The following is a 288,358-nucleotide window of genomic DNA, read 5'->3' on the forward strand; positions in this document are numbered from 1 at the left end:
TCAAGACAACTCATTATCACCACTTTTTTATTAACTGGGTAGATCAAGAGCAAGTTAATTATGTGGAACAGAGAAAAGAGAACATAACTAAAAAAAGGTCTGCTTGTAGTCCAAAGGCCGTGGGTTGCTCAACTTGTTTTGAATTTCCAAAGCTAAATAAACTGAAGTTTAATCCAATAAACTTAACAGTTTAAAGAATTTTTTTCTTCCAAGGAATGAAAGAACTCAGAGGATAGCTGCAATCTGTTTAGGGTGGCCATAAATAATACCAAATGCTTTCTTTTGTTTGGATCTCTACAACCATTAAGGTGAACAGAATTTTAAAAAAATTGTCTGAAACAAATTAGGCCAATCACAGTTAAATATGCTGAAATAAAAAAGCCATATTCACTCCTCTAGGAGGAGAATCTGAATGAAGGATTTGAATTTCTGCCTTATTCATGCCTGTGTAGCAGTCAGATAAAAGACAGACATACTTTGGCTTCATTGCAGATCCACTGACAATCACTATTCTCTTCTGTGAACTGGACCATGGAATTCCTTGTGCCTGGCATATACATTGTCTTTGATTCATGCTCCACTCACTCTATCTAATGATATTCAAAGTGAATGGGAACTCACCAACTGAATTGGACAGAAAATAACTGTCAGGAAACTTGACCTACTGTCACCACAGGAAACTGCTGAGGGCAGAAAGAGTTTAACCAGAACAGGATACATTATCTTTTGACAAACCCTCACACTTCATTCTCAAAAAAATAACCATTATTAAAGGTGAAAAATTAAGTTACTTTTTGGTTTCGATAATGAATTTTGAAAAAAAAAGGGCTGAAGTCTAAAATCAGAGTTTGCCAAGGGGCATCTACATGTCCTTAATGAATGAATCATATTTACGCCCATAAATACCTCACAGACTTGCCATAATCCAGGGATGTACCAAGTATTCCACTCTGATTTTCAGTCATTAGTGTCCTTCATCTCATTTTCCCTCAACAGCCTGCATGCTAGCAGCATATAGCATACTCTGGGACTACAGGTGTCAGGTACAGTTGATGGAAGGTAATCGATTCAGGGGAGATCAACAGTCAAAATGCCCTGCTAGAGGGAAAATTTTCCTCTGGTCTATGTCCTGTTTCTCCTCCACCTCTTGGTCTGGGTGTCTATGCAATATGAATCAGGGCAAAACCAGGTCCTGCTCTGCTGTAGGGAGTGTAAGTAGGACGTGTGAGAATGTGTGTGGAGTCTGTGCTGTATTTATTGTAATAACAGCTCTGAAGTGTTGAAGACAAAAGTTTTTCAGACTCATGAGTTTCAGTTGAGTTTATGAGGACTTTGCTATCTGAGACCAGTTCTGAGAACCTTGATGTATGTTTCTTACAGGAAAACACATAACATACCATCCTTGAAAAAATTACTGGATAATCTGATGCTTCAAAAGAAGGAGTGGGGAGGAAGAGAAGGAGGATTTAGGAAAGCTTCCATAGCAGGAAACAGTCCAACCTGACAGATGGGGTGACCAGCTTAAATTTTCAGCTATGAAATTTCATTACTACTTGCTTACATGCACAAAATTCAATGTTACTACAGATCATAAATTTATTCATCACCTGTATAAATTCATCCACTCTTCTGCATTCAAGTTTACAATGTTCTCTGACAGTACATTCCAAAGACTGAGTACATATTCTCTGAAGAAACAATTCACTTAGCTTGATTTAAGTTTATCTGCTTTTGCTTTTTCTCTGGTGATCCATAATTCTTGTTTGTACCTTTTTAAACACTTTCGTAGGTTTTTAGAAAATTCCAATTTAAGGATATACTAAAAAGGTGCTTCAGGTAGAGATACTTTCTCTAATAAAATGCTTTACATTGACTTGGGTTATACTGCTGTCCTGAATAACTTCAACTTCAAGTACCTATTTACATGGACTAGAGCCTTTCAGCGCTAATAACTGTATCTGTTCCTGTTTTCTTCAGATAAAAAAAATCGAAGAAGTGACACAATTCCAAATCGGTACCCAAATAAAATTGAGTTATTGGCAATGTAAAGTGAATTATATGAAGTCTGATATTGTAGACCTTCTCCTCTGTAAAAACCAGGAATATTTATCCAAGAAATTAATAAGTTTTAGTCTCTTTGGGTTTTTTATGTGCTAATGGCAGTAGACTGCACTCAGAAGCAGAAATAAAAAGGTATTACAATTTCAGATCTAACACATAACCCAAGACACGGAACTTCTGTCATTAATTATTTCTGTTGTTAGCAGATCTTCAATGTTTTAAACTTACACATAAGCGGAGATGCTTTCATTTCTCTGAGTTTTCTGATGCTGTATTATATGCATACCACATTTTTGAAACATATTTCTGATTTAAAAGTATTTTTACTTCAGGTAGGTTTGGTTTTGTTTCGTTTTGTGTTTTAAACCCAGCTATAATTAATGCCAATGAAAAAGCTGTCATCTTTATCAAAAATCTCCAAACATTGGTTCATAGAGGCTTGTCTACCACTATTTTACCTGGGAAAAGGTATAGTGATCATTAGTGTGGCAAGCGACTATGTTCACCATTTTTGCACTGATCTGACCCCTCATGAATACATTCATTAAGGTTTTCTGAAATCTCATTATATTGATTTCTAGATGAGAGACTGCCATTCATTATCAAGACTTGCTGTCAGAACCAGTACACACCCATTATACTTCAGCCCACAAAGAGATATTCTGAGTGCTTACACAGGTGAGGAGTATATCCTCAAAGCTGGACCTTTCTAATGCCATCTTCTCATCTCAGAACATAAATCTCCTCTGTAAACTGTCTGCTGCACCATGATACTGGTGTCCTTCTATGTGGAAATATCTGCTATTGTTAAAATGAGAAAGGTAGATGGGACAATGAAGAGGCTTGGATAAAATTAGGTTCTGAAAATGGGGAATCAGCCCTCTAGAAGAAATAGCAGGGATTTTTATTCTAATAAAACATTTCATAAAATATTTCAAAATAAAACTCGCCAGACAGAGGAACTGCAGAAATCAGTTGGAACAAATCTGTAATACTATGGAATTCAAAGAGAGTAGAAAGTGAAGGCAAAATCATGTTCAGCTTGGAGTAAGGGAACCAAATACTCTTTGAGAAATATAATGTAATTAAATACACCTATGTAAATAAACACTAGTACCTTGTTTTTTGAGTATGGGGCTTAGCAAAGAAAAAACTGAGGTAAGCAGTTTACTTCTAATTTCAACAGTATAAACTATATCTACTTATCTCTGTCTAAAACACCATTCATGTGAAGCCCTGCAACACCTCTTGTTGCTCTGACAACTATATGTTTCTTAGCTTACAGAAGGATAAAAGCAGTTACAATGAGATGGCATTCAGAAGACCTCATTTTAATTCCAAATGTTCTTACCAATTTTGTGTCTTAGGTAAAGAACATAATCCTTCTGTGATCCTGTATTGTGTTTGAAACAGAAAATATCCCTTACTAAGTTTATATATCTACAGTACTACATTCATAGCATTATCTATAGTACTACATTCACGGCATGACTACTATGAAATTAAAGCTTAGTGACAGAAGAAGTATTTATGGTTTAGCAACTAGGACAAGCAGAAAAGTGGACTAAATTAAGATGTCAAAATGTAGACAGAATATGAGAAATAGACTGTTGCTAATGAGAATGAAAGCTGTGGATAAAACTTGCTTATGTAGTAAGGGCTTAATTGCAGCATTTCTCTGAACACACCGGGGAAACCAGGCTTGAGCTGAGGATGGCCTGAATGACCAAAAGGTCATTTAGTTGCATAAGGTGCAACAGATGCATCAGTACGCTAATTACATCCCACTAATAAAAGAGGAAGGTTTCTCATATTATTCACTTAGGAAGGTAACCACAGTCATTAATTTTTTTTTTTCAAAGATATTGAAAGTAAATTAAAATTGGCTTAGAACAGAATTTCAATGGGTCAGTCTTTTCAGTTAAATCTCTGAATTGGCAGAGACAGGATTGGAACGCATACAAACCCGAACAAACCTTGCTCTTACTTGCTACCCTTATTCCTCTCATCTGCTTACAGCCTTTTCACAGCTTCTTCACATCCCAGACAAATCAAAGCATTCCTTCTCATCTCATCTACTCTTTTGGCTGTACCTCAATAACTTTCCTCTGATTCCCCTACAGGTGATAAGCTGCTTATAGTGAGGCGCACAGCAAACTCATTTTGTTGTGCTGTGGCCAGCTGTTCCATTTAAAATATGTGCTCTTTGAGGCTTTCCCAAATTAGACATTCCATAATGTATCATTCTCGGTTGTAATGACTATTTACAACCTGCAAGATTGGAAGACAACAAATGCTATAACCTAGTGCTCAGTGAGAAACTAACTTAAACCTCATGAAGGTAGAATGCTGAACAAAAGAGAGAGAATGATGGTCTCCTTCATGCTGAAGTTCCACAACAAATTTACTAAGGTTTGATTTATGAAGCTTCCATGCATTAGGACACCTGGAAATCTTTTCAGTCTTTGGTCTATATACCCCATTGTCTGAAATACTTGAAAATAAATTCAAAGCACCTGAGGCAAGAATACAGAAAGCTGCTTAAAAGACCATAAGCAGAAGTTGATATAAAGTAATGGCACGTAAAAAAAAAAAAAAAAAAAAAAAAGAAAAAAGGAGAGAGGTTTGCAGAAAAGTGTTAAAGGGTTTCCAGCTGATTACTCCAAAAATAAATTCATAATTATTATACAGCAGCCCATGGCACAGAAAATCACTATATTATAAACTTTCAATGATCTACAAACTGAAAAGAGGCTGAGAAATCATTAAAAGAGAAGCTGACCCTGAGTGGAATTTGCTCATTGCAATCCACACAATTGACCTCAAACAATCATTCTTTACTCTATAAAGTTTCAAAGAAAGTTCAACACAGAATAAAAAAATCATGAAGCGCTGATAATATTTTCCACCACTTTTTATCTATTATCAGATAATAAATTATCTGTAGTTAATCAAATTGTATCCTTTTTCCAATGTGACTCAAACTAAATGAAACCAGAACAGAAAGAAAATTAAGAGTGATAATCACCCTTTGAATGTTTTGTCTGTTAGCAACAATTTTGCTTTGTCAACCAGGACTGATATAAAAAGAGTCTTGAGGTAACACATAGCTGTACAGCATCAGTTACACAACCGCGAAAAGATCTATTTACTTGTTGCCAAGGTCTATTTGCCTTTGAAGGACTTTCTTCACTTGGGCAAGGTGAAAAGGCTCTGGCGTCTGTTTATGATGCATATTCTGCCATCAGGAAGAAAAATTTTTGGCTGAATTTTTTTCCAAAGCCACCTGAGAGATTTGGATGCCCAGTTCCTATTAAAATTAAATCTATTAGGGAGTTTTGAAAGTCACAGCTTAGCAACAAAAACAAAGAGCTGTTGATGCACAAAGGCACTTGCAAGTATGAGCCATATGTTGTCTCTGTAGGACACCCTAAAATTCATCAGCCATCTTGGTTTCTATCGTATTATATTACAAAAACAAAAGTTTAGACTTTGTGTTGGTTTCTTAAAAATGAGGCTTCATTGAATTCAGATGATCTCTATTCAAAGACCATTACAATCATTGGGGGTATTCAAGCAGAAATCACTTTTTTATTGTAGCTTTTGCTCCAGAGCTCCCTCTCTCTAACCCATTTAGTACAGAGTACTAAAAGACAATGAGTTTAAACACATCTCTGTAGAATGCTAGTGCAGAGCAAAACATATGTTCATGTATATTCTGTTAAGTTATATACTTTACTCTTTTATATATAGATATAATATTGTTCTGTATATTTATTCAACACAAGTGGAGTCAGAGAACAATATTTTTTCCAAAACTCAATCCTGAAATTTGGTCTGGAGTGTTAATTCTCATTCAAGAAAAGTGTACATGAGATGAATTGAAATATTAGCGGTTTTTATGTGATCGCATTCTCCTCATGTGAAAGAAAGAGCTTTCCCCTGTCTCCCAGCAGAATTCTAATCTTGAGAGACAGAACAACCTAAAACCAAAGATAATAAAAGCAGGACATACACCATTCTTGTGATTATAGATTCTTTACATACAGGTAGATATTGGGAAGGTAAGAACAAGTATATATTTTGTTTACAATTATTCATATAGAAACTGTTATAAAATGCTACTATGATATAAGTTAAAGACTACGATTTTACTGATCCCTTATTGCCATAAAATAAGTCCTCCCTAGCAACTCCCTGCGCCTCCAGTTGTCTCTGATTTTCTCTACATTTTAAGTTTCACAATTAATGATGCACATACATAGGTAGATAAGATTAGGAAGATTATTTTCCTCTGGGCAGGTTATTCCATAATTTTTTATTATGTGTTTTCTTTCCCTGAAGCAGCTGGTATTGACTGTTGACAGAAATAGCACATTGGATTAGCAGATCAGTGGTTTGACCTGTGATGGCAATTCCAAATGTCCTTTGCTGCCATGAGCACAAATGTTTAATCAAAATGGATGTAAATTAGGTGAGATGTTTGGAAATTCAAGCACATTATACAAATTGCACACAGTAATGCATTTTTGGTAAATGTCATCTCAAGAGTAAAGGTAGGCACACTTCAAAATCCACATTTTCTCAGTGATATTTTACAGGAAAAACTCCTGTCCTGCTGCCCATCCAACTCCAGCAGGATGTTCATCACTTCTTGCCAGAATAGTTCCCTTTTCCAGATCTCCCACAATAATTATTTGTAAAGGCCCGGAGAAATCGCAAGAGCTATATTTTTGCAGGAGGATGACTGGGCTGGAAACAGCATAGAAATGGTCATGGCAGGGTATAATAAATAGTTCTGAAGAATCAGAAGTATATTTCTGCTCTTCTAGAGATGTCCATTAACACTGAACCATGAGCTTTGAAAGAACAATCAGGCTACAACAGGGTTTCTTTTTAAGACTACTCAAATAAAGGCATTAGGGTATGTCATGTTAACTGCAAATCCAAGTAATTTCTACCACTTATCACATTTCAAAAATTACTATTTCTAGGATATTAGTACAGACATATTACAGTTTAAAAAAATCCTAAAAAATACACCACCTATAGAAGATGTTAAGATAAAAAGGCTTACATATTTTATCCAAAATAAGAATGTTGGTTTTATTCTCTTAATTATGCTGACTTCCATAAAGGAATCCAACAGAGTATTCAGATTTCCTAAGGTTCAGCTCTACTGAAACCATAACAAGTCTCAAAGTCATACAATAGTTTATAAATAACTTTAAGAATACAATTTCTTAATGGGTACTTCATCAGGGCATTGATAAGGCTGTGGTCATGATTTAACTAAATTTGTTATTAACAGTGGAAGTATTAGTTAAGTGCTGAAAACCTTGCAGCTTCACACACATACCTTAGTTTCTGTTTCTTAGTTCACTACAATGCAGTGAAGCTGACCCACTGGCTCCTCAGCTTCGGCTCAGACACCCTTTTTTTCCTGTGGGCTTGATTCCTTTTTTTGCTAGTAGTAGTATTTCAAGTCTGAATTTTACATTGGTATGTTCCTGTCTTTACAAAGTTTTACTGTGGAGCTAAAAGAAGAAACATAGGTGTTTCATTTGCTATATCTCTTTGTCTCACTGTCTAGAATTAAACGCTTCATTCTGTTGACCTTAGAGCTTAATCACATTTTCAGTATTTTCAATGAGATTGTTTCTGTGATATTCAGGAGATGAAGAAGGAGGTCCTTGTCTTTATAGCGGTACACCTTTTTCATCATATTTAGCTCAGAAAATGAAACTGCATGCTTAATAATACTGATAGGGTTTGTGAGATTTAGTTGGCGAAAAAAAACAAAAGCTCACATTTGAAATTTGAACATCTGAATCTGATTAATGGAAAAATAGATAGCTTGTTTTGGTGCTGTAAACATGTTGAAAACAGGTGTCTAAGGTCTAGTAAGAAAGCAGTCTGCTCCAGTAAATCCAGAGATGATAGCAGCTTACCAGATGTGCTTGAATGGTATCTGAGGGTGAAAACAGGAGATAAATTAAAAGGACCGGTTGTTAGTCATGAACCTGTTTTGGTTTGTGCATGTTGGTTTATTAATATTATGTTTGAATGAGATTCCACTTACAAATGTAGAAAACTATAATACGTTTGCAATAGTCTACAGAAGTGTGGGCCAATGACATTAGAAGATGCCTAGAGAGAGATGTCATGCCGCCTGAGTTAAAGCAATGTTTTCCAGCTCTGGCATGACAGAGTTTGATTTAAACTGGAGTAAAACAAACCAACAGTTACAAAAGATGTCTCATCACATAAAGAGAGAACAACAGAAGTGGCTGAAGGAGCATCTGTGCTTTAGAAGGTAGTGGTTTTGTTTGTTTGGTTTTTTGTTTGTTTCTCAGTACCATGTGTAGTTTTCCAAGTGTTGGAAAATGAAAAATGCTAGCAAAGCTGCTGGAGATGGTAGCAAGGAGTGGCAAAGTGCAGACAGTGGAGCAATTCAAGTCTAGTGGAAGCAGCTAGTGTAGGAAAAGGCTGTAAAAGGTACTTTTCAGGATGGCCGATGAGAGGGAAAGGCTGCTGTAAGTTTGGCAAGTGAGGATATCTGGCATGTGGGAGGAGTGTAGGAGAGTGAGAAGCAACTGATAGAATCAGATCACACCAACTTGAGTGCAGCTTAAACCAGACCTACTGATCCAATAAGGACTTAACTATTTACAATATTAAACTGATAATTAAATTTACTGTGAGATTGCAGGCGAAATAAACCTAGATGACCTAGAGGTTGCCTTACCAAAGAAAAAGCCCACAAAAAATACAGTGTTACACTTCCACAGTTAGTCATTGTTACTGTTTCTTTATCTTCTTACATTTATACTCCTTAAATAAAAATAGTTTAAGTAATAAAATCCATATGTATGAGTGGGAAAAAAATAGTTTATTAAGCCCCAGAAAGCTTGGGTTGATTTTCCTAGCTTATCAGGTGTTCTGAGCTAATGCATTCCTAAAAACCTGCTTGACTTTAAATTCAGCTCTTGCTGCTGCCCATTGAGATTTTCTCAAAGGATTACATGGCAGAGTTCTGCTAATAGCTATTAAAGAGTATAAGGAGCCACATAAATAAAAAAGCACAGACTAGAACTTGTCTTTTGCCCTTTCATCAGCACCATTTGCAAACCCAGGAGTTCCTTTTTAATTGCACAGTCCAGCACCATCCTGAGATGCCTTAGCTGAGACCACACTAGGTCTTGAGTCTAAGGTGGTTTGAAGCTGCATCTGTGTGGCATTGAGAAGTGGTACCAATTAGCTAGGATGCAACATCTCATTGAGGTAACTATTAATTTTCCCAGATACAATTTGATATGCCTGTTTGCATTATTCTGAGAAAGTACACCTGGTTTTCTATGCTAGTTTAGACAATTTTAAGATTACATTATGCTGTAGATAATGTTTTCTTGCATTTATGTAATCGTATCTTATGCTGACATTAGCAAGCAGTGTGGAACAAGAACAGAGCAGTAAAGCCAGACAGATACTGCTGAGGCCACAAAGTTCACACCATCTGTATTATAGGAAGCTTTGCTCTACAGATACAGTTGCATTCTGTGGTCCCAGCATTTATGAGCTGGGTGCATGATTTGTGCTTCTTGAGTATGTCTTCTACTTCAGCTTCATCTGAAAGGAATTCAGTTTAGCTGCTCCAGGGACAATCAAGAGATTTGCTTCCAAATCACACTTACTCTAAGACATAAAATGCTCACATTGGCTGGAATAGTTTGTTTTCTGAGAAAAAATGAAAATGTCATGATGGGTCACTGTTGCATGAAGAGGATTAATTTAGCAGAAGTTAAGCCTCCTTGTGATGCAGCTGGGCTGAACCCCTGAGTGACACCCAATCACACCAAATAACCTGAAGCTGGCAGTATAAGTTCGAGTGCATTCAACAGCTGGTCCAAATGTTGAATTTGCACAATTGGATTCACTGACAGTGTGGGGCATCCATGATCATTAAATTTACATGCTTGCACAGATTAGTATAATATATACTAGAAGTCTGAGTGTGTTCATTGAGAAATTCTCACAGCTAGATCCACAAATAATGATGCCGTTGATAAATACACTGTCTGCAAAAACACGTTAGTTGCAAAATATACTTTAGTTTTGAAAAACATGTTAGTTGCAAGAAATAAGTATTGGTACCAAATATATATAAATTCTAAGATAACTACATAGTGCTGTTAATGTTATTACAAATACAAGCTTGAAGTCTAAGTGTCCTGGGAAATCTTGGTATAACCAAGTATGCAAATCTTACCCAAAAGCATCCCTTTGGGTGGAGAAGATAAGCTCAGTCTGTCAACTGATTCCAGAAGTCTGTTATGCTGTTTCCTTGTTTTCTCAGTGATGGTGTCTTCCCCTACCCTTCCTCTATTTTTAGGGTATTTTATATCATTTTCTAAGTTTAGGTAGAGCTTGAGTGACTCTAGTCATACATAACTTTGTTACTGATTGGTGTAAAAGCTCTTGCTTCAATTTTTAAGGTAAAAACTTCACTAAGCACGCTTAAAAGTGTGCTGGAGCTGGGTATCTTTTGCGATGGAGGTGTGTTTTGGTATTGTAATGAGATTAAAATGAGCAAAGTTCATCCATTCGACAAATTTCTGGCTCAGAAACTAGCCTTTTGGATGGAACTGAACATTTATACTTTTTAATTGACAGCAGCTATACTTTATCTTTTAAAATTGTCAGCAGCTATGCCACCTGCTTCCTGTACCTGTCTTGTTACACAGGGCCTGGCTGCAGTATCTTCATACCACTTCACTTCCCCATTTGTCTTCATTGGTACTACACTGGGCTCCCCCATGTACTACCATCCAAGAATGCAGGCCACATGTTGGGGGTGTAAAATCATATAGAGCAGATTTCTTCCCTGTCGTGCAGCTGCCTTACATGCTGAAATTGTGGATATAACTTGATTCTCAATAAGTGCATCCTTGATAATTAGTTTCAATAATTTGCCCCCCTCAGTAATTATTCCACAGTCACATTTGAGAAAAATTCAGGTAAGCATTTCTTGGGAATAGCATCAGTATCATTGATTCCACTGTCAGAGGCAGAGACAAGGTGATTTCTCCAAGTCTCTAATTTAGTTTCCTACAATACTCCAAAAACTTTAAGAACTGAAGGAGAGTGTACTGGGTCTAGCTGGGATGGGGCGAACTTCCTTCATAGCAGCCCGTATGGTGCTGTGCTTTGAGTTTGTGACTAAACAGTGTTGATAATAGACCAATGTTTTGGCTATTGCTGTACAGTAAATGCACAGAGTCAAGCTTCTCTTTTTCCCACTCTGCTCTGCAGTAGAGCAAGCTGGGTGGGTAGGCAAAAGTTCAGGAGAGGACACAGTCAGGACATCTGACTCCAACGTATCAAAAGTATATTCCATACCATATAACATCACGATCAGCAATAATGTTTTAGGGAAACAAGGAGGGAGAGAGTTTGTTCATAATTATGGTATTTGTCTTCCCAAGCAACTGCTACACGTGCTGAGGTCCTGCTTCCCAGGGAGTGGCTGGGCATCTGCCTGCTGATGGGAAGCCATGAATGAATTCCTTATTTTGCTTTGCTTGTGTGCACAGCTTTCCTTCACCTATTAAACTCTCTTTATGTTGACCCATGAGTTTTCAACTTTTGCCATTTTGATTTCTTCCCCTGTTCTGCTGTGGAGGGAGTGAGTGGGCAACTAGGTGGGTACTTAGCTTTTGACTGGGATCAACTCACCACAGGGGGAGAAAACTTTATTTTGCCAAAAATCTTAGGCTTCCAAACTGTCTCTCAGTAAAATGAATTCCTGTATAAAATCTTTGTACTACTTAATACTAGAAAGGAACAAATACTTACAGGGGATGCAAGAAGCTTGTGGTCTCATACTACAACCTGGCCTGAGGGAAAATTAAGCAGATAGCCACTGTAGCTGTTTACGAGTCAGCAAGTAAAAGAAGTTTTAAATACTATGTCAGAGATAGCAGAAGAGAGGCTGTCACACCATTTGAGGTGTTTGCTTAAAGAAGAAGTTAATTTAAACAGAAAGAAAATACACTAGATAAAAGATGCACCCCTGACAAAGCACACTACCATCCTGTCTATGAGGAGCCCTTTGGGAACAACCATGCCTACACTCATAGGCACAGAGACCTCCAGTAGAAGGCTTCAAGGAAAGGATCAACACTAGCTTTAGATAAACACCATGACAGACAAAATAGACTGAGGGTTATTTTTGCTTTGAATTAAAATACCAAGTATGACTACACAGAAAATACAACTATGCACAGAAAATGTGAAGGAAAGCACTAGTTCTTGGTACTTTGCCATTATTAAAGGAAAAAAAAAGGCCAGAAAACCCCCAGAAACAAGGCCCCAAAAATAAACAAACAGGCAAGATTGAATGTCAAGAACAAAAACATACTAGATCATAGCTAGTTTTAAAATATTGTGAAACTGGGTCAGAGGACAAAATATTTTGAAAACATGATTTCACTATTAAGTTCCTCAAATTATTCCCTTGGGTATATTTTAGAGTCAGCTCATTGCTACAGATAGAAATTGATTCCTCTCCTGACAGAATCATTTGACAATGCAGATACATAATGTATCAGTGAGTTTAGGAGCTGCACAAAATAATGCCTACAGAACTTGTTTTATAGATGAGGCAATACACGTAATTACAAAAAACCCTTGACAGGTTGGGTTGAAGAATATTTTACAAAGTTGCCTATTGGTTCTACTTTTCCCTGTCCAGAAAAGAATGCTTCTCCCCATTCACACAAGCTGACATCTTTGGTAAGCAACAAGTTGTACAGAATGTGAATTAAGTGCTCAGAAGACAGGTAAATTTTCCTTTTTGAATTCAAACTTGCAGCAAATCAGGATGGCAAATCTCTTTAGCTCCACATCTTACTATATTTACCCAGTCAGTGATGATAGTTCAGCATGGGCATATCTGCCTATTTAAATCCAATCGCTGGACTGGGACCACAGTATATTAAATAGAACTATTTGATGCACAAGAGCCCCCTGATCTTCAGGCTGTTTCTACAAATGTCTGCACAAAATCCCTGTTTTAAGGTATCAATTTTGATAGGTCTAGTTCTATAGACAGAAAGACCCCTGACACATTTATATTTTTGAGCAGCTTAATGTATTCCCCTATCTACAACCCCTAGTTCATCATTGTTTTTTGAAATTCAGTGCAATAGTTACACTTACTTTTGTTAGTGAATCTATTTAATTTAATTTAAACTTAAACCAACTTAATCTATATTGATTCAAGGTTATTATATCATTTGTTCTCTAAGTTTTGCCTAGAAAGTCACTATCTCCTGTAATTTTCAGTAGTAATTATCTTTCTAACAGGATTAAAGAAAGCTTTTTCCCATAGCAGCCAGAGTAAAGGTTGCAAAAGCCATTTCAATATTAAGTTTTCATAGACAGATAATTCTGATTAACAGTGAAGCAACCCATACTATGTCTGACATCTTTGATATGAAGCATGAGTCAAACTGGAATTCTTATGACTTTCTTCACATTCTTCTTACAGGAAGAATCTATTTCCCAAATATATTGTATTGATGCACAGTCTGCACCAAAGAAAAGACAAAAGCAATTGACCCTAAAAAGCACTGCTAGCAGCATTAATTCTCTATCACGAATTTTGAAGGATGAATTTAAAAAAATACATATATATTCTGTGTACCCTCAAGCTTTCTTATTTCTGGCAGTCTTGTGTGGCAGGCAGTTTAATGCTAAATTCACATATGACCTAATATAAACTGGACTTTGGAAATAAAAGCAAAGACTTGTAAAATTAATATATACTGTTTTTTGGATCATGTTTGACCACAATCAGTCCAGACTAAAAGTGGTAGAATAATAAAGATTAATTTCATTGTAACGAGGCTTGTTTCCCTCCTGCAGTGATGAAATCAGACAAAAAGAAAATAACATACTTGATTATGACCTTAATTGTTCAGTCTTGATGTCTTGTTATTGAAAAGGAATAAATATTTTCCTGTGGAAGTGAAAATCTTAAAAGACTTTTTCTGAAAACAAAGGGGCTTATTTACTTTTGCAGAAAAAAACCAAAACCCAAAACAAGTGTCGAATGTCTTTTGGATGAATGATTTTGCATCCACTGATACCATTGACAAATTTGGCCCAAGTTTTAAAAGACTCACTGATGACATTTTCTTTGGACAACCATACTCTAGAATGAACATCTGCAATCATTGTCAATGTCTGCATAATTGTAAAGGAGTTCCACAGGAGCAATTTATATGCGAACAGGACAACGATGCATGCTTATAGTCTATCAAATCCAGTTCAATTTTTAAAGTTTTTAAGGGGTTAATAGATTAAAACCTGTAGTATCTTCTTATGTAATAATGGTTGTTGCAATCAAATAATTTTCATGTCTAGAAAACACAGTTATTAATCCTTTATAAGTATGATAAGAGTAATCATGCTACAAAGTGTGAACTATTACATTGTTCCTGTAGAACAACATATTCAGTGGTGTAATGAGGATGTAACCCAAGTGGTGCAACAGAGGGAAGAATATCTTCTGTAGAACACTTTTGAATAATACTGTGGAACAATTTTTTGAAAGGAACTGGTACATGACCAGCAGCAAAAATATCATGTAAATAGTTACAAGGATCTGTCCCTTCTCATACCAGCTAAAGCTGAGGTATTTTTTCTCCAGAAAAAGAATAAATTTACTTCCTAAATTCACAAGACAAATCTTGATACTGAATGTACAGATCTGGAGGACACAACTCGTGTATGCTGAAGTCAGTACAAATCTATGCAGGTGGAGCAAAGCACCAAAGTCAGTTAAATTTTGCTGTGCTAGACAATAAGAACAAAATCTGCCCTCTAAGCAAGTTCCAATGTATAAATGCATTTTCAGCAAGTGTTATGCATGAGTGGGATCCACATGGCTTTCAACTTTCTAACAGAGACATTTGCATTTTTTCACAAACGCAAGCATATTATAAGAATAATTCATAAAGTCTGAATTTGTTAGATAATTTTGTTTTATGCAATCTTTTTTATCCTGATTTAGAACATTTTTTGTGATCTATAAGTCTTGTGAGACTAAACTACACTAGCCAGTTTTTTAAAAATTTAAACAACATATTTAAGAAAACTGTACATGAGGGATTTTGAAAAGATAGCAGGACACCTTTCGAAGATGAAATACATGCCAATATTTCTGGGCAGACTCCGCTTAGTTCTCTAATTTTCCTAATAGCATTATACTGAAAAAACCAAAACATAACAAAACAAACCAACCAACCAACCAAACAAAAAACCACCAAACCAGAAACCTTTCTATATCTAAAGGGCAGTATATATTACTGAAAATAATTCATATTGACTTCACGGTAACAGAAAAATTATTTGGGAGACTAGCTCTGTAACAAAATTATAGGTATAAAATTTATGAAAAACAGCCAAAAGTTGATAATATAGAAGCTTGGTCTTTGTCTGAGAATAGATCACAAATCAACAATAGTAACACAGCTTGATCTGAAGTCTTATGTTCCACTCTTTCCGATAGAGTCCATGGAAACAATTGTGGTAGTCTTGAGTTCAAGTCTCACTTTTGTTCCATTTGTTTCCTGAGCAGTTAAATGTAAAAGGGAAATAAGTGGTAAAGTGATATCTCAAAAAGAACCCAAAAAAGCATCTACATATATACACACACATACATACATATGTATAAGTCAAACACTTTGATCTGGAGGTATTGACAAATTTCTATCAACACAAGACATTCAGTGATCAACTTACTTTAATCAACCAGGAGGAACAGAAACCAGAACTGTGTATTAATTAACTGAAACATGGTGAGTTGGAAATGAATTAAAATATAAAATAGAAAACTACTAATTTTATGTGAACCTGAATTTACTGCTCCATCAAACACTTAAAACATTTTCAGATGACTGCTGCAGCAGAATAGAAGACAAAAGTCTTCCTTCTTTTCAACACACCCGTGGTATAGAGAACTTCAGAACATTATTTACAAGCCTGATTCAGAATGTGATTTTTAAACCGATGTTTCAAACTTCATTGCTTTTTACTATTTAACTTTGTCACAAAATATGTTGTGACCTGGAAGGAAGCCATAGAAAGTTGTACTTAGGAGCCAATGAACTTACAGCAAAGGACAAATTATGTTTATGAATTCCCACTGGGCTATGACTAAAACGGCTCGTCACACACACAGATTTCTTCTACTTAGAGATCTAAAGTACATCAGTCTCAAAGGGCATACAGACATAGACAATCACTAAATCCCACGGGAATAAATGCAAATCATGATACAGATATATGAGGTGTCAAGGACCATTGGAGACAGCATTTCAATCACTTTGGCACTTATAGTACCTTGAATCAATATAGCACATGACGTTATTAGTCAGGCATGTGTATGACAGTTCAATAAAACAACAAAATGGCAAGGAAAGATACTAGAGGGTAGCAGTTGCTCAGGAGATTGCAGATTGTTGAATTTCTGATTATTTGAAAATTAGCAAAAGCATTTTTTCCTTTTAGTGGATTATTACATTTGCAAAAATAATTGCAGAGTTATCTCCCAATATTCTTAACTACACACCAAAAATACATAGTATAGATAAAAGTTTGGTTTCTGTAATACTAACTTAAGGCACATAACCTGATTCATAGAAATGTTAAATAAAGCTCATAAGCAACATAAATCAACTTATAAATATGACAATATTTTTAGGAGATATTTAACCACCTCAGGAGAAAACAAACAAACAAACAAAAACCCAAAAGCAACAAACTCTATATAAAGCCATCTATCATGGAAAGACTGTGTTTTAGAACCAGCCTCACATATGTACATAGACCTGACAAGCTTTTAGCAAGAATTTGTTATTATATACACTAACCAAGACTGCAATTTTTTCAATACATTTGTGCTAGTGAATCCTGTTTGCAAACACACAAAAAAGACCCCACACGAGTTTTATTTGCTCTTCTATTGATGTAATTATTTCAGTATGATTATAGATTTATCTTTTTTTCATGGATACTGTGGTGCCCAAATGAATTATTAAATTATAACTGACATCAACTAAACAGGGTAGTGTGTCTATTGGTGAAGGCTCTGATTGTGATCATGAAGTGTGTACGTGTGTTTGTGATAAATGTGTTTTTTCTGTATCTCATTTTAGCTACCTGCAGCATGTTAGAAGGCCTTCATCTTCATATAGAGTTTCAGAATATACTCAGTGGGGTACAGGTATGATTCAGTGTGATTCCTATGTACCACTTCACTACAGCTGAGTCACCGGTCACAACTAGTCAACTTTAAAAGTGACAAATAACTGTTAGATTATTTTGCTCTACATAGAAAGCTGCCAGTCCTTTGTTTATATTATTTTTTTATTCATATTCCCAAGCCAGAAGAGGTTTTTCTCACTAAGAATTTTTTGTTCCTATCCTATGGTAGCTAAACAGGTATTTGAACAACTCACAGAAATATTTCTTTTTGCAGTATTGGGTTAATAGTATTCTCCCCTTCAGAGATTTATATCACACAGAACAGAATGTTCTTACAAGTGTAAGAAGCTTCAACTATAGTCTATGTTATTGCTTATATTCATAAAATTACATATGCACTTCAGAGTTTTGATAACTGGAATTCCAAAAGTCAGATTTCCTTTTAGGCAAAGGGAACCCAAGTGTTACAAGACTTTAACTTCAAAATATTACTTTGTAAAGGCAACATGCACACAGGTGGTTGAAAAAACTACTAGAAATTGCCAGAAAAGTTGCAGGTGGTGGAAATGCTTGATTCACCTGAAGCAGATTTCTGTATATATACAACTTCTGATCCACTATTAGATTAGTAAGATTGGTAGCATTGCGTAGTTGAACTTTCTTCACAATCCAACAGTCTCTTCCTCTACCCTCAATATCCAGAATTTCTATCAGTGAATACCAAAGTTTTTCAACTTGGCTACACTAAACTGTCATAACAAAAGACCCAAGGGTTAGCCAGGATGAAAGGACCTACAGAGTACCAAATTGTGCATAAAATTTTTGTAGAAAACAACAAAAAAATAACGTAGAGGTAATGCAGTAATTTGGTTCCTTTGTATATAGTAGACTGTATGAGCATGAACAGCTTAAAAGCTCTTCCAAAAAGAGTTCAAAGAGACAACAACCACTTGCATATCGTTGCATATTATTTTGGTGATCCAGCGACTGTTAAAGGGATGGGGTAATTTCAAGTTAGGGCACTTCTAAAAGTATTCAGGTCATGTTTCTCATCCAAGCTACCTGTGCTCCCATGAAAGCGCTGTGGTAATGGGGAATCTCAAATGAGAGAGTCCCTGCTTCTGGCTCCTCTCCTCTCATCTCCCTCTCACTTACAAATCTGAAAATGCAGTAGTGATCATCAAGTCAAGCAGTTTCATATTTCTGAGGTCCGTCTCCACCAGTAAAATGCAGAAGATTACTATTGTTGAATATGATTCAACTGGTAAAGCTTTAAACTGTCAGAAATACATGAAAAATAGCTTCTTTAAAGATATTTTTAAGTTTAAAATATTTTCTTTCTATGCTTTCTCTTTATTTTGGAGAATTATTCTCAATTCTGTGAGCAATATGTTGTTTTAAATAGTAAAATATAGTCCTTACATAGATGAAACTATAAGGAGTCCAGGATGTGGTTTTTTTGTAAGACAAATAAATGTATATGTGCTAATGATGAGGGCACACATTTTAAGAAAGTGACCCTGATACCTAATTGACCCTGATACCAATAGGTCGATATGGAATTAAGTAATTGGGAAAAACAATTATATTATGTTAAATTAACGAGTTCCATTGCCTAACTTTCATCCTCATGACTTTCAGCTATAGATCTATATGTACATCTGAAGCTGGACTGCATGTCTGAAAACTGTTTTCCAAGCAAATTGCAAGCCCTAATTAAGTCTCACAAAACCCTTGTGTGACAGAAGGTGAGTTACGTTTCAGCTCCATGTCTTCTGAGGCCCAGGTCCAGACTTAACACATTAGGCCACACTGCTGCCTGGGCAAATCAATTAACCTACTTGCTTCTGCATTTTCCCTTGGCAATCCTAGAAACATGCACCATGCTGGCCTCTTTTCAGAGCTAAAATACCCCAAGGAATCAGTCAGTCATTCACCTATCACTTAATTCAATCTGTGCAACACATTAGTCATAGTTTGCATAACCACAGTTGTAGTTTTGAACTCCCATTTCTCTTGGCTGGAAAACTTGTCATAAGTCTACTGAGAAAAAAAGGTTACTTCAACATTTCTTCTTTAGATATCAGACAGGAATGGCATCACATTTTGTAAAAAAATGAAATACTCAACAGTACAATTAAGGTTACTTATTTTTTTTCTTGTAGAAGAGACTTAATGAAGTGATTTGAATATTTAGAGAAAACTATTGGTTCTGCCTACAAAAGGGATTCATTGCGCATCACTGTTTCTTTTTTTTAGTGGAAATACACCTTGCATCCATGCTTTGGGGATCTGTGCAGAAGGTTCAGTGCAAATCATCTGTGCACATAAAATGGCTTTTGTCACTGTGCCTCTAGCTGAACCACACACACAGATAAATCTCCATGACTGAATTTTCCTGCATGCAGAGGAATATAAGAAAAAAACCCCACAGATTATGTCTCGCTTGTTGGAAAGAGCACCTCTCAGTAAAAATGCTTTTCAACCATATTTTATATCCTAATAATGCCTTACTTGAATATTTATGACATAGATTAGACTCTATCTAAGAGTCAGCTATTCGTCCTTACTCCCACATTTCTCTTGTTGTATTTTGATTTCCATGCATTCCTTTATTTGTACTAATGTCTGGAAGCACACTGTGACATTTTTTCCAGTGTTAAGTGGTTTGCCTTATCTATACAGGGCACAATGAAACTCGTTGAAGTGGTTTTTAAAGTTAAGACAAGTTTTGTCCTTGACAGCACATGTAGAATTTTCATCAGCTAAAGGCAGCAGTGGATTCTTTAACCGTACACATCACAAAAATGATTAAAAGGCCATATCATTTTCAAGAACAGCATGTAATCCTGTTGTCACAAATCCCTGTGCTTCCTTACACCATATTTCCACATCATGTCTTGTCATCGCAATTGTCTGATCACATATTGGATTAGACTGCGGGGCATTTTGGTAAGCAGAGTATGTTGGAGGAAACTTGTTCATTGTATCCCTTTAAATACAAAATTATTCTCATTAATCAAATTTTTGTTTGAATAGTAGCCTATTCTACTTTTTCTATTAATTCTGAAAAGAAAATGATGTTTAATATGTACATATTATAGATACATTTATAATATTTATTGGGCTACATTTTTAAAGGTATATTTCCTGAAACTTTAGGTTTCACAATTAGCCTTTCCTAGAAAAAATACAATTTTAACACATTTGTTGATATACAGATTTAAGACAAAGTTCTTTATATCATAAAATACTGCAAAATTCTTCTGCACTGACAAATTAAAATTAAAAAAAAATTGAAAATATCAGGGCTTTTGAATCTTTTATGACATTTTAACCAACTTCTCTGATCTGGACTTTATAAATAATAAGCAATTTAAAAAAAAAATTAAATGTTGTATAGATTTACAAAATAATGAAAGCTGATTTGAAAATAAAGCTTCCTGCCTTCAAGCCTGATATGAAAAAAAGTATTTAAAGAATTCAGCAATTTGAAGAGACCTGTAGATGGCATAAAAACATTGAGAAGGATTAAAGATACTTCTCTAGAAGCTGAGAAGTTATTTATATATGGTGCTTGGGGATATAAGTAAAGCTAAGAATGACAGCAAGTCATTCAGAGTGTTTCTGCCTTCTGGCACAACTTGAAAATCATGACACAGCTACAGAGCAGAAAGGTAGTTCTGTGCATATGGCACTGAATCAGCTTGCTGACGGTGCAAGATGAATTCCTTGCTCTCTGGTTGTCTTTCCACGTGACTTTGATGAGGTGCTTTATATATTAATAACCCTTTGAGGGTCTTGCAGTTGTAATTCATGCATGCTATGTTGGGGAAATCTCTATATGATAATCTGTGATAAAGAAAAAGCACAAGTATGGAACTTGAGAAAGAAATTCTCAGTAGGCAAGAAAATCTGTGAAAAGTTCTGTGCATATTAAAGTGAAGATAACCACTATGCACAAAAATTCAAGCTTTTCTCCCCTTCTTTGATAATAATTTAAATGTAAAGTGTAACAACAGAAGTAGAGCTCCATTCCTACTAGCTACAGCGAGGAAGCCCCAAACCCTGGTTCATCTGGTATCAATCCTGGTTCTACGTGCTCTGAAAGCCACCAGGTATTTGAATTTGTAGCATCACAGCTGTAATGCACTTTGAAGTATCTTCAGTCACAAACTTCATGCCCAAATTCACTTCTGAGTGCATGAAAAGGAGCCAGAAAGCACGGAATTCTAGGTCATTCACATGTCAGGGTTTCTTACCGTAAGACTGCTAAGCCTGAAGCATTGGTAACCTTTTTTCAAGGGAATATTCGCTAACGGATTAGTCAACATACAATATTAGAAAATTAGATTTTCTGACCTAATTTCCAGTGGGAAAGCAGGCAGAAACAGTCACAGAGGCTTAAATCTATCTGGTTCTGTGAAACATTTCAATCCTGTGCAAGAAGCACTTTTTGCTGAAATCTTGCTTTACCGCAAACTTCCCAACCAGGTCTGCCTTCTGAAACCCACAGCTTTTTATGTATCAGTGCTTAAATTAATTTCAAAATTATAACAAATACAGCACATAAATACGAAACAACAAATTCCCCCTCTGATAAAACACAGTACTCATTTTTACACAATCATTTTTTTTTCCTTCTTTTCACTTTTGGCAGCAGCAGGAAGGTAAAAGCAAGCTGAGTAAGAGTGGCAATGCTAGAGAACACGTTTCAGGCTATTTGAAGATGCACAGATGGTGATCAGGATGAGAATCTGTATAAAGCAGATTGAACATCTCAGTTCATTGCTGTAACTACCATCACAAATAGATCTTCAGATCTCTCCTAGAAAAGTATGATTCATAAGGTAAGACTGACATAGACTGTAAATTTTTTCAGTGACTATTCTTTCTGCTTTCTTTTAGATCTGTGAATCCTAGAAGATCTGTGAAGCCTAGAAGATTTGAGATGAAAGAATTTATCTCAACAAGTCAGTACTTTTCTTCTGCTCCAATGCAGAATCAACTGTATCACAACAGTGCTTGTGAGATATTTGTCTAACATCTGTATAACCCCTACAAGGAAAAGATTCCGAGCTCTCTAGCCAATCTGTTACAGTGCTTGTCTGTTCTTACCATTAAAAAGCTATCAATGTCAGGTCTGAATCTCTTTTTCTGCAGTCACCCAGAGGATGTGAAGAACAGCTCTTTCCCTTCCTTTTTCGGTAGGTTTTCTGTTGTTAAAAGGTTTTCCTTGGCCCAGCTCTTAATTTACTTTCCTGGCACATAACTGTTACAAACTTCTGTATTATTGTATGCTATACAGCTATTACTGTTGTGCACATTTAAAAGAGGCAGAATCTCCTCAATTATTAGCTTATAAGAGAAAAGCATTCCAAGTTGGTCTTAGCAAGCTTTGTAAACTAAACTGCTAAAACGACTAATTATTTGAGGATGTTAGCCTACAATACTACAGTTAGAAAATGATATAGAAGAACTCATCTTTGAAGCCGTGTCTAGGTGGAGAGATGCAAACGTCTGTGCACCTGCTTCACTTGAGCTCAGAGATGGCTGGAAGCTGGTCAAACATATTGCTATGACTTATGATCTGGGGCTCTGGCTCAGCACAACACACTGCCTTTATTGCACCGCTTCAGGTCACAACCAGTTTGCATCAGCTTGTCTCAGAGCAGGAACAAAATAGCTGCATGACCATCTGCATCTGTGCATAAAGATATATAAAGATGTTTTGGGATAGTATCTACATCTTTATGAGCTGCAGTCATTGGAATGAGCCTCAGTCTTGCCTGGGGTCACAAGATGCTATTTTAATACAAACAGCCAAGCATGAACAAGTTGTTATAATACAAATAGCCATACACGTACTCCTAGACAGCCTATGCACAAGTACATACTTTTAGACAGGTTCTGCTTACACCTTGTGTATGATACAGCTGTATGTCCAGTATTGTACCCATAATGAAGTCATGGTGGGAGGGAGACAGGTGAGTCATTACATTGAGTCAGACACAGCACTATTTTACCTTCAAGGTACGTATTTTCAGATATTGTCACAGGAATGACTCCTTAATGTAGATTAATAGGGAATTAGGGCTCCAACATGATGAAAGAAAAAGCCACCTTAAAAAGAAAAGTACCCTTGAAATCCTTGTCCTTTGTATTGCTACTTTAGTGAGCATCACTGCAGATGAAAAAAACAAAACCAAAACCATTTTACTTTCAAAACAAAAGCTTTTGAAATGTCAAAGGTACTCTTTATTGTAAAATTTAGAATAAATTATGGTTATTAACCTCTAACATTCCAGGAACTGTTGTGGCACATTATATGAAGGCAGGAACTCTACTGATTTCTGAATCGTAGAGTATGTTGAAATCCAAACGTTTTGGAAGAGCAGTGCAGCATATATAAGTATGATACAAATAAAAAGCATATCCAAATTTGGAAATATTAATGGGTCCCATCAGCTCTCACGTAGTTAGAAATGTTCAGTCTTTCTGCAAATGTGATATTATTTCACATGCAGAAGGATCTTCAGAAAGCACGTTTTAATTTTCCTGTTTCTCAGTCTTTTTTGACACCAGATGGCAGTGTGATACACAACCATTATACTTACCTCAGTAACTCTGATTTAAGATGAAGAAAATCTTCATTAATCAGCTTGGTTACTATAGCTATGTGATTAAAAGGCTTACTAACCCTCTTGCTCACTTTCAGTCTTCCAAGCAAGCAGCTGTCATACTATCAGAGACTCCTTTAGTCTTTTTGCTGTCAACATTCAAAGTTCAGTTCAGCATTAGCATCAGTTTTGTTCAGCCCTTTTGCTTTCGCTAGCCTTTATCTAAAAACACTCACTCACTGGTCAAGAAGAGGAGAGATCGCAGATTTGAGAAGGGCAGATCCAGTTTACTTACTGTGGAACTACAATTCACAGCCGTAAATGAGTGAGTACCTTCTTCCTCACTCATTGCCTTCCAGTTCATGAGCTATTCTTTTCATAGTTGTAAAGCACTGTGGAAAGGTCTGAGCTGATCAGCAAGTGAAGGAAACAGCACAGGCCTCTAACTCTGAGTAAATGTAATACTGATATTTTCTTTGCCACTCTCTGATTTTTACATCCCTAGTAGTTGTTCAAAATGATGCAGCCTTCTTCAGTATGTTTTACAGATCCTTCTCTGACCCTTTTCCACCTGTGCTTTGTTAAACATTAAGCAAGTATTCTGTAAAAACAGTTATTTTGCATGCCAGAAGGAGAAGAAAGAAGATTTTCTGAATGTTACAGGAAAATTTAAATGATTTTTTTTTGGTGTGTCTCCAGTGAATTATATCATTGAGTCCAACCATTATCCTAACACCACCAAGTCCACCACTGAACCATGTCCCTAAGCATCACATCTCCACATTCTTTAAATGCCTCCAGGGATGGTGAATCAACCACTTTCTGGATAGCCTGTTCCAATGGTTGAAATGGGACTTTCAAATAATGATGCCGATTTATGAATGGCTTTAAGGACCGCAAAAACATTTTCAATCAGAAATTATGTTTTTAGCTGCCAAAGAAGCCCTTGTGAAGTATCAGAAAATCTATGTTGCAAGAAGAACTGAAAACATGGTCAATAGCTGCCGAATTTTTGTTAGGCAGGCTGCAATTTCACAGAGATGACGGCAGCTTTGGAAGGATGTTGGCCATCTCTCTCAGCACCTTGGATGAAGCCCATTGGGACTTGTGTGGGTCAAATCCTTGCAGTTAATCCCTGACTTGATCCTCACCTACTACTGGTAATTATTCTCCTCCCTGAACCCAGTCTCTTAAGTACAGAGGCTTGAGAGACCTTGTTGGTGAAGATGCAAAGATGACACCTTGTGTCTCAGTCTGATCTGTGTCTGCTGTCACCAAGTTACCCACAACACTCCTCAATGGGCCTGCTTTTTCATTGTTCAGCTGTTCTTCCACATAAGTATGCAATTTGTAAATTATGTAAGCTGAGTCTGGGATGTGGGGGTGTGGAGGAGGGTTGTTTGGGGAGAAATATGAGTGGACTGTTTGCTTTTTTTTCCCCCCTTTTTACTCTTTTTAAAGCTGCATCTTGAAGACTTAGGTCTTCTTGTACTAACAAGGACCACCTGCTTCTCAGATTTTCTATACAAAGGAAATGGAGAAAAAAAAAGAACACTACATCAAATTAGAACCCAAAACAAGCAAGAAAAGTAAAAGAGGCAAGACAAAAACCTGCAACTACATAACAAAAGGAGAAAGAATTAGCGAAAGAGTGAACACATCAAGCTATTTTGCAAGAGCATAGTGGGAGAAGATTATAAAGATGCAATCATCCATCAGTCTTTGATAAGAGACAAGAAAGAAATCGAGAGGTCAGGAAATGACTGATGGTAAGGCACAATCACTTCAGAGTCGACCTAAGTCTAATAATGCTGTCCTGCCATGCTGTTTGAAAATGGCTGACAACAGCAGTGCCTGTCGATCTGTTCCCTGGCTCAGGTTGTTGTTGTTTTGGTTTTTGTTTGGTTTGGTTTGGTTTTTTTTTCCTCAAAATGTAGAGATGAAGAACCACAGAAGAGACATAAAATAAAATGAGCAGCCACCAGCCCTGGGTATCATCAAGTGGTAAAAAGATGAACTTCCTAGAAAGGGAACACTGGTAAAAAGCTACTATATCATTAAGAAAAAAAATGCAGGAAAAAAGAAATATAGACTAAAAAATAATGAAGATGAACAATCCTGTCAGTATACGCAGTGCAGATATTTCAGTCCTAGGATTAACACCAGGCCTAATCTCCAGATTTCTCAGTCATCATTTACCAGACACCAGGGCATACGTATACGTATTTATATAAAATTGCCTTGCACTCCAACAGTTCTAGACTCTTAAGGTGAAAAGGTTCTTCTCCATGGCTCTGTCACCACAACATCAACTCATAGAACCAGATGTAGAGCTGGTAGTATTCTGGGAGATTACTTTGTTTCTACTCTTTCATTCATTTATCCACCTTATCAACAAGAAGGATGTGATATCTCTCCTGTGACTGTATAGTAGAACAGTTCTGACACCAATGGATGATCAGCTTAAGAAAATGTATTAATTTTGACATGAAGAATTGGGACTACAAACCTGTGCTGACACTAACCAGAATGTATTGACATTACAGCTCAAAGCTGATGTATTCTCTCTGAGTGTAAGGTTCATGATGTACTGTGATAAAAAGGGGAACTACCCAGGTCATTGGCATAACAACTCTTGCACATGAGTTTCCAAAGAGTAAAAAGAGAGTACTCAATAGATGAGAAGAAGAAAGAAGGTAAGACTGTTTAAGAAAAAAAATCTAAACCGGCAATATTGAAGTGACACATCCTGCTTCTCATACTGGATGAAACTATGGATGTAATCTTAGTAACTAAATCCTCCACTTCAGAACAGAAATTTTAATCAGGATCACTTGCTCTTAGCTCTTAATAACTTACCTCATTTTACTTTCTTCCTGTAATCCTCCTTTATAAAATCCTCCTGCTGTACGCTTACTCAAGAAGAGCAATTTCCCTTTGTGTTTCTAATGACCTGCCTTAATAGCAAAGCTGACTCAAACATAAAACTCTAATAGTTCTAGTTGATGAAAATATTAACATTACACTGAGGAGATGAAATCCAGTAAGTGTAACCAATTAACAAGGTGTTTTATATTAAACCATTTTGTTATACTTCATAATAACATATATGAAAAGAAACACATTGTCTTTTAAAATAAGAGCTTAAGAGTTTGTGGAGATTTCTTAGTGAGTGCTGTTTAGTAAAAGGCTCTTTTGCATGAAATAACAGTGTCAAACAATAAGAATTAATGAAAGCTTTAATTACTTTGCATGCTATCAATATGTTTGTTCTTGTGGTACTGCACTGTATAATACATTAGTCAGAATTTGGTTTAAGTCAAGCATTTAGAGATTTTATTTGAAACTTCATCCGAAGAAAAATAAATAAAGCTTTAAGAGCTAACTGTTAAAAGTCTAACTAAGAACAGTTATCATTTTGCCGTCACTTTTCATCCTAGCTGTGATTTCATTTTATCACTTAGTCCTTCCAAAGACAACTTTGTAATTTCTTTTACATTTAAGATTGGTTTTGTATATTTTGTATTATTTGCTCTATTTTATTAGTAGCATTAGTAAAACATTTTTAACTTTTTTCCAACTTGCAAGTCTCCTCTCTTTTCCTCCTATTGCCTTTCTTTGGTGGGGAGAGCTAGGGGCGGGGGGTATGTGGGGAGGTTAACAGAGAGCATCTGCCACGGTTTATTGTTGCCCTGCAATAAATGATGACAATCATATACAGTAAATTTAGATGTAACATGGAGTTGCAGAGCAATGAAGAAAGAGAAAAGTGTAAAAGCATGTTAGAAAATGTAAAAACGACCTCAGGTGGATCTCAGGGGTGGAAGAAGATACCAGGAGCATCAACATCATATTTTTCCCAATAAAGGACTCCAGATGCTGATGACTTATGTTCTTAACCCCTCTAACTGTGTGCTCCCAGAGAAAGGAAGAGACAGTGAGTATTACTCCAAGAAAGAAGATAGAAACTAAGAAAGTGTATCTGTTATTTTTAAAATAGTATTATCACTGTTATTGATACTTTTCTGTTTAAAGGTACTGTAACCTTGCGTGTAAACAAGATTTTTTACCTAACGAGCTCTGGGCTGAGCCCAGAACATCTAAGAGCTCTGGGGCTCAATCCCTAATGCTTCCACCATGTAATTCAGTAGAGATTTCTATCATCAGAGTAAGGCTCACAGGCCGACTGTCCAAAACTGTTAAATGAATCTGCCCTCAAGCATTAAAAGCTACTAGAAAACTTTGGTGATCACTACAAAGCTCTCTTGCATTCCAAAACCACTTCACCTGCCTTCTTCAAAATAAAGAAATATGTTTTACCCCTAAGAATAGAACCAGATCATTGAAAACCTACCAAAGGGAAGGACTGCCTTTATTCATAATTCTTTATTTGAGAAGAAGTTAAGAGAAAGAATAAACTACATGGTAATGTTGTCAGACACAGAGCGCTGTGAGGGATATCCTGCAATCCAAGAATGGTAAAGGAGAAATAGAGCCAGAGTATTTCAGACACTTCTTTGGTGGTGAGACAAGCTAAAATGGGATTAGTGCTTAAAAGCTCCGAATCTGAGTTGGAATTATATTAGCTTTTGGCACCTACGCCTGAAAAGCATACATGTATTTCCCATTACTTGGCCCTTTGTGTCAGGAACTTAAATTTAGGAGTGCAGATGACAAACACCTATTCAGGTAGCAAAGAATTAGAGATGGACAATTATTTATGGCTTTAGTCCAGACTTAGATGTCTCTATATACAGCATGAATTTAGTTTGCTTCATTTTGCTATAATCCCTGACTTTGTATACCTCTCAGATGAGATTATTCATGTCTCAAAGTCAAGCAGGCAACTAAGTGCTCCATGGGACAGGAACCCAAGTTTGTAATCAGCCTCGACCATCAGTCCTGGACTTCAGAAACCAAGGGCATATAGACGAAAGAATTTCATTCAGAGAGAGTCCAAGAAGTGACTTACAGAAAGTTGTTTTGTAACTACAGGTAAAGAATTTGGATAGTTATTATGAAAGATTAGGTATTATTTCATTCAAACAATTATTATTTATTGTTTATTTTCTTCCTTTAAGTAAAACTTGTTACAAAGGGAAAACATTTATATTAATAGTATGCCATCGTAACAAGAGAATGAGGCATGTGACAATTGCTTAAAAAAAAAAGAGTAAAATTCCTGGGGAAAGTGAGTGTGGCAGAAAGCAAAGAAAGGTCCTAAGATGAGCTGCCTAGTAAGACTATCAGCCTGAGTCTTTTCTCACAATAACTCCAAATTGAGTAACTTACTCCTCTTAGTTTCCTGGCTTCTTGTTCATTTTCATATGCATCATAAACTGTTTGCTTGATTTGCTGTTGTTGTGGTTTAATCTGGCAGGCAGCCAAACACCACACACAGGTGTTAACTAGCTACATCCCTGCAGTGGGATGGGGGAGAGAATGAACAACAACAAAAAAAGTAAACCTTGTGGGTTACAATAAAGACGGTTTAGTAGGTCAGAAAGGGAAGATAATAATAATATTAATAATAATATAAAACCAAGCACAATGCAATTGCTTACCGCCCATCAACCGATAGTGAACCAATTCCCAAGCAGCAGTCCCCCAGCTAACTTTTACCTAGATTATATATTGAGCATGACATCATATAGTATGCAATAACTCTTTGACCAGTTTGGGTCAGCTGTCTTGGCTGTGCCTCCTACCAGCTTCTCATGCATCTCCAGCCTCCCTCATGAAAAGTCCTTGACTTGGTTTAAACATTGCTTAGAAACAACGAAAACCTCAGGGTATTATCAACATTCTTCTCATACTAAATCCAAACCACAACATTGTACCAGCTACTAGGAAAAAAAATATTCTATCCCCATCAAAAGCAGGATGGCTGTCATCACCAAGGCCAAATTAAGCAAATGGGTTTTGAGCCCCTTATAACCTATGCCACATATTAAAGTAGGTATCTTTTTTTGTGAATGCTTAATGGAGAAAAGAAAATCCAGTTAGCGAAAGTATGTTTAAAACTATAGAGCACACCTTTGTTCATGTCTTAATAGCAGTTGGCTGTCTGCACACTGCAGGTGCCATCTCTGCTCGGAGCTGGCTCTCACATGCTGTCAGGAACATGCTCATGAGCCAAACACAGTTAGTTGCCAACTTGGCACTCACTCAGAAAGCCAAGACCCTCTGTTCTCTATGTTTCTCACAGTGACAGTTGCACAGCATTCCAATCACAGGGGTCTGGCACAAGACTAAAACAACATTTTGGCTGCTAGAGGCCAAAGTGCTTTGTGCAAGCTAACACTGATGCCAGTTGTCAAAAGAAAAGAGCTTTTCTTCAGCCCAGGTAGAAGCTAACCACGCATACAAATTCATTTTTTTAATAGTCAGTCTTGTCCTAATGAAACCCAGGCCCTTATACAAATCAAATAATGTAATTTTCTTTCTGGATTATGCCAGGCATTTCTTGAATTAGTAGAAAAGCTGACATAAAATATTAATAATAATGGTAATGATAATAAGAATAAAAAGGGTAATGTTAGGTACCTTGATACAGTACATTGATAAGCTAGTAATGACTTCTTAGTGGGACATACACCAGCCATGGGGCAGTGCTAGGCATCAGTACTGTGAACAGTAAGCTGAACTGTGTAGTATGTCTACAAGGATGCACGGCCTTTCTATCCACCCTATGTTATCTAACTCAATGAAATTTTGTTCTTGGTTTCAATAGGATTAATATAGGATCCAAACCAGCCTCCACTGATGTTAGCAGCAAATTTTACACAATCTCATGGTAGAAAAAGTCTGGTTTGTTTTGGGGTTGTTTTTTGGGTTGGTTTTTTTTTTTTTTTTGGTGGGGGCGGGACGGGGTGTGGGGGGAGGTTTGGTTTTTTTTGTTTGGTTGGTGGATTGTGGGTTTTTTTTCTGTTTTGAGGACCGAGGAATGAGACCATTACAAAAAATCTTCAGTCTTGAAGCCAAGTCTAGTACCTTTTACTTTAGGATCAGGTATTTAGCAATGCCCATATTTATATTCACAACTACAACTCCACTACTGCCTAACTCTGGGAACACCCACAGCCTGTGTGCCCTTAAATGTTGACCTTAATTCATACATCTGCTTCAAGGGGTCAATCTCCCCACCCCACCCCAGCTCCAGTGTTTCTATGAAGTATGTTAGACTCCAGAATTTAGGCTGTCATGGGTTAATAACTCTGCACACAATAGACTTGTGCTAAGCCAAAAAGGAATTCAAGATGCATTATAACAAAAGCTGTGTTCCAACTGTACACTGTGATGGGAGGTAGAGACTTGAAGCTATTTGACTTTGGAGAGAACAATTAATGATTTGATGGACTGAGAGAATTAGAGAGACATAAGTGATCCTGACTACCTAGTCTTGTGATAGGACATTCACCAGGAAACTGAGTTGCAGTCTTTGCTCTAATAAATTTTCAGATGTTATACATTAAACAGCCTTTGACTAATATATTAAGTAGTCAGTCAAACAAGATGTGAACACTTTCTCATGAGTGCTGTAATCATAGGCTTCAGAGTCATGATCTTTTCCACATTTTCCTATCCAGGCCAATGATCTTAAATCATTTTAAATATGACAATGGCATGACGATACCTTCTGAAGAGTCAACATTTTGGTCTGCTTTCATAATATCTTTCTGCTAGGGAACAGGGCTCTTATTAGTGACAAAAGTTACCTCATATTTGGGAAGCATGTCATGCTTACGTATAACAAGGCTACAGCAGCACAATGGTGAGTTGCTCTGCAGACTTTGTGGAAGTACACAACTCTGTGCATAGAAGACACTCAAATAGGAGCCTGATACAGTCTGCCATAATGGATTTAGTTGTCCACAGAGTTTGTCTGATTACTAAGAATTAGTTTTTCCATGAGTGAAAAAGAAATGATTAAAGGAAATATGTGTAAAACAGTTACAATAACACAGTAACAGAAGCACTTCATTAAGATTTAAATTTAAAATTTAAAGCCTTTCCGTTTTCTGATCTAGCGTCCGATATGTTTGTAAACTTCTACTACTAGCTCTAAAAGTCATACCAAGCTGTAATGTCCTAAATAGTTCTAAATATTTCCTACTCCCATAGTGAGAGAGGACTACCTCATAGAGCCACCCTGTGTGATATGCCCCTGCTTTATCCCAAAAAGCAATGACATACCGTAACTCATTGCCCTTCACAAGAGACAGGGAAAAGTAAACCTGTTATTGGGCAGTGATGCAACGCATGGCAGTGGAGAAGATTGTATTATTTCCTTTTTCCTTTCCTCTACTCCTCAAGAACTCTTAGTTAACATTTCATTTTGTATGTTTATTAGACTCATCCTTGCATCTGCCCTGAGGCTGTTTTCCTTCACATACAGATCACATAAAATGTAGCATAACTTTGCAAATTAGATGCCAGGAGAAATATTTACACACTTTTTTTTCAAGATTTGTCACATTTAGCTTCTGAGGAACTTTACATGAAGACTGAAAAAAAGCCCTGATGGAGAAGGTGTGTGTCAAACCTAACCAATTTGCTAGATCTAGAAAAATCTCTGTGGGCCAGAAGGCGGTTTCAACAGAAAGAAGGGAAGGTGTTCTCACCTATTCTTTGAGGTTAAATGATCTGTAGGAGTAAGCGGTGCAGATTTTTTTTATATGCTTACACAGGGGAGGATAATAAGTAGTTACACATTATCATAATCAAATGCCCAATTACTCAAAATATTTAATAAAAACAGTCAAAGTGGCAGCATTACTTCCTTTAGAAAACAAGAAGACAAGCGAACTTCAAGAGTTAATTCCAGGACCAGATATAGTCTCTGATTTCCAGGAAGACAGCAGCGGTACCTTAAGACTAGAAAAGAGCACTACCTGGCAGAAAGGAATAGAATTTAAGAAATTTATTTCCACAAGATTTGTCATTGACCATGTTCCCCAATCACAGCACTTTCATTCATACATCCCACTCTGATCCAAAATATTACTCACACCTATCTAAAAGCAATCTACAGATTAGAAGGTACTGCAAAAGTTTGTAATGCTTAACTTTTTTTGTGAATTTATCCCCAAGTAGTTGATGTTGTGAGACATTAAGGGATATGAGCTGTTCCTTGGAATATTTCTTTCATGATTTTTTCATCTCTCAATGCCATGAAAAGTTTATTTTCATGCCAAAGTAAAAAAACTCAACTAATTCTAGAGTGACTGCACAGAAGGACAGAGATCTGTCATACCCAAAATCTAATAAGTTTTCATGCAGTCAGGTCTCCAGCTTTGCAGTGATTTGGACAGCAGCTCATCCGTCCAAATTGTAGTCAATAATCTGAATCGGTGATTCTCAACCCTGCTGAGCTGGAGATCTCTAATCAGTAAATTGCCAAAAATATGGGGCTGATTCCACCCACGACACTTGTTTCTTTTCATATGCACTACTGCTAGAATCTGAGATGTTTCAGTTGAAAGTTACATTCATACAATGTTGATAGGCCTAGGTTACAAATTTGTACTGTAAAACGAAAATGTAGTTGTATTATTATAATTTTCTTTACCATAAGCAAGATAGAGTTGTTTCTGATCAGTAACATATGCAAAAGTTTTTGAGAGTTCATTGTAACCTAAAGCAATGGCCTGTATCAGTGAAGTGTTGTATAGAATACAGAGGAGGTCGGTTTTCTAGGTTTTTAAACTTCTTCAGTGATCAGGAAAAGTTATTTTTATTTCATATCTGAAATTCAAAAATTTAATTTGTATGCTTCATGCAGTTACTTTTATGATTTGATCATGAATTGCAAGACAGATTTTGAGTTGCTTGTATAGCTGATAAACTTAAAAAAATTTCACTCAATATGACTACAAAACTGGTGATGTGATAAGGTCCCAGACAGGTCATGAAGATCAACTGTGCTCTCTCTTCCTTACAGTGTGCCAAAAGATAGCAAGTATTTTAAATCTAGGTTTTACTAGAACATTGAAGTCACATATACTGCAGCTTTACAGATGAAACACATCACTGCTCAGTGGGGAAAATAGAAAAAAAACCTTGATAACAAGTTATCTTGGGTTCTTTCAGGAGTAGTGCTTTCTGCCAGTCCTTCTTTACAAGTTCTATATTTGTAGTCATTCCCTAGTGCCTCCTGTAAGGCAGGGGAAGCTGTTTTTTTCTCACACCTTGGGCTTGGCTTGGGATCAGTCCTGTACAGCAAGCAAGCAACAGAGCAAAGCAAAGAAAACAATATGTTCTACCATTTTGTACAGTATGAAATGGTAAACCCACATATCTAAATTGTAGCCTAAATACCATTGTCATTTCTCTATCAAACAATCTCTGTCATTTCTGAAAACAACTTCATCCATGACATGAGAAAGCCATTTACACAGGAATTCTACAGAAAAGGATGTAGCTTAAAGTGTTACAATCTGAGGCATTACTATATAGTAAAACTTTTATTATTAATATTGGTTCTGCAGGGCTGAAAATATTATTGCACTGCAATGGATTTGAAACTTATGAAATTATTTAAAATGTTTTATAATTAAAAAATACAAATAATTAGGGTTTTAAATCTTTTGGTGTTTTAGTTTGGAAAGTTAATAGTTCCATTAGTTTCCCATAAGTCATCTGAAATCACCTTTATCTTTTAAATATGTGCAGAAATTCTCGTGATTCCCAGAGCTGAGGTTTTAAATGTAAAATAAAACAAAAATTCTGCAGGAAAAAAGAAAAAAATATGCCCCTTTATCCACAGCTTGCTCTCTTTCTGGTTTAGCGTTATTGGCAATTTTGAAATCATAGATAGTAGCAAAGTGGTTTCATCAGAAGCTTTGGCAATATTTATCAGTTACCAGTGCTTTCTACAGGCTGACTGGTGTATCTCAGGGCAAGAAGTACAGTAAAGCCATAAAAGCTGAATTCTTAATGTTATTACTTTCAGTATACAGTTTTGAGTTATTACACATTTACATTCTGTGCATTTACCCTGATTTAAGAAAGCCAGAAATTACTGGTTTAGGAACCTTGTCCTAATCTCTAACAGGAGATGACAAACCTAGGGGGTTTTTTTGTGTGTGTTTTTTTGTTGGTTTGTTAGTAAGGTTTTGTTTTGGTTTTGTTTAGTTTGGTTTTGGTGGGGTTTTTGTGGTTTTGGTTTGTTTGTTTGGGGTTTTTTGTTTATTTATCCCCCCTCCCAAATTTAAGTTTCGTATTTAAAAATAGTGAAATTACTTTTTGCAATCATTTTTTGTATCTCTACGTGAAATTATGTGTGCAAAGAATATTGACCAGCTGACGACAGACCAATTTAAATCCATGCCACAGAACCTTAGTATAAGCAGTGCTTGTTTGCCTCAAGAATATGAAGCTGGAACTTTGCCAAAACACCGAATTAGGTCTTACTGCTTAGCTTCAGTATAGAACTTGGACTGAGCAACTGAAATGGTTTAATAAGACTTGACAAGAATCAAAGAAAAGCTAGTGGAGCTAGAGCTAGCAGAAATCATTGAATTTTATGATTATGGATTTTAATTATTTATAAAAGACATCAGTTTAAAATAATTTTAAACACATTTTCTTTTTGGTTAGGAAGTTTCAAATAAAGTTTTTCTAATAGCCTATATTGATCTATAGAGAATTCGCCAGTCTGGAGTAAAATTCATTACTACCTATGAGCTTACAAATGTAAAAATTATCTAATAAACTTCAGCAAGTTTGGTGTTTCAAAGATGCACCCAGAAAAAGGAAAAAATATCCTAAACCCCTTATATTTTACTTGAACTTCCATTCAAGTCAAAGAAGTAATTAAGGCCTGATGATCTTTAAGAAAGAAAATTGAATTTAACAAGAAGTCCAGTTGTTCAAATGCTCTGAAGGAAATGAGTCCTTACCAGTCTCGGTAGATTTTTAAAAAGTATTCCAGAAAGTGTTGTTCCACTCTTTCCTCCACCTCAATTGTTTGAGAACTTCAGATTCTGTCAGACTCCTTCTCTTCCAAACTGTCAAGTTGCCATATTGCTTTAATACTGAGATGTGGAACATCTTTAGCTGTTGTTCTATTGAGCTACAAAACCTTGTCCATAGAGTAATCTGAACAACAATTTTGTGCTTATGAATTCCTTGCAAGGTGGTCATTTCACATTCATTTCTCTGCAGGTTTTCCCGGTATTCAACACAGAATTGTTCTTCTGCATTTGTTGTAGAAGTATTATGGGTGGATAGGTTCTAATACATTAAGAGTATGTAGTACTTATTACTGGGAATGTATTATGGGCAAAATTATATTTTGTTTTCTAGCTTGTTGACTTACACATTACTGAGAAGAATAGTCAAGACTAAATAGTGAAACTTTTTTGTATGCATAGAAGTATATGTATTCTTGAGAAATGCAGCCTTTCTTACAAATGCTCATAAACAGCAGGTACAAAGGGTAAATAAAGCAAAAGCCTCTGTATTAAAAAAAAAAAAAAAGAAACCAGACAAACCCCAGAGCAACAAAACCAGCTGTCTGAAATTTGAGCAAACTTTCATGAAGAATTTTTACATCGGCATTCAGCTAGCTATCCTCAGCAGCTTTAGGAAACCAGATTTAGCCTTATAGCTTTGTATTCCAATTTGAATAACACCAAGAGGCAGAATAAACCCATCATCATTGTCTTCAAGGACACCGTCTTTTAACATAGTTCTCTATCAAACAATCTCTGTCTAGATCTGCTGTCCTAAATGTAATTTAATTAGAATTCTGCTGCATTATCACAATCTAAAAGAGGGAAAGGAAAAGAAAGGAGGGGCAAATCATTACGAACACAAATTGATAGAAGGAATTGCTGAGCAGAACTCTCCTCTCTCCCAAACATACACATATGCATAGCAAACCTACGCACTTACTAATGCTGGAAAGAAGAAAGAAGATGATGATAATGACATGGCCTGTAGTCTTTGTTAATGAGAACATCTATCAACTGATCTATATTAGAAATATTTCAGTTACCCATGCAGTGAGTTATTCATAAGTATGCTTAAACAGCAGACCGAGCACAGTAAGGAATAGCTGCATAGCATCTGCTACTCCCCTGTAGTGCATTATGATGATGTCAAAAGCAGAAAAACCTTCAGTGTGACCACAGGATGTCTTTTCAAGCCTATTATTATTATTTCAATGAGCATCTACGAGTTAATTTACTGAATGAATGCAAGTTACCTTTTTTGACAAGGACTTTTCAGAACAGAACTACATTCAAGCAAAACTTTTCTTGTATTTTTCCTACTTCATCAAAGTATTAATGCATCATATGAAAGGATAACCAGAGCACCCATGTTTAAGATTAAACGTACTTAAGTTAGTATCACAAAAGACTGCCTTGGACAGAAGCTATTTAGCTCTTCAGTAACACTAGTGTTTTCTAAAACATAGATCTTTTTGCATGTATCCACAGTGACTGAGCTACTTAGGAACTGCCCAGCTCACAAGAGTAACTTCCCCAGCCAGATGGTTCTCGTGTTTGGGATTTCCAAATTCATAGCAAATGTTGATTAAAGTGCCACAGATGCAGCATGCTCAGACAAACTGAGCCATCAATTGGAATTAGCATATTGCACATCACAATATCCCCGGAAAGAAGAGTAATTTTGCAAGTTCTCTGTAGAGAAGGTTTTCAGGTGGCAAAGGTAGAAACCTGAAAAAAAAAAAATTACAGCATTTCTAATAAAAGCAGAACTAATGTTAAGAACTTACTGCTTTGTAGGAGGAAATTAAGACACCTGTTGCACAAGTCTACACCTTTATATCCAAGTTTCTCAAAAGTCTAGTTCTACCTTAGAGGTGTTCAAACCGACATTTGGCAGAGACAGTTCCTAGAAAGCCAGAAAGTGCCTGGAGACTGAACAATACATGCACGAAATCAGCAGATAACTTCACAGAACATTCAGTCTCCGGATACAAAGATCAGATATTGAAGTGGTACCCAACTGGCTGTGTGTTTAGCTAGAGGGCATAATATTCAAATTGCTTAAAAGTGGTTTCAGCAAGAATATTAAATAATTATGAGCCTCCATGGAGACACCAAGATAGAAACAGAAAATTTAAAAGCCATTTCACAAATGTTTTGAGAAGTCTTGACTTCTCCTGGGTCAAGCAGAGTGTTATGACTCGCTCATGAAAAACAGTCAAATCTGACATTTTGCTTACTGCACCTCATACACAAAATGTTCCTCGGGAAGGTAAGCTGAAATAATTATGTGTATTAACATTCATTGAACTTCGAGTGAAGAGCTACCATAACATTATTTGATAGCTGACCCTGCTGCCGTCTTATTAACTACTGTGGACCTTCAGAGAACAAAATAAGTCTTTCACCTATATAACAGTGCTCCAAGATGCCAATGGAATTCGAAAGTCTATTTCCTTGTGATAGGCTGCAAAAGAAGGGGAAAGGAAGTTTTTATTTAAAAATATTTCTATGATGGACCTTTATAGCACATTATCATTATAGGATAACTACTTAAGTCAGTTCAAGGATTTCTGGAAGTATATAGATTGAAGATTGCCATGTATATTGATTGATGATTTGCAAATACAAGAGGAGTTTTCAAGCTATGTAATCAGTATTTACTCTCTTTTTTGTATACAGACATGGTAAATACCTGCACACATTTTTTGTTAGAAGCTTGTTACTGCACTGACTTTACACTCACTGCATAAGCCTACCACTAGCAATGTTAATTTCCTGGATGTGAGATCAATCTTTTCTGCCAGCATTGGCACAGTTATTTGAAACACATTGAAGTTAAATGACTTTATGAACTCCTGGCATCTCAATTTTATATCTGGAAGCAGCAAAGATAGCAAAAACTTCTCAAAGTGATGATTAGTCTACAGTGGACTGTAAAAGCAGCAAACAGCTGGGTCCACATGGTGCACAGTACACTCAGCAACACACAGAAGTTCTGCCAGGCAACCTTCAAGAACACAGAGGGGCAAAACAGCCTCTGGCAATATGGAAGGGAATACCAAAATCTCACTTTGAAGTTGAAGGTTTCCATGTTTAGCACTATAGAAAAAAATAATCATGAAACACATCCTATTTTAAAACCTTTAGAGAGAAAGACAGCAGTTGACATTTACTTTGATAACTATTGTTTCTTTATGGTAATGTCTTCAAATGAACAGACAACTCTAGAAATACAGTCATTCTATTAGACCTCAAAATTTAGGCCAGTTCATAAAAACTTAGTTAAATGAGAGCAAAGTCAGGATTTTCCTCTTGGCCCTTTAATTAGATTTGCAGAGTAATTAAGGTAAAATATAAAGGATTTAATAGTTCACTCAGAATCCACTTTGGACTCTTCTTCCCACAGGATGCAAAAATCACTTGACAAGAAACCAGGAAAAAATAAAAGTGATCTTGCCAGCTGTGGCCAATAGAATAACATATAAAAAGAAAATAAATATGAAACATTTAGTGAACTCTAATAGAATGACTTTTTAAGTTTTCTATTTTGCCATTTAGAAATATTCAAGTTTTGTTTGCATTGAGATTGTTTTTTGAGAATGTTACTTGAGAAATAGAGCTTCCAAAATTTCCGCAACTCTTCTAACTCTGTATGATTTTAGCATGTTTAAAACTTAAAACTGTTATATATGACAGACATTTGCAGAAACCACTGTGTGCTTATACAGGAACACTATGTGTTCATATTTTACCCAGGTCTTTTAAGATCAATTCTCTCTGCAATCCAACTGTACATAAAGCTAGAGAGGGGGAGTGGATAAGCAATTAATTCAGGTCCCTTCTTCCCAGAGGGATAACTTTTCACATGCCAATATAACCACCTTTTATCTATTTTCTTCCAAAAATAGCCCAACACTGAAGCTCAGAAAAATCCTACTGAAATCTCCTTCCTGAATTTAGCATTTACTTAGCTTTACGAGCCTCAGGATTTTTAAACTCATATACCACTAAGCTGTTCCCCTAATGTTCTTCATCTCCTAATTTTCAAAAATATCTTTTATTCTGCAGACTTACTTATTTTAACATCTTTACCTTCACTGATTGCTGAAGATTCTTTATCTTCTTTCCTTCCCACTCACGGCTATGGCACAACCTCTTTTTCTCTACGACATTCACACAAAACTTCTGGCTTTACTCCTGATTTCCTTCTGAAGTGTTAGTGCTCCTGTGGATCTGCACGTAATGTTGATGATGTTAGGTGCTAAGCCCTGAAGATATCAGAAGGTGTCATCTGCACAGACTATGCTCAGTCCCTTTGCCTTTGTAGCTCCTGTCTGCAACTGTACAGCATGTGGAGTATCCTCACAAATTAAAATGAGTGTTCTTTCTCCAGCACAACATGACAACTTTAAAATTTCAGGTAGAATTTACCTGGAAAGGCTATTCCAAATGTTTTCAAACCAGGCCCATAAGCAAGAACTGAGACAGGCAGCCCAAATGAGATGATTAAGATCAAGACTGCTAAACAGAAACATGAAAATAAAAATGGAGATTGGGAACTCCTATGTGTAAGAAAGGAGCCAGGAATAAGGAAAAAATGAGCACTGGGGAGACAAGAAAGAATGGGCAGAAGGTTTGTCTACAACAGTGTGTGTGCTCATCCAGAGTCCAGAAACCCAACACCTGAAACCTCAGCATACCTCTGCAGTCATCAAATATCTGTGAAATCTATCGGAGAAATATGTTATCACATCTTCTGTGACTCTGCTGAGACATAAAGTCTCTGACCCACTACATTGCATGACAAACAACCGAGTTGCTTGACCAACCTCATAGCCTTTTATGAAGACATAACAAGGTGGATTGACGATGGCAGAGCAGTGGATGTGGTCTACCTTGACTTCAGCAAAGCATTTGACACCGTCTCCCACAGCATCCTCACGGCAAAACTGAGGAAGTGTGGACTGGATGATCGGGTAGTGAGGTGGACTGCAAACTGGCTGAAGGAGAGAAGCCAGAGAGTCATGGTCAATGGGGCAGAGTCTGGTTGGAGGCCTGTATCTAGTGGAGTGCCTCAAGGGTCAGTTCTGGGACCAATACTATTCAATATATTCATCAATGACTTGGATGAGGGAATTGAGTGTACTATCAGCAAGTTTGCTGATGACACCAAGCTGGGAGGAGTGGCTGACACGCCAGAAGGCTGTGCTGCCATCCAGCGAGATCTGGACAGGCTAGAGAGTTGGGCGGGGGAAAATTTAATGAAATATAACAAGGGAAAATGTAGAGTCTTGCATCTGGGCAGGAACAACCCCAGGTTCCAGTATAGGTTGGGGAATGACATATTAGAGAGCAGTGTAGGGGAAAGGGATCTGGGGGTCCTGGTGGACAGCAGGATGACCATGAGCCAGCATTGTGCTCTTGTGGCCAAGAAGGCCAATGGCATCCTGGGGTGTATTAGAAGCGGAGTGGTTAGTAGGTCGAGAGAGGTTCTCCTTCCCCTCTACTCTGCCCTGGTGAGACCTCATCTGGAATATTGTGTCCAGTTCTGGGCCCCTCAGTTCAAGAAGGACAGGGAACTGCTGGAGAGAGTCCAGCGCAGGGCCACAAAGATGATTAAGGGAGTGGAGCATCTCCCTTATGAGGAAAGGCTGAGGGAGCTGGGGCTCTTCAGCTTGGAGAAGAGGAGACTGAGGGGTGACTTCATCAATGTTTATAAATATATAAAGGGTGGGTGTCATGAGGATGGAGTCAGGCTCTTCTCAGTGACAACCAACAGTAAGACAAGGGGTAATGGGTTCAAGCTGGAACACAAGAGGTTCCACTTAAATTTGAGAAGAAACTTCTTCTCATTGAGCGTGACAGAACACTGGAACAGGCTGCCCAGGGAGGTTGTGGATTCTCCTTCTCTGGAGACATTCAAAACCCGCCTGGACGCCTTCCTGTGTAACCTCACCTAGGTGTTCCTGCCCTGGCAGGGGGATTGGACTAGATGATCTTTCGAGGTCCCTTCCAATACCTAACATTCTGTGATTCTGTGTGAGTCCAGAATTATAGATTCTATATTTCAGTTACAGAAATTGACCTTTAAAATAAGCCAATAAAACAAATTGCAAGCATTGCTAGTTGATTTTAAGTACCTGACAAATGCCTTCATCATACTGTTACAGAGTAACTGCTCTGTACCAGCACAGAAAAGAGGCAGGCCCATTCTCTTGATTTTTCTTCCTGGATTTAAAACTCTACAGACTCTGGGGTTTTTGGTACTTGAGCAGTCCTTCAGTAACTTTTGAAATGACTGGTAAGTGCTACAATGACTGAGAGCTAGTTGGTCTCCAGAGGTAAATTGGAAAGAGTGGAATGAAAAGCAGAGAAAATTCACAACAAAAAGCAACCTGTAACGATTAAAGAATTAAAGTATTTGAAATAAATCTGCCATAGGCTAGGACAGTGTGACTGAGTAAAGAGCTAAGTACCAGATTACCCGTAGTGTTAAAATGGTTGCAATCAAGGGGACAGCAAGTTTTGAAAATCATGAACAGGACAGATCCAGTCCTGGGAGAGTAGCAGGCCAAATGCAAGCTGAGGTAAGTCTTAAAACTTACATTTTGACCAAAAAACTATATAAATAATTACATAAGAATTATATATATACATGTGATTGTGTACATACCCTTTTCCACCTAAAGCCCATCCATGGGTTGATAATCTCCATGGTTTCTTCAGTAGTATGCAACATTAGCAGAAATCTACATAAGAGGTGTAGAGGCTCTAGTCTAACAGACAAATTATAGCTAGTGTCATAGAAAGGCAATACATCCTTGGAAACTACATATCTAAATAAGTGGATGAATACCCAGACTGAGAAGTTAAATACTCAAAGCTTGTTTGAGGAAGCAGTTACAGATACTGCTTATATGTTATAGAACAATCTGTATTTGAAGCATAATGCAATAACTTTTGCCACAGGCAAATTTCCTTGGCACTTTCGAGTGCCTAACACAGCAATTTTAATACTTTTAATACAAAATACGTATTTTCTGCATGTGGTACTACTGTGCATAGGGAACTACTTTACTTTCAAGCTTAAAAAAAGTCCTGAAGAATGTTTTATATCAAAAAAATGCCTTTACTTTCAAAATTTATAGAAGGCAATACAGAAATATCTTTTCTGAATGAATGATAACATTTTGTAAGGCGTATAGAAGGTTTTCTTTTGCACTTTCTCTTTATGCATTCAAAAAGGTGAAAATTTCAGTCCATTTGAATTCCATGCTCAGATACAGCTCATTAAATCTTTTTCCCATGCCAGTGGCATTTTTTAGGCTTTGAAGCTGCTTTTTGAAGGCCACTGTCTTCCAAATGAATAGAAGATCAAGGACAAAAAAGATAGGTGTAGACCACTGTACTAGAAAATGAAATGTAAATGTACTGCTAATATTGACTTTATAGTGAGAAAAAAATCTGGCAGCAGTTGAAGCTATTCATAAATACTGTGGTTATCTTTAAACTTGCTAAGAAAGCACACAAATCCATGAAATGCTGCAACTGAAACTTTGCATGCCGAAGTTTTGAAAATGAAGTAGTTTGAATTAAAATACTTGAGATGGAATTCCCTTATTAAATATCACTGAGTAATCCCATATGGCTAATATTTATGTATGAAAAGTAAAGTAGTGAAATATCAAAGTAACACATATTGAAGAGTACTCTGGAAGGTTTTTATGTCTCACATGCTCTCTTTCTTCATAGTTGCAAAACCTTCGACCTCCTCAGTTCTCTTTTCAGTGTGCACAACTTTAATCTGTAGTTATGCAACCCTGAAGTTCCTACTCATGCTTAGGAAAACATAACTAATTCATCCTTCTTTTTATTGTAGAAAGACAGAGGAAACTGAGGTCTGGAAGAAAGATTTACCAGGGCTAGAAGAGCATCTGAAACTCAGGAAAACCTGTGGTCAATTACTTGTTGTAGCACAAAATTAACACGTAAATCTTGGTCAACTCAGTATATTTATACGTCTTTTCCACCATGTGTCCTTCCTCAGGGTGATAATACAGGCATAACATGGGGATGATTTTCACTGCCACTGTAGTTATGCCACAGTGTATTTACCTTAGAGAGATAATCAGATTTTACCTTCTTGCCAGACAAAAGATACCCTATTTCTAGCTCCTATGTGTACAGCCATTTTATTCAAATACTTTCTTCAGTATGGCTTTGCATCAAGAATAAAATGTTTTAACAAACAAACAAACACCAAAAAACCCCACATCACCAAAACCAACCCACAGATTTCATAATTAAAGAACAAATGAGATGTCTTCTCTGGGATTATCTCTGTGTATTGTTTATGCCTTGACTGTTTGTGGCACTTTGACAAAACTATGCATTAATCTGAAATAAAACATGGGATAATGGATTGCTTGGCATCTGTAATAAAGGTATATGGGAAGGAAGGAAGGAAGGAAGGAAATCAAATCTATGGCTTCAATTAATTTTCCTTTGCTCATTCAACTGAAGGAAAAGCTGATATCATCTTCTTGGCTCCCCAAAGCAAAAATTAGGCTGAGTACAACCTGAAAGAGAGAAGAAGCTCCCATGTAACCTACAAAGCAAATGACATTATCTATTTTAATCAACGCCTGGGACTATTTTACTTTTTTATTTGTTACATTTTTTGTAATTATTACTATTGATTTTTAATTTGCTGCTGATGATATGGAAGAACTTTAACATTTTGAGACATAAGGCTGTCTAGCAACCTCTTTAACTTCTCTGACATTTATCTTCATAATCTGTCTTTTAATCTGGAGTTTTTTAACAATTTAATTCCACGGGCGATTTTATTCTATTAGGTTTATATGGCACAAGGATTATTAAATACTCTAGGGATCCAGATTCTAAAAAAATGAACAATTTCATTGAAAATTATCCAATTTTTTATCAGATTTTAAAAAAATAAAAGTGATCTGAGGAAAAGAAGAATTGCGATGTTGTGATGTGTGCTTTGAAAAAGAAGCCAAGACAGATTTTGCTAACACATAGCTCATGCTAAGGGCTGATGTATGCTGGGAGCAGTGCCATTAGATCAGAGCAAGGGCAACACATAGGCAGGACACAGTGATAAGAAGGGACTAAAGGTCATTATGCAGCCAATATCACCTGCAGCTTGCTGTCTCCTGCAGCTATAATCCCTGCACATTGATTGTCTGGCAGTTTCTTCAGAATCTTCTAACAAATGGAAAAGTGAGAGACCAAACTTCCAAGGTGGAAGGTACAAATAATCAGCTTACCCAAAAAGTTTTTGAAGCAAATCCAACAGCGTCTGGAATGCCGAGGCACTTGTGCTTCCCGTTGTGATAGAGGGGACACCCATGCCATGATGGGGGAGGAAGGATGAGTACTCTTACCATCAGACAGGGATTAGAACTATTTTGCTCACAGGTGTATTAGTTGCAAGTTGCATGTTAAAGAACTTGCATATTAGAAACTTCATGAATTAAGGGATAAGTTAGTGAATTCACATGTGAAACTACTCTGCACAAAGGGAATTGAGCTTTTGCATGTCGTATTTGTTTTCTTTCCTAATGAGCTCACAAAATAAAGTTTAATTTACAGAGCACATTGTCCTATAAAGTTGAGAGATCCAAACGTACCATGACACAGGACCTTACCTGCGATCAGCTACGACACATAACTGGAGCTGATTCTCTCAAAAAACACTACAGTTAAACTGAAAATGTAAAGTGTAAAGCTTTGCTTACAACACGTTTTCAAAGGTGTTGCAGTTTGATGGGAAACTAACTTCCTCTAGTATACCTTTTCAAAAAAATAATTAATAATACATTTTTCTAAAAATTAAATGGATAAATACTGTCAGATGGAACACATTTACAAAGGCTGTACAAAAAAAGGAATATAAAATTTCACTGAAAATCAGCCCATGAATCTTTTATTAAACAACATGAAATGTAACACAGGAATAAGAAGTGCTATAGTGGGGAATAAGGTTCCTAATGTGACTGTTATTTTCTACACTGAGAGTGTTTAACATACAAATATAATATCCTCAATGTTTTAATTTTGTATAACATGTAGAATTTGCTTATTGAGAATAAATATTAAAGAATTCAGGAATAAAACATAATGCTCTTAATAATGTATTGATGAAGTAGTTCAATTAAATAATCCCTTAACACTAATATTTCTTCTTATTAAAACATCTCAAAAGATGCATTAATCTTGTGTAAATCAAAACAACATATGCAAGCCCTCTTTTGTTTATTTAGATTAATATATCAATTATTTTTTTTCCTTGTTGGTTAGTAATGAATGATCACTCATAGAAGCAATGGATTATACAAAGGACTATAAATTGAGTGTGATTTCGGATCTATTTCTTAGTCATTATTTTTAAATATGTTTATCCAAAAGCAGACTGACTGCTGCCTTTTTCTGTAATAGAACAAACAATTCACCTGAAGTGTGCAAATTCAGTGAATTTTCACAGTCCGATATGTACTTAAGAAAAAGTAATTTAAATTGCCTTAGACTCTTACTGACTACTTGTTGAACACTTCCTCATTAACTTTAACATTTAGGTTTATAGGACAGTAATTAGCAGGAGTGCACTTTTTCCCTTTGGCATAATATTGACCTAATATTAAAAGCTAATAAAGTCTTCTACAAAATAATAAAAAAAATATTTAGATTAGTACTGCACAGTCTTAATCTCTCCACCTACTCCCCCAAGGGGGATTTTTCTTTTTCTAATAAGAAGCTATTGTTACTTTCTAGTAGCTTTGGTTGCCCATACTTCAACCCACATTAAAAAAATTCATGCTCCCTCACCTCTAGCAGCCCACCCTATCCAGTGACAACGATAACTTCCTGCATGACAATGTTGATAAATGGCTGGTGCATTCATGTCACCACAGTGTCCTTTGGCTGTCACACACCTCGCTGCTGTGACACCAGACTCCACCACTCTGGCTCTGGCTGTTCCGATTGCTGCTGTGCATTAGAGGTACATGGTTCTCTATTACAGTCATCATCTCCTGCTCTCTCAACTAAGTAACTGACAGGTAAAAAACAGCACAGGGTGGTAAACTGACCACAAAAGATTAATGAACAAGAGCATTTGTTGGTAGAGCAGTTTGGTAGAGCAATTTGAGGCTAGAAGAGAAAGAGCAAGAGGCAGGGAAATCAAGACAGGACAAAAGAGACAGAAATATGTTTTAAATATGGGATGAAGGAGGAGGTGAACTTGTGCCCAGTTAGTTATTCTCTGTGCCCACAGAGAACCATATATAACACGCCTCCTTGTTACTCCAGGATTTTGGACCCATGCATAGATTGTCTTGATGCTAACTCTCAGATTCACAATGGTTTCCTACAAATCTACAGTAAAATTAGCCTAGAAAAGAGACTGAAAGATAACTGGAAAACTATCCGACTCTCTCCAAAAAAGCTCACTACATTCTTTGTAGAAAGTGTTGATGCAAACTTTTTTTCTCCAGTAATACTGAACAACTGCACACAGTTCCTACTCCAGTGAATACCAATTAGATTATCCAGAAGTATCACTTTACTCATGATTACACATGATTAGACTCTAACACGTATTAGTGGTTTTTTCCGCATTGGAAACTATTTCTAGTGAAAGATGGATATTATGGAAAGCAATTGCCTCATGTACTGATGAACCAACACGGAAACTAGCTGAAGTTTAGAGCATTTTACATTTCCAGAGCTAGGCTGTAAATTGAGTGGGGAGGTACTTAATCCTACAAGGGAAACTCAAAAAATAGGGTGAGAGATGATTCCCAAACCAGCTGAGTCTTATATTTTGTTATACTTTCACATATAAATAACCTATACTCTTTTAGCCTGTTTGGAGCTTTTTGAGTTATTTTGCACAGTGAAATATTTTTTTTTCTATTATTAAGGCTGATAGCAGGTTGGCTTCCTAGCATTGTATTAAAGCTCCATCCTGGACACAGACAGATATTTTGCTTGGGCTGAAAAGTTGTGCACGTGATACAGTTGATTTCTACAGTTTGAGTTGAACAAAGAGTATCTTATACCGTTTATTTTATCGCTTTAGTTCATTTGATCTTGTAGCCAATATCATGAATCAAACACAAAGATGGCCTGTGCACAACACGTTGCCAATACTGAATTGTGTATAATTTGCAGCAATTTCGAAAGAATATGGATAGAAGTCAGAAACAGGTGTGACTACGTTAACTTCAACCACAGAAGCTGTTAGCTAAGAGTAGCTAAAGCAGTGAAAGTACCCTTATTAACCTTGGAAATTCATCTCTTGATAACCTCTCAGTTTCGTCGTTTTCTCACAGCTCAGGAAAAACAAACAAACAAACAAAAAACCACAAAAAAACCCCAATCCTAAACAAACCCATAAACTTCACCGCTGAATACAATAGCAACTCAGAGATGGCAGAATTTAGTTGCAAACCATTTAATTGATCCAGCAATTGGATCCCAGCAGAGAACACTGAGAACAGATGTCCTATTGCTGGATGAGAGGTTTAATTGTTATATAATGTTTCAACTCTCTGATTATTCAGTTCATAAACATGGTAGTAGTAGTAGTATTACTGAAAGGTTAACCATTCAGATTGAATAAAGGCTGAAAAGTACGAAGAGATGCTGTGCTGGGACATCTCATTTGAAGACAGTTTGGACTATTCAGTGATAATGGTGCTCAGTTGAATTAATTATTTCTACAGTATGATGAACATGAGAACTTCCCTCTTGTATTTCCTCCCTACACTTATTATAAAGCATATGACAATATAACTTCCAAGTATATCTCTACCTGGAAGGAATAAGCTTCAGTAACCATGCATTTATCTATTACTGAAATTTAGAAGTATGCTGTGGACTCATGTTCAATTTTTCTTCCAAATACAATTAATCATGTCAAATATAAAACAGGACAGTTTTATTTTATAATTTGGAAGTATCTCTTGGATACTCAATCATTATGAGTTAAAACAACATTAAAGAACAATAAGCAAGAGCAGGAAGAGCAGGAATGGAAGGCAAGCAAAAGTTTACATTCAAGTAGTGATGTGAAATCACTGAAGCTGTTGCATAAGTGAAAGTTCAGTGTGTTCTCAAAGATTCATATGACCTTTGCAGTGAGTAATAATATGATTTTTTCATACTTCAAAAACCCATGAGATCTGAGTCTTTGTTGCCTCTCCCCAATCTGAAGGACAGCACTAGAAGCACTTAACCTCTGTTTATTTAAAAAAAAAATTAAAAAAATAAAAAAAAAAGACAACTATGTTTGGAACAGACAACTACTTCTTGTTTATTTGTTTTAACTAGATTATCTCTGGGGCTATGAAAGGACATATTAGCAGCTAATTGCCTGTTAGGCACTTTATAAACACTAAGGATTTTCTGCATAACACCTAAGGGCTTCAGTTATTAAATTTATCTTGATTTGTATTAGAAGTGATATTCTGAGAACTTCCTGGAGGATTACATTAGTCAAGATCCCATGTTTACCCTATGAGTGAAATTGAATTTGAAGGAAAATGAACAGTAATATTCTGGGCACACAGGAGTCCAGAAATTATGAATTGAATGGATAACAGAAAAATGGATGCAGAAATAAAACAAGCTGAAAGTCTGGGTGAAGACTACAGCAGAGATGGAGAGGAGATGGTGGTGCACATGTGTTTGGCTGAGGGCTGACAACAGCTTTTGCTTGACAGTTTTATACTAGGTATTCAGAAGCTGAAATAAGCTCTTTCCTGTGGGCTTAACACATGACCCAAATTGTTAACTTACATGTTACCAGGAAAGTTGACAGAGCACAAAGTTGGAAGAAGTGTTCCTGAAGAATCTACCTTTGTGAAAAAAATGGAAGTTCATACTTTTTGGAATGCCTTTATTCCTAGAAAGGAGGATTAAAAAAAAAAAAAAAGCAAAAAATAAAAACAAATCAAAGAAAGGTATGCATGGGTAATTCAACACCTTTCTGGTCCACACCACTTCTATTAAAAAAAAAAAAAAAAGAAAAGTTTGGGAGTTTTGCTAACAGTTAAGGTGTATCACCTTTTATTCCCCTCAAATGATTTTGTTAAGATAAAGAAAGAATCTTCAACCAAACTTTTCCTTACAGGACAATTAATTTCATTAAATGCTCAATACAGAGTGACAAATGACAGTTTTGCCAACTGAACTATTTTTTCTGTGGAATAGCAACAGACATCAAAGCTTTTCCTAAGCTGTTTTTCTAGTGTACCACACCCCAGAAACAACCCAACTATGTTTGAAAGACAGAGGAAATTCAGCAAGCAGCCTGCTTAGTACCCAGATTTTTTACTGGGACACAGACTGCAGTGCCACATTCACTACTGGCAGCTTTGTGTAACTTGGCACTTGGCTTAAACATTACTGAACTCAATATTTTGTAGCTAGTAGAGTGGTATTTCTAAGCTACTCTGAAATAGGAGGTAGGCAGTGCAAGAAAGAAGGCAAATACATGTCAGCCTGAGTACAGACATGACATAAAGCCAATAATTGCTTATGTAAGTCGATGTGGACAAATATCAAGGGATGCAACTTTTATTGACGCCAAGCTTGTCAGAGTTCAAGGATTGTCTGGGTGATGCTCTCAGTCATATAAGTTAGTTTTAGGTAGTCCTGCAAGGAGCAGGGAGTTGCACTCGATGATATTTATGAGTCGCTTCCAGCTTGAGATATTCTATGATTCTATGATTATCTAGATGGAACAAAAATTAAGAAATTCCCTCATAAGCCACTGGTAGACAAACAAACAGATTAATTAGTTAAAATATAATAAGTAAAAATTTTAAAACATTCCATCTTAAATCACTAAAAGTAGCTGACACATGAAGTTTGATATTCCGAAATCAAGGGAAAGTATAGTTGATAAATATTAATAAATCCTTTTAAATACATAGAAATCAATTCACTCATTTTATGGTATAAAGCAACATTTCAGAAATATCAGTTATAAAAGGCTAATATATAACTGCATCATGGTCATATCTTAGAGCATAGTTAGAAATGTTAGTCTTTAACAGAACACATGGGTTTTTTGGGGTTTTTTTGTGGTTTTTTTTCCTTCACTCTTGTGGTTTCCTATACAGTTGTGGATTTTCCTTACCACTCAATCACATACGAAGCAGAGGGAAAGAGGTGTGCAAACTGAGTTTTATCTCATGCTTTTGAGGTGATAAAAGACAAATATTCATCTGATCTGACACACAAGAGAGTCCCAAAGCTGAATATTCCTTCACCAAAAAGTCCTATCTTTCTTTGTAGTCATTGTGCCTCCACGAACAGAAAAATTCTGTTGGAAGTCTCTTGAAAAACAAAAATGAGTAAATGAGTATAAATGAGAGTTCTTAGGGTGAGCAGAGAAATGCAATGTTTATCTTATAAAACAGGAGGCATGCGCCTTGTTCAGTCTAGAAAGAAAAATGAAAGGATGAGGAGTAAACGTCTGTTACCTGAAAGTAAACAAACATTGAACAAAGTTGAGGAAGCAAATCACAGGGAATTTAGGAGGAAAGATTTTTGGTAATAAAAAACTCATCTGTCATTTCTGAAACAGATTTCTAATAAGGCTCAGAAAAAAGGTGTTTGTTGAACTGCTTGTAATTATTTAACAGAATTTCCAAATGTTCCAGAAAGCTTCTAGTAAACTTTTCCCACACTTTTAAAATCTTTTTAAAATAATGAAGCATTAGTTTCTTCCATCAGAAACAAACAAAATAATCCAGCACAGCATTAAGAAATATTCTAGATAACCCTTTGCACAACACCAGGGATAGTACTTTTAAATCAACAGCTAATTTTATTTCCAGGTATCTGGCCCATTCTGCAACTTTCTGTACTTTTAGGTAACAGACTCTTACTCCACATCCTTTCATTTTTCTTTCTGGATTGAACAGGGCACACGCCACCAGTTTTCTCTTATAAGATAAACATTGCATTTCTCTGCTCACCCTAAGAACTCTTCTTTACACTTGTTTACAATTGTGGGGTTTTTGGGGGGTATGTTTTGTTGGGGGGGTATTTATTTATTTATTTATTTATTTTCTTCAATATGATTAAACAGTATTACAGGGGACACTTCAGTATTATCTCTTTTTAAAAAAAAAAAAAGAAAAAAAGGAAGAGTTGTGACAAAATTTCATAGAGCTAGTACACATTGATAGCCATTACATACTGTCTACTACATTCTAGCCACTAAACCTGCAGACCCTTAACCCCCTTGGTAACATTTCATAGCTTTACTAAAAAGCTATCATATTTTTTGCAACCCATCATAAAGCCAGGTCAGCAATGAAAGTGAGACACAATGAAATAATTAAGGTTGACTTTTACCAGTATGGTTATTGTTCTTTAAATTCTCTGGCTAAGTTCACGAAGAAAAAGAAGGAATACATCTCTGAACAACTTGATGCATCTATCCACAAACTCAAGCAGACTTTACCTCTATTTTTTCCTTTAAATTCAGAAGCATAGCAACATAAGACAACTTTGTTGGAGGAGGGTGCAGGACATAAACACTCAGATCTCCATGGTTCCTCTGTAAAAAACAGCTTTTATCCTGTTTCTGAAGATAGTATCCAAGCTAATGGGTGCACAAAAGACTTTTTCAGAGGCAACGTTATCCTTCTCGCTTGTTTGCAGTGCAGGCATCCTCTCAAAGTGTGTGATGAGGCAAGATCCTTGTATTAACAAAAGCAATGGTAACTATTGAGCATTACAGAGGGAAGGCAAAGATCAATCTAACTTCCTACCCAGTATTTCAGTCCTTAATAAAGACTAATTTTTAGCAACAGTGGAGTAGTAGTTATACTTAATAAAAGCTTTTAAATGGAATATTCTACAGTTTAAATATTTCAGTCCACATTATGAGGCTCTTATAAAAAGAGTAAAAATCAGGTACTGCCTCTGTATTTTATCCACTCTTAGAAATCACATACAAACCTAATCTTGCACAGTTTGTGTGATGACCGAAATAGCAATTTAAAAAGCAGTTGTTTACTCACCATACCACAGCAATCATGAAAAGAAACATTTATCTAAGAAATACTATCTGTTTTGACTCAGAACTTTATGGAAATATGGAGAACAATAGTCTGAAGTGGAAATTGGGACTGGACCTGTACAGGGGTGACAAAACCGTTCTTCCCAGCCATCCGTTTTAATAAAAGCATTGGAACACATTTGATTTTAGTCCCATTATGGAATAAATCCACAATTTTGAAACCTCAAAGCACCGTGAAATGAATCTGTCACATTCTCAAGGCCTCTCTAGTATATACCGCTCTTGGAAATTGGCTCCTTAAGTCTTGTCTGAAAGAGACAGCTCATTAAAATGGAAAGCTGTGACACATGATATCCAATAACACTCTACAGGGAATTTTGCATGCATTTGCATAACTAATCTCTTTAAAGACAATAACACAAACGTGTCTGTGCACACTTTAAAACAATCAGTATACTTTTATTTTTAACTTTTGCTCAATTAGCCTCATCTCCCACAAAACCTTTTGTAATAATCAGTATTTACTGTCATGACACATATGGGCATGAGCAGAACTAATCATCTGCAGGCTGTCCCTGCTGCTGAGCTGAACAAACAAGCTGTTCAAGACTTCTTCCTGCAAACTTTCTGCTTCATAAACCAATGAGAACCTAATGGAACATTTTCCCTTCTCTTTTACAAGGACACAGTTGAGATCCAAAAACTCATTTCTGAATGTCACAAAAAAAAAGGTTAAAAAAGCTGACTCAACTGGATATAGTTTGTTTAGACACATGGGCCCACGCAGACAATAATAAACCAGTATGCCAGTCCAACTGAAGTTTTAATCTATAGAATTAATATGTGTTCTTGTTCCTGCATCAGTAACAGATGGTCAACAGAGAAGAAAGCTACTCCTGTCAGCACTGCCGAGTTTTGAAATCCCAATGCACAAACCACAGATGGCATTGGCAGAACTGTTCAAAGCATTAGGGATCCAAACATAGACTTTTCCTTTTCTCCATTGCACTCTTAAAATACGTTTACAGTATTTGCAAGTTACCTAAAAGTAAACACATCCTTGGGTTAAAGCATCCTGTCAATTTTCATTAATATAAATGTTGGATGGTAGGTCAGGGACATGCTGATCCAATAGATTAATCAATTTTTTTTTTTTTTTTTTTTACATTTCAACAATTTCCGTTGACCATGGGGAATGACTTCAGCTCACATAGCCTGAATATTTTTTTGTGAACAATCCTGGACTAATATTATCCACAAAACTGTTCCCAGACATTGTTTGCAAGAGTGCTAGTTGGATCAGAATCATACCCATTAACATGCTACAAATTAAGCAATGCTGATAATTACATGCCAGTGCTTAGACTTTAATTACAACCATAGACAAGAAACATAGATATACAAGCCAGTTCCTTCAGCCCACAAAGCAGCACTAACCTTCCTGCAAGTAAACACTTTCTGCTATGTAGGATACCAGACCCAATAAAGAAAGCATTTTCCATGGGAGTTTGGAGAAAAAAGAAAGGAAACCAACCCCTGCCCCCACACAGCAATTCCAGAATTTCAGAGCCAACCCCTCTGCCCTTTACTGAAGGATGTGTCTGTGGAGCCCTGCTTTTCCCTTGGTCACATGCCCAGGCTGGCTGAGCTCCTATTAGTCCATGACCTCTTGTAACATATCGCTGTCTGCCAGGTCTGTCTCCTCTGACTATAGACGAATAACCAGGCACACTAGTGACCACAAACTACATCACCCTTTGACAGCACCACAGATGTGCACAGAGGTGCACTGCTGATGCCTTCAGAAGTCAATGAGATGTAAGGTACATCATGTGTCACCTGGGTCTAGCTCCACTCTCAAGTTTTCGCCTGGACCCACTTACCAGCTAGTTGAACACCAGACAGAAGCAATCAGATGCTGCCATCAAAACAGATCTCTTTACAAAGACAGAAGAGAAATATTAAATTCGTAACAGCTCTTCTTATTTACCCATATTTAGACCAGGCTGGTGGTATAACAGTTTACAATTAGTATTTTTAGCAGTTGTTGGACTGTTGTGTCCCATTCTCATTGTGATTTAAAATAAGTAAGGGATAAATGTTATTGTTATCCCTATCGATCGTGCTGGCTGTTTTATCAGGAAAAAAGCCAACAGATAAGAGACCAGAAGAAGTTAAATACATTCTTATGAAGATTATTCAAACATGAGGTTAATATCACTGGCAACATAACTAGCAGAGTTTTGTTATACTCAGCCCAATATTTAGCTGACAGGTTTCCTGCCATAGACAGCATAAATTGCAGCACCATTTGAGACCTCTATTATTTTTACAGTTGTTACAATAAAGTGATTATTATCATAATATCTGTTTGTCAGTGTCTCAGAGAGGCTACATCAAAAAACATGTACAGAGACTAGAGGTCCTCTGGGCTTTTTTTAGTAGTTCATATTTGTCAGGCTTGAAGATCATGTCAGAGAAACCCAAGCAGGTATATAGCTTTACTGTTGTTACTACAGTTTGTTTTTATGGGGCTCTGGGTGAAGTTGCACAGGGGCAAGACCTTCCCATAATTTCAATCCCAGTCTATATCTTAAATTGTGGTTCTGAACACAGGGGGAAAGGGAATCACTGGGTGTTCCTGGAGTTGTTTTCAGAACTGTTGGAAAGATGAATGCAGGCTCAAAGAGTTGTAATAAATGAGGTTATGTCGGGCTGGTGACCAGTCACTAGTGGGGTTCCTCAGAGATCCATCTGAGGGCCAGCACTCTTCAATGTCTTCATAAATAACTTGGATGCAGGACTTGAAGGAATACTGAGCAAATTTCCTGACGACACAGAACTGGGAGGAGCTGTCGACACTCTCAAGGGCACAGAGGCCCTTTAAAGGAATCTGGAAAAATTGGAGAACTGGGCAATCACCAACTGCATGAAGTTCAATAAGGGCAAGTGCCGGATTTTACACCTGAAACACAGCAACTCTGGCTGTACATACAGACTGAGGGATGAGAGGCTGGAGAGCAGCCCCACGGAGAGGGACCTGGGGGTTCTGGTTGACAACAAGTTGAACATGAGCCAACAGTGTGCCCTGGCAGCCAAGAGGGACAACTGTGTCCTGGGGTGCACCAAGTACAGCATTGCCAGCCAGGCGAGGGAGGTGATTCTCCCGCTCTGCTCCGCATTGGTGCGGCCTCACCCGGAATACTGTGTGCAGTTCTGGGCGACACAGTATAAAAAGGATATAAAGCTACTAGAGAGTGTCCAGAGGAGGGCTACAAAGCTGGTGAAGGGTTTGGAGGGGAAGCCATTTGAGGAGCAGCTAAAGTCACTTGGTCTGTTCAGCCTGGAGGAGAGGAGACCGAGGGGAGACCTGATCACAGTCTACAGGTTCCTCACAAGGGGAGGACGAGGGATGGACACTGATCTCTTCTCTTTGGTGATCAATGACAGAACCCGAGGGAATGGCAGGAAGATGTGCCAGGGGAGATTTATGTTGGGTATTAGGAAAAGATTTTTCACCCAGAGGGTGGTGGAGCACTGGAACAAGCTCCCCAGGGAGGTGGTCATGGCCCCAAGCCTGACAGTATTCAAGAAGCAATTGGACAATGCCCCCAGACACATGGTGTGAATTGTGGAGTTGTCATATGCACAGACAGGAGTTGGATTTGATGATCCTTGTGGGTCCCTTCCAACTCAGGACATTCTATGATTCTATGTTAAATAAAGCATTTTTCATTCTTAGTTTATGTTGTTTGTTTAAGTATTCTTGCAAATTAATTAATTTGGTTATTCATAGAGCAAATGGAAACCTTTCACAGAGGGAGGCAGAGCACTTGGAAAGGTCTGTGTTTGTTGTAATTAGATTACATTATGGAAACATTTAATGAAACATCTTATTTTTAATAAGCTTTTAAAAAGCAGTAATTCTAGGATAGTTTTGTAAGGTTTTCTCTGACAGTTAAGCAGTTTACAAGTTGTCTGACATCTTGAAATCACAAGACTTTGAAAATGAAACTTTGTTTTAATCTGTTCATTAAGTCAAAACACCTGAGCCATCAGAAAATAACTTTTTTGTTCAAAAAACTATCAAAAATGAAACTGCGAAATATTGATAAATATTCATCTTCAAAAGAAACTTCCTAATAAAATACACACACCTAAGATTTCAAAGTAACCTTCAGGCAAATTCCGTCTCAGAAAAGACCTCAATATTTGACTACAAAGTATTATTAACAAGTGAGAACATATTTGAAGGGTGGTTTTGAAGATTTTTTCTACTTCCTTCAGTTTTAAATATTTAAGTAAGTAGTGTTATATCAATGCAGCAATATAGTTACTTGCTGTTTCTTTTATATGCTATTATTTTTTTAGATTATTTTGCCATCTGTAATAACAAAACCCATTTTCCATATAGAATATGAATTATGTCACCTATATGTCATTTTCTTATTAATGCTGACTGAATAACTGTTTACCCTGCCCAGAAGATTAAACAAACTAGTATGAAGATTGTGGTAGGTAAATACTAACGTATTAACAGTTGTATGTATTCATAAAACAGCTTATCCCAGAACCATAGGAACTATTAATGGATATTATCAATATTACCTCCAGTCATCAAACAACCCTTCCAACTGATTGTACCACCTTCAAGGTAGAAATACATGTATGGATTGTTAATTTGTCCCCGAACCTCCAGTTTTCAGCTAAATTAACACAGCTGAAATTATATATTAATGTAAGCCAAAGCTGGTTTGCCTTAATACCAGGGCATAATATTTGCAGTAGCTCAAGAGCTGATTCCAATGGCTCAGCAGCAGTCACCTATTCAGAGGGATGAGTTATCCAATAGGAGTGATAGTCCCTGATGCAGGAAGTGGGAAGGATGAGGCCACTGGCAATAGCCAGTAGCCAGGCTCACGCAGTTTAATGAGACAATATTTTCCCACTATCGCTGTTGGAGACCAAGCACTGTGGTAGGCATCACTGTTCTGACACAGCTGGCATTTCTAGCATCTTTGTAATGGTCATTTGTTGCTCCTTCTGTTACAGCCCAGTTCCCATGCTGCCATATGCCTGCAAGGATCTCAGCATTCATTTATAAACTTAATTGTTAAAAGGACTGAATTTTTTTATTCAAACTGGCATTCTCTTAAAATAAAAAATTCCTCAGTATTTATTTTCTTATGTCCAAATAAACATGTATATTTACAGCATAGTTTGCGGTTTTGTGAATATAAAGAGGATGAACAGGTAACATAATTGTAATTCTAAACAACATATCTTTCTCAGTGGTTAACAGGTAGTGCATGTATTTCAAGAGAAATTAAAGATGGGGAAAATTCTGTGCTTTTCTAATAAAATAACGCATTTCATAGCTGACAATATTAATTCCAATTGCTGGAAAAGCTTCAAAAAAAAGCCTGCAAATATGGTCAGATCATTATGATAATCCTGTGGTTCTCAGGTTATTCAAAGTTAATATCTCTTTTCTCCTCACAAGAGACCAAACTGAACAAAAATATAGTCAAATAGAGAGTATTATAGCACTTTTTTGAAAGACCACAACACTTTTGTTGCTTCAATTAGTCTGTCAGAAAAGCAGAAACAATGTTGTAGTGGGAGGGATGTGGACGAGATGTGCACTTGAGTTGTTAGAAGAACACAGCATTTCAAAAAGCTGCAATGTATTTATAACAGAAAGATGCGTGACCCTATTTAGTAATTTACATAAAACCCTCAAGATGAAACAATATCTATAATATTATAGAAAAGCTTTCTTTTGCTTTTCAAGGCATATATATACCTGTTATATCTACCGCTCCCACTAGTTTTTCAGAGCAGGAGTAGAATTTTTGTTTTGATTTGTTCAATGCTGCAGACTAGGACGTCAATACATGACAGGATTTCCAGCTAATACTAGCTAATCTTATCTAATTTGAGGTCCAGCCACTTGCTAGGATCTCTAAATGTCAGTCATAATTTAAGCAAAATCCCCTGTAATACAATGCCATAAATATTGCTTGCATTAATAAAGCTGAAGGTCGTGCTTTATTTAATAAGGAAATGGAAAGTTTTCTAAGTCTAGTCATTTTCCCCAGTATTGTGACAGACAATACTTGCACTGGGATGATATTGTCCTTAAAGATCTGTCACCTGTAAACTCCTTTGCTCCTATCAGATGCCACCTACCAGTTCCCTGAAAAGCTGAAATCTGCTCTCCAGAATCTTAGGGTCTGTACGGTGCTACTTGCTCTCTTCACTCCCCTTAGCATCTGTACTTCCTTACTCCCTGTTTGCTGCAGCCACAGCTCTTCCTGTTTATCTCATCCTTAATCAGTTCTTCCTTTTTTGTGAGTAACAGGTACAGGAAAGCTCCAGTCCTGGCTGGCCTATCTAGCACTTGTGCTAAGAAGTTGCCCCAAAAATCCTCTAGAAACCTCCTGGATTACAGGAGACCAGCTTTGTTCCCTCCCAGCATGGATAAGGGAATGTCCCATAAGAACAAGGGTCTGTGATCTGGAGACTTTTTCAAGCAGCTTAAAGATGACTTTCTTTACTTGTTCACCTTGATCAGGTAGCCTGTGACAAGTTCTCACTACAATGTTGCCCTTATTCTGTTCTCTAATCCTGACTCACAGATTCTCAAGAAGTTTGTCAGATGTCTGAAAAACTGAAGATCTCCATACATCTGAGCTGCTCCTTAACATACTGGTAATCCAATCTCTTTTCCCTATTGCCTGCCTTTCCTAAGGAGCCTGTATCCATCCATCAATCCATCACAGCACAACAGACATATGTGCTGTCCTCATCTCAATTATTGCAATCATGTCTTAGTTTGGCATTGACACACTCTGTCCTTGCTTTCACTTCCTAAGGCTCTTTTATTCCCATCACCCTGCCCCATGTACTTACCACCCTTGACCTCCGTTTTTTTTGCTGACCTGCAAACTGTCATCATCATTGTCAGTGTCCCTAGTTTAATATCCTCCTCAACAAACAACTATGACTTCAGGCAAAGGTGCTTTTATGCCACCATTGTCGAATGGTTCCAGTCTCTTGCTAGTAGTCCTCATTCCTCATAGACCTATAAAAGCCAATGCACTACTTATGACACCAGGTAGTTGCTAACTCACAGAGTGTATCCACTACTACCTGAGACGTGAACAACACTTGGCCTCCAGTGTCCTCCATCTTTATCTCCAGACCTTGGTAGTCCCTTCTTATTTGTTCCAGGTCTCCCTCAGCAGTGATGCACATGGACAAAATGAAAAGGAGCTTAGCTTCTCTCACGGTAAGCTTCTGCCAGTGACATCTTTTTTCTCTGCAGGTGTTTCATACATTGAGATCTGCTGTTCCTGGCATGAGTAATCCTGATGCAGTGGAAACTGCGTAATGGTCACCCAGACTTGACAGGTCCCAGATTACAGTCCAATAGGGTGTAACCTGTAGTTTATCAAAGGTGGAGCAAGAAATTAGGACCTTATTTTTCAGAACACATAAGGCAAGAAAGCAGGAAACTCTTAGTTGATAAGTGAAAATTAACATATAATCTTGCTAAGATATTTAGCAAGATGTCTCTCAGACTACAGATATACCCTCCTCATCTAAAAGTACTGAAGTAAAGAAATACCGAAAAAAGTAATTCACAGCTCTATGTTATATTTGTTCATTCTACAAAGCACATAAAGTAGCACATAGGTAAGAGCCACTTCCTACCATTTTGCCTCTCAGATATTTACCTGCAGACAGCTACAGAGCACTGCTAAAAATAGCATGCATTTTGCAGGGAAGTAACACTTTAATCTGAAGGCTTTGTAACATGAACTGAATCTGCATGTATTATGTATGAATCTGATTTACCCTCCAAATAATAGAAGTACATAATCAAAAGACAAGATGGCAGTTTCATGCTTAACAAACATCAGTCTCTTACCTGGATTTAGATTTCTTCTTTCCAGGTAAGGCAATTCACTTATTACCTGTTTTATTGCAATTAAAACACACTATTTCCAGAGTGCTAGAGACACTATTCATTTGTTTGTTATTGCTCCTTGTCAATTGTACAGACCTTTCACGCGTTCATATGCAGATAAATATTTTAATCTGCAATCACAAACTTGGAAGCATTGTTACCTTCAATTCAATTTCTTTTGCTTTTTATGAAGTAGCTACTTCCACTGGTGAAGTAAGTATCAATGTTCAAATACTTCGTTTGCTATAGCACACACCATTCAAGAGTTGTTTGGGGTGACAACCCACACAATCGGCAGCTGTAGCACAGATCATCCCCTCCTAATGCTGTTTGCAAAAAGCTATGACAAATGACGCACAGCAAAATGCAAGCTAGTGAGTTGTCAGTGAGAAATATGTATCCATGTGCTTTATCCAGGTGCAAGGGTCAGTGACCCATGCTATTGTTCCTACAAGGGACAACAATGTGTAATTTAAATTCCCTTTTCCATCCACTAATAACTCCTAGGAAACAGTATGAATAAAATAAAGTTTTGTGAAATAACTAAATAAATTCCAGGCAAAAGTCTGTCTTTTACTCAAATAAATTTTTTTGGTTTTATAGTTGTGAAACCAGTTAAAGACTCAGATCTGAACTGTTTACAGTGATGATGGGAATTAAGAGGTGATTTTTAACTTTCACAAACTGTTTTCATATTCAGTTGCCTAAATCCCATTTTTAAAACCAGATTATTTTAAAAAGAATGTGAAAGATGAGTCTCCACTTCTTATTTCAAACATTCAGTTCTCCAGTTTAGAGTAAAATAAGTGTCCTGGCCACAATACCTTGAAAGGGCAAAACCTTTAAAACAGTCTAGTTCTTCATGGTGGTTTAAGGACATACATTTAGACTCTTTCTCCTACATTTAGCTTAAGGTTACCCTTCCACTAGAAAGCTTTCTGACAAAAGCACTAATTGCAGATCCTTTTGTGTGTGCTTACAAGTTTATTAATTCTGGGAAATCTTAAACCACTGGGGTATCATAGCCATCTCCAAGCATAAATAAGCCACAAACTGAGTAATGGCATGTCTATTATGATACAAGAATCCGCATGTGTTTGAAAAGACGATATAAAAATTCAGACAGAATGAATCAGAGTTACCTTCCTGAGAGAAAAAAGAATCAATCATCATTCACAAAACTTTAACAATAATTCTTAATGAAAATCATTAATCCAAGCATATAATTAGTTACAGTGATGTAAATGAACATATGAAGAATAAAGATTATAACAATGAAAAATTATACCAAACACTTTCAAAATAAACTAGCTTCTTAAGAAATATTTGCCATTTTTCTTCTTTTTTTAAAAAAGTTCATATTTAAAAGGGAGAGAGATAGCAAGAACCAACTATAATAACAATTTCTGGTTATAAAAGTGTTCCAAGAAAAAAGAACAACAAATACTGGGAGAAAAAAGGTTGGAGAAAAGTATTATATTTCAGTATTATACCTTGTATTACCTCAGGGGCTATGCTGCTGGGAGATTCTTGTGAAATCCTGTCCTGCACAGGTTTCCAACATTAAAACCAGAGACTACTGAGTAGTGAACGGGCATTGTGTGATGCTCATCTCAGTCCTCAGCTTCCATACATCCTCAGTAGGATATTCCCTGAAGCACATCGCAACAGCCCATATGTCTTGGTTTCACTGGAAAAGAAAGATGATAATTTTGTGTATTGGTGAACAGCCAAGATTCCTTCCTACATGAAAATGACCTGGAATCACTCAGGGACTGGTATTTCTGTACCATCACATAGCCTCATCCTAGGGCAATCTAGTTCTCAATATATCTCTTAGCCTGGTTAGTGATTTTATTTTTTATTTGTTGGGTGTTTACAGTGTGTAAATCTTGGTGATGCCGAAGAACTTTTATTTTATAGAAATTTTCCATAGAAAAGTTGTGTAAAAATTATAGGATAAAAGAAGTACAATTACTCTATCAGAAAATAAGTGGTCAATCTTCCTAGCAGCTGGAGCTGGAAAAGTTTTGTTTCTTTCCTTTTCTGCCAATAAGGACAAAGTGCAACACTGATCATGTATCTTCAGGCATAGTTTTGTACCCCTGGGAATATTTCTTGTGAAATGTGTTGAGTTTTATGTTCCATCCAGATGAAAGAAAACTTAACTTCCAAACATTCATGGAATACATTTTACTTGTAAAGAAATTTTAAGGGAAGTAATAGTAATAATTCAAATTCTAACAAATTTAAATCTTTCCAAGACCTGAGTTTTATTCACACCCCTATTACATCTTTGCAACTCATTCACCTTCGGTGAAGCATGTGATTTCTGATCTAGACAGCTAAATGGGAGAAGAAAACGAAGACTTCTAAACTGCCTCTTTTTTTATGATTTACAGAGGTCTATACAGACTTTGTTGGTTTTGAAAATATTCAGTTCATCATAAAAATGGATTTCATGCATAAGCTTCCTTTGTTAGCCGTTTATCTTTAATGTCTTCCAGTTTTCAAAATCTGAAACGACATTACGCTGACTTACCCTGGGAACAAACGAACATTTCCTACTGGGTTATATAAAACTTTCTATTGGCAAAGAGAAAAGCAACCAATAATAAAGTAAATTAAAGACACCTGATGCTTACTAATTTGCAGATATTGGTGCTAAATAATTATGTAAAGAAGAAAATGTTTGGGGGTTTTTTTATGCTAACATGCAATAATTGGAGAGATTAATGGTACTAAGTATATTATCCAGGCATTGAATCTGTTCTGCAATACTTGTAGCATGAAATACAATATAGCCTAAAGACTAGAGTATGCTTGTAAGACAATTAATTTAGCTTTGAACAATCCAATATGATTTTGCTCAACCACTAGTGTCTGAAATGGAGCATATACTACATTTGGGTTTGTGCTTTAAGCTGCATTTTTTGTGTTTCTGTCACTTTTATTTTACATCAGTAGGAAGGGTGTTAAGTTCGGCTAAAATATCTGCTCTTTTGGTGGAAATGATGGATATAATATGATTACTTCACTCAAAGCTTGAATCATTAAAGGACCTTTGTCTGATATAGCTTTTCATAAGTGAGTCAAGGTGCATATTATATGCATGATCAAAAGGTAGCAAGTCTGACATTTGAAGGTCAGATCAGAGAGGGCAATAACAGAAGGGAAATTATTATGCATTACTTTACCATAGAAAAAAAGAGCGTAATAAAGGTTATATGAGAACAAAACCTTTAACAAGATTCATGATAAGCTGCTATAATGAAAAAAAGCATGACAAAAAACAACAACAAAAAACCCACCAAGCTTATGCCATTCCTATATTGCCTTATATTTAAAATAAATCTCATGTAATGTTTGCAGAAGATGTGTATTATATATATTAACAGAATGTAAAGCATTGGGGAATGTGAAAATCTGCATGAGCCACGTTTCTGTGCTTAGATCGTACTTCGGGATTTTTTTATGTGTGAATAAAATAGACTATGTAGACTTTGCTGTGGCCTCTGACAAAAATAGAATAAGCAAGCAATCTGATAAAAGGAGTTTTTGAAAGAATATCAGAAAGAGGACTCATAAAATATGTAGCTTTATCCTGGGAATATTCTGTGAATTACATACCAGTGCAACAAATTGGACAACCCATAAGTCAAGAGAGGGCATTGCAGTTAATTTATTCTCTTTTCCTGATTTTGTGACAAGTATTGGAGCAGATATCCACCTGCAGCCCATGGAGGACCCCATGCCAGAGCAGGTGGAGGCACCTGAAGGAGGCTATGTCCCTGTGGAAAGCCCATGCTGGAGCAGGCTCCTGGCAAGATCTGTGGACCTGTGGAGAGAAGACCCCAAGCTGGAGCAGGTTTGCTAGCAGGACTTGTGACCCCGTGGGGGACACATACTGGAGAAGTCTGTTCCTGAAGGACTGCACCCTGTAGAAGGGACCCACACTGGAGCCATTTATGAAGAATGCATCCTGTGGGAAGGACTCATATTGGAGAAGTTTATGGAGGACTGTCTCCTGTGGGAGGCACCCCAAACTGGATCAGAGGAAGTGTGAGGAGTTCTCCCCTGAAGAGGAAGCAGCAACAGAAATGACATGTGATGAACTGATCACAATTCCTACTCCTTATGCCCCTGCGTCTCTGCTGGGGGAGGAGGCAGAGAATTCAGGAGTGAAATTAAGACCAGGAAGAAGGGAGTGGTAGGGAGCATGGTGTTTTGAGGTTTGGTTTTATTTCTTGTTATCGCACTCTGATTTAATTGGTAATAAATTAAATTAATTTCCCTGAGTCAAGTCTGGTTTGCCCATGACAGTAATTTGTGAGTGACCTCCCCATCTTTATCTCAATCCATGAGCCTTTTGTTGTATTTTCTCTCCCTTGTCCAGATGAAGAGGGGGAGTGATAGAGCAGCTTTGGAGGGCACATGGCATCCAGCCAGAGTCAACACACCACAACATGACATAATTTAATCAACTAAGGGGATTCTTCCCACTAGTAGTCATTCTAAGACAAACAAAGCTCTTTTAAGAAAAAAAAAAAAAATCTGCAGATTTAAAGCAGAGACTGAAGTGATGAAAATCTACACTAAAAAATGTATTGTGAATGTCATTGCCAGAATAATTCAAGAAAAACTATGTTTTTAAATCAGCTGACACATCAGACCCATAAATCACCATGTTGGCTTTGATATTGCTACTTTATTCTCTCTTCCTCATTTCTAGCATCACTCCTACTCCTGCCACTTGGAGCTAAACACAGATCATATCATATCATATAGGGCTTTGGATTTTTACTAGTCTCAGCAAGGTTTGGTAGGCAATTCCCTTGAGCCTGTTAGTAGGCTTTTCTGACCAGATGGTGGATTTGATTCTTCAGGTGGTAATGTGATACTTGTGTGGCTTTTTGTTGGGTCTGTATTTGCAGAGAAGGTGATTCCAAAGTAGACAGCCAGAAGAGAGAGACATCCTGATTCCCTTGTGGTGTCAAATCATACTATAAAACTGTAGTTTCTGGTGAGGCAGTTTTTGTGCCTGTTCATGCAAAAGTGTATTATGACCCATGAATATCACATTAGCATTTCAGCCTGATGATGATGGGGAAGATTTCCATAAGTTATTACAGCCTGATCATAATTAAGTTCAGCTTAAGGCCTTTTGCTCAGGACAGTTCTGCTCAGGATGCAACTTATGGATGAAATTCTAAAAACCTACCTGATCAATACTAAAACTAATACTAAAAAGTCTGAGTACAAACAAAGGTGTCACACAGCAACCTAAATGCAGGCATCTAGTGCTATAATTAACTTGCTGTGGGAAGTGCACAGGTGAAAACAAAAAGCTAGAGTGATTCACAGTGGTGACTCAAAACATAATATAAAACCTACAGTCCTTTCTGTAGCATGGAATTTAATTTTTAAATATCCAGCTTCCAATAATATTCACATACAATTGGAAACACAATTTTCCTAGGGCTTTTGATAGACCTAACCATGCTGTCTTCAAATCAAAGCCCAAAGTTTGACTTCCCTCATATGTCCTAAGGTAAACAACAACATGTTCAAACCTGATTATAGAATTTTCTGATGGGGCAGTCTTCTCTTAAATAAAAGCTATAAAGGTTTCCTTTCAACATTCATCAAATACACCCAGAGGAAGTGTAGAGAGTTAATGAAGTTACTTCAGATGTCTATGTTTGTGAGGGCAGATATTGTTGCTCTTACTTGGAAAACCATAATTTTTATTCCAGGAATTGGAACTGGTTTTGGTTGGTTGGTTTGGTTTGGTTTTTTTGTTTGGTTGGTTGGTTGGGTTTGTTTTGTTTCATTTTTTCTTGAGAGGGTCTCCTAAAACTTGAGTCCATGAAAAATTCTGGCAAATAGTATAATAATCCAAAGAGACTGGGTACTATATATGAGCATTATGCCCATCAACTGATGGATTTGTTCAGCTGGAAAGAATCTTTCAAGGAACAAACAGTAGGAGAGACACCAGCTTGATATTCGTAAGCATTCTCAAAGATATCTTCTATGAAGTTTGCTTTGAAGCAACCAAAGACTGATAGCATCCTAAGTTCAAGTCTATAATTTTATAAATATTTGTAGAAAGCATCATGTTATATGTTAAGCAGAGGCATGCATCACTGCTGACTTTCTGAAACAATAGTATTCTGAAACAGCTGTCAGAATAGAGGATGTTGTCACCAGTTTCCCGGACTAATTCTATCTTATATTTCTGTACTATCTCACATTCTCACCATTATTTTCCCCTAGGTGACATCTCACTCAGCAAGCAGACCTGAGAGATAAGTAAAGGTGAAAGGGAGATGGCACTAGGACACTTGTTTTCATACCTATGAATCAGTATGAAAACACTGCATATCTCCTGTCCCTTTGTCACTATAAATCAAGTCAACAAAGAGAAAATGAGATAGACACATAGCTGCAAAGGAAAAACTTAGGAAAGGAGAATGTTACTTAGTGTTGCAGAAAGCTAATTGTCTTCTATGTAAGCAAGATAAAAAGGAAGGAGTTAAATTCTGAAGCCAGTCTTCAGACTAAATTCTCATTGACTTGAACACGAAGTTTTGGATTTTGACCAAAATTATTTCAAAGAGGGTTAAAATATCATCCTTGAAAAAACAGCAGAATGTGAAGTGAAATATATTCAGAAGTCCATGGAAATCAGATGGCATTTCAGGGCCAGGTGTATGTCAAGGTGGTTTATAACCTTAGGACCTCATGAAAGTTGACTTTGTGTTGAATATAGAAGTGGTTTTTGTTTATTTTAGCAGCAATGCAAACACTTGGATATCACATGCTAACTCACAACATAAATCAACTTTCTGCACTTCACATAATCTATTCAAGAAGCTATATTTGAAACATCCTTAATAACAGTGTTTGCTTCAAGACGGTATACTATAGAAAAATCAAACATCTGTTTTACCCACCTGCTGCAGTACTTGCCATCCTATCATATAGTCTTTTAGCTCTCATGGTTGAATTAACTGGTTTTTAATGGCAATGAATTGAAGCACGACATTAACACTTTGAGGGAAATATCTTTTTCTTCATATATATATTGCTAAGTTTCAAGATTAGCTGTGAAATACTCCACAAATTTTGTTTACTTCACACTGAACATTATTTGTGAACGGCAGCATAATTAGCAACTACATGAGAATGTTCCCAACTCTTCTTGTCTCTGCTTTTAACTTACATGAGTTAGTAAGTTAAATGATGTATTGCCTCCCTACCTTGATTTGCTTCGTAACCAGAGAACTCCTAATTTAAAGAGCTTTGGTTGTTCCCAACAACGTGCACTGAACGAAGCTGTGGCTTTATGCTTTACCCATGAAGAAAGCAGATATACTTTACCCTCCCTTGTAATTTTATTTTTGACTCTTACCAGAGATGTATGATAACAAATATGTAAAAACGTCTACATTTTCATTTCTTTAAAGTCTTCTTTGGTTACATCACATCTAATTACACAGAACTCACTGCTTAAAAGAAACCCTACTGTCTTATTTCTGTGACTTTGATACATTACCCCAATTTCAGCAGAAGATTTCTCCCAGCTTACACTTTTGGGTACTGTTTTCATAAATACCTTCCTTAGGCAATTCATTCTGTTAGGAATGCGTATGACATTGGAAAACCTTCTTCCCTTCAGACCAGAGTTGCTATGATTTATGGACCTGATCCCGCCCTGTAAAATAGATTAAAAAGTCTTCTTTGAACTAGATTGACCAGAATGTTATCCCAATTTTCTGCAGAAGTAACTCCACTACATGGAAACTGCTTGTGGAAAAGCTGCTATAGTGAAGTAGAAGTAAACAAAGGTCAAAACTTTTCACAGCATTATTGCCACTTTCTGTAGTTCTTTTATTTCATTTTTGATGCATGCTTTAAATTTTTTATTTTTAATCTTCAGCAATTGACATTGTGTACATTGTGGACATGTACTTTAAAAAGGACTAAACCTATTCTTCCACTCTGGTGAAATAAAATGAGTTTTGCATATGATATTCTAGTTAGTAGTCAATTTTGGCTATAACAGAGAATCCACAGAGATCTTTGTTCCCATTTTGCAATAAAAAAGAGGAAAAAAAGTTGTTTGATTTAATCTACAAAAAGAAGTATTTTTTTCCATATCTTCAGGAAGCTATTTTCTTGATTCATTTGCTTATTTGCTACAGTTCTCATAGAATCAGAGAATCATAGAACAAATCAGGTTGGAAGGGACTTCAAGAGATCTTCACATCCAAACTTTTACCCAGAGTAGAGTCCACAATGAATGAGAGCAGGTTGCCCAGGACTTTGTCCAGTTGAGGTGTAAGAGCCTTCAAGAACAGAGATTCTACAGTCTCTCTGGGCAACATGTTCCAATACTTAATTATAGTCAAGGAGGGCAAGTTTTTCCACATGTGACAAATCAGAACCTCACAGCCAGCTTCAGTTAATGATAATTTACAATGTTTCCTTCTTTTGGGGGAGAATTTCTTCTAGTAGCTATGTATATTGGCAATTCTTTCTTTTTTCTTTTTTCGTCCTTTTTTTTTTTTTAAGTGGAGTTAAGGACTTAAATAGAAGGACTTAAACAGAAGTTAAGGACTTAAAATAGAATTATAATAGATGCAAGATGTAAACCAGCTATTCAAAAGAACACAAAAATATGTGTTAAACAAGCTGATGAATACTCCCAGGAAGCCCAGTGAATCCTCAGAGCTACATTCAGAGTCACTTCCAGGCTTTTCAAAGGTGTAGAAAAAAATTAATTATTTCACATGAGGAATGAGTACAAAATAACTTCCCGGGGAGAGATGTCACTTTAGTATCCTTTATGGTACTCAGCCCCATGTGGCAAAAGCTGCGAAGTTCATGCTGTAACTGCAATAGAATTGCTCAGGTGTCCTACAGTTATAATTTGGTGTGGATGGGTGTCAGGGTTATGTCTGTGCGCACACACAATGCACTTAGTTGTGACTTCCCTGGGTGGTCCAGGATCTCCACAGCTAATTTCTGTGCAGATGAAACAATGGACTGCCTTGAGAGATAGGATTAAGTGAATTCCTCCCCACCTTCACATGAAAACATTTGACTGTTGCAGTCTTGGAGATTCTCCTATGTAGCTCCTGCTGTACACAGACAAACTGGTAATCCTTATCTGCATGCTTCAATTATTAAGTAGCATCCTGAAGGGAGAATCTGGCTACCCAAGGACTCCAAAGGTGATTGCTGCTCCAAAATAAACCAGACTGTAGATAAATAGGACAACTTCAATAGTCAGTTGAAACTTCCTGTAAATGCAGAAATGTTTACATAGGTCAGTATTTAGTACATCCTTAAGAAAGGAGAAGTTTTGTATATTTTTTAAGATAAATCAAAGCAATAGATCATATATGTGCCGAAGTGGCCACACAGGACAGTCAAACAACTGGGTGTAAGAAGTCAGCAGACCTCAGTTCATCACCAAAAGATCACGGACTCAACCAATGAGCCAGGAATTTCATAAACTATTACTTCTTTGATGTGTCTCTGTCTTTTACTGTTCAAGAATAGGGAAAAATAAAGAATGATCTTAGATCAGCGTGCTGGCAGCAAATTGCTGCAGTCCTCTTTCTTGCTCCAGCACCAAAGAGGTAAGTGGGTACCCAAGAAGAAAGTTGACCCAGAGCAAAGACAAGCACTTCATACTATCAAAATGACAAAGAGGAATATTTAGCTGCCACTAGACTACTATCTACAGCCCAGGGCTGCTGCTTATTTTACCTATGGCTATGCTTAAACCCTGTGGTCATAGTACAATAACACAATGCTAAGGTGAACTTCGATATTGTAATAAATTTTCCCTCAATTCAGGCCTCTTTTTTATTTTTTTTTTTTCTTCATGTAAGGCTATTGGAAATTAGGAAACATGTACTCCTCACATCTCTAACACATCTTCTTTGAATGAACTCACCTAAATGTAAAGAGGTTCAGAATTAAAGTAACAGCAAAACCTTAACTGATGGTAGCAAGAAAAGAAAGTTCACTGGCAAAATTTGGCCATTTGACTTAACACAAGTTGTCTAAGAGAAAAAAAAAAATCATGTTAGTCTATCTAAACTGAGAATGCAATGATGGACATTTACAACTTTTATTCTAAGATATGACATTTAGCTATATTAAGAGATTCACAGAATCACAGAAATCACAGAATGCTAGGGATTGGAAGGGACCTCAAAAGATCATCTAGTCCAATCCCCCCGCTGGAGCAGGAACACCTAGATGAAGTTACATGGGAAGGCGTCCAGGTGGGTTTTGAATGTCTCCAGAGAAGACGACTCCACAACCTCCCTGGGCAGCCTGTTTCAGTGTTCTGTCACTCTCACCGTGAAGAAGTTTCTTCTCATATTTAAGTGGAACCTCCTGTGTTCCAGTTTGTATCCATTGCCCCTTGTCCTATCATTGATTGTCACCGAGAAGAGCCTGGCTCCATCCTCATGACACTCATCCTTTACATATTTATAAACATGAAGGAGGTCACCTCTCAGTCTCCTCCAAGCTAAAGAGACCCAGCTTCCTCAGCCTTTCCTCATAAGGGAGATGCTCCACTCCCTTCATCATCTTCATGACTCTGCGCTGGACTCTCTCCAGCAGTTCCCTGTGCTTCTTGAACTGAGGGGCCCAGAAATGGACACAATATTCCAGATGCAGTCTTACTAGGGCAGAATAGAGGAGGAGGAGAACCTTTCTCGACCTACTAACCACCTCCCTTCTAATACACCCCAGGATGCCATTGGCCTTCCTGGCCGCAAGGGCACAGTGCTGGCTCATGGTCATCCTGCTGTCCACCAGGACCCCCAGGTCCCTTTCCCCTACACTGCTCTCTAACAGGTTGTTCCCCAACTTATACTGGAACCTGGGATTGTTCCTGCCCAGATGCAAGACTCTACACTTGCCCTTGTTATATTTCGTTAATTTTTTCCCTGCCCAACTCACTAGCCCATCCAGGTCTCGCTGGATGGCAGCACAGCCTTCTGGCATGTCAGCCACTCCTCCCAGTTTGATGTCATCAGCAAACTTGCTGAGAGTGTACTCTATTCCCTCATCCAAGTCATTAATGAATATATTCAATAATATTGGTCCTAGTAATGACCCTTGAGGGACTCCACTAGATACAGGCATCCAGCTAGACTCTGCTCCATTGATCACAACTGTCTGGCTTCTTTCCTTCAGCCAGTTCACAGTCCACCTCACTACCCGACCATCCAGTCCACACTTCCTCAGTTTTGCCGTGAGGATGCTGTGGGAGACTGTGTCAAATGCTTTACTGAAATCAAGATAGACCACATCCACCGCTCTGCCATCATCTGTCCATCTGGTTATTTCCTCATAAAAGGCTATGAGGTTGGTTAAGCATGACTTCCCCTTGGTGAAGCCATGTTGACTGCCCCTAATGACCCTCTTATCCTTGCTATGCCTTAAGATGGCACCAAGGATAAGTTGTTCCATCACCTTTCCAGGAATGGAGGTGAGACTGACCAGTTTCTAGTTACCCAGGTCCTCCTTCTTGCCCTTTTTGAAGACTAGAGTGACATTTGCTTTCCTCCAGTCCTCAGGTACCTCTCCCGTTTCCCAAGACTTAGCAAAGATGCAATGACTTCGGCCAGCTCCGTCAGCACCTGTGTGTGCATCCGATCTGGGCCCATGGATTTATGGATGTCCAGATTGCTTAATTGCTCCCTAACCCAGTCCTCATCAACTAAGGCAAACTCCTCCATTGTCCTGCCTTCCTCTGGGGCCTCAGGGGCATGGGGCTCCTCAGGACAGCCTCCGGCAGAGTAAACAGAGACAAAGAAGGCATTCAGTAATTCTGCCTTCTCTGTATCTTCTGTCACCAGGGTACTCAGCCCATTTATCAGTGGGCCTACATTGCCTCTGGTGTTAGTTTTATCTGCCATGTATTTGAAGAAGTTCTTTCTGTTGTCCTTGACCCCTCTTGCAAGGTTTAATTCTAAGGAGACCTTAGCTTTCCTAGTTGCCTCCCTACATCCTTTGGCAATAGCCTTATATTCTTCCCAAGTGGCCAGCCCCTCCTTCCATGATCTGTAAACTCTCCTCTTCCACTTGAGTTTGCTCAGCAGTTCCTTGTTTAACAAAGCAGGTCTCCTGGTTCCCTTGCTTGACTTCTTACATGTCGGGATGCTCTGATCTTGAGCTTGGTAGAAGCAGTCCCTGAATGCTAACCAATCTTGCTAACTATCTTGGGCCCCTTTACCTTCAAGTACCCTTGCACATGGTATTTCCCCTAGCAATTGCTTGAAAAGGCTAAAGTTGGCCCTACTGAAGTCCAGGGTTGCAATTCTGCTTGATATTCTGTTCCTGACACATGAGATCCTGAACTCCACCATCTTATGGTCGCTGCAGCCAAGGCAGCCCTCAACTTTTATCACTTCAACCAGGTCCTCCTTATTAGTGAGGATTAGATCCAGCAGTGCTCCTCTTCTAGTTGGCTCATCCACCATTTATATCAGGAAGTTATCATCAATGCACTGGAGGAACATCCTGGACTGTGGCTGGCTGGCTGAGTAGTCCTTCCAGCAAACATCAGGATAGTTAAAATCCCCCACGACAACCATGGCCTGTAATTTCAAGGCTGCCCTCAGCTGCCTGTAGAAGGTCTTGTCAACTTCCTCATCCTGATCTGGTGGCCTGTAATAGACACCCACAACTATGTCACTCCTGCCAGCCCACCCCTAATTCTCACTCACACACTCTCAACTCGCTCCTCATCCACCCCTGGACACTACTCAACACATTGTAGTTGCTCTCTCACATAAAGAGCAACTCCACTAACTCGCCTGGCTGGCCTGTCTTTCCTGAAAAGGACATAGCCATCCATGACCACATTCCAGTCATGTGAGCTGTCCCACCATGTCTCTGTAATTGCCAGCAGATCATAATCTCCTGACCAAACACAGGTTTCTAACTCCTCCTGCTTATTCCCCATGCTGCGCGCATTGGTATACAGGCATTTTAGGGAGCGAGCTGAGCACACCGATTTCACCCTAGGGGGATGGAAGGCCTCCTGGTCTTCATCAATTCTAGAGTGCTGCCCAACTGGTGCAAGCCCAGCTACATCCCCATCCCCCTTCGAATCTAGTTTAAAGCTCTCCAAATGAACCCTGTTAATTCCTGTCCCAGCATCCTTCTGCCCTTGTGAGATAAATCTTTCTCACATATCACTGTCTGGACTGGTGTCTTCTGGTGTCTTCTTATCAAAGAATCCAAAGCCCTGCCTGTAGCACCAGTCTTGTAGCCAATCATTTATGGGCTGAATTCTTCTGTTCCATCCCACATGGTCACCAGAAAATGGAAGGAGGGAAAAGAAAATAACTTGCACCCCAGACTCTTTCACCATCTGTCCCAAGGCCTTGAAACCTTTCTTCATTCCCCTCAGACTATGGAATGCAGCTTCCTCCCCACCTGTCTAGAAGATCAATAGCAGGTAGTAGTCCATTGAGTGCACCAGGTTGGGGAGTGCCCTGGTGATATCCCTGATCTGGGCTCCAGGTAGACTACATACTTCCCTGTGATGAGGGTCAGCTCTGCGTATTGGGCCCTCTGTCCCTCTCAGAAGGGAATTGCCTACTACAATTACCCTTCTTTCTTTCTTATCAGAGTCTTGAGGCGTGGAGTCAACCGCCTCTTCCTATGTGACCTTGTAGGCATGCGTTGCACCACATCCCCACCTACCTCTCCTTCAAGATCCAGGGCCTCAAACCTATTACAGAGGGACACCTGGGGAAGCAAAGCAGGTAGGGAAGGGGGTTGCCCATGGCGCCAAACTGGAACTTGCTTCCAACCATCCTCATCTTTTTGGTCCCCTGCCTCTGCCCAACAGCGACAGGGCAGGGGCTGTCCCAGGTCTCCCCGCTCTGCCTGACAGGGTGTGGGGTTCATTTCCTTTTGGGGGGTATCTCCCTGGGGCCTTTCTGACTGAAATGCCAGGGCCTTTCTGACTGACATGCCAGGGAGTTACTCCACCAGTCAATCTCCTTCTCACACTCCCTGATGGTCCTCAGTCTCTTGACCTCCTCCTTAAGTTTCACCACCATGCTGAGCAGATCTTCCACTTGCTCACACCTGACACAGGTGGAAGGCCTGCCTCCCTCCCCCTGCAGCAGCAAGCTCTGGCACTCCCTGCAGCCAGAGACCTGAACAGCCACAGTTCGGGGCAGGCTCTCCATCTGGGTTGCCTCAGTTTTTTTGTAACAAGTTCTCTGTCTGGAGGAGACCATGGTCAGATGCAGTCTGGGACACTGCCAATAGGTGAGAGGGTCTAACAAGCAAGGAGTGACAACCTCTGCACCCTGCTGCACGAGCTACCACACCCTCTGCTGCAGCCCAGCGTGAGTGCTACTCGCTTCACAAGATGGTCACACCTTCCAGTGACGCATCGCTGCCAAAGCCCTGACAGTATAGTCTGAAAGCACGTTCGCCAGCACTCATCCTTGGCTGATATTGTCCAGCCTACCAGCATTCTCCTGGACTGGTCCCTGTGGGAATTTGAAGATGGAAGGAAAAGAAGGGATAATACTGTTATTTCTTTTTGGCGCTTTCTCAGTTGTTATTAAAAAACAGCATCAAATCCTGCTTCCTTGAAGAGAGGAACAAACATGAAAAGGTTTCCAAGGCTACTTCTCCAGACAGTCCTGTGACTTAAGGAATCTTGTCTTTTGCCCTCTCTTGGCACAAATGATTGGTCTGCTTGCTGTCTTGCTCCTTTTTTGTCTCATATACACATACAGGAAAACAGCAACAAACTAAAACTACTCTTTTATTATCACTCCTCAAAAAAAATTCTCTCACTCCCAATGAGAAGCTTCTTGCACTGCTTAATTTTTTCAACTACTTTACTCCATGTGGAGTTTCATTGCTTCTTTCATTTAACCTAAATAGAAGATATTTAGCATGCCTATCACCATTAGCAACATGTGTGGTTACTTAGAGGTTAAAAAGAGGTCCTCTGTTCAGCCAACTGGCTGTTGTGCATCCAGATCAGAGCTGCACAAATGTCCCCAAATTCCTTTTCCAGGAGTAGGAGTAGTAGGTCCAGCTGTGAATTCTGTTAAGAATCTAAAATGAATGTTGCAACAACTAAATCCCTCTGGCTATGCCTAAACTACAGGACCAGGAAAATCTCTCTAACTCCCACATTTAAATAAGAGATCAAGTGGCATCATGACCCAATGTCTGCAAAGACATGCATGTATTACCACATACATTACCCCCCAACCTGATCCCCATCAGAAGAGAACCAGGCAAGCTGAAAAGGGGCTACAGGGCCCTTGCATGGTCGCATTCTTCCTAGGGTTGATTGAGAATAGACAATTCAGTGTGTCATGTAATACACTTGACATCCTCCCATTACAGCCTCCATTAATTTAGCTCTGTTCTTTATTTCTTAAAAAAAAAATGCATCTATCAGTGCTGCTTTTCTACTATAAGACACATGTAGTAACACATTTGACAAGAAACAACATATGGCATAGTGAATTTGCCCTGCAGTCTTTGTCTTGAGGAGCTCATTTCCCCTTTTTTCCAACAGTAAACCACATGCAGTTCACTGCCACCATCATGAAAAATATTGTGACAGATTTTGTTTAGATGTTTATAAGTGGCTGGTTTTGGTATATCATTATGAAAAAGTGCCAAGGAATCTTTCACTTTACGTGCACCAATGAACTGGGTGTAGTATTCCTTTAAAAAGAAAGAAGAAAGACTACAAGAGCAATTTGAAATTTCAAGTATCTATCTATAACATACAAAAGTAACTATTGCTATAACAATGAAACCGGATACTCCTGGAACTGAAACCTTCTAAAATTACCATCTGTACTCTCAACAAAAACCACTGGCTGTGAAAGTAAAAACCTTTTCTGCAAAGTATCTACTATTGCTGAATGAGATGTACATATGATTACATGAGTGACCTCTTTCTTGTAAATAGGCTCTGGTTTTAAATTAAAAGAAAAACAAATACAGGTATAGACAGTTTTTAAGGTATGTCCAAGGTTGAAAGATATATTTCATATATTCTGATGTAGGAAAGAAGAGTTATACAGAGTACAATACTACATACAAATGTATAATGCATACAGTAGTATAAGTATGCTGCATATGTAGTATGAGAAAATCCGTATACAACATACTCTTTACAACATCCTATATCTTCACCTCTGCAAGAACCCAAGACAGCAGTAAAATCTAACTGGCATTTCACCTTTCAGTGAAAAAAGCCAACTCAGAGGCCTGAAAAAGAGGTATTTCGTTTCACTTGAATCCTTCTAAATTAAACAAAATATGAGGGGTTTCATTATTTACATGAGGGCCTTCTTAGACTGTTTATCAGAAAAGATGTCTTTCACACAGTACTCACAGTCTAATTGTGGCATTTTACCGAGAAACAGAATATTTTCTTTCTGAAAGCTATCCTATGTTAAACAGAAGGAAAAGAAAGAGGCACCAGAAGGTAGAAGAGAGGAAGAGAAAGGGATTTACAATCACAGCTATAAGCTATGATGACTTCTGAGGCCAGACATCAATTTGTTTCACCCTGTTCGAGTCCATAGTGTTTCCTAGCTAAAGCAGCTGCCTCTAAATGAGAAAGGATGGTAGCTCTGTAAAAGGCAGGAGCTTCTCACTCCTACTATATTGTGAACTCAGAAAGATACAAGAGTCAGAAGTCTATGCTTTCTTACAAATTTGTCCCCAGTGGGACCACCACAGCAGATGCCCATTGTTTCCCATTTGACATTCAAATCTTTATTATGCCATAAGGCATGTCTATTCTGAACTAAGTAACAACAGAAACACCAGCATTTTCATCTCTGATAAATCCTTATTGAGTTAGATTTTTATTCAGAAAACAAACAAACAAACAACAACAACACATAAACCACATGTTTAAGCCTATTCTTATTCAGAATGTGTACTTTAAGCAAATCTTTAGATGTTATCTTGTAGAGATGCTTTGCCTAATGGAAGCCTGTGTCCTATTCTGAAAGCATAGAAGGTGTTTTACCCTCTCATTCACATGATACTAAGTTTTCAAATGAGACAAAGTCTTAGTGTAAGAGTTCCCTCCCTGGTATCCCATGTGTCTCAGATTCTGGTCTATCCCCAAATATGCATTCTTCTTCACAACAATTTTCCCCAGCAATGCTCTCCTGGTTCCAATATGTTTCACAAAGAGTGTCTTTATGGCTGCTGTAGGGGTAACTGGCTGTTATATTAAAAAGCCCTATCCCTTATCAATAACTGGCAGCTGGCAGAGTGAATAGTGCAGATTATACTGCTTAACTCTATGAAATAAGGTTGCTCAAAATCCTTTTCTGTCTTCCACAGATGTTTCCTCCAATGTTTCTAAAGACAGCAATCTGCAGGCTAACTGACATAATTATAGGCCATTCTTTTAATTAATAATGGTCCAGGAACTCTGGCTGTTCTATTCACTCTTCTTATCCCAACTTGTCCACAAACTGTTTGCTTTAGGAATAATGCTCTGCAAAGCCTTGTCCCTTCCACATTACTCTTATGCTTCTGGTTCTCCATTAGGATAACAAGGTAAAGTGGCTTCTACACAACCAATAATCTTCACGCAGGCCACTCTCTTTGTTGCCATAGACCCACCTTGCTCTAAACACATCATCATCTCATAAACTCCTCAGAATATGTAAATTATTCAGCTGTAAAATGGTCACAAAGGAGTCCCTGTTTTCCCTTACTAGTCCCAGACTACGTATCCCTAAGTGTGCAGCATACTTCAGCAATCTGGCAGGAAAGCAAGCAGGAGACATCACTTTGAAGAGTGTGTGAGGGAGCTCTGTAGGTCTAAAAAGGTATAGATTTCTACATTACACTGGAAGATGAGCCTGACATACATGTGATTCTGAATCTAGGGCAATCTGCCAGCTTTGTTTTTTCCTTTTCTAGTGCCTTCATGACTACCTCATGATAAATTAAACACAAGATTCTTCAATTTAAGCAGCATGTATCCCAATGAAATGAACTTTGCTGTCCATGACTGTTGGTAAGTACATTCAGAGTGGAACTGTAGTGAGCCAAGAATTCCTTCAAAAGTGGTTATAATGATTTTAAATGAAGTTTAAAAATATTATACAAAAAATATGCACATGCCGTCTTATTAACTATGACAGTCCTTCTAGTTTTCTTGGTTACTATTTCGTATTAACATTCTTTCATTGTATTTTTCCTTCATAAATTGAATTCCTAGCTCTTGCCTCTTCTTTTCTTGCCCTTGTTACATATCTTTCCATCTTTTATTGCCTGTTCTCATCAGCTATCATTTTTCAGTGTGAGAACAGCCGATGTGGCTTGAAATGTTCTGCAGAACTCAGTCTATGCAACTAAGTATCAATATTCTAAGAATAACATTTATGCTAGCAGATGCTTACATGCTAATCACCTCACTTTGCCACAGTTCCGGTCCACAATTTATATGAAGTGGAATATGTACAAGTAAGCATGACTAAGTCTCTTTGATTAAAAATATAATTTTATTATTAAATTATTTGTACCACAGTATCTCTCATAGACAGTAATCAGGATAGGTAGTCCCAGTCACACTGTGCAATAAAAGATAGTTTCTCCCTCAAAAGATTAAGATCTAATTCTGCAGCACTATAAATAAGGGAACTTCCTTTCCAAATGTGTAAAGAACAGAAAGAGTGTAAAAGATTTTATCAACAACTCACAGTGGATTGCAGAGTATAAACTATACTATTTGAGGAAGTTCTATAAAGATAGGTACAGTTTCTGAGATCTTGTAGGTAGAATCCACCCTTTCAAAAATATACACTTGCTTAAATTTGTTATCAACATTTCTCTAATATAATAACAAATAATAACTATAGAAAAATAGTAGTCTTATAGCATCCTTATAGTATAATATACTACCGTCACTTGCTTTGTGAGGCCATGAAGTAATGAAGCATTTCTCAGACTGGAAACACTCTCTGTTTAAATTACTTCTTGGCTGCCAGGACACTAACTGTCTTTCTTCTTTAAAATTTGCTAAAAATCTGAGAAGTCATAAATGAACTCAACAAACTGGCCTGAATTTTCTAAGGGTGAATGGCTTCTGATTCATTGCCTGTTCTCTAATACGTAAATGGAAGTTCACAGCATGAATAAGAAGAGTACAGGGGTTACAAAGTCGAATGATTTGATTTACAGAGAAATTAATAAATATGTAATAAAAACCTGAATGAGTCACATTAAGCCAAAGACAAGAAGGGAATAATGGTATTTGCATCCTGTAGTTTAGGTAGGATCAAAATAAATTATAGTAACAGACCTTTTATTTTGCTCTTCTTGTCACATATAAACATGATGGTGTGTTTTACATGACATATGCATCAAATTTAAATTTTGCTATTTTCATATAAGAAAGAATTTCATAATTTGTTTGGGGTTTTTTGTTGTTTTGTTTTTAAATAAGGTGTTCTCAGTTTTTATTTCTTTCAACTAATATCTGTAATACAAGCATGTCTTTGATCCCATAACTCTGGGAGGTCCACAAAATAAATAATTTTATTTAACTTTGTCTTTACAGAAATATCAAACCATGACTTCTAGCATCAAGAATGTGAGATACTGCATAGCTTCAATTAGTCTCCATTTGTTTTTAGTATGCATGTTATTTAGGAACATTAGCTCATTCTGGATTTATTCAATTTCAATTTTTCAAATTCTGCATGAAAGGAATTCTGTTTGTCTTTGAATTCCTAGCTAATATTTTAAAGAAACCTGACAAAGAGATCAGTCTCAAACACAGCTTCACAACAGCACAAGGCAGATACTTAGTTTCAAGAAAGAGTTTGTTATTCTGCAGTAAATGAGACTCAACATACTGTTAAATTAGAAGTCATTTAAACTCTTGCCTGAGCTAGAATCAATGGTAAAAATGAATGTAACAAGTATAATGAAAAATGCATAATAAAGAAAAACAGACAGCAAACTGTGGATCATGTGGCTTAATTAACTGAAAGTACTGCATGTTTTTCTTTTTCAGAAGGCATCATTGTCTTTTCATATACATACTTTAAATGAAACAAGTGGTAACAAAAGACAGAGAAAGATGAAAGAGAAAACCTTAGAGCTCAAAAAGGAGAAAAACTATCAAAAAAAGACACTCTGTGTGAAGCGTTCTCTGCGAGTAGGTTCCCAAGATGCCTTGAAACACACTATATCAAAATTAAAACCATTTTAATGTCCTAGCCATGAAGGTCAATCCCTGCCCTAATTTAGAGATGCAATGCCTCTCTGTAGAAGACTTCAGTGCTAAGTCCTGGGTGTGCTGTCTTCTCCAGGCATAACATAAAGGCCTGATTTATTTTCAACTCTGTCATGAAATCAGTTCTGGGTTGCCAGAGGAAAGAGTACATGTAGGCAAGACTGGTGTGTTCCTCGCTGGCTAAAAGAAGTGTTTCTGTCTTCTGTCAGATTTTGTAAGCGAGGTCCCCGTAACACAAATTCACCTCATATGGTGCTGCAGTGCTATATCCAAGATAGTACTCAATCCTGGACACAATGGCTCAGCTGATTCCTCTTTCACCATACTGTCCCCATTCTCCTGTAATCTTTCATCCAGCTATGATTCTGATATTCCTGCAACTAGGTCACATTTTATTAGAGGGTCTCATTCAGCTCCTCAAGGAGGACTAAACATGGGACAAATTTAAAAGAACATGAATCAAACATACCAGCAACACTGAAGAACAATGAAACATAATGATCTTTAAAACTTAATTTTTTTTATTTAAGAAAAACTTAAGAAACTGAAAAAGATAAGCAAATTTCACAAATTAACATAAAATTCTGTCATTAAGTTGTGAATGTACTCAGATAGGTTGTTCCTGAGCTCTTATTAAGAACAAAATACTAATAAGTTCCTATCCCTAAAGACAGAATTATAAAAATATTTTTTTCTGAGTGCTCACCTATATTACTATTCTAAGAATGTAGCACTGCACAGCAAAATAGCAGAGTGACAGAGAATAACTATTTCTGGACTCATTTGTCTTTTTCAGTATTTTGCACGGAGGTGCTACACACAGATGGAGAGGCTAGGCCAGGGTCAGGAAGCCTCCATGTAAGAAGTGGAGTCATTTCTCTTTATGTTCCTTCACTAAAAACATGCATAAAGATATATGAGTTTTCCTACTCTGGCTCAATTATGATTCCTTTCCAGATTCATTACCTATTTTAATAAACTGTCAGAAAATTAATCATTTCCCACCCATGTGCAGTTCTCTTTATTTCCCACCAGCCCACCTCATGCCTTCACTTTTGTTTTCTCTGCTTGCTTCTTTCATTGCTCTCCCTTTTGTTTTCTCTTTCTTTTTATAACTTTTCAAAGACCTACCTCCCATTGTCCCTTACTCATACCCTGCTGTGCTGAAAAATATCTGCAGCAGCACTCCTTTTTTGAAGTGAGTGACAAGAGATGTTGCTGATTCAGTGCAGCAAAGCCATGTGATACAACGAGAGCAGTGGGTGGTTTTACAGCTCATGTCAAAATAAGGGCTGGCCTTAGTTTTCTTTTAAATTTGCTTAAATGACTGGGTTTGTTTCTTTGTATGAGAAGAAGCTAAGTTCAGCATGAAGTTTTCGCTGGATTTGGAGATATTTACTTATCTACAGTTCTACATTTTTTGCAGAAGGTACCTATATATTATGAGGTCTGGCTTCTCTGAAATGAACATATTTGAAGGACTACTGAGCATACATAGATTTGTTACAGTTTTCCAGAAGAATCCAATAATAAAGTACCTCCAATCTTGCTGAATTGGGAATGTCCATTTTGAAAGAAAAAAAAAAAACAATGCCCTAAACGAAAAAAATGCTCTAAAGGGTTGTTGTTTGGTTTGTAGTTTTTGTTTGTTTGTTTGTTTTCATGGATTTGAATATGTTACTTGATATGACACTGCAGCAGGAACTGCACATGAACGCTCCAATGTTTCTCCACACAGTAGATCCATATACTACATCTTTTTTTTGGGCAATGTACTCTATCACTGCTATGCACATTATTACATTGCATTACCTGCCATTGCAAACTACATTTGGACTTTCATGGCCATCATCAGCCATGTTCCTTTTTTTCTGAAATGATTCAAGAGAAGACCAGTAAAGGACAATAGAAAGATCTTTCTCTTATCCTCCAAACCCTGTATGTAAGTGCTGAGAAACTGGAAAGGATTAGAGGGAATGAAACCACCACATTTCTAGCCTCAGATTTCAAATGTACTGATTACTTACACAGAAAGAGTACCTATGGAGAATATTTTTATCTGAGTTAGAGGTTTCTTGAGGTGTTTTGAACAATCTTACAAGAGACACCTCTAGCGGAAGAAAATTCTGTAGACCTTGAATACATACAAAAGTTTTTTAAGCATAAAAGTCTTAAGTTAATGTAAATACCAAGTTCTGACCTAATACCTTCTTCAGCTATGCTAAAACTAGGGAGAGTGACAAAGAAATATACCACAGACTAACAAGTCACAACAGATGAGTCACTGGACACGACTGTGATTGTGCCTTTTCCTACTCCATGGCGAATGCGAAGTTGTTCACATGAGACAAGAGCATTGCCTTAGATAACTCTGTTTCCCAGTGGGTAAGCAGGTGCATTTGGACTGTCCTCAAGATTTAGGTGATATACATTAACTTGTGTAAAATACCTTACTGATATGTGCAGTATTCCTTTTCACTTTGGTTTACTTCAGGTAGGATGCAGTTTAAATGAACGTTATGTAGGGTCACATTTTAAACAAATGTATCCAAACAGCATTTTATTAGTCTGACTAGGAAAGTTCTCCTATGTAAACAAAACTCACTCAGAGCCTTTCTGTTACCTTCTTGGACAACAGCATTTTGAAAACAAGGCAGAAATCAACAGAAGTTACATGTGAACTCCATTCTTTCATAATCTGTGATTATATTTCATGGTCTGAGTGCAAAATTTCATGTAAGACTTCCTGTTTGACACTATATCAATTTTCCAAAAACTTTGATTTTCACCACATCCTAACTTTTTTTATATATCAGAGGATGAATTGTCTGTTTTGTGTGTAATGACAGTTGCTTTCTACATTTTCTAATGCCTACTATCTAACATTGGTGTTATAAAAATCCTACTTTGATCTTGCTACAATATAGTAAGCTGAAAATCAGAGGCTGAAATCTGGGCCTAAGGAAGCATGTCTTTCATTAAGAACAGGATCTGTGATCAGATTCTGCTTTGCTAGTCATTTTTTCCTTGGTCAGAGATATGACCAAGGAAAACAAAACAACTTGGTTTAGGCTCTCTTTTAATTAATAGTATTTATAATATTTTTTCTCCTTACCAGCGATAAGCCACTACCATGTGAAATTCCCAGTATTCTAAATATCAATATTAATTTAGTACCATGGTTTCAAATAACCTCATTAATTTGGAAACTTAATTACAAATAACATTTCTAATCCTGGTAGGATCATTGTAACTTCTGACTTCATAGAAGGCAAATGACCATAACTCTTAAAAACATCTTCTTTTCCACAATAATAAGAGGTATGAAAATGATATTTCATTATTTTTAGTTCACAATGTATTTTACATCATAGCTTGCAATGTCTTCATTGCACAATATAAGAGTGTGGGCTTTTCTTCTTGCTGTCTGTTGCATTATCTAGCTTAGAAACACATCTATATTTTGTTCTGTGTAAAAGCTAACAAATGGGGAGTTTAAAGAAGAGGGATGTTTTTAATGTTTAGTAATTTCAGGCTGTGGGCAAAAGAGCTACAGTTGAAAAGTATCAGTATGGAGAAGATTAAGTGATTATCTCAGATATATTTTGAGACTCAGACATCTAAATAAGATAGCAAAAAAAAAGAGATCAAATTTATTGAAACAAGGCTTGAGAAAGGGCAGAGGTAGAAGAAGAGAAGGAGGAAAGGAAGCAGATAATAAAAAAAGACAGTAGAAAAAAAAGTACAAAACGTTCATCTTCATAGCACAAGAAAATAAGAAATAAAAGATAAGACAGAAGAGAAAGTGAAAGGCATCAACTAAAGAAAGAGAATATGGTTTTTTAATGCTGGTTTTAATACAGCATATTAAGCTGTACTTCAGTGGAACTAGTCCTGATATGCACAAAAGAAAGACAAAAAATCATGACCTACTAACAAACGTGTTTACTAATTAAGCATGGCAAGAAGCGGGTGGCAATGTGAATTGACTTTTCTGTGTCGAGGAGCCTACAGAAGGCTGTACAGAAACTGATGGTGATGTTTCCTTCAGAGAGGACAAGCTGACTTTTTAGAACTCCATAATAACAAATATATAAGAACATTTGAACAGATTTCAGAGTTTCCAACTGATATTTCCACAGTCTTCTCACAAATGTTTCAAAGGTCTGTGAGCCAGCATCCTTTGATCTCCTACACTCATGCTCTGCAACTATACCAAATGACCACTTTAATTTTGTGTGCCTGCAGGACTAGAACCAGGAAGAACAAATGACTTTTATTCCCCTTTACAAATGTAGGACAAAAGTAAAGAGAGATTAAGTCACACGAGAATCACAGAATGGAGCTGACAACTAAAAGCACCCCAACTCAGGTAGGTACAGGCAAATAGCACCTCTCCCATAACACTGCTGTTCTTCACAATCCATATATCTACTGAATGAAGACAGCAAAAGATGCCAGACTGATAAGTTTTTAAAATCCAACATCCACAATGAACAGACTCTGAAATGTTTGATTTCACTGACAACAGCCCCACTGCAAGGCTTTCATACTCAAAAGTATTCAGATTATCCACTGATTCTTGGTACTTCAGTTAAATGTTCAGGACTCTGATGTCTAAAGGAGAAAAGATAGTCAGAGGGTGGGTGGGTGCTTTATTTTCTTTCAAAAATAGTGATTTTAATGAGAATCAACTACTCATTATATCAAGCTCTGACTAAAACAGAAAATCTGGGTAAGCTATAAGAATTTGTGCTGTCAGAGTATCTTGTCCTGCCAGAATACTTGCCAAGCAAATAATTCATCATTATATAAGATGAAGAAAATAAATGAATGTAAAGAATTACACTAGGAAAATGTAGTTATCCTAAAAATCTTTACAGAATACAAAAAATATTAAGTGGTATGGTACTGTATTGCCACTATCAAGCAATGGCATTGTCCTGGTTTCAGCTGGGATAGAGTTAATTTTCTTCCTAGTAGCTGGTATAGTGCTGTGTTTTGGATTTAGTATGAGAATAATGTTGATAACACACAGATGTTTCAATTGTTGCTAAATAGCACTTATACTAAGTCAAGGACTTTTCAGCTTCTCATGTTCTGCCAGTGAGGAGGTGTGCAAGAAGCTGTGAGGGGACGGAGCCAGGACAGAAGACCCAAAGTGGCCAAAGGAATATTCCACACTATATGATGTCATGCTCAGTATATAAACTGGGGGCACTTGGCTGGGCGAGGGTAGTCAGCGCTGCTCAGGGATGGGCTGGATATCAGTTGGCAGGTAGTGAGCAATTGCACTGTGCATAATTTGCTTTGTATATTCTGTCATTATTGTTATTGTTACTGTTATTATTACTATTATTATTGTTATTTTCTGTTTCTGTCCTATTAATCTGTCTTTATCTCAATCCATGAGTTTTGGTTTGTTTGTTTGTTTGTTTTTATTCTATCCCCCACCCCAGTGGGGTAAGGGAGGAGTGAGCAAGTGGCTGTGTAGCATTTAGCATTTGGCTGCCTGATAGGTTAAACCAAAACAGCCATACATATGGACACTTATAAAAATAATTTTCTAATATTATCCACAGAAATTTTATTTCTGAAAAGAATGTGTCTGTAAACAAATCAAGGATATGACAGAATTTATCTTCTGTATATCCTGGAGAGACAGAACTAATTCATTTCTGTTCTTACATCACTTCAGACTTTGTTATTGCTCTCAGCCATCAGCCAATGTCACACAGAATAGGAAAGCAGCGTCATGAAAATGGCAACGAGCTCATCTGCAGCTATATATCATCAATAATTACTAGTGTCACAAGTCAAGGTTCTTGTATGGCAGTGGGTAGCTGTGTCTATAACCTGTAACCATGATATCTTGTCACCAAAGTCTACATGGTGTGCTGCACATGAGTCCTTCTCAACCCTACACTGCTCGGGGCTCCCAGCATCTAAAGCAACATAAGATCACCTGTGTTATTCTCATCTTATAATGTTAGCTCTAAAGAACAGCATTCTGAATGATACCTTACAGAATCTGAGTGCCTTTCTTACTGGGATCACAACAAACCAGCACCTCCCCATGCAAAATGACTGGAAGAGGCAACAAGTGGGGGAATGATTGAATAATCTCTTACTGGTATAGACCTTTGGGGATTTCTAAAACTCTCTGTGAATTTGAGCCATGTTGAATGAGTATTTTCTGCCAAGTAAGAACTACAAAACAACCAAATGGCAAAATAAAACCAGATTTCAAAATCTGAAGCAGAGGAAGGGGTGAAAGTCCTCACTATTTGCCCATTCTCTAGAAGTCTAGTGATTGAGGCAGTGCCAGACTCTGATACTCTGCTTTCACCTGGATCAGAGTAATTGTGCATTAAAGAAACTGGATGCTTCTATGCATTGCTTCTCTTTGATTTATACCATGTGACTGTCTGCATTAACAAGACAGCAACTTGATAAACCCAGGTTACCTGTTTCAGTAATGGATCCTTAGATTTTTAGAAATAAATAAATAATTGTATTATTGTTTGGGACCTGTAGAGTACTTCTTTCTTTGTGATTACAAATGCTAAGGTGTCTAAAAATACACAAAGGAGGAAATACTGGGGGCCTCAGTTGTAACAAACAATTATTTGCTATCTTCATACTTTCAGATTCATTTTAAGTTATGTCACACATTAGGTAAAAATTACAAATTTTCAGGATTAGATTTTCTGGTATCAATGCAGGTATAAATAAAAAGTAACTAATACAGAGAACTCTCATGTGATTACACAGACCAGAATTTGTAACAGACTAGAATTTGGTCCCTAGAGAAAAACTACGTCAGTCAAGATTGTTAATGAAATAAAACAACACATGAGTCAAAAGGCAAAAATCTGGAATTCACGGCGAAGTCTGCATGACATCTCAGCTTTGAGGAAGGTTACAGGGAGCTATGTGGCATGATGAGTCAAATCACTGTATGGACTTCTTATTGCAGAGATCTAGATTTCCTCATGAGGAGAAGACATCTTGGTTTAAGCATGTTGATATCTGCACACATGCATACAAAGACACATGTGCACCCACACATACACAGAAGGGGAAAAAAGCAAGTTTGCGAAGTTAAGATAAAATTTTAAGAACTTTAAATTTAAGAAGTTAAATCAGAAATTGAATCAGCAAAATAAATATTTTATTAAAAGTTTTAGAGAGTCTAGCAATTATTCAACATTTTAATCTACTAATTACTTTTGTCAGGCATTGGAACAGGCTGCCTAGGGAAGCGGTGGAGTCACCATCCCTGGAAGTGTTTAAAAGGCATTTAGACAAGGTTCTTAGGGACATGGTTTAGTGCTAGAGTTAGGTTAGGTTATGGTTGGACTTGATGATCCTGAGGGTCTCTTCCAACCGAAGTGATTCTGTGATTCTATTCTATGATTCTATACTAAGTAATAGTGAGTAATTTGGGACTAGTGGAGAACGGTCTTCCATGGGAAAAAAAAAATCTCTTATACTTCATGTTCAAAAGCAGAATTTCCGAAAACTGCCAGATATTGAAAATAAACAGGATATCAGAGTCAGTAATTTTATTTTTCTTTAATGGTCGTTTCTTCCAAAATACTATCAGCCTGTGGAATGTGCCTCTCCCAGTGTAGCACATCCTTGTCTATCCAGTGCATTCCCCTTCCATTTCCACAAAAATAGTGAGCTTTGCCTTCCCAAGAACTGAAGAGGAATCGAAGATGATGCTCAGGGAAAAATTTTGTAGAAATGGGGAATTTTTGTGGAACATTTATAATGTAATTTGAATTCTAAGTATGGTTGTTTAGAGTCCTAGGAGAAAATTCCTGTCAGCCTGTCTAATGCTGATCATCCCTACAGCTAAATTTCCATGGAGTCTTTGATTATTTTATAGGTGTTTTTATAATTCTGTGCATAGATTGTAGCTACCTCTACTTCTTAGTATTTTTCTCTGTTACCCTTTCATCAAATGGAAATGTAGACAGTTAGTTTATACTAAATGTTATAACAAAATCATCCTTGTAATTTTTTTTTTCAGGCGTACAATAAAAACATTGAAATCTCATGTAAGTTCCTATTCAGTGTGTAAAAAGATCAAAGTTCCACAGGAGTAGAAGTCATTCATATTACATATATGTTTCAAAGCTTTGCTACCACTAGGCAAGCTAGGAATTGTTTATCCCAAAAAGTGAAGATTTGAGAAGATATTGACCATTAGAGATGTTTTTTTAAGTAGTGTTAGCCAGAAGGAAAACTGAAAACCTTTAAAAGAGGTTTTAAGTGAATAAGTATTCATTTGGAAACATCAAACCAATTTAAAATAAACTTTTCAACATTTCATTTCAAATTTTTTTTCTTTTTTTTTTTCTGTTACTAATAGGTTTTGAATAATGATATGGCAACTTGAATAAAAATGTCAAGTTGACTGAAAAATGAGCATTGTTATATTTTTTCATTCTGTCTAAAATAATACTAAAAATAGTTTGAACTAAGTTCCTTAGTTTTGCAAGTCACCAAATAAATTGGAAGAAAACTATTATTCTTTCAGCTTTACTTTGAACACCAGGAATAAGCTCAATGTTTTTGAAGTGGTTTAGCATTAAAGCAGCAAAAACATGCTGTGAGTTACACTTTTTAAGGCATAAGTACTGAAGAGGTATTGATTAATATTTATGGCAAATAAAGGAGTAATGATATTGCAGCACCTACATTAGTTTGAATGCTCTCATTACAGTTAACAATGAGAATTTTATACATGTAAAGACCCAGTAAAAACTACAGGAAGGAGACTAGACAAAATGCAATTCCTTTTAATGAACTTCAGAAGGATGCTCCAGTAGCTACCATAAGAAAGATACATTTTGATAGCTTAATTTGTGCTTGAATGTCATGCACATATTTTACATGTTCAGATATGGAACCACTCTAATTTCTGTAACTTCAGCATCCTTTGAAGAGGAAAGTATGAAATATTAAACTATTTACAAGGCAAAATAGGTTGCAAAATCAAGATTCATTAGGAGATGTGACTTTTTATATCAAATTAGAGTTCACATATAGAAAATCTGGTATAATGTCATAAATTGGGAAGGGTGGGCAGGTAATGGTGACTGTGAATATTGCCAGCAGAACAAAAAGATCTTTCTCTTTTGCAAAATTGAGTCAGCAGCAATCTATCATATTCTTGTCAAAAATGCTACAGCTATTATTTACTGCTATATTAATCATATATGTAATTTTGTAATTACTAATGCAAGTCCAATTACCTACTGTATTCCAGGATCATGTCAGCAAGATAATCAATTTAAAATCCCTGATAAAGGACTGAGAAGACAGAAATGAGAGGGAAGATGTAAAACTACCTTCTGGTACAACTCTATTGTAGCAGTAATAAAAATAATTACTGTTATTATTACTGTTATTCATTAGGATACATGTTTGCTTTTATTTGAGAATATATGGATTTATCCAATGAGAAGATGTCTTTATCCAGAAGAAAAAATGGGATATAAATTATCTGGATTTGTACTGGATGTAAGAAATCTGAAAACCCAATTAGAAAGGAAGCCTCCTTCAGATTCACAGTATTAATCTTTGAATATCCACCAGAGACTTTTATTCACAGTTTAATTCACAGATAGTGAAGTTAACATGTACAGTGTGCAGTGTAAAGTCACAGTCTAACAAACAATACAGCTACATATTCAAATGAAATAGCAGTTATTTTTTTAGATTTTCTATGCATGAGCAGCTCTCCCACAGATTCTTAAAACTGCAAGTGTTCTTTTACTTATTAATAACCTCTGGTGCTTCTTAGTATTATCCTTCTTCTCTCTTCTGTGAAGCTCTTCATGTGTAACTCCACAGTAACTCTAGATCAGTCCAATATAGCAAGCAGGGAAAAAAAATGGATCTTTCAGACACTGAAACAGCACAAGCAAAAGTTCATGGAGCTCCCTGGAAGCATAATGGTCCACATTTATGATTTTTGCTTTATGACTAAGGCTCAAGAGAGAATTCACATTTCGAATTATGTGTATAATCTCAATGGAAGAGTGTTATGATTGAAATGTCAATAAGAGAGAAGTAATTATACAGAAAAAAGAGGAAGAAAAGCAAAAGGTGGATGGGGGATGCAATATGTTTAAAATATCTGAAAAAAAAGTTAGTGAGATGTAAATAAAGACTGCTGAGTGTCAGTTCTCTGGATAACTGTTATGAAACACTATACCAGCCTTCAAAGCTGGGAAAAAAGATGAGAAAGCATTTAGATTTTGCAGTACTTTAAATCAGTTTATGTAGCTTCAATTTACTTGTCTTTTTTTCAAAATGCAAGCCCTTCCTGCTTTTCAATGCTGTTAATTCATTTATAAGATCATGTCTTCTGAATTTATTTTCAATACCTAATCGAACCAATTCACTAATCCCAACCTCCCCATTCTCACTATACAAACTGATAACAGAGAGAGGCTGCCACAGAGAAGATCACAGTGAAACAACTAATTTTCTACCAGCACCAACACAGAGATTGAGTAAAAAGGTATCTCCTGGCTCTGTGATGCAGCCTTCATTGTCAAGCAAAGCCAGCCCTCTAATAAATACCATGAAAAGAACCTAATTTCTTATAGTTTATAATGAATGCTGCATATTACAGTGTCAAAAGAAAAGCTTCCATGTTTTTTTTCACTGAGATAGTTAAAGATATTCTAAGTGCAGAAGATGCATGCAGTCATAGCTCCTAAATTTGATTTTAGATCTCAAAAAAATGAAAAAAAAAATTCCTCTGGAATCGAAAACACAGTTTCATTGACACAATAATTAATGTATAGCAATTAAGAGGAAAATAAATGTTAGATGTGAATTTCCACATGGAGGAGGGCTTGTTAAACACGAACCTATTCTATGCTTGACCTTACTCTGGTTTACTTAGGGAAACCAAATCCAGAATTCAGTTTTGCCATCCATAAATAAAATATTCAAAACCACAAATTAATTTTAACCTGCAAGGACTCTGTTCTGTTTCAGAAACATACATCAAATGTGTCATTTAAATAGTAAAGAATCTCCTATGAAGTCAGTTTTTTTATACCAGATGTTTTATGGATTTTCTGGCTGAATTATTTTAGACTGAGCACACTGTAAGTTAATTAGCTCACTTTGTTGTTTGTTGTGGTTTTTGGTTTTTTTTTTCCCATATTACTGGGCATCTACAACTGTGAAAGTTGTGAAGGCAAGGGAAACTCTTTGCAGAGAGATGTTTTAAAAATGTATGTTCAAAAAAAGTTTTACCTGCTCCTATGTGCATTCCTGACCATTCTCAAGTTTTTTATTAGGCATATTAATGTATGCTGAACAGCAGCTCTTGAGTCAGAAAGGCATCTCATACAATCCTCTAATGTATTTTTCTTAAACACAGTATACACTTTTTCAGAGTTACAATGAAGAAGAAAGAAAGAAAGCACAGTATTTCTTTAAGTATAAACATAAAGCAGCAGGGTGCATATGTCATTTTATTTATCTGTGTCCTGCTTCCTATTTGATGTAGGCAAAAAACACCTCTTCAAAGATGAAAGTTAGCTTGGTATTATCTCTAAACTACATTTCTGTTTTTTGCTCCATTGAGTGAAAGCTATCATAGTTCTTTGAATATTGATTTCAGACTGGCATGACATTTCTCCTGGCATAACAGTAGAATTAAGTCTGTTCCAATTTGATTATTAAAACTTTTAAAGATATAAAAATGGGAAATGTTAGGGATTGTTTGAGTGATTTCTAAATACTCTTTTTAACAGACCTTACATTAACAATGTCTCTGACATAAGCCAGAGGAAAATCCTTTCAATTAGCAATGATTTTGAGAACAGTTGATTGCATTTATGAAGCTCACTTTTGAAACTTCATTACTGCTAATAAAAAGAGCTTTTGACATTTTGAAAATGTTTAAGTTTGGTAAAGAGCTTATGAAGTGGTTGGCAATGACATGACTTCATAATGTAAACACTCTGAATATAAAAAGTAACAGAGATTTCAGTTGATACCATATTTTAGAATCCATAGTCACTAGAAAGTGCTTGGTTAACTACATTATTTCATCTCCAAAAACTGCAATTAAAGAAAAGTCTGAACATTAGCAGTTGAATGGGCATTGATATTTCCACCAACAGACTTGCATGAGTTCACTGAAGTTCCAGAAAGATTTCACACTTATGCAACTGAATGCAAAATCAAACTGATCAGTTTTTCTACTAGAGTGTATTTAAATGCAAATTTCTCAATTTCATCTTGAATATAATCACATTTAAATGGACTAGAGTACTCCAGTGTTACTGTCTAAAATATTAACTGTATTGGAAAAAGATGCATTTGACATTCATTAAAATGTATTACACTGTCATTTGAATGGCATTTTAAGTATTCACTGCATAAAATAAAAGGTAATGAAACAGTGCTTAGATACCAAAGATATCTAATGTCATTCTTCTGATCATCTCTATCCCCAGTGAGAAGAGCTAAAAATTATTTTTGTTGGTATTAGCCATTAAAATGTATTATTTCCTCTACAGAAGAATTAAAGATTTAGCACTTCATAAAGCAGAGCTAGATTGTGCCTTGCCCATGTATGCCCATACAATATACTGAAGCTAACTAAAATTTGTCATTTCCTGGGGCTCAGCCATTACTGAGATTTCTGTGGCCAAAGAAACAGAGGGAAATCTACTGAATTTCTCTCATGTCAGTCAATCAATGAACAGATTTAAGGGACTATGGTGAGAAATAAGCATTTTAGTCATCTTAATGTCTAAGGAGCACAATAATAATATCTATGTTAAAAGATCGGTTATTCTCCTCACTAATGAGAAGTAGCACCATATAATGAAAACAACAAATAGAAGTACTATCCCATTCATATAAAGGAAGAACGCAGTAACATGAGAAAATACTATGGATATAGGTCTGAGAAAGGGAAACACAGATAATTTACCTGGTAGAAGTAGAAACCCTAAAATTAGTTATATTATGCCCCATTTTTTTTTAATTAATAATATGTCTTAAAAAGAGTACCAGTATATTACACCATGTAAACAGACATCCTGGAATAATGCTCTTGGGATAAAAATAAATGAGATACTTACAATTTATTGGACCAGAAAGCATAACCTACCTTCTTTCTTCTGCCTTCCTCACAATAGGTTGTGTAAATAACAAAACCACATATTTTTTAATCACTTCTTTTCCCCTTATTGGACCATAATTGTTTTCTATTTGTTAGGTTTTGCCTTTGTAACTTAATTTAGAGAATTTGCCACAAGATTGTTATTTCACAGAGGCAGAATATCAATCACAGAATCAGCAAATCTATCAGAAAATTTCTGCTAAGGAACCTGATCTGGTAACCGAAGCCTGTCAGTATATACAAGGACTAAGAACTCCATGCTGTATTCCTGTTAATTGCTATAATTAGCAAAAACAACAAATTGACCTTCACTTAAAATTATATGCTCTCATTTTACAGAGAGTGAGGCAATGACAGTAAATAATACTAAAGAGAATGCCCAATCTTGCCAGATTTATTCAGTTCCACACATCACCAAAGAAAGTAGGGATTGCAAACCAAAGTTTAGCAGAAGCTTCCCATTTGAACTAGAATATTGACTTTCCCCTGTTCTTGGTTGACATAATTTCTACCCTCCTTAATAAAGCTTTGGAGCACAGAAAAGTCACAATACTTATATGATTGTTTTGTCCGTATAAATGGCTGAATTAAAAACAAACAAACTACTTGCTACTGCATTGTTTTATCCCAAAATGTCATTTTAAAACAATGGACAGAAAGTTCCTATTTGGTTCCACTCTTCAATGTCGACATCTGGAAGTTAATATTTTCCTTCTTAGAATGATTAAATTTTTAAATTCGTATTGTGTTATAATATAGGGCAATCATTAAGAAATTAACTCCAATGTTGAAAGCACACAGAACATGCACACAGAACATTTTTAAAAGGAGAATATTCTTTTGTGATGAACTTTAAAAACTCTGTTTTCACTCACAGCTGGAACTATAAGAAATTTTGAAATCTGTTGTGAAAAATCTTCTTCATCCTCTGCTAAGTGCTTGTTATCATACAGCCCATGGGACAGGGTGTAATTTGCAGTCTGGCAGATTTAGTCATTTGACTATTTTTCTCTTTGCTTTGAATATTTCCTGCCAGCTCCTCTGAATCATCAACAGGAGTTATTTGTATAACCACTATCAGAGACTTTGTAAATGTTTCCTCACATGCATAAGCAGGAAATAACAGCAGGAAAATATCAAATATGACAACAAATTAGCTGCAGTGGCATTAACACCATCTTTGCATTTTAAGTTGTTCCTTGGTCAACCATGTTCTCCAGAAGCTTACCTCACCTCACCTCAGCAATACAGTTCGTATTAACAAGGTAAAGAAGTAACTACAGCTCTTGCAAGCAGCTACAGTATAGGAAAGTAGCAGCAAGTAGTTTTCCTTCAAAGGTTAAGGAAATCCAGCTGCATAAGATTCCTTCTGGAGTACAGCACCTACCATTGCCTCCCACCAAGGCAAAGTGAGAGTTCAGCCCCGAGCCAGGATAAATGATATCTACTCTTCCAAGTAACAGATAAAGATATGTGTATCCTGTTTAACAGTTCTAATTGAGTAGGGCATTAACTTTCACTACACATGATGATGCCTGTATTTCCCTCAGGCCTCTAGACCTGAATTTGCCTCATTTGAGAATAGACTCCTATTTCACTCAGGGTATCTACAGTCACTGTCTCTGCAGGGTCACTTGGTGTCCACTGAATGCTGGCTTGGGAAGGTTGCCAGATTTTCTTGTTGGCTTGTGAGGGCTATTTTTGTTAAATCCTTTTCTGCAACACTAAAATTCCACTTACAGCTTGTGTCACTGCTGTCTACCACCTCCCACTCTTCTCCCTAGTATTCCTTCACCAGTAAGAATAACTTTAACACAAACTCAACAAATTCAGGTTTGTCTGTCCCTTATTATTATTTGATCTGACAAACTATATATATGCATATGTCTGAGCTGTCTGATGAGGTTCTCCACTAAGACAATGAAAAAACCTCCTGAACTCTTTGGACATGTGTATGGGAATAGTGCAAGAATGGTGAGGAGGAGAGTTGTAAATATGTTCAAGCAACTGCAGCTGGGGTGTAGAAAAAAAAAATCACAAGTAGAACCTCTGTGTTTAGATAGCAGGCCTGTGAAAAGAGTTGTAAAGGCACCTTATCATACATCCTTGAGATTCCTGCAGGTAAAGGTCAAAGCAGTGTGGTAAACTGCGCCTGCATGAACCCCTTTATACAGGCCAAAATTAGCAGGGTCATTGATCTTCAACCAGAGCTGAATTCTGTAGTGCCTGCATCTCCATTTGTGTCACCTCTGCCTAAGAGCTTAAGGGCTGTTTCAAAGATCCCCTGGTAGTGAGGTAACAAAAATAAATTTGCTCTTTGCAATTGCATTCATGGCCTCTGGTTGTTCTTGTGACCCTCCTGCGTTGGTTCACACAACATGATTGATCTCATAATAAAGTAGACATATAAAATAGGTCAGATGAATCTGGCACTACAATGTCTATTTTTCTGCAGTGAGTTAAAATTATTTTTAGATAACTACAGGAAACCTAAAGTTAGAGAAGAATTCCACCCTTCTGTCAACATCAGTTTTTCTTTTTACTAAGAGCTGTGTTCCATTAACTCCTACAGTTTGTTAGACACACTCATATCATCACAAAAGATTACAGTGTAGTATGACTTGTAGTTAATCAGTTACACTGCTACGCATAAAGACATACATATCCCCACATGAAACTACCATGCTCCTCTAAGTCATTGGGTCTGAATGCCAGAAAGAATAAAGCATCTAACATCCAATTTACTTAAGTGAGTATTGTGCAATCCTCCTACACAGGACACCGTTCAGCAGGTTTTTTTCTTTTCCTCCTGGAAAAGACTTGAATTGTATGTTGTATAAAAAAATGGTAGTTCAGACCAACTAATTTTAAAATTTGGTGTTGTGATTCACCTTTTTTTTTCCGTCATAGCCAGTGCTTGAAAAAGTATCTTACTGATGGGCACTTTAAAAATACAGGCATGATATTAATGTTTTTGTTTTGTTTTGTTCTGTTTTTTTCCTGAAATCTCTCTCTGAATGAGAATTGGGGTTCCCTGGAAAGCTATTTGGAGGTTAGTAGCCTAACTGGTTGGTGACAGGGTTTTTGAGACACAATGGGGTGACAGCTTAGTGTCAGGGCTCACACATAAGAAAGTGCTGGCTGTGTTACAGCTGGGCTTGGAGGGAAAGGAGAAGACAAAAGTGTACAAATCAGAGCCTGTCCACAGAGGAGAATGGTGTTGAAAAATTAGTATAACTGAGGAAATTTGGGAAAGCATAAACCAAGTCCATGGCTGTTCAAAGTTGAGTCTAGTTGCTGTTACAAGGGAAGACCTAGAAATAATGACACAGAGCTACATGGAAATACAAGAATCTGGTATGAATTGAAGTGAAGCCTGCACAAGACTAGAGAGAGTAAAAGAGAGTATTGTAATGCCAAGCCAGTAGAGAGAAAACAACAATAACAACAATGTTGCCCTTTTTATCCTGTGTTTTAACACAACATTTATTTTGTAACTATTTATTGGGTTGTAACTTCAGGCTTCAGAGTAGATACCCCAATTCACACTGATCCCGATTTTACTTTCGTATAATACTTGCTTCATTTTACCACAAGACTACATAAGGGAGTTATAACCTAGTAGTAGACCTAGGTCCATGACATCTAAATTCACTCCTGGTAAGCTAGCCAGAACATACCTGCAAGCTAAAATGCTTATGTCAGGAAAAAGTTTGTATTTCTATTTCCTAGGCAACTTTTTAGAAGAAATGATACAGTTGATGAACTGCTCCCCAGGGTAAATGTTAGTCACAATGATCTTCTCTATATTCATGTCCTCTGTGTTCATTACCACCATTAATTATACCTGGGAATGGAGCCATCAACCACAATAAAACCCTAGTTAGTTCAGAAGCACAGCCTGCCTACTCAGCAACAGAAGCTGCTGTGTTATGCAGAGGCCATTTCAGTATTTCTTTTCAGTATTACTTTTTTAGTGAATGTAAAGTAAAACTTTTTTTTTTTTTTTTAAATCTTTCTGTTATGCCCCACACAATGTGCATTTTAACCAATTGATCTGGCGTAATGGGACCTGCAGTGCTAACTGGGACAGGAAAAAGAGACAGTTCTGATCATCAGTTTGGCTAGTTGGTTATAGGTTCTGATTTTGGTGTAAAAGGGATCATGTCTTCCATGTTGCTTTCAACTATGAACATGTCAGACAAGAAAAGGGAGAAATGTTAAAAAACAAAACAGAACAAAACAAGCAATGACAACAACAAAAACAGACAAAGAAACAAAAACCAATCAAACAAATAAAATATTTTTCCTTTAACATAAATCAATAAATCTTCTTCTTGCAAATGGAGTATATTAGGAGGAATGTATAAACTGATCTGAATTACTACATTATATTCACAATAGCCCCATGGTAATATTCTTTCCATGGTCTGACAAATCATGTATTTCTAGGAGTGTCTGACTCCATAAAAATAAACAGAAGTCTGCACATTACATTAGGAATGCATACTTCTTTTTTACTTTATTTATATTTTTAAATGTTATAAACTGTAATAATTAATTTAGAAGATCCTTAGTTACTATATATTTTATGATGGCACCTTTAGATTTTCAAAAATACCAAGAAATTGTATAAGAAATAGCTCTGGAAGTTCAGTGTAACATGAAAGTGGGATTATTTGAGTTCCGTTCCTATGCAGCATTAACAGAAAAAGCTCAGGCCTTGTTAGTGGTAGGAAAAGGTTACCAGACTAGAAGGGACACTGCTTTTTAATTAAATCTGGTTTTTACTAAGTTTGTTCTATCCCATTTGGATAGCACACAGTTCTGTCTGGTATGAATTTCCACAGTGCTTGCTAAAGATGTCTATGTTGCTTTGTAATAGTTAACAAGACTTTTTTTCTTTTTTTTGCAGAAGGTGAATTTAGCTCAGTATTATATGACTGGTATGTGGCAAACTTTTGAATTTGACAGAAAAGCTATACTCACTGCAAGATAATAAATGTTTGCATGCTTGCTTAGCTTGTTCATTTATATGTGCAGGGTAAAAGATGTCACATTCATTATTACTGTGCTTAAGCACAAAGAAGTAAAGAGAAAATCTTTGTACTATACTCTTGTTAAATGTTCATTTAGGTGTTGCAGCTAGGAAACAACATACATTGTAGCAGTCCTTACTAATGCACTTCTTCAGTGATGTACAAAAACAGGGCCTCTCTTCAAAATCGTGTGCATCTGAGGTATACTTTAAATCAGTACTAATGCATGTATAGTGTGTTTAGTAGTTTAATTTTAATTGCATTTCTTTCTACAAATGTTGTCTTGCAATTCCTAAGTCTCCAGGCACATTTTTTAGTATTTTTCTGCTCTGGTTCTGTCATTACTCTCTCTTTTTTGGTTCATTTTTCTTCCCTCTACCCAGAATGGTTCTTGTGCCTCCTAGTACTCATTTGTCTCTCCCTTCTCTAAATCTTTTAAACTGTTTTCTCTAAATTTGTAACTAGCCAATATTTGGATCATTTGTGACCTAATTAAAAAAAAAGAAAAAAAAGAGAAAGACAATGTAATTATCATACCTATTAGGTAGAGACAGCAGATTTATATTTAAGAAGATATTGGGGAAAAAGAAAATCTTGCTTTCTCCAGTTTCTAGTCCAAAAGTCTTCTGGATCTGTTCAAGTCACTCAAACTCCATGCATGTGGGAAAGGTCTGGGAAGAGCAAGACAAGAAGAAGGAAAGGATGGCAGAATAAACTGTAAACTCTATTACTTGTGTGATTTCTAACACAGAGGTCCACACATTATATCAGATTGTTATTATACTAAGTACATGGAAAGAGAATCATCCTTAAAATACTGATAAATCATCTCAAAAACATGTGATTGAAAGGGATCAGAATAGATTCTGCAGAAGGTTTGAAGCTTCCAAACAGTAAACATTTAGAACCTAAAGCGACAATATAGAGATGTTTCAAGTTCTCTGAATGTGGAAGAGGTTTTGAACTCCTTTAAGTTAAAATCATGAAATCTAACTAAAATGCATGTAACAAGGGAAAGGGAAAGTAAAGGATTTGAAGAATACCTAAGACGCATGAATCACAACCTGAGAATAAACAGCGAGTTTATAGGAAATGAAGAAAGATACATTTTATAAATTAATAAACATTGGATTAAAATGAGAACTAAATCTTTCAAAATGGGGGTTGAATTCCTCAGAATAAGTTTGGTGGGGTTTGTTTGCTTGTTTGTTTAGGGGGTTTTGTTGTTTGTTTGGGGGCTTTTGTGTATTTTTGGTTGGTTGGTTGGTTTTGTTTTGTTTTTTGCAAAGCCTTTTAACTATACAAACAAATATAAGACCTAGAGTTAAATAGTTTTGTAAGACTGGTGCACTAGAGATGAGACAGCTCTACATACGGCCCCAAAATCAATACTTTGTGTCAGAGTGACAGTATTCAACATTGAAGCAAAGGCAGAGTAACTCACAGAACCTGGCTATGTATGCTTTTGTATCAAAACTGGAATCAAAACTTGACATGCTTAGCCTGGGAAAATAAAGGGAAGATAAAGAATATAAGTCTAGGAAAAGACTCCATCCAGAGTCTTGGGAAAACTGGCACATGAACTGAGAAATCCTCCAGCAAATATTTTAGGCAAATCTGTTCAACTGGGAATGATATTCTAGTAGTAAATATAGAAAACCGATATAACAGCAAAAGAGAAAAGGAAATCTAGGCAAATAAAAGCCTCAAAACATGCTGGGTTTCACCTAAAAATTTGAAGTGAAGAATAATTAAATACATGGATGAGATTAGGAATAAATAAACTCAAAAATATTTTACTAAAGACAGAATATGCCAAACCAATCTGCATTATTTCATTTTGATATGATAATAGATTTTGTACAAGAACAAAATTATGCATTTATTTTTTTCCCCTCTTCAGCAAATCTTCAGGTATACTGCTAAACAGAACATTGTTGGCTAAACCAGAAATAGATTGGATCAGTTTTCAAATTAGGCAATAACTACAAAATAATTAAAACCTTAAGCATCATAAACCAGCCATCTGAACAATTGTCTTTCAGTCTTCCCATATTTTCTAGAGAGCTTTTTACTTTAGTAGGCTTCTAAATATGATTTTCCATCAATGGAAAAATATTCAGTGTTCCGTTTGAGGAAACATTTTTTTTTCTTAGCATAGAAACAAACATACAAGTCAACATTTACTATATCACTGCTTCAAACCCTCCTGGGGTTATGACTACAGGAAATGCTGTTTGTTTGTTGTTTGTTTTAAAAATATATATACAGAAGACAAATGTAACAAAGTAAAAAGCCAAAGGGTAAAAATCCCTTGTGCATTTCCTATTTAAAAAATCATGTTATTTCTTTGTTCTTGCCATTATTATTGCTTAAAGTGAAGAAATTGTTTGGAAGAAAATCTACACACACTGTACTGTACCATTTCATTTTAGCTTGTCTTCTTTTGCAAAGCTGCTTGCTAAGAGGCACCTCTGAAAAAAGACAAAGCTGTTTTAGAGTGTATTTGGCCACCTTTTTGATCAGCTAGTTCATCTAATAAAACTGCTCCAATAACAAAACTGCTCCAATAATTTGCAAAGTCTTAAAGTAGATATAATTCCAGTTTCTGACCAAAACTTTGCACTTTATGATTTTCAAGTGAAAATTAGCTGAAAACAAACAGCTCATGGAGTATTTACCTTGAAGTCAGTGTACAAAGAACAAGAGAAGGAAACCCGTCAGAAACTGCGGGTTAGCTGTCCCATGTAATGTTATTTGACAGTAAATGTTTGTTTGTTTTCCTAGGGAAATTGAAATATCCTGTATTTTTCTTTAAAAAGGACCAAGTGAACATAAGCAATAAAGTTTGAATTAACAGAGGTTACTCTTGACTTGAAAAAGTGAACTTTAAGAGCTTCATAAAAAGCTTTTACTCCTTGTAGGTAGGATATTTCAAGGTCTTCTAAGAACATCATCTTTAATGGTGGTATCTCAGGAAATATGTATAATAAGTAACATAAGAAAAGGTTTTTTTTTTTTCAAAATAACCAAATAGATTTTTCACTAAATCGAGAATTTGCATAGTATTTATTCAAAAGATAAGAATATGCCCCTGTAACAGAGGTGCACCTTATGTAACACATGTGTGTGTGTGTGTGTATATATATATATATACACACTCTCTCTCTCTCTCTCTCTCTATATATATATATATATATAAGAAAGGGTATATGTTTCATATGTAACCCTGTGTTGGCAGTTGCACTTTCCTCCCCCACATGCCCTGAGAACGGGTGTGGCAGTTGCACTGTAGCTGCCCATCCCCCTCTCAGAACTGGGGCCTTCAATGGGGCAGTTAACGGCTCTTTGTGGAGACCCAGAGTCGCTGGGCAGGGTCGTCAGCAGAGGAGGGGCCAAGAGCGCCCACAGCCCAGAGAAGCTGAGAAGCTTCTCGAAGGCCCACACTGGAGGGGGCGGGGTGTAGAGAAGCCGAGAAGCTTCTGGAATGCCCACAGCCAGATCTGAGCAGACTATAAATGGGGTTCCTGCCGGCGACTGCCCTTTGCGTGGTCTCCTTGGAGCTGCGGGTCTGCCGTGCTGCCGGAGTCCATCCCCTTAGACACAGAAGCCGTCTAAGGTAACCTCCCGGCATTGGGAGCACCTCACCTCCGCATGTGGGTGAGTGATAAATTGCTGAATATATGCTTTAGTAAGTCCTTGCCTGGTAGGCAAGTGTACCTTCCTCGTCTGGGACAGACGAGTGTAAATTCCTGGCTGCAGTAAGCTGGTGTTTATCTATTATAGGCAAAACGGGGCAGAGAGGGCTCTGGTTTGTTTTTCTTGTGAGTGCGTATATGCACGCTGTGGATCCTCATTCTTATTTCGCTGCACCCCAAATAATTTCCTAACCTAATATCTGAACCTTTATCTTATGTTATCGGAGTGCTAGTCTGCCGAAACTTATATTTGGGATGCCTCCATGACAAACCCCATTATTAAAATTCTGATCAGGCGCCAGTCTAGAAAGTTCCTGGATATTGGATTAACATTTTTCAGGTTCTACTTATTTTTTCTTTTGTTTTATAAAGACAAAGAAGCTTGAATATAAATAAGATTAGCTTTTAAATCATTAAGTAATTAACTTTTACATTTTATTACTAGTACAATAAATAAAATTATTGTCTAAAGCAATGTTTAATTGGAGTAATGTTCTGTGGTGAACATTTTAAAGGGGAAGATGAGTAGAGTATTGCATTTCTAAATGAAATTACACTAATATAACAATGTTAACTCATACATGTACTACAGATATAGCAATAGTCAGGTGTAGGAGTAAGACGATACAGCTCCATATGAGTCAATAGTGCAGTTCTATACATAACAATCATGTTCAAATGCATTGAGGCCGAATTCATCCCTGCATTTTTACCACAGCTATAATGAACTATAAAGTAAACGCTATACTGCTACGATGCAACAAAAGTCTTTGCGTATTATTTGACTAGTGGTAACTGAGTTATTTCAGAAGCACAGATTACTTTTGTTACTGGGTTTACGAGTTATATACAAGAAGTAACCCTAGGGCTACACAGTTAAGAGCTAGGAAATTGCACAAATCAGGTTTTCTCTCCCACCTTGGTTCAGCCCTTTTATAGGGTCTCTAATTATGTAGCCACTGTGACAGATGCACCTACCGTGGTAGATGATGCACCCACTCACGTTGAATGAACAGTACTGTGGTTCAGGCATCACCGACAAGTAGCCTTGACTGAAATCAGCCCTCCTGTGCAAACCATGGGAACTGTGCTAGGCTGCATCTTCTCAGGAACCAAGGAATCTAGGCCATGTCTTATAGGAGCTAACAGTACCAGCCCAAGCTGAGACTAGACAAAACTAAAACTGCTACAGCTGCACACCTCCACATACACCAAAGTCAGGGTTTTAACTATGAGTCAATCACTTTACACTATAAAATTCATGGCCCCTCCAAGCCCATTGAGTGCTCCAGTGCGGCAGCAGCTGCATGGCAGTTATCTCCTCCTTTAGCAGGGATGTTTCTTGAGATTAGTCCTCAAGGTTGATAAACTCTTTACCTGGCATCTGATATCTATAATGAGGTAAAGGACATTTTACATTAGGCCTAGAAGTATGTTGTATGATAGCAACATTTATATATATATAGCTATAGCTTAATTATTGGAAATGTAGTAAGTAGTAGTTTGACAGCTATCTAAATCTTTACCTAATCACCATCTAAATTATAATTTAAAGAATAATTTAAATCATTGTTAGATCATTCTTAAATCACTGTTTAAATAACGTTAATATATTGCTTAATCACCATCTGATTCCATTTGATTTACATTCAGTCATTGGTTGATTTTCATTTGATCATCCTTTGATCATTAATGAAACCCTTTTACTTGACCTCACAACTATGACTTTTAATAATTCAGTGGTGACAACCACATAGAAGCTTATGCCCAGAATCCTTGCCTCAGGCTGGAACTGGAGGGAGAGTGGCCTGTGGAAAACTGAAGGAAATGTAGAGAATGAGACTTTTTCCTACAGGACCCCTCTTTTTTCATTTCTTAATGAAGTCAGCATGGTATAGCTAATGAGGATTACAAAGAGGAAAACACAGCAGTATGGACACTGCTCTACAGTACCATACACAAGCCTGCTGCTTTATAGTAATATCACTAAGTACAATGTCACTACCTCTCTGCCATTAATAAGCTGATAGTCATGGAGTTATGTGTTATCTATACAATACTTCCGACAAAATATTGATCCTAATATTGTTAATTCCTTCTAATAAATGGTCTAATATTGATGACTGAAGAAGGAATACGGCAACGTTGTAATCAATGGCATTTATCAGTGGAGGTAATGAAATCAGCTTTATTACTAACAAAAAAGCCTGCACTTCAAAACAAACCAAGAAATATCAGCTCGTTTTGAAGAACATGAATTTTTGTAGCTATAAATATTTACTTATTCCCAGTTAACATAAGATCTCACCAATAACACTGGCAATACTGGATAATATAGGACCCATACCATGCACTTCTGACTGTAGATGATGAACATACAGAGGAAGCAAATTAGTTGTTCAGCAAATACCTAAATCCTCTGATTGCCTGTTTAGAAAGTATCCATTCCCTTTTCCTGAGTAACAAAGGTGGCTGATTGTAACTATAAAATACACTGTACCCCTATAGGTTTGGTAATAGTGTCTTTCTTAAGCTTCAAGTCTCTGCCTATTCAGATATATTTGCAAAGGTGAACTCTTAAACTGAACTATTTCACTTTTTCTGTGTTCACTAGGAGACCAACAACTTCGTTGTCATACATCCAAACCTTTCTGCACATAACTGCTCTTCTCTCAAGTGATTTATATGCCCACTGTTGGATGGGAGTACTGTCTGGCAGCCAGACTATCCTTACTGTTACAAACCAAGTCGTACCTGTAGGGCTAGATCTCAAGGTATTCCTCCTCCCATGCACTGAACACCTGATATTAAATAGGACAGAGCAAGCCGTCATCTGTCACCTCCTCTCCTCCCACATTTAGGCTGCAAGAAACTGTGTATCTTAACTCAGAAGAATGAGGAAGAGGAGAGGAAGTGCTATGGGCAACTTTTCCTTTCTAGTGACTATCTGTATGGTGCAGTCCTATCCAACATAATTCTGAACACCATTCACTTAACAGAATGAGGGTCCTCAGCTGTAATAAGTAGAGATTGCAGGACCAAGGGCTCAAATGAGTCTTGCCTGATGTGTCTCCGGGCCACAACTAACATTTCCTGGAGCTTATCTCAAAAGACAGAGATGGAAATGCAGCAGGAGGAGCAACAGGAGCAGCCTCATGCAGGTTTAAACTTTCTTCCAGGCTGAGCATTTTGTTGCCAAGGTTAATTCAAACTGTCAAGTGGTATCCTTGACTGACAGATGCAGAAAGTAGTTCATGGACTTAAACTTAGAGGTCATGGAAAAGTACTTGCAAATTTGTGTCAAAGCTGACCAAGTATTTTCAGCTAAAATTATAATGATAAAATACTTCTGAAACATCACTTTTACCAATTCTGACACATTTTGGGATATAGCATGTATAATATAACAAAATAAATGAAAGCTAGAACACTTTCCTGTTTCCTATGGGTGAATGTTAGTAACACTGTCTGTAGAATACATCAGGAAATCATACTGCAAGGGAAGACCTAAGAAAAGAGGACTTTTTCACAAGGTAAATGCAAAGACAACTAAGCTAGCAGGAGAAATGGAGGAAGTGTTTTCAGGAATGAATTGGTATCTCCAAATGAAAACAGGTTTTGATGCACTGTGTGAATAAATCAGCATTGTCTATTGCATATTAAACCATTGTGGGTTTAGATTTCTCTCTTATGGTTTCTCCACAATGGACAGGCTACTTAACTATTCTATAAGCTAGAGAGAACAACTCCTCAAAATGGGTGTTCAGGCATACTGGGACAGAAAGTTCAAGTTACACTCATTTTTTTTCATAGATAGTGACTAAGCCTGTCCTCTGTCAGAAAAGCTTCCTGTATGTGAAGTTATAATTATCTTTCTCTAGTACAATGAATATTTAAATAATCTATGGAAAATGGCTCATTCAAACTTTGCAGTTTCTCCTTTGCTTTATACAGGTTCTTGCTTTTCCATTTCTCCAGAAGTCTTAGACTATACGCTCTTCCACTGTAATCGTGTGGTTTTATTATTTTCCAGCTCCTCCTGGGTTGTTTATACCCTCCAGTAAATACATTTTGCACTTGATAGTTTTTCTGAAGAGACTGGAAAGATGTTTTTTTCACCAGAGAAATGCAGGACTAAGCTAGCTATAGCACAAGAAAACAGCTTTAACTGCAGTGAAAGATATGCACTCCACATCAGTAAAAATGACTCAAGATTAAAAGAGTAGATACTAAAAACGATTTAGCTCTGAAAACTGCAAAACTATATGCATATGTGAATTCAAAAATTCCTATATGCAAAAAGATTCTTACTTTTGGCTATTCTTATTTGAGATCAAATATATATAGCAATTTCCTACTAAGTTATCGATGACCACATAAAACTAAATGGTACCCCCCACCTATACTCAAGCAGTTTTCTTCCGAGAAAAGAAAATCCAGTAACATCACTTAGACAGTGGCATAATTAAAGAGCAAACTCCTATGGAAGATAATGGGAATTGTGAAACCTAACTTGGAAGATCTGAATTTCGTTTCTAGAGAAATTTACCTCTTTCCATTGACATTGTAGGAACTCAAGGGAAAATGAATCACCAAAATCACAGGACTATTATAAAATTAGATGTCCCGAGTAATTGGTGTGTACGCTATTCCCTCTTTGCTGTTAAGAATTGCCACAGCCTATACTTAAAACTCTTATCCAAGGCCTACAAGTGATATTTTTATTTCATGGGCAATCTACATCTGTGTGCAAATGACTAGAAACCATAACAAGTAGTCTCCAAATCTAACTGTTTTATAAAAAAAGGAACATGCGCTGCTCTGCAAATTCACGGTAGCAGCTGGTGAATTTGGAGAGGAATCAAATACAGGTAGACAGAGATTTTATAAGTGCTCGAGAAAGGAGCACGGGAAAAATCATGCATAAGTGACATTGACAAAATCCTGTTTGTGCTACTATGCCTATCACCTTCAAGAACACTCTATTTTTATATTAGTCATTACCTTATGAAAATATCAAGGTCATTGTCAATTTGGCCTATTGTCAGTGGAAGCATTTGTCACATTAAGTCAATCCTAATTTGTGTAACCAAATTCTGTACAATTTCAGTGAGAATTGCTTCTTTATACTGGGACATATGTTTCCTCCCCTCTCCATGCCTGTTATCTTTAAACATTGTTCTTTGTGAAATAACAAATGAGTAAAAACAGAGAAGGTTGAACATAGATGTTAGTCTGAGACTGAGATCAGAGTCTTCTTTCACTTCTTTCTTGTTATAAACAATGTTAAAATAGACTTCCATCATATACATAGTTTTCCCATAAAACTGTCCAATTATTTTTTATATATAAGGCTTCCTAAATCAGCATTCAGACATCAAAGAAATAAAAATATTAAATTTAAAAAATCAAATTAAACAACATTAAGTTTTGCTCTGAACAGCTGATTTTTGGCTCTTATTTTACCCAACTTTTTGTTTTCTTTGGAAACTTTGCCAAAGTTATTCACCTTCATGAACTTCTGAGGCAAATACCTTCATCTTTGAGAAAAGGAAGGTTTCACTTTTATACTGACAGGTCCTTGTAGACACTGTAGAGAGTGACTTTAGTATTTTTCATTATTAATATATTGAAATTCAGGGATTGTTAAAAAGGTGTCAAAAAGAGTAGATCATTACTGTAAGTTCTGTCTTCCAGATGTTGAAGTAAAAGCAAGCAAGACATTTCAAGGAAATATCAAGTGTTGCACACCTTTTACAGGCACAAATTGAAGGCTGAGTTTGCAGACTAAACACTTAAATTGTGGCTTCTTAATCAATCCTTTTATCCAGAAACATATGAAGTGAAAGGCAGAGTGAGGCACAATACATAGACATTGAGTCTTCAGAAATACTTGTTGTATTTTGATTACTAGACAGAAGAAACTTTTGATGACTAAAAACATGCTGTGTACTTTCTTTTGCTTTGTAGTTCATCAGCTGGATAGAGTAGTGCTTTAAAATGAGGGAAGTTATTAGCTAATATGGTAAACAAACACCATTGCAAGGTGAATCACCTCCTGAGCTCTTCCAGTCTGTTTTTTCTTCTGATCTTTTATTTATTAATCACAACACATAATTTAAATTTTTATTTAAACAGAACACAGAAATTGTTCATAAAAAATGAAAACATATTTCTTTTGCAATACAAAACATTTAATAAATGAACCAGCATGATCCTTTTTTGCTTCTGTTACCTCTTATATTTAGAAATGTCGAAACCTTTTTGTGTCTATTTGTACCAAAACATCTTTCACCACAGCCAGCGATCAAACGACTTTTTCTTTCTCACCCTAATAGTTTACAATACAGGACAACAAATCCACGCATTTCTTAGGAAAAGAATTAGTGGACAAACAGAAATAAAATACATGGTAAGACATACCTGAAAAAGTTTAATTAAAAAATGTGTCTGATAAAGAACTTTATTTACTAATTTTTTTTCCTGGCATATGTAGTTATCACTCAGAACTTGAAAAACTGTTCTTGTGTTGGACTAAATTTGTATAAAAGTCTGCATTATAAATCAGAATTTCAATAAGCTTAAAACTATAACCAATAAATCATATGAGAATGATGATAATCTGCAAATTTTTAATATAGCAGCAAAGCTAGTTCTTAAATATTTTTCTTACAAAGTTCTACAAGGTAAGTCCTTATGTAATGGTAGGAATAAATCAGTCTTGAAATACTACATGCTGTACCTATTTCAGCCAGTGCTTGCTGGTGATAAACATTGGTACTAACATTTTTTTATAAACAAACAACTGGAGTTTTTTGACATACTATTGAATCAAAGTGCTGGTATAGGCATCTTTAATAAAACACACACATTTCAAACATGTCTAAGTCATATTTTTTCAGGTTTTCTCTCAAAAATAAAACTTTTCTTTCAAATGCATCTGCAGAGGAGTCAGTGCCTCCTTGTAGGGAGTAGGGCATGGGGACAGGCCCTGCAGCCTCAGTCCTGGGGACTTCTCAGCACAACCAGGCAAAGTCCTGCCTACGCTGCCCACTCCTACTTGCAGAACAGCTCTGCTTTGCACAGGACACTGGAGTAGGTGACTTCCAGAGGGCTCTTCCAAACTAAGCCTTACCAGTAGTCTACAACTCTAAATGTAACACTGACAGGTCTAAGAATGGACAAATCCGACTGAAATTTTAGAAATGACTTGTGCCCACTTGCCCTCACATAAGAAAGGCCATCAGAAGTTCATGTTTGGTTCGTTTAGAAACTTCAAAGATACTGTTTCTTCAGATTTTTCTTCAGATGTTGATGTTAATAAACAGATACATCTGCACTCATCTTAAAAATCCAAGAGTTGAACTGCTGGTAAGCTAGCTAGCACAATACATGTGAACTTTGAATTAAGGATGGAGACTGCTTGTGAGCTATAAGTATTAATAATAATGAAGACCTAATTAGCTTTTAGGTTTTAGAAAATCAACATTTTTCTGAAGAAAGCTGTCACTCAGCTTAGTCCTAATGCAGAGCACTGAAGAAGAAAGTCTTTATTATTGTCTTTTTATCCTGTCACAAAAAAAATTAAAAAGTCAAGCTGGAAATACATTTGCAGCTTTTCAGAGCACATGGAAAATCTTTAGAGCAATGGATTTTAAACAGATCTTATCTAGAAAACTTTCCAAAAGTACATAAAATGTTTAAGTACCTATAGCTTTAGTTGGGCATCTATGATGACACAACCATCCTGATTCCTCACATTAGAATCTAGTCCAAAATGTACATTAATACTTTTCACAGAGGCTATCAACTAGAAAATCCAAACTAAATCCATCAACAATCACATTGCCTTACCTGTGAGTATCTGCTTTCCTGCTTCATTAAAGCAAAGCAAGTTTACATCAACTCTAGATCTGGTTCTTTTTAATTCCATGTAATATATTTTATAAACCAAAAAGTGACTCTGGGGAGGAGGCTTCTGTTATTACTATGAAGTAAATTGGTTCTGAGAGCCACATTTAGCTGCTGGCTACTTATTTTAGTTTGGAAATCTATCTTAGTTAATGAGGGGAAAAGAAAGAGGGGGGAAAAAAAAAAGGGCAAAAATAATAAATGTGTTCTCTCAGACTGGATCTGTGAAGTCTCCATCTGATTCATTCTGAGCTATTGAAGAAGGTTAGTTCCCTACAGAAGATGTGAACTTTATGGAAGACAAGGCAATCAATTACTTCACATAGACAATCCAAGAGCCTTCATTACCTCAGCTTAGAATTCCTTATCTAACCAGAAACAGGTATAAACAAGTCAACTAATTGATATGATCCTACCAGTCAGATTTGGAAGTGAGTTGTCCTTCTTTCCTGCAAGGACACAGAAACCTCTGCTTACATGCAGAGAAATGTTGCAGCATTCAGTTCGGACCTTGGTCAACTCATCAAATAGACTATAATACAATGGATCAGAAACACTTTGTGAAGATTAGACAATTTTTAGGTGTACTAAAACACATGATGGTGAATGTAGGAAACAACACATAAAAATAAAGAAGTCATAAAGGAAAGTCATTAGGAAATCTAAGACGCTTGCAGAGGCTTAAAAATTCATTGTGATCAAAAAACCCATCACTGTTATACAAAGTACACCGAAAACTAGAGAGACTAAATTAAATTGAACAAAAATATGAAGAAATACCATAATAGAGGTTGTTGGAGGTTAAGGGGCTGCAGTTTAAAACTGAGAAAGAAAATTCAGTGCAAGAGAAAACGCATGAATAAAAGTAAGAGGAGATTCATTGTTCTCTCCATCATTCATTTCTAGAGTCTTTAATTTAACTTGGATGTGTATAGGAAGAGCTACCCTTTATAATCACTTTCCACTTACATCCATTTGGAACCCCTCCAGCAATTTCCTTTTGTTCAGTGATAGCCTGCCTTAACCAGGTAAGATCCAAACAAAAGTGTTTGCCTGAGCTTACAAGGCATCCAAAGTAATGCTTCAAGCAGCTCATTGATACTATTTTCCTAGATCTCTGAATGCCTGATATACTGCAAACACAATACACAATCCCTTTCCTAGCTATAGGCAAAGGTTCAGTAACAAAAACAGAAGCTGCCATTCATGTCTGCTCTTGTCCCCTCTCAGGATACAGCATCAGACACAAATAACATCTCCAATGCATTTCACCAAATTCTATGCCCCAAAAGGAAACTGCAAGGCTTAATAACAACTAAAAGTCACTGAGAATATTTTCCCTACAAAAATTGTCACTGGAGAATGGAAAAATAAAGAGGGTAGTTATTAAAAGCAAAATTTGTCTTATAGCTTTTAAGTTTTAGTGCTTAATTTACCATTTCTTCTAAAGATTTAAAATTGTCAAAATGGCTGTTGTTTGCCATTGTGTTGAGACAAAGGGTAAATGGTAGATAATTCTGAAGCCTATGGCTCTGGGCTAATGTGTACATCAATTCTGCAAAAAAGTTACATCGTCAAGTTCATATTTCTTAATATGAAATTAGAATTTCAATTTTTGGTCCAGGCAAATTTCCTTTTATACATACACACAGATACATACATAAATACAGATGGTCCCCATTTCTGAAGCCTGCTGGAAGAGATTTCATATTTGAATACACCTTGGCATGCACATACACAGTTATACAGTATGTTTCTCTTCTCACACAGCAAGGTCAGCGACAACAAAATCAAAGTCAGGCTGCTAATTACCATGATTACTTTATTTCAGATATTTCTATACCTGACGTTCAGTAACTGAATTCCTTCAGAGGACTGTATGAACATCTGTAACTTAAATTACTTCAAGAGAAAGCTGACAAATTATGGCTAGCAAAATAGAAACTTTAAACATATTTGTCTTTCTTAATCTTTATTATTGCACAGCCAAATGCTCAATTTTTATTTTATCAGTAGAATGATGTTTCTCATACCTTATTTAATTTAATTAGAAAACTAAAGCAATTTAGGAGATGTATAATTTATTCTTTCTAGCAAGAAATCATTATTTTTGCAATTTTACAGGTAATGTATATAATACAACAATGAAGTGACTTTATAGCAAAATAAATTTTACTCTGCCAACAAGAACAAAGAGCAAATCTATCTGCAATTTATCACATGTATGTATATGCTATACTTGAAATCAAGATCAGACTTAACCACAGATTTAACCACATATATTGAGGTTTAATATCCTTTTCAAATTATGTTAACAAATTGCAGCTTCAGGGTCTCAAAACAAAAAGAACTAATAGGTAAGGCTGTCAATCAAACCCAAACATCATTGAAAAAAATAAATGGGAATGCAATAGTTATTTCACCTGTTATTCAGAAAGTCAAAAATCTGAGTACCTCACTGTAATGCAGAAAGTGAGCAGAACTGAGAAAAACAAACAAACAAACAAAAAACCCAAAACACTAAAATGAACACAGTTGGGATATTACTAGATACCTTTCTTAGCATTTGCTACAGATACATTTTTTAATACTAAAAAAAGGCCTCTTGTGATTGCCTGGCAAGGATTCTCAAGGATAAATAAAGGAAGTAGGGTTAATTTGTTAAATCTATTTATTTTCCTTGTGTTGGAGTGACCATGCTAAAAATGGTAGTTGGGTTGAGAAATTTAGATATAGAGAAAAAATGACTTTTTTTCAATTGAGAAAAACTATTCTTAACTGCAGAATTAATCCATTTGGTAGTACAGTCATCTGACATTGTCACAAGAAGAGGGGATTAATTCAGCTGGGGATACTAAAACTTATTCTGTCTCTCTACAATCCTCCCATTATTATCTCACTGTTACTCAAATTCTTCAGCAGTAATATTAGAGGACATTGCACTGAGCAACAGTGGAAACTGCATTTCCTTCAGCAAGGAGCTTAAACCATCTCATGTTCAGATTTCCTAAAGAGTCAAAATAATGCTCAAAGAAATTAAATCTAAATTAAGCCTGTTTTATATCCACATGTATTATCATACGCTGCCCCTACAAAGAAGTGATTTTACTAAAGAAATTGGAAACTGAAAAATTACCTGCCAAATTAAATATTTATCTCTCATTAAACTCTACATTTAATCAACCCCCTTTCTGGTCTTCAAAGCCTAACTCATACTGACATATTTAAAAATGCCATCCTTACTTCTAACAGTGATTTTGATGAGCAGTGATTTTGAAACTCAGTATGTTGGCTGAAGTACACTTAAATTAAATTTCACCCACTATTCAGTAAATACTACAACAAATATATATTAAATTAGTGTTCTTATCATTAGTTAACTGCTGGATGAACAAGGTAATTTAAGGACCAGTTTAAATTGAAAATAACTTTAAACTTTGCTACTGGCGCAAAAAGCCTACTTTTTTAAAAAAGAATGTCTCTGTTCTCTTTAAGATACTCTTTAAAATTTGTGCTTATTAGAGTCAGGCAATCTCCTAAAATTTTGAAAAAAAAAAAAAACCAACATAAAACTAACCAAAACCACACCACCTTCTTAGCACCTGAATCTAGTTCTTAAAATGAACTAACTTAGAACAAATATTTTTTGACATCTTTATCATATAGTGTGTTTATATACACATCAGGTGTCATGAAAATGCAGCTACCCGTTGCCCACTCAGTCTACACCAATGTCAGAAGCTGAAATCAGAAAAAGTACATACCTATATCTAATAAAGACCTTGTACATTTTCCCACAGAAAAATTAATTATGGAAAGCGATGCTATCGAGTTTCTGACAAAAACTAATGACTTTGGCTTTAGCTAAGCTGCTGTTGTTACTGTCTTTTTATGAGTTATGTGAGTTAGTCAGATGTCATCTCTCTAAAAAGGGTTCAGATATAACTAAAAAGCACGCAGTGTTCTATAATTCACCACAACAAATCTCAGTGACCTTTATACTAAGAAGCATTCTATTTGCTCCTCTGTTTAGAATTAACTCACTTCCTCCTTAATTGGAACCTAAACTTTCTGGCTTAAACAATCTTCAAAAGCAGACGATTGTTCACTCAAGCTTTAGAAGTTAAATTTCCTTCTCAGTTTTTTGGCTTTGATGAGATGATACTTCATACAGATCTCAGGATAAAGTTCGGGTTAACAGAACTATTACCAATATCTTTTCACCAAAAAATAACCCCTGCATATTTATTCTTATTTGTATGTAGCTTTTTTCTTTCCATCAACAGTCACGTACAAATAACTCCTGCGCACAGATCTGAGGAATCAAAGAAAGAAGAAAGAACAGTGTTTAATGCTTGAGGTCACCTACCCATTTTCTGGAAAACATAGGCTTTGTTTGAAAAGCCATATGTACAATCAAAGCAGTTTTTGCATGAAAAAAAGATTTTTTTTTTACATAATATATAATTAATTTATGCAACCATTTCCTCAACCCGTGTTTTCAAAATTTTCTCAAAATCTAAACAGCTTCACAGACTGGTGTAGCCAGTAAACACTAAAGTCATCAGTACATAATAAACGTCTAGTTAGTAGCTTTACACTTAAGTATGTTTAGTCCTTTTACACAAGGGGGCATCGTTGTTTGGGATCAATAGATACCTCATTAGCTTAAAGCTACTTAGTTCACTTTAAGATAATCAACAAATGCAAGACCTTGTAAAATGAACAGAAATTAACGGTTTTCCCTAGTCCTATAAAATCAAACACGTAAGAAGAAAGTGGAAAAGATAGTAAGCTGCTTCAGACATTTGTTTCAGCATATAACAACTTGTAAATTTCAAGAAGGTTTTTTTTTGACCTATTTGATTCTGTTTACCCTCATCACATAACTGACATATTGATATGTTAACACCTGTCTTCAGGCTGTATTAACTGTCTTCAGATTTCAAAAGAAAAGATACTTGGATTTTTTTCTATGCCACCCTTAAAATTATAAAATATGTTTCTCTCAACCTTTTGAATGGGAGATTTTGTTAAGGAAGTTTTGTGAATAACTTACATCCCATGTACTATGGCATATGAACTTACCATGGAACATGCATCTTGCAGCAGAGTTAATCAGAGAGTCAATGTTTGAACAGGCAGGGTGCAGTTACCACAAACAGTGAGATGGAACCTGCTTCACGTCTCTCTGTGTTTCCAGGAAAATGCAAAGCTGAGTTAGTACATATCTCTATGTTGTATTTTCTTTCTTCCTTGCTTTCTCCTAGGCTCAAGTAGACACTTCCAGTCTGTTCTTCATCATTCTTATTTAAGTAAACTTCATTTATCTTCTAGTCACATTTACACTTCACCCTGTGGTAACTGGAAATGTTAACCAACACATTAATCTTTCTGTCTTGTTGTCAGTATTGTTGTCTTTCTCTGTGCATTATGTCACAACTGAGCTCTGCACTGCTAGGAAAAAAAAAAAAAAAAAACAAACAGGAATTCTCTGTGGTTAGCTGCAATTCATTCTTGAAATGCTGGATTATCAGATGACCACAGCAGTAAGCAACAAAAAAACAAGTCATTCTTTGCTGTGTTCAATATAACTGATTTTCAAAGCATCTGCTCTCTGCTGATCAATGCCATAGCAAGACTTTAAGACCTGTGCTTGCACCTTAAAATTCTCTTAGTGATCTTTTCTTGCCTTGCTCTATGCCCTGCTCACCCACCTGCCTTTGGCAGCAAGAGCTGGTAGGACTTGCATATACTTGTGTACAGTCTTCGCAATGATCATGCGAAGTATCAGGGTACACTACTTTTGCCCCAGTTTGTTACTACTCAGAACAAACAATCCTGACTCCTATCTGGCTGTGTTTTATATCTCACTCAATGCACCACTCTTTCTTTCTTTCTTTCTCTCTCTTTCTCTCTCTCTTTCTCTTTCTTTCCTTCTTTCCTTCTTCCTTTCCTTCTTCTTTTCCTTCTTCCTTTCTTTCCTTCTTTCTGTATAAGCTGGCAGCTAAAAAGAACCATACATAGGTATAGTTCTAGCAGGAACTCCGTTTTATTATTCCATTCAGCTACACTCAAGCATATAATAATTCCTCCTCCACAAGTGCCTGTACGTACTTTGGTCCTGTACTCACCCGTTACTAATAGCTATATAATCTTATTTTGTTTATAACAGAATATAGGCTCTGTTTTTTATGCTTCTGTATTATGCAAATAAATACATATAGTCCCTCTAGCCTGTAGACTGAATACAAATTGTTTTCCCTGTCCTTGAATTCAATAATTTTATAACAGCTTTTATGAAGACATATCACTTAGATATTAGTTGCAAAGAAAAAATACTTAAAATCTAATGTCTTGAGAGTGGAGACATGCATCCATTTCTTAAAATGTCTCCTATCTCAAAGCTCAAAGATGCTTATTTTAAATGTCTGATGAAATAGACTATTTGAGTTTGGAGAAAACAAAGCTCTTTTCCTCTGTGTTTTGTTAATATGTTTGGTTTTTTTTTCTTGTTGACTTCTTTTTAAGCAACATTATCTTCACTCAGGGATACTCAAATGAACCAAGAGCATGAGAACATTTGCATTTTCAGTTGTCCATTTTCTTGCACGATAGTTCAGATAATAAAGCCTACAAGGAGAATCATGGCAACTGGACAAGCTACTTAATGGCCATTGTGAAATGAAGCATGCAGCATCCCAAAATGGTGGCAGTCTTTGAACCAGTTAAGCTGTATCTTTGCCTCATTCCAATAAAGGTACTGGGAAGCTGACAGTAGAGATCATATCCTTTCTTCTGAATGTTTTTCAAGATGTAACTCTGCAGCCCCTATGCTCCATCCCCCTGGTGTTAACACTGAACTATAGCTAAATCATTGCCACTGACAATTCATCCAGATAATTTCAATTTGCTGCTAATCAAATAACCATTAGTGTGAAGTGACACACACTTTCATGATGGATGCAGTGATTTAAATGTGGGAAGCAGAGAACTGTGAGAACAGAAGTACCCGTAAGTATTTGCTTATGCAGCTTCAAGGTCACTGGAGGTAGACAGATGCAGTAACTGGGTAACAGTAAGAAAGAGCAGAAGCTTAGCTAAAGTAATTCAAATAAGCAGATTTAGAGAGTACTATTATTCTTTTCCTTTAGTATGGTCAGGAAGCAGCCAAGAGCAGGTCACCAGGAAGGCGAGCTGAGAGCTGAGTGTCACAAGGCAGGCAGGGGCAGCTGCCTCCCTGACAAAGAACCAGGAAACCAAGTCAGTAAGTCAGGGTCAGGATCAGGCCCAGTGACGGTAACTAGGATAAGCCAAGTGCCCAGCAAGCACCCAGCAAGCCCCCAGTGATGAGGCAGGCCCACGGTCAAAACAGAAAGCCAAGTCAGCAGGTTGGGATGCAGCTTAGGATCAAGGAAGGTACAAGATCAGGTACAGATGGAACATTGTTGCAGCTACAGCCTAGCTTAGATGGAGGCCAAGTATGGGAGCCTCAGATCTTAGTCACTGCCCCAAGCAAAGGTGGAGAGATCTGCTGGTGGGGCTTCTTCTAGCTCATCGTTCACAACAGTCCTTTTCAGTGAGATGACTTCTGTCATGGAGGCACCCCAAAAGTCAGTTCCAGGTGGACAACAAGTTCCAAACCAGACTTTATTCTAGCCAGAAAAGTGTAGCCAATAAAGCAACTAGAAACAGGGTTTATGCAATTATTTAGCACTCCAACAACATACAATACAGGTTCAGATATCAGTTGAAGAGATTATCGGGTACAACAACATAAGAATAATGAGGATCCACAACATGCACTCGTACACTCACAAGCAACAAAACCAGAGGCCTCTCACTTCAGAGTACCCACAAGAAGTAGTCACTCACCTGAGTTAGGCAAGGACTCACACTTGCCTTGGTTAGGCAAGGACTTCTTCAAGGATATATCCAGTAAATAACCACTCACCACAGGAGGAGGTGAGGCGCTCTCAATCCCAGGAAGTTTCCTTAGACAGCATCCCAGTCTAAGAGGAGAGGCTCCAGTTCATGGACCCACTGCTTCGAGAAGACCACTCAAAGGGGGTCTTTGGCAGTGACCCCATTTTATAGCCTGGTCAGATCTGGCTGTAGGCATTACAAGGTAGTCTGGATGCTTCTCAACTTCTCTGGGCACCTCCTTTGTTGAGGACCCTGTCAATTAACTGAGGGTCTCACCCCTCCTGCCCCCCAGCTGGGTGGAGGTGAAGTCACCCTGCCCCGGGGTAGGGGAGGATGTGACTGTCAGCACCTTGGTGCCACCCTGGGTGTGTACCTTGGGACAGGCACAGTGGAGCACAAAAGGTACTAAGGAGCCATCAGCTCCCCAACTGAAGGCTCCAGATCTCAGGGGGATGTGCAGTTGCCACAGCTCCCAAACACCAGCTGAATTCTTACAAAGGAGAAGGGGAATGTACTCCTGAGATGCACTTCAAGATTCAGGGAACTGTGAGACTTTATCTGTTTAGACTGTCTTTTAGAAAGAGCAAGAATACACATTTCCAGTTCTCTTTTCAGCTTTCATAGGCAGCAGGTACCTTAAGTAAAAAATAAAGGCTTTTCTACAAATGGAGACTTACTGTAGCAATTGACAATTTTTGTGCAATGCATTCCACTCAAAAACATGTAGCAGCATCTCCGTATTTATGTCTTTTAAATAAGGTAGTAGCATTTATCTGTTGCCGTAAAGCTGTTACATTTAAATTCATGTATACACAAAATAAACAGTGACAATACATCAATAAAAATTCTCAAAATAAACTAATCTTGGTAACTGAGACTAGACAGTTATCATGTCACCAGAAGGTTTAAATTTAATATTTAGAGAAAAATCTGTACTTGAGGAAATAACAGGTCTCATACTGAATGTCTTTAAAAAAAATGTTAAAATTTTCAAACCAGACACCTAAATAGGAGGATTCTAAACAAAAGTACTGGAGTAGCTAAAAGCAAGATCTACCCCAAAATATTCACAGCCAAACTATTCAGAATTTCACTAACAAGCTATTTCTCTATATAAAGCCTCGTTACAAGTTTTCAAGATGTGACCATTATGGAAATTTTGCAAACAAAGGGAATCAGTGTTTTTGTGGAAGGAAACATCACTTCAAGTTACACAAAGAAACCCACAACCATACATAATTTTGCCTGGAACCAAAACCAAGTCAGGGATGAAGTGAAGTGCTATTTTGCAATTCTCCTGGGAACTGAAGGGCTCTTCATCAAAATAGGAAGACTAAAAGTACATGATATTTCTAGTCTGATCACAGAAATGCAGGAAGCATCAGGTACATATCCAAGGTTTAAATTTCAACTTTCACTAGATTTTAGTCAACAGGACAGTTTACGCTTAATTCTATCGGTAAGTTGTGGCAATTTAAAAAATAATATTGTATTCATTATGACATTTTTTATTCCATAACTACACATTTGCAGTGATTTGTCCTTCCAAACATGGTGTTATAAAGTATCTTTCAATTTTTCCATGCACTATTGGAAAGAAAAAGAATCTACAGCAGAGAATAAATGATGAGAGCAACTTCTTCCCACCTGCACAAAGATTCATAAGAGATATACCTATGAAAATTTAAAGTTTTAATAACATTTTTGGTGACACTGTAAACTATTCGTGTTTCTTTAAATATTTTTGAGACAAAAGACAGAAAGCATATCTCAACTAGGAGTGGCAATAAGTTAAAAACAAAAGAACAAACAAACAACACAAATAAACAAAACCTCCACAAAACCAAAACCAAAACCACAGGGTTTGCTGTTCTCCCACTGCAGCATACCATGATTTTATTACTCTGGAAGAAAGTGGATTTTTTCCTTTGAAGAGCAAGATTCTATTACGTATCCCCTTTGATATATGGTCATTTACATCACAACCTTTGCCTTTTAATCTAAAATTTCTTCAGTGAGAGCACAAAACATTTGGAAGTTCTTTATTCTGAGTCATATCTTAGCCCTGCTTTAGTAGCAGTGCTCAACCATTTGTGGCAGATATACTGCAGAATCTTTATTAAGCCTATCTGTTCAAATGCCTGTTTTCTCTCCCCTTTTATGAGAAGCCACTGTTTTAATAAAGCCATTGTTGTGATGAAGACAAACAGAAACTGGATGAAAGCAAACTTTTATAAATAGAGACTATTTTTTTTAATTCACAATACTATATTTTTCTGTTAGCATGTATAAAGGATAATTATTTTTAAACCGAAATGAACTGTGTACAAATGAGATATGTAAGCTAGTAATTTTAAGCATCAGGTTGGATAAAGAAATATATTAAATGATTTTTTTTGTTAACTTCTATTCAAATTAACATGTTTCCTGTAGTCTTGGAAACAATAGTTATAAAAGCAATTATCAAAATGAGGTAGTACTACTGAACTAAGAATCACATATGTTCCATTGATAAAGATGGAAATTTCTGACCTCCTAAAATTAGATAAATGAGAAAATGCTCCCACTGGTCATGATCATTAGATATGTTGCAGCTGTAGGACCAAATTTTATTTTCTTATTTGGGATTTTCAAGTAAATAAGCAAAGAAAAATACAGCAGAGCTTACATAAATAAGGTACAGCAAGGCTGAGAATGAATTTTGTGATTCAGGCTATGCACCCTATCTCTATTCCATGCACCAGCAATGACTCAATTCTGGAAAATAATATGCTTCTTTACTCTTATTAATATATATAAAGTTCTCAATATGACTAAATTATTCATTAAAGTTCTAAATTCATAGGGTCAGCTAAATTCTAGTAACCAAGAAAACTGTAGAATACAAAACATCTGAGGAAAGGAGAATAAAGTGCAAATATCAAACACAAAAAGGTACTCAAAAAACTAACAAAAAAAGCAGTCAGTGAACAGCAAGCAGCATAAGGCTAATTATAGAAATGCAGCGCTGTTTGCCAAACTCTAAAAGTGTATGGCAGCAAAAAATGCCCTAAAAATATCAAAACCCTGAATGCATAATGCCCACTCTCAGCAAATTGAAAAATAGGACTGTAGGAGAAAAATATTAGCTGAGAAACCTTCCAGGGTCTTCACCTGTGAAACCCGGAGAATAATGCAAAGCAGTGCTCTTGAGCGAACATCAAAGCCTGATGCTAGAAGAGATCGAGGAGCACAGAGTGCTACTCAGAGAATATTATCAACAAACACAGAGATCAATTAAACAAAATCAAGCCAGCAACAGCAAAGAAAGGCACAAAAAGGTAACACATAAATCTGCACTTATAGTAAGTGTTTCCTTTTTAATTGATTATTTTGACAGCACATGATGGCAATTATGGTGTGGTATTGTGGCAAACACTACCAACAGTTCATGGCATAGCAAAATGAAGACAGTTTGTAAACTGATGAAAATTACCTAGTAGATTAGAAGAAAAGTAATTTATGAAGGCAGAAACACAACAGGATACTGGCCGGTACAGGCAGAATCTGTCTGGAGTCTTCTGTCCCTAGAAGGAATATAGAGTAGCAATAGGAGATAGAAGTTGTTAACGAGACACACAGGAAATGTGGGTTTTGTGAACGCAGCTGCTTTGCAAAATCCAAGGTGGCAGGCTGCCCTGACTAGATGGAGGAGTGTCCTCAAAACTGCAATAGGCCTGTTTGCTCACAGATGAAAGAACTATTTTCTTGTCTGAGAGGAAAAAATAACTCAATAAATACCTTTAAGAAAATCTAAAATTGCTGAAAACCAGAAACGTGAATGAGCAATGTGAAGCATGCAAAAAATGCTTAGTACTCCAAATTTAGGACTGCTGTAATACCAGCTTTTACCAAATCTGTCCACCCATGTGTTTCAGTTTCTAGATATGTTTTGCATTATCTGGTCAAATAAAGAGATGTTTTATTTATAAAACTAGTAGAAATAATACCACTAGTAGTATTCAGTATTACATTCCATAATGGTGAAAGAGATAAACTGTGAAAATTAGAATATTACCCACCCTTAGGAACAGCTTGTCAGACTTTTCATATTGCAAGATTTAATCTCCATCTATTTCTAATATTGAAATAGTTGCTGATTCCAATTCCAGATTTTTCTCCTTGCTAACCTTATTTAAGTCAGTTTTTATAGAAACATCTGGAGGCAAACATATTCTTGGCATTCTTAGATGGTGAGCTACAGCTCCAAGCAAATGCTGTGTGATCCAGTCTCCACTTAGACCAGACCCTACTCTGAAGTTCAGTAACAGCATTGATAATTAAACAATAGCATTTCCATCACATGCCACAAAATCGATTGATTTGTCATGTCTGTAGGTCTAGCTGACAGTGAAACTAAAGTCCCTTTCAGTGTTTGAGTGATCTCAGTGTGGGATTATTTAAACAGCAAGTTGATGCTGAAAAGGCATGCCCTGAGAGCCAGCAGTAGCAGCAAGCTCATCACAAGGCAAAGACACATTACTGGAGCTGTGGAAGAGCCAAGGTCAGGACAAAAAGAGAGAAATCCATGCAATGAGAGACTAGTTCCCAGGGCTGTTCCTTTCTTTGCAGATTGCAAAAATTCTTTATAGGTGTAGCTCTGGGGATTTATATACAGGAGACTTTTCATTTTCTTTTTCTTTCTCTATTTTTTTTTTTTGCTCTGCCAGCATCTTTGTAAGCTCCACATTCAAATAAAAACCTTAGCACTACAGAATGGATTAATACAGGATTACAAGATTATTATATTTCTAGATCCTCTCATCTACTTTTTAAAAAAATGTATATCTCAATATTACATTGCATGTATTTAACATGATTCTTTAATGCAGAGCCATATGTTATTACTAGCTGTGTCACAGAGGCACCTCAAAATAAGTTTAAGCAGACAACGAGGTCCAAAACAAACTTTATTCTGCCCAGAAAAGTACTGCCGATAAACCGATTAGAAATGGAGTTTATACAATTAGTTAGCACTCCGATAACATAAGATACAGGTTCGGATATTAGGTTAGCAGATTATTTGAGGTGCAGTGAAATAAGAATAATGAGGATCCACAGAGTTCATATACGCACTCACAAGAATACAAACCAGAGCCATCTCTGCCCCATTTTGCCCATAAAAGATAAACACTAGCCTACTGCAGCCAGGACTTTACACTCGTCTGTCCCAGACGAGGACTTATTAAAGCATATATCCAGTAATTTATCACTCACCCACATGCGGAGGCGAGGTGCTCCCCATCCCGGGAGGTTACCTTAGATGGCTTCTCCGTCTGTCTGTCTTTGTGACAAAGACTTTCCGAATACGGGGAGCCCTAGATGGGGATCTTGCCCGGGTTAGCAAACACCATGTCCTTTGTTCTAACAAACGCATGCGCTTTTCCTCCCATAGCGATTCCGTCCTCAACCAATTTATTTCTAACAAATGCAATCTCCTTCTCAAACGATCTATTTCCAGCTCCCTCTTATAATCACATCTCCTTGACTGTTCCTGTGTTTGTTTAAGGCATTCACACAGGACAAACAGTAGCACAGACGCAGCAACACAGAACACAACGCATGCAGCTACGATAATTTCAGGACCAAACCATCTTGCTTCAGTCCGAATGCAGGCAGTCACCGGAGGATTATTACAGCTGTAACCCCGAAATAATTCCATTTTTAATATCCTGCCGACTACGCCATTTAAATGTCACAGAGGCACCCCAAAATAAGTTTAAGCGGACAACAAGGTCCAAAACAAACTTTATTCTGCCCAGAAAAGTATCACCGATAAACCGATTAGAAACAGGATTTATATAATTAGTTAGCACTCCAATAACATAAGATAGAGGTTTGGATATTAGGTTAGGAGATTATTTAGGGTGCAGCATAATAAGAATAATGAGGATCCGCAGCATGCATATATGCATGCACAAAAAAACAAACCAGAGCCATCTCTGCTCCGTTTTGCCCATAAGAGATAAACGCTAGCCTACTGCAGCTAGGACTTTACACTCGTCTGTCCCAGACGAGGAATTTAAGCTTGTCTACCAGGCGAGGAAGTTACACTCACCTGTCCCAGACGAGGAAGTTACACTCACCTGTCAGGCGAAGACTTATTAAAGCATATATTCAGTAATTTACCACTCACCCACACGCAGAGGTGAGGCGCCCCCCATCCCGGGAGGTTACCTTAGACAGCTTCTCTGTCTAACGGAAGGAACTCTGGCAGCATGACAGACCCGCAGCTCCAAGGAGACCACTCAAAGGGCGTCTCTGGCGGGAACCCCATTTATAGTCTGTTCAGATCTGACTGTGGGCATTCCAGAAGCTTCTCAGCTTCTCTACACCCCGCCCCCTGGAGTGTGGGCCTTTGAGAAGCTTCTCAGCTTCTCTGGGCTGTGGGCGCTCTTGGCCCCTCCTCTGCTAACGACCCTGCCCAGCGACTCTGGGTCTCCACAGAGAGCCGTTGGCTGCCCCATTGAAGGCCCCAGTTCTGAGAGGGGGATGGGCAGCTACAGTGCAACTACCACACCCGTTCTCAGGGCGTGGGGAGGGAAAGTGCAACTGCCACAAGCTGTTAAAAGAAAGTAATTTTTTAAAAGATTTGTGAAAAGTCCTAAGAAGATTTACTTAGTTTATAAAGAATGTTAACAGGACTGTTCAGTAAAACTCCAGAATAATTTACGATTTAAATGTGTCTTTATATCATAAAGCCTTTGTATCTGGCTTTGTGTTTGTTTTCTTAGATCCAGTATTACCTGATATTGTATTTCTTCTCTTTCCTCCTTCAAATCCTTCATACCCTCTGACATTCTTGTGTAATAGAAATTCTAGCACAAAATATCACGGACTGTCCCTGCTCCTTTCATCCTAAGAACAATATTTCGCTGAGCCTTTCCAGTCACCAACATTTGGTGATCTAAAAGGTTTGATCCTGCTCCTACAGAAATCAGTTGCAAAACTTCAAATAACAGTCAAACAATCTCTGAAATTCTCTGTCTATCCTTTGATCCAGGATATTTTACAAAAAAAAAAATCCAATATTCTTAAGAAGACTGAAGTAATAGTAACTCCTTTAGAGTTAAGGTTCCCAGAAAACATTTAAAAATATGAAATAATTCCAATATTTCTGTATGTTTTAACTCATTTAAACATAACAAACTTTGAATTCTGGTTCTCATGTGAGATGCGCAATAAGTTACACAGCAGAAATGGCTAGCATTACAGTTCAGTTAGTTTACTTGCTGTCTACAAGGAAGTGGGCTAAGACCACTACCCTTACTGCTCTGTGCTGTACTGCCAGTCTGAATACTGGTATACAAAAGTGAAAGGATACTACCTTGAAATATAGTCTTGCAATGTGCAACTCCTTATCTTGCCTAATGAATTAATAAATTTAAAAATCAAACATACTGTTTCTCATTTGACCCTCCAGAAAAGGTTAAATCTGATAACTCACAAAGATCAAGAAATATGACATTCTCACAGGAGATTTAACAGGATCAAATAACCTTCTCCACTTCTATAAGCACACACAATGGAAATTTGGTAGATGCTGGCGTGGGCCAGACCTAATTTCTCATTTCTAGGCAGAAGAGCTATTAATGTAGGTATGTTCTACAGGCACAGGATCAGACATTTATAGAGGGAAGAATGAATGATCAGTCACAGAAACAAAGTTATTATGGAAAGTTTCTGCCATTCATTTTGTCAATCCGTATCATGCAACAGGTGTAGAAAATTTAAGGTCAACAGTAAAAACGTGGAGAGATACAGGGGCTCAGGTAAGTACTCTATGCCATACAAGTCTCTGCATTATGCAAACTGATTCATCCTTTTTTTTACATTTTTTTTAATAGTTGTTTTTAATAGTTGTTAGGATAAAAGACTTTTTTTGTGATAGAGAAATTCAGGGAAAACTAGAAAAATTCTACATTTTTTCTCTGAAATCTTCTCTTGCGAACGTCATTTTAGCTCTTACCTTAATTCTGACAGTTTGCACTCAGACCTTCTCAAACTTGAACTCATCCGTCTGGGATGCTGCCAAAGGTGTTGAATGAAAGAGGAGGAATTCCTTTCTAACACAAACTCCTCCATGAAAAAAAAAAATCTTCAAAAGCATCCAGCACTAGGGAGGAATATTAGGGATTATAAGAATCCCTTTCAAGTTGTACCTAACATATGTTCCTCTAACTCCAGTTTGTTGCACCACTGCAGAACAGGATAGGAGGAACTACAATCCATCCACCCCACCTTTTCAGAAAGCACAAATAAAGTTAGCAGAAATAAACAAGCCCCCTTAGGCTACATTCCATTTTTCTGAAATAAAATATATTTTAGAAGCCTATTAGAAGGAATAATAGGCAAACAGTATCTTAACAAGTAAAGCAACATTAACTTGTCAATAATTCAATTAATCAGCTGCTATAAATAGTCAAAGATACTTGTAATTTATGCAGACGCTGAAATGTGGAAGATCAGCAGCAGAGTGATATGAGTCAGCTGCCTTTAGAAAGATTTGAACCCTAGCTGCTACATTTCACATAAGCTCCTTGCACCCTCTATTAATTTAAGCATAACATGATCCAACATGATATCCAAGAGCCACATGCATGATTCAAAACTTAAGATAGCAGGCCCACTGCGTACAGGTATCTCAATTATTGCTGGATTCCTCCTCTTCCCCTAGCAGTGAGACAGTTGCTTGCTCTGCAGCTGTATCTTTAGGTGGTTAAATTATCAGTTGCTTATTTGTATTCACTGACCTAAATGATTCTTTCAAAAAATGTGGGTATCTGCCTTCTCTGGGTTCTTAAATCTAGGCAGTTGGCTGGAAGAGCTGTAAAACATTTCCTCCTACTGGGTTAACTCTTTCTACCAGCAGATTTTATTTTTTTGTGTTCCTAGGCAGGTAGAACACATCTTTTATAATCTGCATGAGCACAGGCATTTACTGACCTCTCTGTCACCTGTGTTTGTGCAGAGATTAGGCCTGAGCTTGTTTTATTTCGGGTTCTGCAAATTCAAGCAGAAGCAGATGCTTCACTTCACCTACCTAAACTTGACTCTCAATTTTCTCTCCACAAAACATTCCCTTGGGACAGAGTTCACTCCAGCAACTTGGGATCATTCTGTCCCTCAAAAAGTTTTTGCAGTTAATGAGGAACAGTATGTGAAATGAACACTTACACACAATGAAGTTTTCATTTAGCACTCTTTCTAGTGTGGATTATTCTTACTAGATCAACACAAAAAGCCTCATGGGTGTTAGATGTGAGGAAAGAGATTGTTGGGTTTTCAATTTAGAATTTCCAGGTTTTTTATTGACTGCTGAATGACCTGTGGCTCAAAGACATGAGTAACATAAAAGTTCAGGTTATAGTTATAGCAGTTTTATTTATACTGCAAACATCAGACTTGGAACTAGGTCAAATCATTTTTTTTGCTCTATTGCACCACTGTTCCTTAGTTCTGAGGCAGGGGAGAATCTTCTATGAATAAGAGTAATCCTACCTCCTACCTTTCAATCCATGCTGTCCATACGGAGATATTATAATGGATAACAGTGACTGATCATTATAATGACAGACAGCTGAGTCTTCTAGGAGCTGAACTAAGAGAAACGACTAATTTCAAAGACAGTGGACAGAGAAATTTAACATTCGCACTCTAAATTGTATTTCTTGTATTACACACCAAAAGAGCAAGTAAAATAAAATAAAAACAAATTACTGACAATACACATTATATTAATGATTATACCAGAAAGAATCTTATGTGAATCATACTCAGTACAGGCTGGCAGTAGAAAGAGGCCTACACCTGAACCTATCACATGGCCCATGACCGGATATTTAAACCGGGGAAATGAAAATGTTTATCTCCTTTTCCTAAAGTTTAGACAAAACTCATCTAGTCAGGTGTTTCAGGCTTTAAAAAAGTAAAAATCTATCTGCCTCCAGACAGTTGAGAGATTTTACTACATCAGCAATGCTGCTTCAGGGAGCAGTGGACTCAATAAACTGATTATATAGCTTAATGTATTTGTTTTCAGGATAATTATCAGTCCCTTCAATAACCACCTCTTGTCTTCTACTTATCGTTGACTTACCATTGTTGTATAGCATTTGAAGTATATGTGTTTGTGCAAGAACAAAATTAAAGTTCATCTAATATACTTAACATGCACTCCAGATACAGTATTTTCTATTAAAAAATATCACAAGCATTTTTAATTTGAAAATGTACTTTTCGATATCTTAGGATCATTCTGTCATACACACACAATATCTTACTCTATATGTTCTGTCCTGAAACCAGTGGGATGGCTCATAAGCAAGTGCTGAGCAGGGCTGGCCAAATTTGGTCCTTGGATGACCCATACACACTGTCAAAATATTGGTTTTCCTGAAATCAGCAAGATAACAGCCTCTACCTTCAATTTGGTCAGCCTTACTGACGGCTGTCTGGATTGTTCCAGCCTATATCTGTTTTCTTTCCTTTTTCAACATCTTCTCACTCCATTTTCATTCTTTTTTTCTGTTTATGAGTGTTTTAAAGACAACTATGTATTTAAAACAACATTTTCAAAACCTGATTGTCCTTAAACTGTCATTTTATCCTTTTGTTCCCTTCAATAAGACTAATTTCTCCTTCCATCTCTCCCAGAAATCCCTATTTCCAATTCTTTATCTCTCACTGGCAGTTTTTTCCTCTTCTGATAATAATTTTTTTCCATTTTTTCCCCTTCACAATAGATCCTCAAATTATTTAGACACTGATTCTTTCCTTCCTTTTTGCAGTACTGCACAGCGTAATGCCACCACAACTGCTGTGTGCACATTCTTTGCCAAATAATGACCATTCCCAGAGGGATCTGGGAGTCCCAATAGACCAAATTGCACATAGCACCAGTGATGATAAGAATATAGATTTACCAAGACTACTCTAAAACAAAGGGAACAATGTTTGTGCCCTTCACTGGGAGGATTGAAAACAGAATCAAAAAGCCTATGCAGAAAAAGGAAAGACTGGTTATGTATGGTAAACCTGACCATTTAGAGCAAGATAATTACTTTGTAGTTTGGCCAATTTCCCATTTTATAGAAATCTCTTCGGGTAATCTGTCTACCATTATGACAGTATTTTCAAACAGAAGACTTAATCTTGTGGCTCAGATGGTCTCACCTTTCTGTGGGAACCAACTGCTTAATTTGATCAAGTAGCCATGACTGTGATGTATCCTTATTACCATACCTAATCCAATCTGGGCTAGAACATTGGTTTTGTTCAGTGATTTGGGGAGGTAGACAATTTGTCATGGAATTACCTGTTCTTCCTAAAACTTACTATTGTTCTAGAATTTGCCTCTGTATGTTTGAACTCTTTAACTGTAAATATAAGAAGCAGTTTCATGTTTACAGTTATACACGGAAGAGTGGAAATCATCCTTTCAGCTCAGGCTCTAAGCAGTACAAAGAAATTCAGAAGAACACATGATCGATTATTTGTGTGTCTTTGCTTGGGAGATGAATCTTTAAAAGACTTTATCTTTTAAAATAGAGAAAAAAAAGTGTTAAATCTTGCTCCTTAGCAATATAGGATTTTAATCCTTAATTTCAATGATTACTTGGACACAGCCTGTTCTTCACTGTACAATCAGATATTTTTGTTTATTGTATAGTCTTCTCAAAGACATGGTAGCCTAGAGCTGCATGGTATGTTCAATCCATCACTGCATACTTAAAGCACAAGTGGAACAATTTGAGTTGCATACTACCTCAATGTATAAGATCAAGCTTCCCAGCCCTGTTGGATGTATGAACCACAGTGGCAGAGCCTCATACTTCATTGAGCATCATACAGTATCAGCAGCAGTTTTACAGGACAACTAAACTGATGAATCTTGCATGAATTTAAATCCAGAGATCACAGCCTTAGTCCTTGCCATCATCCATGAGGCCACTATATGTAATAACTATGACTGTCTTTCTTAGCAAGTAGACTCTATCTTACTCCCTTCCAAAATAAGTAGGTATTAGCAACAAAACAACAAAACACCACACTGTAAAGCTTCTAATTTGCAAACCAGAACATCAGCATTTGAAATTATTGGGCATTAGTAGAACACATTCAGACAACTTTTATTTCCAGGAAAATAACATGGGAATCCACTTTGTCTCAAATTTGAGTTAGGATGCTGTCCTAGGGTTATCCAAACAGCAGCCTAAGAGGCCAAAAGCAGAGTCTCCTTGCAAACAGTAGCAACTGCAAAGAAATGAAGAACAATACAGAATTTTTAATTCAGAATTTGTGGTCCATTCCACTCAGCTACTAGCAAAAATTGATCATGTATTAAAATTAATGTGTTCAAATACTCTAACTTCAGAGTACACATGAGTCTTCATGCATACAGAAGTCACCAGATGTACTTAGTGTATGGAGAAGCATGCTATTGATTCATGCTGTTGAAGACCAATATAGAAAGCTTCCAACCAACTCCCATTCTACTGATAACAAGACTATGTGAAGACCAAGTGAAATGGTGGAACCAGAAACCTCGTGTGAAACTGCGAAGCCAACACAGTTAAAATTTCTAGCTAAATGACAGGAAGTATTTTGGTCTTACAGAAATGCTAGCTGTTCTGCACAATAAGTAGCACACTGCACAAAGCAAATGCCACTGGGTTTTGTTGTTGTTTTGTGGGGTTTTTTTGCACATGCAGAGATTTCCACAGAGAGACTATTGATGTGATTCTGCATCACAAGTACCGAAGAAGGTCAAGTTCTTATATTACAAGAAAGTTAATACCAGCTGCATTGATTCAAATTAACAAGTAGGAGGACAAGGTAGCTTTACTCAGGGTTACAGGTTTTTCTTCCTAGTAGAAAAATCCTTTCTACGTAGCCTGTGAAAAGACACAATGCAGAGAGTGTGTACATTATATGCACACTACAAGGACAGATTTTACACTATATGTACTGACACAATGATAAAGCTACAGCTATAGTAACTTTTTCAAAAATCAATTCCTTGTTACAGGCTTTCTACAATTGTGCTAGAAGCATCTTGAAAAGATCTGCTGTTCTCACTGCAGGGGTAAAAAGTACTGGCAACTATTAATGTATCTTAGAAATGATTTTGTTACTGCAGTAGCAATAGCATTCTCTGCTACACTGAGACATGATAGTAGTACTTATCTAACAAGGTAGAGGAACTATGACCACTGTAGGAAAATGAGGTTTAGTATTTATTGTAACCGATATTCAGATCTTAAAAAAAAACCTGTTATTTTGAAGCCAAATAAGAAATTCAAAAAAGCAATATGGCAGATGCTACCTATTAACAACAACTTGCTTTTAAAAAAGAGTGCTTATTATAAATACCCATACTATTTTGTGAAACTCTTAAGCTTACCACATTTACATCTTTAGAGAAAACACCAGCGATGATAACTTAATGAGAAAGACTTTTAACTGGTAAGGCGGTGTTCAGCTAAAGTAGAAGAATTACAAAGAAAATTAAAATCCTGAACCTTTTAGCATATTTCATATTTACACAAATGCTTTTATATTTCCAAGGAAGATGTATCTACAGGAAAATATGTGATTGGGTGAGTTCTTTTTTTTTCTTCTTTTTTCTTTTTTCCCATCTTCTTTTTAATCTCATCTCTTGATGTGGGTAAGGAACACTGCAGCAATAGTAATAAGAAATAAGATGACAAGTACATCAGAGATCACAAAAATCTAAATACATAAATTTGATAGTGAATAGTGGAAGGTGCAGGAACTACTACTTAAACTTCACAAAAGATATCCATGAAAACCAAAGTTGCAGCTGAAGGCTATGCTGCTTCTCAGGTGAAATTTTGGAAACGGAGTGGGAGAGAGATGCCAAATGCAGTCTGAATGCCAAAGAAATTCAAAACAATCCACAGCTTTGTGGCAGCTGGCAGTGAGGGAAGATTTTGAAAGACTACAAAAATTAATACTGCACAGCAGAAAAGAAATCCCCTAAAAATAATGTGGCAATGGAGAAAGAAATCCTAAGAGAAAGGATAGCCCTCTGTTTTTATGAGCATAACTCTGTAAGAAACTTCAGCCAGTAAATTAACTGTAACTCCAAATGAAAGCAAAAATGAGGCCAAAGTGAAACAACTCAAATGTCTTGTTTGCTAATATGAGTTGGGCATTAGTAAGCAATGGCTTTCAGAAATTGTTGTGAAAGATAGGAAACTGTTCATTATAGAAATAACAGAAATGCAAAACAAGACCATTTGTAACTGAGATACAACTGGCTGAAAGAATTTACTGTTTAGAAAGGATGGAATTAAGATTAAAGATGGTGGTATGGTCTTGCATATTCATAAAAAAGACTGATTAAGTAATTATAACAGAGCCTGTAGTTAAAAAAAAACTTCCTGGGAAGACTTCATAGGAATATGTTAATATTTCTCCTGCATCACGGCTGGAGAATGGATAATTCTTTTTGCCAGATTATGTGAGATATGTATATTTTATAATTCCTACTGACTTCTTAGCATTTATCTTCCAGTCTGTGTCAATCCACAATGGCGTCAGGCACATTTGGTTAATTCTTAAATCAATTAGTCACTCATGCAGTCCTGGTAAACACTGAAGATGTTGTGAAAAAACATGTACAATATTTGGTTGAGAATGATTAATTTAATTTCAAATTGTCATCAAGACAAACAGATGAAAACCTAAGGAACTGGTTTATAGTATGGCAGACAAATTAGGAAGATGGTTATTAAAGTTGACAGAAGAGTCCAAAGATTCAAATTTGGAGGTGGATGCACTGAATTTGAATTAAAGTGCAGTATCTGGAGTCCTCACAAATAAAAGAAAATTGCAAGGCTGACAGTCTGCTTGGATAAGTAAGCAGAAAAGACAATTTTAAAAGTGAAAGTATCTATAAAGATATGGATAAATGATCGAACAGTTACCTCAAAGTCAGAAATACGAATGTCTGAAAGCATACTTGAACTGCACTTTTCTAAGGAATTCAATATAGCAGAAAAGTAATTATCTAAAGATAGGGTAATGGAAATTACTGCATCAAAAGTAGAAGGAAGTTTACTTTGATACAATTGAAGTGCAATAAAATCCACGAACTGGGATATTTATAAAATTTTGGTAGCAAATTTTCAATAATCATTCAATGTAGAGGTTGTAACCTGGGACTAATGAGTAGAAAGCCTACTAATATTCTTACTTTCAGAAGTACGTATGGAGAGAAAAAAGGAAAGCAAAATGCCTCAGCTACTACAGGACTGTTACTTTGACTGTTGTTCAGAAACAAGTCAGAAATGAAATGACAAAGAAAAGGCAAATGTACATGGAGGGAAGTGGACTAAAATCAATATGGTTTTATCAAACATGAGAATGTGCCTTTGTTGCCTTATCACTTTCTCAGACAAATGCAAAATATCCATGCTAATTCATCTAAATTTAAGCAGAACTTCTGATATACATTTCTCATGGGAAATTATTATTTAATGCGGAAAAGATCACATTCTAGACACGGACTGTAAAATGAATAAAGAATGGGATATAAGCAAAAAAACCTCATGCAAACAGAAAACCAAAACAAAACAAACCACAATAACAACAAAAAAACCCCCACAAAATAAAAACAGCCCCAAAAAGTTATGTTGAAAGGTAGGTTATCAGAAAAGAGATAGCAAAGATGTTCTTTAATAATGAATCTTGAGACTGACCCCATTTATTATTTTCACTGCTGACTTTAGTACAAGGAATTTTGGCAATGACAAATTTCAGAGGCAGTATCACTCCTGAACAGTGTGTTATTGACCTTCAGGAGTAATTAGACGACTTTATAGGTTAAAAAAAAAAAAAAAAAAAAGAGGTGAAATGTGTATGTGCAATCTGTAATTTCATGCACTTAGAGAATAACAAGAAGAATATTTGTCCTCAGATATAAATGCTATATTGATTGATCCTACTATTGCAGGTGATCATTATGAAAAAACAAATGAGTTTCCAACATGCAAGAACTGATAAGTCTTTGGAGGTGGGGAACTAGCTGTATTTATCTACAAAGCACTGAAAATGCCTCATGGAGAATTATTTATAGATACCAGATACATATTTTAAAATACAAGATTTATTTAAAACATTTTAGTATGCTGAAGAGCTTCTAGGGTTATTGGAGGAAAAACATTACATTAAAACAATGTAGCTTTTTCATGCTAATAAAATGAAAGATGAAATTATGTATTTTTACTTGACAGGATATGAGATCAATTTATGTTACTTAGGAATATTAAGCATTTTGTATTCAGTAAGAGCCAGCTTCCACTGCTCACTATAACTGTAATTATCCTATGATTCAATGGATTGTACTGAAAATCTTCCTGGTTGATAATGGAGCATACTATGGCTTGTGTGCTCAGATGGGGTATTTGCAGTTTTCTAACTATCAAAGGCTGAAAGTTGTTGAAATTTTACAAGTTCATGAGCAGTAAATGAACAATAAGGGAGAATATGAGCCTAAATAAGCAATCTTCTGACATGAAGCTGACATCTCAGTTTTTTTGAGAGATGACTTAGTCATAGACTTTGAGAGATGATTAGTCATAGGGTAGAGGGAGGAATCTGTGTCTGTATACAGCTGTCTAGGTAAACACAGAAAAGAAAATGTCCCAGTAGAACTAAAGATATATGCAAATCTGGAGGACATGGAGGAACTTGTAAATCCTGTATCAATGCAATAATAGCAATCATTTGATAAAAGGCAGAAGATCTGTATCAAAATCAGGACAGCTGACTGCTTCCAAAAAGATTTTCTATAAAAAACAGCTAATAAAATAGAATCCCTGTCTACCAATGCCTCTCTCATGAATTTCCTCCTGTCACCTACATAAAATAAATTTACATATAAAATATTGTTAATGTAAGTACTGAAGGAAGAAGAACAACATTCTGAATCTTCATTTAGTATCACTATATGATTCAGAATCTGATTCACACGAGCAAAATACTGTCAAGTCTGTAATTTTAGGATGGGTTTTCCTAGATACTCAGGCTCTGGAGTCATGAGGTAATTATGAAGAAAATATGTTTGTGTGAAGGATAAAATGTCATTAATTTTGTGAATCTGAGCGTCTATGAGTTGTCGCTTCTGCTGGTTGCTCACCAGGCACACAAAATATATTGACCTGGTCTAGATAACAAGATTAAAAAAACAAAAACCAAAAAACAAAAAAACCAAAAAGCCACACAAAAAATCCACCAAAAATCCACCAAAAAACCCACAAACAGAAAACCAACCAACCAAACAAAACCACCACCACCAACAAAACCAAACAAAAGAGAAAAAACCCACCACAAGCAAACAAACAAACAAAGAAAAACAAAAAACAAAAACAAAAAAACCCCACGCCAAAATAATAAAAGCCTATTCAGTTTATCTATAACACCGTTCCAAACACAGTCACCCAGTAGTTCAGATTGACATACAGCAAATAAAAGACACACATAATTTTTCTGGACAGCTTAAAAATAACAGTGAACCATATAGTTAACCTTAATTCTGCCCCAGTTTGTTGCCAACAGTCACTACTAAATGGCAATTCAAGCAAAAATCTTTATATGGGAAAAGTGAGTATATACACCAATATTTGAAAAATGTACAGACTACAGCACACATACAAATCATGTCTTTGAAACTCAAATTATAATTCTTAAAGCACGGAAACTTATAAGTTTCTCACATAGTTACATAGGACCCATATGCCCACTAGAGGCTGAATGTACACTGGACTTTAAATTCCACAGTTTTATAGAAAGTATTTTTATGTAGGATGCAGTAATAATTTGGTATGCTGAAGTATAGTTCTGTTTCTCTTACCCTTCAACTCAGCAAAGGCAGAAGGTACAATGTCTCAAAATAATTTTAATGATGTAATTATTTTTAAATATTTGGTTTATCAAAACATCTGCTGCTGCTCTGAAGAAATATAACAGTGAATTTGATAATGACAAAGTGTTTTGACAGTGAGTCATCTAGCTAGTTTTACACCTTTTCTGCTCTTTTTGCTTTAACAGTAAAAACAGCTATAAAAGCACTGAACATCCCATGCCTACCAAGATAATGTAGTGATACAGTCAACACAAAAGCAGAATAAGAAATAAGCTTAGGATAATCTGTGGGTTGCCTTTTTGGCATATGGATTTGTAGGGAAAACATTAATGGTTGTAGGTATCGCAGAATCACAAAATGACTAAGATTGAAAGAGAGGTCATCTGGTCCAACATTTCCTGCTCAAGCAAGCACACTTAGACCTGGTTGCCTAGGAGCATGACCAGACCTAGGAGCATGACCAGACCAAGGAGCATGACCAGCATGATGCACTACCTTTCTGGGAAACCTGAGCCAGCGCTTGGACAACCTCACATTAAAAAAGTGTTTCCTGATCTTCATAGGGAACTTCCTGTGCTTTAGCTTATGCCCATTGCCTCTGATTCTGTCACTGGGCATCACTGAAAAGAGCCTGCCTCTGTCCTTTTTACACCCTCCCTTTGGGTATTTGCATATACTAATAAGATCCCCCTTGAGCCTTCTCTTCTCCAGGCTAAACAGTCCCAGTTCTCTCAGCTTTTCCTCACAGAAGAGATGCTCCAGTCACTTCGTCACCTTTGTGGCCCTTTGCTGGACTTTTCTTCCTGTTCTGAAGAGCCCAGAAGTGGACGCAGTACTCCACGTGTGAATTCACCAGTGCTGAGCAGAGGGTAAGGGTCACCTCCCTCGACCTGCTGGCAATAATTTGCCTAATGGAGCCCAGAATACCATTAGACCTCTTTGTCCAAGTGTACATCGCTGGTTCATGTTCAACTTGGGTGTCCACCAGGCCACCCCAGGTCCTCTCTGGCCAAGATATTTTCCAGATGGGTGGTCCCCAGCATTCACTTAGTGAAGTCCAGGTAGACAATATCAACTGCTCACGCTTGTCTACCAGGCGAGTCACTTAACCACACGTTTATCAAGTTGGTCAAGTACAACTCCACTTCATGAATCCATGCTGACTGTTGATGACTTTCTGATTTCTTTTTTTTCTGATTTCTGATTTCTTTTTTCTGAGTTCTTTCACACACTTTCCTAGTTCGTGTGCTAGGACTAGCTACTCCATGACCTTCTTTTAGGATTGAGGTGAGACTGACTGTCCTGTAGTTCCCTCTGTCCTCCTTTGTGCCCTTCTTGAAGATGGGGATGCCATTTGCTTTCTTCCAGTCTTCAGGCACTTCTCTCAGTCACAGTCATTGATCAAAAATGATGGACAGTGGCTTCACGATGGCATCTGCCAGATCCCTCAGCACTTGTGGATGCAACCCATCAGGGCCTGTGTTCACCTGCGCAGTCTTCCTGACACTCTTGCCTGATTTCCTATTAGTTGGTATGGACCTTTATTGAGCATGGAGCTGATCCTTAAATATTAAACATCTTTCTTGGGCTCCTCTTCTCTGTAGTGCGTTATCGCACAGGGCTCCTCAAGATGATCTTTGAAAAAGCCAAAGACTGCTTTCCTGAAGCCAGCCTTTAGAAACTGGCTAGCATGGAACACACAAATCATCACCTTTCATGTGGCATTATGCTCTGAAACTATACGTGTGTCATGAAACCATAATTTCACTATACAGTACCTCAGAGAAGTTTGGTTCAGCCTCTCCCTATATCTGCTAACAGTTTATGACTTATGCTTTATGGTCTACATCATTTCACAGTGATCAGAGATGATAAAATGATGATAATGAACATTTTCAGATGATGCTCTGTCTAGAAACCCTTCTCTTTGAACAGACTTTTATGAGACCTTTCTTCTACAATCATTTAAAAATCAGAGCTGGGTTAAACCGCTGGTTTCATTTTCCTCCTTTGGGACCCTAATAGAATATGTAATTCCCGTTTGAGTCAAGGACTGTGGAATGGAGGAAAACTCAGAAGGAGCTTGTAGCCTCTTACTTTCACCTTCCCCTTCTCTTCCCTGTGCTTTTTTTTTTTTTTTTTTTTTTTAATCCTTGACTTAATTCAGGCTATGGGAAAAAAAAATAGCCTGGTTAATGCTTGTCAACAAAAATGACTGAAAATTGACCAGCTCACTAGTGTCTTACATTATTCTACAGACACACAAGAGAACATGTGATGTCAATAAATATCAAGCAGATCGCCCAAAGTAAACTGATGATTTATTATTTACTTTCTCAATTACCCTTAGAAATAACCAAAATTAAGTTTCACAAAGTACCATTACTTGAAGAGAGTGATGTCTGTGTTCCAGCTTAACTATCTCTAGCTAATAAAGGTTCTGTGACTGGAATCAGATTGCTGGACTAGCTGCTTTTTTTTCTTACCAGAGTATGATGTTAAATATTAGTGTTTTGGAGAAGTCTTATTGACATGCCTTTAAAAAAAAAATAATGCCAAAAGGCAACATTAGCTTTTGACTCCCCAACATTAGTAGAATTCTGGCTATTTGTTTAGGTGCTTGTTAATTTATTAGATACTTATGAGCTTATAGGAATTCATAAATCCATTCTTCAGTTCTTAATTCTTTCAAGTAAAGAGCATTGGTTTTGACACCATTTGTGACATTAACTCAGAAATGAAAGAAAACATGTAACTTTGTCAGTATAAAGATCTAAAAATTTTCATAGCTGTTTAGTTTTTGTTAACATTGAATGACAATATAGGCATAAATTCCTGAGAACTCCTGAAGTAATTTTCTAACCATTTTTATCAGGAAACTGCAAACGTCAACTTTTCTACACCCTATTATGTATTTAATGTGCCTTTTTGGTTTTGATGGTGGGGTTTTTTGGTTGGTTTTGTTTGTTTGCTTTTGTTTTGGTTTTGAGTTTGGTTTTTTGTTTGTTGTTTTGTTGTTGTTGTTGTTGTTGTTGTTGTGGTGGGTTTTTTTTTCCCCAAGTAAGTCTATTTTTATCTTCACATCTTCTGAATCTGTTTTTTAAGAATCACAGATTCAATTTGTCAAATAGGTAAACAGGAAAAAATGTTCTGTTTCCTCATATTGTAGCAATAAAAGAACAGTATGTGCCTTACTATAGCTAACTGTTCATCTTTCTGGAAGTGAATAAAAAATGAACCTTGTGCTTCCTTATGTGACAGCAGTTCGGCTGTCTTTCACTAGGCAGTAGTACTGAATCCTGAAATCTATTCCCTTACGTTGTTTTTCTGTACACATGCATAGAGAGATATTCTCTGCAAGGTCAGATTCTCCATATAATTGCACAGGCCAGCCTCCAATAATATTATATAACAGAGTGGTGCTCTCTCATATACTGCCCTGTTTGATGGTTCAGTGCAGCATTTTCATAACATAAGCCTTAATGTAGCATGTAAAGGCATAATAGACCATCACTATGTTCAGGCAAATCTCCAGATCAATGATTAGGGTAACGCCTTAAATGGAAGGAAAGGCTGCCTAAATGTCTATAACACACTTGACTCTCTGCAGCTACAAAAATATTTGTGAGCCTTCATAATACAGTTTCTCAATTCTTACCCTTCAGAGGCATATCTGCACCCTGTCAGGTATGACAACCGGGAAGGATTTTGAAGTGGGTTTTTTTGTTTGTTTGGTTGGGCCTTTTTGTTGTGTTTTTTGTTTGTTGGTTTGGTTTTTTGTTGTTTTGTTGTTGTTTAGTTTAGTTTAGTTTAGTTTAGTTTAGTTTTGTTTTTAATTATAGTGCATGCATATATGCTGTTTTCCAAAAATCGTGCATCCCAGGTTTCCTCCACCTCATCAATTGGAAGTATGAATGATGATTAGAAAGTCGCTTTTAAATAACTTGTGAGAGAAAGCATTATTTTTTTCATCAAAGACCCTGCGCACACAGTCAAAATACCTGTAAGATAAAGATTTTCTTAAGGCAGTACACTTGCATAATCTTGAGAATCAAGTCTAATCACACTTTTTTCTCAGTTCACAAATGTCCTGGGTCATTGGGGGGAGCAACGAGAGGAGGTGGTCTGAGTCAGGCAACCACGAATTGACCAATTGGAGTATTCCATCCCATTCACGACTTCCTGGATATAAAAGGTGGAGACCAGAAGCATTCCCTCTCTCTTCTGCTGGGTCTTCTGCTGCTTTGCTTCATCTCTGCTTCTTTTCTGCCATCCCCGCAAGCTGAGGCCTTGTGACAGAATGAATCTAGTTCCGGTTGGCTGCAGGATCCTGCCAGAGCAGCTGCTGGGAATTGCAAGACTGGTTCTATAATATTTGTTCTGCTTTATTTTTCTCTATTTTTATTTAGTAGCATTAGTAAAACGTTTTCAAATTTTCCAACTCTCTTCTCTCTGTCCTTCTTTTCCTTTCCTCTCAAAATTGCCTGTCCTCAGAGAAAAAGGCGGGGTGGGGGGGAAGCAGGAGGGGGGAAGAGGGTTAAGGAAAATACATCTGCTGCAGTTTTTGATTGTCTCCCCACGATCAAACCACGACCACAAATCATAGTGATGGAAAATAAGATTAACTGTTTGAACAAAAATAATAATGAGAAACAAAACAATACATAAATCATTCACAGTCTAAATGTTACAGAGAATTAAAGGAAAAGAAATAAAGTTAATTTCTGCCAGCTCTCAAGTTAGTAGGAAATTGGACAGCTCATTTCAAGGGATGCACTTCAACATTTTTAAAAAACATAATATGTCAGCATATCATTATATTGACACTATGTATCTTGAAATGCTGTAAAATAATACACATTTAAAACAGATCCTAAAATTAAAATATTCTTTTGAAATATTTTGGGTTTTCTAGTAGTAAACATGTTAACTTGACAATATTTTGTTAAATTATTTTCATCTACTCTAATAAACATATATGCACCTACTTTCCTAATTATTATTTGTGAAGTATGTGAAGGGAGCACAGATATATAATTCAATATGACCTGTAGTGTGCTTCCTCTAATTGTGACATATTCTAGTGGCATTTAGATGGCATGATCTGATACTTTACTGTGTGTGAAAAATAAATAGAAAGAAAGAACCTAAAAGAATGGCTTTAGGCATGAAAGGAAGGACTAGGTACAACAACATAATTAATTCTAAAATTATTAATTTTGTCATTCAAAATCCTGAGTCCTCTGCCATATATGAACATGACTTATGGTAATTAAGACAATGCATAAAATTCAAAGAAATCATATTAAGAAAAAATTGGCTCAAGCCAATTTTTTTTTTAATAAGAAAATCCAGTACCATTTTTCTTGCTGAAAAATGGTTTCATATCAGGGCAGTTGTCAGAAAACTACATGCACTCAAAAAAAGGAATAATTCAAGATGAGTAACTTAGTTATATGTGGTAAGTTATAAGTTATTTATAACTTAGTTATAAGTTATTTCCACAGTATGCAATAACACAGCTCCCAAAGTTCTTTGTAAATTCTGCAAAGGACTATGGGCCTCTGACAACTGGCTGTAAACTAAAAAATACACTAAACTTATTTTGGATTATTTGCAGCTGTTTACTTGAGTTAGAGCATGCTACACTGAAAGCTAGCTGAAGTTAGTATAGCTAATTTGAAAAACATGAAACCTGATTGAGACACTGCTATAAATTCTTAAGAAATGAAATCCACAGAATGTGTAGTTGTAATAACATTCATGCCATGTATAATGCCGTAGTCAGCACAAAACAAACTGAAACATAAGTGAAGAGTGCCAGATTCTGCATTCCCCTGATCACAGAACCACAGAATGCTTAGGGTTGGAAGGGACCCCTGGAGATCACCTTGTCCAACCCCAATCTGAATGAGCAGCTGAATGCTCAAATAGAGAGTATCCAAGAGTAACTTACTAGATAACTAAGTTAATAAGATATTTCAACCATACTGGCAAGTAGAAGCCATTAATTGTATCTAATAATAGTTTAATTACCTTGTGGGATAGTTGAAAGCAAAATTTTCCTTACTGCTAGGTTTTGAATAATGCCAATGAGGACACAGGAGAAGTTTTTAGCAATGATGTAGTTTATTTGTAAATCTGAAAGAGGGACAATGCCTGGAGTTGTATCCTGGCACTGGTGAATTTCAAAATATCCTGAGGTTACTATCTGAAAATGTATGAAGTGAAATTTATTTTTTCTGAGATTTTAGGCTCTTAGGTTTTGCATTTTCTCTGAAGTAAGGTATCAAGAATTTTACACACACACACACACACACACACACACACACACACACAGACATGAAATAAGCAATCATCTCAGGGAACTGAATTCTAATCTTCCTTCCCCTGTTTTGTTCCACCTTTCCTTTCCCTCCCAGTTCATCTGCAAGGAAGCTTAAAATGGATTTGGGATAGGGTACAAAGCTCATCTCACACCAAAAAAAGTCTGTCAGTTTTATAATTTCTGTTAAATTATCTATTCACGTTGAAAAATTAGTAGAAAGAATGACAGGAAAGTTAAAAAAGTAATAAATGCATTTGAGTTCATACATATTTGGAAGTAAGGAGGTGTTGGCAGGAACACCTGCAAGACAGAAGTGTTGTCTTAAGCATCTCTAGCCAATATGAATATAGGAAAGTGCTTCTGATATCTCAAGTAATGCTCGAGAAATATTTTTTAGCTTTGTTTCACACATGCTTTCTCTAATCAGTTTTGTCAGTCTTTCACATCACTCAAAAAATCACCCATTTGGACCCCCCTGAATGTGACATGAGGAAAGTGTATGAGTTAAAGTGAAACTCAAGAAAAACTGCATTGAATCTTTCAAAAAAATATATCTTGAGATGTTCTATTTTTTGCTTATGATGACGAATTAAGAATCAGAGCATTTTTCTAGTTGTGTTTACTTGGTAAGTACTAAGAAAGTAAACCTAGAAAATATCTAATACATTATGAAAGACGTTACCTTCAGTCAAACAATAATAACAGCTAAAAGTTCGGATTTGTCAAACAGGGAAAGGTAATATGAAAACAAGTGTATTCAGATTATAACCAAAGAAGAAAGGCAAACACTAAAATTTATATAGACAAGAGGTTACTACATCAGATCTTAAAGAGTAGAGTTCAGGTGCAACTACACAAATTTAAGCTGTTTCAGTATGTTTTACAAATCTCAGAATATGTTATGGTCTGACATACCTACAGAGTTCTGGGCTAAGTTTACCCAAAGAGTTATCTATGAGTGCATAAAAATAAACAGTACATATGGTTTCAGGTGATCATGCTATCATAAGAATTGACATAACTGGAAGTTTTAAGGATATGGCCCCTGGCTGAAACTCACCTGTACATAAGATACTGTCATCAGTTGCATTAGCTTGAACCAACAACTAAACACGTCACTGCACTATTGTCATGGTTTGATTGCAGAGTGACAATAAAACATGGCAGATGCATTGCTAACCCCCTCTCCCCCCCCCCCTTTTCCCCTTTCAGCTAAGTTCTTCTAGGAGGCTGTACTTCTGAGTTTTAGTTGCATATTTTTCTTGAACACTGCGTATGGTGCTGATATTGTCAAGGTCAAGACCAACAGAATGCTGAAGAAGTCTCATGTTTAGATTTATTGCTATGACAGCCAAGAATTCCACACATCCCATAATTGAGAGGGGCGTGTTTGAGGAGGGGTGGATGGAACAGGTGACTGAAACTGATTGGTACTGAGTATTCCATCCCATAATTGCCATACCCCCTATATAAGAGGGTGATCACGAGGGTCAAGCTCTCTTCGACCACGGCTGGCAACTAGAGAGGACCCTGCCTGTCTGCTTGAGATCTGGAAGGCCTCAGGCCCTGCATCCCATTTCCGGTTTGCTGTGAAGTCACGCCCATGACTTCCGGCGGCCTGACCTGCACCTGCTGGAGCCACGCCAGCTCCGCACACCCAGCTCCGCCGCTGCTGGAGTGACGCCAACTCCACATTGAGCATTCAAGATTGGCTTTGTGTATTTTATATATATATTTCCTACTTATTAGTAGCATTAGTAAAGCCCTTTAAACCCTTCCAACTTGAAGTCTAAGTCTCTCTTCCTTCCCTTTTATCTTCCTTATCATCTTTTCCAATCTAAAGGAGAGGGTGCAGGGTGGGTAAAGAGGGTAACAGGAAGCGTCTGCCATGGTTTATTGCCGCCTTGCCTTAAACCTTGACAGGGTGGAAAATGGCAGATGTCAGTATGTTACAAAGCACCTGACTCTTTCCTTTGACTAAGTCTCCAATTTTGTTGTCATCAGTTAGCTAATTTGCATTGGTGACCATCAGGCCCAGTACTGCATCCCCCCTGGTAGGGCTGTCTATTATATCACTTAAGAAGTTATCCTCAATGCACTCCAGGAGTCTTCTGGATTGCCTACAGCTTACTGTGCTACTTTTCCAGGAGATGTCAGGGTGGTTGAAATCCTCCAGCAGGATAAGAGCCTGTGAGTGCGATGCCTCCTGTAGCTGGAGTAAGAAGGGCTCCATGAATAGGTTCCCCCTGATTGGGTGGCCTGTAGTAGACACCAACCACAAGGTTTCCTTTGTTGCCTCAGTCTCTGATTCTCACTCAGAAGTTTTCAACCTGCTCGTGGTTATTCTTCAGAGACAGCTGTTCACACTCTATCCATCTCTTGATGTAAAGGGCAACACCTTCACTCTTCCTTCCTTTCTTGCCTGCCCCTTCTGAACAGCCTGAAGCCATTGGTAGCTGTGCTCCAGTCATGGGATCCATCCCACCAAGTTTCAGTAGTGGCCACATAAATGTATATCGGGTAACTAACAGTTGTCACGGTTTAGATGCGCATCAGCTAAAATTAGACCATCATTCTAACTCCACTGAGTTGAGTATTCAATATATTCAACATTAAACTACCCTCTTAGTAATTTTTGTATTGCACAGTGGGACACACATTAAATCCAAAGCTAAGATCAATTTAAGCTGGTCAAATCTATTAATACATGGTACATTGAACTGGGAAAATATTACCCCTGATTCCTATAGCAACAAAACTTCATTGGCATGGTGCCCATCTTGGGCTAGTTATACCTGCCAATCATGGTTAATTAACTAAGGCACGGCATAATGCTGATGTTAACTTCCAATTAGAGACATAGTTCATGTCAAGAGACCACAGGTTGAGTCTCTCTATTGTATTGTGCATTAAAGTACAGATGTGCTCCAATACACTGCTAGAAACCCACAGGAATACAAGATGCAACAAAGAGCTGATCTGTAAGTATATATTAATATTTAGAGTATATACTGCATATGAAGAGTGTCTTTCACAATCCCAGGAAAAATACATGTGAAAGAAAACAAATTCTTTATTAAAATCAAAATTATTATAAATCATTTCCTTACAAACTGAATTAAAATTACTATGACTTTTCATAATCCTTTAACTTACACACATTGGAACTGAAAAAAACAGCCAACCAACCAAACAAACCAACCAAAAAACAACACATAAAAACCAAAATGATTTTTCAGAAGCTAAAATGTTTTAATAACTAGGCTTTCATTCAATTTTTAGAAACAACTACTTATTTTTATTGAAATAACTTGCTTCACTAGGAAATTTCAATTGAAAACAAGCTCTTATAATGTTTAACCAAATTTACTGTTTTGTTTTTCACTTTGTTCCTTTTAGTTAAACAGCACATTGCAAGAGAAAACGTAGACTACTTTCTGAATATTAATTATAGATTCCTTGAAGTCTCCTAGGTCATTAAAATATGATTAGCTAAAGTGTTTTCTTAGGTGAAATGAATAATGCACATCAAATATACAGACTCATTTCAAAAGTGTACAATGATTACCTTATTGGGAATCACTTAATGAGAAAAATCCATCACTATCAGTTCAGTGACATGGGCGAATGGTTCAATTCCTGAAGATGCACAGCATGACGAACACAATTCACAACACCTGGATTATCAAGTTAGCCACCTCATGCTGAAGGGTCTGCAAACTACTAAGAAGTGAACTGGTATTTCTGCTGGGTATATTAGCTAAAGTCTCCTATTCCTTAATTATTTGTACCAGATTACTTTAAATTAGCCCTGTGCTGTGGCTTATTGAAAAATGAATCTTGTTTCCATGGTAAGAATTTTTTTTACCAATTTGTAATAAATGGATATAATGAAACATTTGCAAAATGGATTTCCACTTCCATTTAGATGTAAGCAAGCATCAGATAAATCTGTCCGTGAAGAAATGTGATATGCAACATTACATTACATATTTAGTATTGCCAAATTCTCCTTTTGGGGGTTAGTCATCGTTCCAATTAGAAAGAAATATTGTAATCATCATTATTAACATGTATGTGGTTTTAAGGGACATATTCTTGTAGTTAAACTCAATTTACACCATCAGGACATGGGAAAATATTATACCCCACTATCCAGGGAAATCTTCCATCTAGAAATGGTCTGAAACCATCTCCCCTTCATGGAAACCAGAACACAGCACCACCTCCAACAGCTCAACTTATATCATGGCCTATTCTGAACTATTTTGTGAAACCCTGGTGCTGTCTTTTTATCAAATGATAAGAGGAAAAAAACCCAGACATTGTATCCCCTCTTAATCCATCTCTTTTGGTCCAGCAAGTTGCAATGGAAAATGTTTTCCAGATCGTGTATGTGTCCCAAGAGCTCTGAAGGTAATCACAGAAGGCATAGTATAAGATGGCACATCCTTGACTGTCAGGTATCAACAACAAACACAACTGGAGTGTTTGTACTGTGCTGATCACAAGACACTGGACGAGTAACTGTGACAGCTGGGTCTTGTATTTACTCTTTCTATAAACCACTTAGGGACTGATTAACCAGATCCGCACTGTGCCTCAACAAAACCAGTATACTGAATATTTTTTATTATGTTTCTACTCTGCATGTTGACAATTATAAATGAATAGAATAGAATAGAATAGAATAGAATAGAATAGAATAGAATAGAATAGAATAGAATAGAATAGAATAGAATAGAATAGAATAGAATAGAATAGAATATTTCACTTGGAAGGGACCTACAAAGATCACCTAGCCCAACTGCCTGACTATTTCAGGGCTGACCAAAAGCTAAAGTGTGTTGTTAAGGCCATTGTCCAAATGTCTCTTAAACATTGACATGTTTGGGGCATTGACCACCTCTCTAGGAAGCCTGCGGTGTTTGACCACCCTCTTTAACCCTCTCCTGGTGCGGCTTTGAACCATTGCCACACATCCTATCACTGGATACCAGGGAGAAGAGATCAGCACCTCCCTCTCCATGTCCCCTCCTCAGGAAGCTGTACAGAGCAATGAAATCACCCCTCAGCCTTCTTTTCTCCACACAGGACAAGCCCAAAGCCTTAGCCGCTCCTCATAGGACATTCCTTGCAGGCCTTTCACCAGGTTTGGGTTTTTTTAATAAATAGGATATTACAATGGACACATATTTGAACATCTATTTTTAAGTGATTCTATCATGACCATTTTCTGTGAAAAATACATACTTCATTCTGTCAGATAAAATTTTAAAAAATCCACATTTTTATGGATGCAGTTGAATAACAGATGTTTGTATATGAAGCAGAAATCAGTAGTCAAGTGTAAATTGTGATTCATCTCACACTTCTGACATAGCTATTTTGAACAGCTACTGAGCTAGAAGGAGATCATACCTAGCTCCTAATCATTATGTCACTCTAGGTCGAACCCCCGCCCATGAGCTCTCACATGCACACAAACACTGCAATGTGATTTAAGCTTCAAGTAATTACAGCCTGAAACAGTTTGAGAAACGGCAACTACATACAGGTAATTAAGTCTTCAGCACAGTACCATTATAAGTTATTAGATGCCTGCAAAGTGCAGGTGGTTAGTGCAGGTGTCCTGGGCTGCAGAAAGCAGAATGCAAACAAAGCAGCCAGATCAACAGACAAGCAGATACAGACATAAAGAACACACACTTATACATGCTAGAAATATATACATTCTCTGTCTCTTCAGGTTGAAAACATGAAGAATGAGAAATACACCTATATACAAAATAACTCTCAAAACTACTAACAATTCATGAAAGTATACTCTCTTTTTACTTTCTTTTTATACCTTCTCATACCTTTAATCATTCTAGTAACTGGAAAGAACATCTAATTAGGCCCAGTGATATAACACCCTTTCCAATGTGCAAGATAAGGAATAGTAAGAAATAGCAATAGTAAAGAATAACTAAACTCTTGGTATTACTATGATGCATAGAAGGGCTAATAGCAAAATCTTTTTTATTAAAGAGAAATTTATAGTAGATGAGGAAGTTAGAAGAAAGTAATATCTAAACAAAACAAAAACCAAACCAACAAACAAAAAACACACAAAAAAACAACCAGCCAAACAAACAAAACACCACACCAAACCTTGGCCAAAATCATATAAGAAATTTAGAGAAACATATCTCCAAAGTGATACATGACAATGTATATCAGGATATATAGCAACAAAATACTTCAGGGTATTGAAAAAGTGTACTTTTTTTTTCAAAACTGCAAATGAAAGGCTCGTTTTTCTTTGTTGTAAACAGTAATTATGGACCAGACTCTGACACTGTTGTCTCAATTCCTGCTATATTAAGTATAATTTTATTCTAAAAGTCTCATTGAAATAAGTAGCTTCTGTATGAAAAAACACAATCTTATAAAACTAAAAATGTCAATTAGTAATGAAGAATATCTTGATCCTTTTCTAAAGAAGCTAAATATATTTTTTCATCTTACTATGAAAGCATCTACTCAAAAACTGCTGTCCATAAAAAGAAGAAACTCTGTTTCCCCAAGACTATTTAACAATATGGCACATAAAAAAGGCTGTGATACTTTTTATGGATAAAATGTGGTACAATGTTGTATGGGTCTGTTTGTTTGTTTTTCAAACTATGCTCATATGCTAGCTTTATATTTCTCAGTAGTTGTCTAAAATACCAAGCACAAGAATGGAAAAGATATATACTTACAATTGAGTCTTGATATAATAGCAAGACAAAAACAATTAGCAAGTGAACTTTGCTAGCTGGGGTCTGCAGGCATTTGTGCTGATATTGCCCAGTGTCATTCCAGCCTTGGTTAACATAAAAATTAGTCATTTGTGCTGTCTTCTCTTTCTGGAAAGGACTATAATTTGTCTTGACTCGAATTGTGTTATAAAATTTGATCCAACTTCTATACAAGTTTTTATAGAATCAGATAGCAAACAGCAGACAATAAATGTTCCATTCTAAGTTCCTGACACAAGGACGTTGTGTGTCAAATCAAGGGATGGAAGGATACAGAACTGGTAGGAAGAAATTCTGTGCTTAGCGGAGTTGATATACTTTGTCACAGATTTCCCTGGGGTCAGAATTTCATTCTGAGACAGGGAACACCAGAACAGAGTGGCACAGTGATTTACACAGGCAACACTAGGAGGAGTGGCAAATGAAGAATATGTATGAAAAGAGTACTCAAGATTAGCAGAGAAATCAAAATAACAAACAATGGTGGCTAATTCGAACAAATGTGAAAAGAAAGGAGCCTAGCATTTATGAATCGAACTCAAATCATTCTGTGATTCTATGATTTTAGACAAGTAATCAAAGCCTTATCTTAAAAGGCTTAAGGCAGCAGAAGGAAGCAAATACAGGAGATATATTATCAGTGTTGAAGTATAACACCGAACCTCAGTTTCTTTACTGTACATGCTGTAGTTGAGTTTAAGCCATTTAAGCAAGAACAAGAAAAATGCTATCTTTATCTTACTAACAACTTCATAAAATGGGTTTCTTTAAAGAAATGCCTGACACTAACAGTAACCTCTAACCATGCCCAGGGAAACTGCAGTTTGACAACAGTAAGTCCATATAAAAATATATATATGTGTGTGAGAGAGCTCGAGTGTTTATAAAACACATATATACCACCTGTATTATTTATATAACCTATTGTTATAACAGCTACAAAATACACATTTAAAATAGATGTAAATGAAAACATTACAGAAACTTGTCAAAGGGTGTGTAAGGATTTTATTTAAACCCTGTGCTATTTAACACAGAAGGGCTCTTGCAACAGAAATAGAGGCAGATAAAGAGCCATCTGACAGGTAGATCTCCTCAAGTGAAAATCAGCAAAGTTCGTGTATAACACGAACAAATAACACCACACCCCGCCCCCCCAAGGAAAAAAAAAAAAAAGCAAGCCTAACAATAGTGCCAACAGGTTCTTGATAGAAAGAAGAAGCCAAAAACTACATAAAAAGTGTTACATACACTAATACTAAACACAGCTCAAAATCACTGACAAAATGACAAAGCTGAAGAGGATGAGCTATATACTAGAAACAGTGAGATACTGGTAATGACAGTGCTGCTCACAGAAGACAATCAACATAAAATCTGACTGCCAGTGCACCTGCAAGTGTGAAGTATGACTTTCTCAGAGACTGCTAAAATGTCTTTCTTAAATAATCTTTACAAGTCTTCGCAGCATGTTCCCAGTTTACAGTCTTTGCTGCATCCTGACTTTCTGTTAATACTTCCTATATGTGCTTCCATTTACTTAAATCTGACTTTTCGTGAAAGCAGGTAGAAAAAAATTCTACAAATTTTTCTAACAACAACAAGTCTATACAGAAAAGTATGCTGTCACAGTTTAACTCAAGCTAGCAATCAAAAACATGATACCCGATTGTTCAGTCTCCCTCACATACCCCAAATAGGGAAGAGAATCAAAAGGGAAGGGAGAAACTCATAGACTGAGATAAAAACAATTTAATAAAATAACAAAATAATACTAATATACTACTACTAATAATAATATATAGAGAATGAAAACCAAATCTAAAACAAGTGATACTCAAAGCAATCTTTCACAAACTCTGTCTAAACTGAGCAGCCAGTCCCATGAAGAAAACACCCTGGTCCTGAACAGCTAATTCCAGGGGAAGAGAGAGGAAAAGCCAAAAAGTCAGAAAGGCCCAGAGGTCAACTGCAAAATGTCAGAATGGCAAAAGGCTGAACTGAAGGAACTCTTGACCAGAACTCGACCGAACTGGAGCAGATCTGGAACAGGTGTCCCCAGCCAGAAAACCCAATTCCCATTAAATATGAAGCATGACACTAATGGCATGGAATATTCTCCTTGATCAGCCTGGATGTCAGTTAAGGTCTGCCACATCCACGAGCCCCTTCGTAGCTGCCTCACACCTTCAGACAGAGAACTCAGAAAGACCTTGGCTCCCAGACAACTAAGATAACAGTAAGTTCTTACATTCTCTTTGTTCCAACTCAAGAACACTGGCAAGTTACTTGAAGAAAAACATGAATTCCGTCCCAGGGTGTTATCTTCTTGTTCTCAAACTAAATCAAAACAACTGTGCTATCTACAGAAAATAAGAGTTTCTAACTGCATGAAGAAAAGCTAACTTGATTTCAGTTAAACCAGCACAGAGGTGATGCTTCCCAAATTCCCCAAACTAGCTAGTTAGTGGGCTAAAAAATGGTTTGTTAGTTGAGTCATATTAAACTTGCCAATAAATGTTAAATTATTTAACAGATTAAACTTATCAGCAAATCTGGTTAGTCTGACATTGCTCATACACAACATGCAGTTTGATAGGAGCAAAAATCGTACTTACTTCACAGAGCAGCTGTATGACTTCCATGTTTACAGCTCTACAGCAGCATGCCAGATTAATCCAAACCTCCATTTCTGTATCTTATGATTTTGCAAGAAAACTCCTGGGTAGACCGGTATTTATGTGCCTGATTTGCAGGCTTCTGCAACACACATATAAGCCTTTCTGTCTACAGGGGTTTCAGCAAGATTTATGTAGGTAGCAACCACACAGATTTAGGAGTCTGCTTGCACACATTGCACAGTATAATCAATGCCTAACATATATTGGATACCATGTTGGACATACAGATAAGTTGGAAAAAAGTCTATTATTTCATAAAGCTAGATCCTCAATGTCAGCACTTTAAGCAGCAATATAACAGAATATTCATGCAGCTTCAGAAATATAATTATTATTAATTAAAAAATCTCCATGAATATTATTATTAAACATTCATACAACCCATTAACTTTGTATGATCCTTGAAAGAGATTGTAAAAGGACAAAGTCCTTTCCTGGAAAATTTTAAAATCCAAATTAGGTAAAGATGAGTTGGAATAAGGATAACACAGAAAAAGAAGAAGGATTTAGAAAAGATTAATATAAACTGTGCATATTTTAGGGACAAAATGTATTAGTAACTTCCGCTGCACAGAATGACTAAAGGTAAGACATGGGAAATGGCACAGGAGGGGAAAATCGTGAATGTAACTAAGTAGGAAGAAGTGGATTGGTAGCCAAAAAAGAACACTCAGGGAACACTATTTCAAGTGTAGTAGTACAAATACCAAGAGTAAAATATATACTCTGAAGAAACAAATAGTCAGAGCAACAGAAAATGCAAGACAGTCTGAAAATGTCAAACAAAAATTAAAAGCAGTTAAAGCACTCAGAAATTCCAATGCCTCTCTGCTACAAGGAGTTGAAGTTAGAAGGTTGACCTTTTTTTTTCCCATAAACATTATCCTAAACTTACTCCTCCCAAAAAGAGCAAACAGCACCATGTTTATCGTATGATATTACAGACACTTTCTTTGTTCAAAAAACACCTCATTAAGCAGTGCCTATACCTCATAGATTGCTTTTTGCTGACTTCAGCTTCAGTGTAAATATCATTCCATGCTTTCCTTATGCTTATGGTTTCCCCCAGGCATCTGATTGGAGCCAGCTGTCTGGGAAAAGATACTAGACTGTAAGAACCTTCAATTGGACTATACAGAGTTTTTCTTGCATCAAGTCTAGGGAAGAAAAATGAAAGCCAATCAGCATCATCACTAAAAGGGGAAATTTTGAACAAGAATATTTGTTGTGCCTTCTTCACTCTTCAGAAGAATATAGAAGACTTTAGATTTACTACTCTAGCCTGTTTCAGTGAAGCAAAGGTAACTCAAATATCATGGGTTACAAAAAGATAAAGGATCTCAGGATTTGAGTAAGCATCTAGTATAGAACGTAAAGACCTTGGAAATGCCTTCATCTTGGAAATCTCTTGATTTTTGGCTGATGTAAATTGTTGGAGTTCTGTGTGGTTTACCACGGTACATGATTATAAGTTAACTACCAAAGCTGCTTGCAATGAGAAAGTAGTCTAGTAGAAGAGTCATTGGAAGAGCAGAGATGACAACACCAATGCACACAAGTTTGTTGTAATAAATTGCATTTCTGCTTTAGGTGTCTTTAGATTGACTCCTAAAGTGGAGAGACAACAGCTGAATGACTCTGGTTAGCACCAATATTTTCTAAGCAGTATGAAAGCTATTTCCGTTCCCTTTTTGTCAAAATTTATCATTATTTTTGCAAGTTACTAATTAATATAAGAGATAAACACTTTACACATGGGTGTAGAATGGAACTCAACTGAAATACACATTGCCATACCTAAAGCAGCTATTCAAACCATATTCCTGCATAATATGTTGCAATGTGGTGCACTGGTAGAGGAGATATCAGATGGAAAAAGAAGGCTGCAAAACCCAGTGGCAGAGGTGGGTTTCTTTGTTTTTTGGGGGCTTGGTTTTGGGTTTTGTGTGCCATTTGCCTTGCCTTGCCTCGCCTCGCCTCCCCTCCCCTTCCCTTCCCTTTTCTCTTTCCTTTCCCTCCCTTTCCTCTTTCCTTCCCTTCCCTGCCCATGAGGCAAGGAAGATAGCAACAGCCCCAGGCAACAAGTAGCAAAATGGGAGAAGCAGTAGAGCAATTCTACTTTCTTTTGTAAGGCTGAAGCTAAATGCTTTGATATACGTTCTTTCTAATGTAATAATGATTTCATCTACCACCCAAAAGGCCGTGGAAAACACTTTTACAATAACCACCTGAAAAACCTTCATATTGTTCATTTTGATGTTGTTTTTTAAGCAACTTCTGCTGTTTAGTAGGGCTGTTAGTATTAGAGACATCAGTGTGGTCCAAGGTTTTCTATAATACAACTTTTCCTTAGGTAAGCTAAAACACAATTTCAGATATACTTTAGAATTTAGTACATTTCTCAAAGCTCACTGAAGCATGTGGTTGCTTTCATTTTCAGCTGTCCTTCACTTACAATGCTTCAGCTCCCCCCCAATATATTTTAATTTGAACATTAAATATTATGTTCTCTAGTAGATACCACCAGATGGATAATAAAGAGCGTAATTCATACAAATGCAGGCTTTCTTGAGGATCACAGTGGACCTGCAGACTGACTGTGTGAAGGATAAGCCTTTCTCAAGTGTGAACAGCTAAAGGCAACCTCATTGCACTGTGCAGCACACTAAGCCAAGGTGTCCAGCTGAAATCATATACCCCTACAAAGAGTAAGTGCCTAAGTTGATCAGTCTTGGCTCTCAGCTATCTCAATTTTCTAAACACAACATTTGATACATGTCATCAGCAAAGGGCCATTCCCACAGCAGTGCACTCATGGGTACAGAGAGTTCAGAAGACTGTCAAAGAGAAGAGCACTATGGACCTCAGGTGTTAAGACACCATTCTGAATCCAACTCTGGTCACTAGCAACAGGGGAAAAGAGACAGGCTGTTACAAGCAGTACATCTAATACACTGATCAAGAAAGAAAACAAGCAACACACATATGATTTTTTGGGTACATGGCGAAAGTACTTGATAACAAGTTAATTCCTGTTCAGTCACAGTGGAAAAAGTATACCTACTTGATTTAAGGTATCAGAAAAGATTACAGTTTATCAATTCTCCTTTCAAAAGACAGACTAGCTTTTCAACAAATATAATAAATATTTTTTGGTAGCAATGAACCTTGACTTTTCCAGAATATATGATTCTCCAAATTCCCCTCAAAAAAATCAGCTGTGTATATAGCCCCTTAAATTAGTGTTTTGTGTTTCCAAAGGCTTATACATACAAATATCCACCAAAAGATGAATAATTCTAAACTTTTGCACTTTAAAATAGTTTACTTGCCATTGAGTTTTCATAGAGTCTGCTTATCACATTCAAACACCAGAAATAAGTGATTTCTGTAACTATGGACCTGTCCCCATCCTTTGCTAGAATCAAAGAAACCCTGTGGAACAAGGCCTTCTGAAACATACTTGTCATTTCATTGGACTGAGCATGAACAGGCTGATAAATAGGGGTATGGGACAACTACATTTTCACTTAATTGCCCTGCAGAATGCTATAGAATTAGAGTAACTCTTCCCTGATCACAAGGTGGATTAAATCTTTGAGGAAGCGGTATATTTAATATATTCTAAAGTATGCCATATTATAATACATCTTGACATCAAATAAAAAAGTTATTTTTTTATTGTAAAAATGAAAATATTTAATATGTAAAAAATCTCTTTCCAGTTAAGCAAGACAAGATGTACATTACTGTAAACCAGTTGTATTTTTCTCCTACTAGTGGCTCATAAATAACAGTGCGTTTGTTCCTTGTTCTGAATATATATTTATTAGCACCACATGTAGGTAGAACATTATGCCAAGAAGTCTATAGTTGTAGAGAAGCATACTGAGAAGTACAATAACTTATTACAATTGAATATGCTTTCAGTCTATTTTAAGCATTTTAGATATTCTTTATTACACAGTAGAAATTGTATATAGGTAGTCTTGATTTCTGAGCTGCAAAAATCCAAAACTAGTTGGGGGGATGGGGGGAAGGGGCTGGTCATAAGGGTAGTGTGGTATTAACTATTAACTCAAGAAAATAGTTTAGACACTACATTATTTAAATTAGTGACATTAAACAGTATAAAGAATATATTTGGAATGAAGGTTTGGAATGTTCTTTTCAGATGTTTGTAATTATAAAAGTAAACAAATGGCAGATGTGTATAAAACAAGGGACAATTTGATTAGCACATAATATACAACCCTCAAAGTCCAGGATAATGTAGACATGTAACACAAAGTCCTATCCTATTAACCACAGGTATTACACAGCTCACCAATAAGGACTTTGAGATTAATCCTGACTGATCTTCTGCAAAGGATCAAAGAATCTTATCCCCAAATTTCGCATTTACTATCTAGTCTCTAACCACTACTTCTCCAAGACCTTTCATAAACTGTGATTTTTTTTTTTTTACATTTGTATGCTTTTATTTATTCAGATAAAATGTTTTGCTCATAATAAGCACATCAGTGATCTAAATTCAAAGTTCTAACTTTAGCCTTTCACTTATATAATCTGCACAGCATGTCATTTGCGCAGGAAAAAAAGTAAAAGAGTATTTTCTTTTTTAAGTAGTAAATTATTACCAGCAAGCCAACAATCTGTAGCAGTCATTAGCATAAGAATGTATTAGTCATTACATTTATTTTAAAGTATGTACAATGTATAAAAAAGTCAAATGAAAAATAATCCTGAATATTTACACTCTGGTACAGTACGCATCCCTGGTGGATCTTCACATGGAATGCATATTCCAGAGTACTTAACTATGCTTCCTGCTATAAAATTCATATGCCTCATGATTCTTGATACATGTATCTTAAAAACCCTAGGCACACAGAGAAAAAGCTATTTCTTACATCAGGCAATGCCTTGTGACTCTTTTTAGCTTTCTACAACCCATAGGGTTTAAATGTGCCAGAAAGCCCTGAGCTATCACCAGCAGCCACTGAGAGACAATTCTGGTGCCTCTAACACCTAAGCCTCTAGCTGGCTCGTATGGCAGAAGCCATGGCGGGCAGCTGGACCACATTAAATTCCTTCAGGCGCTACCTACAGAAATTTGACGCATCTTAAAATAGGGAATACCTTGCTTTTGCCTAGTTACTTAAATCATTGGTAACTGAAAAATGGCTAATATAAAATGCAACAAACATTTGTATATAAAATCCACATAAAATAAAAGTTACAAATGTTTATAAAGGATACAGGTGAAGAAATGAAAGCAGAAATATATCTAAACTAATTAGACCAGAGGTACTTCAAAAAAACCTTTCTGTTCCTCATTCAGCTACCTTACTTTCTCCTCTGTTTCTCCCCCTTTCTTCTGAAAATGCAGTAAAATATTTCAAGCTTTGTGTCAGCTGTACCTACTATGAAGCCTGCCAGAAAGTTCATCCAGAGGAAAAATCGTCTTCTGGAGCACTCCCTTTAGAGGACACCTCCAGTGATATCCATCTCATCCAGCTGCCTCATGGTGAAGAAAGTTAGTTCTCATGGCAAATATTCCCTTTGAGATTTTTTTCTTTTGAGATGGTCCTTGCATACTTCATCTTTTATTCCAAAGTTTTTTCAGTCTCATGCTAATTCAGGGAGAGCTAGGCCAATCCTTCATTTAAAACAAAGATTGCTTCCCTTCTTTAGGAAAAGCTGTTGTCTGAGAACTGAAATGCAAGAAAATTCCATCACACCTCCCCTCACTTTGAAGAAGCCTGGAACAGAGGATGCTGAGAAGCAAAAAGGACTACTTATGACAATTAGATAAGCAAAGGGAAGGCAAATGGAAAGGACCAATAATTCAGCCTAAAGTACAGTTGCTTTGCATGTGTTGTGTAGTGTTTCAGACATATTTCTATTAGAAGGAGAGTAAGAAAGTTTTGTTTTTGCAGTAATATATATTTCTAATGCCTGTCTTGGATAAATGATAAATGATAACAGCAATTCTTGTTAGCAGTTTCCCATGTCACAATACAAAGGCTAGAGAAAGAAGAACAAGACAATTTGGAAAAAGAAAAAGTCTGGCTTTAACATAAGAATTTCTTGTCAAGAGATATAGTAGTAACCTATACATTTCTGTACTTTAGACTTGTGACCAGAAGAGTATTGATAACACAACAGTGTTTTAGCTAGTACCAAACAGTTCTTGCACAGCATCAAGGTCTTCTGTTTCTCACTGTGCCCCCTCCCCACTCTGCAAATAGGCTGAAGGTGGGAAAGAAGCAGGGATAGTACACAGCTAGTAGAGATGGCTGAATTGACCAAAGAGATGTGCTGATGTAATATCACACTCAATTACTCTTAGGGAGTTTTTCCAAAGCAGATGTTGCTCAGAGACTAGCTGGGCTTCCACATGCTGGTGATGGGTGATTACTTTTGCATCCCTTGGTTTCTTATTTTTCTGGTTTTTGGTGTGTATCCCCCCGCCTTCTTCTGTTTTATCCTTTCTCCACAGTCCCTCTCCCCCCTCACTTATTTACCTGTCTTTAACTTGACTTGGCAAGTTTTTCTTTTTGATCTTCTAATTCTCTCTCTCATCTTGTGACAGGGTAGCAAGCAAGTGGCTGATAGGTGCTTAGTTGCAGCTGGGCTCAACCCGCCACACCAGTAAAGCTGGTGAAATTGGCTAGAAGGGGTAATGCAGTGAAGAAAATGAGGCAAGAAAATAGGGAGAAAAGCACTATGATGCACAGCTAGCAAGAGAAGAAATATAAGGCAGAGGTGGTGGGAGAGGAAGTTGTGTGAAGCATGGCTAAAGGGATAAGAAGCAGAACAATGAGTAGCTCAGAACAGTGAGCAGTGGGGCTGACAGCATTAAGAAACAACAAAATCAGAACCAGGTAAGGTCAATATACCAACTCAGCTTAAATGCAGCCTTACCTCCATCAAGACTTCACAAACCTTGAACAGTGAGTGCCAATTATTAGAGGAGAGAAAAAGCAGCTAGCTGACCTAGCATTTGCTTCCTCTGAAGAAAACACAGTAAAATATTGCTGGTACAGTTATGCTTTAAGAATCAAGTACCAGTACTATGTTTACTTTCATAGTTTGAGTTTTCTTGTTTCCATTTAATAAGAATTTGTTTGTATAGCCTTTTGGTTTACATTTCATAGCTGCTTGATATCTTTTACTGCAGAAAGCATTTTTCACTGCAATTTACATCAATCTCTGTATTAAAAATATGGATGACTGAAACACCTCAATGAGATAATTTTAGGTAATCCTCTAATGACGAAGGCCAGACAATACAAGAATTACCAATTTGAAAATGTGTTTTGTGACTGATCTCCAGCCTCTTTCATTTTAGTATACTATGGAAATGACCTTTCTATGAAACTTACTTTTCTATTAATATTAACATTTCCACCTTCCCTGTCATATCACTAAATTTCTATTGTCAGTCATTAGCACTTAAGTACATCTCAGATTATGACTTAAATGAAATGTGGTGTTATTTTACATCAATTGCATGTCTACCTAATATGAAAAAGTTGCATTTTCTCATACAATGAAAAAATGAAGAAATTTCACAGTACTACTAAAAGAATCATTGCCATTCCTATCTTCAGGAAACACAACAAAGCAGCAAAAATTGGAATAGATGACAAAAAGACATCTGACAATTGGATGTTGCATGACACCCAAACTCAGAGAGTTTGATCTAGTAATACTCAAGTATCTCGTGCAAAGTACCTATTTACATGGATGACTATGGAAGATCATGCTATCAAAAATGACTGTCCCACTAAACAGGTGAAAAAGCATTCACTTCTGATCCAAGCTTGAGAGGAACCTTAATTAAAAAAAAAAAAGCTATTATTTTGTGGCCTGGAAGAGCAGACATCAGCTAGTTTAATAACATCCTTAGGAGCTAACAAGGGCTTTTCAATCCAAGCTCCTTAAAAAAGAGAAAGAACTGTGTATGTTACTTGGTTACAAAGGCATTCAGCTCAAGGTTTGTTCACAATGTAGGAAAAATACGGCAAAATTAACGGAAGGCAATGCTTGTTTAATTGTCCCAGCAATCTGGTGCCCAAGGCAATTGCCTACTTTGATTATGTCATTCCCGGAAACTGTGATACAGTTATATAAAAGGCAAAAAATCTTTGGATATATCTAGCAAAGCTTTTCTAGGAGACCTATGTCTGCCAAGGCCATATGACTGCTAGATGGAAAATCCTATTTAGAATGCTGAGTGTCATTATGTCACACATGTTAATCTTTCTTGAATTTATATCGACATTAAAGAAACTTGGCTTGACTAACCACATCAAAGGCAGAGAGGGAACAGACCTATTCCCTGCAAATAAATCGGTATGCAAATACCAGGGAGAAAGAGATAATTCAGCTAAACAAAGAGGCTGGCAGAAGAACAAGCTCCAAATAAATCAAGCTAGTGACTAGAAGAAAGCTCCCTATCATTGATAGTATGAGGGCCTGAAACAGCTTCTCAATAGGTGAAATGGGACACAGGCCTACTAGTGCTGACAAGCCTGGTCACTTACTGAATTAGGGGATGGGTCTTCCCATGCAGTGCATTTGTGCATTTGACAGGTCAGGCCCATAGTGTTCCCTGGTCATACAGGATGGATTAATTTTTTCCTCTGAAATTGTTCAGATTTTTTTCTCATCTGCTTTATTGGTTTTGGCTGACACAGAGCTAATTTTCTTCATAGCACTTGCTATGGTGTTATGCTTTGGATTGGTGACTAAAAGAGTGCTGATGACACACAGATGTTTTAGCTATTGCTGAGCAGTTCTTACAGAGCATCAAGGCCTTTTCTGCTTCTCATGCTGACCCACCAGTGAGACAGCTGAGGGTACAGAAGAAGTGGGAGGGAGCACAGCTGACCCCCAACTGACCGAGGGATATCCCACAGCATATGATGTCATGCTCAGCAAGAGCATGGTTGGGGAAAGAGCAAGAGCAAGAGCAAGTTGGGGAAAGAAAGAAGAAGGGAGGGTTGTTTGTAGTTATGGCATTGGTTGTCCACATAACTATTACACATGATGGAGGCCAGCTTTCCTGCAAGTGGCTAAATACCTGCCTTCTGATGGGAAGTAGTAGATGAATTATTTATTTTGCTCTGCTTGCACACACAGCTTTTACTTTCCCTGTTAAAGTGTCTTTATCAACACACTTTATCATTCCAATTCACTCCCACATCCCACTGTGGGGAGAGTGAGCAAGTGGCTATACAGTACTTAGCTGCCTGTTAGGGTTAACCCAGAACATCTGGTCAGTGACTGAATCTTTATTATAAACTCCTGAATATTGTACTATAGGTCTGGCTTGGGAAGAAAAAGGAAGGGGAAAAAACAAACAAACAAAAAACCAAAACAAACAACAACAACAACAACAAAAACAGCTAAGCATGCAAACCATTCCACAATGCTTTTTGCTGCACAGGTTCCCATTCTACTCAGTTAAAGCTCCTCTTATTTGTTGTGTAGAAAGGTGCCTCAGACTACTTACAGTGTCAGTGAAACTACCAGGAAGCTGTAGGGAATCCAGCAGCAGAACCTTGTTGGTCAAGAGAAACTTCCAAATAGCACCAAGAAGCTTAATGAGTAGCAGCATCTACCGGCTCCCCCTTTGGAGACGCCAGCAGGGCAAGCACCCAGGAAAGGTGGAAGTATTCTTTCCTGTCACATTCATTTTAGCTGTGTGGATTTACCTTTTGTGATTATTTACTGAATAAGACACCATCTCTCTGGTGCCTCATCTACACATTCTCCTTCTATCCTGTAGCTGTTGCTCTAGCTGGTGTATCACGTGTGGTCTACAAAATGTGATCAAACAGGTTTTAACTCAGGAGACCAGCAGAAAGAGGAAACATAATTTTTCATTGATATTACAAACCTCAAACAGAAAATAATAGCCTAAACTCGCTACTTGCAGTGCTTTAGTCCATAATTCTTCTGAGCACGACTTGAATAATGGTTCTGTTCATTTTATCTTATCACATTAGCCTGATACTTCTTTTTGCTCATAACCATTCAGACATATTTGGCATTTAACATATGCTATTTCAGAAAAGATTCTAATCTGTTAAATAAGTTTTAGGCTTATCTGACAAGGCATTTTTCTTGCATACTGCTATCTGCAGATGGTGTGATGAAAGATAAATAAAAGACAGTGTCTCTCCCTTCCCTACAAGCGTCTCCCACTTCCCTAATCTTAGCAGCAACAAGGAAGTATGTTAGAGACCTGGCATAAAGGTTTTCAGACTCTAAATTACCAATTTTCTATTAACACTTTCAGGTAATTTTATTTTAAAGTTATAAGTATACTGATATATAAGCAGCTGAACTGTAAATTACAGTTCCAATTAGTTTTTTAGAAGAGGGAGGCTTTTCCTTTAAAGAAGGAGGAAAAAAAAAAAAGTAAAAGAAAAAATGCCTAGGGATATTGTCACCATTTTAGACAGCAGGCAGCCTCAACAATTCTAGCAATTAGGCTTGTCAAAATCCCCTCTCACAAACCCCTGCTGCTCTAGCAACAGCAAGTGCCAGCAGGCAACTGTGTTCCCAGAGACTGTGAACATAAACCCAGCAGAAGACAACTTGGTAGTTCTTTGTGGGAGATGAGGGAAGCCAGACAGACGTACTCCCTAACAAACTTCTTCTGCGAACTGAACGCTGCAGGGAGCTTAAGCTTTTATGTGTTTATTTGCATAATGACCAGCATAAGTTCCCATTTCACAAAAGAAAATGGACTTTCCTGCCTGAAGCCACCACAGTCTGCATCAATCACCCCATCACTTAAGCAGCCTAGCCTGCTTAAAATCATCACCCCTTTGGAAAAGAGATGCTTTATCAAGAGCTTGGGAGAACTCAGCAGCAAAGCAGATGGACTTGGTGTGGGTTAACTAGAGATTTGCTGAGTTGGGAATCAAATTGGTGAGGTTCTTTAGGAATTAGATGTTAAAAGCTGAGTTCTGTTTACCCAGTACCTTATTTAACTATCCCAAAGCACAACTGGCTTAAGGAAAGCACCTCCAGCTAAGTTAAGCATATGGGCACAGAAATAGATGTAGCCAGCTTATTAACCTAGAACATCAGCTAGTTCCCAAAAATTGCTTGTAACCATGCACTGAAGTCAGTACAAGACAGTGGTTTGTTTGGCTGGTTGGTTTTTGTTTTCTTTTTATTTTGAATTGTGATTGTCTGTGCTCACCAAGAAACAAAAACACACCTATGTAATTCAGCCCTTTGTGTACTGGCACCAAGACACAACTAAGATGCAACCTAATTATTCTTCCTTCCCACTCCCAGCCCAAGATTCACTGCTTCATTCAGTGCAGAGGGTAAAGCAAGTTTTGTGCTCAGGCCACAGTTGCTGCAAAACGAGTCCTTTGTACTTTTTTTTTTTTTTTTTTTCAAAATTAAGCCCTCAGGGCATTGATATGCTTTATTCTTATTCTATAGAGAAAGTGAAATTCATTTCCCAATTTTTCCTTTGCAGTCAGAAATACATCATGGCAAATTCACTGCATCAGTACAGTCCTTTATTTGCAGAGCTCTATAGTTAAGTATAATAGATTATTCAGATTTCTGTTTCTCATGTTAATGCCACTGACATTCATTACTTCATGGCAATAATTTTGTGAACCACCACGTGATTCCAAAAAGCTGATGGAAAACAGGAAGATATTATAGAAAAATACATGACATTATTTGGACACACAGTGAACAATACACCAAATCTATTGATAAAGAAAATTATTTTCAACTATTAATTTACAGACATAAAGCCATATTAATGATTTAATTACATTCATGAATTATTTTAGGTTGCTTCTTGGGGGAGTGTTCATAGATCTGTTCTGTGGAAATACGATGCTTTAGGTAGATCTGTGAACACTGGGAGAAGTAGTACTGCAAGTATATATTGCGGGAACATACTGTCAAATGAGATATTAAGCTGCATGCCAGGCTTATCCTCTTTAAAAGCTATAAAAACTTTGAATATCCAGAGGTCATCCTCAGGTAGGAGTATAGCTGCTTTAATTTGCTGCATCAATGCCTAATATAAGTGATTTAAACCTGGGCATCATTTTCCCCTTCCAAGGCCTCTAATTTCTCCTAAACAGGAAGGAAACAGATTAGAAGAGAAAAATCTATCCACTATTAAAAATGCCATCTCTTCTGAGAAAGTTAGCCTAGAGCTATGCTCTGGCCAGGGGAGTTTTCCCTTGCTATTAGTGGGTGGTGAAACTGCCACCCAGACCTTAGGAGATGACACAAATCTTTCAGGCTTATTCCAAGAGACAGAGAAAAGACAACAAAGAAAAGACTCAAACCTCACTAGGTCCAGGCTCACAGGATGAAACAGTCATTCAAACTTTTAGAGTTTCAGAAAAGATAACAGAATGCCTAGATCCTTGCCTGAGTCTTAAAGTATGTCATAAATCTGCACTGTGAAAAATAAATAAGTGGACCCAGATAGCTTTGTACTTTATTTTGTCCCCAAAAGGGCTCATTTTACTGCAGTTTGCAGATGAAGGCTGTTACCAAACTATAGTCACAAATTCTACTGGTTGAGTGAGACAACAGTCACAACACATAAGCTTGTCGTGTTCCAGGTGTCTGCTGGCAGTGAAGGAAAAATCCTGAGGTTTTCAAGATTTTTTCTGCCCATCGTGTTCTCTATCCTCTGTGTATTCTGGTACTAAAATGGGTTATTCCCCCTCACCCTTCCATTCCTCAGGCTCCTTTAATTTTGCTTTCTAAATTAGAATTTGATGGACATAATTAAAACAGATGAAGTATAGTGGACTCTGAAAAGGAGCCCATATCATAACCACTAACCTTTGTGTATATGCAAGTTACTTAAAGGGAGCCTGGCACTTAAATGGAGAGTAAACATTTAGTTCTTATAAAAAAAATCACCACCGTGACAATTCATGCTCCACTGCAGTATCTAAACATGACAAATGATAATAGCATAGAATTATGCTGTAGAACTACTATGATCACAGATTTCAAGTACAACAGATTTTCCCAATGGGAAGCATCCATCAAAGTAGCTTTAATGATCTAAAAGTCACTGTAGAGCAAAGAAACTCCAGCAATGATGTTCTCGTTGATGCCTGGAACAGTGGCATTCATACCTGCAAAAATTTAGAAAATAACAGGAAGAGGAGATAGGTTCAACCAAACAGAAAGCTGCAGTGTTCTATAATGAAGTTGAATATTAATTGTTCAGCAGGTTCCCTTGCTTGTTTCATTTTTTTTTTTTTATTGCTTTGTTTCTTAACAGAAGATGTACTTGTTGCTGTGAAACAACAAATTTGCACATTAAGACCTGAGTGCTGTCTTTCCTGTCTGGAAGAATCTCTAAGCGATGCATGTCACCATGTACTACCAACACTGCATAGTCCAGGTAAGATGATTTTATCTCATTTTTGGCCCTAATATCCATTAATAGGAATGGAGATATCAAGTGGATTGTTTAACACCAAATTCTTTTTGAAAGTCATGGAAACATCTACAATATAACAAAGTTGGGCATCAGAAACAAAATGTATGTAGAAATTAACAACAAAACTGCAAAAATTAAGAAAATTGTCATGAATATAGGAATATAAAGGTAATTTGTCTTGCTGATTACAATTCTGCCGTCTTGTAAAGCAATTTAAGATCAAGGGCTTAAATTTAGACAAGGTTCCAACTCCTTAACAGAACTATGACAAAGGTACTGAAGAAATTAGGATGATCATTGTTTAAGTTTTAAAAGGCTGAATTTATTAAGTCTAGATTTCAATACACCATCTAAACCAATTATACTGTTAAGAAGCATGGAATATCTTCATATGATTTAACCTCATGTCACAATGATAAATAATTCCAGTGAGTGCCTCTATTACCTGTAATCCACATTGAAATTTAACATCCTTAAACTAGAACTATATTAACATCTAAGATGGACATAGATTAGGATTTCTGATGTTCTGCAGGTTGTTGGGTTCTTTTGGGAGGGTGGAGAGGGGGCAGCATGTCTAAGAAATTCTACATAAGTCATGATTGACATGGGCTAATACTGGACATCAGTCCTAACAAAGTGGCTTGAGTTTGACATACTTAAATATGAATGTAGGTAATGTCTTTTTTTTTTTTTTTCTTTGTTACTTTATTCTAAGGCAACTCTCCAAATTAGCTGGTTTTATTCCAGCAAAACAGGTGAAGGAAATAATTCTGAGACTGGAATGTGTAAAAATGACATGAAATTCCCCACATTTCTTCTCAGTGGTTCATAAAGATATACACCAGGAAATTACATCAATTTAACTCTCTTAAATCAGTATAAGTGAATTATATTGATTTAGCTTAATTCTCTAACAAGCTAAATTAAGGCACTCTAATTCGGGAGAACCAGAGTTGTACCAATTCAACAAAGTCAATTTAGAAGGACATCTAGTAAAAGTCAATGCAATTTTGTGTATGCATGTAGAAAAAGTATATGGAAAAGTGTATGCTGAATAACATTAGGAAATGGTATCATATATTTCCTTTCCAGCATGAAATACAGCACCCATTCCATGAGTTCAAATAGGAAGTTCTATGAAGTAATCACTGTGAATTCATCTTTTACCATATTGTTAAGATTATTAAAATGCAAGTGTGTATGTGCAGGGGAATCATTTGGTGCATTAACAAAATAAATACTTTTGGCTATGAAATACAGATTGCTAATATTACTAAGGTTTGAATAGTAAGTATCAAAATATCACATTTAGCATGCAAAAAAAAAAAAAAGAAAAACTAAGTGGCATTAAGTGGCATGTGTATAATGAAGCACCAAAATGAATAAGAAACTATCAGTATTAGAAACTACAGAAATCAGGATTTAGATTTTTTTTCCCCTTCTAATCTTACAAGAAACAGTTTTTGTTCTTACATATTCTGGTAAAAATAAGTAACTGAATGCAGTTCCTGTTAAAGAAATTAACTGATTCCTAGCATTTAAAGTATTGTTTGACATTTCTAAAAGGTTGCTTTACACTTCTTTCCATAGTTTTCCATGGAACACTTGCAAAGTGAAGCGCCCATCTTTGAATTAACGGCAGCAGGATCCTGATTTGGCCAAAGACGAAATTCAAACATTCATTTCTACTATTATAAATCAGTGACTCAGCAGGAGTTCATTTTTTCCCAACAATTATGAAAAAAAAAAAAAACAAAAAACCAACTCTCATTCTGTCCTCCCTCATGAAAATCAAAATGAACCATTTTTCATCACAGAAAACTGACACTGAATGGTAGATCACATGCCACAAACAGTAGTGGGACTTCTTTGGAATTACTGACTTGCTGAATACTTAGAATATGCTTAGACATTTTGCTGGCCTGGGATATGCAGTCAATTGCATTAAACATTTTAAGCTTACAGAAAGCCTCCAAAAATATAGGATTTATCTTGACACTTCTGTGATTAACAGTCTTAAATAGAAAGAAATAATAAGTAAGATGTGTCCTGAACATTGCCATGTTTCAGAGAAGGTATTCCCCATCATGAACAATTTATAAAATGGTCTCTGGCTCTACCATTGCTTTTGGTTTATGACAGGATTGAATTATTTACCTTCCTGGTTTTGTTAGAGGAGGGACAGGAGGATTTTATTGCAAGCAGTGATCTTCTCCAAGAGATATATTTGCTTTCCTTTATTACTTCATGCAGAAAAGAAGTTTCCTATAGTCCCACTTACACTAAACAGAACATAGATCACTACAAATTCAAAATGGGTTGCACATGACTGGATGTCCAATCCACCAAACTCTTGCTTGTGGAAGTAACCCCATAATTTTGAAAATATTACAAGATAAGGCCTATAGTAATGCATTCAATGAAAAACTGTACATCAAACATTCCCAAATTGTATGCAGGAGGAGGAATCTCCAAAATAGTTCAGAGCATAATTCCCTGAAGTAAGTGTAACTACCATGTGTCACGTAATTTTCCTGTCTCAATTTTTAAAGTGTTTTTTTAGCTTCAGGTAACTGACAAAAAAAGCCAAATGCTAGTAGCCATTTGTCTGGGTAAAACACATTTGCCACTCATTTTTCCAGTCTAAGATTTATCTGATTTATTCACCATTAAGTAACTGAAACTTTCAAAGAAAAGGCTTTTATTTTTATCTTTCTCTGAAAATGCACTGCTGTTATGAATTTTCATTGTAGAAATACATACTGTATTTACTAGTATAACTATTAAATACATTAAAAAGGAGAAACAGCATAGGGTCAGATTTTAAAAACATTTAAGTACTTAATCGTGCAATAGATTTTTAGTAAGATTTTTAGAAGATCCTACAAGTTTAACCTACCATTGACTTCAATAGAAGCCAAGCTCTGAAGTATTTTCAAAAAGATTAAGTATTTAGTTAAATTATCACAGGCTTGAATTCCTCTAAAATCTTGCCCTCAATAATTTTTATTTTTCCTTCCAACAGTTAGCATTGTCAGGCATTTCAAGATTTAAGCTAACAAATCATGAAGCTATATAGTAGAAATCTACTTCAGATACTTGAATTTAACAGTATTCTTATTGACATTTCTCAATGCTTGTATCTTTCCTATCCCATATGTTTTGTGTTTTCTGTTGGCAGATAGGTGTATGTTTTGGAGGGTGAGTTCATTTTTTATTCTATTATATCACTCTTCAGTGAAACTCAGAGCTTTAAATTTCCCTATTCTAAAAGAGGAGGAAGTCTGCATTTCAAAAACAAGAAAAGAATGTTCGGTGCATGTGCTTTGACACATAATGGAATTACTACAGTCATTTCTGCATTCTGCAATTCTTCTCCAAAATATTCTTTCCTTTATATATTAACCAAACAAATAGGCATCGTTACTGTAGAAATGCCTCAGCAAAGACAAAACATGCATTTGAAAGAAAGATATTTGCACAGTGATACTCTTCTGTGCATAGTTTCATAATCGCTTGAAAGCCACCTAATCAATACCCACTCTCATCTGCCATCATTCAGTCTGATTTTCTAATCTCTTCCCCCTAATCTCCCCAAAATAATGGCCCCCAACACAAAACCTCACATCTAAAACCCAAAAGCAAACAAAAGAAATTATTGAAACTCAAGGGTATTATCCAATTTACCCACTTCTAAATTTTTTGTGATTTATTTTATATACTAGAAATCAGTGGATGAAAAGACATCAAATAAAGCTCAATTTTTTTTTTACACTTTCTGCCATTTAAGTGATGTTCAACATGATTTGTTTAAAAGTCTTTGAAAATACTTTTTCTCCACCTATACTTTTTATTATTTTTCATTTTTTATTTCTGAAAAGGACATTTCTTTTTAAAAAGTGGTTATGCTTTGCAAGAAGTGCATTGTACATAATGTGCTTTGCTCAGCTCCAACAGCACGGAGAGAACTGTAAAAGATATATTGACAGCATCTTCCAGGTCATCCTGACTTGTTGAGATAATGTGTAAATCTAGACATTGTATGTGCTCCCACCATGGACATCAGAATCCAGAAATGTAAAAAAATTTGGCAGTCGTTACTGTAAACTGGTAATTACCTTCACAATTATCTGACATCCTTTCAGAAACACAGGGCTTTGCAGGTGCAAGCATTTTTTGTCCAGCACACTGATTTTATTACTCTCTGAACCAATGTTGTTTTCCATATTATGTTCTCTCCATTCAGCAAGCAGTAGAAAGAGGATCTAGCTTAAGGCACAGGTGGGAAATAAAAGAACATATTTATCATAAAACCAGTAAACACAATTTTTCATTCATTATTTACTCAACATTTTAGTTTGAAAGAAGCAGCAAGACCACCACTTAGGAGTTTGTAAAGAGTCTTTATGAAATTGTTTGCTGTCCAGCCTACAAGAACTTTGCAGCTGAAAGATACTGTAATGGTAGAAATCAGATCAAATCAAAATTTCATGTTATGCTGTGTTAATACTTCCTTTGTGACCTTGCCGATGCTTGCCAAATGTAAGCCTTCATTTAAAAAAAACCAGTTACATGCACTAAGCCCTCTGGCACAATAGTTCATAACATATTTTATATATGACCTTAAATTGCCTTGATTTTCTCAGTCTACAAACAGGTACTTTGAGCCTAGAGAAGATACAGATTTCCTTTAGTTTAGCAAGTTGTCAATTATCTCGGTACTAGCTGCTGCCCAGACACAGACTTTGGAACACATCAGGTTCCATCTTCTGCCCTAACCCTCTTATACATGAGCCTCCCATACTTCAGAAGCAACCTCATTATTTTTATAGTGGGAGGAAACACATCAACAATACAGACTGAAACCAAAAGTGACAGGAGTGAGTGGTCCTATTCTATAAAGTCTTCAGGAGAGTATTCAAGATGTACTTGAGAGCTGATAGAGCACACATCGCCAAGGGAGTTTTGTTTGGTTTTATAACAGACAATGCAGGCAGGCAAGTCTGTCAATATGGAGGACTTTTTGGTGGGCTTTTGAGACTTTTTTGAGGGAGTGTGGTTTTTGTTTGTTTGTTCGTTTGTTTGTTTGTTTTTTATACCTCCTGCATAATTTCACAGCAGCAGATTAAAAAAAAATCAACAACAATCAAACTATATTAAAGGCAGTTATTTAAAAGACAACTATGTAACACTGCTTTAAGAAAAAATGTCTTATAAAGTATTTCAAGTCTGACTACCTGCCCTTATCTTACATATTAAGAAGTATCAAACTTAAACAAGAAGTTATCACAAAGGAATCTTGAAGTATGACAGGGATACTTTTTTGCAAATGGTTTGTTGATAAACTAGAGCAAGATCGTAGTAAAAAGAATAACTGAAGGACTGAAGAATACACATTATAGTTTTTCAGGAGCTCAATCTATTTAACATGTCAGATAGATTAAAAAGATAATTTGTTTACAAGTGGGAAATACCTCCAAGGGAACAGAAATTTGGTAGCACAGAGTTGGTACTAAAGACATATATTAAGCCCCAACAGCTGAAAAGTGAAGCTAGAGAAGCCCATTTAATCAAGAATGTAAAACAAAACCATAAAAATTGAAGAGGATCAGGGATACTTGAACATCAGCTAATAATTTTACACAGAGGATCAGCAGATCACTTTTTAGCAAGATCAGCAGATCACTTTTTAGTAACAATTAGACTTCTGAGGCTTCTCTCTGGTAAATCCTCAAACTAAAAAAAGAGCAGACCAAGCTAAATGTACAACTTTTGCTGTGATCTATAGCTATACTGTTCTCTAGCTTTATACTTCATAATAGTGACATCTGGAGAACCATCTCACTGCACAGTTTGGAATAGCATATCTGTCATGCATCATAGTGCATTTGGTTAATAACAGGTTACATAGCACTATTTGTGTGTGCACAAGTCTATCGGGCCAGATGGGATCCACCCAAGGATAGCGAAGGAGCTGGCGGAAGTGCTGAGATGGTAGGCTTATGTTCTCAGACTAAAGAATGGGATGATTTCTACTTATATTTTAACTTGCCTGTTCTATGCAGCTAATAGTTCTCATTGTACACCAAAATGAGACAGACACTCAAGATGCATAACCTAACAAAAAACCCATGAAGTTTTTGCAACACTAAGGAGACAGGCATGTTGCTGTACTTACAAGATTTGGCTGACATGGTCTGAGAGGTGCTTAGGTATAATAATGACAAGTTTCATATTCAGATGGAATTACTGAAAAGGAACTGTGAAAGAGGATCTAGAGAAACAAATTATTCAAATATGCAAACACAAGGCTTAGCCAGTTGCCTCACAGGTTTTTAGTGAAGGGGGAGAATATAAGCTGCCAAAAAAAGTAGTGCATATAAAGGTAAGCAGAGCCATTTGCAGTAAAGGCAGGGTCAGCTCAGCTTCAACTGTCTCAACTAAAACTTGTCTCCCTGGCTCCAGCACAGACCCCACAGTCCACGGCTAATAAACATATTGTTTTGAGATTCAGTCATTTCACAGATGTGCTTCAAACTCTGGGTGGGGTTCCAGAGAAACACAACTGGCTCATCTGCGCACAAGTGCAGATTCATACCTATGTACAAATACAATCTCCTTTTGTAATGTCTTTTACCACCTCCTTGGCTGTTTAAATGAAAGTATTTAACAGACAAAATTAAAACATTCTCTTCCTTGAAATTCTCAGATAACAACCCATAGAGTGAGAAGACTAGCCCATGGAAGAACTCATTAGCTACTCCTTGAAATTTCTTTGTTAGGAAAAAGAAATTCGATCCATTCATAATGAATATTTCGTTTCGGTCATTTGGAATTCGGTAGTTTGCTTTTCCATTTCTCCTGTATGCGATGCTGTAAGCCATAGTGTTTCTTCATAGTAACACTTTATAGAGAAATATAGTAATTATACTCGCTCACCTTCAGATGATCTAGTTAAAACACAGTATGTCACTAGTTTTGGAATTTATTTAGTCCCTGCAGTTGGTGGAAGTAGTGGGATTAATATTGATTTCACCCTTCTCACACGGCTTGTTTCAAGAAAACATCACAAGCATGCAAATTAACCATTTCCTTCTAAATTTTCAATTTTTTGCAGCAAGTTCATTCTTCGGGTCCCACTGACATTACTGGGACTTCACCAGGAGAATTAGCCATTGCTGACATAATTTTTTTTCCAGCAATGGAAGCTACAACACTTGTCGAAAAAAGTGTGTGACTAAACAAGACATCACTGAAGAAGAGAAAGCAGTGTTGCCACTGTGCAGGATACAATCCCTAAAAATTGTTCTAGCAGGCTTTGAAGCATTACAGAGCTGAAGGTAGAAGAGTTGATTAATCTTGATAAACACTTAATATTTGTAAAGCATAGAAGAAAAATTCATCACTGTGAGAGAGAGCAATTTACAAAACTAACAGAATAAAAGTGTTTCATTCAAGTAGACATGCTGAGAGTTGCAATGGATTAGGAGAGCGGGTCTCAGGTCTGCAGAAAAGATACATCAAACACAGAAGTTGATGTGGGGGACCAACAGATGAAAGAATGGACAGATGAGACCTAAATATTACATACTTTCTATTTAAAAATTCCAGAAACCCCAATAATAAAATAATCAACAGGGAACAAAGCAGTTGTCTGAGGTGAAATAGTCTGTCCACAAATCATGACAGGTCCCTTTGAACTAACTTGATTTACAACACAAACTTAACAACAACAAATATCTGGAAAGTGAAGCAATCATACAGCTAGAAAATAAGCCACAGATTTACTAGAAATACGAAAGACTTCTGACAATCTTTTAAATAACTCCAAGGAGATCTTCAGTCTTCTGAAATTCAGTTCTTAAGAGTGAAAATGAAAACAATCATCTCTGAAACTTTAGCAAATTATTTTGAAAAAAAAAATGTCTTCTAGATTTAGCAGAAATTTTTCCCTGCTTCAGTTTATGATAGGAAGATTACTTTTTAAGTAAGAGGTGAATCAATGCTTACATATGCTTTGAAGACCATTTAAGTCAGTAACTGGGGTGGAAGTTTCACATATTCACATACATTAAAGGACTAAATATGTCAAAAATAAAGTCCACCCTAAATACATTGGCTGTATGGAATTATACTTTTAGTCATTTTGCAAAGGCATCCCATACTTGCTATGTCATTAAAAACAGGAATAAAATATGATATACTAATTTTTCAGTGGAAAATATTTAAGCAATTGATTAGTTGCTGAGGTGAAAAAAACTTCATGATGCATCCAAAGTGTACTTCTACAGTAATTAATTTTTTTCATCTAATAACATCTGCCACAGTCCCTGTTTGAGTACTTGAGAGGCACAAAATCTCCAACTATGTGGAGAATAACTACATGTAGTTCTAATAATTCTTCTCAGATTTCAAACAAGCAGCTTTTGTTTTCTTCCCCTTAAAGGAGGCTGCTTAAATGAACAGGTAAATGCAGAGAGCAAATTTTTATGCATCTGAAAGGTATATTTTGTTTACAGGTACGCTATCAAGTAGCTTTTTACTTCTCTTGTCTGCCAAATCTCAGTTCCATTATCGAACTTATTGCATTCATGTGAGTCCACTCAACTTCTACTCAAGGGAATTTACTCATTTCCCCCCCAACCCGATGCCTAAACAAAATCTAGGTGAGGTACAGAGCACAGGTCAATTGAGAGACCCAGCCACCAGGAGGATACTACTAAGATTTGGTTCCTATATCTATACAGCTCCACACTTGTTCCACCAGGTTTTACACACCCGAATTCTATGTTTGGGTCACATATGGAACCTACAGAACTTCTTTGAGAAAGTAAGCTGAAAATTTGATCTGAAAGACTATTTTGGATTTTTATTTCTCAGAATTTTATGTTATCCTTTATAAGCACACTAGCAGTAACAGTGTGAGATAAACTAATATCCTGGTTGCTATTACTCATTTCACAGATCGCTTAATACTCACATACATTCCAAAAAGCCAAATTATATTACATGTGAAACAAGAACAGTTAGTGTAGGAGGAATAAACCTAATTATTTACCAAGTAGGGAGGTATGAAAACAAGTATATTTGCAGCACAGATGTGAAATAAAGGATTGGAAAGGGATACCTTCCCCCCCAACACCAAAATGACAACATTAATTTGTCTTCTTCATGATCTCAGGAACATAATTGTTTCAAGTACTAAATTAAGGAGTTAAGCCTGTTAGTATAAAGAGACAGGTAATCTTCAATTTTCTACTATTTCTAAACCAGAGAAAACCTCATTAAAAAATGCATTTTCTAGAGGAAAGATTTGGCACAGTATAAACCTATATTTCCCCTGGGCTCCCAACATAAAAAATACAATATTTTTTCTGTTTGGTTTCTAGGATGAGTTCTGTTCAGCTTGAGGGTAGCCTCTGCTTTACACCGAAGGAGGAAAATTTATCCCATTTCTGCTCCATCATGCTTCTCTTGCAAAACCTGAGAGAGTTGATTATCCCTCAGTATCATTTTCTCCTTTGAAACTGAAAAGGAAGAACACAATAAAAAGGAGATGGCTGTGATATATTAATCAAAGGAAGAGGAAAAACTGGTATTTAGGGAGAAGAAAACAACTATGAATAAAACCAACAGAGCCAAAACGACCTAGACATTAAAAAAAGAGCAACTGAAAGATCAACAGATAGATATTACCATAATATAAATATACATTTATATAGTGGACTTTCACACACAGTCTGACAATCCAGCTATACTGATGGCAAGAGTAACTTTTTTTCCCTCTGCCAGTATAGTCCGGATTGGCAGTGTTAAGCAACATCAGTAAGTAATAGCTGCACAGGTTGGCATCCTTACACTTTGGAATGCAACAAGTGTAATCTAGGGAAGCATATTTAAAACCATAAGACTATCAGAGGACAAGCCCACCTGGACACCAGTTAGCGTGTTTCTTCACTTCACTCCTTGCCAAATTAGAGTTTTATGGTTAGATCAAATGTATCCATTTATTCATCCTTTATTTGGATGGAACATTTTTTTGCAAAAACACAATTTGTGTAAAAGACATCAATAAATCAATTTTGCAAAATTCAAAATCATGCCATTTTCTCATATGAAATCCAAATATTTCTATTTGGAAATGACAACAAGGCACCTTGTGAAATTTCCAGTTTGCATGCCTTATGCTATATAACTAAACCTTTTCCACTAATTTCAGGTCTGCTGGTGCATAGAAGGCTGAAGTAGGGCCCAGGATTTGTACAGATACTCTTACAAGGAAGAATGCCCAGACAGACATGATGGACCAGAAATGTGTTTTCTTCCTTAACTGAAGAGTTTTATGCTCAATATAGAATGGTATCTTCATGGAAATACTGCTCGTAGCTTACATTTTTCAACAAAATGCTTAACAAGTAGCTCAAATTTACTCTTACTGATACTCATGGGCACCATGAACTCCAGCTGGCACAGTATTTGTTTCATTAGTGTGGCGAAACATTTTTCAAAACATATGCTTCATAAAAGACCATTGTAACCAGACTGATTCTTTAGAATTGATGGAGTACCTGGGGTTTCTGAAGATGAACTGTACCATCAAATGTGTGAAGTGTTCCCAGTCATTCTCTCCAGTGAGAGGAAAAAAAAAAAAAAAAAAAAAGAGTTTTCCTGGCTTTCTGTCTGGAGATTATAAGTTTTTCCTGCATAAGAGAATTACAGCAACCTACTTATCTATGCCCCCCTAGGGAAAACCAGCTAGCCACAAATGGTGGCTTAAAGGATTACATAACAGTACTTGCTATAGGCTATTTAATAGCTATAAAACCCACAGTGAAATCTTCCGGCTTTCAGACTGCCTTTATTTAAAGACAACGAATTTTACCCCTTTGGAAACTGCTCCATTATTCAGCAATGTGAAACACATGACTTCTGTAAGCTCTGGATAGCTTAACTTTGTTCTGTTTCTCTAAGACTTTGTGGTTTGCTGAGTTATAGGTTAAGAACCATCGCCAGAAGAAAAGAAAAAACAAAATAGAAACAAAACCAACTCCCCAAAAAACCACCACACCACAACATGTTTTTTCCTTTTCAATGTTAAATTAATTATGTATAAACATATACTTGAGACGCATGCAGACAAATCTCATCAAGTCATTTCTGCATAAAAACCAATTAGGGCTACACTGTGTGGATTCTATAAAAATGAGCCACTGAAAGCATTTGTCTATTAGGGCCTGAAATGGACATCTTAGCGTCATTGCAGATTTTATTCATAGAAATATTTCTTTTTGACCTTGTCTTTACACAACATTACCTAGAAGTCAGAAGTAAGTTAGAGAGTAGAAATGCTGTTTCCTACTTAAGCAAAGAAGGTTATCTATATTGATATCTGAAACCTTAAAAGATTCCAGAGACTGACTCTTAAAGACTGCAGGTTTTTATTTTAATATCTCAAAATATGGGTCTGTATGGGAATGTAGCAGAAGATTTTGTAAGGAGTTTAGTTAAATGTAAATATGCTCAAGTGACTTGCACCTGTCTGTAGAAAAAACACATATATCACACTAATTGTTTTACTGACCTTGTGTGCTTGATGAGTAGAACCTCTGTGTTAGGTAACATAGACCTGTGAGAAACTCTAGGCACCTTATCACTATGTCTGAGATTCTTGCTTTGTTGTGAGAAAGAGTGGGAGGCTGCACCTGCCTGAAGCCTTGAAATCCAGGCGAGCTCAGCAGGCGCAGTGATCTTCCAGCAGGGCTGAACTTACCAGCGCCTGCGTCCCCGCTTGTGTCACCTCTGCCTGGGAGCTTAGGTGCGACTTCGGAGATCCCCCAGTAGAAAGGTAACTAAAATAAAACTTGCTCTTTGCAATGCATTTGTGGCCTCTGGCTCTTCTTGCAATGTGCCTGTGTATGTGTACACAGGGTCCATTTAGAGATAAATTGTATGAAGACTCTTCTCTCACTAAACCTTTATTACCTTCCTTCATTATCAATCCTTCCATATAGACTCCTGAATTCAGCGATGATGAAGTTAAAAACAAAGACACACTTAATTTCTTGAGACACATTCAGCCACTACCATTGTGGGATGGAAATATTACAGGCTGCAACTTAGCTAAATTTCAAGGATCAGGATGAAAAAACAACTCCATGGGGAAAAAAAAAAAAGGATTAATATATTAAAGGATATGAAGAACCACTTAAAAAATACAATCCATTGGTATTTGAAGAAACTAGTTTAGTGGTTTTGTTTCTTATATAGCTATAAAACCCATGAGAAAATCTGATCTTTTCACCTCTGTGTAAAAGGAGATTTTATTTTTGGTTATTTAAAATATATTAAAAAATTACATTGTGATGCTATATGTAATATTGTACACAATGTATATGTAAGCGCCGTGCAATGTGTTATGTAATATTTAATTTATTACATTGTGTATTTCGCAGACTAAGGCAAAGCTTAGAATTAGAGGTTGACATGCACTCTTTTCTTTCCAGATAATATTTTCTTTTCCCCTTCTTTCCATATTTTTCCCTTTTTTACTCATCTTAGTCTGAGAATGTCAAGTTCTCAGATGAACTGAGACAAGTGGAAAGACCCACTGTTTTTTTTCTTAAACCCCCAAAATATCTGAATACATGTTGTGTGGGTTTTGGGAGTTTTTTGTTTGTGTTTTGTTGTCGTTGTTTGTTTTGGGGGTTGTTTGTTTGTTTGTTTGTTTGTTTTTTCCAGCCTTGCTTTGATTAAAAAAAATAAGAACGTGAAATTTTACACACAAACTAGTGACTCCAATGAAAATCACCATGTATCATTCTCAGAAGATATGTGTTTGGAGTATCCTGTCTTAAATGATATTTTTCTTACACGTAATTTTAGTTAGAGAAAAATAATTTTTATAAGTCACTTCATTTTACTTTAAGCTGTCATAAGTTGTGGTTACTGTATAATTCCACAAGTAAATGACATTTACAAAAATACATTCCTATATTCTTGTTCATACCGTACCTAACTGCAGAACCATGAATGAAACTTTGTTTTGAGTATTGAATATAATATAGTCAGGAGTTGATAGAAAATCTCAAATCTATTTTAGACTTTAATTGCGTTGCCTTCTAACGTCAAGTTGAATCCTAAACTAGCTGGACTTTTTTTTTCTAATATTGTGAGGAACTTTCCCATTTCTGATTCATTTACAAATTTCCCAAAGACATAATCTTTATAATCAAGTCTTCTAGCTAAACATTATTGCTATTTAAAGAGAGAGTCTGCCTGCCCAAATGTATGGAGGAATGGGAATACAAGTCTTTGCCTGTAGTCATTCATGTCAATGTCAGGAGCAGGCTCCTGTTTCAAGTACAGCAAACTCTCAGCAATCTGTTACCAAACACGCCAATTTCAAACTAGATCATAAGTCATTTGCAGATTTCTGAGAATGTTCCATACCTGTGAGGTCAACTGCAAAAGTTACCTATGTTTTCTACTAAACAACACTTGCAAGGAAGCTATAGGAACATGGCAATTTGCTTCTCTTTCAGATTTGTTTTTTAAATGGCAAGCAGTTAGGAATAAAAGTTGTCACCTTTGATATTAAACGCACTGTGCTGCCAACATTTCCACCATCTCACCAGGTTTTAGTTTCAATGGCATTTTCTCATAGGATAAAAACTAGCAGCTCCTATCTGGTATTTCATTTCACGATAGCAAATCTCATTTTCTCTTTATTATCAGGAGACCTTTGAGGCACTTTTACCAATGCCATTTTCCATTACACATGTATTATTTCTTCCTTCATTTCTGCGTACATTTCTTCAGACAGACAATTCCTGATTCTGACAAAAGTTATGTCTGATATAGATTCCAGTTAAACAGGAACTTTTGGCTTTAATATCCTATTCTATAAGTGAAAACATTTAATTGTACAATTACTGACCTCATTCATCATTACAAGAAGAGAGACCTTATACCTTATCTTTCTTAGAAAGTCATTAAGGATATAGTGGCTAAGACATCATTCTCTTCAGTTAGTATGTATAATTTCTTTAACTGTGTTTGTGCTAATGACATGGAACTGGAAAGAGTGGCTGATACGGCAGAAAGTCATGCTGGCATTCAGGGAGACCTGGACAGGCTGGAGAAATGGCCTGACATGAACTTCAACAAAGCGAAGTGTGGAGTCCTGCACCTGGGGATGAACAATCCCATGCACCAGTATATGCTAAGGGATGATCAGCTGGAAAACAGCTTGGCAGAAAGGGTATGGGGGTCCCGGTGGACGCAGAAGTTGAATGTGATATATGGCATTTATGGTATATATGATATATATGCCTTTGCAGCAAAGAAGGCGGATGCTCTCATGGGCTGCCTGCATAGGAGTGTTTCCAGCAGGCTGAGGCAGGTGATCCTTCACCTCTACTCAGCACTAGTGAGGCCACATCTGGAACACTGTGTCCAGGTCTGGGCTCCTCAGTACAGGAGGGACATGGACATACTGGAGAGAGTCCAGCAAAAGGTCATGAGGGTGATGGACTGGAGCATCTCTCCTACGAGGAGAGAGAGAGCTGGGAATGTTCAGCCTAGAGAAGAGAAGACTCAGGGAGGAACTTATCAATGTATGTAAATACCCGAAGGGAGGGCACAAACAGGACAGAGCCAGGATCTTTTCTGAGGTGCCCAGGGGCAGGAACAGAAGCAATGGGCATAAAATGAAACACAGGAGATTCTCTCTGAATATCAGGAGACACTGTTATTGTGAGGGTGACTGAGCGCTGGCACGAGTTGCCCACAGAGGTTGTGGAGTCTCCCTTCCTGGAGGCTGTCTGGACTGTTCTTCAAAAGATGTTTGGACATGATCCTGGGCAACTTCATTTGGAGATACAAGATCAATGAATTCTTCTGTCTAGGTTTTGAGGTCAAATATGTTACTCCAAATACAAAAGGATTTAGTACTATGGATGCTTATTAATTGAAAGTGATTAGGAACTATCAGCTTATGAAAAAAACTCACAAGTCAATAAATTAGCCTATCAGCATTGCCATATTTGTTTCTGTTCCAAATAGCTATTGGCTTTCACTAGATACTACCTTGAACTTTCCCCACCAGTATGAATGTAAAAAATAAAAGTAGTAATAACATTACTCATCAGGCTCTCCATAACCTTCAGTTGCATATGGCAATAGATTAGATTCTTACTTATATATTTACTTGGGTTTCTTTAGCATAAAGTTGGACAGTTAAAATACACAGGTGCATCTTCATTTGGTCACATTTCTGACCATTGCATTTGTTCTTTCAATAGTTTTTGAACAACATCGAGTTGTAAACTGGGTAAGAAAGAATATCTACTACAGACTTATGTTTTGTTCTTAGAAGTGGTTTTCACCTAAGTCTTATTTTTAACTATTAACAGCTTCACTATGTGCCCATTTAACTCTAGGCACACTGGCTTTCAGCTATATATATACACTGTCCTTTAGCTTAGCCCAGAACCCATCTTCAGATTAAAAAAAAGAGATGTGGTGAATGCCCTAGCACTGTCCTAACAACCCTTTCCAAAGGGAAGTTGTTTTCTCACAGTTGACTCAGCTGAATAAGAACAAATCCCAGAGCACCACAGCACAAAGCAGCAGGGCTTTGTTCTCCTGGGCACGCACATACATTTGTTCGGGGACAGCAACACACAGAAGGCCTTGCTGTGGGAATACTTATGCTCAGTTTAGGTTAACTGGAACACTCTGATCCCAGTACTAATTAGCTCAGATGAGTCTGCAATGGAAATATTCGCTATATAGATGCTCACACCATCGATGCCTTCCCATGCAGTTTTTATATATCCTCTCTGGGACTAATGGGTATTAGATAGCCCATGGTCACAAAACTAATTCTGACTGCTGGGAATGAAACATTACAGAACATAAAGATATGAATGGAATTGCATTAGGGAAAAGAGTTTGAATGGAAAAAATAATGATAAAAATATTAGCTATTCACCTCTGGCTACCAAAGAGGGAAGAATACGTGAGCAAAGGAAAATGAAAATTCACTACAAAGAATAGAGGCATCAGGAAGCACCTGCCCAGTGCATTGAAAGGGACAACATAGGCAATACACAAAAATTGTTTTTCTGTCCTAAGATATGACAGGAATACTCTAGTGAAGCTGGTATGAGAAAATGTCTGTTCCCTATATAGCCTTTTAGGCTTGAAACCCTCTTACTATTCTATAAGCCATATTAAATGACTTAAAGTGCAAAACAAAACCATTAAAGTTACAAATTGAATCTTGTATCAGAGTTTTTCTCTTCCCTTTCAAAAACAAGTAAAAGGGAAACTGACTTAGTAGTTCAATCCATGGGAGACATTATGAATACTGCTGTTCTTTGAGAGGCACCCTACTTTGGTCTGTAGTTTTGCCCTCCGTCTATCACATCAGTTGGAGAGATACGACTCCTGGCCTTTACCTGCAGAACATTGTGGCAGTCAGCTGCCAGCACGATCTCCTTTCATCATCTCATTTTTATACAGGCCAAAACCTTTACCAGCTCTCTGCTGAAGAAATGCATTCAGTTACAGGGCTTGGACCCTTCAGCCAGAGGTCTCAGGTGTGCTAAACGAACAAGGTCTCCACTAAACCTCACTCTATAGAAAAGTAGTTGTGGAAAATGAACTTGCTTATGCTGGCCAAGCATCTATAGTTTCCATTATATAAGCAAAAATTTGGCACTATCTGACACCAACTATTTTGTTAGTAACTAGCACTTACCTTTGCCTTATAATTTCTTGTGATAAAACCAATTCTCCACGTTTCATTACAAACTCTATCATGATGCTGTGTTTTCCATTCACATCTCGCTTGTGGGTCCCTTGTCCAAAAAAATTTTTCAAGCTTGTCATATTCAGTTTTCAGTGCTATTTGTTTGCCACTTGCTTACTCATCTACTGTATATTGTTTCTGCTGACTTTGCAGCTTTAGAGGTACCATGGCAGTATGCTTTGTAACTACAGAATAAGGTTTGTGATGTCCTTTCTGAAGCCCTCTTTCTATAACCACTCCAGGTCTGCTCAGTGTCATGTTTCTGTTTTCCTTACTGCTGGATTTTTTCTTCACTGTTTCCTTAGATGAGTCAGATTCAATATTGCAATCTAACAGTTCTGTGCCAATATGTCTTTATTTTTATACTAATCATTTCAATAAAGTTGCATAATGAAGGATTTTATATTGAAAAGATAGGAGGAGAAGACAGTGGTTCAATCTTGTTAAAAAAGATGGAACATATTCTGAAAGTATTTGCCTTAATTCCTGTCATTCATTTGTTTGTAATGAATTTCTTCAAATTAGTAATGTTTTCTTTTTTACTTTCTCTTTTTTTTTTTCTTTTTTCCTTCCATTTTGGAAGATGGAATTTCATTTAATGCAGCTTAACTACTAAAATGCACATATATAAACTAACAATATTCTCTTGAGATTGTCATCCTTTGGCAAACCAGATACTAATTTTAGGTGATAGTACTTAAATGAACATCTGCTGTTGAACTCTAGATAAGAATTATTCTCATCAGTATATACCATTCCTATAAGAAACTGAGAAAAGTATAATAATCCATTAGTGAAAGCTTTACTTGAAATAGTAACTATAACTACTTAATGTATATCTAGTTTATTCCAGTTAGAATTGCCTATAGAGTACACAACAAAGAACCATAGGGCTAATGGGACTTTTATCAGACAGAAGTAATTTCTTTTCATCTGTCTTATATAGAGACTACACAAAAGTTTTTACTTTGAATATGACAAACTCACAGAAATCACAGTGTTCTGCCAGTCAATAATTGTTAGTTTACCCAGAGAGGGTGTTATGCGAAAGAGGACAAAATTGCAGATAAGACTCCACAGCAACCTGAAAAGCATATTTAGATTTCAAAAATTAGGACCCAACTATAACAGCACATAAAGGAGATTACATGGCCAATGAGAAAAATGTTCTGCAGTATAACTCTATAGATGGCATTATTCTCACAGAAATTAAATTGAAACACTATGAAGGTATCCGGAAATACAAATGTTTGGAGGTGTGATCCTTCCAATTATGTAAGTAACCAACAACCTGCTCCAAGATAAGCCTTTCTGACTTCAGTAGTCTCACTGATCTAAATGAGACACTTCAATGCAGTTATTTGGGTCCATTATCAGGTTGAGTAGAAGGCCCGCATTTCCAATCACCTGTCATCACTACAGATCTACCTTGCTATCTAAGAGAAATATTTCAATCATGAAGTGAAAAATGTATTGAACAAGAAATACTTGCTTTTTTTTACACACATTTGAGTCCTACATGTTAATGCTCTTATTATTTAAATGTATGCTGCATTTATTATATACACGGTTCCATCCAAAAGCAATAATAACATTACAGGGTAATATCAAAGTAGTGTAGTCAGATAGATGCATCATTCTGACCAAAACTGAAAAATCTTTATTCCTCACACACATATCAACATCCAAAGGTTACAGTCTGCTAAAACAGTTCATACTTTTGAAAGTCATCACAAGGGTTGATAACTGTAAAGTATGTTTGATGCAATCTATGTAGACATCTACAGAAACTTAGAAAAATGTATGTCTTAATATACGGTGGAGTGAGGTGCTGTAATGAAATAATATACTTCGATGCAAGTGGTAGAAATTTAAACAAAGCAACCATGAAGATGTTAATCCAAAACACAGATCTAGGCTTAGATTCCCTCTGCGCTAATTTACTACTTCAAGTTAATTATTGTATCTAAGTACATTCTATAGCCCCTATCATAGCACCAACACTGGGGAAAAAAAAAAAAAAAAAGAGACACTATACCAACAAAACGGTTGTTTATTTTGAAGACATGAACACCTGCTTTAAAATTAGTCTTACAAGTCTCACTCACCTCAAGTAGCATTGCCTTCAATTAGTGTTTATAGTCAGGGGTGAGTCATTTTAAGAGTTATAATAAGCACTGCAGTAGCTAATAGAGAAATGAGACTAATTCTCCACTTTGCAGGACAGTTTTTACTTCTATAACATGCAGGTTCAGAAACAGATTGGCGTTTGATAAACACAGTTAAACTAGTTAGGGATGAGAACATATCCTGAATATAGGAAGAACACTACCATGGCTTTACACCGTTAATACTGAGTCTTTGAAAAGATTAGGCAGTCATTGTGAGCCTATTCAAAGACAGGCAGTTTCATGTTGCCAGTAACAACTGTACTGAACAAACATATATTAGTGATCTAAATAATGGAGATGCGACTTGAATAAAGCCTACTTAGTGTACTGCACTGTTTTAAAGATTGTGCTAGCTCCTCTTTCCTAAATATTATTACTTGGGCATATTACAGAACCTGATCTTGATAGGCCTTGACCAAATTAACAGAGACTACTACCACTATTACTAATGATAACAGAAACTCCTTAGGCAAAGTTCTGCATTAGTGAATTTAATGGAAGTTTTGTCACTGTATTCAAGTGGGCCAGGATTTCACTGTCAGAATTAAAGCCAAAAGTAAGAGTTCTTACTCTAAGCACGGTGATGACAAGGAATATCGTTATTAAGTACTTGGTATTACAGCACTAGTGAAGACATTCTTCAAATTTCAAATATCCAATGACTGCTGAAATGTTTTCCCCCAAATACTTTAGAGTTCCAGGGCATTTTTGTTTTGGTTTTGGGTTTTGTTTTGTTTGTTTGGTTTTGTTTGTTTTGGTTTGGTTTGGTTTCCTGATTAAAAACAAAATGAAACAAAAGCACATTCATTTTTACATTGGTATTTTTTTGCCTTTCTTCAAGTATCACCATATGCATGCAGCTGGGAGATGTGCTCAAGAAGGTATGCAAGTGAGACAAGGAAAACAAGTATGTTGATCAGTCTGGTTTACTGCAGAACTTCTATAAATACTTTCAAGAAAGAACTGAAAGAACAGAAAAGAGAAAGTGCAGATACAGTCTTAATTGCCCTGTTTGTCAAAAAAGAGGCATTGTTTACAACCTGTACAAATAAATGTAAAAGGAAAATGTAGCTACCCCTAAGGTGGCACTACCCAAGGAACCTGACTTGTTTTCCACTTGTCTGTAAAGCAGGACTGGATTCCTGAGAAGGAACTCCACAATACAAAAGGGAATTTAGAAATTTCAGACCTGGTGTAAGAAATGCTGCCTGATGCTTCTCGGAGGGCAACAGAGTTTCTTTCACCTGACATCAATTCTGCTGGCTATGAGATTTGCAAGGAGTAAGCATTTTAAATCTGCAAACACATTTCCATTTTGTCCTTCTGCTGATTATTTCTCCAAGGGAAAAACATGACCACTGATGGGGTAAGCATTAAAACCAATGTTAATAGTTTAATTTCAGTACTGTTCAGAATCAAGAGGCAGTTTACGGATTTGACTCTTATCACCAACTGAGCAATTCTATTAACCTTTATACCCAGATTTTTGCAAAAAGTAATACTAAAGCAGCAGAAGGGACAATAAAAGAAGTAAAATCTATAGAACTTTAGCACTAAAGACATATTCAGAAAAAATTTTTTAGAGCTTAACTCAAGTAAATTTCACAAAGAAAAGCTCATTTTAACATCATATCCACTTTGTTTCTCTTTTCTGTATTTATGGATTTTGCTTTGGTTCATCTCCACCCCATTCTCACAACAACTATCCTTAAAATGGAAGGTCTGCACTAAACTAGAGATTTAAAACCACAAAGAAACATGGATGTTTTACTGAGGCACATTCTGCATTTTTTTCTGCAAAGATCTTTTCCGAAGATGTATAGTTTCATCAGTAGTGGACAAGTCTCATGCCTGGACGTCTTTGTCGGAGTGGATCCTTAGGGCGAGCCTCGTTGGACGGAAAGAGTCGGCCAGAGTAACGACAGCATCCCAATGTGGGTTAAATCGTTCTCCTTTATTCAACAAAACAACAAAGTCTATATAGAACTTTTTCCCTGAGCACGCGCTAAACAAACGTTAATGACTGGCTACAATGCGCTGATCACGCGTCCCAACCCCATTTGCTATCGGTGATCAGCCGCTGTCCACACGCCGTGACGTTCCATGTCTCTGCCAGTAGAGGACGACAAGCGGCAGCGCAAGCCTAAACCGCGGCCATTTCAAGCCCTGGATTGTTCACCGCACATACACGTTATGCCCTCTCTCTCCTAAAAGTTATCCACACGTCTTCCTGTGTAACCTCACCTAGGTGTTCCTGCTCCAGTGGAGGGATTGGACTAGATGATCTTTCGAGGTCCCTTCCAAACCCTAACATTCTGTGATTCTGTGTAAAGCTTTCAAAGCCTCCAGTCTCTCAAGACTAAAGGAAAATGAATTACAATAACAAAAAGATTAATCTGTAAACCTTTACCCAAAAGTAAACTCCTGACTACTTTACAGGAAATAATGAGCAAATTACAGGATATATTTTCCACCCTTAAATGAAGCAAATAAAAAACTTAATTGTGGTGTAGAGAGGAGGAGAAAGTAGCAATTCTTTACTAATTACTGTGTGGAAAATCTAAGCACTTCACAGTCTGCTGTCATGTTAATCCTTCTGAGAAAGAAGTCAACCCAAAAGACAACTTCACTCTAATGTGTATGTATATAGAGACACTTGTTCTTCATTCCTTTATATGCCCTAGCACTATTGCGGGTTGACCCCAGCAGGCAGTTTAGCCCCACCCAGCTGGCTCAGTCACTCCCCTCTCAGTGGGACTGAGGAAAGAGTGGCAAGGATAAAAGTGAGAAAACTGTAGCTTGAGTGAAGGACAGTTTTATAGGCAGACCCACACACCCAAGCAAAGCAAAATAAGGAATTAAATCACTGCTTCCCATTGGCAGGCACACGTTCAGCTACTGCCAGGAAAGCCAGGCTCCATCATGCGTAGTTGTTACTTGGGAAGGCAAAGGCTGTAAGTTCAAACATATTGCTTTCCTTCTTTGTACCAGCTTTTATTGCTGAGAACAACATCATATGATATGGAATATCCCTTTGGTCAGTTGGGATCAGCTGTCCCGACTGTGTCTCCTGCAACTTCTTGTGTACTCCCAGCCTACTTGCTGTTGGGGCACCAAAAGAAAAGCTCTTGACACTGTGTAAACACTATTCATCGTGTTTACATCCCTGTGTTAACAACAATGTTTTGGTCACCAATCCGAAACATGGCACCATTGCAGATACTATGAAGAAAATTAACTCTATCCTAGCCAAGACCAGTACAAGCAACCTTCCTACTGCAGGAAATTTTAAAATTTCCACCAAAGTAGTTTCAGAGTAATTAAAACTTTCAGTGTTGACAGAGCCTTTGGGTGGCTCAGGAGCAGAGGACATCAAAGACAGATCAGTTCATTACCTCAGCCCAACTGCCTACAAAGCTATACTTCTGTCTCCCTGGCTGCACCCAATTATTTATTTCTTAATTCTCTGCTGACCATAGTAATATGACTGAAAAAGAAGGAGGGGGGATGTTTTGTTAGACCTGTAGGAAAAATAGATTCTATTAAGGGTTCCCTTTTCGGTGGTTACAGATACAGGGTGGGGGAGAGGAAAGACATATAGAAAGGGATTGTTTTTACCTGCTGTCTTATCTGGCAACTTTTAGCTCACTCTTTCTTTGCACAATATTTTTACTCCTCAAAGCAAACATTAAGAAAACCCTGGCTACACACTTAACTACTATCACTGTTTACTGCAGGGTGACAATAAACTGTGGCAGATGCTCACTGTTAACGCCCTGTCCTCCCCACTAAGGCAGGTAATAGGAGGAAAAGGGAGAGAGACTTACATATTGGAAAGTTAACAATGCTTTACTAATGCTACTAATAAATAAATAATACAAAATATACAAAACCAGCCTTAAATTTCCTGGCACAGCACAGTGGTGGAGCTGGCGCTGCTCCAGCAGCTGCAGGGCAGGTACCCAGAAGTCCTGGGCTGGACTCTGCAGTAAACGGGAACTGGATTCAGAGAGGCAGGGCCTGGAACTAGGCCTAGGATCACAAGCAGAACCGGCAGGGTCCTCTTCAGATGCAGCCATGGTTGAAGAGAGTGAAACCCTCGTGATCTCTCACTTTTATAGGGCATGTGACATGTATGGGATGGAATACTTCAATTTTGGTCACCTGTTCTGTCTGCCTCTCCTTTCAAGTACACCGCTCTCACTTACGGGATGTGCAAAATTTATCAGTAACCTTGGCTGCCATAGCAATAAGTCTAAACCTGTGTCTCTTCTGCGTACCATTGCTACCGTTATCAGCTCCAGAGCAAAGTGTCTGAAAAACGTGCAGCTAAATTCAGAAAAGTACAGATACTTAGAAGAACTTAGCTGAAAGGAAAATTCACTAAAAGAGAACTGGTCTTGTTTTAAACAAAACCAGGACAACTACATGCTTAAGAGAACAAGAGCACACTACTACGATTATTTCATTTAGAGAAGTATAGTCATTGTTTTCTTTCATTTGACACAATACTGTTGGGAGACAGCAATTTGTTTACAAGGTGAAATGCATATAATGCATATCGTGATCAAAAGTGGTAAGAAGTTCTGTGTAGTATGAACTATCTATGACCCAAGAAATAAAAACACAGCATAAAGCATGGGATGACAGCAGGGGCTTTGAAGGTACAAGCACAGAAGAACAAGGTTGTAAAAAAACCGTTGATGACTAATTACCAGTGAATAAAGGAACACATCCTTGAAAGCTGGAGCCTGGAGCTTGTTTAAGATGTAAAAAGGGAACACAGTGACAACTAAGAGAGAAAAACAGTATTCATTCAGGGCAACTGGAATAAGAGAACTAAATCAGCTCAACTGAAAAGAGGGAGTTGCACGGATTGGAAATTCCCTGTCCTTTCAAATATAGCTTTAGGTTTGACCATTTCATTGTAACTTAGTCTGGATCTCAGAGACAATAAAGGCATAACACTTTTGTACTTCACAAATACTCCCTGTCCTACAGCAATATTGCTAGCAATCCCTCTAAAAAGGACAGATGGGGGACAGCACTGCTCCCTCAAAGCCATTCAACCAAGCATCAGCATCCAGATAAATAGCCTCACATGTACTTGTTAAGACTTCCTAATATAAATAACACTATGCAAGGAAGTGCTGTTGGTTTAATTTACTGAGAGGATCAGTCTTGTACTAAACAAATATCACTCCATCTTGAGAGACTTAGCACCAGTCTGTTATTAACTAAAAGGGGAAAAGTGGATTTCTTGAACATTTTGGCCTGTCCCAAGGACTACAAACTGTGATTTTTTATAACACCTGACAGTTCACATCCTACTACATGCACATGGTGAACAACAGAACAGGGGAGGAAAAAAAAATAGAGTTTATAATCTTGATATGATTGACCAAAGCCTTAAATCTCATGATAGCTGATTTATTGAATTTTCCACACTCATTCACAATTATTTTTGCTCCTACTCTCACGTATATACAAACTGCCAAAGTTTTCAGAGAGATCTTTGATTGAGCACAGGGGACAGAAGCAGTATTTCAACATCTCTGAAACTCAGAAATATAATTATTTTTATGTTGACGGTTATGCTGAAACTCCTTCTCAACTTTTATTTCTAAATATCTGTGAGAACAAGTTGATTTTTTTTTTAATCATGGTTTTCCATCTGACCCCATTTTTCTCTTTTAATTTACTGGGTATGAGACAAGGATTTTAATAAAGTCTTGTTCATAAAGAGCACCTGAACTTGATTTTAAATTTAAAATTTTCATAAAACACATAAAAGACAATTATAGTTGTTAAACGCAAAATATTTGAAATGTCATTTTGTGAGGAAATATAAGAGACAACGGAATAAAAAACCTGCAGTAACAGAACTGCCCTCATGGCTGAAGATCTCATTCCTGCATAGTTTAACATTTATGAAAGGAGTCTAATACATTAATACAGCGATGCAAGGTATTTATAGAAACAACCTCTGTGTGTTCTTCAAGTATTGATACAGTGCTTTAATAGACAGGTAAAACACACAAAAGCCTTTAAATGTGTTTTTTTTATGTTCGCACTTACTTCCACATTAGTAATTATGTTTTCAAAAGACAGAAGTAGCAATTTAAGTTAGAAAAATAAATAGTAAAATGTATAAAAACACAGTAAAAAGACAGACGTTCTGGTGGGTTTTCCTCCACCTTCTACTTTACTTGCTTTAAGATCAGTAATCTTATACATCTACTCTAACATTTCTTCAAGTTCATTATGAAAACACTTTAATTGGATTTCCACCTTTCTTAAAACTGCTCATTACAACATCTTAAGATTTTTCTTTTTTTTTTTTTTTAAATGGCTCTTCGAAGCTCAACTCTACATGGCCACATATTCCTTTGACCTTACCAGTTGCCTCTGAAGTGAGACTCCTTATTGTCTCACTCTCCCCCAACTTGCTTGGTTTCTCCTACAAAACATAACTTCAGTTACTGACCAGTGAGTGACTTACCTCACTCTCTGCCTTCTAAACTGTTTCCTGTCCAAATTAAGGAATTGGTAAGGTCCCATATATTATGGACAAATGTCAGTCTTAGGCATCCCAAAGTACAGAAAATCTTAAGAAACAGGGATTAACATGATGCTCAAATATGGCTGTAAAGCTCAAAGGATTTTACAAATCTACCATATGCCTTTTTTTGTCTCATCTATTCATAATTTAAAAGGATAAGCTAATAAAACAAATGTTAAGAATGAAGTGGTTGAAGAACAGTTTCTGGATTTAACATATCACAAATATGCATTTTGGCTGTTCTAACTTCTCTCATTTGTACTGCTTTGTTGCTAAGATGCAACAAGTTGTAGCCAGGATATCCCCCATAAGTATGTGATTTGTAGGTCTTCTTGTTGTTTTCTTTGCTCCAAAAGACCTAATTGACACTGAGGCTTTGGGCATGTGTGGTTTTTGAGGTGGGATTTTTGCAAGTGAAATGACTGTGATCCTGCCATGTTTTTCAAATCTTTGCCATTCTGGCTCTGTCTTGAAGTCACACAGCAGTAGCATGAATTGAGTGAATGATCACAGCTACCTACCTCCTGCAAGTAATCATTACAGAACAGGATTCTTTTTCCCCCTCTTTGTTTTCTCACTTCAAAGAAGTCACTACCCATCATTTCACTTTGCTGCAGACAATTTTGAGAACCATGCTGGGTAGATTTTTTCCATTTTCCCATTAAAAACCACCAATCTATATTTTGAATTTACTCCTCCACAGGAACACGGTTATACTTGGGGGTATTTCAAAACTATCTGGTCAGCTGAATGAAACTTAAGTTTCACATTTCTGCAGCTGTGATAGCACAATAAACAGCTGGCACAAATGAGGAAACTACCTGCTAAAATAGAATAAGGTTTCCATTGACTGAATCCAGTTCTGGTTGGCTGCAGGATCCTGCTGGGCTAGCTGCTGGGAATTGCAAGACTGGTTCTATAATATTTGTTCTGTGTTATTTTTCCCTATGTTTATTTAATAGCATTAGTAAAATGTCTTCAAATTTTCCAACTCTTTTCTCTCTGTCCTCCTTTTCCTTTCCTCTCAAAATTGCCTGTCCTGAGTGAAAAGGGGGAGGAGAGGGGGTGGAGAAAGGGGGAGAGGGGAAGAGGGTTAAGTAAAATACATCTGCTGCAGTTTTTGATTGTCTCCCTGCAATCAAACCATGACAAAGTGAAAGTAAGCAAGCAAGCCCACAAAGACAGGACTTGAGTTTTCTCGTTAATGATTTTCTGCTCTCACTTATTTGAGAGACTACTTCCAGAATCCAACTGTAAGTGATCAAGTTACCATAGTGTAGTTATTTTCTGTACAAAACAAAAAAATCACTAATTCCTCCATAAATAAGTACTCATTAGCAGAAATTACAGGTGTGAACTACAGCCTTGAAGTAGACAATCTAGGACCACTCACATGATTAGTTAGCACAGCTACACTGCAACCATCTGACAGAATATCTGATTGGGGTCCTGTCACATGAATGAACTCCCCTTACAACAGATGTAAGGATGTTACACTTTTAAGAGAAAGAGTTCCTTGGTGACTAGAATTGTGTCATCAGTCATGAATTTCTGCATAGGAATATAATCTCCAAGATTTTTTGCCCTTTTCTGTTTTCCTTTGGAGTTAAGGAGTAAACAACCTATGAAGGCTTCATCCCAGTCCAAACGAACACAAGACAACTTAACAGGGGACCAGATAATCTAATTTCCCAAATCCAATTATTTTTGTCCATGCTTTGGAAATCATGATCTCTTTAAAAACAATCACCACATACTCTTTTCAGTTGCTCAGTACAGGAACAGAACAGGAAGTACTTTCTTGCATCTATCTACACACTTTTTTCAGACTAGAGACATGAGGTTATTCCCAAGGAATACAGAATTCCCAAAGCAGGAGATATTTTATTGCAAACAATTTTTTCTATTATATTAGTGACAATAGCTGGTTACAAAAGGCACTTAATGTTGTTCGATATTATGTTCCATTATCACCCATATTTCCCATGACTATGTTGTGTAGAAATACAAGCCTTAGCAGTATGGGCGTTTTTTTTTTGCTTGTTTGTTTTTTAAAAAAAAGACTAAAAACCTCCCTTCAAATAGTCATACTCCCAGCTATAGCTGAAACAAAGTATGATTAAATTAGTTCATTGAATCACTTAACTTATGACCTCATATTATACAATACTTCTCTAGCATAGGTCCTAAAAACTGTTTGCCCGTTCCTACAGTACAAAGCAGTATTGCTATGGAAACTATTTAAGTTTCTGCAAGGAGAGGATACACAGCCTCCCAACATATTGGCCCTTAATTTGGACTGTTTGAATCACTGCCCTGTTCACATTCCTCCCTGAGGCTCTTCACTAATGAGTGTAAACCACTCATCTCCCAGCCACAGAGCATGAATGAGCAGTGACAGGAAAGCCAATTTTTAATTTAATCAAACAGCCCAACAGAAAACACAAAGCCTGCAAATCAATTCTGTATTGTATTTACAAGCTGGAATGTTAATCAAGCCATCAGCAACATGCAAGTTACTACAAAGATTACTCATCTATCAACCTAGTATCCTTGGTAATGGGTATACCACAGTTTTTGAGGAATCCTTGCTCTGCGCTGCTTATAATATCACATTAGCTTTGTAGTTGTCACGTCTAGTGTAGGACAACAATAAAGTGTGGCAGATGCTCTCTATTAACCTCCACCTTCCCACTAAGAAAAAAAGGAGGAATTGGAAGAGAGACTTACGAGTTTGATAATTAAAACAGCTTTACTAATATTATTACTAATAAGAGAAATAATACAAAATATACAAAACTGATATTGAGTCTCCCAAATAGCCACAGAATTGCATAGCATGGGGCTTGACGTTGCACCAGCAACTCCAAAGCAGCCACCAGGAAGTCCTGGATGGGACTCAGCAGTAGATGGGAACTAGATTCAGGAATGCACAGACTGACACTGGGATCAGGATCACTGGTGGGACAATGGGCAAGGTCCTTTTCGGAAGCTGGCCATGGACAAAGAGACTGAAACCTTCATGATCCCTCAGCTTTAAAGTGAGTATGACATATGGAATGGAATACCTTAAATGGCCAATTTTTCGTCACCTGCTCTGTCCAGCTCTCCCTGCAAGTACAACCCTTGTATGATCCCTCACTTGTGGAAAATAAGAGGTCTGCTGTAGCGATAAAATATAAACATGGACCTTTTCTGCATACTGTTTCTACCATTAACTCAGTAAAACTATAAATATTACGCATTACCAGTTCTAGAATGGGCACTATCTGAAAAACATGCAGCTAGCTTCAGAAAAATGTAGTTAGAACAACTTAGCTGAAAGGAAAATTCACTGAAAAAGAATTGGTCTTGTTTTAACCAAAACCAAGACAATAGTACTTTTGGGGTGCTATATGTCATTGCTTCATTCCTGAAAACAACAGAGGTAGCAGATGTAATTTTTCCTTGACATCAGAAGTAATGAGAAAAGTGTAATAAATTACTGCTTCACCATAAGAGGAAATCTAGTTTAAAACAAGATGACCAAATCCCTGCCACTCAAAATCACATCAAACAAAAAACTTGTGGTGAATTTGCAAAACAGAAGATAACAATGAGTTGTGTACAAAAGAAAAGTATTTGACTGGAAATACAAACCTCATAAATTTTCTGGAGGTTTAGTTTGAGATCCTGTATTCAAGTACAGTCTAGAAAAATAGATATGTGCGAATGAAGTTATAGGTGCCGCCAGTACTCAGAGAGTCAGACCTTCACAGGAGAGGTGGATAACTTTGAGAACTTCTGTAATACAATTATTAATCAAAACCTCCTGTAAGAAAACCTTAGGGGGGTAAATCACTGATGTCTTGTTTTATCCCCAACCAGCAACTAAACACCGCACAGCCTTTTGCTCGCTCCCCTGCAGTGGGATAAGGGAGAAAATGAGAACAGTAAAATTGAGAAAACTCATGGGTTGAGATAAAAACATTTTAATAGGGAAAGCAAAAACCCCACATATAAGCACAGCAAAACAAGGAATTCATTCACTACTTCCCATCGTCAGGCAGGTGTTCAGCCATCTCCAGCAAAGCTGAGGTCTGTCATGCATAACGGTTACTTAGGAAGACAAATACCCCTTCTCCCCCCGGATTTTTATGCTGAGCATGACATCATATGGTGTGGAATATTCATTTGGTCAGTTGGGGTTAGCTGTCCTGGCTGTGTCCCCTCCCACCTTCTTGTACGCCCCCCATCTTCTCATTGGAAGTGTATTATCAACATTATTCTTGTAGTAATTCCGAAACACAAAACAATACCAGCTACTTGGAGGAAAATTAACGCTATTGAAGCTGAAACCAAGACAATTGGTATGTATAATATTTTAAGCAGAGATAAGGAAGCACTAGTCCAGGAAACTGTTAACAGAAATGCAACAATTGTAGGTTTTAGAACATGGTGCACAATTCTGGCAATGCATCACTCAAGAACGATGAAGTCAGACTGGAGTATAGTCTGAGAAGAACTAGAAAGATCAACAGCGATGCAGAGGTTTTAATCACCTGAAAAAAGCTAAAATATTATCTTGATTAGTGTAGCAAATAGAGAGTGTGCAATAGCTTACATACAGAGAAACATGAAGGAAAGTAACTTCACAGATCTATTAAAAAAGACATGCAAACCTTTGACTGACATTTTTATCATTGTCTTACCTAGAAATTTCAAGGAAAACTGCTAGTTATTATCAACCATTAGGGCTTCTAAGATACTCTGCCAAGAGAAGCGAAAGGGAAAAGGAAAAAAAAAGAATTGCAGCTTGTTATACATGCTTTCAAATGCTGATCCAGTAACTTGTATCGTATCAAATGAAATAACTCCAAAAAAAGCATAGTATCCCTAAATTTAAGCTTTTGTCCCAAGCTGTATTACCTTTAGGCTTGCCTTTTTGTAAGAGCTGAAAACAAATCCATTTTCCCTGCCTTAGGGTGAAGTGCAAAAAGCTAATCCCAGTAAGGTAATTCTAATTAGCCTGCAGCTTACTTCAATGTTTTATCTCTCAGAGACATGAGGAGCCGTGAGTGGCATCTGTAACAGTATAACACCTAATTAAGCAGGCATAAGTCTGTTAGAACCTATGGGAGATGAAAATTTATTAGGAAATGAATAGAAGTAGCTCCAGAAAGCTGTGGCCAGATACTTCCCCGGTTTATTGGACTAAATAAAACTGACACTAAGTGTCCTTTTCACTGGAATTAAACACACACATTGCAGTTCAAAACAGAACAAAACAAAATGAACAAACAAAAATAACAAGGTTAAGCTGGAAAGTAGCTGTCACTTACTTAAAAAACAATGGCTAAATGTAAAGGGATAAAACAATAATAAAAAAACCCAAGCAAGACAATTTACAATACACATTTATAGATTATAATCTGTTCTTTGGCGTTTTGTTGTCATTGTTGTTATAGACCAATACCTTGTTTCTACAAACATCTGGGACATAAAAATGCTCATCAGCGGCAACAGATTTCAAGAAGGTAGGTTCTTCTTTGAAATAGAAAGCAAATATAAGCATTTTTTTCCCAAACACAAAAAACTTTCTTAAATAACTAGTTAATTGTATATAGAACACAACTCAGTGTGCAATATACACCTTAGGTTTTTCCAGATACCTTAACAAAATTCTAAGCTAACATACCTAAGGGCAAAGTTGAATGAAGATAGTTTCAGCAGTAAAGTGGATATCTTTTGGAGCTCAGCATGTTCTTGAAAAGGCAGAAAATCTCTCTTTTAGTGTCCATAGTTCACAAATGGCTTTTCCTGTCAATCTCGAGTCCCTTCTACAAAGGCAAGTTTGGGGAAAAAAAAACCCAGATGGCAGAGCTCAGGGGGCTGTGATCAATAGTGCAGAGTCTAGTTCAAAGCTTGTAGCTAGTGATGTTCCCCAGGGGTCAGTCCTGGGTCCAGTCCTGTTCAACCTGTTCATCAATGACCTGGATTAAGAGATTGAGTGTACCTTCAGCAAGTTTGCTGATGGTACAAAACTGAGAGGTGAGGTTGATACACCGGAAGGTTATGCTGACATCCAGTGAGACCTGGACAGGCTGGAGGACTGAGCAGAGGAGAACCTGATGAAATTCAACAAGGGCAACTGTAGGATCCTGTACCTGGGGAGGCATAGCCCTAGGCACCAGTACAGGTTAGGGTTACACCTGCTGGAAAGCAGCACATGGAGAAGAACCTGGAAGTCCTGGTGGACAACAGGCTGACCATGAGTTAGCAACGTGCCCTTGTGACCAAGAAGGCCAATGGTATCCTGGGATCCATAAGGAAAAGCATGACCAGCAGGTCAACGGAGGTTATCCTTTCCCTCTACTCTGCCCTGGTGAGGCCGCATTTGGAGTACTGCGTCCGGTTCTGGGCTCCCCAGTTTACGAAGGACAAGGAACTACTAGAGGGAGTCCAGCAGCAGGCTACAAAGATGATTAGGGGTCTGGGGAATCTTTCTTATGAGGAGAGACTGAGAGAGCTGGGTCTGTTTAGCCTGGAGAAAAGAAGGCTGAGAGGGGATTTTATCAATGTTTATAAATATCTCAAGGATGGGTGTCAAGAGGATGGAAGCAGACTTTTTTCAGTGGTGCCCAGTGATAGGATGAGGGGCAATGGGCACAGACTGAAACACAGGAGTTCCATCTGAATATGAGGAGAAAGTTCGTTACTTTGCAGGTGGCAGAACACTGTAACGGGCTGCCCAGAGATGTGGAATCTCCTTCCCTGGAGATATTCAAAACCTGCCTGTACGCATCCCTGCGTGATCTGCTCTACGCAAAACCACTTTAGCAGGAGGGGTGGAGTAGATGATTTCCAGAGATCCCTTCCAACCCCAACCATTCTGTGATTCTGTGATTCTGTGATTCTGTGATTAGGTGAATGCTAGTAATGACATGATGAACTTTTATCTGAGCTTCTGTTCTTCCTATATACACCAAATCTCCTTCCAGGTTATTTGCATTTAGGGATTACTATTTTCAGCAAACTGAACTGTCATGGTCTCTTCTAGAGGAAATAAAGAGGAATGGCTTTGACTGGCATACCAAAACCGAGTTTTAATTTCTCACCTCAGATATTCAGCCCTCATCTTTATTCTGCCCTCCCTTGTACCCCTTGGATTTCTTTCTGTGGAGTCCACTTATTGTTTAGTTTTAGCACAACAGCATCTGTTGCTTCCCATGCTAGATCTCAGGGATCCTTTACAGACTGTTTCAGAGCACCACAGGAGAGGATGGGGAAATGGAACAGGAAAAAACTGTGACTACTAGAGCTCCCTTTCCAACTTGCTTGATTCATCCACATGTCACATAGGACAAAATGATAACATCTCTTATATTAGTGTCTGAGATTTTACGGTTTCCTTTAGCTCATCCAGGAAACCACCAAGAGCAAGGAGGTTTTTGCTCTGATACAGTGTCCTGTACAAGACAGAATGCTGAAGCCCTATCATTTCCATGACTCCTCACTGTGACGTTGTACACTCTTTGTGACAAAAATTTACCATGATTATTAGTTTCACCACTGCTGCCTCTGGACCTATCTGTAATATTCAATGTGATTTCAAAATATAAAAGCAAACATGACTTAAATTTCTTGGATTCTTTAAACGACAGTTATGCAGAGAGAAAGAAAACTAAACTTTCTAAGAAAAGGAGTGATATCTTGGCTATTGCTAAAGTGCAGGATTAGTATTAAGAAAGGATGTCAGTTTTCCCAGTTTGTTTAAAATAGGTAGTATTTTTTATTGCCCAAACAAGGCTGTCTATAAGAGGTAATCTTTCTATAAATTACCGGAATATATCTTGTAGGATTAACTCCCTTCGCTTACACTGCCATGCTTAAATGTGTTGTCTTTAAGAAATAACTTAATTAGACAGTAGGAACCAGAAGTTCAATCATTGCTAATTAGTTTATTGGCTAGTAATAAACATTAATGGTAACATACATCTCAATTTAGTGTTTCAAATTTGACATTTTATCTAACTCTTTCCCAAATCCACAGCTCTGCAGATGAATTATTCCCTTCCATTCCCCATGTTTACATTTGTAGAAGTTAAAGAGGCAGCGCGCACTTTATGGATTCTATACTGACACACAAGTCCTGACCGCGTGAATTAAAGAAAAGACGAAGAAGTAGAAGTAATACCTTCCCTTTCTTTTGAGATTAAAATGAATCTTTAGGTATGACCAGAATGAGTAAAACTACTGCCCTCTGATCCTCCTTGACTGTGTAGCACAGCAACAGAACCTACTGGGAGGAAAAGCTTTGACTCTCATAGCTACTCTCCTTCCACAGCACTAGATGCACAGGGATCCAAAGCAGCATAACAGTCACTCAACTCCTTTCCTTTTTTAGGGAAGAGGAGCACTCCACCAACAGAATAACAGTTCTTATTAGGATCCAAAGAGGCAGATGTATACAGATGTGTATTTGGATAGATATAAAAAAAGCCTGTCAACTGCCTTGCTCATTTTTGGCACACCTTGGAGGCAAGATGGCTCATTGACACCAACTAGAAGTCTGACCTCCTAGCTGGATGATGCATCAAATTCCCACCTTCCTGCATCACATTTTCTGGTTATTAGAAAGGCAGTTTGGGATGCCTCTCCTTTTGGCAAAAGCATTTCACCCATCTCTTTGTCCTCACCCTTTTCATGTATGCTGAGGCAATGCAAAATCTCTTCGTCACTTGATGGGATCTTGAATGACAGGAAAATGTATGAAAGAATGAAGTAGACCAGGTGATACTTCCTGAGTTTTTGTTTTGTTTTTCTTACTTTAAACAGCACTGGTAGTAACAGAATTCTGTAGATACTGCATGAATATAAATGAACAAAATACATACATAAGGTATATTGTCCTCTAGGAAGCTTGTATTTTTTCGTCTATGCCATAGAAACAGCTTTCTTTTCTGTGGCATGGCTTAGACCATGAAAACGATAAAGGGCTTGGAGCATCAGTTACACAGGAAGAGACTGAGAGAGCTGGCATTGCACTGACTCTTCTCATTGGTACCCAGTGAAAAAAGAAGAGGTAACAAGGACAAAGTGAAATAATGGAGAACTGCATGTAAACATTAAAAAAAAAAAAAAAAAAAAAAAGGTCCACGCTTTTTTGCTGTGACAGTGATCAAATACTGGAACAGGTTGCCCAAAGAAGTTGTGGAGTCACCATCCTTAGAGATATTCAAAACCCAACTAGACACAGTTCTGGACAATCAACTCTAGCTGACCCTCCTTTGTAGCAGGGGCAGGGATTAGATGCAGTGATCTCAGAAATCCTTGCCAACCTCAGACATCTTGTGACTTTGAAAAAGTATTTGGAGATGCTTCTGGAGTAGCAACTTACAAATGAAAAGCAAACTAAAGAAATTTAGTTGCAAAAGGCCAGTATAATATGCTACCTGTCTATGTGTTCACTACGGTCCTAAATATGCTTTAGAAATATTTCATAATAGAACATATTATTACTTTGTTCATTATTATAACATAGTTGGGAGGAAGAGCTGGCTGGTTATAGCAATTTTTTTGTGTGAATTCTTAAATTATACATCCACTGATTTCTATGTAAGAATATAGAACTATTGTGTTGCAATGAAGAAAACAATAAGTTTGCTTTCTTTTGGTAATCCAAAAAGGTATTTGAAAACATCTAGACAGTTCAATAGGAAAAGTAAGGCACAATAAAATTACATTTCTACTTTTGTTTGTACATTGAAAAAGTAAAAATGTCACTTTTGCTAAGTTAAAAATAGTCTTTCATATTGTAAAAATATCAAATCAGGAGAGTAAAAAAAGGTCAGGTTCATGACTGGATGCTTCACTGCATCTGTTTCCACATGGACTTGCCATTTTATTGAAAATATCAAGCACATAGACCAAGGTTCCATAGAAGTGAATTACTAGACCTGATAAGAAAAACCCATCTTAAAAAGTTTGAAGTTTATTGCAGCACAGGTTAATTGTTTCAATACCCATGAAAAAGGGCAAAAACACCCCAAGCATTTCCTACTCAAAACCATTATTGACAGCACTGAACAAAAAGGTGACTCCAAAGACACACAGGGATGTGGAGAAATACTCAGAAAAACAATAATAAATAAAGCAGTGGCAAATACAACAGTTGTTTATAAATTTCAGCCCTTCGGCTTGGGAATTTTAATTAGTGTATTCAGATCTCATTAATTTTTTCTTCTTCGGCTTTTTTTCTTTGGCAGTATGACCTGAAGTCACTGCAAATTAAGTACTCTGAGTGCCCCACAAGATTTGGCTCACAATTATTTCTCACCTTAACATGAGCTAGTTCAGCTCAAAACAACCAAAACACGAGAAAGAGAAGAATGAGCTTTATACAGTCTCATCTGAATATATTAAAAATTGTTTATGGGCATGCCTAAAGTGTCAGGCATCTAACTCAGAAGTTACAGATAACATATGCTTACTTTGAGTCATATCAGAAACACAAATTGAAATTCAGCAGAAAAAAAAAATTGTGTAGGGTTTTGGTGTATACTAAGATTCAGACTATGCAAATATCTAAAAATACGGATTTTTTTCAGTAAAAGTTGTGTTTTACTTCTGCATTGTTTTTTGTTTGGTGAGGAAAGTGTGTTTTCTGGTTTTGGTGGCTTTTGTGCTTTTTTAAAATTACAAAATGTGGTAAGTTATCATACAATACAAACTCTAATAACAACTAAATGCATATGAGGGAAGTTTGAATTATGCATTTCTGCTTCTTAAATCACTAGATCTTTTAAGTAGTGCTTTGTACATACCTTACCCATTTAGTACATGAACGATGTTATAGTATTTCTAATAGTTTTAGTTGTGTGTGTTTTGCTGCAGCCACTATACATTTAAATGTATCATTTTTTCATTTGAAAAGCAGATATCTAATACAAAATGCTTGGTATACTACCAAGAGGAAACAGAAATAGAAGACATTGACCTTGAGTGTTTCAAGATGCGAGATAATGAACTTCTACTTTGCCTGGTGAAAACCAACAAAAGGTCTCAAGAGAGTATTCCACTCCAAGCTATTTTAAATGTGAATGGCATGGGATTTGTCCCTTGGGCACAAAAACGCCCAAACAGCAAAGGAATCACTTATGCCTGCTCAGACAAGATTTATTAACCACAGCAGATTACAAAGGTGAAGTTCAATTCATCTGTTAAGACATCTCTGAAACAGATACATCTACACAAGATACAGCGCTGGCAAAAGGAGTAGAAGAAATGTAGTGTATTAGATGTTGACACTGAGCCTCTTCAAGGACACGTTAGTTGAATTTAGTGCATTGCTGTTGAAAACACTGCTGCTGTTTGTTGCCATTTTTCAGGATAGCATGGATAGCCACGTAACGTCATTACATGTGGGCACAGAACTGTTCTTTTGGTCCACAAAAAGGGATCTAAAGATTAGGAGCAAGATTATCCCACCCCAAAAGTTTGTCCCAGCTGATGAAGGAGGATACCTTGATTTGCTAAATCTCAATTTGATAACCAGAATAAAAATGTGTCAACTATAATTGTTTTACAGGAAGAGGACAGTTGTGGGGTTTTTTTTCTATACCTCAAGGTCTGGTTTTCTCATAATGGGGTGGAAAACACAGACTCAAGACTAAAGTTCTTTCTCTAAGAGCAGAATACATTTAAGTTGCAGAAAACTCGTCAACAGAATTATAGATGCATCTCATGTCTACATCAGTCACAGAAGCATGCTCCTTGATGACAGAAGTTTGCATTGCTTAATTATTTAAGGAAGGATAAGAAGGGCCTAATACTGAGAGATCAAGTCCCAGTAAATTCATCAGGAATCTAAGACAGAACAGCTTACAAGATCAACTCTTTCTCTTGATGAGTACATCTAAAGAAAAGCCTGTCGAAATCGCAGTAAAGGAGTCAGGGGAGAAATTCTTTAGGTAGTAATGGTATTTCACCTGTTTTATCCAAGCAGTTTCACCACACTTCACGTAAATTGCAAGTGTCAATAACAATACAATTGGTCATCTTTGCATCTTCTCCAGATGAGGTGGGTCATCACAGGAGAAGAATGCACTACTACATGAGCTTGGGTGATTACAGGACACCTGTTATTTTTGGACCATAAGGTTTTAGCAGTATGGAACAAAGAGTTAACAAATCACACGGTTTTGCTAAAGCTGCTAAGATGGAAAGCTGCCAGTCTGGAGAGCTGCCGATGAACAGTTAACAGAACCTTTATTTAATGATAGCTGCAAAAACTGAAAGAAAAAAAAAATACTCACACCTTTGCAACACATAAGTGTAAGCAAGCTTAGGCCACGCAATCTAAAAGCTTTGTTGGAGAATTAAAAAAAGACAAGGGCAGAGCACTAATTGGAGTTTCTCTTGTGCATGCGTATAATTAAGAGAACAATGCTACTTACTGAAAATAAGGCAAGTGCTTCCCTGATAACCTCTTACACTAGTTGAGGAAAAAAAAAGTGGATAAAATGCTGTAAGAGTTTTGCAAATACAAATAGTGGTTCTGTCTCCTGCTATACAATTTCTACTATATACAAGACTAGGAAACCTTATCTCCTTTTCCTTGCAAGAAATATAACCAAGCAAGGGAAGGATAATGGAAATCATTCACCGTTATTTCCTCTTTTCATAAAAATAAATGAACAAAATCTCAAAATCTTGTTAATCATGTAAGTCAAAAGGATGTCAACACCTTTTTCCGAGGCAAACCCCCATACACCCCCAAAATAAAATGAAAAAAAATTTAAAAGCCCAAACCTTTGCTAGTTTCTGTCAAAAACTGTGACACATTTCTGACAATGTAGAAACTAAGGTTTGTACAGAAAATTACTCAGATTTCATTTTTACTTCAGTTAACATTAATCTCTCAGACCTCTGTATAAATAAATAATGGGTTGTTATTAGCATCAACATTTCTTTGGTTGTTATGTAAACTTCTGGTCAAACTAAAAAGACTTTTCAAATGGAAAGCACCAGAGCCTTTCACTGGTACGGGAGGGCAGTAGAGATAACAGCTGTGTGAGATGTGACCAGGTAGACAATCTGCTCAGCCTGGTGGCAGAGCTGAGAGAAGAAGCAGAGAGGTTAAGAACCATCAGGGAGTCTGAAAAAGAGATAGACTTGTTGAACCAAGCTCTGGCCTTGCTGAGACAGGAATGGCCACCAGATTAAAAAAAAAAAAAAAAAAAAATCAAATTAAAAGATCAAGCGGGTTCTGCATCCTCCACCCACCAGGCTGAAGGCAGTAGCTCAAGGGAAAGGAGTGAATGGAGGCAAGTCCACACTTGGGGTGGCAGGCAAAACCCTTCCTTGCCCACCTTGCCCTCCCAGGTGCCTCTGTACAACAGGTATGAGGATCTGGATGTAGAAAGCCAGTCAGTGGATGAGAAGGATGAAGGTCCATCTACACCAAAGGTGTTCACAGGGTGCAATATGCCAGACAGACCCTCGTCTTTAGGAAGTCTGTTGCCTCCCTGGGGCCCAGGTTAAGGATATCACTAGGAAACTTCCTAGCCTGGTATGGCCCTCAGACTATTATCCATTACTGGTTCAGATTGATGAAGAAAGAACTTTGAGGAAGCTGAGCAAAGCACAGTGATAACGGAACAAGAACTGGCTTCAGCAACTAGTGCCCAGCAACTTCCTCAGGACCAACATCTTCAACTTGCAGCCTGTGGGGATGAACTGTACCAGATACACCAGCTATGAGCTTCGGATGCAGCTGCGACCTGACCTCACCTGGCTTTGGTGTCCAGTAACTACATGCTACACATCATCTCTTCTGTCCTGAGTGACCATCATGACAGGTGGAGCCCGAAGTCATGGATATTTTGTGGACATTTATGGACACTTTACAGACATCTCACAAGGGTGGTGCATAGACCAGGGGAATTATTTCTGTGTATTATATCAAAGGATGGGAAGGGCGGTGGTGGATAAAAATTTATTGGATGGTGTGAGACCTGAGCATGATGTAGATGGCACAGAATAAGGGGTGGAGAATGTTCTGGTTTCAGCTGAGTTAGAGTTAATTTTCTTCCTCTTAGCTGCTGTAGTGCTGTGTTTTGGATTAAATCACAACATACTTTAATTTTATTCCTTCTTACATTCATTTAAACTTGAAAAGAAAAGCATCTTGAGTGTCTTAAATGTCTTATTAAAGAGAAGAAATGCATATTAAAACCTATCGAAATCTCAAAAATAAGGGAATAGCAGCCAAAGTTCCCAGTGTACTTACTTTAGTCAGTGCTCTTGGTATGCACTGAACCACTGAAAATTAAACCATTGTAATGTAGTTTATCAAATGATCAAGTGTAAAGTTATATTGAAAGAACAAATTTCAAAACATAACATGACACAAGCCATGTTTCTTTATAAGAACATGTAAGGTGACACTTAATATTCAGACACAACACAATATTTAGAGAGTTTATCCTTTCCAAAGATGACTCGGTGTGATAAAACATTGCAATCAATTTATGATGTAGGATTTGAAAGATTTAGTTCACATTCAAAAAAATGCTGCGGAACTCAAGAACATGGATTCAACAAGAAAAGAAAAACTATTTTTGGACTGGAGATCCAAAATTATGTCTGAGAGCAACGAATCCAGCAAGATCCGTTTGTCACACATACCTAGATTTAGTGGAAAAAATCCCTACAACAATCCAAAAAGGTTTTAATAGTACTGAAGAGCAGTGACAATTGGTTTTCATATGAAAAGCAGCTAGATCCTTACCACACCCTTATTTTTCACTTCTCAACTATGCAGTCATTTTACAGCAAAGAACCTCCTATTTTCTTAGTTCCTTGTTTGGTTGTTTAAATTTCCTGTCCTATTTCCTTCCCATGCTGCCTCTCCCTATTTATTAAACTTCTTTGCCTTCTTAATATGAATGCTATGAAATACTCTAATGCTTACACTATTTGCCCCCAAAGAATTAAGTACAGTTTTTAGTATGGACTACATGGCAGATAGCATGCATGAGTTTGTAGACACAGACAGTATATGACATTGCTGCAGTTTTAAAAAATCAAATCCCTGATGTTAAAAAGTGGTCATGTTTGTTTGTTTGTCTATTCATTCTGTTGTTCTCTTTTCTTTTTTTTAATCATAAAGGAAGACACAAAATCATTCATATATCAGAACACCACAGAACTACCACGACACATGAAGAAACACTTCAAAAAGGCCATTTCCTTTTTGAAAAGTTTGTTTTACGTATTGCATTTGATCTTCTAAAAGGAACCTTGGCTTAGTATTTTTAATGTCACTAAGCTAGATTGCAAAAATAAGATAAAACTGATAAAGGTTCTTTTCTATTTAGAAAGTGTTAAGATAAAATTATAATATTAGATTGTTAGTTCCACAACTGAGCTCTGTAACAAAAAGCCCATCAATGAACTAGTTTGAGCCAAATTCAATTAGTGGCTCCTCAAACACTGAGGACCTTTTTTCCCTTTTTCTGTTGTTCCAACAGAAGGTTCTTTCAGCCCCATGGACCTGCTTTCAACAAGCTTCCGTTTCATATTCACCATGTCATGCCGAAGGGAAAATCAACAAAACAACTAAATGCATTTTTCATTCCTCAGCATTCTAAACAACTCTTTCTAATTTTCATAACTTGTTTTATATCACCATATAGTAAGACAATATTTGTAGTGATAAACTGCCCTTGCATAAAATGGATTTTGCGATTATAATAAACTTCAGCATTTTATCACTAATAAAAGTGATTTCTTGCTTCCAGTACTCTGGATGTAAAGCAAGACATGAAAGAATCCTAATGTCGCTTCCCAATATTTTAATTTAACCAGCTGTAAAATGAAGATACTAAATTATCCTGTCTTGACAGTTCAAAGATTATGTATTCTTAGTGGTCCATGAAAAATCTAAACAATGTATTTGAATCTTACTTTTTATTAACCATATACTTCACTTATATTGCTATGTATTAAACCAGGACAACAAAGCTGTTTGCTTCACTTTGCAAAAACTTAGTTATAACTCTATAAAATGTAAACAACTATAACTAATGCAAATGCAATTTGAATGTTAAACAATTTTCCTTATTCTGAAAAGGACCAGAATGTTTGTGGTCCTGAATTTCATCAGGATTGTCACCTTGCCAGTTAGAGAAAGCACGCTGCTTTGCTCTGTTTTCATACCAATTTCCCAGTATTGCAGGAACAATTATCTGCCAGAAAGATGACAAATATTGGATGTTTGACTTTTTGCAAACCAATGAATGTCTAAGATGGCAAACCCATTGATATTAACATACTTTTTTTTCTTTATGACCACTTTTCCATCAACCCCACTGTAGTCATTAGTGAGCATTCACTAAATCAGCTACTCTGCTAGTACTATTGCTTATAGCTACAATCAATAAGTACAAAGGATAACAAAATCAGAACACTTTTGCTAAAGAGATGAAGGCTACACAAATTTTACCAAACATAAGTTAAAACATGTAAAATTACATATCACTTTTAAGCGGTAGGTGTTCAGAGGCATACAAGTCATATTCAAATAGCATGATCCACTTTAGACAGATTTTTATTTTTCCTTTTTTCTCTTTTGGGGATAGCATATTTATTCTCATTCCAAGTTCAGTTACAGCACTTTGCTCACCTGGTGCTGGATGTCTCCTATCCATTACATTCTACCCATTTTTTACCCAGCCACTTTTTTCCTGCAAGACCTTCCACTGTAGTTTTTCTAACCTACAAATTTGATCTGCTAATTCAAAAACCCGTCTCCTCCCATATCTAGGGTAACAGTCTTAATTGTGTTTCCATAACAGAGATATTAAAGAATCATTAAAAACAAATAATAATTAAAAAACACCACACACAGAGAAAAATCCCTAAAGAGAAACCAAGTTTCTTCCTCTCACATGAAGGTCTTAACCAGACTTTATAACTAAGCTTACTCTCCCTTTTCAGGCTCAGTTAATCTTGATTTGCTTTTCCACAGTGGAATAGATGGGTGAGGTATTTATTTTCCTTTGAAGGAAATCCAACATGTACTGAAGTTTTGCTATCAGTAAGCAAGGCTTTTATCTGCAGAAATGACAATGCGTATTGAAAACCATCCCTGCATTTCCAGGCCATTTAAAGAACTTTAATCTAAAAATATTGCATCATGCACTCACAGTACTGCATCTGACATGATGTAAAATAAGTATTTAATAACGGTCTAGGAAATATTTCTGAATTAAATGGGATAAGCAGTTTGTTCCAATTTTTTTAGTTTTAGAAATGGTTTATCCACACTATACAAGTCAAAAATTCTCTAATAAATATATTTTATCAACTTACATAGAGTTCACTATCCCCAAGACAAGATAATCAAGACATTTCAAGTGTATCACATGATAAAGTATGTATTTGCTTTTCTCTTCAGGTGACTCAATGTGTCAAGATTATTTTGACTTAATTACCTCACAGAAAAATACAGGTGATAAACTATGCATAGGTTCTTCTTCAATAAACTGAAAAAGCTATGCTTTCTTCATGCTGTCATATTTCCTCTGATATGGTGTAAAAATTTAAAGCTACAAAAAAATAAAAATCAACAACTGTAGAGTTTTAGGTTTTGGTGTTTTTTGTTTGTTTGTTTTGTTTTGTTTTGTTTTAAAGGAATCTTGAACTTCTATTTTAACCTGAATAATCATTTGCTTTCAATGGCTACTGAAACCCTGTGAAAACCTGGCTGATTAACTCAAAGACCATGATATAGCTAATACTCCCTCTTCATTACTAAAATTAATATTTGATTAGAATTATACATCAGTCATGATAATTTGATGATGAATTATTTCTTATCCAATGGTCTTAAATATTTCTACAAGTGACCTAAATTGACATTCTTGTCTATTAAGTGTAGCCTTCAAACACATACATAAGAAACATATGATTTATAGCTGACCTAGAGTGTAATAAAGTTTATTTAAACAAATAGTCCCATCTAATATGGCAGTCAAACTAATGCTTTAACAATAAGAACCATGAAAAGGCTTGTAGGAAGATTTTTTCCTTCATTCTTTGACTGAGAGTGTCATAGCAAGATGCCAAGACTTCTGTACAGGGAAGTATGCTGTATATAGCAAGCTAGGTAAACTTGATGCTCTGTCGTGAATTTACTGGTCTGACTCAAGAATGACTGAGAAATTATAAAGTTTGGTTTGTATCATACACAAGCACTCCCAATTATTTCCTTTGATTTGCATCAAAGGAAAACAGTGAGAACTGACTTATTACCTCCAGAATTCATTTGCTAATGACCAAAACAAAATGAGTTTTAAAAAATATCTAATGTGATACTTATATCCACGTGTACCTCTCCTGTAATTTTGTGAATGCCACTAAATCCTTTTACGTTAAAATACTAACTGTTGTGCCATGTTCCAACAATTAATATGTTATCAATAGAATCTAAAATCTCTTTACATGCAGAATAAATGTAATAAAAGTTTAAAATCTTTTGCCATTCATTATGAAGTTACACTTAGCACTATAAAGCTCGGAGAAAATGAGCAAAATTGACTATATTCTTGAAAGTGAAATTAATTTTTCAAGTTCATTGAAGAACAGAGGAGTTGTACTTACATTTTTCATAATACAGACTACCATCTCTCATAATATAGTTACCTGTGTCTCTTTACAAAGAGAACAAGTTTCATTTAAGTTTGGCTTTTGTAGTCACTTTAACATTACTTGCCATATTCATCTATCTGAAGTGAATTGATTATTGGTCCAAATTAATCACATTAATTGTAGCTCTGTAGACATAACAACCAAAATAAAATTTTTTAATGTTCTTGAAATGAGAACTGTATTTAATAAGATATTTTGAATCCTACATGTTCTCTCAACTGTAACAATTATCTAAGAAAAGAACACCACTCCTTCAAGTAAGATATTAAGGTGTTCAGACTATATAAAATTTGCTGAGGCACTTCAAATTATCTGGCAAGATATTCGACAAATAGAATAACTGTGTTTATTCTTTCTTAAAATTGAGAAGCAAAATTATTTGGGTATACATTTTCAAAGCAATAACTTCCACAAGGAGATACAGAATAACAGCCTAGATTTTAATCTCTTACTGTGACTCCATATTCTCACTCGTCTTCCTTGAGTCTTACAATTTTTTTTAAGAAACACTACTACAGGGTATTTGAAAGCAAATTTGTACTATTCAGGTGTGTATGCCTTAAAAAAATACTGAGTTTGCTGTACCTTAATGTCTTTCTGTCCCAGCTATCACCAATAACAATACTCTTTTATAATAAGCTGTCAGGATCCAGTTAACTGCCACCATGCAGTAGCAGAGTGACTTACTATAAAATAAATCATAAATCAGCCATATCTGGAGAGTCTTTTGAAACATTTCTAAATATCATGTAAACTATAAAACAAACCTTTTTGTCTTTGCATCCCCTGATCTTCAGAATATGGAGTTCCCTGTTGGACTGTAGCAAAGTCCTGTCTGCAGATCTGTAATGGTTGGACTCCTAGTTACAGCTGGGCCTCTAGCTGTGGAGCAAGATGCTTGCCATGGAAGAGACTTACCATGCTAATAATAATTTTACTGTAAACAAAGATGTCATTATTAAAAATATTTTCTGTACACTCTTGGATTACCCCATCAGACTGCTGTATTGATGATATACTTCAACATGATACAGGTCCTTGTCTCAAAAGGAGAAAAACAGAGTTTGACTACATCCCCAAACATTATACAGTTCTTCTATCTAGTTCCCAGGTTTTCCTTTATTTACCAGTCCTCTATCCCTTAGACTCTCACTTGTGCACACCCAAAGACCTTTCTTCATTTTCAATTTTCACTAAGCAGTTCTTCCTCATGGCCTTTAAGTGCCATACAAAAAAATGGGTTATTTCCTTTACTCCAGAGACTGCATCTTCTCCTCAGTCTCCAACTTTGCTGAGCTCCAGCTGGCATTTGCAAGGCATAGATAGGTTTCTGTCCCATGGGCACAACTAGAGAAGACACTTGTTCAGAGACCCATTCCTTCTGGGACAGATATCTTAACTTGCTTCTTAAACACTACTGGCTTTTGAGGTACAGAGGATCTTTTCAAATTTGTCTAAGTCAAAGGAAACTGTTACCACTTGCCCCACAAAATGCGCAAGACTAGCCTAATTACTGCTCAAGTCTAATAAATACAACTGCAATCAAAAAGACACATAGTTTTGTAGCATTTTTAATGAATAGATAGCTGCCTTTGGAAATTCCACATACACAGGCAGATCTATATATACACTGTTCAGTGGTCCTCCTTGGCTAGAGTTTGTGAATCCCTTGGGGTTATGCTGTGAAATACAAGATGAAAACTGGTCAGCTAGACTTCCCAGTACTTAGACATTACTTGTCCCAAATAGGCTGCACTGTATGTGAGACTCAGTTCCTGTGTTCAAATCTTATATTTTGCAGGTTTTGAGAATATGGAATGAAATTACACACCTTGGATTTTATTAATACACCTATGTTTGCTAAGTGGCTTAATAAGCATATGCTGAGTATAGTTACATTCCCATCAGGAAATGTAAAACACTATTTAAAACAGTGAAATTACCATAATTGAAAGAACACAGATGCTCTTTAATAATCTAGTAGATTGCACCCTCAATGGAAATGCTCATTAATTCTATTTCAAGACAGTGTGATTCACCTGTATGTCAGATAATTATCATTGAAAGTTAGGTAGGCAGAAAGGTTACATATTCAGGTTTGACAACTCCATCACAGACCATGCAACATTTTCCATTTGGCAGCAGTACGCCTATTCATTCCCTCATATCATGTAACTTATAAGCAGCAAAAGAGTTGGTGAGAACATTAAATTCCTTACCCATAACAAAGAAAATTATTTTCTGAAATCAATCTGATTCTGAAAACCTGTATTAATTAATACAATAAAATATTATCTACAATCCAAATTAGGAGGTTTTTATCTCCATAATCTGATTTCCAATATACAAGAGTGATTTATATCAGTAGCAATCATTAAGGGGTGATAACTTGCTGCAAGCCTGAGGAATAAGAGAGAGTAGAATAATAGAATCATAGAATGTCCTGAGTTGGAAGAAACCCATAAAGATCATCAAGTCCAACTCCTGTCCCTGCATATGACAACCCCAAAAGTCACACCATGTATCTGAATGTGTTGTCCAGTCTCTTCTTGAATACTGTCAGGCTTGGGGCCATGACTGCCTCCCTGGGGAGCCTGTTCCAGTGCTCCACCACCCTCTGGGTGAAGAACCTTTACCTAATGCCCAATCTAAATCTCCCCTGGCACATCTTCCTGCCATTCCCTCAGGTCCTATCATTGGTCACTAAAAAAAAAGAGATCAGTGCCTTCCCCTCCTCCTCTGCTTGTGAGGAAGCTGTAGACCACTATGAGGTCTCCTCTTAGTCTCCTCTTCTCCAGGTTGAACAAACCAAGTGACTTCAGCTCCTCCTCATACAGCTTAATCTCCAAACCCTTCACCAACTTCATGGCTCTCTTCCAGACACTCTCCAGTAGCTTTGTATCCTTTTTATACTGTAGCAACCAAAACTGCACACAGCACTTCAGACGAGGCCGCATCAGTGCAGAGCAGAGCAGGACAATCACCTCCCTCAACTGGCTGGCAATGCTGTACTTGATGCACCCCAGGACACAGTTGGCCTTCTTGGCTGCCAGGGCACACTGTTGGCTCACGTTCAACTTGCCGTCAACCAGAACCTCCAGATCACTTTCCACAGAGCTGCTTTCCAGCATCTCATTCCTCAGTCTGTAGGTACAGCCAGAGTAACATACAGCCAGCAACATGAAAGGATAGCATATGAACAAGGTTTACCATCAAAGTCTTCCATGTTAGTATTATTATACAGGTTATATTATTATATTATTATACAGGTTTTCTTCGTGGCTCTTCAGTATTCAAAATCCTAAAGCAATGTGGTGTAAGTTCATTTTCAACATTGTTTAAGCAATTACTAAATTGCTGTCAGATGCACCATTTGACTTGTATTCCTTTTACCATATATATGACTTCCACATTCACGTTACAAAAGTGTTCAAGTAACTCCTTAGTTATTGGATTACAGAAATCTGTGAAAACTCCACAGCCAGACTTCTGAAGTCATTGGGAGGAGTAGCTCAAACTCATTCATCGCTCACTGAAAAGAACAAGTATTTTTCAAATATTAATTTTTTTTCTAAGTTGCTTTGGTTTTCTACATTTCCTTCTTCATGAAAGGAATATCTTAAACCTAGACACAATATGTAGATATGTGCAAAATACTTAACAAACAATAAGTAATCAACACCACACACAGACACACTCTATTTGTAATATATTAAAGCAAGTTAACTGCAGATGCAGAAGAAACAGAATTTTCCTGTTTGTTTTAGCAAAAGTCTTTTATACTTTAAAAATACATTTTAGCATATTTTTTTCTGTATATGTAGATATACAAAAACCTGAATTTTAACACATTCGTGGCTTACTTTGTGTCCCTATTTAATATTTGCTTTGACAAAATGCCAAAGATAAATGCATATCCCCACTTGCCAGGGAGTTTAAAACTCATTTATGTGCTATTTCAACATTGTAGGCGTATGCAATACTGTACTTATCAAACCTTGCCTTAAACACTAGTAGAGAAGTTGCTCAGGGTATCTCAAAACATTCTCCCACATTCCCATATGCCATTTCAACAAAGGTGAGTTTGGAGGAGTTTATACTTTTTGTTTCTTGCTAGTGTCTAAAGGAAAGAGAACAGAAATACTTCTTGAAGGTCAGACATCTATACCACTCCAACAGAGCACCTTCCCAGACTCCTAATGAAGCCAGGATAACCCAGAGACTAACCAGGAAATAAAAGCTTGTTTCATTAGCTCTCACTGTTCCTTATGCTTTACTGCATATGATGTTGGTCTACAGGGAAAAAAAAAATAAAAGAGAACCAAGCACACTCAGAATGGAGTGAGAATAACCTTTCTGCAAGGCTCAGCCTGATACAGAGCTGGAGATTCCATCATGAAAAGCTTTGCTATAGGAATTCAATGATATATTACAGTTGGTTTATGATAGCAAGCACTCCCTTTAGTTTTTCATATAAAAAAGAGCATTTTTATTCAGATACTCAAGTGCATCATAAGGTTAAAGTTATGCTTAAAACACATAAGCTATCCAGATTAAATAAATGCAAAAGCATAAAGAAATACATCGGGTTTCAATTACATTACTCCTTCTTTTAGGTTAAAATTAAAAGTAACATTCAAGATGAAATTCAATGTTAACGAAGTCAGAATATGTAAGCTCACTGATTCCATAAAGAAGCCTCAGAACAACTGGAACTAAGACTCTGGAAAGTTGTTGGGAAGGAGGTTTTTGTCTTATTTTAATCTTTGCAGTAGTGCCCTAAAACCAAAGAAAGGATAAAAGAGAAATATCTGATATTCATATAGTGAAACAAATCAGAAAATAGAATGCATCATTTTATGTTTTCATGATCACATTCAATAAATTTATAATAACTTACAATGAACTATGACTCTGGTTGAATATATCTGTGAAAATGGTACGTCTCTAAATACCACAGAGAAGCAAAATGAAAAGGGGGAAAAAATTTCTAGTAAGTTAAACATATTTGCTGACATCCACTGAGTAGAGCTGTAGGAAAATGTAAAAACCAAAACCCAAACCAAACAAACACAACAACAACAAAACAACCACTACCAACAACAAAAAAGCAACCAACCAAGAAAAAACCACCAACCCAAAGAACTCAACCACAAAAATCTGAAGTGGAGTAATTTCAAAGAACAAAAGTTTATGCAACAAGATAAAACTTTATTTTCTTAAAGTGCATATAATGTCTGTGTTAGAGGAACTGCAATAATGGATAGAAAAAGTTAATATGTATGAAGAATAAATAAAACATTTTAAAAGCATAGGGAATTATCATTAATTGTAATTGGATGCAGAATCTAGATTAAAAAACAAATTCTGAAAAGATTGTGTAATTCTCATTCACTGTGAGAAATTGCAGTATATAATTACATCTCTCAAATCAATGTCTTCCTGCTACCTCCTTGTTTACTAAATGTGTTACAAAACACAACATCAGAAGGAAAAAGAATGACTGAACTGATTATCCTCATATTCATGTTTTGAGTTTTTTTCAGTGGATCATGCATAGCTTAAGAGCATTTTATTAAAAGAAAGAGGAACCAGAGAGGATATTACTATTCTATGGAATAGAAGTAGCTCAAATCCAGCCAAAAATTAACAACCATTTCCCTCTTCTGAAATCAACAAACCTACATTCTTCCAGATTTTATTGCACTTACCTTTCCAAGGTGAAAAGCTAAAAAATATTTGGAATCTTGGTAAATTTTTCTAACCTGAAATATTTTTATGATCTTCTTTCACTCCAGAAATAACATATTCATAACATATTCAGAATCTGCATGTGAGTTAATAAAGCCTAAGAGATACTCTCTAGCATCAGGAAGAAGCTAGAGAGGAACTCAAAAAAAACCACCCACAAAAGAACTAAAGAATTTTTTTTTTCCTTTGAGGCCCATAGATGAAATTCCCCCTTTCCATCATCTAGATAAGAACTAGACAGAGTAAGCAGACATGTTCAAATGGTGATGGTCAAGGACAGATTGGTTCTTTAGTGTCTACTATGGCGTAAGTGATCTAGACAGAATTAGGCAATTTTAACTAACAATCTACCACCACTGTGTCTGAACATAATACTACTGATGACTGCAAAAATACAGTGAAAAAAGAAATTACATGGTCAGTAGAAGCAAGGTCAGGTATCATGGGAGGATTACAGGGATGCTGCTCACCACTGTAAGGAGGAAATTTGCGCTGCCAAAGCTCAATTAGAATTGAAGCTGGCCAGTACTGTGAAGGACAATAAAAAAGGCCTTTTAAAATGTATTAATGGCAAAAGGCAACCTACAAATAACATTGGCCCATTACTTGATAAGTGTGCTCACCCTATTAACAAGGACATAGATAAAGCCAAGAAGTTTAATGATTTCTTCACCTCAGTCTTCAACACTGATAATGGACTTGAGGCTCCCTATAACCCTGGGTTAGAAGACCATGGCTGCATGAACAATAAACACCCAATCAATCCAGAACTTGTACAGGATGTGCTACTCCAGCTAGATCCCTACAAATAGATGGGGCCTGATGGGATTCATCCAAGGGTGCTTGAAGACCCAGCTGATGTCATAGCGAGACCTCTCTCTGTGATTTTTCAGTGCACCTGGGAATCTAGAGAGGTCATGGATGACTGGAAGCTGGGAAACATTGTCCCAATCTACAAGAAGGGCAACAGGGATGTCCCCAGCAACTACAGACCTGTCAGCCTCACATTTCTTCCTGGCAAAATCATGGAAAAGATTGTTCTGGGAATTATCAAGAAACATCTGAATGATAATGCAGTCATTGATCCCAGCCAGCACAGGTTCATGAGGGGAAAGTCCTGCTTAACAAACTTGATTTCTTTCTATGACTAGGTTATCCACCTAGCTGACCAAGGGAAGCCTGTCAGTGTGATCCTTTTGGATATCAGTAAAGCCTTCGATACTGTGTCTCATAGTATGCTTCTGGACAAGATGTCCAGCATACAGTTGGGTAAACACATAATGCAATGGGTGAGTAATTGGCTGATGGGCTGGGCTGAAAGGGTTATGGCAAATGAGGTTATGTCGGGCTGGTGACCAGTCACTAGCAGGGTTCTGCAGGGATGCATCTTAGGGCCAGCATTCTTCAATGTCTTTGTAAATAACTTGGATGCAGGACTTGAAGGAATTCTAAGCAAGTTTGCTGATGACACAAAATTGGGAGGAGCTGTTGACACTCTCGAGGGCAGAGAGGAACTGTGGAGGGATTTGGAAAAATTTGAGAACTGGGCAATAACCAACCGCATGAATTTCAACAATGGCAAGTGCCAGATTTTACTCCTGGAACACAGAAACCCTGGCTGTACATATAGACTGGGGCACGAGATGCTGGAAAGCAGCTCTGCAGAGAGGAATCTGAGGGTTTTGGATGACAGCAAGTTGAACATGAGCCAACAGTGTGCCCTGACAGCCAAGAAGGCCAACCGTGTCCTGGGGTGCATCAAGCACAGCATTGCCAGCTGGGTGAGGGAGGTGGTTGTCCTGCTCTGCTCTGCACTGGTGCGGCCTCACCTGGAGTGTTGTGTGCAGTTTTGGTTGCTACAGTATAAAAAGCCACAAGGTTAATATCTCAGAGCATCATTGATTTAAGATTCCTTAATAATGTCTGTAAATCAAAATGAAACATGACAACATCAGTTTCAGGTTTTTCTTTATAAATGCATTGCCTTGTCTTCCAGCAGATTTCATCAATACCCAACAGGACTTCATCCCTGCAAATCTCTTGTCTCTAGTTGGCTAAGTTTTACTTTGTTGTTGTTGTTGGAGTGGTTCATCAAGCCAAGCTATACTGCGTGTACTGAGCATTACTATGCTTCAGCATACCAGGTCATGTTTAGATAAGAAAACTACTTTTACTCATTTAAGCTTAATTTGTGAATTTAATCCATGTTAATATATATCTCAAGATAACCTCAACTGCAGGAGCATAAATAATTCTACTGAGATGGTGATGCTGACATAACCACAACTTTTGGTACAGCTGTGTACAGGGGAAAAATACTTGAAATCACTCCCTCAGGCTCAGATACTCCAGGAGGAGAAGGTACCTGCAATGCTGTTTGTCAAGAATCTGAAAGGACTGTGAAAGTGTAGGAAAGCACTAGTGAAGGGGCAGCAGACAAAACTGACAGTGTAACAGACCTTTTTACCAGTGCAGCTGAAGAAAGAAGTTAAAAAGGACATCAGATACAAAAACTCAACTTTGGTTGCTAACTGTAGTCTCACCTGACTGTATAATCCTCTTGCCTCCAGAGTGCAGAGAAGATAATTTTCACATAGGTTCATCTTTTCTCATGAAATCCTCTTTATGAATGCTGCACACAAACATGCAACTCAAGTTCACACAATGTATTTTGAGACTAAAGGTTCACTAAAACAAACAATAGGGAAAGAGTTAATTACATCTATCTGGGTATTTGGTAGTATCCCACTTGTGTTAAGAACACATCAGTTGCAGACCTCTATTGTCTATTATTCTTGAAATTTACAGTTTCAGGCTGTTTGTTTCAATAAAAAGGTTAACACTTCTCATCTCTTCAGCTATGGAATGATTAAATCACAAGGCAGTTGGACAATCAAGTACTTCCCATAAAAAAGGAAGCTTACATACTTCTAAAACACCAGGATCTGTGAAATTCATGGTGACACTAAATAAATGGATTATGCAAAACTCTCTGCCTATGGATTTCCAGCACCCCAGGGTATACACCATAACACAGTGTAGTCCTCTCAAATAAATGATAGCTAATAGAATAAATGTGTTTAAAATGAGATTACTCATTTAGCAATTTTCTACTATGTGTTCATTTTTCACATAGCAATTATTTGCAACTATAAAAAGGAGAATTACAGAAAGCTGGATTGAAATTGCACTGCAAATGCTAATTCACTGCTATAAACAAACCCAAGAACTGTAAATAAACTAACTTTTTTGATTCTATGAAGGAAGGCTACCACTACTTTTACTTCTGCTCTCACTCTATGTATGGAAGAAAAGACCTAGATGTCCTGTGAAAACCCACTTTGTAAATAAGCGACCCCTTCAATTTTGGAAAGATTGCCAAGAAAAGATTAACTAAAATGTAGAATATAACAAAGTGATGACAATTCAAACAGAAATAGCAAGGCATGTTGAGTGCTGTCTTATCTGAACTATGTGATTTGACAATGTTGAGAACCAAAATGAGTACAATCTTGCATAAGTAGCAACTTAAAAATATTTTACTCATGCTGCTTCAGACTATCTTCAAATAACTTCAGAATATCAACAACTTTTCAGAATTATTAATGATATAAATTCAGTCAGACTACTATGTGTTCATGTGTCACTGTGTTACCTGACTACCGAAACCAATAGTTTCTTAACATATTTTAAATTGACATAGCAGAAGGATATGGAAGTTGTCCTCTTACTTACTGCAATAATCATTCCAAACTCCAGTCTGTGTCTCTTTCTATGGATTTTTAAAAGGAAACATAGAAAAGAAATGCAAAGAGAAGGGCTGTTGAAAAGGAAAAGAGAACGTGACAGAGGGAAGAAATTCTCCATTGACTAAAATTATTGCATAGAATTTTAGGCAGATTCTTAGAACAGGTTTTCCAGAGTTTCCCTAAAACCAAGTTAGGCACAAGTTGTATGGATATCAGGTTTTTACTTAGTAAACAGATACAAGTATGCTATTAAATGTTTTAGGATTACTAGTATTATATGTTGTAAAGTATTCACAATATTTACACACTATTAATGGATATGGTTAGTCTTTGAATGATTGATTCTCAAATGATACAAATGACCGTTCGTCAATCTACTGAAAATGGGTTTTTCAAAGACTCTTCCCGTACCTCCTGTAAGAATCAGGCTCAAAGAAGGATCAGGTCAGGCTCAAGGGAGATGCCAGTAAGGGAGTTATTGTAGCAGGCCATTGTTACAGATCAGCTATTAGGATAAGAAAACATTAAAAAATCTTTAAACAATTTCAGAATCAAAAACTTCCACTCTTAGGAGGGATTTTCATCTTCCTGCAATCTACTGGAATAGCAACATAGCTACAGCCAAGTAATTGAGCAGAGTTTTGGGGAAGTATCAGGGACAACTCCTTGACACATGTAATGGATGAGGCAATTGCAGGTGATGCACAGGTGGATCTACTATTCACTAATAAGGAGGGACTGACTGTGGAGATGATAGTCAATAGCAGCTTTAGTAACAGTGACCAAGAAACAGAAGAGTTCACGATCCCCTGGAGGGGGAAGAAGGCAAGTAGCAGACTACAGATCCTGGGCTCCAGAAGAGCAGAATTGAGTTTATTCAAGAAACTGGTAGGAGTGACCCAATGAGAGGCAGTTGTGAAGGGCAAAGGAGCTTGTAAAAGCTTGCAGGTCTTTAAGAGCAATCTTTTGAAGAACGATCCCTCCCAATAACCAGGAAAAGAAACAGATTAGCAGATCAGTTCAACGGGGAACTCATGACTATGTTTCAAAGTAAACACACAGTACGTGGGAGGAGGAAACAGGAGCAAGCTACAAGGGAGCACTATAATAATATTGCCCAGACATGCAGGGATGGTATGAGGAAAGCCAAGGCTCACCTAGAGTTGATACTTGCAAGAGATATCAAGCACAAGAGCTTCTAGTTCTATATTGATAGGAATAGTCTGGTGAAGGAAAACATGGTCTTATTGCTCTATGGGGCACTTGGCTGGGGTGTCAGCAGACACAAATAAGGCTGAACTACTTAATGGCTTATTTGAGGCTTCACCAACAAGGTCTCCCAGGCCTCTGGTGTTAGTGAAAAAATTAAAAGAGGAGAGGAACTACCAGCAATGGGTCAGGACCATGTGTGGGAACTCAACCCATAGAAGTCATTGTGACAGACGGAATCCAAGGGTGTTGAGAGTGATGGACAATTTCATAGAGAGGCCATTATCATCTTGAAATAGTAATGAAGATCAGGGGAAGTTAGCAGTGACTGAAAAAAGGTAAATGCTGAACATGAGCCGGCAGTGTGCCCTGGGTGGTATTCACAGGAGCACATCCAGGATGTCAAAGGAAGTAAATATTCCCCTCTACTCAGCACTCATGAGAGCACATCTAGTAACTACTTTCAGTTTTGGACACCCTCCCAGCAGAGGAAGGATGTCAATTAACTGAAGCAAGTTCAACAGAGAGCCCCTAGGGTGATCAAAGGCTGGAGTATTTGTCCTGTGAAGGGAGACTGAGGGATTGGAGGTTGTTCAGAATAGAGAAGAGGTGCTTTCAGGGTAACATAACAGTAGCCTGCCCATATCCGTGTGGTGGTTACTGAGAACATGGAGGTGGGCTCTTCACAGCAATGCCTGGCAGAATGACCAGAGTCATGGGTGGTAAGCTGTGGATATAAGAGAAAAAACTTTCACGTTGGGACACTCCAGCACTGGAATAGGTTGCCCAGAAAGGCTGTGTAGTCTCCATCCTTGGAGGTTTTTAAGATTCAGCTGGATACAGCTCTGAGCAACCTGGTTTGACCTTGTAGCTGACTCTGCTTTGCATGGGAGAGACCTCTTGAGGTCGTTTCCAGTCTTAATTGTTCTGTAATTCTATAAATTTGTACAAGGAAACCAGGAAGAAATAAGCTCGATGAAGACTTTCTGATACAAAATAAATAATATTATGCAAATAAAACTATTTAACTTATTGGAAAACAGTTTGTGTGTGCATTGCTGGATGAAAGGGGGATCTGATACCCTCCACAGCTGTGCAAGGAAATGAAATCTGAAGATTCAGAGTTCTGAAGAAACACCTTTTAAAGAAATTCACAAAGTACAATGGGAGAAAAAAAAAAATAATAATTGCATATAATGTTTAGACCTGACATATATTTTTTGAAGTTCAATAGATATAATAAATAGCTTATGAACACTTTATATGAAATGAGACCAGTTGCCATAATTAATGTGTTTTTGAATCAGAGACTTTTGAGTCGGAGATCTATGCAGCTTCTTCCTCAAACAGATGCAACTTTTATAATACCCAAACTAAAAATCAATCAATGACTATAAGACCTGACCTTGATAAACCACTTTTTCCCACTCCCTGAAGACATTGTACAGCACACACACTATTGTGCCAGTTGAGAAATTTAATAGTATGGTAAATACCACTAAGACCTTTCTGTGCCTTCCAGGAAAGTTGTAAATATCAGTTCAAAAGGCACTGATGGTGAACTATTAATATTATGAAAGTCTAAATAATTTCTACTCTTAAGACAAATTTGTAAAAAAATTGCTAGAATGACAGTGATAAAACTCTCAGTGAAACTGGGCAGAATTTGTTGGATAATATTAATGGTAAACTATTTCAAGAGGAAAGAAGAGAATGAAAACAAGGGAAAAAGATGAGTAAAATAAATTAGCATGAAGAAAAATAATTAAATCTTGTTGAAGACATTAATAATAGTACACGTAAACATAAAGACCATAGTAATATGGGAAAAGAATCTATAATCAAAAGAAAATTCGTCAGGTGCAGCAGTGAGCTAAGTGTATACTGCCCATCAGGAGCATTCATGACAACCAGACCCAGGTAGCAGCTTTACATAGTACACGATATTGCTCTCTGGATTTGCCAAGGACAAGAAAGGATTGATCCAAAACATTAGGCCAGGTATCTGATGCTTGTGGTTTTGGAACTAACAAACCATAAGTTTCAACATCAGTTCTTTACACAAGTATGCTTCTTAGTAGACAAATCAGCATTTTCAAATCCTTGGGAAGCTAACTGCCTGTCAGGAGGGGAAAAAACAAGCTCGCTATTCGGGTTCATGATTTCTCTGTTCTGTTCTATCCATGACAAGCAAACGGGTCTTACTCATCTGGAACAGAGGGAGTAGCAGCAGAAACGCATTTGGACAGGTAAATGTAAAGTGAAGCACAAGGGAAATGTGCATAGGTAAGTGATGTACAAATGAAATGACAGGCCCTGAGCTGGTTAGGTGGGGACTGTGGAATTATGACAGCTCTGTAAAACCAGCAGCTCAATATTCATTAGCAATCAAAACCCCACATGAAACGTTAGGAATTATTACAGAAAGCATAGCAAATGAAACAAGAATATCATTATGCCACTATTTAAGACCTCTAGTGTAAGTTCTAATAAAACAGGAAATGGTCCAGACCATGCTGGTAAGAACATTCAGTTGCATTAGACTCTTCCTGTATGAAAAACCACAGACTGTCTTGACATCTTCAAAAGAATTAACTCTTGAAAAAAAGCCATAGAGATAACAGAGGACTATAAAATCAAACTGACACAGAGATAGTAGATATGGAGAAATTGCACACTGTCTCTTCCAATATAAGAGATGGGGGCATAATATGAAACTAGGATAAGCCAAACTCATAACAAAGGAGGCAGTTGATCAGACCATGCAAGGGTGCCACAAGATGTTGTGAATGATAAAAGTTTACAGATCCTCCAGGATAAACTATAAAACTACATGGAAGCAAAACACACTGAAACCACTTTTGTTTCAAAAAGTCTTGTGAGCCAAAACCAGTTCAAAATTGAGAGTAGTTCAGATGAAAACTATTATGTGTCCTGTCCTTATTGTTAGACATTTGGTTTACATGTTCTGATGGGCACAGGTTAGCAGGCTAGATGAATCTCTGGTTTGATCCACAACAACCTTTTTTCTCTTATATTTATGCCATTTTTGAACTTTGGCTAATGCATAACCTGTGTGCTCTTAAATAACAGTTGAGCAAAATCAACACTGACTATTCAGAGTTCACATTACATCAGCCATGTGAAAATTTCCTCTCTGTACCTTCCTTCCTTCCTTCTTTCCTTCCTTCCTTCTTTCCTTCCTTCCTTCCTTCCTCCCTTTTCCTTCTTTTCACCAGGAGGACCATGAGGTTCATCTATGGAGGATTTTATATAAATGCATCTATTTATAGCCTATTAAGGTTATTCCTTCATGAAAATCACAGCAGGAACTAATTTCGATATCTGTGGCAAATAAATTTGCTTACTATAAGAGTATGTTTCCAGAACTCACTTGAACCATACTAAAGACAGGCAAAATCTGAACTACCTTTTTTTTTTGTGTGTGTAGGCTACACATACCACATAAAGTAAAAACTGAACTTTAATGGTTAATTCTCAGCAGGTTTCTCCCTATTTGCCCCACAAAGGTTGGAAAGCAGAGTTTGATTATGCAGAGAGAGTGAGGACTTTCTCCACACAAGTGTAACAGGTGATCTGAAAATAATCAACTTAGAGACCACATGTACATTTTTTGTCCAGAATTGTTTGCAGTTTGCTTAGCGCAGAGATTGCTCAAACAGGCATTGTGGGTTTGGAACAAATTAACTATAAATGAGATACACTATACATACTGCTTCAGAGATGTCTTTGTGACTTTGGCAGAGAAAGATACTCTAGTTCTTCAAAATCAAATTTCAAGGTACATGGTTAATTTGATATGAGTCATTGATCTGTCAGGTATATGAAATCTCACCTTAAACAAAACCCATTACCCAAACATACAGTGGAAAGGTAAGTTTACTACCAAGAAAATAAACTAAATTGCACTAACCATGGTTGACTGAGTTCAAATTGAAGATCCATTTAGGGATTCAGGTTAAAGGGATACCTACTTTTGAATGGGCATGGATACTCAGAGTATCAACAGAAAAAAAAAAAAAAAAGGAATTTGGGAAAATAGGGTATAAATACACATGATGAGACATTTTTAAATAGCATACAATCAAAGTTTGACCTGTAAACATTTTTAGCTTACTTTCCCATGGAAACTTGCACCATTTGCTAAAAGCACAGAAATCTCAAATGCATTATGTTCCTAGCAGCTGCATGAAAACAGGAAGCCTGGCAGAGAAGAGAGACCATATTGCTGTTTATGCTCAGAAGATGGCTGAGCTCACACGACATTTTTCCTTCAGACATCAAGTACCCAGCCAGGAAGGAGCAGACTTGCCCAAAAACATGTTCAATAGAGCACTCTGCCTTATCAGATATTAGGAGATCTAATCACGCTTTGTTTCTAAAGGATAGTGGGCTTAGTAAATCCCACCACTGATGATAGAGTTTCTTACTTATAGATGTTGTTAATTCATTGACAGGTTTTGATGTTCTTGCTGTAAAATCATAAAAATCCTGAGAACATACAGTTCTGTCACTAAAATGTTAGGGTTTGTGGGTAAATATATTTAACCTTGAAGAACAAGAAGCACGATCAATAAAATCTTTCCTTCCTCAATATGTTTTATCTCCCTCAATGTTGAATACAAAAGAGATAAAGATACTACAGCGCTGACAGGGACTTTCCAAGAAGAAAATCACCACAGTCTTTCTTTTTTCTGCTATACTGTACAGTGTGGTATCACGAAGAATTACCTGAGAAAAGTTGAAACAACCTTTCTGAGGTATCAAAAATAATATAGCTATATTTGTGTGAGGATCCGCACAAAAAATTTCTTCATCTTTCTCAGTGGCACAGATCTATACCGTTGGTGGCTGCAGTTGAACATTATGAATGACTGGAAGGAGTATTTGCTTTAGTAGTTCACTGACCCCAGTAACTGTTAGACGGTGCTTCCCAACTTTTTGGAAGGAGAGAAGACATCCACTGATGCCCAATGACTTTGGCAATTTCATGAGTTGTAGGAATTGCCTCATTTCATTAATGCATTATGTTGGCACTTCTTTCCGAGGGCATTCAGAGTTCTTGGGAAACAAGTGCACAAAAGCCTGAAGATAAGAGAGTTAACGTGTTATAAAATAATGCTCTTCAAACCTCAAATGACCAAAAAAAAGTGGATTTACTTGACAACATTAGAGTTTACAGTCTTTCCAGAAGTAATTCTAATCATAGACACCTGTCACCTCCAGCTAAAGTCCTACCCTTCAGTTATCTTTAACAAGCAGCATCAAATGTTGCTTATTTTCCATGGGAAAGTTTTTAATTTCTCAAATTTTTGCTATTAAAATTACAAGAACAATACAAAACAAGACAAATTAACACTGACAAGGTTTTTAGAGACACAGCTGACAAATATCTAGGGAATTAAATACTATATAAGCAAAACAGCAGAGGAAAAAAAATGGATGGGTAATCTTAATGAATCACAGGAGAGAGCAATGAACTTGGAGAGGTCATCCAATTCATACACTTCCCCAAGGCAAGATCCATTCAAAAAAGAAGAGAAAGTTACTCCAATAATTCTGAAAACTGTTGACATGGACTTGCACAAGCAAATATGTTTTCTAAAAGACAAAACTATGAAGGTTAACATTGCTGAGACAACAAACAGGAAAACTGTGCAGAAAAATGTGCAGAAGGTTTTTCTAAATGTTATTTTTCTCAGCGTGTGGAACTAGTATCTTATTTCTGGCAGTGTCTGACTGGATATCAAATATCACTGAAATAGCATGTCAAAGCACTGATAGGAAAGCTGTTTCATTTTTCTTTTCCCTGTGCACTGTGCAGGTAGGAATATTTTATTTCATACATCACTTGCAAATTGCTGTGGGGATTCCAGAAAGCCAATTTGCCCTCAAAAAATTGATGAATGAGAAAAACATACTGCTGGTTTTGTGTCTGTTGTTTTTGAAAGCTGTGTGCCTGGGACTTTGGCACACTGGGCATCACTAATCATTCATTGTCACAGCACTGCAATGAACCTCCAGGGAACTTGTCCATCAGAATGCGTACATTATTTGCATTTTACTGTTCTTTTACTGGTCATGCTTAATAAAAGAAAAAAAAACCCACCACAACAACAAAAAAACCACAAAACCCCAGTACAAAAATAACCTATTAAAACTAATAAAGCTTCTCAATTAACATATTCAATCAGTAAAACCTAAGAGAGGAAGCAATCCAGGCCAAACAGGGGAAGCAAACAGGACTGCAAGAGGGTGTGACTGCAAGAGCTGCATCATTAGGCATGGAGAGCTGGTTTGCACAACAGTGTACACAGAGCTGCTGGGAAAGAAGACAGACACAAAAGTCCACTTTGGATTTGAATGATTTTGACAGAGCTACACTAGATCTAAGTTCAGAAAGAATGTATGAGATCATCTGATCTGTTACATCCCCAATATCTGGAACCTAATCCAGTTACATTTTGTTTGAACTATAGTGATCATCATTTAGGATGCTAAATGAAACAGACTTCCATAAAATAGTCAGTGAACTACAAAGCAATCATTCACAATTCAGAACAGCAAAAACGATAGGCATCCTAAATCGAAAAGTATTACATAAAGGTTTCTAAGTGCTAAAAATACTGGGAGAATTTTGCAAACCAAAAAGAGAGGCATTATTCTATATAGAAGGGTGTATGCTTTTACCTCTTCACTGTATAACTACCAATCTATATTCTACAGACAATAATCTGCAGTAAATAATGAAAAGAATTAAACCAAATTAAATATCTGATAGATGTCAGTTACTTCAACCACAAGTTGAAAGAATAAATTTTAAAGTCATTAAAGTCATATGGAGAGAGAGCAATGGTGATTATCATGAAGTCACTATTGCTGCTTCTATCGCAGGGGAAGATGGCACAGTCCTGCTTGGCCTAATGAGGCAGCTGCATATGATCTGAGACAAATGCTCCTGAGAGTGCTATTTTTCACTTACAACAAGATAAGAAAGGAGCTGCCCCTTTACGCTACTACTGGGAATTCAGTTGCAGGGGCCTGAACACTTGCTGTGATCATGTGGATTAGCCAAGACCAAGAGAGGATTCCTTCACATAGGACAGACGGGCTACTCCACAGCCTCCATGAAACAGTCATATAACATGAGACTTAACATCATGAAACTGTCACACCTCAGACACACTGTGTACCTCAGTCCCAGCAGGCAGCATTCAGGACTTACTTCAGTGGTAAAACAGGTGGAAATATGACAGGGAGCTCATTTAAGAACATTATCTGGGGCTGAGCCTTCGCTGAAAACTTGTTGGATTAACCGGCCTCACTGCTCAGCAGATGGACGGTACAGATGCTTGCTGCTCACGTGGATGACACTTTCTTCCCTGTCCCCATAAAATCCCCAATTTGACCGGGCAATTATGTAGGAATAAAACAAACAAACAAACAACCCTTCATCACTTACTGGTTAAAATGTATGCCGGTTCTTCATAACATACATCTGAAATTGAAGTCTTTTGAGTTCTACTAAGTTGTCTGTGTTCTTTCCCTGTACTTCTAAATCAGAAAATATAACTCAGTCCAGCTTCTAATGAGGGTAGAATGAGAGTGCAGCATTGCTTAACCCTATGCATTGGATTCCAAAGAACAATCCTGACATGCAATCAACTAAGTTTGAATACAGCTATTAAAAGCTACGAAGATGCCCATAGCAAATTGAAAACTACGTAAGAGATAAAGAAAAACCTTCAAAAATCTAATACAGGAGTTCATGTACTGTGAGGGTATATCCAATATCATGCCAAAAGAAAACATCACATCAGTCCTTAAAAGTTGTGTGATTTTTATTTTAAATACAATATAAAATATTTTATATAAAATATAAGAAATGTTTACAAAATTAATATATGCAAAGATATCCATCATCAGATATATCTGCATTAGCAGAAACATTTGCAGCTACTTTGTGTATCCTTGACATAAACAAAATACAAAAGAGTGAAAGAACAACACATCAGATCCCACATGTGCTGGCCACACAAACAATTAACAAATACACAAAAAATATCCAAACAAATACACAAACACCCCCCAGACCTCAGATGTCAAAAAAGCCCTCTTCATTCAATATTGATTTATCCAAGAAAACCTCAGAGTGCTAGAAAGTCAAACTGGTGGGAAAATACATGTCCTTATTCATATACTATACAAGCTTTCTGTTAAGTCATAGGAAAAAAGAAAACCAAGCAGACCCAACCCAAGACACAAAAGGGCAGTTTCCTCATTGATTTTGCTTTCCCCACCATCACTTCTTTCTCCAAGAAGCTACTTAAAATCTCTCAATAATCAAGAACAAGTATGTGCTGTGAATGTGTATTTGGTTTGTGTGGAAAACCAAACCAAACCAAACCAAACAAAAGCAAAAAAAACCCAACCCAAATCTACAAAAAATCCCAAACAAAAATAAAACAAAAAGGAAAACCCCAACAGTTTTCAGTATTTTTTTATCCTTTCCATATTCAAGAACAGCTTACTAATGCCAGTCAAGAAAGGGAAGGGTATACAAAACTTTATTAAAAAAATAATAAAAATAAGGCCCTTGCATTTTGGATTCCAGGGAAAAATAATTATTACTAAGTTGCAACTCAGTATTTGGCTCTGATGTTACTTATTACGGAAGTATAAAAAGACCCTTTACTGAACAAAATGTCATTATAGGTAGATACAAATGTGAATGTGACTTTAACTAAATGGTTGTGACAATTTTAAATCATACGTATGAATTTAAAGTAGAGAGCACAACTTATCCATCAGAGCAGCAATGGCTACTTCTGCCACACTATGATCTTAATAGTAATAAACTACAGTCTTGAAACTCAGTATTTTATTTTACCCTAAATATGTTTTTTAAGGTTATTTTACTAGATGAAATCTTTACTACACTCAGAGGATAAAACACAGGAGCATTAATGAAGGGGAAAGCAAAAAATGACTTTGTAGACCAATATCAGCAGAGTTTGCTAAACGAAACAATATGTTTGAAGGAATATTTTTTTTAATATACAAATTATTAATATTCTTGCATTTAGAAATACTGCTCTGAATCACCACTGCTTCATAGTGACTTTATCATATACTTCATATAAACTATGGAATGCAATGTTATTCACACAGTCCTTCAGTGTCCTGAACATCCCAGGCAGTCAGTCCCATGTAGTTTACAAAGCATCCAGTACCTTGTAAGAATTCTTGATGGGGTGAGGAAAGTGGAGAGAGTAATAAAAGATGTTGAATTATTTGCATCCAGGAAGGACCACCAGAATTCAAGAAATAGCATAATTTTCAGTCCCCTACATTGTACTTAAGATCAGATCTCACCTAACCATGCTGTTATTTGTAACAGATGTTATTATAACCTACTTAATATATTCTGTAGCTGCTGAAAATAAATGGCACATTAGGTGACTAGTGACATAACAAGTCACTATATTTGTACTTGAGATTGTCATGGTAAACTGGAATAGCTATTTACCGTCATTGTAGGGATTCTTTTGCTCATCTTGTTTTCATGCAGTTTCACCTTTTGAAATTGAGCAGAGATGCAGTGATTTTCAATTGAATCTGCGGGGACATTGAATATAAACTCATCATGCTTATTGTTATAGAGAGGCCCTGTAACTGAAGATTTCAGACTTGTTGCATCTTTGCTCAAAGATACAGAATTTCTGTGATTTCATCAACAACGGATATTCTATGCTGAATAATTCTCTCACTTTTGCTGACTTTACCATGTTAAATTTGTTAATCAGTTTTCAATTTCAAATGTCCTAGTTCTTCATCCAAATTAAGTTCACCTCTTCTGTATAGGCTTTCTTTATAACAGAAGCATCCCCAGTCTCTGAAGAATCTGAATTCCTGCTTACCACCCCTTCAACAGCCAGGCACTAAAAATCTGCCTTTCATCCAGTTTCCAGAACAACACAGAGTACTATGAGAATTTAAGAGAGTGCTACTACAGGTATCCTGGTCTTCAAACGCATTCCTAAAGGCCCATATTATGCTCCTATAATAGAACAACTATATTGTAGACAAGGGGAAAGCCGTGGATGCCAACTACCTTGAGTGTAACAAGGCCTTCAATGTTCTTTCCCACATTAAGGTCTGGATGGTTGAACTGGTAGATGGAAAAGAAAAAAGGGTGGATGATTGGACTCAGAGGAAATACTGGTTAATGAGTTGTACTTGGAGACTTATAACCAGTGAAATACCACGCAGATCTGTACTGAGACCAAAGTAATTGACCAAAATCAAACATAATTCATTGTAATTGATTAAGACTGGGAGACCTGCTCTCTTAATGAATGCCAAAAAGGAGAAAAGAAAATGCAAAATGAAGAAACTTACTTAGCAATTTAGGTAAGTGTTCCCACACCTGCTGATCTTATATATTTTTCTTTCATTCTTTTCTTTCACTCTTTAGATATTTGAATTGCCTGTACTTTTCTGGGCTTGTAGATTTCTCTCCCAAGTCCCTCCTTACTGTATTTCTTTTTCTTTTTCTAAAAAAAAAAATAAATAAATAAAATAAAAATTAATCTTTCTTTAAAATTGAGACAAAATTTCAAGAAAGTAATTAGAAAAAAACTCCAACAAAATGGTCGATATATGAGATTTTATACTAGCATGCAGCTCAATCACACGGATTTGTTTGTTTAATACTATAATTCATATCTTTCAGCTGTTTTGATTTGTTTGTAACTTCTTATGGTAAGATTTAACTATCATATAGTTATCATGTTGCTGATAAATAACAATATTAATAAACTTTAACTGTAATTGTGGCAATCTTCTACTACAGAAAAACTCCCGATGATCTCAGTAGTGCAGGACTAAAGAAGAGTAAGTTCTTTTGGTACAAAAATTTAAGTACAGCATCATATTTTGCTGATTTGAGAATATAAGTTCACATTTCAGAACACTACAGTCTGTTCTGATAAGATACCAATTTTTTAGTTACTTCAGTAAATTTCTACCAGCTACAGTCATATTTAAAAATGTAAAAAAACATTATTAAAAAGAGTAAATAGTAAGATTTCAAGGATTTTGCAAGGCACAACGCAATAGAATACTTTACTGAAACCTTCTATTTGCTGCGTATTTTTACATAGTACATTCTGAAAATCCATTTTTATTTTTACATTATTTTAGTGACAAGGCACATGGCTGTACTTACTTGTCAGTTTGATGTTGTCCATTTGTTTTAGTACCTCCCTATATTTTAAACACAGTTGAATTTAGCAGGTTATCTGTCTTCTTTTCTGATAAAAATGTTTACAATCAAGTATCTTCAAGGCTTTCGCCAAAGTCTTTTAGGTAAGTACAGCCTCCAAGACTAGTAAAACAGACCTTTTTGGAATTATTTTACACACAGAAGTAATTGTTTGTTTAAAAAAAAAAGCAACCAACCAACCAAAAAAAACCCCACAACAAAACAATAAAAAACCCCAAAACAAAACAAAACAAAACAACAAACCCCAAACCACATAACTGGAAAGTACACCTATTTTCCAGTTTGCTGTATTAATAATAAATCATAATCAGTTTTAGCTGCTACCAAGTAGTAGTAATATGTAGCTATGGTATTAGTTCCCCATGTAATTTCAAGCTGTGGTAAAGCACGCAATTCAGCAACACTTGCAATTTCACATTAAACCTACACAGTACAGCAGACATTATTTGTCATATTGGGTGTGGTATGGGGAAAGAAAAAGTATTCTCAACAGTACTAAAACCAGGACTTGTTATGTTTCTAACCCTTAGATAAACTGGTTTACATATCGTTTTGAAAAAAATGTACAGCAAATGTAAAATATTTAAAAACATATCTATATTAAAGGAAATTTACTCTAAGGACTTTAGATATTGTAGCAGTAGAGATAGTGCAATCAGTCACAAGAGCACAAACAGAAACTAGCTCTCTCACTGAAATGTAACACCACCACCAAGAAGAAAAATCAACTGTTTCTCATATTACATGTTCAAATCACGCACTCTCCGGCTATCGCCACTGGCCTTCTCAATGGGAATGTGCATTTTACATCTTCTGGGCTTGCTTCATAAAGTATTGATTTATCAATAGCCAGCTGCAAACAGTTTCAGTGCAACTGTTCCCAGAAGTATGATTAGTATAGATAGCCTAAAGCTCTATCTGACCTCCTACCACGGATTTTCCTTGAGTTGCAGCACCATTGGGAGGTTGAGCAGCTGGAGCTAACTTGGATCACAACTGGCAGCAAATTGCAAGCTCCTGGGAATTAGCATTCCCTCACCTTTAAGTTTTTGGAGGGCACATCAGGTAACTTACAGCCACCCTTTAGTTTAGAGCCAGATTTTCATTTGACACTTCCTGTAAGATAAAACATGTTTTCCAGCGTCACAGTCCCACCCAATGAGCTGAGCAGGGCCAGGGCTTAGGCTGGGACTCAAGGCCAGCTGTGGGGCAGATGGTCAAGGCTGCAGTGATGAGGCCACAGTGACAAGGTGGGTCCCCCGTGGTTGTGGGGCAAGGGAAAATCAAGGCCAGCAACATACTGGCAACACTATGTCATGGCTCAGTAACAGGCAAGGCAAGGGCCCAAGGCTCAGTGCAGCTCCCAGGCCACTGCAGGAGTCCCTGCAAGCACCCTTGCCTCTCCCAGGTAGCTGTGGGTACAGCTGCCCAAAGCTGCTGGGAGATGGTGTTGGAGAAGGGGTTGCAAAGCAGTCTCCTGATGGGCTGAGGGCCAGACGGTCGGTTTCCGTTTAGGTGTTCAATTAAGGTACGCAGTTCTAATCAACTGGCCTCCAATCTCCTCTGTGCTCAAGCCTTTTGCAAGGAAGAACTCCTTTTGCCCATGAGCTGCAGTCTGGACCTGAACAGAATGGGGGGGGCTTGTCTTATCTGGGTGCTCTTGCTTTCAGCTGCCCTCTGGGCTGCCTCCACTTCTACCTATTCACCAGCAGCTGGGTGCTGAAAACAGCCCTGCCTCGAATGAAATAATTTCAGTAAAGTGTTCCACTTTAAAAAGCTATTGAGCCCTTCTTGTGGCTTCTGGATGAATTTAGGATGGCTCTGTAGTCTCCTGCAATAAAAAAAGATTGTTTTGTTTTGTTTTGTTTTTACTTGCATTAAGAGACATACACTTGCTGAGAACAATTCCTTTTTCAGTAAAGTTTGGCAAATGTATTATTAGTTAAACATGTAGTTTCATAACCACGTGAAAAGGTAACTGAATAATTTTTTATGAAATCCATTTAAATGTAAAATTAAAACATTTCTCTGGTGGTATTTTGCAAATGTAATTTTTCAAAAAGTTTCAAACTCAGTCCTGGAGTTGTTTTAGTTCAACGTCATATAGGTTTTTAAGGGTAACAAATAGAGTACATATTTGAAACAGTTTCAGTATTTTATTTCAAGTCAAAATTAACACTATTCCTGCCAAGGTTTGCTCAGGTACCATGAAAAACTTTGATTTCTCATCAAGAAAACCCAGTATTTCTTACTCTTCAATTATATCCTAATTTACCCTTTGAATGAAAAGAACCCATTATGGCACATCTTTACCTGCATACACAGTGTCACCAGTGAGGATGACTCCATATTTCAAGAAAGAAATACAACTAAAAGAAATACACTAAATTATTTTATTTTTTCTTCATGTCTTATCAGATTAGAAATTCAAATCCAATTCAAACTTCAGTAGAAATTTCTTTATTCAGCTCAGCAGTCACCCCTCTCCACGTAATATAAATGTTACCTTTTTAAAACCTGTAGACCTTTACTTGAGGTCAGTGGCAAACTCGCAGAAAGTTTTCATGAATAAATGCATTTTAGAGTCGTTCATACTTTGAACATAACTAGGTCTTATTGATTAAATGGCACTAAAAATGCAGCGTCCCAACACTATATTACACAAGCTCAATTAATATATTTTTAGTTGCATAGAATGTTATTCTGTCCTTTAAGCACTAGTGGAACAAAGGACAAATCTGAGATATGTCTAGAATAGTGATAAGCTTCTTCTGAAATAACTTTGATAAAAAACTTGCTGTGTTTGTGTTTTCCTGCAATGCCTTTGAACTCCCAAGTAATTTTTGTCATGAGACATTATGGAACTCTAGATTAATCTTACTGGGTTTAGTCATCAGTGATGTACTGCCCAGTTACTCAACAGCTCAGCTTGTATGAATTTATTCCTGTCTCTGCACCTGAGTAAGGATTTCTGGTTCTGTACATTGCTACCAAGCCGGAGACAGATTTAGCTGTATGGAAGAGATTACTACTTTCAAACCATTGTAAGCTACAGTAATCTTCAAAATAACTTCAGGTCTACCTCTATTTTAAAGATAAGGAAGTAAGAAACAAGGAATTTAAGAGACTTCCTCAAGATCACACAAAAACCCCTATGTTAGAGCACAAAACACATTCAGTCCTCTTGTACTTCTGTCTCGCATCCCAAACTTACAACCAGGCTCCTGTCACTGCTGCAGACAAAGCTGTAGGGTTTTGAGAGGGAAAAAAGTTCTAGAATATAGTCCTGCACAGCTAACAGTTAGAAACAAGTATTCATTTACAAAATAAGTAAAGCTGGAGGAAGAACGGAGGGAGAAAGAAAAAAGGGCAAGCCTAAGAAGCTATCATTTTTAGAAACAAAAATTCAGGCTATAAAATCATGCCAAACAAGCTTTTCCACAAATTAAATTTAAAATAAAATGAACTGCTTTCTCCTCAGAATACACATAAAGGCAGACAATCATCAGGCCAGAGCATCTCCTGCTAACTTTCAGCATCTCAGAGTGACCGCTTCTTCCGACCCTTTAATGTAAAGAGGAGACAGTGATCTTTGCCATCTCTGTGGCCAGACACAGGAAAAAAAAACATGGGTGTGCATAGGAGATCCTCCCTGTCCAACACTGAATTCAGGCTGGAATCTGCTGAAGTGCTCTTTCTGTTTTAAGCACCTTATTTTTCTGTTAAAGCATGACCTCTATGCTTTTAATACTTCATGAAATTTAGTTTTATGATAGAGTAAGATTTATCAGGTGCCCAGAAATTGTTTAGAATGCAAAGCGAAATTACTCTTTGAAATAGCAATAATTATGTGCACATATCAAACATCAAGTGTTGCAGCACTGACTTGCCTCAGAGTACCAGTAAATTGCCACAGTGCCATCAGATACCCAGTGGGAAAGCCTATAGTGAAATTCCCCAAAGCAGGGGACCTCGAAGGACACCCCTCTCTCTTGTGGGCTGCGCTCAGGTAGAGGTGCCTGGGCCACTGCCCACCCCAGCATACCAGCATAGGGCAGAGCTGGGAAGGAAATACAGACAAAACAATACTCAGAGCAGCTACCAGAACAGGAATTTGGTTGGTTGTGGCTTTGTGGTTTTTTTGAAGGATTTCTGTTCTAAGGGATAAGCTTATGTCTACAGTCTTCAGCTTCCCCTTCAACAGATGCTGAGTTTTGTTATGTGTCTTCTGAGGGTAATGCTGGATACTCAGCTTTCCCCCAAAGAATATCAAGAACTGGATTCTTAAAAGTGAGGAAGAAAATATAATTATACAGAGCAAATATCATGACATATACTTAAGTCTGCACCAGTAGTACATATTAACCCTATAGACTGATAACATTGTGTTTTTTATAACACACTTTTAAGGTTAATGAGATTTACTAATATAAAATATTTGAAGCAAACAAAACATCAAGATTAAAATGAAGATACATTTCTGAACTGTTTTTTTCTAGCTGCCGTCTCATTCATCTTCAGAGAATCACACAGAATCACAGAATGTTAGGGATTAGAAGGGACCTCGAAAGATCATCTAGTCCAATTCCCCTGCTGGAGCAGGAACACCTAGATGAGGCTACACAGGAGGGCATCCAGGCAGGTTTTGAATGTCTCCAGAGAAGGAGAATCCACAACCTCCCTGGGCAGCCTGTTCCAGTGTTCTGCCATCCTCACTGAGAAAAAGTTTCTTCTCATATTTAAGTGGAACCTCCTGTGTTCCAGTTTGTACCCATTGTCTCCTGTCCTATCATTGATTGTCACTGAGAAGAGCCTGGCTCCATCCTCATGACACTCACCCTTTATATATTTATAAACATTAATGAGGTCACCCCTCAGTCTCCTCTCTCCAAGCTAAAGAGACCCAGCTCCCTCAGCCTTTCCTCATGTGGGAGATGCTCCACTCCCTTAATCATCTTTGTGGCTCTGCGCTGGACTCTCTCTAGCAGTTCCCTGTCCTTCTTGAACTGAGGCACTCACAACTGGACACAATATTCTAGATGCATCCTCACCAGGGCAGAGTAGAGGGAAAAGAGAACATCTCTCGACCTACTAATCATACCCCTTCTAGCTGTGTTTGTATTTTCATGACTTAAATATATTTTTCTAAAAACAAACTTTCCCCATCACACTGCTTTATCCTCAGCAATGCGTAACATAAATAAAAAAATGAATTAATAAGGGGCATTGGTGCACATTTTGAACATGTGAGCATGACTATGGCAATGACTACATAAAGCTAAGACAACAAGTGTCAACTTTTCTCTATTAGATCAAAATTGGTTGAGGCTCTTACTCTACTAAGGACTTCAGTTGTATCAAATATACACACAAAGGCATCAGTAATGAAGTGGAAGAGGTTCTAAACTTGACTCTTTCAGGATACACTATTGACAATAAAAAGCACAACTTTGATAACAAAGATATAACTTATCCAAACAGGATAAATGCTAATGGCTAACCAACAACCAAATATCTGAAAATACAATATCATTCTATACCTTTACGTTTATATATTTTTTTTTAAATTGCAAACACAGATGACCAATTTGAATTTCAGATTAAGAGAATAAAATAATTCACTGAGGATGTTCAAGAGGCTTCATATTCTAACTGAAGTTTTAATGTATTCTGTTTACTTACTTTCCCCTAAAGACTCTGAAATAAAATTGGCTAGTTGGAATCAAATTTCAACCTCCCTTCCTATAACTATTTTGAATGTAGCATACAGTAATATAGTAAATAGCAAGCATCTAATACGTGATAGAATGACTTTAAAGAGGCAGATTGAGATTGGGGCGGGGGAAGCACAGCAAATTCCTGATCTGACAGAAGTCAGAAAATGATGTTGTTATGAAAAAGATTTTGAAGCTAATCATCAGTAAGTCTGAATCTTACAAAAGAGGTCTTGTTGAAATACTGTTTACTCAATCAACTGGCTAGATTTCTTTATTCTGGAAACAGAGAAAAGCTTGATCTTGAGGAAATTAAATAATGAGAAAACCCAGCTACAAATGTCTTCCTTTGGCTTTGCTAGATCAATCTGATAAACTCTTTCTTGCTATTAAAAAGAGTTCTTTACTAGGCAGGAAGAGCTACTGTCTAATCCTCGGAAGCATCAGCATCCCGGCACTTAGATGAGGTATACTGAAATTCAAGTGAAATATTTTGCTCATGTCACAAATAAATGTATTGTAAAAAATCTTTATCTATTAGGGAGTTGTTAGATTACTGTGTTGACAGTGTTGACTGAACAGTCAGATCACTTTCATGCTTCAAAACACTTACTGGATTGACATTCAGTAACAAAACATTGTCAATGGATATTTCCTATTCGCTATCAATCACAATCATTAAAAGCAACTAGTCATTTCAAATGAATTTTAGAGCCAGAAAACATAATGCTCTTTGATGGACTCTGACATTAAGAGTGTGATTCCAGTGATACCTTAGTCTCAAGCTATCAGCTTCAGGACATTTGTCTGTATATCATTTATTGGAGTCTGTAAGAACTGAGGCTATCTGCTGGACTGCAAAAAGTCCGAGAGGTAGATTTGGATCATAAATGATGTAGTACACGCACCAATTCCAAAGAGTCACGCTGCAAAATAAGGGGTCACCTCATTTACTGCTGCAGCAACAGACAACGGCAATGCTAATTGTCATGAGTACTTGAAATTGCAATGTCTGGAAGAAATGTGGGATACATGTAACTGCTAGTCTGAGTTCCTGAACACTACTAACGGATGATTGGGAAATCTTTACAGTACAGAGGTCTTGGGCTATACATTCTTCTGACTGCTCTCTGCCCAAGTATGGATGAATGAAAGGTTACCCCATGGTTGGAGGAGATTCTGTGAAAGGCCATACTTTCTGTACATTGCTTAAGTCTTTCCTCCCAGTGCATGGATTTATGCATGAATTCACATATCTGTGGAGCAAATATCTGATGTTCAGTCTAGAGCCAAATTTCAATGGTCACTTTCCTGCACCAAGGAGTCATGAAACTATATGCTGCCATGTAGACAAGAGACATGAGAGACTTCTGTCAATGCGTGGTGGCTGGCATATACAGACAAGATGAGACTGATCAAAGTCCTAGCTGCTGTAATCTTCAATAATGCTCCTAGGAGTTCAATCTGCTGAGCGTGCTAGACATGATTTTCGAACATTCATCCTGCAGTTAGGAGAACACAGGATTCCTATGGTTTCATTTATGGAATTCACTGGTTTAGGAAAAAAAAATTAAAGACATCCTGTATCAGTCAGTTATGAAAATAAGGATGTAACTTCAATATCTGAGAGTTAGGATTTATAACCTTACTGTGCAGCTCCTATTTAGGCACCTTCCACATCATGCATCAAAACTCTGCCATCATGATATATACAGTGTCCTTGGTAGCCAGGCAGTCTCAGACAACCAAGGAAAAGTGGCCTCCACTGCTTCTCAGTATGGGCTGAACCTCATTCTTGACAAATTGTTATTTTCGGGCTTCCTGCTTTTTCTTGGGAGTCTCATACATTCTTAGTTTTTCTCTTGAATCCTTGAGATGCTAACTGTTACCATCTTAACAATTTCTGTGTTCTTCCTTTTATTGTCATATATGGCTTTAGCTCACACCTCTTCTCATGCTTTAGTAACAGTCTTCATTAAAAACAATTGAGTCAAAACCACACCATTGTGCTGCACCAAATGAGGTCTGAAGTGACATGCTGAAGGTTACAGCATATTGTCACCGGAACAAGGAATGCTAGTAAACACCCGCTCATTAAATCCTTCAGTGACAAGTGAAGACCAAAGGCCAGAAGCGTGAATACCTAATGATCCTGGCCTATTGTGAATCTAAGACACTTAGAGTACAAAAAAGCTCATAGAGACCTGGAAATAAGCTTCAGACTGAGAAATGGGAACTAGTATTTTTTTTCTGGAACGAGGGGATTATCACTACAAAGTCAACTATCCTGAAACTGAATTTTTCGGTAACCATGGTTCAGGTTGCTGAGATCTGAAATGGTTCTTTAATAACAGGAAAATAGTTAATGTAAAGAGTTATACTCAGAACACTGCTATGGGCAAAAAATAAACCTCTCTTATGTAAAGCCAAGATTTAGTTAGTATAATTGAAATCCTAACAGTCCGATCAATTAATTACTAATAATCCGGATCTAATTCTAGAAAAAGAAAGATAAAACAAAATTTAAAAATACTATTATATGAAAAAGTCTCAATCATAATACTACAGTTTAAACTACACACATTTCCCAGTAGCTACCCCTTTTTCCAATGTTATAGTCACTCTCTGCTCTCCCGCCAAGCCCTAAGGTTGACGTCCTCAGTCTTGACCTGGGGGAGGAGGTAAAGCCAAAACTTGTTATTTCCTGAGTCCTTTTGCTGATAAGTTAATGTTTGTTTATCATGTTGACGGTTTTCTCCTCCTCATTCTAGGATCTGCTTGGAGTTATTTTTATATGTTTGCTAACAAATTCTACGCCTTGTTTTCTTCACTGTCTGCAAGTCCATGTTACATTGAAATTTATCATTTGAGCAACACTGATGTATGTTAAATATTTGTTCTTCATTGTTGCCCCTCTGACTGGTTTACTCCTGCTCCCAGATCTTAATTTTTTGGCTGATCTTTACTCAACATTTTATGGCCCACTGTTCTCCAACGTAAACATGAGCCTCTTTTCTTCTGTTCCTACATATGTACATGTCTACACTGACCCTCAATTTTAAGACCTCTACTGTCATATTAAACATGTATTCATCTAACCATGTATTCCTCTACGTCGCTGTGTTGTATTTACTTTTACACAGTACTGCTCATTACTACTATCTATGTAAAACCTGTGGCTATAACATGCAAAGCTAAGCAAAAGTAAAACAAATCAGTCATAACCACCTAGTTATTAGGTGAATTGCTATCACAGCTCAGCAAGCTAAAACAAAGCTCCAGGCAGGTCATGATGATCTCAGATAAAGTAATGCTGGCAATCCTCAATCCTAGAGTCTTACAAAATCACTACAATACCTGTGACCTGTTACTAGCAATGACAATATTTTTGGGGGGGCTACAACACACAACACTTCTCCCAGCATTTTTGCTGACTTGTCCATGACAGCTTCAGCGAGAACTGATTGTTAGTCAAATCCAAGGAAGCATCCCTGAGAGGGGATAGAGTGAGAGACATAGACACAGTTCATTTATATAGTTGATGTGCTTAAGAGGTATGAACTATAATGCTCACTTGTCAATGAGAGCAAAGTTAGAAGGAATGTGACAGTGACAAGGGTGACAGCACAGTGACATTCAGCCACACTGATGACATTGGCTGTTACTTCTCCTCCTCCTGAGGAAGGCAATAGGGAGTAGAAATAGATGCTGCTGTTGTGGCAAAGTTAACAGTGGTTGGCCACTAGTGGTTTTATTTTGGTATGCCAGATATGTTCTTTCCAATAATAATTATTATTAATAATAAAAAATAATAATAGTTGGAAAAGGCCATCAGATTGGTTAAGCATGATTTCCCATTTGTAAATCCATATTGACTACCCTCAGCCACCTTCTTGCTCACCCTTTGAGGGACTGAGGTGAGCATGGCTGGCCAGTAGTTCCCCAGATTCCTGTTCCTGTGCTTCTTGAAGATAACAGTGATATTTGCCTTCTTCCAGTCCTAAGGAATCTTTCAATACTGTCATTACCTTCCAGAGATAATAGAAATTGGCCTTGCGATCACATCAGCCAGCTTCCTTGACACTATGGGTGCTTCCTGTTGCATCCCATGAACTTATGCATGTCCAACTGACATGGTTTAACCCCAATCAGCAACTAAGCACCATGCAGCCACTCAGTCACAACCCAACCCCCCTACCCCTTCCCACCCAGTGGAAGGGGGCAAAGAATCAGCAAAGTAAAAGTGAGAAAACTTATGGGTTCAGAAAAACACAGTTTAATAGATAAAGCAAAAGCCACAAGCACAATTGAAACAAAACAAGGAATTAATTCACTATTTCCCATGGGCAGGCAGATGTGCAGCCAGCTCCAGGAAAGCCAGAATCCATCATGCCTAACGTTTACTTGGGAAGACAAATGCCATAACTCCAAATGTCCCCCTCTTCCTTCTTCTTTACCCAAAATATATACTGAGCATGATATCATAATGTATTGAGAAAATACTTGAGAAAGTGATTTTCTGGTCTAACCCAATATGACTTTCATCACATTCTCAATAAGTCTCAGTGGGTAGTCTGGGTATGAACTCCAACAGGCATAGTGCCTCTGTGAGACAAGGTGCTCCTAGAAGCTGCTCTTGACAGCAAGCTGTTTGTAAAACATACAGTTTAGCCCAATGCACAGTTTGAATTGAAGGAATAACCGATGGAAAGAAATAATATCTAATGTAGCTACTCGTTTCAGAAATATGTGTTTTACAAAATGACCAGAAAGGGAGACTCTGCCCAAACAGGGAGGATAGGTCAAACTGACAAGAAAAAAACATGATAGAGATAATCATAGGTCTCCAGGGCTCAATAAGAAAACTGGTCAGAGATTTGGGACTGACTTATGAAGAAAGATGATAAAACATTTATCATAGTAAAATTCACATATCTTGACAGTCAGGAGCAAAGATGAGAAGTGAAAATGTTAAGGAAAGGAACATTATTTATTGTCCAGGAGAGTATGCAAAAAAGCCTTTCTTGGTTGTAATGATAGGGATACACAGGGACACTTGTACAATATACCAAAGTATATGGCTTTATGTATTTTAAGAATAATTGGAGCTTTAGTTGTGTGAAATGCTAACCAAAGTGTATTGTGTTCAGGTCTTTTAAGAGACAAACTGATTTACAAGACCAGATGTATTTTCCACATATAACAAAGCTTCTACTGTAAGATGGTGCCCTACATCAAAATCAGGAAGAAATACATAAACATATAATTATAGTAAAGGACCCACACAGAAATGAAAATAAAACACATTTCACTGACCAAAAGATTTACTTAAATTCATCACTAAAGCAATTGTATTTGTGAACGAAATGCCTGTATGTACTATACTACCTACCTATTTCTTTCAAAAACTTGGTAAAAAATCTACTTGTATAAAAAACCCCAAATAAACCAAACAAGAACAAACATACAAACAAACAAAAACCACAAAAAAATCCCAGAAGCAGGCAACTCTTGTTAGTTTTCTGAAAAACCACTATCAGCCAGCAGAAGTAGCATGATTCCTCCCAGAAAGTTACAACGTTCCTACTGAAAACCAATATATAATATTTTTAGACTCTGTAGCTATAGCCCTTCTGAGTGCAGCCTCCTTTGGGATCAACACTTATACAAACTGTTGCTCACTCCTATTTACACTAATCACTCCCACTTCTCATCATTTTAGTGGCAATGATTGCAGTTTCGGTAGTACAAGAAATTAAGACATTTTGGGGGTAATTTTCTTCCAGTTTATACAGAAAATAAAATGTAACATCACAGAATCACAGAATCACAGAATCACACAGAATGTTAGGGATTGGAAGGGACCTTGAAAGATCATCCAGTGCAATCCCCCCGCCAGAGAAGGAACACCTAGATGAGGTTACACAGGAATGTGTCCAGGTGAGTTGAATGTCTCCAGAGAAGGAGACTCCACAACTTCCCTGGGCAGCTTGTTCCAGTGTTCTGTCACCCTCACTGAGAAGAAGTTTCTTCTCATATTAAAGTGGAACCTCTTGTGTTCCATTTTGTACCCATTGCCTCTTGTCTTATCATTGGTTGTCACCGAGAAGAGCCTGGCTCCATCCTTGTGACACTGACAATTTTTAAGGTTTTATGTACCATTTATAGCAAAAAAGTTAACATAGTTAATCAATGAAACATTCCAATTTCTTGCAAATCTTTTTTGCAGGAAGCCATTGTCCTACTTAAAAGCTATTTTGTGCAATGTGATTTCTATTAATGGATAATAATTATTTAATAATAACATTCCTCCTTAGGGGAGAAATATTAATCATAACAGACAGTTGAAATGCAAGCAATTACACCTTAGTGACCTTGTAAGTCCTATCTACTTAATGCCCTAGGTTTATGTGTGATATAGGGAAGTGTCACTTGAAATATACATGATGTCACTACAAAATTCAGATTTCGTGCTTTGAAATTTGCAGAAAAATAGAACGAAACCCAGATTTTTTGAACTGCCCACTAAGATTTGTGAAAGTAGTCCAGGTAGCCTAGCAGTAGGCTACTGCCTCATGTTGTAGAAATCAGGTTATGCATCAGATCTGTGTTTATACAGTGCACTGTTTCATAACTCCTCTTTATAAAAATGTAGTGAGGGATAGAAATGGTTTCCTACCTGTAACTGTGTATTTTTACTACACATATATTAACAAAAGATTGCAACTATCATGCTTAATTTCGTTTCCCTTTTTATAAAAAGTCTTCATTCAGGGTATTTCCCACATCTATGCAATGTGATGTACTGAGACCTTAAAATTTTAATAATACATAACGCATTGTCCCTCAGGTCAGCCCATCTCCGGACACTTTACATGGCAGCTGCATTTTTATGTGGTACAAAGAAACACCCTCATACACTTGTGTAAAGTGTGTAAATTTTAACACCATAAAATTGATATTGTCATAACTAGTAGGTACTTAGATCGAATTATTAATGACCTTAGAATGAGGGTGCATATGAAAATAGATTTGGCTATTACAGTATTAGTTTGTCTGGGAGTTTTAACAGGACCACTCAAAGTACAAATAGAAGATGACACCAGACACTTTAGGACTTTACATAGTGATTACAGGTGACCAGTGACTAAAAATTACTGGTGATTCTATGAATACAACTTGGGTAGCTGGGTAAAATTGGTTTTAAAGATAACAAAGAACAACTCTACAACATATCCATTGGTAGTAAATTAGGAAATAACATGGTGTTATGAAGCAATTCAAAAGAATCCTACCTGCTAAAGAAGACTTGAAGCTGTCAAACTTAGAACCACAGGAGCACTGGAGGGGTAAGAATAACACGAATAAGAGGCAGGCACTAAAAAGTCTATGTAATTTGTGATTCAAAACCAGGCTACAAACGAAATTCCTAAAACCCTGAGAAATCCCAACAGGTAATTGGGGCTACACTCCAGTATTTCTTACTTACATAACAGAAAATTATATGTAGCATTAGAAGGCAAAAAAATACTTATATTTTCCCTTTAATGCAACTAGTTTTTCTTGCTAGATTTTTTAACACTGTCTATAGCCTTCTATGTAAGTTTTAATATTAGGCAATTTTTTTACTTAATAGTCTTCAACATTGTAAATTTCAGTAAAATACCATCATTCTTGCAGTCCTATTTACACTTAAATAAATGAAAATAAAATCACCTTCTATTTCTTGGCAAGTTAATTCATTACACTGGACAACAATGTACACCAGTTAACATTTTAAAATGTCAGGCAGATTTGTTTAATTGCACTAGTGTCTTTGAAGACAGGAATATACAATTTTGACCTTCTGAATGGTCATATTAACATTTAAAACAAATCTACATATATCAAGCTATGTAGGGTATTTGTTGTAAAGTTCAAAATATTTTGAATCAATTCATGCAAGATTAGATAAGAACATACAAAAGGCAGAAGGAAGATGGAGAAACGCAGATTTAGCTAACTACTGACTACCAGAAATACAGAGGTTTCAATTTGAATTGGAAATCTTTGAAAAGCATGTATCTGTTGTGTTGAAAATTTACACACAAATGTAAAACCAAAATACAAAACAAAACCAGAACTTTTACAAAGAACCATTATATTATAATACTGTGTGTAATCTATTAAAAAATCCAAACGCTTCACAATTAAGTAATGTTAAAATCGAAATGGTAGGTTTTTTAAGGATTACCTTTTGCAAAATAAACCATTAATATCAATGTGCATTCTTAGTATCTGTACTTGTCCATGAAAATATAAATATATAGACCTTGAAACTGCAACAAAGTTTATGGAATTTTCAGTGGTTTTATTCACATCAAGTTTCCAAAGCATATTAACCAAATTGACAAAAAACAGTTTCAAAATGTACAGAGATGGAAGAACAGAGGAATTAATTGAATGCTGAAGTCCAAATCTAAATTGAAATGGAGAAAGCAATGTGATATAAGTAATCTAAGACTAAGATTCACAAAGAAGTCTGCTTGTACATAACAAAGAATAAATCATCTCAATGGTCATGCTATTTTCTATAAGCTTTCATTTTGAAAGAGGGCCACAATTGGTGACAGGTTTAGAGCGGAAGACGTACAAGAAGCAGCTAAAGTCACTTGGTGAGTTCAGCTTGGAGAAGAGGAGACTAAGGGGAGACTTTATTGAGGTCTACAGCTTCCTCACAAGGGGAGGAGGAGAAGGCACTGATCTCTTATCTCTGGTGATCAATGTTAGGGATGAGCTGACTCGAATCAACTCAAGGGGATGGCAGGAAGATGTGCCAGGGGAGATTTAGATTGGGCATTGGGGAAAGGTTCTTCACTCAGAGAGTAGTGGAGCACTGGAACAGGCTCCCCAGGGATGTAGTCATGGCCCCAAGTCTGTCAGTATTCAAGAAGTGATTGGACAACGCCCTCAGACACATGGTCGAAATTTTTGGGGTTGTCCTATGCAGGAACAGGAATTGAACTCAGTGTTCCTTGGGGGTTCCTTCCAACTCAGGACATTCTATGATTCTATGATTTTTCCTTAAAACAAAATTTTACCAACGCTAATCTTTTTTTTTTTCCACAGAAAGCAGTACATGTGAATATACTGTGAAAATATATGAGAGTACATGTAGTAAAGGTGTAAAATGACTTGCTTACTTGCACATCTGCAAGTTAAAGATGTATTGTGGCATATACCCACACACTCATCCAAAAATCAGTTTTGGGGATTACCTGTTCTAAAAGCTATTATTACGAAAATAAGTTTTCCTTAAAATCTGTAAAATCATTCCTCTGGGTTGCGTTTCATTTTCTGAAGATTTTCTTTCCACTCCAGCACATTTGTTCTCAATAGCAAATTCAAAACCAGCGCAGACCATAACGACAATTCCTGTGCTTACAACTGTGTACACTGCCCATGAATTTGGTTAAAATCAAAATTTTTCTCTACTTCCTGGAACCTCCATTTCACTGCATTCTGCTTAATTTCTTCTAATGCAATGTAATCTTAAACCTCTGGAAAAGCATGTAAAATGAGAATTTCATTCTCACTTTTTGTAGAAATTAATGGCAATCCCAGTCTGGCCAGTTCAAAAAACACACCTATTCCATATTTGTGGTAATACACCTTCTTTTATACCTACATTGTATCTGTTGAGTATTACAAGAAGTAGAGACTCAATTCGTCTCAGGGCATAATGCAGGGCTGAACAAAGATACCTGAGATAGATTAAGCGGTGAAAACAACATGGACCTCTGCTTAGACTAATTAGCCCTTTAAAAAACAGTAGCCTTCCACCAGACTTGAATAACACACTATAAAAGAGTTAAACTGCATTTACCATGAGACTCCTGAATCTGGGTTTGAGCAAGCTATCTTTGCTACAGTTCTCTATTGTGCAACATAGCCATATCCTTTCTTTTAATTGCTGAATGAAGTCTATGGATGTTTACACCAGGTAAAGTCCTGACCTAATGGACAGTTACATTATGACCATAAGAGGAAAGATAAATATAAGTGCAATTGTCTATACTAGCAGATGATTAGAGAACTCACTGATATGTTTTGTACCCTGTGACAACCAGCATTTTACAAACCAGCTCCTGGGTGCAGTTTAAGGGTGAGAGTATTCAAGGAAAGACAGTCAAGAGATGATTTCCCTGAAGCCTCTCTATTCTGGATGTTAACAGCACAACTCATGCAGCTGTGAGGTGTTGCGTCCTGTTCAACCTGAAGTCCCAGAAACATCTGTGGCATTTCTTAGTAGATGTAATTGTATTGCTTCTGTTAGTTTTTGTACTGTTCAATCACTGAAAGTTAATGGAGGCTTAACCAAGGATTCCAAGAGCAGCATAGTCCATACTGAGGAAACTCTTTCTAGAGAAAGAGTATTTGGTGAAAACAGCTGTACACCCTTAATTTTTATTCAGTGTTAGTCCCCGAAAGACGTTTGATTATATCTGTAAATTCAAATTAACTGAAACTGAGGTTAAAAGCACCAGCATTCCTTAATTTGATAGTCTTACCACAAGAAAGGATTGAGGCTGGATAGCTGCCTACACCAGACATTATTTTTCTTAATCAAATATTATTCACTTTACAACTTATATTCTAATTTATTGAGTTCATATTACCTAGTTTTGGACTGTGCATAACATTAAGGGTTTTTTAAAAACTTAAATTACTCATGCGAACTATTAGAAATAGCACCTGTCATGGTTTAACTCCAGACAGCAACTAAGCACCACACAACTGCTTGCTCACTTCCTCCCCCAGTGTGATGGGGGAGAGAATCAGAAGAGTAGAAGTGAGAAAACTAAAGACTGTTTAATAGGTAAAGTAAAAGCTACACACACAAGCAAAGCAAAACAAGAAATTCCCTCACTGCTTCCCATTGATGGGCAGGCATTCAGCCATCTCCAGGAAAGCTGTGCTCCATCATGAGTAATGGTTACTTGGGAAGACAAATGCCATAGCTCCAAACAATCCTTCCTTCTTCTTCCCCCAGCTTTACATGCTGAGCATGATGTCATATGGCATGGAATAGCCCTTTGGCCAGTTTGGGTCAGCTGTCCCAGCTCTATCCCCTGTCAACTTCTTGTGCACCTCCAGCCTGCTTTCTGATGGGGTGGTGTGAGAAGCAAAAATGGCCTTGACGCTGTGTAAGCACTGCTCAGCAATAACTAAAACATCCTTGGATTATTAACACTGTTTCCAGCACAAATCCAAAACATAGCCCCATACTAGCTACTATGAAGAAAATTAACTCTATCCCAGCCAAAACCAGCACAGCATCTTATTTTTGTTTTCCAGATATACCAGTTACACTGTGAAACTTCTATGGTCACATTATACTTAAGAGTACCTAGTTAAGAATTCAGATTTAGAAAGTGGCCTATTAGGTAGGCAAGTTATACAGTAATTCAAGTCTTATTTTCCTGTCTCTTGTCTTCTACTTGATTCCATCTATAGGCTCAAAACTGCTAAGCGAATGAAGCGGATCTTCAATTTTATTTTGTATTTGCATCATTCAATATGTGTAACCAGACCTTATTATTTTCCATACTAATGCAGGACCAAGAATAGAATTAATAATTTCCTGTTGGATTTTTCTATAGTACTGCTTATTGTTGTATCCAGATAATCATGTAAGGAGTTTAATATTCGCAACACGCTCATTAAGCAAGAAGGAATTATTGTTCCCATGTCACAGATAGAGTCTTTGTGGTCTTAGTTGAAAATGTTATTTAAATGCCATGAGGACTGAATTCCGAATTAAAAAAATAAACATTTTTCTAGAATTATTGGTCATTCACAACTTTCAGTCTCAGTGGTATCTGTGATTACCCCATACCTATGCTAATTCGATCCCAGGTATTTTGAGTCAAGAAAGGTTTTCATTATATTCTTCAAGTCAGAGAAGAAATCTGCTTGAATGATGCAGGACTGATTCCAAAACATGAGAAGCAAGTCCAAATCTTGCTTTAAGCAATTTCTCTTAACATTCAATGGAATTATAAAATAATTTAAGCTGGAAGGGACCACTGGAAGCCATCTAGATCAATTCTTTGCTTGCTTGTCCAAGGTCTTGTTCAGTCAAGTTTTAAACATCTCCATGGATGGACAGTCCACTGTCTTTCTTAACAAACTATTCCAACACGTTTGATTGCCTGCATTGGAATAACTCTTTCTATATATCTAATGAGAATTTCCTTTGCTGCTACTTGTGTTGACTCTTGTTCTATTACCCTGCACTTCCAAGAAGCGTGCTCAGGCGCTGAAGAAGAATGCTTCTGGAAAAACAGTATGTGATCATTTGCTGAGTAACAAAGAAGGGGGGTGACATAATTTCACTGAAGAAACTCTGAGGCTGTTTTGAAGATGAAATGAAGAACAGATAGCTGTTTTGTACCTGCTGTGTCAATTCTAGTGTTACCTGACTCAAGGTAAATTACTGAGAAAACATTTAGATTTTCTGAGATAACAAACTTCCAATTCAGCTGATTACATAATGAAAGATTACAGAAGACAAATATACAGTAACTGGATTAGACTAAATTTATCCTTCCGAGTTATGAGACCTGGTAAACTAGAAGAATACAAGGCCAGGACTCAGAACTCCAACAGTAATGTGTTAGCAATGCAGCCAGAATAGAGAATAAAAAAATAAAGCTGTCACTCGGCAGGGGAGTGTACATTAATTGTATACTTACATCACAATGGTGAGGAAGCTTTAGTTATTAATTATTCTATTAGTTAGACACAGGTTAAATTTCAAAATGGCTGCTGTTCAACTCTTTTATACCCATAATTACTATAGTTACACTAATACAAAAACTAGAAAATCACAAAACATATAAAGAGCTCTTTGGGAGCCAATAGACATGACGTACATAACTGCTTTGCAATTCAAAATATTGTCGGAAAAAAACGCTGTAAGTAGCAGTATGAGAGCAGTATCTTAGGAATGGAAAGTTTCAATTAAAACAATTTGCTCTATAATAGAAGAGAATTCACTTAGAAATATAATTTTTAGATAATTTCCAAGCCAAATGATTTAAAATGGAACATTTAAAATTTTATCATTAAAATTAATTAAAAAATCTTGGCATGATTACTACTTCCCAAACATGGAAATGCCATTTACAGTAAGCATGTCTCTGAAAAAATACATGGAAAATGAATACTGATTTGCAAAATTAACTGTCACATGACACTTATAATACAAGAGGCTAACAACATTTACTTGTATTGAGATCTGGGAAACAAAATTTCAGAAGATGTAATCTCTGTGAAATTACTTTGGCCTCCAACACTTTTAGTTAATCAGCATCAACAGATTAATTTTAAGCTTAGAAACATGTACTTATTAACGGAAGACCATAAGAGATTCTAACTTTAGGACTCAAATACTAATCTTGAGAAACTAACTACACACTGAATTTACTAATAAAGTGGCAAAAAGATACCCTCTCACCCAAACCCTGATGTTCTCTTCTTGGCATGCAAACAGAAAATATCTAAATATAGGAGAAAAGTTTCTGAAATGAAGTTTCTTAAAATAAGGAAATTATGCAATCTGGAAAACGTATGAAAGAGCTCAGAAGTGAAGGGTTTTTTCCTTTTTTCCATGCCATTTCTTAGCTTCAGGTAGGAGATCTTAAATGTTCTGAATCTCACATAGTATGAACAAGTATCCTGGACTGCATATCCTCATCCAAATTGTTAACACACAAGCACATTTCTGGTCTTGGCTAGACTAGAATTAAGGCTGTGTTTGTTTAATTATAAAAAGCTCTGCATAAAGCAAGTCTTTAGTAATTATGTTTACCAAGAAGTTGTCCTTCTGCTGGAATAACTAACTATCTAATACACTGTACCAACAAGATAATTTCTACCGGAAGTATGATTTTTTTCAAGATAATATGTTGTTTATCCTTATTCTGTTCTATGACTTCTGTATTTGGGTATCAGTGGTGAAATTAGGATCTATTTAGGTTATGCATGACATGCCTTTTCTAAATAGACTTTTAAACCCCTGGAAATTCATTAAAAGGTAGCACTGTTGATATCAGAAACAGAAACCTCTAAAAAAAAGGAGCAGCAATATTTCCAGAACAACATCATTTTGGATATTTCTGCAGATGAGAAAGAAACATTTTATTCAATGGCCATGCCACAATTTATTTTAAGCCTTCCAATTAAAGCTCTTCCTCAAATTATTCCCATGTTCAACTGTTGGAGCATTATAATTACTACATTTCTTGAGATTTATAATCTAATCTCTCTCATGAGGGTTCTGATTGTAATTCAAGCAACTGCAGCACATACAAAATATGAAAAGACAAGCTTAGTTTGCAAGAAATTGGGAGTAGATACTAATTCTGCATTTTCTAGGTAGTGTACATTCATGATTCCAATAAATTAGCTTAGCAAAAACCTTAGTACAATTATATTATTATATCATAGTATCTAATGGATGACTCAATAAATACTGATATCATACTGCAATTGCTGTGCTAGATGAAGCCATAGGTGTCATTATAGCTGGGTAGTTATCCAGGAAAGACATGTAAATAATACTGGTCATTGTGTTGGCCATATTTCATTGCGCACTCATGTTCAATCTATTGTCTATATTACCACAGCCTTTTAAAAACTATGGTTTAGTTTCATTTCTTCTACTGAATATCTTATTTAATTTTTTTATTTAATATTTACTAGCTTGTTTTTCTAATAGAGTCTTATTCTATCTATTTTCCTGTCATGTCTTTAAAACCAGAAGTAAATTTTTGTTATCACTGCTATTTCAACATCATAAGTTTAGTATCATCTCTGAATTTCATCAACAGGATGTTTACTCTTGCTTCTGAATCCCCGAAATATTAAATGAAATATTTTGATAGGCCCCAACTGAACATATCTTCCAACAATCTGTCAAAAAAAGCAGTTGTGGGAAACCTTTTCTGTTTCTGGTATATATAAATAATATATTGTGAAAAAATACTATTATAATTGAAATTAAATATATTTATCATTCATTTTACAAAAGAATGATCGCATAAATTGAATGATACATTTACTGTATTTCAATTATAAGTCTGTTTTCACTATCCTTTTGCACAATTTAGGTTATTTGAAGAGATATGACATTAAGAACAAGAAAGTAAGTATTAAGGAACTAGACTTACTTCCCTGGTTAGAAGTAGCTCTGTGTATGGATCTCTAACGTAAAGACTTTGCTTCATTCCTCTTTTTCATTACCTTAGTTTATTAGAATGTATACTACATAATTACTTCTGTCTTCATAAAGACTTCTGTATTTGATAGTTTTGATAGATTTCTTTTGTTCTTTAAAAGTTCTAAAACTAATTTTTCAGAGTTTATCCTATTCAAAACATTCTGTCACTAAAATCAATAATGTCAACTCTTAACATCAATTGAAATCTTCTTGGACATTTTTTATGTCCCTTAATACTCCAAGTTATACATTACTGAAACAAGCTAACTTTTTGTATTCTGAACATCTTCTAGTATTCCTTAATATAACTGCCTATTCATAGCTACTTTAGAAAATCTCATTACTTTCTAATTACCCAGTCATCTTTTCTTATTATTAAATACAGTTAACTGAACTCATCTTTTTTCTTCTAGCTTTTTTTTTTTTTTGAATTATCATTAGCTTAATTCCCCATTTATCAGGCCACTTTATCTTACTATATTTCTGATAAGCTTGAAAAAACATTCCCCTTAACTCCTGTAAGCCTTTTAGATGTTACTCTGCTTTTTTGTTTTCCTTCCAACAACTGTACAAGTCACATTAGAGACTTACAGTCATTTGTCTGATCTTTTCCCATATTTCATGTAAAGCTGCAAAGCAATTGCTTAAGCAGTAAAAACCTAAGGAGTTTTTGTTTGCTTGCTTGCTTTGTTTTGTTTTGTTTTGGCTGGGGATTTTGTTTGTTTGTTTTGGGGGTTGGTTTGTTTGTTTCATTTGTTTGGTGGTTGTTTCTTTGTTGTGGTTTGGTGTTTTGGGGGGGGGGGGGTTTGTTTTGGTTTGTTGGTTTTTTGTTGTTTTTTTTTTAAGGGACTCAGAGTATCCTTCCCACCACTTTGAAGTTCTCTCAGTTGATATATCCAAAAGTCAAGTCCTGCATAGGGCTGGTTCTGGCATACCAGCAGAAAGCTGTGTAAGCCTTCATACTCTCTTGATTTCTGAGTTGCATGAATCATTTTATGGTGGTAACTCAACTCTGATAGTATCCCTTTTCCTGAGGGTGAATCTCCTTGCACTGCTGTATTATGTGAGCTCAGCTCTTCTTGTCTGAGTATTCAAGTTTTCACCAAATTCAGATGTTTTATATTTACCAGTAACTTCCTTAGTCCTACTGAAGACCAGCCAGCCATTCAGGATGGCTTATTTACTTCTTAGAATCATAAAGGGACCGTTCTGAAGAAACTCGTATTTATTTTTCATCTGCATAAAATATCAGGAGACTATCAGGAAACAGCAAGCGGAGAATGCTTCTGTAAGGGATGGGGAGCCAGGAGCTGTGCATAACAAGGCAGGTAGAGGCAGTTGCCTTATTGACAACTTATAATCTTTGAGTTAACGAAAAACAAAGACCTGACAAAACTACCTCAAGTTCTTTGGTCAAATATTGCACTTAGGTATATACTCAAGCAAAGAAGGCAGAAGATTTGTTCACAGAAGGATGTAGTGACTTAAAATACAAAGCATGAAATACTCACACAGTAGTAGGTTTAAAATTTTCCCATATAAAAGAACACTATGTCTATGATTTGTATGGTTTGATTCCCTTTTCTAGCATATATTCTCTTTTCCTCACTTGCATATCAAGTGAGCTTCTATTGTTATCAAAACAATCCTAATACATCTCAATCTGTCTCTGAACAGCTGTTTTTTGTTGCTTTTTGTTTTGTTTTGTTTTACATTGTCCTGTTTTAATTTGTCCAGAAACAAAGGAAAACAGTTTTTGACAGACACTCCTTGCTTCTGCATTCTGTCTAGAGGGGGACTAGCTGGCTGTGTAAGCTAGACATTTTTAGCCCAAGACAGCATTTAAATTCTATATGCTTTTCCTCATACATATGCATATATGCATTAATACCATGGCAGAAGAAAACACCCTGAATCAATTCCATCTACCACTATCAAAGGCATTAATTACATATTTCCTCTCGTGCATGCACCATCTTTGTTAAGATATTTACCTCTGAATTCCAAGCAGAAAATTTCTTCAGAAATGTAGTGTACTGTTAATCAAGTACCTTCTAGCTTTCTCTAGAATGCCCATGGCCAGTCCTATATACTAGTGTGTCACACTTTTCCTTTAGTTAAACAGCTTTTCTCTCTGACATTCCACTGCTTTACCCTTCACTACTGATTTAATGAGAGAAACTTCCTTGTAGTCTGATACATTACTGGTATGATATGTCACAGTCTGATATGTTAACTAAACGTGCACTTTCAATCTCATTCTGCTGATGGAAGCCAGAAGTTGGGACAACAAGATCACTGACTTTAACCAGTAGGATTTTTATTCATACATACATATATGCAAATATGTATATATGCACACACTTGTGTTCTATGAATATCTTTTAAGAATACATGTTGCAAAAATTGTTCATGGTATCCCTTCTATATCAAGACATTCTAGTGTTTCTTCAGTGTATTAATACTTCCCTGTATCTATGTAAATGTTTTGTGCAGACCAAGACTGCATTCTTACTATTTTCGTGGCAGCTTCACTTTGATGACCTACATCTATGATGTCGTACAACAGAACTCAGACTTTTTTCCTCCTTATTAAACATGGCAGAGTCCCAGGCTGCAGTCAATACTCTCGTTATTCCTCTGTAAGTGCTATAGTGCTCAATGTTATGTCACTTGTACCGTCATAATTCTTCAGGCTATTCAGTTCGTACTAGCTGATGTAATTATCTGCCTGTTTTGATAAAGCTTATAACCTTTCTGCCTGCAGGTATCTTTAGCCCATTTCTACTTTTTCTTCTGTGAAGATTTTAAACTGAACATAGACTTCCCAAAGTATTTTGAAGATATCCATTAGGAACCTTCTGCATTAGTTTTCTTTTAGATGCAAACTCTTGTTGTCTCATATAGCCAGTTCTTCAAAATGAGAAGCACATCAGTTGAGTAAGTGCTTATTCTTCAGTTTAATCCATTACTTCCCATTTGACACTATAGCAGATGATTTATAGATGACCGTATAACATCTGCTAAATTTAGTTTTGTCAAAACCAGAAGAAACAGTAGAAGAGGAGAATCTGACATGATGTTTCTGGTATATTCTAGCTGGATTATTTACTTTCATATCCTTTAAGATTTGAGGTTGAATTTATATGTTCAAGTCAATTCAATAAGATCTAAACAGTAAAGAAATGTGGTATAAACTCCATCGATGATCTGTCCTACTTCAATATGAACGCATCCTTCATCTTATATTTAAAACTGGATTAAAAACCACCTTAAAACATTAACCTTCGCCCTTTCAGTGAAAGAAAATAAATAATCTATTTCTAGTTGATTCAACCTTTTCAAATAGTCCATTGCATGAATTTGGTTAAATTTTGATGCCTTCTCCCTTTTAATATGTTCTTAATGTTGTGTAGTTGACCAAAGAAAACATCAAAGTAAGTCACTTCAACTACTGAATTAATTTCTGCAGATAATACAGTTCAGTTTCTTTCCTCTTCTATCACTATTGTCAGTAGTAATATATACCAACAAAACACATATGATTTATTTTCTTATTTTTACTTCAGTAGGCAAAGAAGACATATTGAATACTCAGAATTTAACCTTCTGTGTAATACATTGCGGCTTAGTCCATCAACGCAGAAGATAAAACACATATACATGCACTTAATCATTGCCAGTGCTACTTTTGCCAAGTTGTAAATTTATTCACTCAACTTGGTGAAAATATTTGCTGATTCTTACAGTGAGAGTTCAGTCTTTCCATCAAAAGCAATACTACAGTCACAAAGAAATGCAAGAGAAATTATGAAGTTCTATGTGAGTATGTTTGAAATGTAGGCAAATTGAAAAATCAAGTAGAAATAATCTTAATTTTTAGTAAGCTCTCCATCTTACTTAGTGTAATGTTAAATATACTCAGTATGCCTGAAATTACTTCCTCTATTTTCTCTGGAAAAAAATCCACATCACTTGTGTCTTCACACGTTCATGAAAACTATGAATCCTGTAAACAGAACACAGACAATATAGCCTAAAATTGCCTTCTGGCTTCAATTGATTCTCCTTTGCAATCTGGAAAGATTGAAAGTACAGGTTAGGTTTCAGTCTACTATCCTTTATGTTCAGCACAAACTACATAATTTTTAAGTATAATTCTATAGATTTGACAACGTACAGGCACTTACTATTACAGAAACTTATCTTTTTTTTTTTTTCCTCCAAATTAACTTACTATAAATCTATCTTCTCTGAATCCACACTTTTTTCACTACTTCTGCCTCTCATCCCACAGGTGATATAACTAGATGAGCAACAGAATCCATAAATAACAATCTTGAAGACTGCAGTTGACTACAGTTCATTGCAATTCCTTTAGCTGTACTTCCTGCACTTGACACAATCTATACGTTTCATAACACGTTACGTACAATATGAATGTAATTTCCCAGAAGTTCTTTTTACTTCCATACATTCTACTCATTTCACCTGTTCTTGGATGCTGCCAACATGAATGGCTTTATATTTTGAAATCTTTTCATTCAGTACCTGATCCTTCACAGAATTTTGATGTATGTTACTCTGTAGTATGTTTGTTTGTTTTTTTTTTAATGCTATCTGTATGTGTATGTGACAGCTTGTACCAGGGTCAAAAATCATTTGAATGAAGGTGTTCAGTTAAACTGCTGCCAGTGCTCAGCTTTGCAGAACCCCCCTTGACATGGTTAATTATAATACTCTAGATACTTTCTTCTAGAGAGCTTTTTAACAAAGACTCCAACCCAAAATTAAAACTCATACTTCTGACCTTTTTGATTAAGATAAGTGACACATAAGCCAACAGTGTGCCCTGGCAGCCAAGAGGGCTAATCGTGTCCTGGGGTCCATCAAGCACAGCATTGCCAGCTGGGCAAGGGACGTGATTGTCCTGCTCTACTCTGCACTGGTGTGGCCTCACCTAGAGCACTGTGTGCAGTTCTGGGCACCACAGGATGAAAAAGACATAAAGCTACTGGACAGTGTCCAGAAGAGGGCTACAAAGTTGATGGAGGGTTTGGAGTGGAAGCTGTATGAGGAGCAGCTAAAGTCACTTGGTTCATTCAGCCTGGAGAAGAGGAGACTGAAAGTATCCCTTGTGACCCACCACATTGTGGTCTACAGCTTCCTCACAAGGCAAGGAGAAAGAGTAGGCACCTATCTCTTCTCTTTGGCAGCCAACGACAGAACCCAAGGGAATGGCAGGAAGATGTGCCAGGGGAGGCTTTTTCTCTTTCTTACTTTATTCTGGGCACATAAAGGTAACACCGTTGTGAGTTTTGTTGATGAAGTCTTGTTCAAGTTTTGTGATATAGTTACAAGTTTTGCCAAGCTACTATTTGCTGTAACTCCATTGAGTTTTTAGTAAATTCATGATTTAATTTAACCTCTTGAGTAATTGTCTGTACTCCTGGTGACTGCACAGAGTATTATAAAGTTAACTCTGCCCTCACCCCACTGAGTGGGATGGGACACATGTAAGTACATGAGTTTCTTTCAAGCTAATTTATCAATCATTGTCGCATAGCTAGGTTTTCTATCGTCTTCTAAAATACTGTCTCCTACTGAAGTTCTCAGCCAAAAAATAGAACATAATGCCATTAATTTATGCCATCCAGCTGAGAATTCGTAATCTCACTTCAATCATCTCTACAACTTGAACATTTTTTTTCTTTGCTAGAAAACTCCCATTTCATCTTATGATTATGGTTTCTATTTTGTTAATTTCTTTAAACTTATCTAAGAATTATCCAAATTTTTTTATAATTATACAACAATCACTCTGACAGCTTTTGTGTGATCTTAGATTTTAAGTTTTTTAAATATCCCACCTTACCAATTTTGCATCGCTTGGGACTTTGTGGTCTATAAAGCTATTAGAAATGGAAAAGTGACTGTTCTGTTTTGGTTTGATTTTTTTTTACCTCCCTCAGGAAAAATCACAGACATCCTTTTGTATAACAGAAATAATTTGCCATAATTTTAGAAATTAATATTTTGAAAATATACACAAGTGATATTTACTTAACCTATGTGACTGTGGTTTTATTTTCAGGTCTGTTCATCTACCTTTTTTTTTCCATTATGTTTATTTGAATAAAAATTTCTTCATCAAAGAAGTGTACAAATTACTTTGGTTACCAGCTATCCAGATACTCTAGATATCAGGAGGCAAGGATTAGACCACGAAGTAGGTGTGCATCTTTGTCTCTACACAGCTTCCGAGCCATACTGTGTCATCATTTTGAGATAGATGTAGAAGTGAGTAAGGCATCTCGACTGGTTTGGGAAACTGGTTCACAGACTCCCTTGGGAGGCAGCTCTGAAGGGCAAACGAGTCCAGGAAGGGTGGTAATTCTTCTAGAAGGAAATCTTGGAGGCACAAAAGCAGGCTGTCCCCATGTGCTGAAAGACAAGCTGGTGGGGAAGACTGGCTTGTCTGAACAGAGAGCTTTGGCTGGAACTCAGGAAAATAACGAAAGTTTATGGAAGTTTTGGAAGAAGGGACAGGCAACTCAGGAGGACTACAAGGATGTCACGAGGTTATGCAGGAAGAAAATTAGAAGGGCCAAAGCCCAACTAGAACTTAACCTGGCTACTGCCATAAGAGGCAATAAAAAAAGTTTCTATAAATGCATTAGCAACAAAAGGAGGGCTAAGGAGAATCTACATCCTTTATTTCATGCAGAGCAAAACATAGTGACAAAGCATGATGAAAAGGCTGAGGTACTTAATGCCTTCTTTGCCTCAGGCTTTACTAGCAAGACTAGTTGTTCTCTGGGTACTCAGCCCCCTGAACTGGAAGACAGGAATGGGGAACAAAATAAAGCCGCAGTTTTCCAAGGGGAAATGGTTAGTGACCTGCTACACTTCTTAGGCACATGCAAGTTTATGGGGCTGGATAGGATTCACACAAGGCTACTGAGGGAGCTGACAGAAGTGCTCACCAAGGCTCTCTCCACAATTTATCAGCAGTCTTGGCTAAACTGTAAGTTGGCAGATGACACTTGTCCATGACTCTTAGTAGCACAAGCTTGATATAAATTATGAAAAAATTCATTTTCCTCCACACCGAATAACATATACTCTCAAGTCTCCACCTGCACATTAACTTATCAACATAAATACACAGGTAAGAGAAATTAATGTTTAAAACTATAGATCAGATCAATATGACAAGACCCTGTGATTTAAGAAGAGTTTAACCACAAAATTCTACTAGGAAAGCTGTAGATTCAGGGAAAAAGCAAGAAGAAAAAAGATCACAGAGATTTATGAAAGAGGTATGAGGAAATTTGATTTGAAATTTGAAGCAAAACCTCAAAACACAGTTTAGAAAACTTAAACAACTCTCAAAGAGGGTCTTTACAACATGTTTATCCTTTGTAGTCTTCTTTCTCAGTGAGAGACTCTGATTTGGGAAGGACAGCAAACATTCGACCGCAGAATGCCTTCATTAGTCACAAATATGCTTCTCTTTTAGGACTGCTTGCCACCAAGATGATCCTCATGAACACATGATAACATTGTAATTTGTTAATCTACCACTGGCGACCAAGTCTAGCAGACAGATGCATATGAATGATGCCAAAAAAACCATCAAGTTGAAACACCACATGTGGAATCTGTACACAAGTATATCAAATGCAGCCTTGTGATAAACTGCACCCTCGACCACTTTAGGATTATTACAAATTAAATTTAATCTCTGACATTTGAAATAATTTAGAACTATAGTTACTTAAGACTCCCTGGGGAAGAGGACAATTTAATACATTCACAGAACTATCCAGTTGTTTGTAAGAGCCTTCTGCAGATATGAAGATCTTGTTTAAAAAGAAAGCTAAATGTAGAAACTCTAAGAGACATAGTCTATTTTATATACATTAAAAAATTGTAATGCTAACAAAGATGTAGTAAAGATCAATGTAAGATTTTACAGAAGGGGAAGGTGAGTTTATTTTAAGACACAGTTTTATCCACTCAGACTCATGCTCTCACAGATATCAGCAGACACCAAAACAGTTGAGTTCAAGTAGTCTGGGCAGCAGTTTGGCTGCAAGATGCGTGAACCTAAGTAGTCTGGCCAGTCCTGAAGCACCAAGACATATATCCAGTGGTCTAGTCAGGAGTCACAATGACACTAATAAAAAGTGACAAGAGCTATCCAGTCCTACTAATCTAGGTGCTGTCAAAATCTAGCCATTCTTGAAACTTTGGCCATTTGGAAATTTCACAACTAGACATTCCCCTTTTTTCTCTACTCATATCAATCTAACATTTCTATTACAGATGTCTACATACAATGTGAACACCTGACATTTTAGAATTTTAGCATGTTTAACAGGGTCCTGGTTACAATGTCATGAAATTCACATTATTCTCACAGTTGCTCGAAGTCTTGCTAAAGAACATGTATGATCCCAGAATTTTGTGTTCTGTCCAGCTGACGGCCTAAGCTGTTATTTCTGAATCACTGATAATTTTTAAATATTATTTGTTTTGTGATGGTTTTAGAATAACCATAATTATAAAAAGCTTTTGCTTCATATAGGCAGTTCTAAGCATTGTAATTAAAGGATTAAATGCAATTAGACTGTGATGTAGCTTCATAATGGGATCATAAAAATACATGATTGGAAAAAGCTATAGTGCTAGTCAGTTTATATAGACTGACATATAAATTAAATGACACTGCTATCTTTCAGGCTAGAGAGAGAATTAGGTTGTTATGTTACTACACAGTTTTTATGAAAATAAGTGACTACACTGATGCCTAAACGAACTACATGTACTTAACAAGACTGAGAGTGCACTGAAGCTAACTGTGGTCTGTATAGTTTCCAAAACTTACTTGACTGCCTTCTACTGCATGTATAATTTCGAAGATCATAAAAAATGAGGGGAAAAATAACCTCCCAACAGAAATAATAACATGGATTTTACTTCCATAGGCTAATGACATTACTGATACAAATGCCAGCCTATCTTTCAAGGAACCAGTGAAAACTTATACAGACATTTCCTTTGGGCTTTACGAAGTCAGCAGAAGGATCTTTGCAGCCCTAATGTAGTTATATGACCAAAAAAAGGAGACTGACAGTGCCAGTCACTCAAAACACCAAGCCCTTGAATTCTGTCCCGAGCTGATCCATACATTTAACACAGATATAGTTTTAAATAAATCTTTCTAGCATTTGTGCTGTATGGCAAGAACTCTGTAAAACACAGAACATACCAGTACAAAGATGCTGAGGATTTTTGCTTTCAACAATTTTGTAGAACAAATAAGGTAACATTTTGATGTATTAAACTGTTAGCTTGACTTCTGCATCACCATTTGTTAGTGGCATGAGCACTCATCTGCGGCAAGGCTAAAGGGTTCTGTTGTTTGAATGAATTCCACTGAAATAGAAAGTTGTAAATCTCTTCCTGTAATACGTGTTACTGTATTCATTTCAAGATCCTTGACTCCTCCCTAAAGATTGCAGGCTGAATGATGAAACCCTTACAATTCAGGTAGGCAGTGCATCACAGAAAATGTCAAAGCAGAATAATGAACAGAGCCATTAAATGCAGCTTGGCTAAGACTGATTTTATATTCTGTATTGAACTACAGAAGTGCACGTATTACAATATACAAATTGCTCTGAATAGCCCTTCTGTGTAAATGCAATCCATTAACACTCGAGAGTTACCACTGTACGAGGGTTTATTATAAGCAATTTCCTTTAAAATACTAATTTCAAAGCGTCTATTAGACTCTTGTTAAGCTTTAACTCTATTACTGTTGATAACCTTCCCTCAAAACTAACTATATGGGTTATTTCCTTTACCATTTTCAATCTTTTGTAGTTTCATTCAAAGCGTAGTCACAAGGGATACTAGAAATGCAGCATAGCTCAATTCTTGAATATTTCCTGAATATTTCCTAGAACTTCAGAGCAAGAAAAATACCTAAATTCTGCAACGATTTCAACAAAAATTAGAGAAAACATTATTTCTGCCCAGAAGTATAAACAAGCAAAATCTATTTATTCCTACCTTAACTGTTTACACAAGCTTTTTAATCCATTTTGTTTGTTTCAGGCACTCAGAAGCTGCGAGAATTATACTTTTCCATTTTTCATCTCTTTCCTTCTTTCCCTACTCTCAGTTAAAAAGGAAAAGGCTGGTAGCTCATGCCGCAAACTTAGTCATCGAATCTTTTTACAATGGGAATGTATTCCAGCTTCACAAATAATGAAAGTCCTTTCATCTAGTCAATAGTATCACCACAGGCTGAAAGGTTGAAATTGCTGGAGGTCTTGTCCTTGACATCCCTGGCCAGATTTACTTCTAAGTGGAGCTCGATCTTCCTCACTACATCCCTGCACACTCTAACAGCCTCCTGATATTCCTCCCAGGTGGTCTGTCCCTTTTTCCACATTACAACTAATTACAAACACCAAACTACTTTAATTTTTTCAGGAAAGTTCCTGAGTTATCTCAGGGTTCCATCAGTCTCCACAGGAAGAATGTTATTCTCCATTCAATGATTCGCTTTCTTCCCTGCCCTCATCTTCCAATAAATAAGGTAATAGACTATAATCTAGTGACAGCTGGGTTTTTAAAACAGATGAAAATTTTCCCTATAGCTTTCTTTCACTGCACAATTGCAGTAAATGTTCTCTTATTCTAACATAAAGAGATGTTTTGTCATAAAAACACTTAAATGACAGAGGGACAAAATGGTGTTTTTCATTTTTTTCACATTTCTTATAATAGTGAGGAAGTCATTCATCACTGCTGAGATTCCTGAATTTAGCTATTTATCACAAGGTATGTGATAATTTATAAATGAAAACAATGCAGAAAGACCTCTAGATACTCACATTTTAATATACAGTTCAACCTAAGAGATTAAGAGTGCATTGCAATGTGAAGACACATTCTTCTCCAGAATTCTCAGATGTCTAAGAAAAAAGAAAATCTGAATTATGACATTTTGAGAGACTATATAAGCACGGAAGTACAAACTGGAAGAGATTACAAGGTGCTATTTGACCCTTTAATGCTATTCAATACCAGAGGGTTTTATTAAGTAAAGTTGGCTGCTTCTTGGAAGATGATGAGAAAATTGCACTAACACTATGAACAAAAATCCTCACCATACTTACCAAAAAAATGAATTTCAGTCAAAGTAGCTTGAACAGGTGTACAGAAGTATCTGATATCTGCAATGTTAAGATTTTCCATGGACCTTGATTTTTTTTTCTCAGTTCCTTGTAATTTTCAAATTATACCAATAAATATGTGAGATTCTAGTGTTGCTGAACGAAGTCTGCTTTCCAGTAGCTGATTAAGTCACTTCACAGCAGTCACTAAGTCAACACTTTTTTGCATACTGATGAAAAATATTCTGTAAATAATTTTCTTTTTTTCTGAGCAAGTACCCAGTCATTGTAAAACAAGCAGCAAAGTAAACTTCAAATATACAACAACAGTTCTGAACAGTATGTTCAAGAATTCAGTTAACTTTCAGATTAGCTAAATTTCAACTACCGTACAACATTACCAGATACAGACAAACTATTATTTTTTAAAAAACAAGATCACTATACCACTTTCAGTAAAACACTGTTAAAATCTTACCTAGTAACTACAAAAAGATGGAATATGTAAAACTCTTATTTTTCTTTGAACTGCACCATTTTACCTCCTCTTTGTCACCTAAACATCTGCCTTAGTACATATATATATAGACACACATATGACCCACATGGCAATACAGATAACTTGCATAACGAAGTCTGTGTTTGATCCAAATCTACTGGCCTCAGAAACACTGACAGTGAGCATCTAATTTTTCAGTGTTATCATTTGCAAATTTTAATGCAGAAACTTCATGACTCATGACATTTAAAAATTATTTTAGTTTTGCATTAATTTGTAAAGATTAGTCCTGAAATGTGCTATTTGCCAGAGGTAGCTAAAAAATCTACATAAACTGAAACTATTCCCAGACTGTTTAGACAAAGCACAGGTCTCTCATCTGAAGTGGTCTGGTTCTTGTGGTAATGGCAATCAATGGCATTAGTTGTGTCCCATTGCTGCATATGAAGTTAGGTATTTGAGGTAATAATGAAATACACTCACACTGAAAATGAATATCCTGTGGGTGTCATTTCAATTGAATGAATAAATAAATACAAAAATTTAACAAGAAAACCTCATTCCTACTCACCTGATCCTGTTTCTCTTCCAAAAATTCTCTAAAGCTTTTGTGATTTCAAGACCATCCTGAAAATGGAGCAACTGCAGAAAAGAACTTCGAAGATGTGTGATCAGTCTTTTTGGCATATCTTATTATATGTAATAGGGAAAAAATGTCAGCTGCTTTTCAGATGTAATCTATCAAAACCTCAAAGTTCTACTTTTCAAAACACTTTTTGAGAAGAAAATAAATCAATGAGATAACATCATCCAGAAAAGGGACTGAATTGTAGCAGTGGGACAGTAAGACAGTAATTCAGTTCCCCTTTGTTTGAAATCTAAAATAGGCAATACCAAACAAAATATTACTGAGAAGGTATTTCACTGGGACTTAACCTTTTAAAAGTATAATTTAATATAATTTAGTTTGTGTATTGCACATCTAGCCTTTACTCAGCTCTTTAACTCTACCTACAGACCTCAATCCATTTTACTTGGGTTATGCACTCCATTTGTTTTTCTTACTTCTATTCCAACACTGCCAAAAATCACTAATATTGTATTTAATTTCTATTCAAGCATTGTCTTTCTTGTTTTCACCAGGTCTTTCACTTACTTCCTGTATTCAACTAGACTTAGAACTCCCCTGTTTGAAGTCTCATTGAAAATCCCATTCTTCCACCTCTAAGCCACTTGCACACTCTCTTCTCCCAGGACATATAGGTAGTCTCATTATATCAAAGAGTTTGAGGTGAAATTACATCGGTTTACACACATAAGAAAGCAAAAGGACTGATTAAGTCACTTCTTTTATACCATAACTGTCCCTTCTGATAGCAATATTGTCAGATATCAAAAAGCATACTATGAATTCAGTGCACACTCAAAAACTTCTTTGATATATCAGTCACATCCTATATAACACACCTCATTCCCCTGTATTTCCACATGACCAAGCCACCTTACGATAGTTATTAACATGTTCTGGTTTTAGCACTACTTTTTATTTACTACCCAGATTGCTCAGAACTCCACTCCAACTCTCAGGATGAGGTTTCTTTGCTTACAAAGAATAAGGCAGATTTGTGAAGGCACAGAACTCTTCCTCCAAGATAGCTTGAGATGGAATGCAGCAAGAGAGGCATCTCTTCCGAGCCTTATGTAAACTCTTCAATGGCCTGATGTGTTTAAAAAAAGCACTCTATAAATTCTTTTATAACACACTGAAATGGTAAGGCTACCTAGATACTTGACATACATGTGTTTTTATAGAATGAAGCTGAAAGTGCAGCTACCTTTCAATTTGTGTTGGAGGACTACAGCAGGCAGAAGGAATGATATCTGATATGGTACTGTCCTTTAAAGCAACTCCTAGACCAAGTGAATCACCTTAAGTTTTGTCTGGGGCAAAACCTCACTGCTAGACCTCAGAAAGAATACCAGGTGTAGTGGAGCATTCACACAGTATGGGCACCAAAACAGACAGGCACCTAAATTGAACAAGAAAATACACTGAAAGAGTAAGAAAAGAGCAAGGAGAGAAAGTACTGTTCAGGCTTTTGAAACCCACCATTTTGCAGGCAGAACATGGTACTGGTATGCTCCTTTCAGTGACCATGATAACAAATGTCTACTTTTGTTAAAAAAAATATGCTCATGTTATTATAATACTGTTATAGACGAAGAACTGTGATGGGTATTGATTGACATGTGGACCAATACTAAAAAAAAAAAAAAGTGTTAAACATGTTTGCAGAAAGTACAGTTTAAATCTTCAAAATGTAATGACAGCACACGTAAATAATCACTGAATCAAGAAAATGCAAAATAGCACCTTGTAGCCTGAATTCCCACATCCTGCTTGAACAGAATTTGGGCAGAGGGGGAACTTTTATGCATGACAGAGAACGCCCATTTGGGTAAGTAGTCAATCAGAAATGCAGGGCACACCACAGAGGGCACCTGCTTTGAAATATAGACATAGCCCTTATAATAAGAGAGCCCCATGTCATCATTCTTTTGACAGTGTTTCCTCATCTGACAGATCTTCTTTCATATCTTTTCCCACAACTCCTTTGAACTAGTAGATTGACATGGCAATAATACAAACCACTGGATAAATATTTAAGAGTTTTACCAGCCTGTGCAGAAATATACATTCTGTGCTCCGTAACCTATGTTTGTGCCTGTTTTATTGAACAGAGCATGCAATGAAGCGCTGTGGTGCTATATGTGCCAAATCAAATTAGTGCATCCTGGGTAACAAGAAACCTTGCTTTTTATTTCAGATCAATTTTCATCAAAACACTCGGGTACATATTAATTCTTTATTTTTCATAGACAGCTTCTTTTACACTTTATTATCTCCTGTAATTTCCCAGTCAGTGAAAACTACTTCTTATTTTGAATCTTGGTGATTATGACTATGTAATATCCAAAGACCCAATCTGTTGTTGCATGAAGCACTGATGATGATTAAACCCATCCTCCCCTTCCATCTCAACAGAGCAATTCAGATCAACTTGAAAGTCCTGGAACCAATCTGTTATTGACTTGATAATTAGAAGATGGGGTTCACTGACTGTTCAGAGCCTACTAAGAGGTTGTCACAATAAGAACAGTAACAACAACAAAAGGCAGAGTCTCCTCAATCCCCTTCACCAGTGTTTAAGTATCTTTCCTGAAAGAACCAAACTTGAAAAAAAGTAGGAATTTGTCCTAACAATAGACCTTTTATTCAGAAGTAACAGAGGCAATGCTTTTCATTCAGGACACTTGAAAGACACTTTGGTACCATCTCTGATTTTCTGCACTGAACATTCTATTCAGTACTGTCAAGTCCAATGTCTCTCCGAATCTTTCTTCCTCTAAACACTCTGGTTTCTAGGTCACAGGCATCCTCTAAGCCTGTAGCAGATTGCAAGTGTCCCACCTGAAGTGCAGTCTCTGCCAAGTAAGAACACTCCTCAGCTGCTCTTTTGTAGGCCTCAAACCCCAATTTTTCTAGGTGTCCATTACAGAAGAATTGTATGAGTAGTTTAAAGGATAAAGTTTTAACTCCTGAAACCTCATATGTTATACACAGTTCTAGCAAAGTTTGAAAAACTTTGTAGAGAAGGAATTTCTTGGCCAGAGGCCTTATACCTTGGAAAACACACTGTTTTCAGAGAAAACCAAAGAGGCAGAAAAACCCTGTGGATATTAAAGTTCCAGATTAGTGCAGAATTTCTGTGAAACTATAGGTGTAAAAGTCTCTGTGTCTTGGACTTCTTCCCAAAATATATCTTTAATCTGTTTCTATTAACATTTCCAGTGCACTAACAGAAAGCACATCTGGAATCTCTCCTGGCTCAGAATTTATGAATAAAAGCACTTTCTTCAGTGAAACTCAAGAAAAACTCAAGGAAAACCAGCTTAAGGTATAAACTGGTGTGAGATGTCATGGTTGCTGCTGGTTTCATTTTCTGCCTAAATCATGTAACTGCCAGTTAGAAACTGGGATGTTTTCAGACTTATATGCACAGGATAATTTGAGAAAAAACAGAGAAACCACTAACTTATGATCACTTAACCATATTCAGTCTGTAGTGAAGAAACATAGGCAACTGCCTGTAATTCATACTGTCCATCTCATTAACTCAGCCTGGAAAAAAACATGCAAGAAGAGAGCCCAAAGTTATATTCCTATTCAGTCACTTTTCTGCAGAAAAAAAACATGCGTGTGATGTTTTACACAGACATGAGCCTTGCACTCAAATATGACACCCATCAATTTTCATAACAAGTTATGTATTTTGCTAGCTAATGTTTAAAGGGCTTTAGTTCAAGTAGTAAATATCTGAAGTTAAGAATGCAAATATTTCAGTTAGAAAATGTAATATTTAAAATTATCTTTACAATCCATGCACTTTCCTTTTCAAATTCCGATTTGCGAACTGAAACAGACGAGAAACCAGTGAGAAAAGTGTATTATAAAATATTAAGGGGTGTGTGTGTACAGGTGAACTAAACAGAAATAACAAAATCAAGACTGTTTGCTTGCTTCTGAGTGTTGGTTTTTTCAGCATATACAACTTCTAGTTCACATAACATTTTTCAGTAGAGAATATACTCTTCTGGATACAATTTCAAAGTGTTTTTCACATCTAACACTGATAATCTCAAATGGCCATTGACCAGTCATATGACTAGGGCTGGCTTTGAACTCAGAATTAATTTGTGGCTTCCTAGTTGAAATACATGAGTGGTAGATCATACAAATATATTGAACAGGATAAAATAATCTCTTCTTTTACATCACAACTGTCCCAACAATTCTAGGTAATCTAAGTACAGGGTAATTTAAATGCTGGAGTGGAACCTTGAGCATTGGAATATTTGTGTTGTGTGGTCATAAATTCTGAACAGTCCTAGCTCCGTCAGCATTTCCTCATAGAAGAGATACTCTAGCACCTTAATCAATTTACTGGGCCTTCACTTGCTCCACTAGCTCCATGTCTTGTACTGAGGAGCCCAGAATCTAACACAGCACTCCACATGTGGCCTCACCAGGGCTAAGCAGATGAAGAATCACCTCCCTTGATGCAGTGGCAACACTCTTCCTACTGCAGTGTGTCTGTATTTCACCTGGATCACCTGATCCTTGTTCCACCTTTTTACAACTGAGTTTTCTCTAGAGCCTCTTATTTATCCATGCAACATCCTGCTTCCTTTGTTTTAATTACTGCACACAGAAATGGAATGTTCTTGGGCTTGGAGTGGCTTAATACTGAAAATCAGGAAGCCTTATTAGACCTCTCTTCTCTCCAGCATTGTATTCCATAGTATTCTTCTAAGCAAATTCCTGAACAGGTCCAAGCTGGGTCTCCTGAAGTTCAGGGTTGTGATGTTGCTATTTGCCTTGTTTATTTCTCCCAGGAGCTTGAGCTCCACCATCCCACATTCATTGTAGGCAGCCAAAGATACTCCTGCCCTTCACATCCCTGACCCCTTCTTCCTTATCTGTATGTGTCAGGTACAACAGAGCATCTTCCTCATCAGCTCCTTGATCACCTGTGTCAGGAAGTTCCTCACAAGGTCTAAGGCCTCCAAACACAAGGTTTCTTCCAGTCTTCTGAAGAAGGCCTCATACACTGCTTCCTCATTAAGTCGTCTTACAACTTTACGTATGTTAGTTTGCCCTTTAATCTCGAGTCACCAGTTATCTGCTGGCTCATTATGTGTCCCCAGACAAAGCTCCATGCATTCCAGCTGCTCTCTTACACAAACAGCAACTAAAGGCATTTTGCTTACTGTGAAAAACAGCACACATATGCATGACACAAATGAATTTTTCCGAAAACAAAACAAAACAAAACAAAACATTTTAATAAATTCACTCATTTCAGTTTCAATAGATAAAAGGTTTATAGCATGACCCATTAATTGATATTTTTGCATTCAACATACTTTCAGCATGAACCATTCCTGAAGTGAAATATCAAAAAAAAATCTGTCACTGAATAAGAATGTTTATAACAAAGAATAAATACAAATGACAAGTGAAAATCGCGTTGTCCTAGGTAACAGTGAATAGTATCTCATCTCAAAAATAATTCCAGTGGCTTCAAAACTACTGCACAAACAGCTCTACGCTGAGAGCCTTTATAATGTCTGTAGCAGGTAGAACAACTTCTCTTTCTGCACCACAGAACACTATTCAAAGCTAGTTTTCCTGCTTTGCTGGTTTTGACAAGCAGACTTCGAAACAGATTTGCAAGACAATATATAAAATCAGGGAACTGCAGAGCTATTTCAGTATCCCTAATTACAATGCAGACTTGGAAATGCAAGGATTGTCGACACTTATCTTCACAGAGCTCAGCTATCTATCAGCTCAAAAAAGCCTTGTTATAGCAAAAGTCAACTGCATAATTACAAGTACCTCCAACACCACTCCATAGTAAAATATCTCACGTATATTTCACATTAATATCTACTCAATTATACTATTATTCTTAGCAAATCTACACAAGAAGACAGGATTTAAATTTCAAAATAAAAGACTGATCCAAAGCATTAAAATACACTGGAAGTGATTTAATATATGGGAACTTGGAGAGGTCCAATGAGCAGACCATAGATTGAAAGCAATTTGCCATATATTTCTTAGGCGAAATAGCAAAAGGCTGTTCAATTGTACTGCCTTAACAGCCAAACATCTTCCTATTGTGCCTGCTCATAACAGCATTAGCATGAGTTTTTATGTTTAGGTATTTGCTCCGGGTTAGACTGTGGACATTCCAAGAGATGGTACATTCTTCATGACTGCTAAGAGTAGATAGCTGCAAACTTCTTTCTATACAGCAAAGTCATTGCACAAGTCTGGCCAGCTGCATTGGAACTATATCGGAGCAAATTTACTGAGCCTTTGAAAGCTCCATTTTTGTTGACTATTCCTTTGCCATGAATTTGAGAAAAGAAATCAGAAAAATGGTACAATAAAGTATGAGAGAGGCATATAGAGCAAAAGAACTGCAACTATCTCAAAATGCCCTTAGTCAGGCTCTGTATTGAATGAATGTTTTTCCATATTTGCTGGGGACAATAACAGATCTAGAGGACTATGTTCATTATTGTCTCCAAGGTTAATACACAATTTAAAAATTAACTCCAAGGTCTTAGCGCTTTTCAAAAGAGATACTGCTAAGTAATTGTCAATAGAATTGAATATACTGAAAAATCTTAAGAATTAAATAAATCTCCAAGTCATAACAAAATATGACATATTCATGTTAAGTCATTTGAAAAAAAAAAAGGCAAATACTCCCCCTTCTTCCTCCTTTACTCGTATCCTAAGACAATGGTAGGATTTTTCTTAATCAATACACTGAATGATCCTGCTACAACTTACCAAGAGAACTCTAAGTAGAGCTTTAAAGTGTTAACATGCATTGGAAGAAATCCCTATGCATTGACATGACAGCAACCAAGAGCACCTGAAACACAAGTCTTAACAGAAAAGAGGTTTCTTTCAAATTCTTCTTTGGATGGGGACAAGCAAAGAGTAAAAGACTCATGTTATAACCCTTCACTTGTTCAGGAACTCAACTACCAAGGTTCCCTTGAATTTCTTTAGTTTTCACTCTTCTCCATCAGTAATTTCCTCTTCACTTCTCTTTCCTGAAAAGTGAGATGAAGCAGCTACTCCTACTGCTATCTTTTCCTTCTAGGGATTTATCCTAATATCCATATTAATTGATGGACAAAAATTTATGATATACTACATAAGAAGATATTATCACTATTAAATATATATATCTTTTCTAAGACATGCCTCTCAAGTGATCATTTTCTTTTTCCCCTAACTTGTGCCTTCCATCTATACTAGAGAAAGATAAGGCAAGTTATCTGGATACAATCTTTGTCTGATTCTCTCCTTAAAAAAAAAAAAAAAAGAGGAACAATTACTACTACTACAACAACAAAGAACATGTTTAACAAAAAAATAAAGTGATACAAGGCTACCCTGTCTGAATTTTTCTCTTCTTCCTTGTCATCCCCTTGATGAAGAACTGAATCAGGGGAAAATATTTTCAGAAGGAACTAAAAGCTAATTCTGAAAAGGTTGGAAATCTTGAACTGACAAGATTTCTTATCTAGTGAAAAAATACTACAAACTGTAATATTACTGGGTTGGATCTGTAAGAGTCTAGATCTGTAAGGATCAAGTGATCTGGAATTGATTTAACTGACAAACAGAATAACATTTGCATGAAACAAAAAGAGCAAAAAAAATGTTCTTCTGTTTTACAGAGCATCGTTTCAGCCTGGAGAAGAGAAGGTTCCTGGGAGACCTTATTGTGGCCTTTCAGTACTTAAAGGGGCTCTGTAAGAAAGATGGGGACAGACTTTTTAGCGAGGACTGTTGCATTAGGACAAGGAGTAATGATTTTAAAATAAAGGAGGGAAGATTCAGGCTAAACATGAGGAAGAATTTTTTTTACAATGAGGGTGGTGAAACAGGTTGCCCAGAGAGGTAGTAGATGCCCCGTCCTTGGAAACACTCAGGGCCAGGTTTTCTCATTATCCTACTCTGATTTTATTGGTAATAAATTAAACTAATTTCTCTGAGTTGAGTCTTTTTTGCCTGTGATAGTAATTGGTGAGTGTTGTCTCCCTGCTCTTATCTCATCCCACAAGCCTTTCAGTATATTTTCTCTTGCCTCTCAGTTGAGGAGGGGTAGTGATAGAGTAGCTCTGATAGGCACTTGGTGTCCACCAAGCTTAATCCACCATGCCTAAGCTGCATCTTCTGTGAAGAACATCCTGTCTCACTTTCATTGGAAATAAAACTAGGAAAGTAAAGCCCAGAATTTTTCTTAATCTATAATTAAAAGTATACACTTTTTTGTCGAGCTTTTCCTTCTGTAGTGAAGAAAGGTATAAAATCGCACTAATTTATTATGGTAATGCCCCTTCTGCCAGCCTCACATTGTTGTTTGCTATGATGGTCAGTCTTGTGAAGCCTCCTGGAGAAACTGGCCGCTCATGGCTTGGACAGGTGTACTCATCTCTGGGTAAAAAAAGTGGCCGTACGGCTGGGCCCAAAGAGTTGTGGTGAATGGAGTTAAATCCAGTTTATGGCCAGTCATAAGTTTTGTTCCCCAGGGCTGAGTATTTGGACCAGTTGTGTTTAATATCTTTATCAATGATCTGGACAAGGGGATTGAGTACACCCTCAGTAAGTCTGCAGTTAACACCAAGTTGTGTGGGAGTGTTGATCTGCTGGAGATAAGGAAGGCTCTACAGAGGTGTCTGGACCAGCTGGATCAATGGGCTGAGGCTAATTGTATGAGGTTCAATAAGGCCAAGTGTCGGGTCCTGCACTTGGGTCACGACAACTCACTGCAACACTGCAGGCTTGGGGAAGAGTGGCTGGAATACTGCGTGGCAGAAAAAGACCTGGAGGTGTTGATCAACAGCCAGCTGAACACGAGCCAGCAGTGAGCTCAGGTGGCCAAAAAGGCCAACAGCATCCTGGCTTGTATCAAAAACAGCGTGGCCAGCAAGACCAGGGAAGTGATCGTCCCCCTGTATTGAGACTTTACCTCAAATACTGTGTTCAGTTTTGGGCCCCTCACTGCCACAAAGACATTGTGGTGCTGGAGAGAGTTCAGAGAAAGGCAATGAAGCTGGTGAAAAGTCTGGAGAACAAATGTTATGAGGAGTGGCTGAGGAAACTGGGGTTTTAAGCCTGGAGAAAAGGAAGCTGAAGGAGGAGACCTTATCACTCTCTACAAGTACCTGAAAAGAGGTTGTGGTGGGATGGGTGTAGGTCTCTTCTAACAAGTAATGAGTGCTAAGGCAAGAGGAAATGGCCTCAGTTTGCACCAGGTGAGGTTTAGATTGGACATTAGGAAAAATTTCTTCACTGGATGGTGAAAGCAGTGTAACGGTCTGCCCGGGGAACCAGTGGAAACAGCATACCTGGAGATACTTTAAAAACTTGCACGTGTGTCACTTAGCAACATGTTTTAGTGGTTGACTTGGCAGTATTAGTTTTATGGTTGGACTTGATAATCTTAAGAGTCTTTTCCAACCTAGAAGATTCTACAATTCTATGGTCACAGAGGCTTAACAAAAACTTATTCCTAATTAAGCTGTGTTTGTTTTGGGTTACCTTAAATCAACTAAGAATCACTCAGCTGAATCAAAAGAAGTACTCAGTATCTGGACGGGGGCTTGTAAAAATTTAAGTTCGGTGGATTCAAATGCAACTATTCATGGTATAGGTTTAAAAATATTAGCAAGGCTTTAAAGATAGTAAGTACTAACACAATAGTTTTTTAGGCTATTCTATGTCAACAGCAATTTTGCATAATGAATTCACAACATTCAAAATCTGAAAGGGAAATATAGAATATTTACTTTATTCTGCTATTAAGAACAGCTAAAAAGATACAGCTGCTTGTCAGACAATAACAGAATGGCTGGGGTTGGAAGGGACACAGTACTCCAGACGCAGTCTCACCAGGGCAGAGTAGATGAGGAGGATAACCTCCCTCGACCTGCTGACCACATTCTTCCTAATGTACCCTGGATATCATTGGCCTTCTTGGCCACAAGGGCACATTGCTGACTCATGGTCAACTTGTTGTCCACTAGGACTCCCAGGTACTTCTCTGCAAGGCTGCTTTCCAGAGGGTCAATCCCTAGCCTGTACTGGCGCATGGGGTTATTCTTCCCCAGGTGCAGAACCCTACACTTGTCTTTGTTGAACTTTATTAGGTTCTTCTCTGCCCAGCTCTCTAACTTGTCCAGACCTCACTGAATGGCAGCACAGCCTTCTGCTGCATCAGCCACTACTCCCAGTTTGTGTCATCAGCAAACTTGCTGTGGGTACACTCAGCCCCTTCTTCCAAGTCATTGATGAACTGGTTGAACAGGACTGGACCTAACACTGACCCCTGGGGAACTCCACTAACTACAGGTGTCCAAACAGACTCTGCATCATTGATCACAGCCCTCTGAGCTCTGCCATCCAACCAGTTCATGATCCACCTTGTCCTGCATTCATCCAGCCTGCACTTCCTGAGCTTGCTTATGAGGAGGTTGTGAGAGATGGTGTCAAAAGCCTTGCTGAAGTCAAAGTAGACAATATCCACTGCTCTCCCCTCATCTACCCAGTCAGTCATACCAGGCTACCAGGTTGGTCAAACATGATTTCCCTTTGGTGAGACCATGCTGACTACTCCTGATAACCTTCTTTTTTTCCACATGCTTGGACTTGACATCCAGAATGAGCTGTTCCATCACCTTTCCAGGGATGCAGGTGAGGCTGACTGGACTGTAGTTTTCAGGGTCATCTTTCTTGCCATTTTGAAGGCTGGAGTGATGTTGGCTTTCTTTCAGTCCTCAGGCACCTCTCCTGTTCTCTATGACCTTTCAAAGCTGATGGAGAGTGGCTTATCAATAACAACTGCCAACTCCCTCAGTGCTCATGGGTGCATCTCACCAGGGCCCATGGATTTGTGGGTCCCCAGTTTGCCTAAACGGTCTTTGATTTTATACTCATTGACCAAGGGAAAGTCTTCGTTTCTCCTTACTTTCTGTCTTACTTCCAGAGTCTCAGATTCTTGAGGGCATTCAGTAACTTCACCTTCTCTGTACTCTCCTTCAAAATAATTGTGTTGAATTACAGAACACACACTAGTTAAGAATGTTATTTAAAATCATTCCTTGATACTTTTCCCCCTAAAATAATGTGCGCCATAGACTGTTAATTCTTGATACTTTAGATTATTTTGCCTTCTTATTAAAAATAGGTATCTTCGGAAGTCTGATAAGAGCCTAAGGAAAGATTTTTTTTTCTTTTTCTCTATGCTTCTTGAGCATATAACAGAAGAAAAAGATACAAAAGAAAAAAATGAAACCTGTGTGAAAACAAATTCCATAACATAGCACAGAATAAAATTTCTTCCTCATGTCTAGCCTGATTCTCCCGTCCTTCAGTTTAAAACCATTACCGCTTGTCCTATAGCAACAAGCCCTGCTAAAAAATCTGTCCCCATCTTTATTATAGGCCTCTTTTAACTACTGACAGGCCACAGTAAGGTGTCCCCGGAGTCTTCTCTTCTCCAGGCTGAACAACTCCAACCGTCTCTGCCTGTCCTCACAGGAGAGGCGTTCCATCACTCTGATCATTTTGGTAGAACTCCTCTGGACCAGCTGCAGCAGGTCCATGTCTTTCCTGTACTGAAGGCTTCAGAGTTGGATGTAGCACTCCAGGTAGGGTGTCACCAGGGTGGAGTAGAGGGGCAGAAACACCTCCCTCAACCTGCTGCCACATTCCTTTTGATGCAGCCCAACATACAGTTGGCTTTCTGGGCTGCAAGCGCACATTGCCGGCTCATGCCCAAATTTTTATTCACCAGTATCCCCGAGTCCTTCTCCACAGGGTTGCTCTCAGTCCATTCATCCCCCAGCTTGTATTGATATTAGGGGTTGCCCCAAGTGAGGTGCAGGACCTTGCAGTTGGCCTTGTTGAACCTCATGAGGTTTGTATGGGTTCAATTCTGAAGTCTGTCCAGGTCCCTCTGGATGGCATCCGGTCCCTCAGGCATGTCAGCTGCATCACTCAGGTCGGTGTCATCCACAAACTTGTTGAGGGTGCACTAAATTTCACTCTCTATGTCATTGATAAAGATATTGAACAGTACTGGTCCCAGTACAGACCCCTGAGGGACACCACTTGTCACTGTTGTCCATCCAGACATTGTGCCATTGACCACTACACTCTGGGCGTGAACATCTACCCAGTTCCTCATCCATCAGCCCACCCATCAAATCTATATCTCCCCCAGTTTAGAGAGAAGAATATTGTGGGAGACCATGTCAAAGACTTTACAGAAGTCCAGATAGACAACATCCGTAGCCCTTCCTTTATCCATTGATGTAGTTAACTCCCTTGTAGAACAGCAGTAGGTTGGTCAGGCAGGACTTGCCCTTGGTGAACCTATGCTGACTGTCTTGAATCACCTCCCTGTCCTCCATGTGCCTTAGCATAGCTTCTAGGAGGATCTGTTACATGATCTTCCCAGGCAGATGGAGGCTGAGACGTCAGTAGTTCTCAGGTCCTCCTTTCTACCCTTTTTAAAAATGCATGTACTCTTTCCTTTTTTCCAGTCACCAGGGATTTGGCAACTACATCAGCCAGTTCCCTCAGGACTCTGAGGTGCATCTCATCAAGTCCTATAGACTTACGTATTTTCAGGCTTCTGAAGTGGTCACGAACTCTATCTTTACTTACAGTGGGAATAACTCTTGTTCTCTCCTGGAAAGTATGTGCATCTTCCTTAATCCGTGACACACTTAAGACAAAATATATTTTAATTATACAGTGCTCAAATTTGATATGACAACAGAAATTTGACAGAAGACTTGCATGTAGCTGCCATTTTTGATCCATCTTTCAGAAGGAGCAAGTCCCCATGAGCCTTCTTAAAGAATCATTTTCTTGAGTTGCAAGGAAGTGTTTGAACATCAACAATAAAGATAACTGTCACTCCAGCTGAGAACAAAGCTTTTGAAGCTTCAGAACTGCCATAGGGACCCACTTCTTTTGAGTACCAAATCCAAAGTGGCACTCAGGATTTTATGGCTCCTGTGGAACACGGGTGATTGCTGTGCCTTTTTTTTTTTTTTCCCTCCTTCCAACAGGAGTGATACACTCAAAACATTTATATTTTGTTTATTTCCATGTCTCATCAGAAAGAGGAAATCATGGATATTCTTTTCCTCTTCCTTTCGCCCCACCTCAAATTCAAGCTAACTCCCACAGGCTTTTTGGGAGTTGGAGATATTTTCATTTTAACTCAAAAAAGCATAACCAAGTATAGCTAAAGCCATTGGGGGAATGAAAGTTCTTTCATAAGCTAAGGGAAACAAGTTATTTTGTCTATTTAAGGGAACAAGGTGGTATAGAGATTAAGTGAAGGTTGCACTTTCACCAGAAAGAATGCATAAAATATCCAGACACTGAGATTAAAAGATGTGTGTTCTTTAGTTACTCAGAAAATCACAGCACATGATAGAAAAAAAGTAGCAACATCGTAGGTGAGGTTAAACTTACATGATTCTGTGGGCTTCAGTCACATTACAGCAGATTAAATTCATCTCTCTATTTGACAATCGTTAACATCAATTCACCTTGACTTCTCCTTAAGATTTACTAAGGAAACAAAGGCAGACAGTTTTCGTTACATACAAGATGCATAGTAAATTAATACTTAAACTACATGGAAAACATTGCTTTAAATAAAACTTTTTTTTTTTTAGTAAAAAGTACTGAAAAGAAAACACAATGCAGTAAAAATACTTCACAGGCTCCTTGCTTAGATGTAATAGAAGTCTAACTGCAGCTCACAGGTTCCAGCTCCCAGACTTGGCAACTATTCCACCAAATTCAGCAGAACTTTCCTGGTTGACATTAGTCAAAGACCTCATCTCTCACTACACTTGCTCATCCTCTTATTTTTTTGAGGAGACACTTTCTGCTGCCTTGTCCTGGTTTCAGATGGGATGGAGATCATTTTCCTCCTTGTAGGCAGTATAGTGCTGTGGTTTGGATTTAGTATAATAATGTTGATAACACACTGATGATTTAGTTGTTGCTAAGTATTTAAGGACTTTCCAGCTTCTCATGCCATGCCAGGTGCACAGGAAGCTGGGAGGGGGCACAGCCAGGACAGCCGACCCAAACTGGCCAGAGGCATATTCCATACCACATGGCATGATGCTCATTCTATACTTTGAGGGAAGAAGAAGAAAGGGGGAGACGTTTGTAGTGATGGAGTTTGTCTTCCTATGTAACAATTACACGTGATGAAGCCTTGCTTCTCTGGGGATGGCTGAATACCTGCCTGCTGGTGGGAAGTAGTGAATGAATTCTTTATTTTGCTTTGCTTGTGTGTGTGGCTTTTACTCTATTTATTAAACTGTTTTTATCTCAACCCATGAGTTTTCTCACTTTTAATCTTCTGATTGTCTCTCCATCCCACCTGGTGTGGGGGCGGGGAAAGGGGAAGTGAGTGAGCAGCTGTGTGGTGCTGAGCTGACAGCTGGGGTTAAACCATGACATTCCTTCAACTGAGAGCAAGTGAAAAAGCAGTATTTTGCCAATAATCAATTTTGCATTAACAACTTTCAACCGTAGTTGATTAACAGAAGGAATGAGTCAGAGTTGATGTGCAACATTTTTAAATATAACAGTAGTTGTGAATACACATAACCACAACCATAAGACCAGATCCAGTGTCTTCTACAGAGGCTTGACACTTACTAAAAGTTATGAAAGAAATCCTTTTCCCAGTTCCTCCCATACGCATTCTCCCAAACATGTAACTGGGACTCCTCACTTTCTCATTTATATACAAGCTAAATGCTGTTGCATTCTTCATTGCTCATGCCCCCAACAACAACAGCAACAACAATAAAAACGACCACAAAAAAAAACCAAACCAAAACAAAACAAACCAAAAATAAACAAAAACAAAAAATACAAACCAACCGAAACACAAAACCTAAACACCAACACCCACAAAATAAAATATACCCTCATAAAAAAACCAAAAAAAACAACCAACCAACCAAACAAACAAAAACTTTCTATGTGTGGTTTGTTTGTTAGTTTAAGCTTACCAATATGCTCTTGAAACTGAAGCTTGGTTATTTTTAAAACCTCTGCTGTCTCAGCCTTTTAATAATCTCATAATCTACTGTATCTTCTCCAACCCCGAAGTGGTTGTCATTTGCTTTACTTCTCGCTTCTTCTGACACAAATGGACAACACAGAGGAACTCATTAAATGTGATAGAGGCACCTTAAATATACACCAAGTGTCACATTTCTCAGCTTTGCTCCTTGTGAAGTCTAAGGCCCTAGGCATGGACCAATTACACTTATTTTCTCAGCATATTACAATTGATTTTCTCTCAGCATCTTTCTTCCAAGTAGCTTTATCCATCTCTTGCTACTGGACTCTGTGCAAGCCTATATTAGCCTGCAGACTTCTACTCAGTCTGTTCAGAGCTTCCACTCCTGTCCATAGTTGAAGCTCCCATAAAAGGATAATACTGCACTCTAGACCCTCTTTTGGATGCATTCAAGAGCATGCAACTGTACCCTTTTACTCCCATAACCCTATGAGTTGCCAGATTGTGAGGTCTTCTACCTTCGGGCCTGGAAGATTGCTGCCTTAATAAGGAGCTTCTCATGGGTAGACTTTGCTCAGAAGTGAGTGATAATAAAGGCAAGGAAGAAACAACTAGGCTTTCTGTCTTGAAACAGCATAATTGGAATATCCATGTGGTTGTTGTTGTGCAACCAGTGAAGACACAGCTCACACTCTAAAGCATTCAAGCCTTAGTAGACTCTTCTGCACTGAGTTTACATGGCAAGGTGCTGGCAGCAAAGGGACTTCAGGGGTGGCCTCTGTGAGGAGAGGCCAGGGCTGCATGGTGCCAAACACAGCTGGTTCCAGCTGAATGGATGGGCCATATTACTCATATTTTATGTATCTCACAAAAGAGATGGCAACACTTTCCAGCATGTTATTCTGCAGGATTGCAGAGTTTATGACTACAACCAACTCTATGGTTTGACTGCCCTTAGCAAACTGGATTACCGCTGCTGTTTGATTGATTAATTTATTCATGGAAGAAATGGTCCCTAAACAATCTGTACTCACACTATGCAGTCATTGATCCAACTTGTAATCCACTTAAGATATCTCCCTATTCAGCTACTCATACTTTATTCTCTGCAGATTCTGTTGACAGCCACTCTTCCTTGCTGATCAAGTTCATGAGCCCTCTTAATCTGCACATGTGTTTAATATGAACTCTGAGACTTTTTATATCTTTGGACTTATTCGTTGTTGAAGCAGGGAGTTAACTGAGTGGATCTTCTCCAGTACAGGTGACAGGAGGGATTAAAATTGCAAAACCGAGTATATACTCTTTTCGTGATGCTTCTGTTCTTTACTCTGCTTCCTACAGATACCAAAGAATCTCCTTTATTATGTGTGTTTTCTAACATTATTTCTACAGTTCCAAAACCACAGTGTAATTCACTGCATGTTACAGAAATCTCATACCCTCTGAACAGTAACATTTTCTTCTGTTATTAATGTACTCAAAAGAACCCTTCTTAAACCACTGTCATCAGTTTGCAAAAGAATGACATCTCTAAGGCAGCATTCCATGATGTTGCAAATATGAGGATTTTAATAGCCCTCCCTCTCTTCTTGAACTCAGCTGTATTAGAAAGAAACACACATTCTGTGAAAGAAATTTCTCAGAAGCTCTTCTTTTTTAGAATCCATTCTTGAACACACTTTCTTCATGCCTTGCACTTTCCCAATGAGTTAGTTCTTCCATGATAAAGCTTGAAGCTGGAAGCAATTAAACACTATAGACCTACTCCCTGTCAGAAACTGTGGTTTTAAAGGTACCATAAATAAAAATAAATGCAATATTAACCATACACAGAGATTCTTTTTATATTTGAAATAAAGATATCCTTCTTTTAAATTAACTGCCTCTCCTGAGTCTGAGTCAGGATACAAACACTAGATGTATTATGCCTTCAACAAAAAGGGATTATGATTAAATTTAGATTGCTAAACCTTCTTTGTGTATTCTCTGCAAAGTAAGTTCTAGCAAACATCAAAAATTCATTGCTCAAAATAGAAATATCAAAGCAAATGCTTAATGAGGCTGTTTCAAATCAAAGCTTGAAACATAGGAGTCAGGGATGGAAAAGGTCAGCTGCCCTATTTTTAAATGTCTCACGCAACAAGAATTCTGCATTATTCCTTAAGATATCAGTCCATTATCACTCAAACTTTTCCTTATTAACTCTAAGTGTAATCTTACTTTACAATCCTTTAATTATAAAACCTAGAGTCAACAAGGCAATGCCATGCCATGTCCTCATTCTAAGGAGGAGATTAGGGATCAATATTCCTTAATCCACTGCTACCCCATAGTGATTAGTTATAATCATGTCTATCTTCTGTCAAGAGCTAGTGGTAGGTATATATTCATCACATTTGTAAACTAAGTAAACTTAACAGACTGATATAGAACAAAAGGCCTCAGGCAAGGTTAAGACACATTTCCCACTGGGGGATAATGTCCCAATAGGAAAGAACTTTCCAGGACAGAAGCTCAGTGTTAGCCAACTAAATAGAGCCATTGACTCCTTCTTTAACAAAGGTGCATCTGCATACTTGAAAGAAACAATTTAAGAATAACCAGGCTGCCTCTTACAGCATGACAAAAAAAATTAAGCTTCAGAAGGAAATGTTCTCTTGAACTTCTGAAAGACTTCACAAGGTGACTGGTAGTATGAACTTATGTTTCATTAAATAGGGGTAATTTGAACCAATCCTAGAAATCAGAAAAGTTAACTGAAAGCAAGTTGCAAGGGTTGTTACTGAGAATTTCTGGTAGAAGGACAATCTTATGGGCAAAACCCCTGAGGCTCCCAAGTAGGCTGTCTGCAACAAATGCAAACTAAGGTTTAAGACATGCACACAAACTGAACTTTGGTTCCTTTAAGGGTCTGGTTCAATAAAAACAATGAAATATTTATGGTTTTCTTAGTATCATAGCCAACATGGGACTTCATTCCAAAACCAAGTTAAAATCAGGGATCTGCTACAGTTAAGTGCAAAGATTGTCAAAATACAACTGTACAGAAGAACAATACATAGCAGATGTGGAAGCATGGCAGTAATCCCAGGCTGATGTGCAAGTTTACGTGAGTCAGAGTAACAGTGGAGTACAACTATGAGAGGAGTTCACATTAAAATTCTGCCATACTCAGGCTTTCCATGAGCCTTACAATGGCAAGTGGTAGGATGGAGGGGCAGGGAAATGAACTGTTCTGTCTGATATATTCAATTCAATAGTTTCATGAAAACTTCTAAGAAGTCAGTTCACAACTGAATTTGAAGAATTCAAAAACTATTTAATTGTTCACCAGAACAGTGGTCTGAGTCTTATGTATAACATACATCTTCCTTCAAACATGTTATACAGTCCACTTGACAAAGGCTGTAAAAGCCACCTGAAGGCTGAGATACTTGTACGTTTTATATCATTTTACTTCTAGCATTTCAAGCTTCACAGTACACATATGTTGTCATTTTAACATCAGTTTATATGACTTCTAGTTGGACTAGAAAATATTTTAGTATTTGCTGATCTCACAGACCAGTGCAAACAGAATCCCAGTTGGTTCCTTCAAGCACAAATATAAGAAATACCATCAAGTTTTTATATACTATTAATAGTTATTCATGAAAGCAATTCTCCATCTGAAACAAAACCAAACATTTAACCTAAAAAGAAAAATAATGAAGACAGTAAAACTGTATTTGAAAGCTTAATGTTTTTTCAGAGCAACTCAACATTCTTATCTCCCAGTTCACACTTTTGTGAGCACTTTCAAAATCTCACTTTCAGTAGGTAAATGAAATTTTAAAGTTTTCTTTCTCCTCTTCTCCTCTTCTCTCTGGAGGATAAATATAGGAAATAAAGACTAACTCAAAATATTACTGTTTTGACAATGGTAAAGGCTACTGTGCTCTTAACATTTTCTGATTCAAGAGAGGTTGAGAATAATCACTATACTCCTCTTCTCTTGGCAACTGCTCAAGGCCACTGCTATAAAGATACTAGGCTATGCAAGGATATGGCTTGACACCACATGGCCATTTGAAGATTTTTCTTAGATCATTTCTCTAACTGGGAGATTGGGATGAATTATCTAAATTATTAATTTACAACAATAGTTAGCATTTTTTAAATTAATCCTTGACTTGTTGACGCAATGTAACTGATAGTCTTTTGACTGCCAATCTGCATATGCAGTTCAGCTGTAGAGAGCTAAGTTTCTTCTCCAAGAAAGAAAAAAGTTTAAATCAAGAAATCTTACTGGTCTCAGTTAACTTTAGAAGACCACCCATTTAAATTTCACTTTCCTGTGTCTTAGATATGTTGAAATTAAGACAGCAAATGACAGCATCTCTTATGATGTATTGCACTGTTGAATTAAAGAAGATATACCATTGTCCATCAGCTGAGGACTTAATGGGACGTTTTTAGTGTTGTGTGAACCAATGCAGGCGTGCCGCAAGAAGAGCCAGAGGCCGTGAATGCATTTGCAAAGAGCAAGTTTTATTTTAATTTCTCTCTACCCGGGGATCTCTGAAGTAGCACCTAAGCTCTCATACAGAGGTGACACAAGCGGGGACACAGGCACTGCAGCAATTCAGCCCTGGTAGAAGATCACTGGGCCTGCTGCACTCACCTGTATTTCAAGGCTTTACGCAGGCTCAGCCTCCTGCTTTCTCACAACAAAGCAGGAATTTCAGGTACAATTATAAGATGCCTTAGAGTTTCCCACAGGCCTATGTTATCTAAGAGGGAGGTTATACTTGTCTAGCACTCAAGGTCAGTAAAACAATTAGTGGGATTTATCTTTTTCTACACCACAGCTGCAAGTCATTTGAGTGTATTTACATTTAACCAACCTCCTCACCATTCTTCTGCTATATTCCCATACAGTGTTACATTTTACAGGTGCACCACAGAAGTTGCAGTTCATCAGAAGGGAGTTTCAGCACTTTAGGGATTGAATTTGATGTCTCATTACTAGGAAACATGGTGACAAAGACAAGAGGTATTAGTAAGGAGATGGACCCAAATTAACGTCACAAACCAGCTTCCAGATACTTTGGCCTTGGACACAGAGGCCTGTGGCTGACTCCTCCAGTTTTTCAGACTTAACCACAGGCATCTGACTGAGAAATCTGGATTTCACACAGGAAGATAGCATCCTGAAATTCAGCTGGGATAAGACTGAGTGTTGCCAGGCCAAACACCTTTTTTTTTTTTTTTTTTTTTTGTATGTGTATGTGTATGTGTGTGTGTGTGTATGGCTTGTTATATTCTTGAATTATGAATTGAACCCTTGCTTATGAGTTGTACACATAGAGAGTGGGTAACATAAACACATGTTGAAACCAGTACTCTTAACAGTTCTATTATTGGGAGTGGAAATAATTGTGAGGTGGCATATGAACAATACTTTTATAGGGATAACTTGGATGGCAGCACATCTTAGATTATGTGTGATTCAGATGGTATAAAATATAACTTAGATGATACAGTGATTCAATGGAGAAGACCATTGAGATTAGATTCTCTTCTTAGCTCTAAGTGCTCAGGATTTCAGCAAGTCACCTAAACTCTGCATAATTCAGGGTATAGTGTGAAATAAGGTTCATTATACTGAATCCTTGCATAAAGAGTTTTGAAATAAGTCAGATGTAGAAAACCTCATTAAATAGCATTAGATGCTTTTTGCTTACATGATTTTGACCAGTTCTCTGACCTTCACTTCTAGTAAACCACAATATTCTGCAGCAAGGAGCTGCACAGTTTCATTAAACACATGGTAAAGAAATATTTTCTTTTGTTTGGTACATATCTTTCTCCTGATTTTACTTGTGTTCCCTAATTGTCATATTCAAAGAGACAATGGAGTCAAGTTTGCTTTTAACAGGATACACACATGGAGACACAATATCTCCAAATGTGGAGCAGATGTTCAATAGGAAAACCTACTATTCTGAATCAGGATGCAAGCAGATTATTTCGGTAAATATGTGAGAAATTTGCTACCTTTGAAGCCTGTCTCATGGATCTCAGCTGGGTTTTGTTGTGCATGAGGGAACGGAAAGAACATTATTAGTGTATTAGACTCCAGAGTGAGTCCTATATTCTAGTAAAGGTAGGTTTTAGACAGAAGAGGTATAAATCTCTAAGCAAACCCACAAATACCAGTCTGGAGATCAGATTTCACTCTGGAAAAATACTATGCTAATTTTGCTAGATCTTGTAATACACTATAGAATGGGTGTAGATGCTCTTGTACCATGAGATCTATTCTGACAGTCCTTCTGTTCTAAGTTTTTCCTAGATCTTATGGCTATCCCAGACACAGAAACGATGGTGCTGTCATAGTACTGGCAGCAAAGTTACATGAGTAACCCCACAAAAGCTGCTGAATACCAAGGGCACATGGCCCAAAATGATGAAATGACTGCCTGCCCTCCAGTACTGCTCATGACAAAATCAGCACAAGGAAGACCATTCTAGAACACAAGGTTTCTTCCAGGAGTGGCTGCTTTCACAGTACCCAGCCTTGAGAGGTCATATATGGCAGAGCTCCAAACTTCATATTGAAGTTAGGGAAAACCTTTAAAAATACAGAGACAGATGCACAGGTCATTGCTGCCAGCTGCATTTTGTCAGAAGAAAACCAACACAGTAATAGCTGCAACCTCTAAGATGTACTGCCAAATGTAGAAAAAAAATGAAAATTAAGTCATTAATAAAAAGTAAAAAGCTACTACAACTGGAAATGATATTAAAAATACTTGGAAAAACTTAAAAAACAACGACAACAACAAAACCCCCACTGTTAACACTTAACCTATACAAGTTCTATTTGAAATTTGTTTCTCATTAGGGTCTTTCACATGTTCAGCTGCACACACTTACAAACATTCCTGACTTCTGTACATGTATTGTCTTTACATTTCAATTTAAGTGAATTGCATTGAGTAAAGTTTCTTAAGTTTTCTAACCTTATTTTTCATGTTTCAAAACTGTATTGGACAGAATGAAAACTGTACCTTCTGAAAACCATAGCTTCTGAATTCAGTGCTGAAAATTTCCCTGCATGGAGATTTTCACTTAAACTTCCACCATCTTGCACACATATACATACAGATCCATATTAAAGTTAATTTTTCATTATTAGAAGTTAAAATTGATGCCTGGAGAGTCTATATTAATCTGGGCTAATAATATCTTTATTTTGTTAAGGAATTACTGTATTACGTGTCTGGAATTTTCAACATATGTGTAAAACTCCTATACCAGAACCACAGGAACAAACTATCCAACATTCAGCCCTTTTCCTTCTGTTCCATTCGATTTCCAATCTTCAGTGGCATGCAAAACTAAAGAACTTCAAGCTGAGCTCCACCAGGAAAATGAGATCTTTCTCTGGCTCACAGCAAA

Source organism: Caloenas nicobarica, chromosome 2, assembly GCF_036013445.1.
Source record: "Caloenas nicobarica isolate bCalNic1 chromosome 2, bCalNic1.hap1, whole genome shotgun sequence".
Taxonomy (NCBI): Eukaryota; Metazoa; Chordata; class Aves; order Columbiformes; family Columbidae; genus Caloenas; species Caloenas nicobarica.